The following is a 288,358-nucleotide window of genomic DNA, read 5'->3' as shown; positions in this document are numbered from 1 at the left end:
AATTTTGTTCCAAGTTTTCCTGTCGGGACGGTAGGTTACAATAATAACAAATCAAGGACCAGGGCATCTAATTTCACCTGGGCTTATGCTCCCACCTGATCTCAGTTGTTTTCTTTGCATCAGCAGGCAGAAAGGGAAGCTTGCTTCTGGGCCTCTAAGCTGTTCTTAATTAGTAAGTTATGAACTTATGCCTTTTAAAAGAGAAAAAAATGCAGGCTGGTCACTTCTCTAATGAACAAATTCCACTGAGCCTGAATATATATTATGTATGAGTATTTTAGAACCATTAGTGATGTATCCTACCTCTAATAATGATACAAACCAGCAAACTATGTTAACTTTAAATTATTAACACCTTTACTAATAACACAAAACTTTGTGGACTCTGGAAACAATCAGCAGGTAAATATATTTTAAATTCTGGAGACTTGCCTCAGACAGGTTAACAAAGGACAACTGCAAGGCAAAACGAAAAAGCTCCCCAAAACACCTGGGTACAGCTAGTTGTATTGACAGACTGAGTCTGCCCATTGCTTGCAGAGATCACTGAGAGATGTGTCAAAGTGTTTCTGGTTGAGTGTTTGGAGCAGGGGAAAAATGTGCTCTGGGTAATCTATCATTTTACCTATGGCTTGGCTCTTGCAGGTTCTGGGGAGCAATAAGCAGACAGGACAAGTTATGGGAGATATCTAGGCCAGTGAACTCCAAGGCCACATGCATCTGTGGTAGCACCTGTCCTTTCTAATGATGGCATTTCTTGTCTCTCAAGTGATCTCAAGAATCTTCAGATCCATTCACTACTCTTACTGACGCAACCAGGCTTTTATTTATGAGCGATCTCTTGATTTTTAAAATGCATCTTTCATTTCAGTGTCATTTTTATTTTTAATGAGAATTTTATCAGATCTATATAGTTGCCAGTGAAGAGTTCTTGCCAGCAGCTGAATGATGACACTCTGTGCTGTAATTCTGATGTGGATATAAATTGTTTGCACTTGCCTGCTTGTGAGTACAGTTTCTCTTTGAAAGACTCACTACAAAGAAAATTGAAAGATGAGCAAATTTTTAAGGAAAGGCCTGGAAATCTGTAGGGAAACGTAAAACAAAAAAGATGACTTTGTTTCTGTAAAATATTTCATGTGTTTAGAACCAAAGATAAGACGTTTTTGGCACCGCTAAGCTCCATCTTTGTAGTACGGCATCACACTGAAGTTCAGCTAATGCGTGGAAGCCACAAGTAAAACGCATCAGGAATCCTTTATTCTGTGCTGCCACCTTGTGGCTGTAAGTGGGACCTGCTGGTGCAAAACCAGAGCGTTTTAAATAGGACCTGGTGAGGGCGTTGCATTGAAACGCTTTCTGTTCTTACATAGCCAGTCCGTACGGAAAAAACAGGGAGCTCTGCATGCATCCTTCATTCTGCACCTTATAGATACCTTAGGAGTCCAGTCGCACTGAAAGCTGACATGCAAATTTCCCCTCTTAACACCTGCCCCTGGGGTTCCTTCCATCACTGGCTAAACAAGGCTGTGCTTTTGCTGAATGTGCTACAGCTTGGAAGAACTGGGAAGCTTCTCCCTCTGCTGTTTCCATAAGAGTTTCATCTTGCAGTGGAAAAGCTGGCCCGTGTCTAGCTTAGTGCAGCTGCTGGCTTTACAAAAATAAATAGAATCACATAGGGCTGCTTTTTGGCTGGGGGTCTTTATGACTAATTCAGTCACCAAAGAGGGCAACCTTCGGAGGTCCCTTCCAACCCCTAACATCCTGTGAAAAGAAAATGAGAACAAATAAAGTGTAATCTCTCTTCAGTAAAAAAAATAGTCTGTATTAAAGCTCACAAAGATATCTGTTAGCTTTCAGACACTATTTGCAGAAACAACATCTGCCTCTTATCCTCATTTTAATGAAAATTAAAAGCTGAAAAACAACTGTTCGTTTTGCCTCTCTCCTGCATCCTGCAATATTTTCACATCCTCAGTCAAATATGTAACTTAGTCCTCACTGCTGGATTTTCACAGTTGTGCTAATCCAGCATCCTCTGGGCTGCCTTTTGCTTTTTCCCCAAGATACATTACCTACTGCATATTATCCTCTCTTCCTTCCCATTGTATTTCTGGCACATTGAATACCCCATGTGCTGGATGAGAACATTATCTGATTCCATCGTTGTAAATAATTGTTAATAGATTAAGATTAATGCCAGATGTAGTATAATGCTACTTCTACAGCTATTTTTCAAGCATGCGAACACAGACTGGCCTCACCTGGACGGGTTTTGACTGCCACAGTGCTTTATCTTCTTCACTGTAAGCAGGATCCTTTGGCAAGCACCTGAAAACTTCAAAGACAGGAAAATATCATGAGTGAAGCAATAAAAAACAGTGAGCTTTGCTGTGAGTGCCCCTAGCTGCTCATTTGCATGCCCCCAGCTAGCCAGTAATGTCCTGCCGAATCAGACATTTTTACATGTTATCTCCAATTTGCATTAGATTAGACACCAGAGTTAGTACTCAACACCTTTACATGGTCCAATGTGTTTTGCTAGGTATATGCTCACTGGTTATTAGCTGGATGAAACCTGATATTAGCTTGACTTTGTTTAATTTCTGATGTTATTTACTCTGTGATAACTGACTAGCCACAGCTAACACTGAATTGCTTGCCCTGTAATGACCAGATATTCCATTACATTATGTAAATTATTTGCGTAGTGATTACAATTTAATGTTATTGGTAATTAGAATTATTTGCTTGCTGGTAATGCTGTATAAATGATCTGTCATTACTCACAGGGCACACCTTACCAAGAGCTCTAACGAAGAAAGCTGCAATTTAATACCACTAAACAATCAGTCTCCTCTGATCTGTAGTTTTACATCATGGGGAACTGTTTTCTGTAGTTATTGATCATTCATTGATCATTATTGTAAAGACCTGGGGCTCTCTAAGTGTCTTTATTCAGTGATGGATGATATCACCAGATTTTGTCACAGTAATTTAAATACATAGCTGCTGAAATTTGCTTATCAGATTTTCACACTTGCAGTTTTAAATCACATCAGAAGTTCCTCCTCTTGAAGAAGGAAGATCCATAGTCCACACCCTTCATAATCATACCCACAGAGCACAGGACGCATCCCTGCCAAAGGAAAATTAAAGAAGACAAAGGCCAGTGAGACCCCAGCCAGCAGAGTCTGTAGCCCCATGTCTGGGGCAAAACTCTAGCAGTTTCTCTGTCAGCCAGTGATCCCTCCCTAGAAGAGAAGGGGAAACCAGGAAAAGGAGAGAAGATCCGTATGTTGAGATGAAGATGGATTTAACGAAAAAGCCAAATTAATACCAATGTAACCACAAGAGATATAAAGTTATACTCAGCCCAGCAAAAGTGCAGCAGTCATGATATCCATGAAGGCAATCCTCAAGAGCCATGTCCACACTGCACACGTGTGCTGGCACTGTTTGTGTATGGAAAACAGGGCAGAACCAGTAACACCAGAACTTCCAAGGTAAGAATTAGAGCTTAAGGACCCCAAACACAATGCTAAGACCCAGAAAAGCAGGATTTAGACCACGCTGTAGAACCTTGCACCTCCATCCATCCCCACAGGCCATTAACAGGTATTTCAAGGGCATATGAGAAGTCTGAGGCAGATTTCCACCTACCCATAGTCAATGTGAAACCTGAACGTTTTGTTTCTCAGGCTCTGGAAGTGCCTTAAAGCCAGACCTGATTAACTAGTGTAGAGTGAGAGTGTTGTTCCCAAATAAGAGGTATTCTGAAATGAGACTCACACCTATTAAAGAGCCTTTTCTGTGCCTTACATGCAAGGCAGTTAGTGCAAATACTTGAGTGTCTGAAGGAACTAGAACTACACATAAAGAATGAAACACTTGTCACAACACTTTCTGTAATTTCTGTGGCATAAAGAACTGTTTACCTAAATAGTGATTCAGTCAAGTTGCAGTGCCTGTTTATCATGCCAAAAGATTTGAATAGTCTGAAAGAAATATTTGTGCTGAAAAGCTTTATTTAGAATAAAAAAAAAACCATCCAAGACCTACTGAACCAGAAAATGTATGCAAAGGAAGATCAATGTGAATAAAATATCTCATTTAATATTTTACTGGGGGAAAACCAGACTCGTTAATGTTGAGCCTCTGTAAGATTGTGGACTCTTTTGGCTTTGCCTTGGCAGGTTAAACAAAAATAGTTGTAAAAGGGAGAAACGGATAACAGAGGAACACGAAGAAGAATTTCATGCTTTAGAAAGTTTGACAATTGATCAGTGCAAATAAATACAGAATATGAATTACCTTGATGAGCTTCATGAAATCTAAACTATGAAAGTCCAATAAAAGATTTGGAAGACAAGTGTCTGTGCGTTCCTAATGAATAACAACTAAAAGAAAGGGTTACATAGATTTCAAAGTATTTGGTGGTATGCCCTTTGCACCACTCTGTATGCTTTCTGCAGTATCTACTGACAGAATTAAGCAGGCAAAGAGTGAGTTGTGCATACAGCGATATATTGGAAACATAATGGGTGTCTTTGGCTCTTCAAAATACAACACGAAGCCAAATCAAAGTGAACAGTCTGTCCATTAACATTATGCTTTTCTCAGACAAGAACATTATATTTATCTGAACCTTTCAATAAAAGTGGAACAATTGCCCTGTAACAGGAAAGTGAGGAAACGTGTTGTAAGAGTTCTGTGAATATTCGGCTAAACTAGCAGCAAATGACTTTTTCTATGGGTGTAGAGATGGGGTTTGTGCTTTGGCTCATTTCATTTCACTTATGTCTTTCTTTGAGGAATGTGAGAGGAGATAGCCTTATATTCTGGAGGGGACAGACAGCGTGGGACAGCCATGTGTGCCATACCTGCCATGTCCCAGACCCTTCTTGCTCCTCTTGGCAGTGGAGGAACTGGCTGCATGCTGGTGGGGGCACCTTGATTCTTACCGATGACTGTCTTTTGAATTACTTTTTTCTTGCTATCCCTGAAGAATGTGGGGAGTTTCTAGCAATTCATTTTTTCTCTAGGCTGAGCAGACGGGATGATTTGTAGATAATGGATTGATGCCACACTGCAGAGACTGAAAACCTGCCTCAGCAAAGAGAATTAGGTATACATATATGCTAAAATACTGCCCTGTTGTGCTTTAAGCTTTCCCAGAGTCCAAAAGCCCAAATGGAACAGATTTGGATTGCCTCCCCTCTCCCTTTTGTCCCGGTAAGGTAAAAGCAAATTAGGCAGGGGAAAAGGGAGGTAAAATCATGAAAGAAAGAGTCTTGAATCAATTTGGAAGTAAAAAGGTAAGTTTAGCACTTGAATAAAAGGAAGATTACGAAGGTATAAGGAAAGTAGGTAAATAAAAATATATACAAACCCAGTCACAACGGGCAAAGGATTCTCTTAATGCAACATGGGTTCTCTTTAGGTGCAGTCCTTACGACTTTGGATGGAGCAGGCCTCACCACGTGGTCACAGCAACAGCAGGGACCAGCCTCTTAGACAAGGGCAAGAGAGAGAGGAAATGGCTTCCCGTACATAGGCTTGGTAGGCAGGAAGGGGGAGTGGAATAGACTTTGACCCCAGGACCCCTCCCCCTGGGAGGGGGGGGCCCACCTGGGTCAGGTTTCTTTGTGCACCTGGGTGCTAGGTTCTTTTCAGCCCACTCCCTCCTGATCTGGGTGTAACCTGACACATGCCCATACAGAGACTTAGCACAAAACAGGGAAATAAGTGTGAGAAAAGACTGACCAAGTTACTGTAGAATTAAAAAGCCTCTTGCAAGGTCACAGGGGTGTGTGTGTGTTGTAAAACAAACTACTCTCTTAGCAGTCTAATTCTGAGCAATACTGACTAAACTGTGCTTGGCCTTCAGCTGAGCAGTAAAATAAGGTAGCATCTCAGAGTTACATATAATGTTACCTCAGTGCCTCCCTAATCCGCAGTGGAAGCATTAATCACTATGTCTTTGTCATGGCACCCAGGCAGCTTGCAGTCCTTCTGTGTACTTGATTTATGAACAGCTGATGGCAGAAATCCACCTAGCAGTACTTTGTAGTTCCTTCTGCTCTGAGTACAACTGTTACAGAACTTTATATTTTCCATCTAACATACACAAGCTTTATTTTGTAAGCTGTTTCGTTGTAGCCTGTCTTTGGCCTGATTTCATGTCTTGCTCCTTCCTCCTCTGTCACAAAATGCATTGCTGACTTCAGACCCCCCGAACTCAAGAGTAGGATCAGCACACTCCTATCTGCCAACATGAATGTTCCACGAATTTCATGTGAAATTTGGAATTTCTAGATTTGATAGAGATTCTTTTGGGCATAAATCACCATGACAGCCAAACTCTGCTTTACGAAGTTGCTTTTGAAGGCAAAGAAAGGCAACTAGATTTGCATTTTGTTCTTTGGCAGATGCCTAAGAGGTCGCATACTTAGCTTAAACGACCCCTGCAAACAAGGTGTGGATTTTGAGTCCCCGAGCATCAGACTCCAGTCTCGCCAGTGTGCGGAGGGAAGTGGTTCCCTGCTGGCACCTATCCACGGTGACACAGGGGCAATGGAAACGCTCATGCTCACTGTGTGGGGTTTGTGCTGTGCTCTGCTCTCCTCCCCAGGGGAATGCTGCCCAGTTCTGATGAAATATCTGTGTCCTCTGTTTCTTGATGTTGCCTCCTTCCTTAGACCCCCTCTGTGCTCCAGTCTGCAACTTTTAAAGGCATCCAGATTCCTATTGATCACAGGCCTGTACCAGTGCAGCAGACTGCTGCATTTGGTAGCCCTTAGGAGGGAACTGCTTTGTAAACTCGACCATTGCCTATCACAAAGCATTCTTTGTTGGTTAATGGTGGCTAGAAAATAATGGATAAATTTAAAGCATCTCAAATTCTGAAGAGTGCATTAAGAAAAAAAAAAAAGAAAAATCCAACTGCAAGAAAAGCTCGATTTTTTAGTGCTTTTTCTCACCTCTCTTGATAAGAGAATGAGTGATGTATTCACAAATATTTGAAGGGTGGCTTAAAGGTAGCACTGCTGTGCAGGAACTCCTGGCATCAAAGGGTGTATATTAAGGCATAATGGGATGAAATCAGGCATTAAACCAAACCAGATAAGTAGCCTTTCATCATGGAACTCTGTTTCAAATATTCATAAATGCAATAGCATTTGCAAACGTTTTTGGAGAAGTATTCCTACTAGCAAGGTCTGCCAGGTATGGTCAGGGAAGGAGGAAGGGGAGGCTGAACAGCAGCACCCTTGCCATGGCCACCACAGTGCTGGCTCCCATGCAGTCCTCTGCTACCCTGAATTGGGTTTGGCTCTGTGCCATGGTGGGGGCATCATTCCCCAAGAAATCTGCTGAAGCCCTGATCCATATAAAGTTGAACTGAACTGAAGAGCTATTATGAGGCTCCACTTCACATTGTGGAAAAACCTCCTATCGTAGAACCAGCAGCAGGGCTTGGCCCAGATGTCTCCGTGAAGCACTTGGCACAGAGCCCAGGTGGCTCTATGGGAGCCTGTCACTGCTTTCATGGGCACCATGCCAGTGGCAGGGAGGGCAGGGGAGGAGGAGAGGCACTGCACGCTGACCCTGGCAGGCAGGGTGGACAATGCTCAGCTCACAAGCAGGGACACAAAGCAGATTGTGGATGCCAGGGTACGTTAATTATGTACAGGCTATATCCACCCGGAGTGGTGAGAAAAAATTACTGGCCCATTTCTAACAAGAGAGTTGGGGAGAAAACATGGGATGAGGCAGAGAGCAGTCAGGTCGTGGGGCTGCAGAGGTGGGTGGTACTGGTTTGCTTTTCCTTTTCTGGTTTGCTGTTATTTGTTCATAAAGAGCTTGCGTTCTCATACTGGATTTTGGTTTTGTTTTGTTTTTAATAAGAGAAAATTTAAAGAGAAGAAAATATTGCAAGCAGAAAACAGCTCCAGAGGCACCGTCAGCCACACGATGGCGCTCTCAGCTCAGGAGCGATGAGGCTTTTCTTTGTGTTACTGAAAAATGAAACGTTTTTACTCTCACCCTTTTCTAATTTTTATCTTTTGCTAATGTAATGCAGATTGCTTTTATACATTATTTATGGAGCCCAGAACCGATATAGGGAATGCTGTCACTCATTTTTATGATTTAGATATGTTTTTTATTACTATTATACTGTATAGACTTTGGAAAACCTTCATTTGGATCCCATTTAGAATACAGGAAGTTGCCCAAAGCTTGGATGTGAACCTTAATTTACTGAAATCCTTGTAAGGCTGAGAATATTTACTGCTGGCATTTATTGCTCCTGTGAGAGTCAGAGCACTGGTGAGTGGGGGCGGGGGAGAAAGAGAGGGAAGGAAAGACAATCGTAGCTTCAGCCAAAAAAGCAGAGAACATATGTTGGAGTCGTGCTCGGCTGTGTGAGCGCAGCAGCAGGGTAAGCTGCCTCTGCACCACTCTGATGGGATGAGGAGGTGCCGTACTGCTGTGGAGATTCAGGACAAATCCAACAGGACTTGTCCTTTGGAGAGCTCAGTCTGCTTTTCTGAAGCCTCTCTTTATATAAATGGGTTTTCACGAGCAGTTAGGACACTTGGCTTGATGACATAGTTGTAGAATCGTCTTGGTGGGAACAGACCTTTTAGGTCATCAAATCTAGGAGTTAGCCCAGCACTGCCAATATACCACTAAACCACGTCCCTCAGCACTATATCTCTATATTCCCTCCAGGAATGGTGACTCCACCACTTCCCTGCGTAGCCTGTTCCAGTGGTTGACAACCCTTCTAGTGAAAAAATGTTTCCTAATATCCAATTTAAACCTCTCCTGGCACGACTTTGGGCTGTTTACTCTTGTCACTTGTTACTTAGGAGAACAGACTGACCCTCACCTCACTACAATCACTGTTCAGGTTGTTATAGAGAGTAATAAGGTCTCCCCTGATCCTCTTTTTCTCCAGACAAAACAACTCCAGTTCCCTCAGCTGCTGCAGTCCCTTTGGACTTCCCACTGTGCTCTGCAGGTGAAGACTCTGGATTTTAGCTGTGCAAAGTTGCAGCAGTTCCATGGCAGCCCAAGGGAAACCAAACTCAGAACACTCTGGCTGGAGCAAGGGGACTGCTGTGAACCCACCACTGTGCTGGAGCTGGAGAAGGTGACCCAGCAGCCAGCAGTAATGGAAGCAGGAAAAGATCTCTTTGTCTTCCTCCTTTCACACTTACTTTGTGCAATAGTAATCAGCCTCTACAGTCCTTGGTTGCTAACACTTCTAGAGAAAGATATTCCTAGGACAGAGGCAGCCTTTGCTCAGGCTATGAGTGGATTTCCTCAGTCTCCAACCTTTCAGAAAACCAGAGTTCTACACTTCAGGAAAAAGAACAAGTCTCCCAGTAATTCCCACAGTGGATTTTACTTTAAAGAAATGCAGAGCAAAATAATTAAAATAATTTCTTTAGGTATTTCTGTTTGTTGCTCTGTTCCTCCAGCCCTTTTCATTCAGCTGCTTTACCTACTTTTCAGCTAGCCTCTCTGCTGGCTTGTTTGTCCTGTACAGTGACAGTAGAAATAGCTATCCAGCAGCTGGCAGAATGAAGAGAGGGACCATGCTAGCCATTGCCCCTCCTGTAGGGGAAGAAACCCTAAAACACAAAAAACCCAACCAACCAACCAAAAAAACCACAACAGTGGTGAAACTTTGATATGTCTATGTTGAAATTTCCTCAGAAACCTCTGTATTATGTGCCTGAGACTTAAATGGAAGCACTGTTTAGTGAATCTCTAAAGCAATGTGATGCTTTCTGAGGGGCAATTTCATATAAGAGGTTGCCTATCCACATGAATATCCATGCCTTGCTACCATCATTACTGGAACAACTTTTGATGATGTCCTGTCATTATTTTGAATTTAGTGACGCTTTGTTAGTATTTTTATATTAGCAGCACTGTGAAAGGATCAGGGCATTGCTCAACAAGAGCACCAGTGTGGCAAGGAGACAGCTTTTCCCTAGGAGCTCACAGCCAGAGTGTGGCCGTACAGGAGAGCAGGATGGGCTGAACAACTGGGAGGTGGCAAAAACAGACAAAGTCAGTCTGGCAAAAGCTGTTCGTCTCCTACAGGCTCTACACTGCGTGCAACAGTGGAGTGAGTCCCAGATACAAAAGGTCACTGCTAAGCTCTCACATCTCAGCTATAGTTCAGCTAGAGAACATGACTGAAACAGCAAGTACCTTAAGTTGGAAGATCATGTCCATGATGCACGGTCCAGATGCTTAGAGTATAATCATAACCATAGCATCAGATTGTCTCCTGCATAAACACTTAACATCTCTCCACTAAAGACCTTCTGAGGTACTTGAAAGACGTGTGGACAGTTCAGATATAGATGTCTGCTGCTGGAATCAGGAAAGCTGAAATGGGGAAGAGGGGGTTGCAATTGCTTGCAGAGCTGGAAGGTTACTGATCTCTTTATCTTTCATTGTGTGAATGGGAGGGCACCCATCCTGAGCTAACTGCTAGACACAGTTGTTTCTTTGTACATTAAGATGTCATTTCACATTAATTTAAAGGACTCCACTGCAAAACACGGAAGCACAGTTTCATTCCTAATAATCCTGTACCAATTTCAATTTTGAGAAGGTATCTAAGCATTGGAGTAGATCAGGAGAACGTGGAAATTCAATCATTAGAGCTGTTTAGAATGAGTTGGACAAATATCTGTCAGGGATGCCATAGGTATAGTTGATTCTCCCTTGAGGCAGAAAAATAGATGATGTGACCTATTTACTCTGTTCTCTAGGACTTGTGTGAGACTAGCTGTAGATACTTCAACACAGAAAATATTCTGTGTCAAAAGAAAGAGAAAGACCAACTGTGTTGAAATGGAGTTCAACTTAACCTGAAGCTAAACAAGAAATCTGCACAAATCATGTAAAAATCAAAAATTATCCCCAAAATCAAACATAAATAATATCTACAATTCCAAAGGAAGGTGAAATTTTAAGAAAATACATAGACAATAGCATAAGAAAAGCTCAGAAATGGCATTCAAGGAATCTCAGCTCTGCAGTATGACCACATTACCAAATTACTCCTGTGAGGGACATTTTTATGTTTCTAGTTTCAGATTCAAATGTTTGCCTAAAAAATAGAAATTATCTTTTTTTTTCTTTTTGTGTCCTCATAGCATTCCCATTAAGAACATAGCCAGGAGCTCGTTTCCTTAAGAGAAGGCTGTGATCTCAGATGCAGGAAGAACAATGGATCCATGGTGTTGCTCTCAACATACGTCTGTGGATATGGGCTGCTTCTGCTCTGCTTTGTTATCAGAATCTGCACACCAGCACCACAAGCCTGAAAGCAGCCAGGGAAGAGCAGGATCAGACTGGATTTCTGGGTAGCTCCATCACTTGGTGCAAGCTGGGTGTGTGCTGATAGTGTTTGCAGGTTGGCTGCAGGAGGACCAGGCTGCTGTTCTCATTGCTTTTGCCATGCTGATGCCATGGTCTGACTGGCAACCTGCAGAACACATCATTCCTAGAAAGGTACCCATCCTACATCTCATACCACGTACTACCAAGGTAGCTGGAACTCATGGGCAGCCTGAGGTTTGCGTACTGTGGCCATCGGGACCTCAGCTGTAACCATCTGTCTCCATAAATATGCCTTCAGGGAGCCAGGTCAGGAGTACAGGGGGCTCTATCTTGCTCATATGACCACTTACTCAAGCAGATGCAGCATCGTACTGAGACTTCACTTCCACGTAGGAGAAAGCAATCATTCTGAAAGACAAGCTTCCTGCACTCTCCATGAGATGTTCTGCAGAACTTCTACAAATAACAATATTTAAGGAGAGAAACGGTCATTAACCCTAAAGCAGTGTCTTGAAGTGCAGAACACAGACCTCTGTAGCTTTAACTACTTGAAGAGCATACAGAATCAGCTATTTTACTAACAATAATATTCATAACAAAAGGAACAAAGTACTACTTTTATTCAGGACAACCTTTAAAATTAAATCCCAAACAGACTTGTGTGGTTTATTTATAACACCCTAAAAATGTATATGGCTATTTTGTACTTTCCCTCTTGACAAGGTGGTTATATTTGGCAAGGCAATCATTTGTCTGAGTTGATGAAGATATTGATTGTTTGATGGATATGCTGAAGAAGAACCAGGACCTTTGAGCTGACACTGTTTTGTTTCAGGATATCAAATGCTAGAAAGACATTGTCTTGTTGGCTCCATTTGATGAATTCTTGAAGGTGGGATTCAGTTGAATGTGTGACAAGCAATATCCAGTGACCTGATTATTTATCTTGTCAAATGGAGTCCCTGGACATAACTATCAAGCTGCCATTGGCAGTGGGCTATAAGCAGCACTGTATTAAACTGCCCAGCTGTGATGTGAGGACTGCAGCAGTTATTAACTTGGGAAGTATAACACGTAGTGCTGAGGATGTTTGAATGACATGAGTACCCTTATAGCAGGACCTGCTGCCTCAGTCACCTTCCTGAGGGTGTCCCATTCTCAGGTTTGTACAAGACTGCTCTAGAAGGTCATGTCTGGATCAGTTTGAGTGCAGGTTAATGGAATATGCCCACAACTGAGGGGGTTTCATTCTTAATATTTTCATCAACTACATCATTCAACATAGCAGGATATGATCTGCTAATGAAATTTCTAGATCTTGCCCATCAACAGCCTTCATTAGACAGCATTTTTGGTGCCACTAATACTGAAAGCACCTCCCTGATAGGGCTTTGCAATGTGCTGCTGAGCTGAGGCAGCAGTGGCAGGAGGAGACCATTCAGTCATCTATGCCAATTTCAGCCAGTGGTCCCTGTGTCCAAAATGTACTGTGGGCTCTTGTCATGCCCAGCCTACCTCCCACCACCGAACTGCTGTCATGTCCAGCAGGCTTGGCTGGTGAAGAGCAGCTGTAGAGGTGGATCTCTGATGTAGCACCACTGTAGAGTTAACTGAACTATTGACCCAACTCTCTTTGGATCCTGTAGGATTAAAATTAGATAAAACAATAATTATGAACTTAATTGCAGCCTATTTGTATGAAGTACAGCTTGTGCATCAGTTTTCAATTAATTTAACTATGTGCAGAGTTGAGAGACTGTTATTTTAAGATTGTTCAGGACAAAGAACAGATGCTGAATTTCTTTGAATGACCAGTTTAAATTTAGCACAAATTAACAGATTTGCTTTATTCATGCTCAGAACACTCCTCCTCTTTTCAAAGGATGAAAGTTGCAAGTGTGGGAAATTGAGCTCGCTTTTTTTTTGGTACATAATTAAAATGGTGAATCTCTGCTCTAAGATCCAGAGAGGTCTCCCTAAACTGTAGGGTTGTGACTGTGGCCTCTATACCAGAGTGGAGAAGCTGATAACTTTGTGGTGAGGTGGGGGAAGTAAGCCTTTTTCAAAGAGATTCTCAAAGGTGAGACTTTTAATGAAAAATTTGCTGTGAACTGACCTGATGTGGGGTGTTCCTGCAGCTGTGCCTTTCCTTTTTGCCATCCTGCTTCCTCAGACAGGCAGTCTCAATAGCAGGAGGAGCTGCACATCCTTCTAGTGCCACACTTAATCCCTGTGTTACCTCCACAGACTGTTTTTTTCTATCCTATAAGTACTCTGCTCGTCATAAACTTGTGTATGATCCCAAGCTATGGAATTATAGTACATTGTAGACACAAGACCCAGCTTTGAGATGTCCTCTATGTTTGCAGAAAATCTAAGCAGACACAAATGCTGCATATCAAGACCTATCAGAGTCCGTGATTCCTGGCATTCATGGGAATTAATTGGCTGTGTGAAATCTGAGAATTATACAGGTTCACTGCTAGAACTAAGTCACAATTAGTGCCAAGTGCTTTTACCACTAAAAAAGCCCCATGGATTAGGCCTTTCAGAATAAAGAAAACCTGCTTCTGAACTTTTTGCCACAGTTGGATACTCAGTCATAGAATAGTCTACATACTGCCAGTACATTTACAATGTAAATGCTTTCTTTTCAAGGTCAAGGTTTTAAAGCACTAGACTGCTATTGAAACTGCAGGGGCAGAGCCTGAACAATTCTACTGGTTTTCTAAAAATAAGGAGCTTTATAGCTAAACCGCAGGATATATTTTAAAAGAGAGAGTCTCAACATTTTTCTTTTTACTGCTAGTTGTATCCCATCTCTGCTGATTTTTACTGCTTTACACAAAGGCCCACCTGTGGCCAGACATGGCACAAAATCAACACTCCTCTCTTGTAGCAGTTAAGCACAGTCTTACAGTATTTGTGATGGGCTACAACATTAAAATGCATTAACATAAAACCTGACCCACCAAAGGGAATATAGCTTCACAAATGGCATGTCAGAAAGGGAGAGGGTCTGCTTGGCTAATTCAGACTCCTTAGCTACAACTGCTATGCTGATTTTTACATCTTTAAAATGTCATATTTTTCTTTGAAACCTTCATCCTCCAAACACCTCAGGAAATCCTGCAAGACTCTGAAGCATGAATGAAGCAATTGCTTCTTTCATTAGAAATGATTAATTCTAATCAATCAGGGCTTAGTATTCCCAAGCCTTTAGAGCTCTCTCAGTTAGCTTTTGCAATGCTTGAAAATGTTCATTGACCAAAGGGTGAAAATATTTTTTCTTGTTATAGGAAAAGATTTGCTGTTAACTGCAAGACCTTAAAATTCTGAGGACCAAATTCTGGTCAGTTTGTAGCATGGTATACTTACCTGGAGGCTGTGACAAGTGGTTGTGTGTTTTCAGGTTTAGAGGACAGCTCAGCCTGTATCTGGCTGTTGCTGCTTTGGATTTGAGGGGAAGCTGCTTTGGCTGCAGCCTGACTGTCTAGCCCAACCCAGCTGCTAAGCACCGTCCCAGTGTGAAGCCTCATGAGTGAATGTGAGTGCCATCATCTTGCTTTCCTTGCCCTCCCTGAGCACCAGGACTGAGGAGAAGAAGTTTATGGTGAAAACCCACCCACATGGATAACAGTGACTCATCTCTCATTTTCTTCTGCAAGATTTTCTCTTTAGCATTTAGGACCAGATTTAAAGGTGAAATGCTTAACCTCTCTTTAATACATGTCCAAAGATCTTGTCCTTCACTTCCAAGCCACTCTAATACTGATGGCCTGCAATGCGTCATTAGTCAGTGTCAGTAAAAGGACATTTTTTACTTAAAAACTCATTTTTTTTTTCCTAGTTTGTTCACTTACTTAATACTACAAGTGTGATGGTTTGAAACTGTCTTTTTAATTTTTCCTTGCAAAGTTCAGAACAGAGAAAGTGAAAGAATGTAAATAAGTCACTATTGGGTGTAAGAAAGCAAAATAACGATTGTTCTAAACACTTCCATTGGATAGATAGAAATGTTTAAGAACTATTACCCAAAACAAAGTAGGCATTCGGCACATTCTGCATTCGGCAGTGGGGGCAGTTGCTGGGCTGTCTGGCTGCTGTTTCTTCTTCTCTTCTGGCTGAAGATAACACACTGACCTTGGCAGCTAAGTTAACAACTTTCTGCTTAACTAACTCTGCTTCTCTGTCCAGGGGGGTCTGGGGGGGAAGCTCCTGGGAGAGGGAGGCCCCTTTGGGAGGGTCCCCTTGGGGGGAAGCAAAGGGAGATCGATTGTGCTTTTTCTGTATATTTGTAAATGTTGTGAATTTTGTATATTTGTACATATTCATTGCATTTCATTGTAGATTTTAGACTCTGCTTGTAAATACAGCTTTTCATTTGCTTCCAGACTGGGCTAGCCTGGTTATTGTTGGGGGGGGGGGAATTTCAGCTCACACCGACACACTTTTTATTTTTGGCGCTCCAACTCGGGGCTCGATTGCTTGTGATTTATTTGTTCTCAGATTAGGAAGCAAAATGAAGCTGTTTTGGATTCTGAGTCATTCTATTTCATCTATTATCGGTGCAATTGTCTACAGATGGGCCATTTCTTGCATGATAGACAAGATTGTGAGATATGTGGCATATAAGTCGTTTCTTTGGGTTAAGAACAAGTTACTGAATGTTGGTGAATTCTGTTGTGGTCTTATTGGGCTAAGAAGCTATGGTAACTCAACTATGGATCTGCTAGCAGACACATTTGAGTTTGTTACTCCTCTTACAACTACAGAGGGTCTTTGGAACCAGTGGTACCCTAGATATCTTGTGCTTGCCTTAATCTTCATTTTGTTGCTTCTTGGGATAATCATATGGCTACTGATAGCACTGTATCAAGAAAGACATAAGGCTACTTGCTCTTCCAACTCTGCTGTGAATGTGAAAACCAAGCCAGTAAATTTGGTTGCCACTATCACCAGAAAGCGCAAAGGAGCTGCAGGAGGAGATGCAGATGCTGCAGGAGATGGTGCAGATGGAGATGAGGGTCCTTCTACTCAGGGTCCCTCTGTTAAGAAAGATCCTTCTGATGAGGAAGAGAGGGTTAGCCTTAAAACTCTGGTAGACCTCTTGAGACCCCACATGGATGATGGAGATGTAGGTCAGGATGTAGACCCTGGTAGATTAGCAACTGCTGGTAGTGCCTCTGAACTCAAAGAAATTCAACGGAGGATTAAAATAGGATTATGGGGACAGCGACCTCAGGATGATGATGATGATGATGATGATGAGGATGACATACAGTCAGCTAATGCACCCAGACAGGAAATTAGACATGTGAGGAAGGATTACATCAGAGGAGATAATGAGCCAGTCCTGTCTTGGCTAGCCAGGTGTTTTGATATGGGAGCCCCAGCATTGGTGGTAGGTGACAAGTCGGCCTCTCAGTTGGGGATGCTCTCAAAGGATACAGGCATAGACAGGCATCTAGGCAAGTGCATTGGTAAAGCTTCTCTGTGGGCACGCCTCCTACTGGCAGTCTCGCTGAGGTACCCCAGCAGAGATGATTTACCATGGAACCCTAAGCCTTGGACCACAATAGCTGAGGGAATCAAGCGTCTGAGAGAATTTGCTGTGAGAGAAGTAATGTATGGAGATCATAAGACTCTGAATCCTGATGAAATTCCTGTTGGAACAGGCCTTGCCAAAAAGCTCATTAAGCTTGCTCCTCCTAATTATGCCACTATTCTGGCAAGCAGGATTGTGGCAAGAAATCATGGTGGAGCACCTCCTACTGTTGGCCATTTCACTGACCAAATGAGGCAGTTGGAGGATAGTCTTGCACGTACTTCTTCGGTTTCAGCCATTGAAACTCTGTCTGGAAAGATGGAGAATTGCATGAAAGAGCTGAAGGAGGAACTTAAAACCTCCATATCCAACTTGATGAAGGGGGATGATTCTGATTCCTCTTCCTCCAGATGGATACAAGTTTCAGCTGTTAGGAACAGACGTGCTCCAAGAAGGCCATTCCAGAATAGGTCAAACCAAAACAGACAGCAGAGGCAATCACATGGCAGTATCTGGATAACTCTGCGTGATGAGTTTGGTGAGAACATGAACAGATGGGATGGTCAACCAACTTCTGATCTTTTCAAGAGGTTACAGGAGCTGCAGAGGGGCAGATCCCGAGGTAGCAATACCAGGAGGGTAGCTGTCGCTTCCTCAGTTTCCCAGAACAACTCTGATAGCTCCAACAGTGATCCTAATTCTGGTGCTGGACATTGTGCCAGCTGTACATGTGGAGGTAATCCCCACCATTAGGGGTGCCCTGCCTTCCGCCAGGGGGAGGTAAGGGATAATGGAGATAACAGAATCTATTGGGATGTGTACATCCAGTGGCCTGGCACTTCAAAATTTCAGAAGTACAGGGCCTTGGTTGACACAGGAGCTCAGTGCACCATAATACCATCAAATTATCAAGGGGGAGAATCTATAACTATTCAGGGAGTCACTGGTGGATCTCAAGAGTTGTTTAAGATAGAGGTTGATATAAGTTTAACTGGGAAGCAGTGGAAGAAACATACTATTGTAACAGGTCCTAATGCACCTTGTATTTTGGGAATTGACTTTCTGAGAGAAGGGCGTTTTAAAGACCCTAAGGGTTACAAATGGGCTTTTGGAATAGCAACTGTAGAAATTGATGGAGGACAATTGAAGTTGTCCATTAGACCTGAGCTTTCAGATGAATCTGCAGTTGTGGGACAACATGAGATAGAGGATGTAAAGCTGCCGGTTGTTTCTCAAACTGTGCATCACAGACAATACAGAACCAACCGTGACTCTTTGGTGCCCATTCAAAACTTGATTCGTCAGTTGGAGAGTCAGAAGGTGATCAGCAAAACTCATTCACCTTTCAACAGTCCAATCTGGCCTGTGAGAAAGCAGAATGGAGAGTGGCGTCTGACAGTTGATTTCCGTGCCTTGAATGAAGTAACTCCACCCATGAGTGCAGCTGTACCAGACATGATGGAACTCCAATATGAGCTGGAATCCAAGCAGGCCAAATGGTATGCTACCATAGACATTGCTAATGCTTTCTTCTCTATTCCCATAGCAGAGGAATGCAGGCCTCAGTTTGCTTTCACCTGGAGAGGCATTCAGTACACATTCAATCGTTTGCCCCAGGGGTGGATTCACAGTTCAACCATCTGCCATGCAGTGATCCATGATGCTTTGGAGAAAGGTGGAGCTCCAGAACACATTCAGTTCATCGATGACATCATCGTCTGGGGTGAGACTGCTGAAGAAGTCTTCGAGAAAGGTAATAAAATCCTTGACATTCTCTTGCAAGCTGGTTTCGCTATCAAGCGAGACAAGGTGAAAGGACCTGCCAGAGAAATCCAGTTTCTGGGAGTGCGGTGGCAAGATGGTCGCCGTCACATCCCAATGGATGTGATAAACAGAGTCTCCACCATGGCAAATCCCACCAACAAGAAAGAAACTCTGCGTTTCTTAGGCATAGTGGGATTTTGGAGACTGCACATTCCTGGATACAGTCAGATTGTGAAACCTCTATATGATGTGACTCGAAAGAGAAACAGTTTCCAATGGGGTCCTGAGCAACAAGCAGCCTTTGACCAGATCAAGCGAGAGGTAGTCCAAGCGATGGGTCTGGGACCTGTCCGAACTGGTCCAGACATTAAGAACATTCTGTACACAGCCGCGAGTGACAATGGTCCAAGCTGGTGCTTATGGCAAAGAGCTCCAGGGGAGACACGAGGACGTCCTCTTGGTTTCTGGGGTCGTGGCTACAGAGGCTCAGAGGCAAACTACACTCCAACAGAGAAAGAGATTTTAGCTGCTTATGAAGGAGTGAAAGCTGCTTCTGGAGTGATTGGAACTGAGTCACAACTTCTTCTAGCTCCTAGATTGCCAGTTCTGAATTGGATGTTCAAAGGCAAAGGTTCTTCACCACATCATGCAACAGATGCTACCTGGTCTAAGTGGATGGCTCTAATAACACAGAGAGCTCGAATGGGAAATCTCGAAAGGCCTGGTTTGGTGGAGGTGATCACAAACTGGCCAGAAGGCACAAGCTGTGCAAAACCTCCAGAGGAGAGAGTAACTCGTGCAGAGGAAGCTCCTCCTTACAGTGATCTGTCTGATGATGAAAAGAGATATGCTTTGTTCACAGACGGTTCCTGTCGTCTTGTTGGGAACAAGCGGAGATGGAAATCTGCAGTGTGGAGCCCAACGCGCAGAGTTGCAGAAGCGAGAGATGGAGAAGGAGAATCCAGTCAATTTGCAGAGGTAAAAGCTGTCCAGCTAGCTCTTAACGTAGCTGAACGTGAGAGATGGCCAAAGCTTTATCTCTACACTGACTCGTGGATGGTAGCCAATGCCTTGTGGGGTTGGCTGAAAGACTGGAAGAAGAATGGCTGGCAGAGGAAAGGAAAGCCAATCTGGGCTGCAGATCTGTGGCAAGACATTGCTGCTCGCATTGAGAGAATCCCAGTGAAAGTGAGACACATCGATGCTCACATTCCTAAGAGCAAAGCTACTGAGGAACAACAACACAACCATCAGGCAGATCTAGCTGCAAGAGTTTCCCAGGTGGACACAAACTCTGATCCTGATCCTGATCTTGACTGGAAACACCAGGTGAGCTGTTCTTAGCCCGGTGGGCCCATGACTCGTCAGGACATCAAGGCAGAGATGCAACCTACCGATGGGCTCGTGACAGATCCATTGACATTTCCATGGATGCTATCACACAAGTCATCCATGACTGTGACATTTGTGCTGCTATTAAGCAGGCAAAGCGGATCAAGCCCTTGTGGTACGGTGACCGATGGTCCAAGTACAAGTATGGTGAAGCCTGGCAGATTGACTACATCACTCTACCTCGTTCTCGATCTGGTAAGCAGTATGTGCTGACTAAGGTAGAGGCAAGCACTGGATGGCTGGAAACTTATCCAGTTCCTCATGCAACTGCACGTAACACCATTCTTGGCCTGGAGAGACAAATCCTGTGGAGACACGGAACTCCAGAGAGGATTGAGTCGGACAACGGAACTCATTTCAAGAACAATCTTGTAAAAAACTGGGCCAAAGAGCACGGCATCGAGTGGATATTCCACATTCCCTACTATGCACCAGCTGCAGGGAAGATCGAACGCTACAACGGTTTGCTGAAAACCACTCTCAAAGCCATGGGGGGTGGATCTTTGAAAAACTGGGAGAAACATTTAGCACAAGCAACCTGGTTGGTGAATAGTAGAGGTTCAGTGAATCGAGCTGGACCTGCCCAATCAGATTTGTTGCGAAAGGAAGAAGGTGATAGAGTTCCTGTTATCAGAGAAAAGAATCTGTTAGGCAAAACTGTTTGGGTATTTTCTCCTTCAGGAGAGGCCAAACCTATCCGAGGGGTGGTTTCTGCTGAAGGTCCTGGTCACACCTATTGGGTGATGCAAGAAAATGGTGAAATTCAGTGTATTCCACAAAGAAATCTAACTTTGGCTGAGAGAGGTTAAATTCAGAGTGTTGCGCAGATACAGCATCGCACCCAAGAGGAGAGTCCATGAGATCTACGGTGCACAAACCCTGAGAGCCCTGAGTCACCTGAGAGTCCCTGTTCCTTTCTTTGCTCCATCTGCAAGGAAACAAGCTGTTTGCTGTTTTTCCTGTGATTTGACTCTTTTGAATCGTCTACATCCGAGATAGCCGGAATGGACTATGGTCTTTATTCACCTGTTGTTGTAGATATTATTTTAGATTAGATAAATGATAGTAGCAGCCAATGGAATTGTTTAGAAGGGGTGGACGGCGATGGTTTGAAACTGTCTTTTTAATTTTTCCTTGCAAAGTTCAGAACAGAGAAAGTGAAAGAATGTAAATAAGTCACTATTGGGTATAAGAAAGCAAAATAACGATTGTTCTAAACACTTCCATTGGATAGATAGAAATGTTTAAGAACTATTACCCAAAACAAAGTAGGCACTCTGCACATTCTGCGTTCGGCAGTGGGGGCAGTTGCTGGGCTGTCTGGCTGCTGTTTCTCTTCTCTTCTGACTGAAGATAACACACTGACCTTGGCAGCTAAGTTAACAACTTTCTGCTTAACTAACTCTGCTTCTCTGTCCAGGGGGGTCTGGGGGGGAAGCTCCTGGGAGAGGGAGGCCCCTTTGGGAGGGTCCCCTTGGGGGGAAGCAAAGGGAGATCGATTGTGCTTTTTCTGTTGATTGTATATATTTGTGAATGTTGTGAATTTTGTATATTTGTACATATTCATTGCATTTCATTGTAGATTTTAGACTCTGCTTGTAAATACAGCTTTTCATTTGCTTCCAGACTGGGCTAGCCTGGTTATTGTTGGTGGGGGGGGGGAATTTCAGCTCACACCGACACAACAAGGATGATACATGCATAGATACTGTATAGGAACAGTTGCTTTTACATGGTATCACACCTTTGATACAATAGCTGAGTAAGTTGAATTAGTATGAAAACCTAAATAAATGGAGCTGTTCTTTTGTTCCAAAATTTGTGTCATAAACATAAATCTTCCTTTTCCACTTATCCTGGCTTTTGCCCTGAAAAGCAACTTCTTCGAAGTCAGAAAAAGTGGCAATTTAATTGTCCTAGTCCAAGCTTGTCTTAGTTGAATGTAGGCACTGGACTGTAAAACTTCATTCTACTTTTCTAGACATTGTAATTTGTATCTACATCTTTCAACTCTTTATTTTTTGTTTGTTTGTTCATTTATTATTTCTATTAAAATTTGCAAAAAATGCTGAGTTAACTCTAGACATTCTTTTTGAAAAAACAAAATTGCATTTGATAAAATTGCTACATTTTTTCAGGGAAAACTTCACTGTTAGTAGTTTAAGGGTGCAAATGATATCATGGAGCTATATTCATTCTGATTTCACTCCTTCTTGAACCAGACACATTAAGAAGAAAGTGTTTGCATTCTTTAGCATATACTTACATATGGTTTGCTGGTGCTGCTGCCCAGAGCCAAAGCCAACATCCCAATCTGTGCAAAGAACAGGAGGGCAGTCAGTGGGTGGGCTTGAAGCATGAAACAGAAGGAGGGAGAGGAAGTGAGCAGGGGAGAGACTGTGTACGTATGTCCAGAGGAGTTAAGTAGTTAGAGCATCCGTTAGGGAGAGGAAGGATCAAGACTCATCTGCTTTCTTAAATTCAGCTCTACCAGATCCTCAGTGGTCAAGTTACTTGGTTACTCTGTCCTTTCCAAAAGTCTTTTCCTAGAGATGTTCTATTATGAATAAATAAAAGATATCTATCCCTTGGAGCAGGGCTATTCCATTCCTGTTAATTAACCAGCATTCTCTATGTTCTCCCTGGGTTTGTTTCTCTGGTAACTACATGAAGTGGGACTGCACCAGTGGGACAGGTGGGGATTTTAATACTAATTGACCAAAGGGATGGAGAATGTTAATTAACATTCTTGCTCTTAATAGGGGCAAAGCATGGCTACAGGATATGTCTTACCCCCAGGATCCTAGGAGAGCACACTTGATAAGAATTAGGTGCTCAAATCCAGGTGAGTCAGCCACTTTGGCTCCTGGAGCTTGTCCTCTCCTCTGAACCTCCATTTTAATTGGTAAAGCAGCTGTCTCTTGCTCCAGAAGTGCTGTCAGCTCCCACAGGCTCCTAAATCAGGAATGGAGATGGTATTAGATGGCAATCATCTATGAAGAAGATGTTTCAATGACTAAGTTACTTTAAGGATTTATTCATAGCCTTTACTGCAATCAGTGGGAAATGCACAGCTAGATTCCTCTGCAAGCCAGCCCTTAGCAGTTTCAATGGGAAAGGAATGTCTGGGCATCATCTGTGTTATTAAATTCTATTTTTGATGTATTCAGAGATTTTATAGTTTTGCAAAAACATGTGGCAAACATGGAATTTATTGCTCATAGTTCAGGAAATGTGTCATAGTACAGGATGGACTGAACATAAAAGATAGCTGTTTTGCTTTTGCTTTTCAAATGTTAACAACTATATGGCAACGGTCTGTAAAACCTAAATAGGTCAATAAATAATTCCAGTGATAGCATATTGAATTTCAATAGTCAGTGAAAAGCAGCACTTTGAAAATGCTGAATTCTGCTTTTCTAATGCCTAAGTCTGTGTTACTTTACCATAAACACTCAACTTTAGCAATTATCATCAAGCCTTTATTCATCAAGTTTCTAATTTTAACAAATTTAATTAACTGCAGTAGTGAATTGTTGATATGATACCTATTCTTTATTCCTTGAGTTATAGAAGTAAAAATTTCTGCAGAGAATGTTTTGGATAAACCTAAGGAATAGAAGTGGAAAAAAAACCCCAGTATTTGTTACACACTTGGCTCATAGAGCTGAAGGTCCTCTGATGTTTGAGTTATCTGACACCCAGAAAGATGGCATCATCCAGCTCGGCTCTCCCAGCTTGCCTGAGTGGTAGGGTTTGCTGTAGGACCTTAGCTGTGGTTAGTTGGTTACATGGTGAGCCCCTCGATGCTGTAGTGCTGAAGGTTGCAGCACCTACCCATGCCAGCCTGCCATCCATGACACCTGAGGTGCAAGATTCTGAGCTGTGAGAGTCAGACAGCAAACATATGTTCCCCGAAGGGACAGAAGGCTTCCAAACCTGAGGTGGGAATCACAGGCAGCTTGCCAGGATACAGTGCCTGAAAAAAATCCATCATTGCAAAGCACTGACTTTAGAAGTTGACCAAAAATATTAATGGCAGACTGCTGAAAATCAGTTTGTATGACAAAAATACTGAATAAAAGAGAAGCATAAGTTTACAAATGTAACAGAAAGAAGCCCAGCACCAAAATTCTTCTTAAAGGATGTAAAACTCATTAGTAGATGAATAGCCAATTGGTGTTAAATCTTCAAGCTTTTGCTGTTAAGGTGCGAGAAAGTGAGGACGCTTCTGCCCTGCAGGTAAGGACCTCAGCAATGACAGATGTTCAGCTGCAGAGGATTGCTGCTGCAGGGCATGTAGATCTTTGTTATCTACTCATTAATACTTTAATATCCAAACATTAATGCAGGCTGCATTGTTATAAACAAGGCAAGTGAATGTATTCCCAGGCAGTCTAGACCTAAGTGCATTAACGTATGTTGTAGCATTAGCTAAACCAGCCTGATGTTGTAGTGTGGTCAGTCCTGTCTGCATTGCTTCATTCCTTTTTTAATCTTGATGTTTTTTTCTTCTCTTCTGACCTAACTTTGTCAAACAGACTTACTTTCTAAAATGCCCTACAAATGTACAAACATCTATCAGCATCACTGTATCTCCTCAAACATGCTCCTCCTTTATTTCTGCCTTATTCATTACGTCAGGATCAATATATGGTTTTCACTTTTTTTTAACTGATGTTTGTACAACACCTAGTCTAGCAGGGGTTTGGTCTCTTAGGTGCAGTAACCCAGTAGGATATATGAAGTAGACAGGTGTAATTTAAGACCCTGGCCAATGAGAAATGAAAAGGGAAGCTGAGCAAAGATAGAAAAAACACTGCTACCATCTAAGGCCATCAGAATTAGATAGCAGACCAAGCACTGGGCCAGGTCAACAGAGGGTGTACCCACCAGTTCCAGTTGTGTTCATATTAAGCACGAAATATAGAGCTCTAGATGGTACCTGAAGAGGTACCAGATGAACCCGGTGGAGGGAAGTGTTTGCTGTGAGCCACAATGGGAACATGTTTCTAGAAACAGGTTTGTAGTGAAAACCCAGAACCCATTATCGTTTGTAATATGGGCATAATGCCCAGCAAGGCTCCTATGTCTCATGTGTCTGTTGGCAGGCTGGAAATCAAAGGGCAATAATTTCTACAGGTAAACAACCTGGTACATGTAATACTGAGCCTAAAATCTACAGTTTCCTATCAGGACTAAATTACCCAGTGACTTTATACAGCTTCCTTCCCGTTCACAAAGGCTTAAATTAATCTGCCATGCAATTGCTCCTCATATCATGTTCTTTCTCATTCCTGCATAGCATTGTCTGCTCTGTATAAATCACATGTACTAACTCTTCCTGGCTTGTGGAATTCAGTGCAATTTGTCTAGCTTGGTCTGGTTGTTCTCACTGTGGTTCATCCCATTCCCTGCCACCCTCCCTGCCCTCTCAGCCTGCCTGATTTTACAGTAACACTTTGATGGTTTTGTGACCTAAGCATGAACAGTGTGGAATGCGTCTGGGAGCTGTATTTCACTGCCTGTATTTTAATCCCAATGCAGTAATTTAATAAAAATATTGGGTTCAACTTCTAGGTATATAATAAATTTAAATATATTTTTATGTCATCAATACGCTACTAAAATCATTGTCATCCATTGGGAATTAATTATGGATGTGGAAAGTAGCAAATACAGAGGAACTATTTAGTGTTGCAAAAAAATATACCAGCCCAATGGCTTAATGCAGCAACTTTTGCAATATAACAACCATACATTTTCTGCATGCAGGAGGTATGCTGATAAAACAGAAAGCTTAGTAACTTCCACTGCTGGAAGCTGCAGGATCACACATTGTGATCCCTGTAACTGTACTAGACACTATATCCTCCTGACTGAACATGTCCAGCTGGAAAATTAGGATTTTTTTTTCCCCTTGCATGCTGTTTACACAAGAGTATTCACATTCTTGGCAGTAACTTTTGTCTGTGAAAGTGGGGTATATTATTTGCTGATTTTCAGCTAGATATTTACACATTATTGAAGCATTAATACCTAATTATATGTTTCAGCAAACAATTAAGTTTTTGTTTCACAGTGCAAATATTTATACCATTCCATTTATCTTTGTAGCTCTTCCTTACTTCTATCTATATATACATTCAGTTAGGTTGATGGCAAAATGTGAATTCAACCTGCACCTCACGTGCGTTGGAATTGCATGTCACCTCTGTCTCTATTTTACAAGCCTCCTTTGCTCCTTTGTTGGTTTTTTTGGTGGGTTTTGGTGGTGTGGGTTTTTTTTGTGTGTTTTTTTTTTGTTTGTTTGTATTAGCATGTAGTTAGGACTCAGGTAAGGAAAGGAACAAGTGCCTATTCCGATCCTGCCTGCTGCTTGGATATGCCTCTTGAAGTGACACTGCTTGTTCCCATAGGATGCCCCAGATAAGTCGGCAGTGCTCAGCAGTCAGTGGCACTAACAGCTCCCCCTCACTGATGCAGTAAGGGCTCTTGTTCTCCCTCACAAACAAAGCAGGCAGTGCCAAAGGCTCAGTTCCCCATTAGTAGGTTGCTATACCATGCCTGTGTTTCTGTGTTGATGCAGTTTGTAGGCCATTGCTCCTGCATTCAGACTTTCTTGCTTTGGGAACTTGAAGTAGCTTTGAGTTCTATCAGAACGGATCCCTTCTGCTCTGCCAAATCTCTACTGCACCAGTCTGGTCAAGCTGTTGGTTTTGTTTGCTCTCAGGCACATTTGCTCAGGTTGTTAACGCTTTGTAAAAAGCTCAAATATCAAATTTCACCATCTTCACATTTCACTTCCTACGAATAAAATTCATATTGTCCTTATAGTCCAAACTACCCAAGTGCATGGCCTCTGGATTTGCTGTTTATTTAGGATCTAGACTGGGGAATTTCAGACCATTTCAATTCCAGGTTTTGAAATATATTTTTGGTATAATTTTTGGATTATTCCTGTTTATCAAATCTTAACTCTGAATATCAGAATCCTTCTCCTGTGGATAAGGGTAGTTATTTCCAACCTAATTTCAAATGGACTTTAAAAATTCAACCTTTTTAGTTCTTTAGGTTTGATTGTGCGTGGCTTGAGGATTATCGCTTCTGAGTTTTAATGTCTATTTTTGAATGCTGGTTTGGGGTCAATGGTTAGAAACTCTCAGTATCATTTTTAGTGCTGAAATATCCTTTTGATTTACATGTCTGAAGCGACAAAACCTTTTATTGTTATCATTTTTGAAAAATTGCCGAGATACAGCCAAATCTTTCACTGCTTGCTGCACTGAGCTGGTTCTTGCCTTGGTGTCATGTACTGTAGAATTCATTATTGTAATGCCTTGTTTACTTACATTTCTTTCTGGTGATAATAGGCTTTTCAGCCCTCAGCATCCAAGGCCTTTGTCCACAGAGGAAAAGAAAAGAAAAATCAGGCAAAACATCAAGCTCTTTCATCAAGCTTTTCAAATCTGATTTCAAAAGTTTGCTGTTAACCATTTCAGTGTCACAACAGGGGAACAAAGAACTTCACAATAAAAGATCTGGAATCAGAGGTACTTCTACAGGGAAACAGCTTTTGTTCATAAAGCTGTTTAGATGGAAAGCATATTTTCCAAGGCGTATATTCCCCTTGCAGGAGTGAGGGCCGCCTAACTTCAAACACACCCTCCAGTGCCTTTCTTTCAGTAAGGCCATAAAGTAACACAGTAGCATCCTTGCTATTGGCATTCAGTGTACGGGCATTAAACCAGCAAAGGACCGGATTTACCTACAGATCTACACCTCTCTAAATGCATCAATTTCCTTGTGCACTTCCTTTAAGCATGGCAGCCAAGGCTAATGGGATTCAAGAAGCTGTTCAAAATTTCTCATCCTTTCTTTTTAAAACCAAAATATTGCCTGGCAAATAGCTGGCATTGTTAAACACATTCTGTTTTATGAAAAATGTTTTTCCACTTTATAAAATAGAGAGTGTTCGTAAAATGTTATTTTTTACCATACCATGTTTTTGTGTGACTATTAAAACAGCAAGTAAATTTTCTTTGCCACCAAAACCCCCCTGCAGGTCAGAAAGTACACGTGTGCTTCCTAGCAAGCTTCTGTTTTTCAGATTAATTTTTAAAGCTTTTAATTTTTTAATACTAACTTCACTGCTGCTATAGTTCCTCAGGCTTTCCTATTTTAATACCCGCTTCATGATGCCTTTAACTTTGCTATGCCTTCCCAGTTTGATATTTTCAATGCCTGGCTCAAGAAAATGCTTTAGAAATTTTTTCTGCCAGTCATTTGGTTATTCAAAGGGCATTCAAAGGACAAGGCAAGTAGAAAAGTTGTCTGTCCCACCTTGGACTCCCATTCATGTTTTCCCTGAGAAGATGTACTCATCACCTGAGCACTGCTCCTTTGGGCTCGTGATGCAGTGGTAGTTCAAAGGGAAGGAGCAAGAGACCACATACAGCAAATCAGAGTTCATCATCTAACCGCAAGTCCAGAGTTTTCTGACTGCTTGGTAAGTGGCTTTGTAACCATGAGCTCTTCAGGCCTGTATCCAATATCTTTAGTAACTGGTTCAACCACTCCTGTTATGAGACCTTATGACTTTGCCAAATACAGAGCAGTTAGGCTGAAATTTTCTATGTCTTGTTTCTGCCCTGGGGTAGTACTTTTTATAGAGCTTGGGAAGCAGTATTTCAGGTGGCTTTTCCAAAGGTAAGACAGATTTCTGACTGTTCCAGAGTTAAGACTCAGAAATAAATTATTTTTTCTAGAGTTAAAATTCTGCTTTTTAAAAGAGTCTCACACTGTAACAATCATGCTCATATTTATAGCAGAACTGAAAATCTGCCCAAGGATTTGGTGCCAGTGATGGTCCTCTTTTTTCTTTTCAAGCTCATGAAAAATCTTCTGTGTTTTCTTTTGTCCTAGTAAGACACATCAGTCTTGTGACTAATTGTCAGAAAATTTCATCTGAATTGAGCAGGCTCCATCTTCTTACAGCTCCTCTCTGCCCACTACAGCCTTCTGTACCTGAGCCATCCCTGAAATGTGTTAGAGATGGGCTGCTCAGTCTTGCCAGGTTCACTACAGCTCTATTGAAAGCATTTGCTGAGTGGAAAACAGCAGCACTTTTTGATACCGGCCAGTAAGGAGGAGAATCTGAGATAAAATGTGTTTAGAAATGTCTGCTTTAATGAGGGCATGCTGCAAGCACATCCATCTGTAAAGCTGAACTTTAGTATCCAGGTAATAATTGTGCTGTCAGTTTGGCATCTATCTTATGGTCAGCACTATGGCACTAAAATAATTAAGAAATATTAAAGTGTCTTAAGATCCTCCATTTGAAATGCTGCATTAGAAACAGAGTTCTCCTAAGTAATTTTTACTTACAACGTTGGCACATGAGGATAAGTTGCTTTTCCTTTAAAGCTCTTGGAGCCCAGTGAAGTCTCCACATTCTGTGCATTCCTGTGGGTTTTGAATTGCACTTACTGGGTGAACATATGAAGACATAAAAATGCTTTACCCCTTCCATAAATTATTCACACCAATAGGCCACTCCTGAGGCTCCTGCACAGGCTGGAGAGGGTGGGGAGCAACACATGGACAGACTGACATCCTTAAGTGCTTTAGCATGAATCATTTTCCGGAGGTGTTACGACAGCCACCGAGAAACCCTCAACTTAGTCTCCAACTAGAGTATGGTCAAAAAGATCCTTCTGAGCTGATGAAGTAGAAACAACACTTCAGCCTTCGTTAGCAGGCCTAAAGATGAGTGAGAGCATTAAAAGTTAGAACTGATCACACAAGTGAGAAATGTTAGAAATGATTCCGAGCCTGCAACAAGGAGCTTGCAGAAAGTATTACAGCAGGGTTGAGACTGTGGCTTACAAAACAACAAATTCATCTGACAAAGAGGAAGAGAGAGAGAGAAAGAGAGGGTGGGCACATGAAGGGAAGGCATGAAAGTTCTGTAGAGTGAGGATGCTGTGTCCCCATGCTTCAGATCAGCTCAAGCACGCAGCAGAGGCATGCAGGCTAGATGGGAGAGTATCAAGCAGAATGCAGGCAGCTGCTTTTCAGGTTACATAGGAAAGTCTTGACTATATTTTTTTTCCTCCCATGTTTAATTTTGTGATGACAGCAGCCCCCAATTCAAGAAAGTGCAACCTTTTATGGCTGTCAGTGGGATTTACACACATATGTAAGTGGTTTGTTGAATTAGGGCCAATGGCACTGATGATATCAGTATGTGAGAACCAGAGTGTAGGACTATGATAGAATCATGAACCCAAACCCACCTGCAAAAAGTAGTTGAAAGTTTCATCTTGGCACCCACAGGCAAGGCAAGGCTGATATATGAGATTTTAAGTGAAAACACTGAGGAGGTTTTTAATTGCTTTGATTAATTTTTTAAAAAAAACTTTATATTTTATGTCTTTTTTTTTTTTTACTCATGTATTTAAAACTAATAACAGTGTTATTTAAATCTTTTTTTCTTACCCCAGAAGCTGTACAACATAAAGCTAAAACAATTATTTTTCCCATTAGGAAATATTTTTTGGGGGGGATGAAAAAAAGCAGTGTGTTAAACTTAGAAGGAAAAAAGACACAGAACTTCAAATGTTCAGTCAGAATGAGAGGAAAAGCCCTCAGAAGTGAAGATCCATTACAGAGGCAGATCAATCTAAAGTAAAAGGTCAATGCACTTGTGTAGTATCTAAGGACTGCTGTGGGATCTGGATGTTTCCTTTTCATAGTTTCATGTTTGCTTGTCTTAAAATCAGACCAAAAATGGTTGAATTTTCTTACCTCTATGTACCAATATATCCTCATTAGAAATCAGTTAGCTCTGACAATTCCCATTGGTGCCATGGTTGATAAACTGAATGCCAATCAGTATCATAAAAACAGTGAAATATAATTTCTTGTTGTTCAAAGTGATGATCAACTAATCAGCAGTAAATTTAATCAGAACATATTAACATCAATCAAGCATATTAGTTCTTGTAAAATATAGTAACTGGTGCCATCTGGCAAGTCCTGGGTGCTGAAACAATTGCAGACCGTGTGCACATTTAAGTATATGGTTTACACATACATGTGCAAGCACTTAAACCTATAAAATGTAAGATTTCCATGAATAAAGGAGTTAGTAGTAAATGTCTGTTGCTTGACAGCCTATGATGTCTAATACCTACAGTGTGCTTTACTGTTAGTGGAGTCAAGAGACTCTTAAAATCAATGCCAGTTTTTCTGCATGTCCTATTCAGACAAAAAAAAAATCTCTTCTTCCGGCTGGCAATAAGTAAACATGGGAAAAAATGGACCTAACAGACACAGTCCCTGATTGCCTTTCATTACTTACTCAAAACTGTAAGGAGGAGGTAAAGTGGAGCCCCTCACCTGCTTTAGAGTCTGCCCAGCAGTGGGAAATCAACCAGGTATAGGATGTCCTTCTGGAGAAGAGCCTGGCAGCATGAGCCTGGCAGCATTTCAGAGCAGGGACCCTGGTTACAATGCAAATAGCTTCCAGGGCAGCTCTCAAGTTTGTGTTGGCCTGTTTTCATGCTAGCCATCAAAACTCCAGCTATGTGACGAAGAAATTCAGCTCAAGTGTACAGGATATGTTGGAATTGATTCATTCCTGTGGTAGAAATAGAGACTTCTTTATTCAGGTCCTGACCTTTAAGATGCATATATTGGCAATGTTTAATTCTGCACTGCACATGTTTGTGGTAATGATTGAAGATCTGAAGAAGGATTCTGAAGAGTATTTATTTGATATTAAGAGAAGCATTTTAATTGATCTTTAAACAGACCACAAGTGTACATCAGAGCAGTGTACATCTGTTCAGGGTTAGTTTCCACAGCTGAATGAGTATTTTATAGTAAATAACCTAGTTAATTGATTTAACCGTTCTCTGTTTGCATATATTCTGAAGATGCTTTATCATTTTCTTGGATTAGTTGAAATTACTCTTTCAATATGTTCTCTGAAGATCACCTGTAGATTGTTTACATTTGAAAGACTTTCTATTCAAAACTAGAAATGTAAGATCTTTCTGAGTATCAGTTGCCACATGTCATTATTTCTATTCACAAATTAGGAGAGATTTCTGATGAAACTGCTCTGAGCTGCAAGTTTAAATCCACTTTGTGAATAGTGTCATTATTCTTCAACACTCCTGCCCACAGACTCATCTGTGGGAATATTCAAAGAAAGTAAACAGAAAGAAGACAAACAGCCAAGACTCATGCACTGTTTTACTTGACTGAATATTCTTAGAAAATATTTAGAAGTATTGGCTCTGTTATTAGTTACATAAATATTCATACAAATCTGTCTATCAGATTGCCTCCCTGAAATTACTCAGGCTTTTTTAGGAACTTGGAGAGAAAAGTCTCTTAAAAATATATTTCTGCACATTTTCCAGAAGTATAATAGACTGGATATGGCCTTATAAATTACAGGCTTTCCCCTACTCATCTAGTCATAGGGCCAAATCTCAGTTAACTTTAATGGGATTTTGGCTAAGTGAGGTTGGAGGAAGGGCAGCAGAATTTAGCCTGTGATTTATTCTGCTTTCAGAAATTGCTCAGTGAAAAAAAAAAATACAGGAATGGTACTTATGTAGTACAGTTGCATGTAATTTATTTTCTGCATAACCCACATGAAATTTAATAAGATATATAAAAGTCACATTTTTGACTGAAGTTTTACAAATTCTAGCTCTAGTGAAAATAACTACTGGCTTCTCATATAAGTTGATCAAGCAAGGTAAAAAAGTGGAAAAGATCTACTCATTGCAGTGTGGTTTAGTTGATTATTTTTATTTTTTAAAGGGGGAATTGTGTTTTATAAAACATGCTAACATGTGATAGACATTGGGAAATGTGGTGTAGCTGTGTTCTCAGTGGGGATGAAAAATGAGAATGCTCTGGCAGGGAGATAGGGTTCAAACTCCAGGGCCAGGAGTTGCATTAGTCTCCAGGATAAAAAGACTGATTTTCATTAAAGACAGTGGTACTCATAGCCTTAAATTAAAAATAATAATAAAAAAAAAAGAAAAAAAAAAAGGTTTTGTAGATTTAGGAGCTTCCTTTTTTGAATATCATAAGTTGGAACAAGCTCCATAAAAATAAAGCTTTTGTAAGCTATCAGCTTTGGTAACTTTCCATAGAATTTTATACACACTTGAGTGTGTCTGGTGATCACATAACCATGATAAGGTAGCGGTGAAACCCTCATGTACTCAATTCAGACAGCTGTGTGGCAAAAAAATGGAATTCAGTGAACAACACTGTTTATGGAGTTACTGAGAGAAATCTTACGCAAAGCAGAACAAAACAAAAAAGCAAAACAGAGAGCCACTTACATCTGCTGGGGATTTCATTCAGCCTGCCAGTCACAGAGGCTTTCTGTGCACCTAAAGAGTTTGGCATCCTTTGCGAAAGAAATTGATTCAGAATTGCCAATTCTATCTATAACTTCAATTAGGTTCAGTAGTGATTCTTCTTATAGAATGTGTATTCTGGTTACAGACCCAGGGGTGATAAACCACCAAGCCAAATCCCCAAAATGCCCTAAATTGCTAGCAGTTCAGTAAAACCTGTCTGTATAGCCACAGGGCTCATATGTGCTCTAGCCCAGCAGCGAGAGACACTGGGTTTACATTTTGTGCAAGGAGGACTCACATTAGACAATAGGAATAGAGTGCCTGGGGCATTTTCAGTGCTGGAGGTCTGTAAGAAGGAACTAGATAAACATTTGTCAGAAATGCAATAGATACGGCTAATCCTACCTTGCTGCAGATGGTTGGACCCCCAACAGCTTTCCCAGCCTTATGATTTAAAAGGCAAAGCTGTGTATACAAAGGTGCAGCTTAAGTCAGAGGCATATGTTCATTAAACAATGATCCAAACCTCTGCACTGTTATAGTCTAGTTTAATTGTTCAGTTTTAAAATGTGACTTAAACCATATATTCCCCTATAAGTAAATGCAAAGATAATCATGGATCCTCTTTTTCTTTTTTTTTTTTTTGAACAGAGATGCCATTGCCTTATGCTCAGAGGTCTACACTAAACATTTAGAATTCCACTAAGGGTAAAATCTTTCCCTTGCATGCAGTGTTCTCAGAAATGAGGTCAGGCATTTCTCAATCCCTGGCAAGAAAACTTTCTGACTCATTACTCCACCACAAAGCATCCAGAATTTCCCCCTAGGTTCCAGTCAAATTGTTCAAATGCTTTGGAAAAATCTATCTTTGACATCCCAAGAAAGAGAATACAGGAATGAAAGGATTAGAGTCCTCTTAGATTTGAAGTGGAATGTCCTGCAGTTTCCATGTATTATTAGTTATTAATTCATGCAATGGATTTCAGAAGCACTGAAGCACTTGATAGAATTACAAATTCTACTGTAAAAATACAGATGTGGAAGTCCCATTGTTATAGGCACTGCTGACATGTGAACAGTTTCTATGGTGGACCCAGAAATCATCACAAATCATCACTGATTTGACGTGAGGATGACTGAGTTCTCCCTGCGTGATTGCTGGGCACTATTAAATCCCACAGTTTCTTGGCCCTGGGTTTAGGACATCAGGTGTTCACTTCAGGCACTTTGAAGGCCTCCTGCATTTTCATTTCATGAATGTTCCTATTTGCTTATGTCCTGAAACCAATGCAGCTCATCCATGCCTGCTGAGCAGTACCTGGTCTTCCAGGGTGCTTGGTGTCCTTTTATGAAGAATGAGAAGCATCTCTTTCACCTCTCTTGTGACGAGCCAAGATCTGAGCTGGGCCTGGCCAGTGCAAACCTGCTGATGCATTCTCACTCCATCCCTCCTGCCACACTCAGACGGACACTTTGGATGGGATCCCTGAAAGTCCTCTGGGCCAGACCCTGCTCAGAGTGGGTTCAGCCATAAGTCTCCTCTTGTGCTTTTCCCAGGAGTCTGGTTTAAATACTGGCCCTGTCCACTTTGTCTGCTTTCAATTTTTGGTTGCTAATGCACTGTTGATAAAAAGACTCCTTAAAGACTTCTGTGGCTGGGAGCGAAACAGAGTCTCCCCCAGTCACACCCAAGACAGCAGGTAACTAACGCTGCTGTCCATAAGTCTTTGGAGCACCTATGTGCTCCAAGAACAGCTCACAGGAGAGCATCAGAGAGGGTGGTGGGGAAGAAACATAAACGACAACACTGAATTCATATTCCTACATCATGTATCCTTCACAATCAAAGAGGGGGAAATGAGCTAAGCGAGGGCCACTCTCACTATGTTGGTAACGTACCCCTCAATAAAACAGCAACACTAGAGAAAAATAATAAGCATGTAACATTTTTGTTTGTGAGACAGCAGGCAAAATGTCCTGCCCTGTGAGATGCTACAAAACAGCTGCAAGGCAAGACAAGTGTCAAGGAGAAGCTTTTCCTGAGAAGGGAAGCTCTTGTCTTTGTACACAGCTGACCACCATCTCCCATCCTGTCTCCTCTGAATTGATCCTATAAACTCTAACACTGTCTTTGGTACTCGAAGGACAAAGATAAAATGTTTATAGGATCCCCAGATGGTTCTGGACACCACACAAGCATCTTCAGAAGTGTTAATACACCTAAAAACTGATATTTCTTTTTAACCTTTAAGTAAGGAAATAAATATACTAAATCCATTAGACCTAGATCCATTTGTGATCTTAAAAATGCTAAATTATGCTGACACAACTACCTGTTTCCAAGCTGTCTCTCAGAAGGCATGACTGAGAAGAAATGCAGCACCGCTCGATCTTCTTGCACAAACCTTGCCCTGGAATGGGGAGCCCGATGTCTGAAGGGCTTCAGGGTGGTTGAACACCATTTCATACATGCACCCTCCCACGCTGCAAAGCTCAAGCACTCCCTATCTACCCTTGTTAGTGCCACTTCCAACAACTACAGCATGCAGTCTTGTCAGGAAATTTCCTTCTCTTTGACAGAAAGAAAGCTTTTCTACCCCATTTATTCCATACTGGAAAGCAGTAACAGAAAATCATTTATTTAGTGCATGATTATACACTAAGGGTGAGTGGTAACTGGCTGCTTTAGTGAAGGCAAAGTGTCACCTTAATATATTATATTCTAATATTTGTAATTTGATTTAATATTTAATATTTTCCTCTTGTGCTTAGATAAGAATTCTGCAAGCCTTTTCAGTCATCTCCCACACTTCAGCTCCTTGACTACTGTGTGCCCTGTCCCTCATGGCACTTACTCAAACATTAGGAAAATATTGACATGGTGTCATTACCCTGTTTGTGCAAGGGTCTCATCTGCTGTTGACACATCTGCTCCTCTGATCAGCTGTAAGAGCACTGCTGTATCATACAATCAAGAACAGGCATTCACGAGCCTGACCTGGTAGCTTTCAAGTATGCACAGCTCCCATGGATTGAAGCGCAGAAGTTTTATATGTTTAAGGGCAGCAGGATCAGAACCGTTCAAGAAGATGAGCCCTGCCTGCATTCATGGAGGACAAAGTGAAAACTCTTGACCTTCAAATAGAGCTTCACTTACTGGTACTTCCTGCACCATGATTTCTCATCCCTTTTTGGCTTTATATACCCAGTGATTATCCCAATTAAGAAAGTGCTTGACTTTGTTTTCATTGTGGGTAGCAGAGACCCATTTTTTTTTCAGCACCCTACTCAGTGATTCCTGGGAACTCAATCCCTTCCAGGTTTCCAGGATCAGGCCCTAACTGATCTCATTTCAGGAAATCTTGAGACCAGAGAAACTGTCCTTCTGCCAGAAAATGAGGCCATAGATTTTATTGCTGAGACCAAAAAGATTAGACTCAGCCTGCAGAGCTCCCTGATCAGTTAAAGATGTGCCTCTTCGAGACACTGCTATCTTTAAGCAGCATTAATGTTTCCCTCCTTTTTTCTGCTCTTCAGGTATTACCAACCAAGCCTGGTATATATTTGCTTTCTCTTTCTGAAAGAGCTTTCTTCCTTATTTAAAATTGTTGACAAATCTGCCCATCATCCCTTACTAATACAGAGCTGCACTTACCTGAGCAATGGATTAAGGTAGAAACTTCGGGGGGGGGGTGTGGGGGTGTTGGGGTTCTTGGGTTTTTGAGAGGGCTAAATATGCTAATAGAAAAGTCTCTCTTCCCTAATGAAGAGAGCTTCACCTCTAACTTACTTCTGGTGAGAGACTGAATTCTTTCAGCTCTTCCCCCATATCGAGACTAGGTTCATAAGTTTTGCAATGTTGAGACACACTAAGGGAGGAAACGGGCCAATAAGGATGAAGGAGCATCTGACAACAGACTTGCATCTCCTGTACTGAGCAAGGCCTTTCTGGAGGCTGAATTTTATTCTGATAGGGTGTATGTGTAATTTAGACTGCTCAGCTCTTAGGACAAACAGGGAGCAACTTCCAGCACTTGGGCTCATCTCGCTGTCAGCACTGGTCAGGTACTTTGTTGCTGCGTTTTAAGAAGAAAAACTATCATAAGAATGATTTCAGGGCATGAAGGTTAGATTTGGACATGAAATTTTTCAAAGCTTTGGAGTATATGAAGTGAAAAATATGCTTCTGCCTCCTGTGGAGGTGAGGAAAGAGAGCAGTTCAAATGCAGACCTCAGTTTTCCTCATGTCCTGGCATGGTCAGGGATCTGAGTTTTCATTTAGCCCCACATATGTCTGTTCAGCTGCTCTTTCCTCTCCTGGGCAAGGGAGAAAGGGAATGTTTGAAGGGGAGAGGAATTTTTTTCATTAACAAATGTGGGGATTTGAATTTTTTTTTTTTTTAAGCACCCCAGACTTAGGAAATGAATGGAGGAAACAGTCATTATGACATCTTGTCATTTCTGCTCTGCCTTTCCTCCAGCTCTCCTAGGCTGTAGTGACATGCAGCTATCTGCAGATCTGTACGGTTTGAATCATCTCACACATTGCTGAGGTGAAACCTGGTAACTATTTAACAGCACCACTGCAACACTATGGAACATTTTAAGACAGGAAATTAAGAATACCTGAGCCAACTAAAGCCACAGGGGGAAGTTTAGATAGACAGAATTTAATTACCCATGTTGGAAGTTGGCCAGGACAGCAAAACTTACGCCCCAACCCTCCTGTAAAGTGCCATCAGACCTTTAGTACTAACAATTGGTAAAAACATCAGCTTTAGATCAGCTCCAAACAAGAACAGCATTAAGAGTCATCTAAGACCTGCTGGGGTGTTCATTTACTTGTGACTGACAGGGAAGGGTACAACAAACTGAATCACTCAAACCATCTGTGGCACAGCAAGAACAATGCCCTTCCTAACAGCACTGGAGGCTTTTCTTCTCTAGGGATAGTTTGATATTTTTAGGAGAATTCATTGTATTTTCAGAAATCATTGGTTGACTTGGTACAAAACCCAAAGATATTTCATGATCTCAGAAGTCAAAACAAATTTGCGCTCCCCTTGCAGAGCCCTAAGATGTACTTCAGTGCTCAGCCACTTGCTTATTACCATTTGCAGCATGGAAAAGTGTTACTCACTATAGTGAATAACAGTGTGTTGACTTTAAAGGGCAGATTAAAGCCTGTAAGTCTATACTGTTTCACTTCTCACATTATCTTTCTAAAGAAAGCTGTATACTATTTAACATTGATTTGTGGTGAAGATGAAAAACCTGTGGGCTATCTTTTCTAGAAGAGGAGGATTTCTACAAATCATGGTTCTCAAAATTCCTTAGGCTGAGGAACGATATCAGCCCTGAAAAGCAGGGGTTCATTATTCACGTTGTGTTACTCTGTTGACACAATTCCCTAACAGACTGGGACATGAAATGTCCCACTTTGATACTTCAACCTACAGTCACTGCTTTCACCTTCTCTAAACTGTAAACACTTCTGTGTCTGAGCTCCTGTTTTAAAACATCCTTTGAGCAGTATATTCATATAAAAAAAGAGAATCTGGGTTAGCTGTGGGCCACCAGCAATTTATCAAGCAGTATTAGTTATGTCTGTGGGATATTTTTCATTATCTGAGGATTATTAATAAAGACACTATATATGTAGTGATTATTCCTTGACTAATAATTGAGATAATATTGATATGAAGCCTAGTTTCATTAACACCTTAGTAAAGAAGCTATGATGTGAAGGGTATTTTTCCCTCCAATTTGTAATAAAAAAATGTTGAATAGTAAAATCAGACTCTATTTACAACGGAGGTTGTGGACTTCAGGAGTTGTCAGAGCCAGCTGCAGGGCTGCTGGGAGCCAGACTCTTTTTGATCTTCATATTGAATTGTTTCCTTTGATCACCTAGACAATAGATCATAAAAGAACAGAGCTTTTACTCATATCTCCCTAAATTTGCAGGTAAATAATGAGATGGTCTGAACTGAGGCTGGAATGTAAGATTTTTAACAAACAATTCTCCCCTTTGAAGTAGACTTAGTAAAATTAGCATATAAATAAGCAATGCTGCTACATAAGGACATGTGGCTGAAGAAGAAGGATAATTGGACTGAGTGGGTTGGTTTCTAAATGAGGTCATTTGCTAAATGACCAGCAGTTAGAATACAGGTGTGTTCTTTTGTCAGTCAGAGATGAGATTTGAACAATGTGGTAGCTCAAGATGGAGACCCCTGGCCAGTATGGGCAAGGACTGGAGCTTTGTAGCTGTCCTGGTGAGCCCAAAGTTGGCTGGGAGGCAGAGCAGACATAGACCATGCCTGTGTGGGAGAAGGTATCCTAAGTGATGCTGTAAGTCAGGCTGTTGTCCACTGCACCCATATCTGTCTCATCTTCAAATACGCAATGCTATTGAATACATTCATCCATTAATCTCTTCAGAGCTCTATTTGCCTGCCTGTGAAGAAGGATCATTATGCTGGAATACCTGCACCAGTGGCTGCTGTTAGGGGCTGCATAGGCTGAACTCACTTGAGCTTGAAAAGCCAGAACAAAGAGTTTGTATGGTGGTAGCTGGTTAACATTTGAGTCTTTTTGAGTTTCACGGTTTTTCATTTCACCAAAATCAGCAGAATTACCTACCTCATTACAGGGTACCTTGGACTTTCCTCTCTCTCCCTCTCTGGCTGGGACAGCCTCCCTGGCACCAAAATGACCTTGTCCTTCCATGGCAGAGACAGAAGGCTGGAACTCTCAGCAGTGGTGCTTCCTAATTTACTAAAAGAAAAAGAAATTAAGTAATAGGTTTTTGAGTCAGCTATCATCCAAAATTTCTTAGTGTGCTTGAAAGAATCATGCTCAGTTCCCTGGGACTTGTTTCTTTATTAACTCTAACAAAACCCAAACTTAGACTGACAGGAGACAGTAGTTGGAAGCAATCCCAGTGGCACCTGAATAGCCAGCAGCAGAGTTTTTTCTGTGTTTCCTGGTTTGGAGGATTGCAGAGAGCATCAGCATCCTGTGGATCCTCTGGACCAGGTACTACTTAGATCATTTTTGCCCTTCCACAGGAGATGAGGTCACCTTCCCTTCAGTATAACGCTCAGTATAACAAGGCAGGCTGAGCACTGAATCCAGCTCTTCTACCTCTTGAGTGAATGTTAAGGGTACCATGTATATAAATGACATTGCAGTCTCTTGTGAATGCAACCTGAAGAAAAGAAGTTCTGTACCTCAGATTTTCCACCATCATAATTCTCCTCTCCTGTCCTCGGAGACCTGTTGGGACCGGACTGTGTGGTATTGCTGAGTGCACCATCCCTGCTGCACTTTCTGCAAGACCTTTCACTCACTGCTGGACAGCAATCAGAGGCTTTTTCAGGAGGTGAAGATGGGCACAGTGGGCTGCATCAGTGAACAGGTAAGAGTCAAGTACCTGCTCTGATGTGCATGTCTGAAGCAAGAGTGGAATTTGAGGAGGTTTTTCAGAAGTGCTTGAATTTGGGGAGCCCTGGGTGGGTTTGGAGAAGAATTCGTCCAGAACAATCAAAAGAAGAATTAAACTTTACAAAGAGATGTGTGGAAGGGCAGAGGCTGAGAATTCTCCAGCTCTGATCATGTTCATGAGAAGAACTGAAGGATGTGAAAGATGATAATGGCTGGGTTTGGAAATATGAGCTTTGGCTCAGGAGAGAGGGAGAGCTGGGGCAAAGGCTCAGCAGAGAAGCTATGGACACCAAAGAAAATTGATTTCCTGAACACTTCTGACTTAGATGTTGAATCTGAGGCCAGAGAGTCTCCTGTCCCTTTTGCTCTTCCTTCCTTTTCTTCTTTTACTGCTGCAGCAGGAGTAGCCCAGCCCAACTAAACACAGCTGATTTGTTTCCAAAAAATGGCTATGAACTTTTCCTGCACTTGTGGTTTTTCTGTCCTCACTTCTTATATTTATTAGTTCAAAATGATTCACCAAAAGTTGACCTGAATTCTTAAACTAGTTTTCTCCTAGCAAATAAACTCTTCACTAAAAACACATGTGCCTGCCACTACAGTAAACATATGCAGTCTGTTTGCTTGCTGTTTGGCTGATTGCTGGCCCCTTCCCAGCAGTGCAGAAGAGATGGAAGGCATTAAGAAAAGCCTTGAATATTTCTGGCTGAATAGTCTGCAAAAGGATAGGATTGATAGGAATGAAATCCTAGCACTGTTAAGTGGCACTTGGAAGATTTTGCTACAAAGTTTATATTAAATAAAAAGTTTTTAAAATTCAGTTGGAAGCCACACAAATAAAAACCATGCACAGCACTCTGAAATCATAGTCTGCCTCCTTAAATGCATGGGATTTAAAAAAAAAAAAAAGAAGAAAAGGGATCATATAGGCAATGCACTTAAATGGTTCAGCTCAGTATGGAATAACCTCATGAATATACATTCCAGATCTGATCTCTCCATCACATGGAGGAAAGGGGCAGACAGAACTGTAGATACTAAGGCACAGCATCTGCTAAGACTTGGCCTCTGCTCTAGCAGAACCCACATCCCCACTGAGCTTGTGCAGGGTGGCATCCAAGCCAGCCTTGCATGCTGAGCTGTGAAGGGTGCGGGCAGAAGGGGCAGGCAACAGGATCACTTTTGTGAAAGCTGGAAGGTGGCAGAGAAGCTGAATGTGGACCTGCTGTTCACCAGCCTCCTCGGGGCTCTCGACTAGGCTGCTGGGTGTGTTCAAAGGGGTTCAATAGCAAACAGGGTAAGGAGGCAGAGAGCAGCCATGGCTTCCAAAAGGGCTGACCTGTGCTCTGCCAACAGCCTGGTTTGGAGTCACCAACGAGAAGAATTTTATCAGGTTCTGCCTGCCCCTAGGCTGATGCAGCAGCATTAGATAAAGGTGGTATTGTCTCTAACTTTTTGCCCAGCCCAAAGAGCAGGCTGGTGGCTCAGGCAGGTGTCAGGGCAGAAGTGGGAGGTTCCACGCAGTGGGGTTTAAATCAGGTGACACCAGCTCTTGGGGCTTCCCTAGAACTGAAAATAGATCTCAAAGGATGAGGAAGAGTGGAGTAGAAGAAGAGCTTTCTTTTTCTGTATGAAGGGACTTGTTTGGTGGTACAGGGAGGGAAATGTGTCACTAGGAAATAGGAATAATCATCAAGGAAAGATGGGAAACAGAAAAATCACAGGCTGAAAGGGGCTTAATAGGAAAACAACTGGGGATTTGAAAAATTACCAGAAAAGTGATATTCTCAAGAGTGCAAGCAATATAACAGGCTCCACTGAAAATGAGGTTAGTTTTGGAAATTAACATTACACCTGCCTACTTCCAACAATCCTTGTCCATTTTAAAATGGAGCTTGAGATACCTGCTATAAATAATCAAATACATTATAACCTGGACACATCCTCTACATCGAATAATCCTGCCATAAGAGCTGAGAATAAAGGAATTTTCTGGATGACTAGCACTTAGGAAATTGTTCCCTGGTGGGTTATTTGCAGCCTATTCTCTACTTCAGTAGGAGTTTATGTTGAATAACTCACAGCTGTGGAAATACCTGCACAATGGAATTTAATACCACTAATAAAGGGATCCAAATTGGCACAGCTCCACTCAAGACTCACTAATGTAAAGACATACCAGTGTCTTGGGTCATGTAAAAGGCTGAGTGGCTTCAGTGCAGAGCTGTAGATGCTCAGGCAGAGGAGTGGTATCTGCTGCTGAAGGATGGCATTTCATGAGACAGGCAGCCCTGTGCTGCCAGAGCAGTGTGCTCCATGCTCCTGCCCTACTTCCTGTCTGATTCCCATGAGGCACCATGGATGTGCTACAAAGCCAGCTAAGCTCTGAAGCTCGTTGTACAGAAAGTAGAGTCCTCAACATTGTCCTTTTCTGGGCATGTTAGGAAAGCAGGGTTTTAAGGGACAACAAAAAGGGTGAAGGACTCAGCCCTGCTTGCTGCACCATATAGACAGCACAAAAAAGCCACACAGGTACAGGCAGCCACACTGCAGTCAGGGCTGTTCACTTCTGGGCACATTTACAGCACCAGGTGTCTGAAGAGCACCCTGAGATCTGGAAAGCCAGAGTTAACTCTTTATGATGTTTTTGGGTGACTCTCCTGGATTAGTCTGTTTTCAAGTGCTGAAGTGAATTAGGGAAGGGAGGAGAGGAGAAAGATGGAATAACTGATGCTTTGGGTGATCTATATCATTCCTATGTCCTTCAGGCTGCCTCTCTGCAACATTTACAAGCATATTGCTGTAGAGAGTTGGGCAGGACATGAGCTGTGTAATTCATTCTGCAGCGTTATGGCTTTGTCAGGAGCCTTGAGAAGGGAACCTTGTCAACCCACCCCTGGCTAGAGCAGAGCTGCTTGTGTTTGATATTTGGCTTGTAGCTCCAGCATTATTTTATCAGCCTGTTAATCAGTTAAAGGAGACTGTTGCAGTTAAGAAACCAGAACAGTTTGGGTGCAGCCCTGCATTATCACAGATGACTACAAAATAAATAACAATACCATGAATAAAAAATTAAATCAAATAGATTTTCCATTTCTTTTTTGAGTTTTGACCTTGCAGCTCTGTGCCCACCCTGGTACCTAGCAGTACCTGCATGAGGCCCATCTCTGGAATGTTTCCTTCATTACTGATTGCAATTTTCTTCCCCAGTGTATGGACTTTTCTTGGAAACTGCCCTCTTGTAGATTGCTACTTTCTGGTGTCAGACTGTTTGAAGGCAATTGCTATACAAATCACTCCTTCCTTCCCCAACGGTTCCCCTCCCCACTTGAGAGCTGGCTCTGCTGCAGGTCTCACAATAAAATCATAGGACTTGACAATCCTGTTTCCATTTTAAAAGCCCACATCCCACTATTACATGGTCTTGAGCTTAAAAATGTGGCCTACCTATGGAGTGCCATTGTTCAATCACTCATTATAAACTGGCTATTAGTATTATTTTCTCCCCACCTCACAGGAATGCAGGTGGCACCTGCAGTAAAGCCAGAGCCTGTTGCATTCAATTTGTGAGTTAGACCCTTCTCAAGGGAAAACAAAAAAAGGAGAGATATTTAAAAATAATACATTTGCTGGGCTGATTTAGGTTGTATTTTTCTGAGCCTTTAGGCTGAAATAACAGCAAAACTTGGAAGTCTGCTAAACAAAGCCAGCTTGAACCCCTCTGTTGCTGCAACACAAGCAGAGGAGATAGCTACGATACACAAAAGTGAAACTGCATTGCTCCTACAGAGCTCAGGAGCCACAGTAAATGTTCTGGATCACTGTCTAGGGACACCTTAGCTATGAGCCCAGCTCCTATAAACTGAGCTTCTGTAGCAGTTCACACCTGATTCACATTGGAGGAGCTGGTGATTTAAGCACAGAGACAGTCATAGAGCTACTGAAAAACCTGTAAGAAAAGATAGCTGTTTCAGTTGCTCACCTTTTGTTATCACCCTTTGGAACATGAGTTTAGCCTGGAGGGCAGACTTCAAAGAAGACAGCTGAAAAGTCCCTTTCAAAATGGAGTTTGCAGTGAAAGACAGACACAAGCCCCAGTATCCATCACAGATCCTAAATCTCACACCTTCTGTCTGCTGAATTTGATCTCTCTTGGCAAGCCAGGAGCAACCCACCTTGGTTTTGATAGGTTTGTGTGGAGTACAAGCAAGTCCTGCATTTTGTTTTACACACAGCTGAGGAGAAGATGGAAAATTAAAAACTTTGGGCAAAAAGGCAAATAAATTTTCATAAGCCATCAAAGAGAGATGAAAAAAATGAAAATTGAATGGAAAAAACCCCATCAGCCCAGCATCTGAAGGCACCAAACAGTTCTTAAAAGCCTTTCCAGTACTCAGACCCCCAAGAGATCACTCAGGGAGGATGAAACTTTATGTGATGAAATGAGAGTTGCAGTCAAATGTGATAAGGAGTGTTAAATGCCTGCTTCATATCAAGCATTTGCTAAATGTCCTCTAATGCACTTACAGAGGAGACACCAGCCTTATACATTAGAGCTGCTCCTGCAAAATTGTACATGGCATCTCAGATGAATTCAGAGATGTTGCGACAGAGCTATTAATTAAACTGGGCCAATACACAACTTGAGGATCTCCAGAGATCAGACAGACTTCTTTTTAGCATAATATAAAATACAGCTCACACACACACAAACACACACAGACTGTTCTGCATGCCACCTTCCAACTGGTAAGCCCTTGGACACCTAATAAGTATTTATATCAGAGTACAAATTAAACAACAGGAAAAATTCCCACTCTCACAAAATCCCTACAGTCACATACAGAAAAAAAAACCAACCTGAAGAATTTAGGACTCTAGCTAAAGGATCCTAAATGTGGATCTCCTGCAGCCGTGGAGACACACTGGGTGGGCATTTATCTGGGTTCAGCTGAAGCACATTCCACTGCTAATGTGCAGTAATAGCATTCAGCACTGGAGTTATTGGGGGTGCTTTTAGTAATTCACCCAACCTGAAGCTTATCCCCCACATTCTGCTCCCTGTAAAGTCAATGGAAGCACAATCAGGAGTTTCCTGGGGAGCTGGAGTGCTTGTGTTCTGTTGTGGCTGGATGCTTGTATAACGTTTTGGCTTCTGTATGCACAAGTGTATTATTCTCTGATGTCATCTTTAGTCCATAATGGTGTATTGAAATGTGCTTATGGATTAAGACTGCCCATAGACCTGTTAAAATTATTTCTTGATGTTGGGGATGTAGTTCTTTTATTTCAGAAGTGACTCACAGGGTCACGGAAGAAATGCTTCTAAACGGAGATTGCTCCATCACTGTTCCTCCTAAAGCCTCTCCCTTTGAGAGGACTGGCACTAGTCACTGTCAAAATAATATGCTAAATTAGAACAGATTTTATTGCTGGAATGTTCAGCGAACATTTGTATTTTCTCATGAAACACAGCAACATGGTCCACAAATTTAGAGACTTCCATAAGTGACTCTTTATCTAAAGGTACCATCTGCCATTCTGCAATGCTGGGGTGCCACCAGACTTCCTACAAAAAGAGTAATGATATCCCAGTGTAACATCAGTTCTATGGGATGTTAAATATTCAGTAGCTCTTCTTACATAGTAGAAGATTCAGGCTTTAGCCTTGTATAAAAATATGCTGTCAAAAAACTAGCAAACCATACAAATCTTTCAGTCCTACACCATAAACCCAGCTGCTGGGGATACTTGTGCTCTGGGGCAGCTTTAATTTGGACATGCAATATATCACCCTAGGGCTGCTTGATCAGAGTTGCAGTCTCAGGAAATACTTTCAGGACTATTCAATTTCCATTAGCAGTTTCTCCAGGATGTATTAGGCACAGACTGGGTTTCCTTCAATATCAATCATACATGTTTTCTCTTTCATCCTGCCTTTGCTAAAATAGGATTTTTCATGGAGGCCATGAAATTGCAAAATTCACTCTGTTCTCATGGCTGTTCTATCATTTAGACTTCTTTCATGGTGTTTCATGGCAAAGGCTGGGCAAGAATCCTCCCTCCAGCATGATGTTAGACACCACAGCAATGCTCTGTATTTTGAGTTTCCACTCAGTAGCTTTCTTCCCCTTTACCCCCTTTACATTTCGAGACTAATTCTCCCTGGCAGCTCTCTGCATTTCTGCTCTGTTTGCCAAGGACAAAAGTTGCTTGCACTTACCAAATGTGTTGGAGTAGTACCTTCACCAGGTCAAAAAATAGTCACCTGCAACTTCTCATGGAGCTCTATGATGCTGCAAATATGCAGATGGTAGCTGTACCTCCTGAGGTCCCTTCCAAACTGAATTCCCCAACAATATTATTACCTACATACAGACCAATGTACAGATGATCAAACTTGAGAACACCTTTCTGAAAAGACTATAAAGTTGCTAAAACTGCTGATTTTTGCTTGTTGTGAAAAGGGAGAGAGAGGGAGCATTAAGAACAGAAATGTTCTCACGAGGGGCAGCTGGTGAGACCAGCTGGTGAAGGGTGTGAGTTGGAAGCTCCCTGAGATGTGGACTTTGCTGACCCAAGACTAAAAAGAATAACCAAATCTTACCAGTACCTATGATTCCTGCATATTCCAAGTCCTTGTAACAGCAATGAGCTTAGTTATTAGTGTTCTTGCTCAGTCACTTTACTAATTATACAATTCCGATTTCCTAACTAAACTCCTGGAATTTCCTCCCTCTGATTTGTGAGGGCACTTCTCAGGGCCACTGTTTCCCTCCATTTAGCTAAAACAAAACAGAGCTTTCTCTTTGAAAGTATTTCAGCATCATGAGATAAGTTTCCTTCCTCCTTTTAATAATTGCAGGGCTCCCCAGAGGAAAGTGTCAACAACACGATTTCCATCCAAGGTACAATGTCCCTGCTGCTGGTGGGATTAGATTGCAGTACAATTGTTGGTTTCAAGCTTTCATTCTTTGGGCACCAACCTCAGCCCTCACAGACCCGTTACTTCAACTCACCTGTGTTCTTAATTCACCTTTGCCACATCTCTGCATCAGATGGTCACAGAGCACACAAAAGCTGCAGTCTCATCTAACTGCAACCCCCCAACCAGTAAAATCCAGTTGTTGATGTCATTGCTGTACCTTAATTCTCCATCTGTAAGGGGTGTCCTTGAAGAGAGAGCACAAGCACATGGGAAGACATAGGATCACAGGCTTGGACTTGATGAGTTTACCATCTCACCTGAAACATGGCAAGGAAGGCTCATGCAGCAGCCCAGGGCATGGGGATGAAGGAAGCAGTAACGATGAGACTGTGGTCAGCTGCTCTGCATCTCACACCGCTTCCCTGAGCTGGCCCATTTGGACATTTTCTTTTTCTGAATAAATAAGTGAATAAATAAAATCAGCCAGCTCCATCAGTTAGTCACCCTAACCAGAACAGGGTGGAATGATAGCTTGTAGACAGGGTTTCTGAGGAGATATGGAGAAAGTGTCCTTTCAGATTAATTCAAGGACAGCACTCTAAGGAGCCTGTTACCCATTTTTCAAGTGTTCCTGTGTTTATTTACTGAAACAACAGGAGTAATACGACATCATAAATCTTTTAAAAATTGAAACACTAGTGGCAGTCTTGAAAGATTAATAATAAGGAACGCCTCTTAGAGCGTGCTCATGGAAATGTGGTATGATTAGTGTTTTTAAACATTAGAATTACAGTATATAATTGTAATGTTATAGCAGCAATATAGGAGCCAGTGATCCCTTAATGGAATACATTGTGAATTTAATTATTTACATGGGAAAATCAGGGCCGATATAGTCACTGAATGATAGACTTACCATTTCCTGCAAGTGTTACGAAGGAGCGGCGTTGCTGTCTATGCAGATACACTCAGTTCAGTTTCATTATTTTGTTGGTTTTAAATTCTACCCTACAGCTGATTTCCTTTGTGTCTTTTAGGCTGTTTTCTTGTGAGGCCTACCATAGGTGCCAAAATTCATCAAACAAGTATTTTGGTTGCAAGAGTATACTGCCCACAGCAGAGACTGAGGTTCATTCTTCAGTCAGGGAGAGAGCTGTCTCCCACTGAAGAACTCAGGGTGCTTTATCCTGTGTTTCCTCTGCAATGGTGATTTCAAAGCTGTTTGGCAGAATCACATCCAGCACAGGGCTGCTTAAAAAATAGGTATATACATTTGGGAGACACATTTCCCTAGAGTGGCTTCTGGGTACTCACAGGAAAAAACAGTTCTTCAGATGCCTTTATAATGTCAGCTAAAAGTACAGTTTCACTCAAGAGCAAAACATTACTCCCCTGCACAACAGGCAAGGTCATGTAGATTCAGTATTTCTATGTCTGTAATTTTCCTTGTAAGTATTTGCCACACACATGGGGCACTTGGCAGGGCTTCTCAGCTGCCTTGGGACACAGGTGTGTGCCCCTGTGCCTCCCAGCTCAGCCCAGGGGTCTTACACACCTGGCTGTACTCAGAGCAGCTGCCCCACTCCAGCCTTTCTGCTTGCTCCTGTAAGAAATTGATTTGATAGTGAAGAGAAGAAAGAAGGAGAATTTAAAAAATCCTCTCAGCCCTGGTTGAAGGACTAATTGTAAAACTATCAGACAGAATTCAGCAGAGTGGAAATTCCTGCTCTGATAAACCCCAGCCCTGGAAGGCAGAAGATGCAAAGTTCAGATGGAGGTGTGCTTGCTGGATGACCTGCACTCCCCAGTGCTTGGCTCTTGCTGACCTGTGGTGCACATCATTAATGTTATAAAAAGAGCATCTAACCAAATTGACCTGTAAGGATTCACACCTAAGCTACAGACTTCCCTTTTTTGCTGGTAAAGATTGTAATGCAGTGAAACACCAATTCCAGAAATTCCTGGTGCATGATCCTGCACACAGGCCTGGGCCTTTTTGCACACAAGGAGCTGTAGATGCACTGTGTAAGAGCACATTTGTTAACACAGTTTATTGGCACACTTATTGGCAAAGCATACATAAAATACAGTTGTATTATATAACACACTGACTCACTGTGTCTTTACATGATGAGCTTGAACATATTAAAATGTAAATGAAAAAATTAGTTTCTTTTATAAAGTTTCACATAAATACACCAGAATCCAAGAAAAGAAAAAAAGAAAAAAAAAACAACAAAAAATGTTTTGAGGGCTTTACAAAAATATTATACAAGAAATATACTATGAAAAGAAATAACAACAAAGCCAACTCAGATACAATAATAAAAACACAAAAGTTTTTAGATTTATTAAGCTGCCCACAAAGTTAATAGATTACATGGCTTTAAAATATCTGGATCGACAGCAATTTTACAAAGCATAAACTCTCATAGGACTGGGTGTCTTTTTCCACATAAAAATATTTCTCATGTCTTTGATGAAAAAAAGACATTTCTTGTTTCAGCATTTTTATTAAAGGATGGCAAGAGTATCTACTGGCATCAGCTAAACGTAAATTAAAAATGCTGGATCCTTTAAATGATTAATCGGTGAAAGGAAAGTCAAAGAAAGAACAAAACTTACTTTAAATTACTTTTTCTTAAAAGCTGATTTCCTCTGAAACAAGAAATTTCAGGTGCAAGTTGAAAAGCAGAAAATATGTTACAGTTGTAGAAAGTTCTACATAGTGATGTTAATGAGATCCTGAGCACTGATGACTTGCTAAAGTATGGCCATTGTTCGATGAGGATAAAAACAACCCCTTCCAATAAAATGCACTGTCAGGAATGTGCCATGAGATGCCCTTTAATTTGCAGTTATTTTAACTGAGGTCAGTGCCAGTATCACCTTGAATCTGAACGCTTCCAAGAAATGTATATGGAAGCTTATACAAGAGTTTTCCCTAATTAAAAAACACATGAGATACCTTTAGTTTAGAAACAGATATTGTATCCATTTAAAGGTGTGGAGGGTTAATTTTATTTTAAGAATGTGTGAAACAGTAATTAATAACCCACTACATACATTGCAGTGGCTACTGCTGCAGAATAACCTATTGGGAAGCTTGTGGTGTGGGGTTTTCAGATTTAGTCTCCTGGTTAGCAGGAGGTTTGCTGTTCCATGGGCTGTTATTTCCCAGTGCAGGTGAACTGTTGAAATCTTCATCATCATCCATGCCATTTGCTGCATCGTACTGTGTGTTCTCTAATCTAGTGATAAGCCTTTCGTCTTCATCCCCAAATTCGCCTCCCATCAGAGTTGGTTCTCCTACCACCATCACATCCTGTGAACAGCACCCAATATTTGTTATATGGAAACCTTGAGAGAGAAAAAATCAACTTAAAAAATTGTTAGAGAACTTACATCTCTTAACTTTTTGATATTTGAACAGCAGAGTTGAAAGTTCCTGCATAGTAGGAACCAGGAGACAGGCTTACACTTTATGTCTAATGCAAAGGAAAATCTGTAACACATCTCTCTAGCTGCATGCTCATGGCTCTGGATCTCAGAAACCCCAGAACTGAGAAGCAGGTAGACTGAAAAATGCCTACAACTGTAAGCAAATAAGCAGGCTATGAAACTGCCTTCAATCCTGCTCGAAGTACTCAGCCTTTATCCAGTAATTCTTTCCTGAGCCATTTTATTTGGAAAGGCATCAGGGTGCATCTCTGCTGGGCCTTGGCAACGGGTGTGTTTTAGAAGCAGTACAAAAGAAACCACATTTGTTATCCTCAGACTCCCCAAACGTGGAGCACAGCACTCTAATGAAGATGGTAACTCTCTTACCCATAGCCAGCCAAGCCCTTTTGCACATCCAATATACTTGACATTCTGCTACTTAATTATGGTAATTCATTTAGGTAAAGTTTTCGATAAAAACAATGTTCACACTGATTTGACAATTTGCATAGCTAATTAAGTCATTAGCAAAAACCTGCTGATTGCCAACAAGCCCTGAATTTACCATCTGTTATTTCATGGTGCCTGTCACCTAACTCCATGTAGGCAACCCTGCCACCAATCTGTGCAGTAAGAGGACCAATCTGTCCAGCTGGTACCGTAAAAGGAAAATGAAGAGTGCTAATTATAATTACACTGATGAAGCTAGTAGTCATCAAAAACTGAGGCATGCAAGAAAGCAAGTATTCATCTAGTCACTGCTTTAAGTACAAATTGTCCTTCCATGAAAACAAGTAAACCGCCTACTGTACTCCCGTGCATCACACGCTTGCTGCAGAAAACCTAACCAGCATGGGTTAGAAAGGTGCAAACTTGAGACTGGAAAGCAAAGGTGCAAAGCCAGAGAGCTCGCTTGTTCTCTCTGCTAGGCAGAGAATCAGGCTGCTGTGCTACCTGCTAAAGAAATGTGTGTGATGCATCTTTTCATGCAGCTCAGGTGGCAGGGCATCAGCTAGCATCTGGGTGAAGTGCAGTAATTCCAGATGTCTAGCTTTGTACCTGCTGATTTAACAAGCCCTTCCAAGAGTTCCAGCCAACAACAGATTCAATATTTAAAGGATCTGTTTCCCCTTATGAATGTAAAAGCATTTGTAAACAGCAAATGGAAGACAAATGTTTGCATTCGATAAGGTTTTGTTTTAATCAGATACGTACTTCCTTCACCACCAAACAATATGAATTATTGCCTGAAAGTATTTACACTGTTCCTTGATGTCCCTCAGCAGAGGCTGACATGCTACAGAGGAATGTTTAGATCACATTCTCAGCCTGTGCTATGTGAAAAATTTGTGAGTAGACGAAAATTGTTATGTGATTTCTCCTGTATGTTGTCTATGTTTTGTTACTCCATATAGCCATAAAATCTTTAGTTAAATAAAACTCACACACAGCTTTGTGATATCAAAGTCTAAAACACAGAGGTGTTTATGACCTAAAGAGTATCCTAGCTTATTTCATCCCTATAAACAACAGACAGTGTGTGGCGTGCACTGCTGAACCATACCTGACCCTACTGTACTGCAAGAGCATTAATGACAAGAGAGACCTGTCAGAGGACAGCAAGTTGGGTTTGAGCGTGCAGTGTGATATGGCAGGCAAAAAGGACCACAGGGGCTGAAATACAGAACCACAGACTGAGGTGGCCAATACTTCCTCTTACTTAAGACCCTTGAGGAGGGACCCCTAGTTCTCCCTGTTGCCATACCAGCAAGAGGTTGGCAACTTGGATGAGACTTAGAGAAGCACATCAAAAATAACTGTGGGGCTAGACTAGCTGGCTGGGGAGGCCATGTGGAAGAATTAAATGTGCATTGCATCCACCAAATGATTGGGAAGGGTAAATATGCTTATCAGCTGCAAGTGTTGAAGAGGATTGCTTCAGGCCAATCTGATGAGACATAAACTAGGGTACTAAGATGATATTAAGCAAACAAAAATATAACCCCCACTGCTAAGACAAATATTCCTGTTACTGAGAACCACAGACGGGATTAATGACCCCACTGGAACAGTGCTGGCTTTGCTGCTCAGGTCATCTAACACTGGGCTGGGAAATGCCTCAGCCTGTGATAGGAAACATTCGTGCATTAGTGGGGATACGCTCAATGACCTTGTAAGTATTTCCATCTCTAATTTCCCAGATTCTTTGCAAATATTATTCCTTTAATATAGTGACACCCACTGAGAGGACAGTTTGCACTTACATTTCTCTCCATGATATTGAGTTTCTATCACTCTGGGAATTAAACTACAATTAGATTGAGGTTAGTGGAGTTTTCCCTCATTCTATTTAAAAGATAAATATCACATCATTAGTTACAGGACATTTATAAATAAATAAATAAATAAATAAATAAATAAATAAATATTCTTGACAATCCTGCCGCTTATGTCACGCAAAAATAGTTTCTCAAGGAAGCACACATGCTGGCTCCTCCCCAGAGAGGATTCTGCCCTCAGACTGAAAGCTGAAGACCCCACCGAGTGCACCCCATTGAACCTCCACTCACTAGTTCCCGTGCAATGACCACCAACCTCTGAGGAGGACTGGAAGTGACTCCTTTTAGAGCCCCTCAATGCTTCTCCTTAAATTGGCCAGTGGGGGTCACTGCTGTTGAATGACACAAGGCTCCATCCCTCCCAGGGTTGAGGCTGCAGCTCTGGAGTGCTCCTAGCTCCTGCTCATGGAGTGAGAAGCAGAATCCAAGAATTAAACCCTAGTCTCTTGCACGGCAGCACACACTGCTATGGCCTAGTTATGGTAGCACATATTTGACTAGATTAGTTTAAAAAAGATTTAGACTGTAGTCACTCAATCTTACTAATTTACTCTGTGATTAGAAACAACATTTTTGGTCAAGGAATGTCTCATGATAGTAAAATATGGTTGCAGTGAAGCACTGTAAATAAAGCAGTGGATGTTTTACAATATGTGATATAAATGTATTACTCATATAACCACAAAAGCAGCTTTCATGTATATCATATCTTTCATCCTGCAATAGCCCTAATTGCCATCCAAACTTAAATTGATGCATATAAACTATACACAAAGTTCACTTCATACACAGCTCAAATGCAAGCACTTCTGTTTAACAGACCAGTTATTTCTCAGACTTTAGCTTCAAAGTTTAGCTCTGCTATGTCCAGTTACATAACTAAACTTTCAGCTTGGGATTTTAAAGAACAATGCTATGGCCAAACAATATCCTACTGAAGTCTGGAGGTAAAAATGTGTGGTGGGCCATGTAAAATTCCCCATCCCTCTGCCTGCCATCTTTGCTGCTGTTAGCATGTAGCCCTGCTCAGTGTATTACAGCGATTAGCTCTTAGCTTAGGTGTCACAGTTCCCAGAAGTAGACAAACAGTGCTTCACAAGCCTGAGGTCCTTAAAACCGCCTGGAACTATCAAGTATATTGTTCAAGCAAGCCTCATACTCCAAGGACTGAAAGTTGCACTAGTTTTAGCAGCCAGCACACCTCTGAGTGCTAAGTCAAAAGAAGAAGGGTTTCTCCTCCTGCCTGCCTTTGTTCTTAGTGACTTGTGTTAGCAGTGGTTATTTTAAGAATTGACTTCTCTTTTTGGCACAAATATTATTAATGACCAAGAGCCCCATTGCTGCCCACACCCATAACGGTCACTGCTTCCAAGACATAAACAGTAGAGTGACATTGGTGTTGAAATGATCTCTAGAGACAGAACTGACATTCACAGTAAACACTTTCTAGAGGAAAATGGTTATCTTTCATATCTCATCATAGTCCTCTCTGTTAACTTGAAATTCTGGTCTACCCTGGAATATTTTTCCTAAAGCACAACAACTGGAAACTGATTTGTTCACTCTCACCTCACTGCACCTCTGAGATTCTGAATTGCACAGCTTTGAGACATGGGATAATTTCTGACACTCATCTTCTGAACCTGGAGCTGTAACTCTGGTACTACAACATCCATTACAAACCACCTAAACTTAACCCCTGTTTCTGAAACACACAAAAGAGCGTGGGGCTCCCTCCACAGTAGCAGATTTATTTATGGATTTGGCTTTTGAGGAGCTTACAGAGAGTTACAAAGAGAAAGAGACATTACTGAGGTATGTAACTCACTTAAGAGTACAAAGAGGCTCTAATTAAGACTCTGGATGCAGCAAAGAACATTTGATTTACTTAGTGGCATGTCGTGATGCTTTATTCTTTCCATCACAAGTGATATTTCACTGGGTTCATGGTTACAATGTTACACTCAATGGGATCTTCATTAGTAAATGAAAGCAAAATCCACCTATTAATTTCTATGGTTATGACTGGGAGCAGTCTACAGCAAGGGTTCGTGGAGTTTGTGTGAGTTGTGCATTGTCAAACTTCCAAATTCAAATAGATGAAAATGGATCAAGGTACACTGCTTTTATTAAGCTTAACAGAAAGTGATATTTAAGTGATAATGGCTGTACAAGCCACTGTTCTAAGTAAGAGAGCCTGGGCTTGCAAGGAAGTTTCACTTGAAAGAAGAAGAATAAGGGAAATGCAAAGGAATACAATTTCAGCCAGTAGAGGACTGAAAACTGAGTGAAGACTTGGGAAAACACTGCACGTAGCTTCAGATATTAGAGGAAATCTGTCCTGTGCAAGTGATAAAGCAATGGCACACCCAAATTGGATAACTAATGTCTTTGAAATGATAGGAAGGCTATCATTAAAAAGGCAGTTTTCTATGAATCTTGTGGAAGGAGTCTTGCTCTTTGTTTGGAGCTAAAGGAAATTCATAATTCCAGTTCCTGCACCATGGGTTAAGGTTTATTCCAAAGAACAGATCTGACTGAGAGCAGGAACAAATCCAGGAACAGTTCAAATGCCTGGCATCTGCTGAGACCAAGGCAGTGAGGTGGACTACAGTTTCTGGGTCCCTGTTCCGTCAGCTTGTGGGCAGTGCTGAGTCTACACCAACGAGAGCCTGAGAGAAGAAAACTTCTGGTGAGAAAAATGGTTTTGTATTTGTGCTGCTGGAGTGACTTCAGTGGCACTTGGTTCTACTTTCGATCCACTACAGTGTGCTGCCTCAGCACCTAGAGCACTCAGGACAAAAGCATCACTGGGCAAGTATTAGGTATTCAACCTAGGTATGAGTTGTGCAGTGCAATCATGCAGCACAGAGGCCAACTGCGTTTGTTTTAAGAACATAAGACACACATGACAAATACAGAATATGTAGAAAAGGTGCTGAAGAGTCATATTTGCAAGGGCTGCTGAAGGTCTGCAATCAGCAGCATGAGAACTAACAGAATCACAGAAACCACTGTTCTCCCCACCATCAGAAGGGAAAATGAGTGCAGTAGAATGCAAACGACTGCCCAAAGGGCTAAATTCTGTATTTCATTTAGCAGGGTTGAGAAAGTTTATAAAAGTAGTTAGAAATACAAGGACAGACTTGAGACTGATACTTCTCAGATTATTGATGGGAGGGAAGATGCATAACACTCATGGGCAGAGACTTTTAAGAGGCTGTTGAAGACTGTGTTATCAGAGATGAATCAGCATGTGTTGGCACAGTCAAAGTGCTAACAAATTTAAGGCAACACAAAGGGCACAAATTGCACTGACTGATTAGGGTTCAGCAGCTGAACTTTGGGTGTAGTACCAAACTGATCCATGTATGGAAACATAACCACACATTTCAGTTTCTGGGCTTGACTCTCTATTGTCAGCACTGTCCCTGCTTGATCAGAAAATAATGCAGGTAGAGGAAATGGCACAACCTCCTATTGCTGAGCAATGTGTTTGTGACAAGTACTGTTCCACCTCATTGATCAAGGGTCGCTTACGCCATGTATTTGTCTGAAGACCTGGAAGGGGCTATGGGGAAAGTGACAAACCTCTCTGAAGTTTTAAGCTTTGGCATAGCTGACAGCACTCCAGCTACTTTCTGGTCACTGTCCTGAACATGGAACTTTTACCTCTCCAGATACGAAGTTAATAGTGCAAGTAAGAAATGTGGATGAGCTCTATGGTAAATTCACACATGTGCCAGAGTGCAGACAGCATTACTGTAGGAGCAGAACTGAATAGCTACTAATGGCCTAAACCAAGAAACCTTACACAGAATAGGCACTAAGGAAACATTCTCCAACTAGGATTAACTTACTATCAAAGAGAAAACAACACAGAGGTATAAATGTGACAGGAAATTAGATTAGATTCTATTAGTATGGTGGAGAGACTGTCTTTGCTAGCTGGGAAGAAATCACTAGAGCAAGCTGGAGTACATGACTTCATATGAACTCAGGTCTATTAAGGATATAAGCTCATTGTTTGGGTTCTCCTGTGAGGGGGAAAAGTGGAACTGAAACTACCTGTGGTTATGTGAGTTATCTAGACAGAATTCCAGCAGTGGTTTCATTCCTCTTCTCTAATAACAAGGAGGGAAATGCTTTTAACACTGAAAATTAATAATTTCAGTAATTTTATTCTGCTGAGCAGGAAAGTGCCATTTTCGGAAAGCTCTCTGGCCAAACCAAAACTTTTAGTTGAAAACTGTTAAATTGTGTTTGAGCATATCTTGTCTTCTATCATAAGTAATAATATCAATCAAAAATTAACTACTCAATAATACATTTTAGGGTAAAGTTAAGAGAAGGAACCAGAAAGCAAGTCACTGCTACCTGAAGCTAACTTCAGAAAGCAGTGGCATGCCTGGGTAAGGCCCACTTCAAAGAACGTATGATTTTGATGAAATGTGGCAACCTCTCTTTTTTTAACTGAAAAGTGTTGAGTGGCTTTATACCAAAATATCCTACTGCTAAAATTATTTGGAGCTCTGTCTACTCTGCAGAGTGGCCCAATCATCAATCCCAACTGCTTTGCTGTCTTTGCTGTGGGGAAGATGAGAAGAGCTGTTAGTATGATAAATCAAACAGCTACTTCCACTTTGCAGAGGGCAAGGAGAAGCATCCTAAAAATGGAACCTGATCCTCCACGAAAAGAGTTTAGACCATCTTGCTAATGTAGAAAGAAGGGAATATTGAAAAATATTGACTATGAGCATCCTTAAAGTCCAGGAAGATTAAAAAAATCCATCTCTCATACTATGATACACTTCACCAGTGTGTCTGAGATGCTTAACTATCATCTGTTTCAGAAAGAGCAGCCTTGACTTCTTCATGTGTTAGGAGTAGCCTTTCAGTACCTGAAGCCAGCGTGAATACCAGTGGGAGTGACAGGTAGCTATCAGAGGGCTCAATTACACTCAAACATACAAGTGCACATGGCTACCACTGAAGCCAACAAAAGTTGTCTCTTTAGGGACAAGCAAGCTGAAGAGAGGCAGAAGGTCAGATTCTGGTCCTGCTGAACTGAACTCAGGGCAGGGAGCAGCTGAGATAAAGTGATTTTACTGTCTGCTACACTTGGAGACAGCAGGCAAGTAGCTGGTTGCTCAGTTTTGCACCTAATTGCTGGTTTTTTTTCTTAAATATGATTGCATACTGATCCAAGGGGTTTGTGGACAGTCAGTGGGGCAGAGCGGTCCCTGGCACCAGGGGATCAGGTAGCTGGCCTTCCAACTGCTTTGTGCTGCCAGAAAAACCCAGAGATATCTATATTAGGGAAAGAATCTGACTCCAGGGATGCAAGCCACGTGAAAATTTTAATATGACAAAGAGAAAATATGAGTTTAATGTACCGAAGCCCAAAGTTTCTGCTAGCTAGTGGACTGCTGAGTAAGTTGCCAAACAAAAATCTTAATTTAATTTCACTGGTGTTAGTCTACTCCTCCTTTTTTGTCTGGGTATTCAAGCTTCCTAGGAAGTGCCTGCTTTGTGCTAACAAAAGGCCTGTATCCTTTGTCAAGCTTCAGAGGAGACCTAGCCCTTTCCTATGTGCTCATCAGAAATCCAGTAAAAACCTCTGCGTGTTATTCCCACTTTACAGTTCCTACAATCTCAGATTAATTTCCCTAGCTTTAAAATGCATAAGCTGTCCTCTTACTGACCGAGGCACACTTTGTCACAGTTTGCAGTCTGGTTGCCCCTGCATTGTGATGAAGGTAAGAAATGTGACAGTATTAAAGTACTGGTACAGTTCTGGAGACAGTTCTGGGGTGTTCCTATGTAGCTAGGATGCTAACAGTTACAGCTAGCAGGGTTGATAAACTGAGACCCATATGCTGGGGATCTACCCTCTTCAAGCCGAGTGGTGGGAAAAGGAGAACCTCTATAGGCAAACTAATTCACAACCTGTTCCACTAAAGCATCCGAACCTGGCATCCATCAGAGGTGAGGTGCTAACAGAGAGAGAGCAGTGCTCTGAGCAGTTACAGCTGTCCTGCTCCTCACTTAGCACCTGGCAGGTGGAAGTCAGCAAGACTGATGCTGTCTCTAAAACAATGAGTCCCAGTCTAAGTCCCACCTGCAGTGGAAGGACTCCCACTGACAAGAAGGGAACTGGCCCAGGCCTTCAAAAAATCACATCTAGTCCTCAGCACATCCCTAAGGGTCGTTGATTAAAGCTGGACTGCAGAATGGCTTCTTCACATCTCTCTCCTAATTCCTCAGCTTCCACAGCACACTGTGCAAGATTGCCTTTTGCTTGTGATAATTTAGGCTCAAGAATGCACCTTCTTTACAACATAAGGAGAGAATTAAAGCAACTCAGGCCTACAATGAAAGTGAGACTTACAGGTACCTGACTTGATAGACTCAGGTTTGCAGCAGCTGACTTTTTCTTGCTGTTGGTACTGTTTGCATTGTTCCCAGCACTGCTGTTGGAAGTGCTGCTGGTGGAGTTTTTCCTTTTTCTCCGCTTGGTTGTCGGCTGTCTTGTGGGTTCTGCTGCAATGAAATGGTAAGAAGGAAAGCAAATGGCAGATACTGGTAAGTGTGTACTAAAATGATTCACAAGCAGAGGTGCCGAAATAGTTTTTAATTGATTTTTATATTTCTATGCTTACTACTAGTAGTATTAGATTTAACACACAAACCAAAGAGTAATATTTGGGACCCAAACAATGAAATCTGCTTCCAATTTTGTACAAAGGACTAATGAAGCTTATTTTCACAGCATTACCTATAAATATATTTGAAGGCATTTTACTAATGGGAGTGTCAAGCTATGCAGGTATCACCTGATGCAAACAGAGGCAAGGGCTAAAGGTAGCTTTCTACCATACTGCTGCCATCGATGCAGCATACAAGCAACTCCCATTTGAGCTCCTTCTGCCTCTGATGTGGGCTTCACCTTTAACACTGCCGCTCCTCAGAGCACACATTAGAGCATGCTGAATGCCATTGCTCTGTGAGTCTTCCAAACTCAGACTGAATCAGGAAAATTACATAACTTCGCTTAAACTGGCAAAGAGCAGAGGGGCAATTGTACTTCTCAAGATCTGGCCTGGGTGCCCATGTGAATATATACATCTGATACATATATATACGCACACATGTGTATATATATATATATATATATACACACACACACACACACAATTCTGGTGTATCTCAGATATACAAATCTTTAATAATCTGAAAAAAGAGAGAATTATTATGTTAAGGTGTAAGAGGAAGGAGATTAGGTCCAGGCCTGTAAATAACATTATATTAGTCTCAAAGACAATTAATTATGAGTTGCAGCTGTAATTTCAGAGTCACAGCAGGAAGCTGAATTATACAAACGATGAATTCTAACAGAGCCAGTAGGCTTTTTGCATTCCATCTACATATATTTTTGCACTAACTTACATCCTAGTCATAGTGAAACCATCTGAATGTGCACGTCTATAAATCACTTGGGTCAGACTGAAATAATAAAGCACCAGAATAATTTTCAGGCTTACTTTTGGAACAGTGCTAATTCTTATTACTTTCCTTTGTAAGTAAATTTGCAGCAAATTTTCTCATTGTTCCTACATTAAGCTAGCTACCAAACAAGCAAAATATTGGAAATGAAACATACCTGGTGGGGCCACCATTCTCTGCCATTTTTGAAACAAGCAAGTCTTCAAGCAGTCTCGAGGACTTAGATTGTATGTTTTATGTCTTGACATCAGTTCCTGCATTGGCTCCAGTATTACACACAACTGAAAGAAAAAGAACAGAATAATTTCTCAAAGCAAAGACTCAGATCAGTATTTACATAGCTGGCAAGTATATCTTGACTTCCACCCCCCACCCCCCCGCCTTGTTATCAGAGTACGCCTTGTACAGCTCAGTAATCTGCACTGGGATTGCAGGATCAAAACTGAACTGAGAAAACCTTTGGTCATTGTGTCCAATATTAAGTATTTTTTTAAAAATCAGATAAACTTCAGCTCTGGTCTTCCAGACTACAGAGATTTCAGAAGAGCAGAAAATTTTCATGCTTGATTGCCAAAGCTGTAAGGCTGAATTAATAAATAATAAAATGCCCACAGCAGGTTATCATTCCCATACTCAAAATGTACACACAGTGATCTTCCTGACCTGCTGCAGTCCACAATGAAGACTTCTCGTAAATGAAGGTTTTAAACATTTTATCTTGTTGTTGCATGCGGAATAATTCAAACAATTTTGTTCTTCCTCGTTATGAGGACTGCGTTCTCTTCCCATCACATGAATGAGATGTTGAAGAAACAAGAGAAGCTTGAATGCTCTGCTATGCTGAAGCTTTTCTTCGAATAGGCTTATATAGTTTCTCTGTTCACTTAGTAATTAAAATCACTGCTCACTGCATTTTGCTCCTGTTAGCACAGCAGATATAGCACAAAGATCACAGTAAGATGGTTTTTCTTCCCTTCTGTTTGTCACCATGGAACCAGCATGTCAAGGGAGGTGATTCTCCCCCTCTACTCAGCTCTGGTGAGACCCCACCTGGAGTACTGTGTCCAGCTCTGGAGCCCCTATTACAAGAGGGATATGGACATGCTGGAACGTGTCCAGAGGAGGGCCACCAGGATGATCAGAGAGCTGGAGCACCTCTCCTATGAGGAGAGACTGAAAGAGTTGGGGCTGTTCAGTCTGGAGAAGAGAAGGCTCTGAGATGATCTTACTGTGGCCTACAAGAAAGCTGGGGAGGGACTTTTTAGGATATCAGGTAGTGATAGGACTAGGGGGAATGGAATAAAGCTGAAAGTGGGGACATTCAGACTGGACATGAGGAAGAAGTTCTTCACCATGAGAGTGATGAGAGCCTGGAATGGGTTGTCCAGGGAGGTGGTTGAGGTCCCATCCCTGGAGGTGTTTAAGGCCAGGCTGGATGAGGCTCTGGCAAGCCTGATCTAGTGTGAGGTGTCCCTGCCCATGGCAGGGGGGTTGGAACTAGATGATCCTTGTGGTCCTTTCCAACCCTGACTGATTCTATGATTCTACGATTCATTTCCAGTCAGTTAAACCTTATGCAAAGCCACAGAAGACTACAGAACTGCACACATGTAATGAGGGCTTAGTCTCATTTGCAGGATCCTTATTTTTTTGCCATCCTACATGAGAAAAAAATAAATAATTCCAGGTTGACCTTACATGGTAGGGCTGCCACATAGGAGGACAAGGTTCCTTACTTGCTACCTGGGCACATTTGATAAGGAAATAGCTCAAACAGAATAAACACGGAGCTACACGCTGCTTAAGTCACTGTTCAAAGAACTGCATTTAGAAGCAATTGAAGGTGGTTGGGTTTTTTTTTTTTTTTTTTACACCAAGAGATGTAAGGCAACAAGTTGGTCAAGTTATTGGAAGTTAGAACAGCAACGGCAGAAAGGCATAACCTCAGTCTTGATTTGAGTTACTTAAATTTAGCAAGTCTTGTTGAAGGGACATCTTGGATTTACTTCAGCAAGTTATATTTTCCTTCCATACTTTTATAAATATGTAAGAAATGAGACAAATTCCTCTTTCTGGGCTGCAGAGCTCCCATTCTCCCCATGTACACCCCACTCTCATTCCTATAAATGGACATGCAAAATATGCAGGGAAATAGCTGGAAGGTAGCTGTCATGAGGACTGAGAAATTAATTCAGCATTTAAATACTATCCTGTATTGGCACTACCATTGGTAAGCCTTTCATTAACAGCAGTTAAAACAGAGATAACATAAAGCAGCAGGGAGAATGAAGAGCTTCAGTATGAGGAATTATTTTTTTCCAACTACAGATATTGAGTCTGCAGTTGCCTCATTGACATTTTTCTTATATAGAATTTTCACATATATTTTTGTAGATAAATATCTGCAAGGCAATATAGAGAGAGCCGCTATAAGACTGTGTACTTTGGGCTCAGATATTCTTCTAGTTCAATATTCTACCAAAAACTAAGTGCATCAGGTTCTAACGTATGTGCAGGATCCAGTTTATGCTTTGGAAGAGGTGTTGTATTTTGAGATCTTATTCAATTTATTCTGAAACCTGCAGGCACTTGCTCAGGTTTGTGTGTGTGAGAGAAAGGGAGAGAGAGAGAGAGAGATTCATGATTATAACTGACACCATTGTTTTGGTTCTCAAAGGTCCAAGCTTCTGGCAGGACTGCCTAAATGTTCTCATTATGAGCAGAGAGCAACTGGTATGAAGAAGATAGCTGTGTTAATTTTCAACTAGTTGAGCACTACACTCACATAGCTCTGCTGCTGCTGGGACTAAAGGTATGTAAATATACATATAGGGTCTCCCAAGATTTCCTTAGGGACACTTTATTCATGACACATTTACTCCTCTGTATATATTTATTTCTTCTTTATCATCTGGGAAAGATGTTTCCTATTGTGCAGTAACCATAATGCATGCGGAGGGGAACTAAGCATTCCCTGATGCCTGTAGATATCTTGACTGCTAATCCTGACTATAATCTCCTTCACTTCACACAAATGAAAATGGAGTATGAACCCCAAATGCATCAATGCCTGACTAATTTCACCCACATGAACTCAAAATGACAAGTACTGAGGCCTTGACACTGGGACATGTGATGGTCTCACCTTCTGGATGTTTGGGAGCTGTACATACTCACCCAGATTCCTCTTCTAGCTTTGGAGAATTCACAACCACTTTATCCCTCTAAAATCTGCATATGGTAAGCTCAGCTTTGGAGGCCTGAGTAACAGGAGGGCATTACACTACACAATGACAAGTCCATTTAAAATGCATCTGGTATTTTCAGTGACCTTTGAGACCTGCTTGTAATCTAAAGCAATTCTAAACCGAAGACCTGAAAGAGGAAAAGATCAGGGTCCATTTTTCTTAAGTTTGAGGAATCTACCAGTGACAATCAGGAGCTTGGTACTGCAAAGAGCAATCTGAGGACAAGAGGCATCTCAGAGCTAGGTTGGCCAAAATCACCTGCTGACTGTAACTGCCAGTGAGCAGGGTAACTGGCAGGCTGGTTTAACTGCAGAATTTTGCAAAATGCCTTCTTAAAACAAAGCTAACCAAATGTTTTATATACTCCGACATCCACTGGCATACTGAAGAAGCCTGAGGCTTAGACTGCCTATTCCCCACAGATCACCTAATCTCATTCTATAAGACTCCTTTTCAGAACATCTATTTTTATGTTTTCTCAAGCCTTGGATAATATTAAAATGTATAAGACTACTGTAGTACTATAAGAATAATATTTGGAACACAAACAAAACTGATCTCTTCCACAATCATTTTCTGCACAGCTCAGAATCAGTTACCCAGGAAAACAGCCTAAAGACTGCAGTGCAGTGATGATTTGATCACAGAAAATCTCTACATTCCTAGGGACTCAGAAGCATTAAGGGCAATCCTTGACAAGACACAGTCAGACATCTCCGAGCTCCATGTTCAGGCAGCACAAAAGGTGGGACTCGTTTGCTCACACATGATGCCTAGTGCCAGCTGAAATGTCCTAGGTTATCCTGGGTCTGATTGCTCTTGCTGTCCCAGGACACAAGGCTCCACGCAGACATATCAGGCACTAGAAGGTGTCATTAGTGTGTAGGTTAACTGAATGAAACCCAACATTACAAGAAAAAAATTTTTCTTTAGTTTTTAAAAACATACTTGGAAGCACAAGTATCATACCAGCTATATACTTTCCCTCCACAGTACTAAAACATACTGAAAAAACCCCACATGGTGCTTACATGGCTCTTACCCAGTAACAATTAGTTTATTAGAATTAATTTCCAGTCATGCTTTCTTATTTGAATTCATCACAGTGATGTCTGACCGTTAGTGCAGAACCACTGCTGTTTCACAGTGGATAGCTGTGAGCTGGATCTAGTGCTAGAGATGAACACAGAGCTTTACAGCGAGAGAAGTCTTTGGCATGAGAAGTTTACATTTATGGGTGCCTGGTACACACTGGGACACATGCACACATTTTGGGACTGTATAGAGCATCACTGATTTTGCTAGAGTTCCATATGGATCCTATGCACAATTAATCAATTACAAGGCTTGGATCCAACCTGAGAAAATGGTAATGTTATACCCTTACGGCTCAGGAAGTGAAAGTAGGGAACATAGTAAAGCACATTTATTTTGTTAGTAAAACACATCTGGAAGGATTCGATTTATTTTTTAATGAGTTTTTTTTTTTAGAGGAGAAATCCAGTATTTATAGGTTTCAAAACCCAGCATGTTTTAAGAAGGGAGTTATATGAGGAGATACTGGAAGCACAGCAGACAGGAGTTAGAGGGTTTTCAGAATACAGATCTACACAGTAATTTCCTGCAATACTTCAGTTATCCGCAGAGCCAAAATCGGCCTCCCTAGGTAAGGGGTCAGGTTCCACCCTGAAATCACTCCAGTCACACCAAGCATGGTTTTAGCCCCGTGATTTTTTGTTTTAGCACTGGCCTTTCTGCTCTGAGAATAGCCCTGCCTTCTGATAGCAGTGAAGATGAACAGAGAGACAAATGGGAAAGCTCTCTTTTAGCTTAGTTGTGCATACCATAAGCTTACGTACGCTACTGCTGGTCGAATTAGCCACTGCCCTCTGCAGTGAAACCTCTCGGAATTTCTAACGCTTCCAGCAGTGGAGGTTTGTGGCGTGGTCGGTGCAGACGCCGCGGTCCTGCCGGCTCTGAGCTGCAGGTGGCAGAGCTGGCCCAGCTAACAGCCTTCCCCTGCTGACATCCTGGGAGCACAAAGAACTGCAGCCTTGCAGGCTCTCAATACCTTTTGCATTTTAAAGAGAATTCAGTGGGACTCAGTCTTGCAATACTTAATACTGACTTCCCCAGCCAGTTTCTTTAAAGCAGGAAACATATCTGGCCAGTAAAAGTCAACTAAAAGAAGCCAGTTTTGAGAACTGTATCTACCCATGGTTACCAGTTTGGTCTGTATAAGCGAAAGTTTCACTAACCAAATTTAAAAATTGGAATTATTTAAAATTTCCACGGAGACAATACTTCAAATGCTAGTGTATAATGTAAGTACCTCCATAGTGGGAGGTCTATGGCAGGAGGGTTGGAAGCAGACGTCTTTAAGGTCCTTTCCAATCCAAAGCACTCTATGATTCTATCATAACATCAATTTTTCTGAATGAAACCAGCAAGGAACCTGTCAGCAATGAGAGTGATCCCTGAAGTCTTACTGCAATTTAGTTTTAACTCTTTGATGCTTGAAATTTCTCTGGTTTCATGCGTGTGTTAATCACTTGAAAACTATAGGAACTGTGGCATAGCCTGAGCTCACGCTGATTTACAGCCCTTCCTAAGAGTGACAGAAAAACCCACCTGAATAGGAGAATTAGACACTGTCTAATGTTCAGGTAGGTTATTGACAGTGAAGGTATACCTGTAATGCACTGTGCAGCCTTGAAGGACTTCAGAGCTTTCTTTTAGACCTCATTTTTTATCCTCCACAAAGATTTTGGACTATAAACTAACAAACCCGACCAGAATGACATTTTATTTCTGTGCTGAAATGCAGTCTTTGCTCTGCATGCCATATATGTGCTCTAGAGAGAATGGCCCCAGTTGGTGCTGCCAGTGAAATTCTGTCTCAAACACATTTCCTTGTGAGAGGTCCCACTGGCTGCAGTGGGACAGCACTGCTGAAAAGAACTGAGATGTTTCTGCACACTCTTTTGTGGACATTCACAGATGTATCCTTCCAGAGGCCCAAGATACGCTACTGATACATCTGTGATGAGGAAGGAGACACATAGTGGATATTTTTTCATCTTCTGCTTTAAAACAGTTATACCTGAAAGTCAGGCTGCCAAGAGCAGTGTCAATGCCCTGTACAAGTGCCCTGCACTCCCAGCAGCATGGCACTGAAACAGTAATGTGGCACTGAAACAGTAATGCCTTGCTGCAGTCCTCAACACTGTTCATTCTTTGGTGTGAGAAGCAGGAAAGGCTTAGAGCTGAGTTTAAGTTTCACTGCTCATGCTTGTTTTCCAGAATTAATTTAAGTATCACTGCTCTGCAGAACAGAGGGAGGAATGAAAATTCCCTAGGAACATATTGTTGCTTCTTTCACTGGATGGCTTGCAACTGACTGCTGAAAATAGCCTGTGCTTTTTAAGACTCACATATGAATACAGAACATTTTCATCTTAAAAATTGCCTTTGTTTTCTGTTAAAAATATGGCAATATAAATAAGAAATGTTTGGGGTTTTTTAATGAACCAAAATAAATGAGGGATTTTTACATACTTTTCTGGAGGGGTTTGACTTTTGCTCTGTTTTAAGCTCTTGCTCAGTATGTCAAGTAAAACATGTCTCTTCCATCAATGTCTTTCGGTGGATCAGTTGTATCCATGCTCCTTGCTTGCATGATAAACTTTAAGCCAAAATAAGTGGGTTTGAGGTTCCTGCCATTCAGCATACTACTACTTGCTTTCACTTTTGAAGAATGATTAGACATTCCTGTTGAGATGTGGGGACCAATAAGAAATGCTCACTGTACATCCTATGTAAGCATAAAGATGGAATAAATAAACGGTCAGGTTTCAAATGTTGCAGAATTTAGTGTAGCAAGCAGCAAATTCAGCAATGATTTAAAGTTAAAAATGTAGTTGTTTTAATTTAACTATTCAAAACTTGGTCTGCACAGGCTTGTTTATTTTAGTGAAACCCTAGATTGTCTTGGGACAGGATGAAAAGGTAACTCCAATATCTCACGTAGTCCAATACCACAAATTAATCCCTGAGTTGCTGATGGTGTCTGCTGTTCTCTCGGTATTTCCAGTTCCTTCTGTGGCAAAGAGTTTTAAATTGGCAATGTATAAGCACACTTAAGTTCTCAGTTTTGCTACAGAGGTAGGGAATTATATGAGCTTTTGGTATGCAGGAGGAGGGAAACTGCTTGGAAATATGGTATCAGCACATTTACTGTATTTACTCCTAAGCTAAACACATTTGCTTTAAACAGCAAAGGTTTAAAAACTGTCACTGAGATTTCTTTCTTTAGGCTTTGACTTAAAATCTCATCCAGATGAATGGGATGGCATCTCTCAAAGGAATTGATTGAGATTAGGTCAGGGCTCAGCAAGATAGCCCTGCACCAGCTTGAACTTGGCTTGTATTTTAAGTATGTCTCCAAACCATATGGTGTGGATATTTTGTGTTGGCTTTCCAGAATGCAAAACCTTGTTCTGCAGCACAGTACCGTAACAGGAGCAGATTCTGGGACAAATTCCATAACCTGAGATTTTCTAGATCTGGCATATACTTAATAGCCATCACTCCACACTGGAGTAGATTCCACATTATGGGATTACTCACCATGCTGAGTCAAGAAATGTTTATACTTGCAATCACCTCAAGAAACCAGGAATTAGAATTACCAGCTCAACACTTGAACATTACTGATCATTAGCATCTACAGCTTATTATTTATACACTGCCAGAGAATATACATGGATATTTTACAAACTACTGAGCTCCTCATTCTGAAGAGATTCCTATCTCAATTAGGTAAGAGGGAAAATACTAAGCCAAGAGTAATTTGGCATCAGTAAGGTATGCACATAAACCAAACAATTTCATGTAGCTATCTACAAGTCCCTTGAGGACTACTGAAATATATTTACATGGTTTTCATGTGCTGTCACTTGAAAATATGGCTGGCTTGCTAAGCAGATTGCCTGCCACACATTAAGCAAAATGTCATTGATTTCATTGATGATTTGGTTATTTAGGAAACAACAGAAGATCAATTCTACCACAAGGCTCCTGGAATTTAGTTCTGTCTTTCCTGTGTGTAGCCAGCCCTGCAAGATGCAGGGGGATAACATGCAACTATTGAAGCTCCATGCTGGATTCACTCAGTACTCTGTAATGTTTATTCATCCTATGCTCTGCCCTGAATGCCAGTCTAGGACTCTCCAGTTTCTCACTAACACCCAGAGGTAGCAAATGATTTCTCAATAATGCAGTATTCAGCTGCTCAATTGCTCCCCAGCTACATAGCTCATCATGTTTTCACACTGCTCTGTATCTGCAGCCATTTCAATTCCCAGCAACAGAGGGAATGGAAAGCAGCAGCATTCATTTCAGGTAAGGCTAAGCCTAAAAAAAAAAAAAAAAAAAAAAAAAAAAAAAAAAAAAGGTATATTTTTCAGGTAAATACTATGAGTGGCTAGGAAAAAAGAACCAGCTCTTAGCACAGCTGTCAGCAGTGCTGCAGCTAATTCCCATTAGTGTCTTAGACTCCATTTTAATTTCTCTCTCTCTCTCCTTCCATCTTTTTTCTTTTTTTTTTTTAATTCTTAGAACATACCAGCTAGCTACCAGCTTCTACCAGTGCTCTCTCCTCCATGTATTCTAGAGCAATGCAGGTGATTATGGAAACTTTGCCAGCTCTCTTGGCCTGTGGCTGGTTCCTCAGGTTCCTCATTGCCTATGGTGTGCCCATAACTAGTAAAAGGGCTCCAAGTTCAATGCTTCTGCAACCTGAAAAGTATTCCTGTAAACATCCTTGTTCCTGCAGAACCGCTGCCAAAATGCTATGCAGTCAGCTGAGGACACTCTTCCCTGGAGAGAGCCTTGTTTCAGGGCCCCCTTAACATTGATATTGTACCAAACAAAGCACTTCTTATGCTGGACAAGAGCAGTTTTAGTGACATTTCCAGTTTATATGTAATAATTGTGTGAAGCACCTTCAAGATGCCATGTAATGAATCCTGAATGGGACAGATGTGCTCTCCTTTCCTTGTCTGAGGGGAAGCATCCATGCTGGAGCTGCATTTGTGGAGATGAGTTTGACATCTGCCTTATTTAGTTATCGCTTTGGCAGTACACTCATTACAGCATGTGCTGGAATGAATCCTGTTTCACAATACTCTTAAGCATTAAAAAAAAAATGGTTTAGGCCTCCCAGTGACTGTTTGTAACTATTTGATAACCCCCTCCCCTCAGACTTTTTGGAAAAGTAGCTTTTTACCTTCCCTGTGATTTTGTTTAATCTTTCTACTTAGATCTCCAGTTTATAGGTTTAGAAAGGAGCTCTACTGTTTGCATTGTTGCTTCTCTCTTTGAAGTTTTAATACTGTTGGGGTTTTTTGTTGTTTGGGGTTTGTTTGTTTGTTTGTTTTTAAATAGATTTGTATTTTTTGGACTCCTCGCAAGAACTTTGCAACTTTAAACGGTTTTTATTATCCAGCCATTAAAAGAATGTCCTTTCAATAAATTATTTTTCTCCTATTCACCCTCTGTATGATGGGGAGATGTGATGAAAAACCCTTCCTTCAACAGCATCACACAAGTCATATGAGATTTAATATTGTTTCCATCAGCTGGGCTCATGCCCTTCTCTACCTCCCACACCAAAGTGAACAGTGGAGTTTGTCTCTCATCTTCCTCCTGATGGGCTTAGTTCTGAAGGCCATGAAAACCCAGAACCTGAATAATTCACCATCTAAACCTTCCTTATGGAGCTCCTGGTGCAATCTGGCATCACCCACAGTATATAGATAGTTTGGTGTTTCTGCAGTGAGTGAGCTGCTAGAGCCTTCTCCTTGAGCAGAGATCCTAACTGCAGAACTGGATCAATATATCAAATCACAAGCCTGTATCATAACAACAGTCTCACCCAACCCATCAAATGGTGTGACTCTCACAGCCATCTGTATATTCAATGATCACAGGGTCACAGGATGTCAGGTGTTGGAAGGGACCCAATGAGATCATCAAGTCCAACCCCCCCTGTCAGAGCAGGACCATGATCAATAGGCAAGAATTCTGCCTTACACTTCTCAGATGAGAATTAAGCTCTTAAATGATTTTAAGAGAGATCATAAAAATCTTTGTAATTTAATTTCACTTTAGTGTTAAATTATACTGCAAAGTGCATCATGTTGACTGCATGATATGATCCTTTATACAGTATTTGCTGTTGCACTGAGTATCAATTTCAGACAGCTTGTCAGGACAAAATTAAATTCTAATGTAAATGGGAATAGGTTCGTTGATTTCAGCCTCTGATGGATTTGGATGGAGCTCCACCATTACATGGGAGTTAGGGCTGGTCTGTAGTAATTAGGAGGAGGAACTAAGCCCTTTGCACCAAATAATTTTTGTGTGTGTTGTCCTGTGTCCTTTTTTTCATCCAATTATAGGTTCTAAATGGGTTTATCTCACTGTTTTGGTGGCCTGGTGCAAAGCGCATGACATTTGAAAATGTTCTTAATTTTATTTTCTCTAAGTAGTTAAAAAATTGATACAGCTTGCAATTCATGCTTATTTCATTATTATTGCCTCTGCTCCAAACACAATCACCCTTTTGATTTCCTTACACAGTTCTGAGTTAAGAACAAAACAAGTGTGGCTTCGGAGACTGTTGTGCACTTCAAAAGAGGTTTGTTTCTCTCTTATTCAGTGAAAAGTGCAGATATTTAAGAATCAGAATCCCTTACTGATCCAGCACCACAGCCAGCCCAAACAGTATCTTTCGGAAACAGCATCAGTAAGGTCTGTTTCCCTGTTTGCCATCTCCAAGCACTATCACGTGTGATGTTGCTGCATGACATTTCCTTCCTCCCTCCTTCTCCAAAGGCAAACAACCTACTGTTCAGCAGTTCTGAGTCAAATCCTAACACCTGATATTTCTGATATGCAAACTGTTAGCTTTTTCTATTTGTGCAACAATGAGACCTTATCAGTGTGGCTGTTTTCATTTTGACTATGAAATGCATCCACTATCACTCTTCACCTGTGTCCCTGGCAACCCCCTTAGGTTCAGCTGGAATCGGTATGTTGTTTGTCTTGTTCAAACTGCTGCTGACCCAAAACAAATCACAGCATTATAAAAAAGATTGAGAGTGTAAGGACAGCATTTGAATGCTGATAATTTTTAGTGTGCAGCTGTATTACAACTTGGAAATAAGTTTAGGAATGTTTTCATGGTGAAATGGTCTGCCTCAAAGACACTGAGAGTGGAACAATAGGAGAGGCTGTGCCTGGCCAAAATACAAGTCTAAACATTTAGTGGTGGGTTGAAGTCTTAGTTCAGCGCGTAATTTTTGAAGACATTTCAAACTCTGTGCCACAAATGAGGACACTCTTTACACTGAAAAACAAACCATCAATGTCACCAATTTACCTCTGCACCTTGCACTGTTTTCAGGTTTCCTGGTACATGAAATCAGCTCTCCTTCAAACAACAGATACTCAGGAAGATCCATCCATACAGAGGCAATACTACAACTAAGATTCATCCATCAGCCTAACATGTACCTAGCAGCTCTAATCTTATTTAGAACCATGCAAAAAGAAAGCTTTTCCAGAGTATAAGCAGCTAGCTCTTCTGTGTCATGAATCTCTTCCCCCATGATGTAAAATCCTCTTGTTTCTCTACTGCAGCTCAAGCACAAATGCAGTGTTTTTCACATAACCAGTTCTATTTTTAGCCTGAATTGTAGGAAGTCTGCAGCATTAATAAATGGAGGAGAAGTACAGAACTACACCGCATGGTAATGTGCCAGTGCAAGAGCTAGCTTGGCCTTTAGCCAGGGAGCTGTGGTTGGATGTTAGAGCAATGAAAGTAAAAACACCACTTCTAATGGAATGATTAATAAGCTGACAAACTTCTATGAATTTATTTCATACTTTTTTGAATGCTGTCCTTATTAATATCAACATATTTTCTATTTTATTGGTGATCTCTCTTAGCCTGAAGCACAGATGTATGTGTATTTCTATATGTGCAGTTAAGGTTCTCTTAATTCTGTGTTCGACTAGAAAGGAACAATAGAAGAAGCAGATGCAGAGTTTGACAAAGAAATAAAGGAACACGAAAGGTGCTTTTCTTTATAAATTAATAAAACAATTCCACTAGACATTAGACTTATTTTTCACTATTTTCTTCTCTAGTGACTCTGCAATTCCCTTGTTTGGTATCAAAATTATGAAAGCAAAAATCCTCCAGAGCAGTTACACAGAGGACAGAAGTTCACAGTTCTTACAGGGACACAGAGTCTTCTGTAATCTCTGCACTTCTCGCCCAATCCACAAAACTTGTCCCAGCACTGTTACACTGTGGACAGATGGATGTTTATATAAAAGACCTTGTGCCTCAATAAAATTCCATTTCAGGGTTATATAAAACCAGCAATTACTGAAAAAGGAACTTTTTAATTAAGCGTATTTGAAGAAAGTAGGAATTAATGACTGTAAAGTGGAGAGTATTTAATGCTTGCAGCCATAGATCATCCACCAGTGAAGCTGAATCATCAGCATCAGGCAACCATGCTTTTAAGTATTGATAGTATGTGTGTTAACAATGCTTAAACTTTTTTCATAATAATATAGTCAGTAACACAATGGCCTGGTTTCAGCTGGGATAGAGTTAATTTTCTTCCCAGCAGCTGACACAGGGCTATGTTCAGAGTAATGTTGATAACATACTGATGGGTTAGTTGCTGCTAAGTAGTGCTTGCCCTAAGTTAAGGGTTTGTCAGCTTCCAGTGCTCAGCCAGCCAGCAGGTGCTCAAGAAGCTGGGAGGAAGCAGAATCAGGACAGCTGACCTGAACTAGCCAAAGGGGTATTCCACCCCATAGCACATCATGCTCAGTATAGAAACTGGCGGGGGGCTGGGGGCAGAGAGGGGGCGGGGAGGCCATGTTGGCCAGAAGGGGCCCATTGCTGCTCAGGGACCAGCTGGGCATCTGTCAGTGCATGGTGACCAATTGCATTGTACATCACTTGGGGTTTTGGGGTTTATTTATCTTTTTTCATCTTCCTTTTAATTAATATTTTTATTTTATTAATTTAATTTCATTTAATTGTCAAACTGTTCTTCCTATGAGTTTTGCTCTCTTTTTTTTTTTCTGATGCTCCTCTCCATCCCACCAGGAGGAGTGAGCAAGTGGCTGCATGGTGCTTAGTAGCCAGCTGGGGTTAAGCCGTGGCACACAACTAATGTGTAATATACCCATTATTAAAATCACAGTTTAATAAAATTAAATCACAGCAACATCCTCAAAATAACTAAGGATACACTTCAGATCAGGCCTGTTGTCCCTTGGCCCAGTGACTTCCAAATATGGTACATTTTTAATCTTTTTGGTGATGATGATGTAGGGTACAGTTCCTGACAACTGCCTCAGATAAATGCAGCACCTGCCCTTCTGATTCTCTGAGTTGTAGGTAGAAAGGAAGTCAGTACTTTTCACTTCAATTAAATACAGGCAACAAGACCTGGATGAAATTATTTACTAGCTTAAAATTGTGCCTGCACAGATCAGAGTCTGGGTTGTGCTCGCTCTTAAAAAATGAAACTTTGACTCTGTACTTCACATGGATCAAATACTGTATGGTGAGTACAGAAACCCACAGACAAAAGTCAAGAGAGAAACCCCCCAAACACCAACATTAGGTTTGTTTTTCTGTTAAGGATTCTATTCAGGTACAGCAAAATCAATACTCAGACTGTACACAGTGTACACAGTGTACTCAAGCTGTTCTGTCAGGATCTATACAAAAAAGAGAGACAGGATTTAAGGTGGGTGGATCTGACAGTTAGGTAGAGGTGAAACACACAGGCATGCATAGCCCCCACTTCCCATAACCACTGCACCTCCCAGAGCAGAGCTAGGGGACATGGAGCACGGCAGCGGCAGTGCCTGGCAGTGCCTGCTCACACAAGGGCTCAGCCCGTCAGTGCTGCAGAGGTAGCCCCTGGGGAGACACATCTCACCGCCCCTCCAAGAGGGAAAAATGCCATGACAGGTTTGCTGTGGCCAGGTGGGGACAGTCCAGCCTCTGCCCATCCACCCTGCACTACAGCATAGCAGAGAAAGGTGGAGAAGTATCAACCAAAGTGACAGTCACTGTGCACTTAGGGCAATCAGATTGCCCAATCTGCCTGGAATCTTCATAAATTAGATACTGGATCATTCAGCTACCTTGTAACACACCATGCTGTAGCTCAACTTGACCTCCCTTGATCTAATCTTCTGTGACATGGAATGACTAGGATCTGTGCTCTTTCCCTAGGTATGTAAAGAACCGAGCTAAAAAGCAAATAGTGAAAAAAAAATCTTCTTAACCCTTTCCCTGCTCCTGTTTTCTCCTCCCCAGTCTTTCAGAAGCCTGTCCTGCAGTAGTTCCTGAGATGCACCACACTGTGGCTGCTGTTAGGTCTCAGTGTGTGTCTTGATATGGCTGTGCTGAATTTCTAGTTAGTTGTACAGGTGAAATGGAGAAAAGGAAAGAGCAGTAACACACAATTGTTTCACAAAAAGAAACCTTTCAACAACTGACAAATTACTTAATCCACAGACTACTTAGACGACTAACTGAGCTGCCAACTGAAAAGGAAATGTATTTTCTGGGAAGTCTTTCAAATGCATCTATTCATTTGAAGTTTTCAATAATGGCGATATTGAAAAAGGTCTCCTCTGCGTGTGTCACTGCTACCAACTGCACTGCAGTGCTGCTCTCACAGCCCTTAACTGTGTGAGCAAGGCTGTGTTTCAGCATCACAGCAGTGCTGGTGTTAAAGCCCCTGGCTACCAATGATGCAGAGAACTCTGCTAGCAGAATTCCATTTGACCAGTTCAAATTGTTTCAAAAGCATTTGACAGGTAACTTTTGTCTCAGCATGCTTCATGCCACACGAGGAATCATCTGAAGCTGCATTCCAGCATCAGATCAGGTAACGTCCAGCACAAAGAACAGTCTAACTTCCACAAGGGGTGCTCTGTGAATATAATGGTAAATGTAATTTTACTCCTGTCTAAGCCAGATTAAGTTTACCTATCTTGGTGATCTGGAGCACAAGACTCCATTACTAATGGAGATGGGGACATTCATGTTCCTTAAAGAAATGGTGAGGTCCATTCTTCAGGGCATGTGATAACGCTTGTGCACACAGCTGAACTCTGCCTGCTGCCTGTGGACAGTGGCCCCAACCACTTTTCTTACTGGAAACCACCATACCTTGCACAGGATGCTCTGAGAAGAGTACTGCAATGCAGTCTGGAAGAGAGTGAGGTGGCATGGGATAAATTGTCTGAGAAAGCGTGCCAGCAGCTGACCTGGGTGGATATTCACATGCCAGCTTTCAACTCAGTACCATAGCTCTGTTTGGTTTGCTAATGAAAATGCAGCCAGAGACACCTATGTCAAGAACATCATCATGGCCACAATATCCCTGGAAGCTCACAAGACATGGTGTCTGTCTCTGAGAATTGTGACCACAACAACAATTAGGATTTGTCTTTTTGCACCTTATTTGTAAAAGAATAATAATAATTTACATCTTACGTGATGAAGGCAGTGCGCATTTTACTTCTGGCATGAGGTTTGGGTAATTTTCCTACGCTAACACATCAGTTTTCTTCAGGCAGCTCAGTGCTTTTAGAGAGCACCCTCTATCTTCAAAACGGCTTTTTAATGTCTTCCAGTCAGGACTGAAAATATCACACAAGTCACAGAACAATCATCAAATTCTCGTTAGCACCACAAGTGGCAGGAGAAGCTGGTTTTATGAGGAAGCAGTTACTGAGACCTTAGGATTCCTGTGGTGGTAGGTTGTTTTTTTTTGCCTGAGAAAATAGCCTCCTAGTAAGGCCACGCAGCATCCAGAAAGACCTCCCAGTGGTTCCATGAACTACTCTATGTCCCATCTATATAATAAGGGAACTAATAATTCCATAATTTGGAATGGCCACTGTGAGGATACTTTCTGCTCTTGCCAAACACCAGTTATTTCTCAGTGAAATGGAAGCCACTGAGCTCAGTTTGGCAGTAATTCATAGAATCAGTTAGGGACCACAAGGATCATCTAGTTCCAACCCCCCTGCCATGGGCAGGGACACCTCACACTAGATCAGGCTTGCCAGAGCCTCATCCAGCCTGGCCTTAAACACCTCCAGGGATGGGATCTCAACCACCTCCCTGGACAACCCATTCCAGGCTCTCACCACTCTCATGGTGAAGAACTTCTTCCTCATGTCCAGCCTGAATCTCCCCACTTCCAGCTTTATTCCATTCCCCCTAGTCCTATCACTACCTGATAGCCTAAAAAGTCCCTCCCCAGCTTTCTTGTAGGCCCCCTTCAGATATTGAAAGGCCACAATAAGGTCACCTCGGAGCCTTCTCTTCTCCAGACTGAACAGCCCCAACTCTTCAGTCTCTCCTCATAGGAGAGGTGCTCCAGCCCTCTGATCATCCTGGTGGCCCTCCTCTGGACACGTTCCAGCATGTCCATATACCTCTTGTAATAGGGGCTCCAGAATTGGATGCAGTACTCCAGGTGGGGTCTCACCAGAGCTGAGTAGAGGGGGACAATCACCTCCCTTGACCTGCTGGCCACACTTCTCTTGATGCAGCCCAGGATCTGGTTGGCTTTCTGGGCTGCAAGTGCACACTGACAGCTCATGTTGAGCTTCTCATCCACCAGCAACCCCAAGTCCCTCTCCTCAGGGCTGCTTTCTAGCCAGTCACTGCCCAGCCTGTATTTGTGCTTGGGATTGCCTTGACCCAGATGCAGGACCCTGCACTTGGTCTTGTTGAACCTCATGAGGATGGCTTGTGCTCAGCTCTGCAGCCTGTCCAGGTCCCTCTGGATGGATCCCTTCCCTCCAGCCTGTCTGCTGCACCACACAGCTTGGTGTCATCAGCGAACTTGCTGAGGGTGCACTCAATGCCTCTGTCCATGTCACCGACAAAGACGTTGAACAAGCCTGGTCCCAAGACTGAGCGCTGAGGGATTCTGCTTGTCACTGGCCTCCACTGGGACATGGAACCATTGACAGCCACTCTTTGGGTGCAGCCATCAAGCCAGTTCTTTATCCATCTCGTGGTCCAATTCAGTACAATATAATGGCCTATGTTATACGCAAAGGTTGGCTGGAGTCTCTGCTGATGTCCTATGTTGTTTAACACCATCTATCTACAGATCAACAATGCCCTTTTTTTTTTGTTTGTTTTTTTGAGCAATTTTGAGGTGTTCTGAAACTGTCAGAGCTGAAAATTAAAATCAAACTATCTAAACAATTACTAGTTTTTACTGCATTAAGAAAACTTCCTAATTTTTACATGACCTTCCAGAATATTGTCCCATGCAACACAGAAAGCAAGGACAAAGAAAACTTTTTTTAAAAGATTTTTTAGCTAAATCAGAATTGTTTAAGTCTCTAAAGATGGGACAGTATTTGCAGTTCTTATGTGTACCTTCACACAGAAAGCCATTTTTCACCCAGTTAAACTTCTCTGCAAATACTTTTTAACTTCCACAGCCATTGTCTTTTGCAGCACAGATTAAGTGCAATTATTGTCAATGATGTAAGTAATAATTCAATTGCATTTTTTATACCAATTTATATAGCAAGAGAAAAACCGTAACTCCTAATATTTAAGCAGTCTTGGTGAAGAGACATAAACAGATATTTTTGGTGGTTGAAATGGGTTGGTGTATGCTAATATGCCATATGATATTGCAGAGAGATGCACCATCACTTCCCAGACTACTGGAATCTTTTTTCCCTATATTACTGTCCCTATGTTTGGCAATGCACAAATACAATCTCATTTTTTGACTAATACACATTTCACAACAGTATCTGAACAACCAAGTTTCTCTGCTTTTGATCATATTTTACTGGAAAGCATCCTCAGTAACATTATTGATCCATAGATCAGCTGCAAGGATCCAAATACCAATTGCCTGCTCTGATCAGCACAACCTTTCTCAGTAAACAGCTGCACTGTCTAAACCTGGCTGTACCCTGGTGACTGTGTCCAAGCCCAAACTTTGAATGTACCTTCAGAGAATCCAAGCATCTTTGAAAAATCTGTGCTTCTTATTCCCTGCATAATAATTTCCACACTTGTGTTTCCTATAGTTAAACAGCAATGCTTATCTGAGTCCCAACTAGACTCCAGAGCAGATAACATCAAGCTCCATGAACTTCCCCACTCCTAAAAATAGAAAATGAACAACAACAACAAAAATCAAATCTCTGAGGTTATGAAATGACATCATTCTTCCTTCCCTCTCCTGGCTGTAGATTTGTAAGCACCCATGTTTTTGTTTTCATAGCTTTCTGAAACAATTTTCTTTCTCCAAATGTATTTCAACACACAGTCCCATGTGTCTACTATCCCTTCCCCTTCTGATACTTGGTTCAGCAGATGGTGCAAATGAACTGTCATATACTGTATTTGCTTAATCCTGTGCTCCTTTGAATTGCTGTTTTGAGACTAATGCAGCTACTTCATTATTGAGAATTGTCTGCATTATGTCCTTGCCTATGTTGCTTGATTTATCTTCTTCTTCCCGAGTGGGTTCATTCTGGAAACTGATGATGAAGAATCATACAGCTTAGTTAGCTTCACTGAAAGGAGGCAACCCTTGCTAAGACATTTACCTGAAGTCTATGAGATGAAACAAGGCATAAAGCACAGAGCTAGAGATTTCAAATCATTAAAAATATTATGTGATTGAATGGGAAAAGTATGAGATCATTATGGCACGAGCCAACTGATGAATACAGGAGGATAAATTAGTCTGCAGACATCATTGACCAGCAAGCTTTAGCAGGAACATGCTCTTCCAGGCTCCTGGCTTTTAAGCTTCTAACTAGAATCATAGAATCACAGCTTCTAACTAGTTCTTAGACTGCAGAAGAACCCTAGTCTTAGTGTTCTAGGAAGCAATACAGCATGTGCACCATGAGCTGAACATTCAGAATGTGGAGAACATGAAAAACGATAACAATATTTTTATATTCACTCGATATGCCCCAGTTTCTCCAATCCTTCAGCAACCTGTGGCTAACTGGAGAAATGAGTTAAACTCTTCTCTTGTGGAGAAACAAGACAACTGCAAGTATTTGTACCCAACCTGCGACTGAATGACCTATCAGATGCTGAATAAGCTGCTGCTTGGGAAAAAATCTTGTTTCAGAGACATTAATATTAGTTGATTGCCTTCTCTCCCTACCCTCTCCCCCTCCCCCAGAAAGCAAGGCCAGAAGAAGTCACATGGCAGCTTTAGGAAAAGACATGATCTAAAGGACACTACAGTAAGGCTGCTGTTTCTTGGGTGGCAATGCCAGCTTAAGCAGTGCCATGGTGTCCCCACTGCTGTGCAAACACAGCCATTTGTGATTGTACAGCAAAGCAGATGGGGGAACAGATCTGTCCAAAAAATAACCTAGGGAATAGGCAGCATGTGGGCAGAAATGTGTGGCTGGAACTGGCGATGTGGGACAAATGCTGCTTAAGGAACTAGCTCAGCCAGCCAATCTATGTGTGGGTTTCTAAAAGCAACTGAAGAAGATTTTCTGCTTGGTGATAGACAAAGGCATTTTTAGGACTCTTTTCTGAGCCAGCTCCTTGCTGGCTTGTTTATCGAGACCTATGTTACTTTAGCTCTAATTGCTGCTGATCATGTCAGCTTCACAGAAAGGGTCACTCTGGAGCACATACTGATGGTGCTGTGGAGGCTTGTGACTCTCAGGTCCAGATTCAGAAGAGCTCTTGGGAATCATGCTTACTCCTCTATGGCTGGGCTGCAAAGTAAGATGACATAACAGCTGGGGACCAAATCTCTTTGGCCAGAAGCCAGGATAGATGACAACAGAAAAAAGTGCATTTAGTTCTATATTGCGTTTAGATGCCTTTCTAGCTGCATACGACTCTCCTAGTTTTCCCAGCAGCAAAGTATGATGAAAAGGAGAAAGTGGTTTTAGAATAATCATTTTCCTGATGGAATTCCAAAGAAGTCATTGATCTGTCAGGCTATGCTAAAGCAGTTTTTTGATTCTTATTGTGACAGAAGCTGCCCCTTGATCCCGGCAGAGCAGTGGCATTGGGAATTCTCCTTCATCCTGGGTTTGGCATTACAGTACCATGTAAAGTGTTAGGGACATGTAAACAGACCATGGCTGTTCGGCCATCTAAGATTCAAGAGACCATGTCAAAGTATTCCCTGAGTCTTGATACTCCACCGCTTCATATTCTATCTGGTCCAGAGTTTAGCACACCTCTGGGTTCACACCAGGAGGAAGAGATGCTGCACCTGGGCACAGAGAAAGTTAAATCTTTACTTTTCATGATGATTGTTTGCAAGCCTCAGGCCTCACCTATACTTATTTGGTTCATGCCAAGACAGAGTGGTCATGGGAAGAACAAGGGCACAGCTGAGGGTGCACAAGCTTCTATCCTATTCACTGCATCCGCACTGAGGAGGATCAAACCCCTACACCAACACCTTCCAGGCCTGACCATGTCAAAAGATCATTTGGAGGGAGATTCCTGGAACCTTTTCTCCTGAAGAAAGGTCATCTAGTGTCTGGCTGCCAAGGTAGGCAGCACTCAGTGAGCTCTCAGCTCTCTTGAGTAATGGGGCAGCAGACAGGACCAAAGCATGCTGCTTCACTGTGTCAGCACAGCAGAGCTCTTAGCCAGGAAGGCTACTGTGTGTTTGTTATGAGATGTGTAAGAGGGCTAAATCAAACATTCAGGAAAGAATTTCATCACATATGCTCCCTACAATTTTATGTGGGGAGATCAAACAATGCTCTCTGTAGCTTACAGAAATAATAAAAAAAAAACCCAAAAACAGAGAGAGACTGTCCCAGTCTCTAGATAAACTTTGAACCAGCTAACAGTGTAGCAGTAAATAGAAGGGTTTTTTTTTTTGTTTTGTTTTGTTTTGTTTTTCCTTTTTTATTGACTATAAAATAGCCTAGGGTCACCAATAAGCAAAATACAGGCTCAAAAGACCAACTCCTTGTGCAGGCTTGAAACAAAAGTTAAAATTATATCAAATCAACAATAACTCATTCCCATGGTGTTCCACCTGCCCTCATTAGGTTATACAGAACAAATGTCAGAGATAACATTCAGGAAAAAGGTGTTCTTCTGATAAGGAACATAGCTTTGTAGCAGTTCCTCTGGGGGGAAATAAATAGTCTTCCTTCCCTCCTTTTAAAACCACACCAGCTGATCTATTGCTAGATTTGTGCAAAGTTTCACACAACAAGGTCCTTAAACTACTGTTACACTTCATTTTTGTCTTGGTAAAATCACGTCATAGGGTCCCAAGATGACTTTCTCACAGTGATTTCCAGATAAGAATTGCAGTTACATGCACAAATATATTTTTTTTCCTAATTGCTAGGACTCCAAACTCTTGCTTGGAGTTTGGAAGTCAAGCTGTGTTCCTTGGGTCTGATGTATCAGCCCAATAAAGCCCTGCACACAGCACTTAACAACTCTGATGTAAAGTGCAACTCAGAAAGGAGGAACCCCTCTGATCTTTGCAAAATGCACGACTTTGCAGCACTGACAAAAGAAATCAAAGAGCAAATTCTTTACTCAGACAGGCACACAATATCCAGAGATGTTCAGGAAGGAGTTGGCTTTTTTTTTTATTATTATTTTTATTTTAGCCCCATTTTGTGCATCCAGATGCACACTTTTTGTGGAATTCAGGAGCTGTCCTCACATCCTGGAGCATGTTTTGTTATGCACCAGTTGGACACTTTGATGTTTGGCTGTTACATGCCTGCCTTCAGCCTAGGCAGCTGGCCTCTTCCAGAAGCAAGTGAAGGTACTTCTGTCACTATGGGAGAGGAGTAAAAAGGGACTGCCACCTGTCCTTCTAGCTAACAGAGCAAGCTGTAATTACAAACTGCGATCCCAGTATGCAGGAGAACAGTAGTGTCATTTTCCTGTGACAGAAAAGAGTACACACCACCGTGAGTTTCTGTTAATGCAGAATAAAATGAAGGAACTCATAGCAATGTTTTCAGGCAAAAAACTAAGAGAACTGCTCTTCCAGCTCGAGTTGATCTGTGACCATGGTTGTATCACTAAATACACCATCAGGAAAAAAAAGATCCAAAGTCACCTGCATTTAGCATTCATTTCCAAGAGTATGAGCCATAAAAGCCCTGCTGAGGCACCTCTGTTTGCACTGACCTTGGCTGAGGTGAGCCTAGCCCAAACTAAAATACTGACCTATATGTAAAGATTTCTAGGCAGCAGTTGTGGAATACCAGAAAAACATACTTTAGCAAATATACTAAAATGAACTTCCCCCTCCCCTTCATAATTATTTCTATTTTCTAATAGCTGCAAGAGCCAGCAGGCAATGCATTTTCTTGCACTTTTTGGATGGCCGAAGTCATCTAGTTTGCCTGATGCTACACAACCTATTCAAGGTGTTCAATAGTGATAACCAGACACAGATGTGCTCCCTGGACTTTCCCACTGCCTCAGCAACATGCTGCCTAAAATGGCCAACTAACATAGGGCGTTCCTTCCAACTAAAACTGAGGCTAACAGAGGACTTTATATCTATATTAAAATACCTAGACGATAAGGAAAGCCCAAAAAGTCAGGCTGGGGTCAGAGTGGCTGGAGAGCAGCCAGGCAGAAAGGGACCTGGTGGTACTGGTTGACAGCCGCCTGAACATGAGCCAGCAGTGTGCCCAGGTGGCCAAGAGAGCCAATGGCATCCTGGCCTGCATCAGGCATAGTGTGGCCAGCAGGAGCAGGGAGGTCATTGTACCCCTGTACACAGCACTGGTTAGGCCACACCTTGAGTACTGTGTCCAGTTCTGGGCCCCTCAGTTTAGGAAAGATGTTGAATTGCTGGAGCATGTGCAGAGAAGGGCAACGAGGCTGGGGAGAGGCCTTGAGCACAAGCCCTATGAGGAGAGGCTGAGGGAGCTGGGACTGTTTAGCCTGAAGAAGAGGAGGCTCAGGGGTGACCTCATTGCTGCCTACAACTACCTGAAGGGAGGTTGTAGCCAGGAGGGGGTTGGTCTCTTTTCCCAAGCAACCAGCACCAGAACAAGAGGACACAGTCTCAAGATGCGCCAGGGGAGGTTTAGGCTGGAGGTGAGGAGAAAGTTCTTCACAGAGAGAGTGGTTGGCCATTGGAATGGGCTGCCCAGGGAGGTGGTGGAGTCACCATCCCTGGAGGTGTTCAAGAGGGGATTGGACGTGGCACTTGGTGCCATGGTTTAGATAGTCATGAGGTTTAGGGTGACAGGTTGGACTCAATGATCTTTGAGGTCTCTTCCAGCCTTCTTGATTCTATGATTCTATGAAATGAATCCTTTCCGGATTTCATTCAATTTTTTTTTGAGTTCTCTCAAGCAGGAGGTTGAACTGTTCACCACCAAAGATGTCTTCTACACATTCACAGTTTCTGTGGTATTCTATAGATTCGTACAGCCTTATTTATTAAAACTAAGAGCTGAGTGCTATTAAATGCATGTTTCTGACAGCCTCTGCAGGGATGAATAAAGTAGCTAATGGGAAGAAAAACTGCTCATGTTGCCTTATTCCCAAGGCACAGATCATCTTTAAGATAGATTGTGATGACAAATGGTTGTTTTCACCTTTATATACATTACCTTCCATCATTACATGGACAGATAAATAGCTTTTTGGACTGTATCCATAACTAGCCTCAGACACTGTGTTCAAGAACTTCATTCCAGCCTTACCAGTGGGAGGCTGAGCAATTGTAAACTGTGTATGTTGAGAAAACATTCATTTATGCACCTAAAAGAGATGAGTGCAAACGAAATTTAAGCAGTTCATTTATGCACCTAAAAGAGATGAGTGCAAACGAAATTTAAGCAGCTCACCTTTTAAAATCCTTATCAAAGCAATATTGAAGAATATCAAATGCATCTGCTATTCATCTAAGGTTTTTCCCTCTGTTTTGACCTGATTTTTTTTTATTACTCAGTAAAATTCCACTGAAACTAACAACCCTCTTACAGTTGATATCCTCTGAAGTTCTTTCTAATCTAATTTTTGTCCAGAAAGAAAATACAAAAGAACAAAATTTTGAGCAATGAAATCAAACACTAGAAGTTAAAAATGTAAGCTCCCTTTAGGTTTGTGTGAGAACATAAACTAGAGGCAAAAGCTGCCATGATACATCCATCTCAAGAAGTATTAAGCAGCCACAACTTCCATTTGAAAAAAGAAGTTGTAAAGGACCAATAACCTTCATAACAGGTACCAAAAAAGGCTGCTTTCTCCTTTAATTTCATTGAAAGGAAAGAGAGAGGGAAAAGCCTAAGATATCACTCCAAACAATCAGCATTTACAAAGTATTTTGTGTTATATTCTGACCCTTCCTATGATTTCTCTGGTTTTCAGTCCCCCTCAAGGAAATGTTCTTTAGCAGAATTTGGTGCAAGAAATGTGGGAACAAAGCGTAAGCAGAGAATTGAGAGTATCTTCACAGGCAGCATCCTTCTTGAGTCCCCTGGGGGGCTACACTGCTTTGGCTTATGTGGGTAGATTTTGTTTCTGCTGCTTTTTCTCTTGCCTTTTTTACTCCTAGTCCCTGCTGCAGTAGTCAGTGGAAAAGGAAAAAGAAGCTTTTGTGGTCTTTTTTTTTTTTCTTTTTCACTCTAGAAGGGAGGCAGCCCTTTCCCTCTAAGATGGGCTTGCAGTCAGAAGAGTCTTGAGCAGCGCAAGGCTGATCCTTTTGGTCTGAGCAGATCAGGGCTGATTGGCGGAGGCCCAGGAGCAACCCTTGGAGGTCAGAATATGGCACTGTACACATGTCCTCTGCTGCTGTGAAGTTCACTGATCAATCTGATAGTGTTCATACCTCATGTTTCTAAAGGTAATGGCAAATAAAACTACCAGAGGAGAAGCTTTGCACTCCCTTACATCACCCTGGAGGGAGGCCACTGCTTTCTGAGGTGTGATTGCAGTTTGCATACTTGTGTAATAGAAAGCAGAACTTTTTCTTACCATTTATTATAGCAACAGGAAGCTTACTTCAGGTAGCAAAATGGCCTGCAGTGGAAATCAAAATATGAAAATAAGACTATAAGAACCAATCTATTCCTACAATAAACTAGAAAGAATTTGAAGAAGCTGAGAATTAAAGAGACCAGATGGTCTTCAAGATACAATTAGCCACCAAGAACGTGCACAAAAGAAAGAAAAATTGTTGTGAATACGATTTTGGTGATAACATCGAAAGACTCCAAGAATATGCATTTTGTTCTGAAGCATTTTCCTTACTGCATGCTCTCTTCCTTACTGCATTTATTTTCATGAAATTAATTATTTTTTTAAAATTACATTGATCAGGGGCACTTGGCATTAGAATATATGACATTGTCTCCTTTGTATGAGTGAATATCTCATCTCACACACCGGGAAAGGAAATCAGTAAGGCATCCGAAGATACACTGCAATGCCACCATGATGTCTGGGGAGTTCTAAAAGAGACACTTGCTATTAACAACTATAATACTTCAAATGACACCATAGCTGTCATACATCTTGTCAAAAGCTAATCAGTGGAGAGGTCCAGCATAGTATTTAGAAGACTGAAACTTTTTTTCCTTCCTTTGCATATCACTATCAGATTATTCCATTTTATACTTCATTGCTTTGGCTGGAAAGTCTCGAGAAAGAAACCTCTGGGATGTGCATTACACTGTGGTGTACAGAGTGGTAATCTTGATGAAGCTGGTGCAACAAAGCCCCAGATTGAGACAAGGTCTGCTCTGGAAGAACACTATGATCTCTGCCTCACCAACACCATTTTGCTTAGACAGTACCTGTGTTTTCCTAGGAGGTTTTGATCCAGCATGGCTGGCTCCAATCCTACTTTATAAATGTGATGCTCTGAAATCTGGGCTAGGGAATGCAGTTGTGGGCTTTTTTTCCCCCATGTGCCTCATACTTTCTTTATGTAAAATCATCTTATCTTGGGTAGAAATGGTGCACAGTTCTTTAATTAAATCAGCTCTAAGTTTTGCCTGAATGATTAATAAAATGAGAAAATTGCCTCTCACTATGATAGCACTCTTCTTTTGTACTCCTTCATTCTTTTCTATTCCTAAACCCTTTCTTCAAATCAGATCCCTGAGTCAATATTTGTTCCTTTGGGCTCACCTAGGAACTATAATCTGTGGCTAAATCAAGTTAATTTTCTTTTGTCACAAAACTCCAAAACAAAACAACATTAAAAAATGCAATAAAAAGAACCATTTGTTGTTGTTGCTCATGAAGCATGGCATTTTCATGGCTAAAATTGCCCAAGGGAATGGAGAAATTAATTTCAATAAATTGGATTCTATGGATATAAAAGACTCGAAGAAATGAAAAACTATGAGATGACATTTGGATCAAAGGACATATACCCATGGATGTTGAACTGGATCTTTGATTAACAAACTGCCTTATCATGAAGTAAGAGTGAGGCAGCAACACCAACTAGAAAAGGTAACAAAGAAGTGATTTGGGTAAGGAGGAAGGTTCAGTTTTCTAGCTGTGCAGAATACAGTACCAGAAATTACATAATCCAGATGGCAACTTGTGCTATTATTTTGATAATAAGTCTTCTGCTCTACTCGGCTTATCAACCTCATCAGCAACTCTATTCATAGACATTCTCCACATGACATCCTGTGGGACAACCCAAGACAAGGTGAACATAAAATCATGGGCTTCTGTTTGGCATCCTCCAGACAGACAAGGAGAAAGACAAGAACTTTTCTGGGACATTCTAGAAACAAGATCAAATTCAAGAGCTCAAATCAAACCTCCAACATACATAGACAGGGAAAAGCCAAATTTGATCTTGAGGAGCATCAAAGAAGAGATCCCTCCAGGAGAGATGGGCAAGCTGCAATGCCACTTTACCTAACACAAGAGTGGCAAACAAAGGGGAAGGCACAAGCAGGGTAACCAGCAAGGTTAGCTGCATGTAGATAATGACACAAAAGGTTGTATGGCCTGGTTGCTTGTGATATCACAACGAGCAGATTCATGAAATAGGCTTTGTGACGATTAAAAACATGAGGTAAGGGGGCTAGAGGATTCACTTTCCAAATACAGAGCAGACCACAGAGCTTCCATAAGCTTTCCATAACAAATACTTCAAGTTCTATAATAACTGCTTCCAAGACAAAGATCTGAACCACCAGCTTTGCATTGAAGCCTATTTCTTGGCCTTTTCCAAGCACCCACCCCTCCCTGCGTAACAATTTGCACCAAACACCCATGGATATTCAATATTAAATGACTAATTAAAATTTTTGCTGTTTTCATTGCTTTGAACAAAAAGCTGGTTTTGGTGTTTTCAGGTCTTCATACAAATTGTACCTCTGCAGCTCTCATTCCTAAACTTAATTAATAGCTATTATTATTTATGACTGCACTGCATATTAGTCCAAGCTTTAATTTGGCCTTCTAAAAAGACAGCCTGTGGCTGTGTTCTTGGATTTTTTCTTAACCTTTTTTCTTTTCTGAAACAACATTATGAGTTCAAATCTTGCGGCATATTTTTATGTGGCCAGTGCTTTGTCTTTGCCTCTCTTCCTTCTCCCTTTTACCCTTGTGACTTCTTTATTTTTAAACTGCTCTAACTTAACTTCATTCTGATTCCTTACTCATGGATGCTTCAAGGACTCACATCACTGATTATCATCCTTCCATTCTCATTAGTCCAGACCTTAATTTTATTTCAAAGGTCATATGGTCTGTATGTGCAGTAGGCCTGGTAGCTGGCCTGTGTGCATGCTCAGTGTATCTTTCTCCTTAACTGATACTCAGATCCTCGTAGTGCCTCTGAAATTACTATCTCCAGAAATCAAAGTTGCCATTTCTGCTAAAATCCTAGTATGTTCCCTAACCACTTGCACTCTGTTCTCCCATCTTTCTCTGACTTCTGAAATTCCTGCTATCCACAGACACTAAAATCTGTTTCTGAGCCATGAGAATCAGAAATGGTCACTGCTCACTGCACTTTTTTAAAGTCTGATTTAAAATTCCCATCTGATTTTTTTTAAATGCTTTTGGGTTTGCTCCATATTTTACTCTTCATGTGCCACAATTTTTCTACCTATAAAACACTTCATTTGTTTTAATAAAATGCTTGGAGATCAATGGGCAAAGGGCACACTGCTATTATTAACAATGTGGATGCTATCTTTCCAACCCATGTCTGATCCAGAGATTGCTTCAGATTCCATCTTCTCTTCAGAAGATTTCTATGCTGGTGCTTCATTTTCTACCTGTCCTGTCTTCTGCAAATCTCCCATCCCTATTCCTTTGTCCCACTCAATTTATCCTGACTGCTTCTTTTAAAAATATTCCTGTGTTGTTTTCTCTAATCTTTCCTGCGTATGATGGAAGAATAACTTTTGATACAACTATTCTGTGGTGGTGTGTCTTTAGCTAAAAAGCTAAAAGCTAACATCTGACTGTATGAGATGTTGCAAAGAATAAATTTCTTCATTTATTATTCTGAAAGTAACATATAACACTGTCTATAAAGGATTAGATGCAGAAAAAAAGAGGAACAGAAACCACTGTGATCATTACTAAAATAAATGCTAAGAAATTACATTACCAGAAAACCTTGGCAGAACCAGCTAATTAGAGTTGGCACAGATAGATTGCAGATAGTCAGCTATAGCCATGAATCCTTCTGTAAGAAACCTCTGATTTTGACTGCATTTTCTTGGGAAGAGCTGCTCCAAGCCAAATTGGTTTAGGTTGAAAAAATCCATTTTTTATAGGAATGAAGTCTAAAAAGTGTTGTGTCTGCTTTCAGCACCTCCAGCTTGAGGAGCTTTAAAATTTTGTCAGCTTTCATCAAAATCCTCCAGATTGATTAAATGATCCAAACCCCTTCCTCTGAGTACTTGTGAAGCCTTACTAGAACTTCTTTTTCATATCCATTAGGATACAGCATCTCACTATATGATCACATACTCTGGTTCCCTAGCACACCCATTCAGTTCACAGCACAAAGTAAGTGAGGTTGCTGTGTGTAGGACTTCATTTGTATCTCCTGAAAACATGGAAACATGGCAGAAGAATGAAGCAGGGAGCTGCGGAACAAGAAAGGGAGAGCATAGAGTACCCCAATGCTGCTATAATAAACTACCCCTGCCCTCATGCTCTACTGTGGTGCTAAGTCATGGAAAAAGCTTTTTCACAAGTGTGTTCCCAGAAATACCATCTGCTCCTTTCCCAACTCGAGAGCTAGCCTGAGACAGACTGTATGCAAGAGCAATGGTTTTGTAATTGGTACCAAGGCATGAGATGAAATTCCAAGTGCTCTGTAAAACCAGAATGGCCACCACTCAGCACACCCTGGTGCTCATCTGTGTGCCTCCATGCCACATATGAGGACTGGGAATAACAGTGCTGGAATGCAACCATCAATGTGCAGTGAGATACTAGAATGATGCTGCAGAAAAGCCTGCAAGAAACTGAGTAGCAGCAAAGTGCTTTCTGCTGAGTGTGGGCTAATCATCCGGTGCACTGCCTGCACTGGGGAGTCTGTGGGAAACACACTGCATGGTGAGGCAGTTAGAATGTACACAAGCAAACTCACAAAGGGAAATGGATTCATGTTGTATGAGCGACTATAATTATGGCATTTCTCTTCCCTGAGAGCATGGTCTTGCACCCTTGCAGCACTTGCACATAATCTTTCTTCTTCTTTAATGATGATACCCAAACAGCTGTAAAATATGGTCCAGATATCTGCCACAGACTCCTGCATATTAGGAGCAAAATAGCTCCCAAGTGATTTGAGTTCATATCCCTTGCATCCCTGCACATCAAAGGAAGCTGTTGCATGCCTGTTTGGCATGTGCAAAAGAATATTTTGCATACACTATGAGTATACATCAAAATGACTTTTGAATACAACGTAAGCACTGCATTTAGAAAACTGTCCCATTAAATAATGCATGTTATCCTCCTAGCAGAAGGAAGCCAAAAATATCTAGTGAGGAACTAAATAAGTGAATGTGGGGATTCAGAAAATATTGTTCTCTGTGCTGCAATAGGGACACTTCATTATTGTTTTACAGGGAAAACAGGCAAACAGGATAATTTGCAGCTGAGATATGCCTCGGTTAAAACAGCCACACAGGATGTAATGGGAAACAGGAGTGTGCAGTCCCTTGCCTAGATTCCTCTCCTGACAGAGCAAGAGGGATCTGCCATGTTAACTCTCCCTTTGCAAAGAGCAGATGCAAGTTCAGCTCCATTAACACCAACAAACTGGCACCAGAGCAGATCACAGTGTGGGAGGATGCAATAGCTACACCTGGAGAAGAGCTCACTCCCAACTTGCAACTCAGCCAGTGCAAGAGGGCAGAGACATTCTGCAAAGCAGCTGGGCAGGAAACAGCTCTATTTCAGGCCAGGCAGTCCTGCCTAACAGGGGCTGGCTTTTTCCTAATGCCAGAGACTTTGAGAGGAGAAATAATTTTATAGAAGACAGCAAGAAACATTTGAGCTCCAAATGGTGCTGTCAGTATAAAGCTACTGGTTTTAGAGTGCATTCAAATCTGTTACACATTGAAGAGCTAAACAAAATAGCTGAGCAACTGTAAAATTACATAGAAAAAAAAAGGTAATGTGTGGGAACTAAATTATTGCAGCATGGTGGAAACTGTTCTCTTGAGTGTTACCTCCATCTTCAAATTCTGCACAGGATTCCTGTTCATTCCTGGGTCATACTGACTGAGACTAAGATATAGGTCTTGGCCCTATTATCTGATAGTTCATAATATCTACTACTTGATGACTTGACAAGAAATTACATTTCCAAATGCTTGATATTAATTTAAAGCCTACAAGGTTTTGCTCATTACTTTTGAGACAGCTTATTCAACTCCTAGTCAGCAGCTACAGCAAAGTATGCTGACCCCATTGATGAGGTAATCAATTATGCTGGAACACAACAAACTGGTAACTAGAAAGAAAGGAAGCCTATGGTTTTATACAGAGCCAGAGAAAACAGAGAGAAAGCACTTGGCAAATGACTCAGGACAAAACATTTCATTTCCAGGTTCCAAGAGGATGCATTTTAAATTTGTATTAAATATGATTTACAAAATCAATGTTGTTCTGTGCTGGACAGCTTTGCTGGGAGTGAATGAAGACAAACCAGGGCATGCATCCAAAGCTGTGGCTCTCCAAGCATGTGGCTCTCCGGAATGGAGGCTTGCGTGCCAGCAACTACAATTATCTCAACTAGCAATGATTTAGCATTCTGCTGTGTCTAGAGTGTGAAAAACACAGGCTACACCTTAGATCACAACCATTTGAAATCCAGGTTTAAATCCAGTCTTTAAGGGGGCTGCAGCACAGCTTGGTACTGTGTGCACGTTGAAGAATAAAAATTATTAATTTTGCCCATCAGTGAAGTTTTAACTTACGACTGTCACAAGCCTTTGCTGTGTGCAGCAGAGGAAAAAAAAATATTTTAAAAAATTATGATTAGTTTCAAATCCTTACTCAAAATCATGGCACAGTGTAATTACTAAACACTGAGATGACTAAAAAATCTTCAGAAAATGCTGACTTAAAAAAAACAACCACAAAATAAACCACCTTAAACCAAAGTGCATCTGCCTTTTTTTTTTTTTACTGCATGATTTTACAATCCTGAGTTCAGAAAAGATTTTCATGTTGAAATTAACAGAAGAAAGTCATTGGGACAGAAGTGAATTAAAATGAAATACGTTCTGTAATATGAGCTCCTGTGATGAGCGGAATATCAGAAAAAAAAAAAAAGCAGAATGATCAATTCCTTGTGATGAGAGAGGCAAAGACTGGCTTGGGGGAAAAAAAAAATATTTCCTTTTGGAATCACCACAGCGGGAACTAGAGGAAGCCTTGCACCCAGAGACCCACTGTTGCCTGTTAAGCTAACAAAACTAGTCTGGAAGAAGGAAAAAAAGCAAGACTTCATCTTATTATCCCCTTCCACTTAACTTCTCATGTCCCTAGTGCTTACCTTGATCTCAGTTTTCTTTTTCTAAGGAATTTTTTCTCCCTCCCCCTACCTTTTCTTGCCCTTTCTTTTTTTTTTTTTTCTGCTGATGGAGGGAGCAGTATGGGTTCCTGATTGCAGCTGTGTCCTGACAGAGACCCTGCCTTTCTCATTCGCAGTGTCACATTCAGCAGCTACAGAATACACCACAAACAACCCAGAAGCGGCTGGAGGCAGAGACAGTGCTGCAAATGCAGCATAGTCCTGCTAGCCTTGTGGAGGTTGGGTAATGAGTACTGTGGCTGGTGTAGGCCAGCCCAAGGGCTTCCCAGTGTGTCTGATCATGCCGAGGGTACCAAAGACCTCCAAAGCAGGGCAATGCCTTGTGCCACAGATAATTTGGAAAGAAAACACGGAAACATCTTACCAAAGCTAGGTGCTTGCTGCTTGATTTGCCACAAGGATGTAATGCAAAACTTGGTGTGACTGAGGAAGAATGGCCAGTGGGCATGTCTGCAGAACCTACTCTAGGATGCTTCACCCCAAGACAATGACAGTGTGGCTCTAGGGATGTTGCCAAAGCACAACAATCACTCTCTGTACCAAACTACAGATTAAACTAGCCACGAGAATACAACACACACAACACAGACATATTATTCTGGAATGTATACATGGGGAAATTCTAACACAACGTTTCACACCTCTGAGGTTTTACACCACATCCTTCTTCTCCAACAAACCTGCCCTGCACAGCTCAGGCTATAATTTGAACAGTAATTTCTATGCCAACACCACACAAGCACCAAACAGGAATGGCCATTGTACTGGCAGAGTAAGTACAACTACAGGCTGTCCATAAGCTGTGGGGAGACAGTGAGAGAGAGCTCATCACACATCTCAGTCCTGCACACTGTCCTCCCTGCAGTTCAAAACACTCTGTGGGTAGGACTCCATGCATAAGGAACATATGACAAGGGTCACAGACCCGAATGAAGTGCAGTTAAACTACAGACTGTTGGGGACAACTCTGCATCAGGCTGAAAATAACTGCATTTCCTACTGCTATTGTTATCTTTAAAAAGCATCTTCAATAACTACTCACACAATTAAAAGGAATGAAATCAAATGTGCTTGGCCAAGTTCGCTTGGTGTATCATTGAGCATTTTTGCATCACTTACTAATGGCATGGTGAAAAATTAAAAAATACCTGAATTTGAACTCCACAAACCCATATCTCATTGTATGCAGTATAAGCCCACACTGGGGAATACTTTCAAAAATAAAAATAAACTTCCAAATTTTGAATGTACTTTAAGGGTCAAAAAGCAATGGGAACAAATGCATTATTTAATCATAAAAAACACACTCTATTCAGAGCAGGGCTGAGGGGGAAGCTCAGGCTCCCAGAGGCAAGTGAAGTGAGGACTGCTTTGAGGGACTGCTGTAAACAGGGCTGGAGCTGAGATTTCACTCAGCCCTGGCTCTGCCTGGGAGAGGTGGGGAGGTCAAAGAACTGGAGAAGACAGGCAGTTTTTAATAAGAATGAGAATGAGCTGCCACGTTCCCAGGAACAGTGAAGCAGAGAGAAGAAACAGTGGGGAAATTCTTGCTTACAAAAAATGAAACCATTATTCAAAACTGAGAAGAAAGACTACTAAAAACAGGGGCTACTCACATATTGCTTCAGCTCCATGATTAAATTCTTACGCTTATTAATGGCACATTGTTACCAGCCATGTTTTTATTACAGTCTCTGTGTTTCTCCTTCACCCTCACTCAGGGTTAGGTCCATTTCTTACCTGACCAACAGAGGCTCTGCTCTCATTACCTTGACACAAAGCTAACAGCAACTTTAAAAAAATGCTCACAATAATCACTAGCTATAGTATGCTTACCCTGAGGTAGTTGAGGGTGAAGTTTGTCAGACCCATTCGAGTGATGTTTTTGGACAGCTGCTCCAGCACCTGAGGGTCTTGTGCCTAAACAAGAGTGGAAAAAAGAATTTCACTTTTCCTTTTTTGTCTATTTGTTTTTCTCTACATGCTTGGTCGAGTGCAGGAAGGTTCTCTGCAAAGAGGTGCCACTCCTGTGGTTGAATTATACATTGAGGCTAAATTTATGTAATAAGCTACAGAGTTCTGCTTGCCTAGGAAAATGTAAAACATTATGAAACTGGGGCAGAATAAAGACTGTTTTCCAGTGTCTTTCTTCTGTCCCTGCCCATTCACCTAGAAGTCCAGTCATCCACAGGAGTACAAGTGAGCAGGACCTCACCATAGAGGTCCCTGAAGAATCTCAGTTCACTTTGAGCCTTCCATTTGTTAGCTGGAAGTTCCAAGCATCTAAACAGATAAGGGTAGCAATAAAGAAGGCATTGCTTTCTCTTTAGGGATAAGATACTAAATAACAGAGAACTCATCAAGGCACCTTCAGAAGAGCTGAGCACATAAGCAGCATTAAGGACAGGCTGGAGAACCCTTCTGGTCTAAGTTCTTTTCCCAGAATTAAACAGGAAACACACAAGTACAGTCCTTCTCTGATCCCAGCCAGGAGCTGTGCCTGTCAGACCAGCCTCCTTTTTAAACTGAGATCAAGCTCATTACCACAATTAATACCTGCTGGTTGCTGGCTAACCTGCTTCCACTCTCTCTGAATTGCAGCAGTCCCCTACATAAATAATGTTGCTCATGGCCATCCTCATTGTCCCTTAATGGGATTCTGTGATCAATTCAGAAGATCAGCCCTCTGTAATAAAAGATAGCCCTGTGACAGAAATGGTGGGGAAGGTTTTCTAGATTATTTTCTTCAGGCTTGTAACAGCCTTTTCAGAAAAGTCTAGGGTTCCTCAGTTGTTTGAAATTCCTCATTAAGAAGATATCTAAGCAACTCAATACAGACACATATTTGGGGCTGAAACCACAGTCCTGCAGTTAATTTTGTATATGAAGCTCTACTCTTTGGAATGTTTCTACAGAGCAAGACCAAAAGCAGCCACAAGAATATGTCCTTTGTTTCTTTGCAGCGCTTTACCTTACAATGTTTTGACTTCAACTTGTAGAATATTTAATATTGTCATGTTCTGATGTGTGTGTTTTCATTCAATTACAAAAGAAGAGCCTTGACATGTGAAAAAAAGATGACAATCTGGATTAAAATGCTAAAGGCTTCTAAGTAAATACATGGTAATTACTTATTTTCTGGCTCACACAAGGGTTGCATTAGTTTGCTTCACCTCAAGACTAAATACAATTCATACCTACAATGATGAAAATTCACTGACTTCGGTGTAGTTCGTATTAATAAGAACAGATTTTGGGCCCAAATCATGCAGATGGGATTAAAGGGAAAACTATGTGCTAAAACAAAATGAAAACATAGCAACAGTGGCAATAATAGAGCACTGAGAAACAAGGGAGTGAGGAAAGAACTTGTAAATAGATGTAGTTGCAGGCAAAACAAAATATTTATAGTTAATTGCCTTGGGTGTGAAATTTGCTGGAGTTCTTCACAAATCTAATCTCATTTCTTTGCATTAGGTCAAGTGAAAAAAGGATTACTTACATGCATGGCTAGAATGCTGCGTGGGACTAATTCTCTGTACTGTCTAATAGTAAAGTGCCATGTTTTTATTCTCATGAGATCATCAAAAGTAAACTCCAAGATAAGACGTCCTTCTGTGCACACCTGGAACACACAAAATGCATGGAATAAATTCCCAGGGATTTTGTTTTCAGTGCTATTGTCTCCTTGATTAAACAATACTCAGAAATACAGAGAGGTATTCTATTCCTCACCTCTGCCAGATTAATTCTGTTTTGTTCCCTCGGGGAAGAAAAAGGGAATGTGGGAAAATGACTTCACAGGCCTAACCATGAGGACAGTAACTTATAACGTTATAGATTTTAGAGCGTTTTGCAAACATAGAAATCTTATTTATTGCATCAATTCTCTTTCCCCCCACTGCTAATTAATGACTGAGCCTCACATTGGTGGTGAGTGTGGTACAGCTTGACATCAAGTTTCTGAACTGGTCATTCCCAGCCTGGTTTACATTACACCTTCCTTACACCAGCTGGGCATGTAAACCTTCCCTTCATGTCCTGTTGGAGTATGCAGTGCCCTGAATGCCTGTGGCCAAATTTGATTTTTTTTCCTTTTTTTTTAAATTTCCCAAGCTTTCTTGATTTTTTTTGAGGCACTTTATCCCAAATTTTATCTTTCTTCTTATATACTTCTATTAATCTTCCCCCTTACAAGGAAAGACAGACCATCAGGCTGTATGAACTGTATTGCCATAGGAGGTTTGAGAGCCAGGGCAGCAGAGGAAAGGTTATGGGCATGGACAACAGAGCTGCTTCCACAGGAAATGTCTCACACAGCTGTGTCTTGTCTAAGAAGAGAGAGAAAATATGGAAGGAATAAATGCAGTAAGTGGGTACTAGCTGGAAATGAAATAGAAAATAAATTATGGAGGACTTTTAAACTGTTCACAACTTTTATGTAGGAAAACTGCTGTGGCTGTGATCTTCCTTGAGCTGCAAAATACACACCCAGAATGGTACCTTGACTAGGGGTGCCGTGCAGTACTGCAAAGGATCCTGATCTGAAAATTAACTACTTCTGTTGTTGATTTATTTTTTTTTCCACATCAGATGATTAGACTTACAACTCCTCTTCGAAGTACACTTGCAAGTGCAGAGCACACAGATATCATGGAAAGAGGGTATAACAGCTTGCAAAGCAAAGCTTTACCAGAACTAACACCTGATGGAACAGCCCCAGCTCAGCCCTCGCTGGCTCCCACTCAGGCAACATCTGGCTTTTCTGGTTCACAGTTCCCTTAACGTCATCAGAGGTTTTCCTCCTGCTTTCCTCTGCAGGTAATTTGAACAGGCATACTATACAACAAATTACTGTAAACCCACGAAGGAGAGAACCTTGCAACAGGTTCTCTTCTGCCCTTTTCAACACACCTTAGTAATGCCTTCAAATTTTTAATGTGACTTGTTTTGTCATTTGACCCTGATTTTTATTTTCCCATCCTATTTTCAGTAGGATGAGAATTACAGAGGGGTGCACATGCATACACATAAGGATTCATATGAGAAGAAAAACATTTTTATATTAATATTACTGTGCTGAGGCCAAAGATCCTGATTACTGACCAGTTACATGAAAATATTGCAGGTTTAAAATATTTTTTTGTACTAATACCTGTGGCTTCTCAAATGTTTCTCCTTTTAAGCTCAAACCTCCACAGCTCTTAAGAGTTTTATTACATGCACTGGTATTAACAAATTTTAGTAGAAAAACTGAAACATTTCTCATATTACAGTGATCAAAAATGTATACATCTTATAATGGAATTTAATTTCCTTATGTAGAGCAGAATTTTATGCAGTGCTTTTAATCAATAAAATTGGCACACTTCTTATTTTAAATGGGCCTCTTATTTTTTTTATTTTTTTAAGCTGTTACATAGAACCCAAAAAATCAAAAGGGTCTCCAATTAAGAAAACATTTTCTGTTGTGCTGAATTCATGTTACCGTACTGTGAGCTCTGACATTTTGTTTCTGTGGTAACCAAAATCAGCTGATTAGTTGGCATGGCAACAGAAAAGATGTAATCCCAGCAGACACACTCTAATCAATGCCCCCAGCACAGATGGTCTCCGGAGGATCAACAAGAAAGAGGCTGGCAGGCATTCAGTGCATCACGTGATAGCTCTAGACTAGGCCAGGAAAAAACCTAAAAAAGAACATTTCTCAAACTAACCAATAGCTTTTTAACCCCTTCACTGCACTTATTAATTGCAGGAATTTCAACTGCTCACATCTATGAAAACTGACTTTGGTTCTGTGCCTTCTTGTACAGAGTCTCAGCCTCCTAACAGAGGGCATCTTTTAGAAGCCTTCCCCCTGTATCAAATACCATTTCTCAAATCTTAGCTGTTGCTTGAAAAGAAACTGAGAGCCTATACAAATACGGGGAATGCCTGAGGTTGTTAGTAAGGATTAAAATCACTGAGTTTCAAGGATTTCACCTATAAAACCCAACTGACGGCCCCAATGTTCAGTGCAGGAAGAGAACAGTTCAGACACGGGGTGCTCACTGCTCCAGGCAATGCTCTGCCAAACTATTGGGAAATACAGGAAAACAGTTTGCCTGCACATGAAGTGTCGGTACACATGGTGAAAGTAGAGATCTGTCAGGACTCCTAAAGCTCTCCTTTACTTGGAGAAAAAATTGAAGCATTTGCCAGGCAAACACATGGTAGTCAGGGCTTCAGCCTCTTCTTTTACCATTGGATTATATGATACTCTCTACAGCATCTATTCATACCCTAAAACCAATTTTTAAGTGTGTGACACTTTACAAGTACCTCTTGCCCTCTAAAGCCAAGCTGGATTAGTCATATTTTTACTGTTAGGCAGGTTCTAGCAATATTTGGTCCAAAATACTGGAAATGTCATTTTATATATTCATCCAGTCCTGCAGTATGCAGGGAGTTGCTCTAACTAGGAAAATGTTGAAATAAATAAAATGCAGCTGTGGTTACTGATTCAATACATGATGAGAACTGTTTCAGCCATTATATTACAGTTAGTACATTTGCAGCTTAGAAGCTGTTTGTGTAACTGAAAGAGCTACTAACAAACACAGTTTGCATTTTTGCATTGAAAAACCCCTTGGGTCAAATTCAGACATAATCTAAGGAGCTACACAGTCCATTGGAGTGCTGCTTATTATGGGATGTCTGCTTTGTTCCACCACTGAGATGTGGTGCGAGTAAGAGTTCATCTTTGGGTATAAGATACAGCTGTGCCCTCAGTATCTATGTTAGAAGTTACACACAGCTGAGACCTTTGGCTCTAGCTTATTTCTGGGCGAGTGCTATGCTCTTTTCTTCCTTATTCCACCACTATTTTATTTCAAATTTGCTCTCACTAACACAGTCATATTTTAAACAATCAACCACTAATCCCCCACACTGCTTCCCTCTAGAATCCAAATCATCCCCACCTGCACTCTTGTACCAGGATACGAGATACAGGTTTCAACAGCAATGTCAGGGCTGAAGCACTGCACTGCCAGGATTGCAGCAGGTGGAGAAGCTCTTTCCACACCACAGGATGGTGCCACAGGAGGTGACTGCAGCCCCATCACATGAGGTGTGCACCCAGCCTCGTGCCTCTGCTAGTCTGCCTTTGACTGGCTGGACACTAGTCCATTAGTAGCAACACTGTCATGTGCTGCCATGATAAGTTAAATAACTATTTGAATTGAGAAAAGCATCTCCCATTTGCTCATTCAAAACCAACCCCTTTTGTTTGTTCCTAATGCAAAGGGAAATAACACAGACATCATTTTAGGGAGCTCTGTGGAGCAGCAGCTACCATACACCCTCATCGTGTCCTCTGGACACAGCCAGCACACACAACTCCTTGTGGGCAGGGAGGTGGCAAAGAGGTGTTGCCTAGGAATATCTGCTCACTTGCCTCTCTCTGTTCTTGTCTATGTAGGTCACCGGGGCTGGACTGGGAGAGTTGGAACAATGACACCGTTACATACACACCTCCCTGGTCATCAGTGCACAGCACACCAGTGGCTACCTCTCCCTCTTCTTAGAGCACCCCTCCAAGAGCTGTGAAGGTGGCAGGGAAGACATTACAAAAGGATGGGACTCGTTCATGCTAAACAGTGTAAGCCATGTGAGCCCTGGTCGTGGAGGTGTCAATAGTTGGTGCCTTTTTGGACACTAGAGCCTCCACAGTCCCGCAGGCCAAGGGCAGCATGGATGGGTTACCTTCTCCTGCTGCCCCTTCTCCTTTTATGCTTTTATCCAAGCAAAGGTTAAAATTCATTCAAATTAACAGGTACAAGATGGAAAGATCATAATTTCCCTTCCTTCATGAAAGGGGACATTTGCATTTTGTGAAACAGTTTACTAGTTTTCGTAATACATTAAAAATATTTGAATATGTATTTTCTACCTTTTTGGTGCCCTTTTTTTTAATAAATATATGACAGTTTAATTACAGGACTAGAAGTGGCCAATGAATGAATTCACAATCATTTACAAATATTGAATATTCACTGACTGCCTGATCCAGAGCATGTTTAAATCAATTGACTCATTCCATCAACTTCACAGCCCTTTGGACCAGTATCCAACTGTACTAAATCACTATTTTCCTTGAGATTTATAGTCCTTGGACTGGATAGGTATCAAATATAACTCATACCATCCCAAATGGTAGGTGCCAGCAATGTGAAATCTCATTGTTGCTTTAAAATCAAGCCCAGAGAAAAGGAGACAGGCAACTTGAATTTATGTACAGCTGATGGTTCTAGAAATCTCTTGCAATATTTCTGGGAAAATTGCAGAGGATGCCCACAGAATTTTCCAGTTGTGTAATGAATATAGAAAATAGTAACTAAATGGCTCCAAGCATTTTCAGTATTAGAAATAATCCCAGTTCCACCAGAAAAAGGCAACAGTCAATATGTTTCACCCTTACAGACACCAAAAAAGAGAAAGAAAAAACAGCAACATGCTTTATTGAGTATTCCCTGTTACCTTGGTAAACATGGGCTTTCCATGCTGAGTGACCATGGTGCATTGATCACAGTCCACTGTGATAGATGAGTTGTGGTATGACTCTTTTGAGTGCTTGAGAATGTAATACAGGTCTGTTACACCTCCTTCAAAGACAGTGCTAAAATAACGAGGAATGAGGGTCCTTCCAATCGCTGTGAGGAAAATACAAAGCAGAATTCAGCAAATGCTCTAGGTTATAAAATCTCAAACCATCTGCTAACAGGACATGAACAATTTTTAAGCACAAGGAAATCAAACTTTCATTTAATGAACACAATACATGTTCTCTATGCTGTAGAAACACGAACGCTCTGCTCCCACAGAAATCCATGAAAATGGCTTATTCCATTCAGAGGGACTTGAATGGAATTGAATCTTTTTACACTGATGGTGAGTTAGAGTCACACTTGAAACCATCTGCAAGTTTTTTTGTCCCAAAGAAATTATTATACAGAAAGCCACATGCTGTCAGTTATGGCTGAGAGTTGGATATTACTCATAAATGTGTAAATACAAGTGGTGAGTGTTTACAGAATATAGTCATACGACCCAAAAGGCAAAGCTCAATTAGATAGGGTGGTTGTGCACATGTATATCTTTGCCTGTATGTGGCACATGTGTGTTCTATATACCCACACACATACACACACACTCCTTATTGAACAGGAGGGCTACTGCTGAGAAATCAGTCCTGGTGATTGAAGAAGGACCTGAGAAAGGAATACAATGTATTACACAACAAGTGACTACCCGCAGGTCTGTCTGAGATTCTAATTAGACCACAAATGTTATAGGTTAGAGCAGACACCTCAACTATCTTGCAGGCATCATTTAAATCCCAAACTAGGGGCATAAGGCACCCAATTCTGCAATACTTCCTCGGGCAAAACTGTCACTGAAGTCACATCTCTCACTTCAATAGCAGTTTCAGCAAGTACTACAAGGTCTAATTCCAAACATGTAATAGTAATAGTGAGCTTCTGAGAGTACTTCAGATGCACAAGCTAGCAGAAACGCTGACATCAAAGGTAATTATCTTGTATGCAACTGAGGTTTTTCATCTCCTTTCTTACAGATAAATTTGGATGCAACCACAAGCCCTGTATGGCAGAGCACTCCAGTTTATAATAGACCGATACTTCCATACTCAATGACTCATTGCTTTGCATGCACTAATCAATCCACAGCAATTCTCAGTGGTGGACACAGAAAAATTGCCTCCATTTTACAGAGGGAAAAACCAAGTAATCTAAACTGCGTTTTTGGAAGGATGAGATAGAAAAGTCACCATCAACAGGCAAGATTATAGAGTTTATTAGTTTCTAATTCCTGTTTGACTGTTACAACTATGTGGTGACTCATGTCTCACTCATTTGCTGTATACTTTTGAGAGTAATTTCTAAAAATTATATTTTTATAGGAATTTTCCCAGCATATGAACAAAGGCTCCTGACCCTAAAAGTGTATTTGCAAGTGAGTGTTGCAAATGAAAAAGTATAGTGTTCTCCTAGTCGTTCTGTGGGAACTGTTTCTGCTCTGTGCATTGCAGTGTGCAATATTGCATGTGCAGGTATAATGCACATCATATAATGAAAATACACAAATAAAGGGAATTAGAACTTTTAAAAGGTTTTGCTCTAATAATATAGCAAATTAGAACTTATGTTTTTGCTGTAATATTAGATACTAATGCAATTTAATGTAGAAAAATCCAGCACATTCTCTGGAAGGGGCTGACAATTCAGTGAATGCATTGAACAGCTATTCCCTGCCTCCTAAAAGTCCCCACCCACTCACCATGCATATATTAATTTTCCACAGTCTTCTAATTTAATTTAGAAAAACTGAAGTCCAGTGTATAAGCACAGGACTCAGCTCAGGCTTTAATTCAAATTTCTCCATGATGGTACAGAATACAGTAAAATGTGAAATTTACTCATCAAGTTAATTTCTTGCTCCCCTAAGGCTAATTCGTGCAAATTAAGTTTCCTGCTAATCACCCTAAGCAGTGAATGTGTGATATGAAAATCCAGCATTCCTACTGATTGTGATAAACCTCTCTTCATGTGATTTATGCACTGCACAAGTATCTTGTCCCTCTTTTAACTGCAGTTTATAGACCCTTCCCAAAGTAGCATGGCCATGTGGTGTTGCAATTTGCCTTCTCTTCACAGCTACATTAAAAAAGTCCAGAAATACATCAAACACCCCATTCTTATTACTTGTGCTAGTAACTATTCTCTCTTTTTGGCACAGGGATATGAGTAGAGGTGCACACAAGGATATGCCACATGCAAGCTGATTTTCAGCAACAGATGCAGACGCAGACCCTACCTGCCTCTAAAACTCAGATGTCCAGTATAAGCCATTACATCCAATACTCAGCTCTAGAAGAGACACCAGTGGAAACCTGCATTAATAAGCAGACCTGTCCTGGGCTCACCATGTTGCCTTGACACAAAAGACTGAAGCACGCTCAAGGTTTTATTTCTCTTTCTGAAGCATTGCATAGCTTAAAACGATCGTTTCATTTCTAGGATAAACATGAAGCTATCCATAGTGGTAATAAAGCTTGTTTCTGCAGGAAAACTGGCTGTGGAAAAGGTCTCACAAAGTCTAGAGATTGTGGCAAACTGTGTGCATTCCAAGTGTAGCACACTTCTCCTTGTCTGTGAGTACTGAGGCACATATGTGTGCACACCCCCAGCTCTGCTGCCCACACAGACACGATCCTTTTCCCAGGCACAGCAATGCAGAAGTGGCAAAAGTGATTTCCTTCCTTTCTTGCAAGAATACATTGGAATAGCCATGACTGCAGTTGCTGAGGCTCTGAGCCCAATACTTGGGCTTAGGAAAGCAGAGGAGGGTTCATGCCTGCATCTGTACAAATACTAACAGGCTCTTACAGTCTAATAGCCCAGACAAGACCTTTACATAGTGCAAAATGTGGCACCTGGCACTGTAACATCTTAGGTATAGTAGAAGGAAAATTTATCTGCCTCTCAGCATTCAGGCATTAACTCCAGAACACTGGAATGCTGCTTTAAATGATCATTTTGGCTTGGGCAGCAGCCTCTGTCCCTAGCTGACTACTGAGGATGTATTTCCCATGAGAAGCAGGCACTGCCCCTTAAATTTTGCTCCATTTGTGCTAGCAAATCCCCAGGTAGCAAAGCAAACTGACAAAGATCAGCTGGATTTAGCAAAGGGTAATAGCTATTTATATGAGAATGTCTCTAAGACATACATCTCTGAAACAACTATTTTGCACAAATATAATGCTGTCACCCACTGGAATGACATAGCTTTAGCCTCTTCAGTGGTGTAACATCCTGGCTGATTTGCTGTACCTTTCTGGTGGATCAGAGACATAAATACAACTTTAAATGGAATGAATACAGGTAGATTTGTGACACTCTCCAGATATGAGCAGTTCAGAAATAAATTAATTCAATCTATGAACACAGACAAGAAGTTTTATAGGTCAGTAACAGTTGTGGTACATATAATTTCTCAAGCATCATTTCTGGGGAATTCTGAAGAAAGAGAATTAAACCATCTGACATATGAAACGGCCCAAGGGCTGCCTCGCAGGGAGGGATGCACTTAGGTCACACTTCTGCTTTTTGGCCTGGGCATGCTACAAAAATAGTTGGGGTGCCCCTCCGTCAGCCTGACCCTATGTGATGGTTTGAAACTGTCTTTTTAATTTTTCCTTGCAAAGTTCAAAACAGAGAAAGTGAAAGAATGTAACTAAGTCACTATTGGGTGTAAGAAAGCAAAATAACGATTGTTCTAAACACTTCCATTGGATAGATAGAAATGTTTAAGAACTATTACCCAAAACAAAGTAGGCATTCGGCACATTCTGCGTTCGGCAGTGGGGGCAGTTGCTGGGCTGTCTGGCTGCTGTTTTCTTCTTCTCTTCTGGCTGAAGATAACACACTGACCTTGGCAGCTAAGTTAACAACTTTCTGCTTAACTAACTGTGCTTCTCTGTCCAGGGGGGTCTGGGGGGGAAGCTCCTGGGAGAGGGAGGCCCCTTTGGGAGGGTCCCCTTGGGGGGAAGCAAAGGGAGATCGATTGTGCTTTTTCTGTTGATTGTATATATTTGTGAATGTTGTGAATTTTGTATATTTGTACATATTCATTGCATTTCATTGTAGATTTTAGACTCTGCTTGTAAATACAGCTTTTCATTTGCTTCCAGACTGGGCTAGCCTGGTTATTGTTGGTGGGGGGGGAATTTCAGCTCACACCGACACACTTTATATTTTTGGCGCTCCAACGTGGGGCTCGATTGCTTGTTTGATTTATTTCTGCTCAGATTAGGAAGCAAAATGAAGCTGTTTTGGATTTTGAGTAATTTTATTTCCTCTGTTATCAGTGTGATTGTTTACAGATGGGCTGTTTCCTGCATGATAGACAAGATTGTGAGATATGTGGCATATAAGTCATTTCTTTGGGTTAAGAACAAGTTACTGAATGTTGGTGAATTCTGTTATGGTCTTATTGGGCTAAGAAGCTATGGTAACTCAACTATGGATCTGCTAGCAGACACATATGAGTTTGTTACTCCTCTTACAACTACAGAGGGTCTTTGTAACCAGTGGTACCCTAGATATCTTGTACTAGCCTTAATCTTAATTTTGTTGCTTCTTGGAATAATCATATGGCTACTGATAGCACTGTGTCAAGAAAGACATAAGGCTACTTGCTCTTCCAACTCTGCTGTGAATGTGAAAACCAAGCCAGTAAATTTGGTTGCCACTATCACCAGAAAGCGCAAAGGAGCTGCAGGAGGAGATGCAGATGCTGCAGGAGATGGTGCAGATGGAGATGAGGGTCCTTCTACTCAGGGTCCCTCTGTTAAGAAAGATCCTTCTGATGAGGAAGAGAGGGTTAGCCTTAAAACTCTGGTAGACCTCTTGAGACCCCACATGGATGATGGAGATGTAGGTCAGGATGTAGACCCTAGTAGATTAGCAACTGCTGGTAGTGCCTCTGAACTCAAAGAAATTCAACGGAGGATTAATATAGGATTATGGGGACAGCGACCTCAGGATGATGATGAGGAGGATGAGGAGGATGACATACAGTCAGCTAATGCACCCAGACAGGAAATTAGACATGTGAGGAAGGATTACATCAGAGGAGATAATGAGCCAGTCCTGTCTTGGCTAGCCAGGTGTTTTGATATGGGAGCCCCAGCATTGGTGGTAGGTGACAAGTCGGCCTCTCAGTTGGGGATGCTCTCAAAGGATACAGGCATAGACAGGCATCTAGGCAAGTGCATTGGTAAAGTTTCTCTGTGGGCACGCCTCCTACTGGCAGTCTCGCTGAGGTACCCCAGCAGAGATGATTTACCATGGAACCCTAAGCCTTGGACCACAATAGCTGAGGGAATCAAGCGTCTGAGAGAGTTTGCTGTGAGAGAAGTAATGTATGGAGATCATAAGACTCTGAATCCTGATGAAATTCCTGTTGGAACAGGCCTTGCCAAAAAGCTCATTAAGCTTGCTCCTCCTAATTATGCTACTATTCTGGCAAGCAGGATTGTGGCAAGAAATTATGGTGGAGTCACCTCCTACTGTTGGCCATTTCACTGACCAAATGAGGCAATTGGAGGATAGTCTTGCACGTACTTCTTTGGTTTCAGCCATTGAAACTTTGTCTGGAAAGATGGAGAATTGCATGAAAGAGCTGAAGGAGGAACTTAAAACCTCCATATCCAACTTGATGAAGGGGGATGATTCTAATTCCTCTTCCTCCAGATGGATACAAGTTTCAGCTGTTAGAAACAGACGTGCTCCAAGGAGGCCATTCCAGAATAGGTCAAACCAAAACAGACAGCAGAGGCAATCACGTGGCAGTATCTGGATAACTCTGCGTGATCAGTTTGGTGAGAACATGAACAGATGGGATGGTCAACCAACTTCTGATCTTTTCAAGAGGTTACGGGAGCTGCAGAGGGGCAGATCCCGAGGTAGCAATACCAGGAGGGTAGCTGTCGCTTCCTCAGTTTCCCAGAACAACTCTGATAGCTCCAACAGTGATCCTAATTCTGGTGCTGGACGTTGTGCCAGCTGTACATGTGGATGTAATCCCCACCATTAGGGGTGCCCTGCCTTCCGCCAGGGGGAGGTAAGGGATAATGGAGATAACAGAATCTATTGGGATGTGTACATCCAGTGGCCTGGCACTTCAAAATTTCAGAAGTACAGGGCCTTGGTTGACACAGGAGCTCAGTGCACCATCATACCATCAAATTATCAAGGGGGAGAATCTATAACTATTCAGGGAGTCACTGGTGGATCTCAAGAGTTGTTTAAGATAGAGGTTGATATAAGTTTAACTGGGAAGCAGTGGAAGAAACATACTATTGTAACAGGTCCTAATGCACCTTGTATTTTGGGAATTGACTTTCTGAGAGAAGGGCGTTTTAAAGACCCTAAGGGTTACAAATGGGCTTTTGGAATAGCAACTGTAGAAATTGATGGAGGAAAATTGAAGTTGTCCATTAGACCTGAGCTTTCAGATGAATCTGCAGTTGTGGGACAACATGAGATAGAGGATGTAAAGCTGCCGGTTGCTTCTCAAACTGTGCATCACAGACAATACAGAACCAACCGTGACTCTTTGGTGCCCATTCAAAACTTGATTCGTCAGCTGGAGAGTCAGAAGGTCATCAGCAAAACTCATTCACCTTTCAACAGTCCAATCTGGCCTGTGAGAAAGCAGAATGGAGAGTGGCGTCTGACAGTTGATTTCCGTGCCTTGAATGAAGTAACTCCACCCATGAGTGCAGCTGTACCAGACATGATGGAACTCCAATATGAGCTGGAATCCAAGCAGGCCAAATGGTATGCTACCATAGACATTGCTAATGCTTTCTTCTCTATTCCCATAGCAGAGGAATGCAGGCCTCAGTTTGCTTTCACCTGGAGAGGCATTCAGTACACATTCAATCGTTTGCCCCAGGGGTGGATTCACAGTTCAACCATCTGCCATGCAGTGATCCATGATGCTTTGGAGAAAGGTGGAGCTCCAGAACACATTCAGTTCATCGATGACATCATCGTCTGGGGTGAGACTGCTGAAGAAGTCTTCGAGAAAGGTAACAAAATCCTTGACATTCTCTTGCAAGCTGGTTTCGCTATCAAGCGAGACAAGGTGAAAGGACCTGCCAGAGAAATCCAGTTTCTGGGAGTGCGGTGGCAAGATGGTCGCCGTCACATCCCAATGGATGTGATAAACAGAGTCTCCACCATGGCAAATCCCATCAACAAGAAAGAAACTCTGCGTTTCTTAGGCATAGTGGGATTTTGGAGACTGCACATTCCTGGATACAGTCAGATTGTGAAACCTCTCTATGATGTGACTCGAAAGAGAAACAGTTTCCAATGGGGTCCTGAGCAACAAGCAGCCTTTGACCAGATCAAGCGAGAGGTAGTCCAAGCGATGGGTCTGGGACCTGTCCGAACTGGTCCAGACATTAAGAACATTCTGTACACGGCCGCGAGTGACAATGGTCCAACCTGGTGCTTATGGCAAAGAGCTCCAGGGGAGACACGAGGACGTCCTCTTGGTTTCTGGGGTCGTGGCTACAGAGGCTCAGAGGCAAACTACACTCCAACAGAGAAAGAGATTTTAGCTGCTTATGAAGGAGTGAAAGCTGCTTCTGAAGTGATTGGAACTGAGTCACAACTTCTTCTAGCTCCTAGATTGCCAGTTCTGAATTGGATGTTCAAAGGCAAAGGTTCTTCACCACATCATGCAACAGATGCTACCTGGTCTAAGTGGATGGCTCTGATAACACAGCGAGCTCGAATGGGAAATCTCGAAAGGCCTGGTTTGGTGGAGGTGATCACAAACTGGCCAGAAGGCACAAGCTGTGCAAAACCTCCAGAGGAGAGAGTAACTCGTGCTGAGGAAGCTCCTCCTTACAGTGATCTGTCTGATGATGAAAAGAGATATGCTTTGTTCACAGACGGTTCCTGTCGTCTTGTTGGGAACAAGCGGAGATGGAAATCTGCAGTGTGGAGCCCAATGCGCAGAGTTGCAGAAGCGAGAGATGGAGAAGGAGAATCCAGTCAATTCGCAGAGGTAAAAGCTGTCCAACTAGCTCTTAACATAGCTGAACGTGAGAGATGGCCAAAGCTTTATCTCTACACCGACTCGTGGATGGTAGCCAATGCCTTGTGGGGTTGGCTGAAAGACTGGAAGAAGAATGGCTGGCAGAGGAAAGGAAAGCCTATCTGGGCTGCAGATCTGTGGCAAGACATTGCTGCTCGCATTGAGAGAATCCCAGTGAAAGTGAGACACATCGATGCTCACATTCCTAAGAGCAAAGCTACTGAGGAACAACAACACAACCATCAGGCAGATCTAGCTGCAAGAGTTTCCCAGGTGGACACAAACTCTGATCCTGATCCTGATCTTGACTGGAAACACCGAGGTGAGCTGTTCTTAGCTCGGTGGGCCCATGACTCGTCAGGACATCAAGGCAGAGATGCAACCTACCGATGGGCTCGTGACAGATCCATTGACATTTCCATGGATGCTATCACACAAGTCATCCATGACTGTGACATTTGTGCTGCTATTAAGCAGGCAAAGCGGATCAAGCCCTTGTGGTACGGTGACCGATGGTCCAAGTACAAGTATGGTGAAGCCTGGCAGATTGACTACATCACTCTACCTCGTTCTCCATCTGGTAAGCAGTATGTGCTGACTATGGTAGAGGCGAGCACTGGATGGCTGGAAACTTATCCAGTTCCTCATGCAACTGCACGTAACACCATTCTTGGCCTGGAGAGACAAATCCTGTGGAGACATGGAACTCCAGAGAGGATTGAGTCAGACAATGGAACTCACTTCAAGAACAATCTTGTAAAAAACTGGGCCAAAGAGCACGGCATTGAGTGGATATTCCACATTCCCTACTATGCACCAGCTGCAGGGAAGATCGAACGCTACAACGGTTTGCTGAAAACCACTCTCAAAGCCATGGGGGGTGGATCTTTGAAAAACTGGGAGAAACATTTAGCACAAGCAACCTGGTTGGTGAATAGTAGAGGTTCAGTGAATCGAGCTGGACCTGCCCAATCAGATTTGTTGCGAAAGGAAGAAGGTGATAGAGTTCCTGTTATCAGAGAAAAGAATCTGTTAGGCAAAACGGTTTGGGTATTTTCTCCTTCAGGAGAGGCCAAACCTGTCCGAGGGGTGGTTTCTGCTGAAGGTCCTGGTCACACCTACTGGGTGATGCAAGAAAATGGTGAAATTCAGTGTATTCCACAAAGAAATCTAACTTTGGCTGAGAGAGGTTAAATTCAGAGTGTTGCGCAGACACAGCATCGCACCCAAGAGGAGACTTCATGAGATCTACGGTGCATGAACCCTGAGAGCCCTGAGTCACCTGAGAGTCCCTGTTCCTTCCTTCGCTCCATCTGCGAGGAAACAAGCTGTTTGCTGTTTTTTCCTGTGATTTGACTCTTTTGAATCATCTACATCTGAGATAGCCGCAATGGACTATGGTCTTTATTCACCTATTGTTGTAGATATTATTATAGATTAGATAAATGATAGTAGCAGCCAATGGAATTGTTTAGAAGGGGTGGACTGTGATGGTTTGAAACTGTCTTTTTAATTTTTCCTTGCAAAGTTCAAAACAGAGAAAGTGAAAGAATGTAAATAAGTCACTATTGGGTGTAAGAAAGCAAAATAACGATTGTTCTAAACACTTCCATTGGATAGATAGAAATGTTTAAGAACTATTACCCAAAACAAAGTAGGCATTCGGCACATTCTGCGTTCGGCAGTGGGGGCAGTTGCTGGGCTGTCTGGCTGCTGTTTCTTCTTCTCTTCTGGCTGAAGATAACACACTGACCTTGGCAGCTAAGTTAACAACTCTCTGCTTAACTAACTGTGCTTCTCTGTCCAGGGGGGTCTGGGGGGGAAGCTCCTGGGAGAGGGAGGCCCCTTTGGGAGGGTCCCCTTGGGGGGAAGCAAAGGGAGATCGATTGTGCTTTTTCTGTTGATTGTATATATTTGTGAATGTTGTGAATTTTGTATATTTGTACATATTCATTGCATTTCACTGTAGATTTTAGACTCTGCTTGTAAATACAGCTTTTCATTTGCTTCCAGACTGGGCTAGCCTGGTTATTGTTGGTGGTGGGGGAATTTCAGCTCACACCGACACACCCTAGCAGTCATTATTTTCATGCTGTCTTTTCATTTATTTCCCCTTTTAAATACATTTCCCTGAGTGTAAAATACTTTATTCTCTCAGGAACATGCTTAAGTCTAAAATTATTTTTCCATCCCCAATTGAGCCATAGAGTCCAATGATCTGTAGGTGAGAAGGGCCACTAGCTTGTGAAGTGCCAGACTTTTGCAAGCCTCAAACAAGCTGTTGGGTAGAAAGCCACTTTTACAAAAGGCTGCAATACAATGGCAGTACCACCACACACCTTGTGGTGGGGATGGTACTGTTGGCTTGGATTTTTTTTCTCAAGGAAGATTTGAATCAAATACAAAGCAAACATGTTTTGCTAGTTCACAGGAAACTGGTATTATTTGTGGGCTAGGAATAGAACACTTCCTCCCTTTGTGTCCCACAGATAGGTTGTCAAAATCTCAATGCCCTCTCTACAGAATGAAAGTTCACAGGCTCTTTGCAGAAGCAGGGGTTGATAGCAAACCCCTCCTTGCTCACTGAACTACCCATACGTTGCCTTTGAAGTAGAAGCTCTCAGGGACAGAGATTTGAATTTAACATATACACCACGTGAGATAACTGTCAAGTTGGTACAGAAGTGAAACAATGGAAGTGTTAATCAGTGAAATAAAAATATTGGTTTTATTGCTTCCAGGCTGGTTTTTGCAGCTCTGAATCCTGTCAAGTCCTATGTCTTCAATTAGAACTAGAATATAAAATAAGAAATAAACCAGACACAAATAAAAACATAAAATGCCTTTAAAAGCTCCACAGAATCAGCAACAGAATGAAAAACCATCCTATGCCTCTAGCTTAAAGCAGCTGAGTCTGGAAGCTCTGCTGCAGCCTGCAGCTGATTATCTCATCAACATGCCATAGATGGAACTCCACCGGTTGGAGCAGGGGGTTTTCGGTCTCCTGTCACAAAATGTTGAGCTGTCCTGTAAAGCTCTAGGCAGACCATGAAAATCTCTTGCTTGAGAGATTATCACAGTTAGATCTCATTAACTAAATAGAGATGTAATGACTAACTCTCCCTCAGCCAGATGTAAGGGCTAAGGAAGCCAGAAGACAACTTTCCATTGATTGCAAATGAACTTTCCTGAGCACTGCAGAAGAAAATCTGAGCTTTCTGTTAATTGCTAATTGACATTGCTGGGCATGGCTAATTGACACTTGTGTGGGCTAGTTTGGCATGTTCATTTATTTATGTTTTTGGTAACACAAAGCAAACCCCCATGGAGTTACATGGTGATGCCATTGCTGCTATTCTGCCTATATTTCTGTTTGTCCAACTTTCTCCTAATGTAGTAATACATCAGGTGTGTTCCCTCCCAGTCCCTCTGGCTGGCATGTGGAGGGAGAGTTCCCTCAACAAAACTCTGGTTTTCAGTCCTGCCACCTGGTCTCTGGACAAGCTGCAAGGCACCCTGTTCATGGCACCATCCCTCACATTTAGTAGCACTTATCTGGTGAGTGGAGTCAAACACCCTAAATCTGTCAATTGCCAGAAAAAGGTGGGGATTTGATAGCAGGGCATGAAAGGCAGTGAAAAGACAGTCTAATATGTCTAAATTCTGTCTTGTAGATGTGTGGGCCATGTTGATTAAACCACCCACATGTATCCAAGGCAGAATCTGGCACACAAAGACCTATCCTATTTTTCTCCCTGTCTAGTGGGTAAGATCCTACCATTTAGACTACTTAGCAAATAAAAATTGTAATGCATGATTAATTGCCACTTATAGAATATTTCTAGTTATTTGTACAAATTAAATATTAAGGTAAATGATTAAAGATCTATTACAAGAATAGCAATAATAATAATATATTAGAAAATACTTGTGTACTATTAATAGCAGGGCACTAGTAATATACTACATTCTATTTAATCATCCTGAAAAAAATCTGTAGAATCTATAGACATTATAAATTTCAAACTATAAAGTTCAGAATGTGGCATCCCTCCCAAGGGAGACAGTCACAGTCTCACAGTACATCAGAGGTTGGAAGGGACCTCAAGAGATCATCAGGTCCAACCCCCCTGCCAGAACAGCATCACTTAGGGTAGTCCGCACAGGAACGCGTCCAGGTGGGTTTTGAAAGTCTCCAGGGAAGGAGATTCCACAACCCCCCTGGGCAGCTGTGATGGTTTGAAACTGTCTTTTTAACTTTTCCTTGCAAAGTTCAGAACAGAGAAAGTGAAAGAATGTAAATAAGTCACTATTGGGTGTAAGAAAGCAAAATAACGATTGTTCTAAACACTTCCATTGGATAGATAGAAATGTTTAAGAACTATTACCCAAAACAAAGTAGGCACTCTGCACATTCTGCGTTCGGCAGTGGGGGCAGTTGCTGGGCTGTCTGGCTGCTGTTTTCTTCTTCTCTTCTGGCTGAAGATAACACGTACTGACCTTGGCAGCTAAGTTAACAACTTTCTGCTTAACTAACTCTGCTTCTCTGTCCAGGGGGGTCTGGGGGGGAAGCTCCTGGGAGAGAGAGGCCCCTTTGGGAGGGTCCCCTTGGGGGGAAGCAAAGGGAGATCGGTTGTGCTTTTTCTGTTGATTGTATATATTTGTGAATGTTGTGAATTTTGTATATTTGTACATATTCATTGCATTTCATTGTAGATTTTAGACTCTGCTTGTAAATACAGCTTTTCATTTGCTTCCAGACTGAGCTAGCCTGGTTATTGTTGGTGGGGGGGGGAATTTCAGCTCACACCGACACACTTTTTATTTTTGGCGCCCAACGTGGGGCTCGATTGCTTGTTTGATTTATTTCTGCTCAGATTATGAAGCAAAATGAAGCTGTTTTGGATTCTGAGTCATTCTATTTCATCTATTATCGGTGCAATTGTCTACAGATGGGCCATTTCTTGCATGATAGACAAGATTGTGAGATATGTGGCATATAAGTCATTTCTTTGGGTTAAGAACAAGTTACTGAATGTTGGTGAATTCTGTTGTGGTCTTATTGGGCTAAGAAGATATGGTAACTCAACTATGGATCTGCTAGCAGACACATTTGAGTTTGTTACTCCTCTTATAACTACAGAGGGTCTTTGGAACCAGTGGTACCCTAGATATCTTGTGCTAGCCTTAATCTTAATTTTGTTGCTTCTTGGAATAATCATATGGCTACTGATAGCACTGTGTCAAGAAAGACATAAGGCTACTTGCTCTTCCAACTCTGCTGTGAATGTGAAAACCAAGCCAGTAAATTTGGTGGCCACTGTAACCAGAAAGCGTAAAGGAGATGCAGATGCTGCAGGAGATGGTGCAGATGGAGATGAGGGTCCTTCTACTCAGGGTCCCTCTGTTAAGAAAGATCCTTCTGATGAGGAAGAGAGGGTTAGCCTTAAAACTCTGGTAGACCTCTTGAGACCCCACATGGATGATGGAGATGTAGGTCAGGATGTAGACCCTGGTAGATTAGCAACTTCTGGCAGAGCCTCTGAACTCAAGGAAATTCAACGGAGGATTACAAGAGGATTATGGGGACAGCAACCTCAGGATGATGATGATGATGATGATGAGGATGACATACAGTCAGCTAATGCACCCAGACAGGAAATTAGACATGTGAGGAAGGATTACATCAGAGGAGATAATGAGCCAGTCCTGTCTTGGCTAGCCAGGTGTTTTGATATGGGAGCCCCAGCATTGGTGGTAGGTGACAAGTCGGCCTCTCAGTTGGGGATGCTCTCAAAGGATACAGGCATAGACAGGCACCTAGGCAAGTGCATTGGTAAAGTTTCTCTGTGGGCACGCCTCCTACTGGCAGTCTCGCTGAGGTACCCCAGCAGAGGTGATTTACCATGGAACCCTAAGCCTTGGACCACAATAGCTGAGGGAATCAAGCGTCTGAGAGAGTTTGCTGTGAGAGAAGTAATGTATGGAGATCATAAGACTCTGAATCCTGATGAAATTCCTGTTGGAACAGGCCTTGCCAAAAAGCTCATTAAGCTTGCTCCTCCTAATTATGCTACTATTCTGGCAAGCAGGATTGTGGCAAGAAATTATGGTGGAGTGCCTCCCACTGTTGGCCATTTCACTGACCAAATGAGGCAGTTGGAGGATAGTCTTGCACGTACTTCTTTGGTTTCAGCCATTGAAACTCTGTCTGGAAAGATGGAGAATTGCATGAAAGAGCTGAAGGAGGAACTTAAAACCTCCATATCCAACTTGATGAAGGGGGATGATTCTGATTCCTCTTCCTCCAGATGGATACAAGTTTCAGCTGTTAGGAACAGACGTGCTCCAAGAAGGCCATTCCAGAATAGGTCAAACCAAAACAGACAGCAGAGGCAATCACGTGGCAGTATCTGGATAACTCTGCGTGATCAGTTTGGTGAGAACATGAACAGATGGGATGGTCAACCAACTTCTGATCTTTTCAAGAGGTTACGGGAGCTGCAGAGGGGCAGATCCCGAGGTAGCAATACCAGGAGGGTAGCTGTCGCTTCCTCAGTTTCCCAGAACAACTCTGATAGCTCCAACAGTGATCCTAATTCTGATGCTGGACGTTGTGCCAGCTGTACATGTGGATGTAATCCCCACCATTAGGGATGCCCTGCCTTCCGCCAGGGGGAGGTAAGGGATAATGGAGATAACAGAATCTATTGGGATGTGTACATCCAGTGGCCTGGCACTTCAAAATTTCAGAAGTACAGGGCCTTGGTTGACACAGGAGCTCAGTGCACCATCATACCATCAAATTATCAAGGGGAAGAATCTATAACTATTCAGGGAGTCACTGGTGGATCTCAAGAGTTGTTTAAGATAGAGGTTGATATAAGTTTAACTGGGAAGCAGTGGAAGAAACATACTATTGTAACAGGTCCTAATGCACCTTGTATTTTGGGAATTGACTTTCTGAGAGAAGGGCGTTTTAAAGACCCTAAGGGTTACAAATGGGCTTTTGGAATAGCAACTGTAGAAATTGATGGAGGAAAATTGAAGTTGTCCATTAGACCTGAGCTTTCAGATGAATCTGCAGTTGTGAGACAACATGAGATAGAGGATGTAAAGCTGCCGGTTGCTTCTCAAACTGTGCATCACAGACAATACAGAACCAACCGTGACTCTTTGGTGCCCATTCAAAACTTGATTCGTCAGTTGGAGAGTCTGAAGGTCATCAGCAAAACTCATTCACCTTTCAACAGTCCAATCTGGCCTGTGAGAAAGCAGAATGGAGAGTGGCGTCTGACAGTTGATTTCCGTGCCTTGAATGAAGTAACTCCACCCATGAGTGCAGCAGTACCAGACATGATGGAACTCCAATATGAGCTGGAATCCAAGCAGGCCACCAAATGGTATGCTACCATAGACATTGCTAATGCTTTCTTCTCTATTCCCATAGCAGAGGAATGCAGGCCTCAGTTTGCTTTAACCTGGAGAGGCATTCAGTACACATTCAATCGTTTGCCCCAGGGGTGGATTCACAGTTCAACCATCTGCCATGCAGTGATCCATGATGCTTTGGAGAAAGGTGGAGCTCCAGAACACATTCAGTTCATCGATGACATCATCGTCTGGGGTGAGACTGCTGAAGAAGTCTTCGAGAAAGGTAACAAAATCCTTGACATTCTCTTGCAAGCTGGTTTCGCTATCAAGCGAGACAAGGTGAAAGGACCTGCCAGAGAAATCCAGTTTCTGGGAGTGCGGTGGCAAGATGGTCGCCGTCACATCCCAATGGATGTGATAAACAGAGTCTCCACCATGGCAAATCCCATCAACAAGAAAGAAACTCTGCGTTTCTTAGGCATAGTGGGATTTTGGAGACTGCACATTCCTGGATACAGTCAGATTGTGAAACCTCTCTATGATGTGACTCGAAAGAGAAACAGTTTCCAATGGGGTCCTGAGCAACAAGCAGCCTTTGACCAGATCAAGCGAGAGGTAGTCCAAACGATGGGTCTGGGACCTGTCCGAACTGGTCCAGACATTAAGAACATTCTGTACACGGCCGCGAGTGACAATGGTCCAACCTGGTGCTTATGGCAAAGAGCTCCAGGGGAGACACGAGGACGTCCTCTTGGTTTCTGGGGTCGTGGCTACAGAGGCTCAGAGGCAAACTACACTCCAACAGAGAAAGAGATTTTAGCTGCTTATGAAGGAGTGAAAGCTGCTTCTGAAGTGATTGGAACTGAGTCACAACTTCTTCTAGCTCCTAGATTGCCAGTTCTGAATTGGATGTTCAAAGGCAAAGGTTCTTCACCACATCATGCAACAGATGCTACCTGGTCTAAGTGGATGGCTCTGATAACACAGAGAGCTCGAATGGGAAATCTCGAAAGGCCTGGTTTGGTGGAGGTGATCACAAACTGGCCAGAAGGCACAAGCTGTGCTAAACCTCCAGAGGAGAGAGTAGCTCGTGCTGAGGAAGCTCCTCCTTACAGTGATCTGTCTGATGATGAAAAGAGATATGCTTTGTTCACAGACGGTTCCTGTCGTCTTGGGAACAAGCGGAGATGGAAATCTGCAGTGTGGAGTCCAACGCGCAGAGTTGCAGAAGCGAGAGATGGAGAAGGAGAATCCAGTCAATTTGCAGAGGTAAAAGCTGTCCAGCTAGCTCTTAACATAGCTGAACGTGAGAGATGGCCAAAGCTTTATCTCTACACTGACTCGTGGATGGTAGCCAATGCCTTGTGGGGTTGGCTGAAAGACTGGAAGAAGAATGGCTGGCAGAGAAAAGGAAAGCCTATCTGGGCTGCAGATCTGTGGCAAGACATTGCTGCTCGCATTGAGAGAATCCCAGTGAAAGTGAGACACATCGATGCTCACATTCCTAAGAGCAAAGCTACTGAGGAACAACAACATCAGGCAGATCTAGCTGCAAGAGTTTCCCAGGTGGACACAAACTCTGATCCTGATCCTGATCTTGACTGGAAACACCGAGGTGAGCTGTTCTTAGCTCGGTGGGCCCATGACTCGTCAGGACATCAAGGCAGAGATGCAACCTACCGATGGGCTCGTGACAAATCCATTGACATTTCCATGGATGCTATCACACAAGTCATCCATGACTGTGACATTTGTGCTGCTATTAAGCAGGCAAAGCGGATCAAGCCCTTGTGGTATGGTGACCGATGGTCCAAGTACAAGTATGGTGAAGCCTGGCAGATTGACTACATCACTCTACCTCGTTCTCCATCTGGTAAGCAGTATGTGCTGACTATGGTAGAGGCGAGCACTGGATGGCTGGAAACTTATCCAGTTCCTCATGCAGCTGCACGTAACACCATTCTTGGCCTGGAGAGACAAATCCTGTGGAGACACGGAACTCCAGAGAGGATTGAGTCAGACAACGGAACTCATTTCAAGAACAATCTTGTAAAAAACTGGGCCAAAGAGCACGGCATCGAGTGGATATTCCACATTCCCTACTATGCACCAGCTGCAGGGAAGATCGAATGCTACAACGGTTTGCTGAAAACCACTCTCAAAGCCATGGGGGGTGGATCTTTGAAAAACTGGGAGAAACATTTAGCACAAGCAACCTGGTTGGTGAATAGTAGAGGTTCAGTGAATCGAGCTGGACCTGCCCAATCAGATTTGTTGCGAAAGGAAGAAGGTGATAGAGTTCCTGTTATCAGAGAAAAGAATCTGTTAGGCAAAACGGTTTGGGTATTTTCTCCTTCAGGAGAGGCCAAACCTATCCGAGGGGTGGTTTCTGCTGAAGGTCCTGGTCACACCTATTGGGTGATGCAAGAAAATGGTGAAATTCAGTGTATTCCACAAAGAAATCTAACTTTGGCTGAGAGAGGTTAAATTCAGAGTGTTGCACAGATACAGCATTGCGCCCAAGAGGAGAGTTCATGAGATCTACGGTGCACGAACCCTGAGAGCCCTGAGTCACCTGAGAGTCCCTGTTCCTTCCTTCGCTCCATCTGCGAGGAAACAAGCTGTTTGCTGTTTTTCCTGTGATTTGACTCTTTTGAATCATCTACATCCGAGATAGCCGGAATGGACTATGGTCTTTATTCACCTATTGTTGTAGATATTATTTTAGATTAGATAAATGATAGTAGCAGCCAATGGAATTGTTTAGAAGGGGTGGACTGTGATGGTTTGAAACTGTCTTTTTAACTTTTCCTTGCAAAGTTCAGAACAGAGAAAGTGAAAGAATGTAAATAAGTCACTATTGGGTGTAAGAAAGCAAAATAACGATTGTTCTAAACACTTCCATTGGATAGATAGAAATGTTTAAGAACTATTACCCAAAACAAAGTAGGCATTCGGCACATTCTGCGTTCGGCAGTGGGGGCAGTTGCTGGGCTGTCTGGCTGCTGTTTCTTCTTCTCTTCTGGCTGAAGATAACACTACTGACCTTGGCAGCTAAGTTAACAACTTTCTGCTTAACTAACTCTGCTTCTCTGTCCAGGGGGATCTGGGGGGGAAGCTCCTGGGAGAGAGAGGCCCCTTTGGGAGGGTCCCCTTGGGGGGAAGCAAAGGGAGATCAGTTGTGCTTTTTCTGTTGATTGTATATATTTGTGAATGTTGTGAATTTTGTATATTTGTACATATTCATTGCATTTCGTTGTAGATTTTAGACTCTGCTTGTAAATACAGCTTTTCATTTGCTTCCAGACTGAGCTAGCCTGGTTATTGTTGGTGGGGAGGGAATTTCAGCTCACACCGACACAGCAGCCTGTTCCAGTGCTCTGTCACCCTCACTGTAAAGAAATTTCTCCTCATGTTGAGGTGAAATCTTCTATGTTCTAGTTCAAACCCACTGTTCTTGTCTTATCACTGTGAACCACATGTCCTCCATGAACTGCAACCAGCCTGGGTCCCTTCCACAGGCTATAAACCTCCCAGTGATGCACTGCTCCAGCATAGGCTTCCCTCACAGTCATGGCCATCTTGAGGATCTGTCCCCTCCTCCACTGCAGGGTCCTCCATAGGCTGCAGGCAGGATTCTGCTCCACCACTCATCTCTAAGGGGTGCAAGGCCTCAGTGTGTCACCTCACCATGGATGAAGGGGAATGGCTGCTCCATCATACTCACCACCTTCCTCACTGACCTTGACATCCACATGGTTGTCTCTAATCTTGTTCCTCTACAATAAAAAAGTACTCCCAAACCAAAAGAACTCACCCAGTAGGCTTTTCCCCTTTTAAATATGTTATTGCAGAGACGCTGATTTGCTTGGCCATGCCTAGAGGTGGGACCAACTTGGAGCCGGTGGAGCCTCTCTAAGTTTCCTGCAAAAGTAACGCCAATACTTCCTGTCCTCCACTAACACTGCCTACAATCCAAAGCTATAACCCCAAATACTAACACTCATAAAATGATAAACACCGACGTTTCCACCTCTAGTTCCTTCTATCCTGTGGAAGTCAATCACTGTGTCAGGTCTGACTCTGCCTTTTCTCCAATAAGTATTTCCTAACACTATTTTACCTCCGTCAGGATTTGCCTGTATAATTCTGGTTTTGTTGCCACTGTGTTTCCTTTTCTCAAAAGTCTGTAACTACCACTTCAATCCTCTAAAACACACTTAAGAGTAAGTAATAGAAACTTCATGACAATTAGACCTCAGCTTAACTCCCTGAACCTTATGACTCTTATTCTCATAGATGCATAATCTGCAACTGAGTCATAAATCCATCATCTCTCTGAAGAGAGACAACATTTTACTGTAACTCATTTTGGTAAAAACGGTCAGAAAACAACCACAGAAAGCTCTGTATGTCTCAGAAGAAAGCTAGATTGCATCAGCATAGTTTTTCGTTCAGGCTCAGCCAGCCTACCTATTATAGTAAAAATTCCTTCTAATACTTTCCTTATTATACAGGCAGCACACTACCAGTCTTGAAAGAATTGCTTGCTGCAAAATTCAGCCTCAGGTCAGATAGTGTCAACCAGGAGATGTGGAAAGCAAGCAAGTTCAAGATCCTTTTCACAGGATGGTAGCTGAGCTTGGAGAGCACTTCTGGGGATCATCTGGTCCAACCCTCCACTCAGAGCAGGGTTGTCCAGGACTGTATCCAGTTTTGAGTATCTCCAGGTATGGAGTCTTCATGACCTCTCTGGGTAACCTGTGCCGGTGTTTGACCATCCTTTGAGGGAAATGCTTTTTCTTATGTTGAAATGGAACTTTCTGTGTTTCACTTTGTGCCCAGTGACTCTTCCATTTCACTGGGCAAGACTTGAGGAAAGTCTGGCTCTATCTTCTTTAGCCTGTCCTACCCACATTGCTAAGATGCCCCTTCCCCAGGCTGCACAGTCTCAGTTCTTTCAGCCTCTCCTCATATTGCAGATCCTCCAAGCCCTTGATCATATTCATGGTTCTTCTCTGGACTTGCTTCAGCACACCCACGTTTTTTTTCTAAATGGTGAGTTCAAACTGAATATCCTACTCCAGATGTGTCTTACCAGCACAAGGGGAAAGATTACCTCCCTCAAGATCTCCCTGGTGCAGCCCAGAAGCCTCTTTGCTGCAATGCCACATTGTTGGCTCACAGTTGATCTCCCATCTCTTTCCTGCAGGTCTCATAACCAGCACCTCAAACTGAAGCACAACTAGCAGAGTACCAACCCTGCACAGTCCTGTACCAGTTTCAAGCTTTAAGCTTTCACTCTGTAATCAGTGACAACCCTCTATGAACTCAGACAGTCTGCTCACCAATCATAAAATGAAAACTCAGAGCCCATACAATTTGTTGTTTAAACAACTGAGTTAAAGTTCCAGTAGCACAGAGCAGGCCAGACCTTTACCCATGTTGAGAAATGCAGAATTTCTCACGGCAGGCACAGTTCTGAGGCTGCCTATGGTATAAGCTGAGTGTTCAGGCTGGTGGGGATAAGTGTTCCCCATGTTCCTTTTCCATAAACAAAAGACATACCTTAGATAGGTAAGCTCCAGTTTTAATTGTAAAACTCCCACATCTTATAACCCTAGCTCTCCCCAGCAAAGATCTATTATAAATTAATATTTTAGCAAAGAGACTATTTATATTTGCATTTAAAACCTGCCTTCTGAATGTGAACAAAGCCAGCACAAATGGTTTGCCTGCTTGGAGCACACAGCCACTCACGCTGCTGTCTGTGCTAATCATTCTCTTTGAAGAAAGAGAATTTCACTTAACTTTGTTCAACAACAGCAAAGAAAAAAGTTTCAAAGGCAAGCCAAAGAGGTTATTCACAGCTGTATGACAAACCACTGTCAAAACATAACACACCACAACCAAACTCAAGCAGAAAATGACAAAATGTAAGAGCGTAAAAATGATGGAAATTGTGCAGGACAGGCTTTTTAGACGAACAAATGCAATCTGTACCAGCATAAAGGACCAACACAGCACAGAGAATGATAACCAGAAAAATCGTCTCAAGGAATAAAGGCAAAAATATAAAATTCAAATGACAGGACACAAAAAGGAACAGACAAAACCCAGGCAAACCATCCAGTTGTATTAAATCAAGCACACCCTTGACCCCTGACTTCATCTGACCCAGAAGAATACTAAACATGGCATGAAACAAAAAATCATGTGAAAGCACAAGCAAAATGACATTAAGATAAAGTGATTATTTGCCATATGCTCAAATACTGCCACAATTCTTTTTTGCAGGTACTGAAGCTGATCTGGAGAAGGACAACCCAGCCAGAGAGCTCAAACCCAAAGCTCAGATGCTATGGAAAATGGGTGTCTGCCTGTCTGCCATGTGTCCGTGCCGGTGGTGGGCTAACTGGCAACCCACACATTTCACAGCAACCAACTAGGCTAATCTCATGTTGATCTGAAGTCCAACAGTTCCATGAAAATTAAACTAGCCACTGGAACCACACCAATTACCATTTGCAAAGAATTTGGCCATTATGCTGGCAATCCATCCCCCATCCCAGATTGTATAAATATTCAAGTATTGCTACAGAAGTGTGGAGGAAGATCTGTTGCGTTATGTTTGCTGGTCTAAAGTTGTTCAAATGTTTACAAATGTGTTTCTACTACTTTCTGATCTCCACTCTCTCTTCTGAACCATGTTGAGATGGGAAGCTGAGACTTGAAAAAGAAAACAACAAAAAAACACCAACCAAAAAAACTCCTGTGTATTCTAGAAATACTATTAAACATTTACAGCCTATATGAGAGAAGAATAAACAACTGAGAAAGTACTGATTTGAATAATGCATAAGTCCCTTCCTTTACCCTTAGAAACATTGAAAGAGACACTTTGAGTGACTGAGACAAAGCACCATGTGTACTGGATAGCTTTGCCACTTCCAAAGCTCCTAATTCACATCCAGGCAAAACCAGCAGCAACGTTAGCTGCAGCTCTGATAGACCCTGGGTTTGGTTTTAGTCCATTCTGTACCTGCCAGAGTAACACCTCACACTGCCACCACCCTGCCTGATGATTGTACCTGCCAGAGTAAACCTCACACTGCCACCACCCTGCCTGATGATTGTACCTGCCAGAGTAACACCTCACACTACCACCACCCTGCCTGATGAGAAGCCTGAAGACCAGAATGGGCTGCCAGGATCTCACAGGGCTCAGCACAGGCAGAATTCACCTTTCCTCTTGAATGCTTTCAGCAGCTCTCCACGATCTCCCTTCTACTGAAAGTAACAGTACTTATGGCAGGTAGTTTAAGATGGTTAAAGCTGCTCCTTAGTTGTGGTTAGTAGAGTGCCAGCACAGCCACAAATGTGTTTATAAAACACACTGAAGGCAGACGTCAGCCTGCTCTGCTAACACTGCACCTAACCCATCACGTCTGAGCAAGAAAGCCCTGTGAAGAGCAGGATTCATTTGTGTGGGCTCTGAGCCAGATGAAAACAGCCACACAGCATCTGGTCAGCTTGGCATGTGGGTAGAAAGGGCTCGCAGAGACATTAGCCATATAGGCATAGCTGACTGCACAGCACTGGAATACTTCTCATGGCAAGACAGGTAGGTGATGTGAAGGAGAAAGATAGTCCCTTGCATGAGCACAGGACCTCACGCTCAAGCACTGTCTGTCAAGCATCACAGCATGGTCCACATTCAGGTGAACAATACCAGAGGTGAAATGTGTTAATCTGTGTATCAAAGGGGACATAACGTAGCAGGGAGTGTGTCTGGAGAACTGGTGGGATGTGAGGGGTTACAGTGATATGACAAAGGATCCAGATGCCACTCTCCAAATCCTCCAGCTGCACTGAGCACAAGTGGATGGATAGCCAGCATGCTCTTTCTGGTAATTTTATGCTGTGGCTGTCTGAACAATATCTCACCAGTGGATAATATCAGTTGTTGGTTATATACATGTTTGATAACAACCAGAACACTCTTTCAAAAAGCCAGTGGTGGTTGGCTTTGATTGCCTTTTTCTTTTTTTCTGCAGCGAAGCTTGCTTTCCCAGTCTTTCTCTTTCAAGCTCAGGGAAGCTAACTGCAGAGAAAGTAAAAAGGTATTCAACACACTAGACAAAATAATTAGGGAAATATTCTACCATTTAAAAATGTTTTGCTGGGTTTAAAAGAGCAGCTTGTTTATTACCCTTAAAATGAAGGCATATGCCCTATGCTCAGCTATACAAATCAGATGTCTGACAAAATAACATCAAATAATAAAGAACTGCTTTCAGAAAAGGGCAAGCAATGTAACAGATTTATAAGCTCCAGTTAGAACACACGTTAGACATAGTTTTTAATCAAATTTTATGCAGCAAGTAATGCAGAATGCTCTTAACTTGAAAAAGGCAACATCAGTAATAAGTGCTATAACAAATCTGTGCTGAAGCTGGAAGAGCCTCTTCCTATGTTTTCTGTCTGTTTGGCTGTATGATATAATTTCCCCACATTTCACAGAGAGTCATTATATCATCTTCTTGATATGTTTTTGCTACAACTCACTATGATTTCTGGAAGTACTACAGGTGAGATGAAGTTGTTGTGACAATGCTGAACTGCCACTTTTGGGGGAGCTTCATGGACCCCCTGAACAGAAAACATAGTGACCATCAGGTAGAATCAGCCCAGGTACCCACCCAGACCCACCTGTGCCTGGCAACAGCCAAAATAAAAACCTAAGGGAAAAAATAAATATAACAGCATAAAAAAGGAACAAGCAAGACATGATCTTTGCTCTGGTCCATTGTACCCACTGCCAAGACCAAACAGGCAGACAGCTACAGAGGTGGGGCTTGCATTTAATTACACTTTACTTAATGGCTATTAGCATCCAAGTGCCACGAGATCACCAGGAACCCCGTGCTCCAAATACCAACTCAGCAACTCCTAATTCAATCACAGGAAAATATGTACACACTTTATCATCCCACACTGGAAGCATATTTAAAAAAAATCTCTAGGAACATATTTTCCGAGAGAAATGAAGAAATTCAGGGTGGGAAGTTCTTCTCTAAAGGTTTAGCAATAGCATTTATCTTTTCATCAGTGTTGATAGGGTTACAATGCAATACTGCCAACAAGCATCCCTGTTGACATCCAGACTGATAACTGTGTTTTGATATCTTATCAAGCATGTGACTGATTCAAAATACCTTGATAAATTAATTATTTTCAAATTCTAACAACTTTGAAAAACATACAGAAATCACCAGATGTGGGAAAACCAATTCAATTTGGTATCTTCTATATTTGTTATGGCGAAATAGGATTCTGCATTAAAAAAAAAATTAAAAATTAGATACTTCCACTTGCAATGTGAACATACAAATATGGCACTGCATGAACACTTGAAATATCCCTCTGACTTTCAAATAATTTGTATCTATTTGTATATAATCTGTATGTGTTCCACAACTAAGAATATTTGTCTTTGAGAGCAGGATTCCAAACACAACTCAAGATCCAGGAACAAATGTGTGTGAATAGTTAGTTGACTTATCTGTTTCTAAAACCAAACACCTTGGTTTGGAGCTAAAAGTGAGCTTAGTAGGAAACAATTCATATCTTTGTTATAAGACAAAGTAAGAAAAGGAAGGACAGGTAGCTGCACTGTTTCGCCTCCCTGTGTGTCTGGATCATGTCAATAAAGCACACTGCCAGCAGCTTCAGAAAACATGGGCTTTGCTCTGCAACTGCTTGCTACTACAATCTGAATTCTCCATCACTTGTTTGGTTTTCTTTCAGCAAAATTGCGGATTAATTCAAAACTAAAAAAAAAGAAGGGGGAAAAAAAGGGGGTGGGGGGATGGGGGAAGGAAAAGTCTCCCATAGAGAGAGATAAACCAATTTAAACAAGTAAGAGCTGTTCCCAGACCTCTGAACAAACCTTGGACTAAACATGATGTTTAAAATTTTTTTGGATCAGCACTCTTGTATTTTACACAGTACTTTACCCATACACCCCCTTATCCTCCTGTTCCTAGCATCAACACAGCTAGAAATATACATTAAAAGGTTTTTCTTGCATACCTCAGATCTGGTTAGACTTAGGAAGTGCTAAAAATCATATGAGGAAATTTATTCTTACAGGCTTTTGACCTTGCAAGTCTTGGTGCTTCCTGCCTTTGCAAGAGCCTCACAAGCAAGTCATTCCTAAAGGGGGATATTTGCCATTGGGAAGGAGTAAAACTATTTTGATGGCCTAAGCTATGGCCTGGAGCTTATAAATAACTCATTAAATACATTTGAATGTATGCAAGTTAACATAGGAAAAAATTCACAGCAACCAAGCTGATACTAAAGACTCCTCTGTCCTGGATTTCATAGCCAGCAGGTGCCCACACTGACTGCACAATGAGACACAAGGTATGTCACAAAACTGCACTAAAGACTCATGGGGTGGTTTGGTTTTGCCATGCCAGAGTCTCACCTGTTACTACAGAAATTCCTGTTGGTTTGTAGGGACCTATACTTTGAAAGAAGGTCTCTTACAGTATGTGCTTTGTGCCTACATAACATGCTCCCTCCAGCAGCAATAAACATTTGGCAAAGTGATTCTGAATTTCCTCAGACTAACCCTCTGTGCCTATGCACTCATGCAATATCCTGCCAGGGTGAAAGAGGAGCTCCTAACCATACGCACAGCGTGCTGGCAAAGCAGCAGGCGCTTGGTTTCCCAGAGCTCTTCCCATGAGGTGGTGTGCAATGCTATCACAAGCAGTGGCTCCACCTTTAATTTCTCCTAAAACTCCACCACTTCCGAGGCAGATGGCAGGCTGCACCCTGAGAGAGGCAACTTCACAGGAAGTCTTTGCTCTGTGTGGGGATGCTGCAGAGTGGAGCTGAACTTTTGCTCTTCCTCTGTTATATCCACCTGCTTTTTCCCTCTGAGTTTCATCACTTGTATGTCATCCCATTCACATTTTACTCTGCCATGTCATAAGCCATCTGCTCCACTCAGTGTCCTTCAAAGGGGTGCTCACATGGAAGCCACTCACAAGAAGGTCACCCACAACCTTTTCTTTGAAGAATTTGTTTGCCACTTGCTTGTTATCAGTGCTCTGTATGCTCTGAGTAGAGAGAAAGATACCCAAGCTGCAGAATCTCCAGAAAGGTGACAAGAGTGGTTGAATTTCAGAACACAAGTTTTCATACAACTGTGAGAAGATTTAGGAGCAAATGGCAGCACTAATGAAACAACATTTTTGTTTACTGCATCAGAGCTACAAGTTACACTTGAGGAATGACATTCTCAACAGTGTCAAGAAAAAGTGGTGTTTACTTTACAAGGAGTAAATTTTAACCCAAAGGCAGTCAGAAATCAGGAGAAAGTCTGACTTTTTCTTCAGTGAAACTCCTATGTTCACACTCCAGTGTGTGGGTATCTTTTTTGTCTCCTTGCTGATTCCAGAAATTCAGAATAGTTTGATATATTTCTACAGTGACTTATTTGATAGTTATTCTATAACTAGCTGACTGATGTGGAATAATCAGCTCCTTCCCATACACCCTGCTTACCACACTCAGCATGGTATATTGGGTTAACATATCTTAGGCAAATACAGCAGTGCTCCCTGCCAAGTTTGCAGAGTAGTCCCAAGAAGGTGCCTGCCAACGAATGCTTCTTAGTGGGCACAGTGAGTTGACAATTATGGGGATTCTTCCAAATACATATCCTGCTATGAATTATTGTCCTGGATTTATCATGAATTACTACACTGTCTTCATTAAATGTGACAGTAAGCAGGAGACTTGCTGAAATACTGAATAAAAACTGATGAGGGAGTCATCAGCCACTTGCACACCTGCTAACCACAGGAATACAGCACTGCAAGAGAGATGATCCATATTATTGATACCACATTGGAGTCTTTGTAATGGGAAATGACACAAGTTTTCTTTCAGTCTTTTTCACTATTTTTCCCCAATGCATTGATGACAGTGATAATACGAAACTGCTCTTGTTCAAAACACAGTGGCCTAGAAAATGCATAAACTGATGCCAATGTGCCTGCTACAGAGCAGGAAGATCCCAGTGGGCTCCCCTTAGGTGATTATTCCAGTATGGGTCAACTGTTGCAATATTCAACAACCTGAACGTCATTCAAGTAGTTATTCCCTACTGTGTCCTTTACTCTCAAAAACTTGGATATTTCCTACAGCACCCATTTTGGAGTATCCACACTTGCTTGTTCTTGGGAAACACCCTAGCAATCTGCAGAGATGAATCTTGTGCAGCATTGCTGTTTTGTATGACATGGATGGTCCACACTACAAAGTGGTGTGTTCAGCTGGTTTGCTCTACACCACAGCTCTGCTTTCACACTTCTCTGCATGGTTACAAGAGACATTTACTACACAAAGATTTTGCTGGTAAAGTTAAGAACCTCATTACCCAAGAAAGCTTCTGAAATGTAGGCAAATGTAACAAAACTCTGTAAGCCTGGCAGAAAGTTGCTGTTGTGAAAGACTCTGACAGTAAGGGATGATTCCCTTTCAGAGTTGCAGGCTGTTTTGAAAATACGAAATACACCACTGTGTTTATTTACTTATGCTTTTAAAGTGTCTCCTCAGCACCACTGTCCAGAGCCAACAGCAGCTCAGTCTTTGCTGAGATACAGCAGGGACAAACTTTCCTGCAACTCTCCATGATTTAGGCTGACTCTGTGCAATACCATTTGTTGCTGTGATGTACTGCCAATTAGCATATGCAAAATGCAAATTAAAATATGTATTCCACACACAAATCACCTTTATTTTTAAAAGGCTTGCCTAAAGAGGGGGTGGAGCTGTCACTTTTAACAATAGCAAACACCTAATAGCAAACACTCACATGTAAAACTACTGAAAAGACCTGGTAGGGGTGCAGTGCTGGAGCACATCTGAACCCACACCTTCTTTCAAGACACAAAATAAAATTCTTTGAGTTTTTTTTGTTTGTTTGGGGTTTTATTTGGGGGGAGGCATTTATTCATGGTGTATTGCATACATATGCCTGCTACCAAATGCTTCAAAACAGCATAGCTGGAAATATTGCAACAGAAAAGCTTGCAGAGAAGAACCTTTCCCCCTGAATGTGTAAGTGAGCAGGTAACGCTCTGTGAGAGATGGTAAGTACCCAAAACACTTGAATAAAAAGGAAAGACTTGGCCTGTGTTATTATTATTTTCTGTGAAAAGATGACCCCTAAAACGGAATTTTAAAAATTGACGAGCCCCAAATCCTTCCTTATTTTATCATTATTTGCCCTTGAAAATCTTGAGACCAAATTTCAAAGCCTCTCTGCCATATCTCCTGTAGCATCCTATGGCACACAGAAACTCAGGGCAACTATTTCATCAAGAAACAATTATTTTCACTCATGTCATAAAGATGGGTACTGATCATCTGGGAAACTGAAAGAGAAAGCTGAAAATATTGCTGTTACAGCCTAGTTGCTAACTGACACACGGTTATATGGAATTATTTTAGGACAGTAAACACTATTGAATAGTTAAAACAGCAGTATTCCAAGAGAGGCCACAGTAGCAGTGGCTAAAAGTGTATTATTCAGGTGAGGCTTATCCCTCTTTGCATACAGGCATGCTGGATGCCATGTAAGCATATCCTCATGGAAGAGGTTAAAGACAACTTCTTCCCATGAGCATAAGCTCATGCTCGCAGCAAGTATATCTGGTAAGCAGGGCAGAAGCAACACAAGGTGTGCCCAGCCTTAGCTGCTTGCTCTCATGATGCTGGGAGTTACAAGCCCATGGGAAGACACCAGGATGGCCCTCAGTATGGGTCCTACTCTGAACAAGGGCTTGGTGGTGGCTGAAGCTGACCTGGCAAGGCAGGATGTGTCAAAAGCTGCCCTCTGAGGTCAGTCACCTCCAGAGGAAGAGCAGTAGCAAACAGCAGGGATGGTCACTTCTGAGATAACTACAAATATTTCCACACGTGACTGTGCTCTAAGGGTAGCTTGCAACCATTATTTAATTGCAATTTCAGCTTCACCATTTTGCAGTAATTGACGGCTGAGTAAGAAATCCAACAACTGCCTATATGGCTGAACAAATTATAATCTGCTTATAATACTTTCCTTACTCAGCCACCCACTATAGTTGAAATATTTGATTGCTAAATTGATTTTTCATTAATTTAATCTTCAAGGATTATTCTGAAGCTGGACCACACACAATAAAAATAGGGATTTTATTAGTCATATAGTCACAGGGCACACAGAAAAAAGCATGTGCCCTGGCTGATGAATCCTGGCTGCTGTATAATTTGTTGTTCCAATGCCAACTTGCAGAATACCATTACTTCATCACAGTTGTTCTGATAGAAGTGAAAAGAAATTTGGGTCCCATTAGTCCTTTTAGAAAATCTTGACCTTGAAAATATGAAACCACTTGGAAGACACTATTAAATAGCTGCAATAATAAAAAATTATCCCAATACTGAAATTATAAATTAAGAAAAGCCCTTTCTCATTGCAGGAGATATTTGTTATCAGGAAGACAGTGTTTCCTGAAAGTGCTCTGCAATAGTTTCACAGCAAACAAATGCTTTTAAAACCATGCAATGTGATTACCACAAAATACCTCCTTGCAGAAACTATAATCAATTAGCAAAAGGTCGTTAATACAAGACACTTTACAAACACTTGTCACTGAAACTACTCTCACAAACAAATGTTTGGTGGAGAGCAAGAAGGAGACCTAAACTTTTTTTTTTTCAGGGAAAGCTTGCTAGGAAGCAGCTACATCTCCTGCAGGGAATGAGATGTAGTCAGCAACATAAATTCGTGGTCAGTGCAAGCCAGCTTAAAATTCTCGCTTGGTAATGTTCGAAAATTACCTCTTTTTTTCCTGCAGGTCTTAACTCCCCCAGCCTAAGCAAAGCAACAGAATACTGCTGACGTCCTCATGGTCTAGAAAGGACAGTTTTATTTCTAAGGTCAATATTCTCCCTTTTGGCAAGATTTTCCATTCATTTCAGAGACTAACCCAGGCCCAGAAGATTTCAATGTGGTGCCCATTGACTAAGGAACTAATCAGCTACACCAAAAATGCCTAAAGCCCTGGACTGACCTGAAGGCTAATCATGTCTCAAGCAGTTTACACCCACAAGGGACTCTCTTTAACACCAGAGCTTTAAAAGAGGAACTAGAGAATAAATGAAGGAAACACTAGCTTCTGTGCAATCTTTCCATATTACGGGTAAGATTCATGCCAGCTTGTGTGATGAAGGTGTAAGGAAAGAATGTGTACAAAAGGCATAGATGGTTCCTGACAGATGTCCTTTGAGCTGCTCAGCAACATGTCAGTGAACTACATTCTCTTTTTTGTTTCAACTTCCTGTAAAAAGGATGTTCACATGGGTAGATCTGGGGTTTAGCATAACCCTGTGCACAACCTTCTGCAATGTCCATAATGGTGAAGCAGAGGATACTTTGTGCTGAGGAGAGTCCAGAGGGGGCTGAAATTTTAGTAATAAAATAGTTTTGAAACCAGACAAATATTTGCATCAACCCTGCAAACCCAAGATTCTCTCCCCTAAGAAATTTCTTCTACTTTCCTTTAGTAACAACTCTAGTCACTTAAAGTGTTCTATGAACACACACAACTTCCCAACTCCCCTCAACCCATTACTGTAGGGAAGCAGTGTGAAGAACCACTTCACAATCGAAATTAGACAACCTGGACTTGACTTTTTTTTTTTTTTTTTTTTTTTGCCAGAGCCTCTTTATTTTCTTGCACGTATTTTTAAACTATTTTGATTTCCTAAGGACAGAAAACAGTTCAGCCCATTATAAATATTTTAATAGGAAACTTTTACTGCATAGTTAATTTTTACTGATAGGCATCTACAGAGTAACATTTTTAGGTTCCTAGAACCTTCAAATTATTGTCCTGCTGGAAATGATATGCATTTGAATTTCTGCTGGTGGTTTTCACATCACAGAGATCATAACCTCCAAAGAAGTTCCTTCTATACTTTGAGTCAAATTCAATCTCTTATTTCAGTAAAACTTCCTACCACACTGCTCCAGTGAATTAGTTGTGGAAGGGAACACACAATGAATGGAACAGACACTACGTTTTTCATATGTTTTAAGGTTTGCACTCATGTCACCAAATTAGGCCTGATTTTTATTGGTATTAAAGGTGGCTCACGTCCTCTTAGCAGCTCAGAAGTTGTTTTATTTACACCCGTTTTGTGCTCTCTTTGTCAAAATTCTGCAATGTATCCTTAACATAAATGAGAATAATTCCTTTTAAAAATTTTTTTTAGAATAAAATCCAGCTTTTGTATAGTCCGAAGCACCTCTTATAATAAACACACAAATCTTTGGAGTCTGAGTATTTTTGAGCAATGTTTCAGGTCTGAATGAAAACAAAAAGTTGCATCTTGCTGTTCAGTATCAATCTGAAGGTAAGTAAGTTAGCATGGTCTAGACAAGCTGTGCCACATATGATGCATACACAGGTGACTAACAGCAACAAAGACCTCATAAATCTGCAGATTTAGTCCCCTGATGACTCATCAAATCACATCACATTCTGTGAGCTGACTGAGCTCTGTCTTAAAACCAATCAATTTCTTCCTCCACTGCAACTACTGATTCACATCTCACAGATCTGACAACTAGAAATGTTCTTCTAATGTCCAGCCTATATTTACTCAGCTCCAAGTTCCCCTTTTCTCCCATGCTGATGTTTCCCCCCTGAAAAGAATGTGGAGAGCAATCTCCTTTCAACCTCATGTTACTGAACTAAACCAGCCAGGTTTTGACTTTGTTTGCACAACGTGAGCTTCAGTATCATTTTAGTCATCACTGTAACCCTTCCTAATGATTATTCCACTCAGATTTCTCTCTGTTGTGTTTTTTTTTTTTTTTAAATCCCAGGTGTCCAGTTTTTCTAGAGTAAGCTCTGCAATGCAGCTACTACATTAGCAATTCCCTGTCTCTGCAGGAAATATCTCACTTGATACTTTCTTGGATCACAAGACTTTCCTCACCACTGGATCACATCAGTGCCTCATAGTTACTCTGTGACTGACACACAGGTCTTTTGCCTCCTCTGTCGTTTCCAACTGGTAAATCTCTAGCAGAAATTCTTTTTAGCAGCCATTAAGTGTGATCCATACTCTTCAATTTCATCTCATTTCTATTACTTGAGTCCTCAAGGTCAGAACACTTTTCCTGTGTAATATTATGACCATCCTTTACACTAATGATGAGTCACAATGTTTTGCTACCACCAAATTCCATTTGTCTACTTCTACGTTTCATGCCAACACCATTAATTAAAATGTTAAATAAGAGAAGTTCTATAGATTGATCCTTGAAAAATCCTGCTGATATCTTCTTTCCAGCGTGACAGTTCTCCATTTAATGTATTTTATTCAGCTCCATTCCATTCTGCAGTACTACTACTTACATCCACTGGACTAATGATTTCCCACGTGTAATCCTGTATCCAACACTTAAGTCCAAACAGTACCAGATCTAACACATTGCTTGTATCTAGGTATCAGTGTATCTTGACAGAATGACTTCCACAAATCTGTGCTGCATTTGTTTGAATGTTCTAATATCGTGGTTGCTTAAAACTAATTTAAGGGTCAGGTAAAATGAGATGGTAGTAAATTACCTCTTAAGAAAATTGTCATTAAAGAAATTTTATTTCAGAGTAACCCATGAAACAGAGAAAATTTGTATGCAAGAAATTGACTAAAGCACTAAAAAAATCAGCTATTAAGCAGCAGTGATCTAAAATGGTTGTAAGAAAAAGGGCAACTAATGATGTAGATTTGATACAGAGCCTTAGAACACAATGTGTTCCAAAAAATAACCTTCATTCTATGAACTTGTGTTTTAAATGTGACTATCTTCCTGTATCTACCAACAAACTAAGCATTCATGCACCTTCACGACACAGAAGTGGAAAAGCGCAGATCCATGAAAATACAGGAGAGTTTCTCTTAGAAGATGGAGCATAGAAAGAAAAAGCTATTATAAGTGCTAATGAAAAATGATAAATAGATGAATTTCTGCTCTTCAAACAAGTAATGTATTTCCCAGGCTGGTTAGAGATGTGATTACAATTTGATTAGCATTGTGCTCTAGCAGAATTATTGAGCTTGCCTTTGCTAGAAAGTTAGCCAACATCGTTGAGAGATCTGCAGCTCTTTGCCTAGATTCAGCTGTGGAAAGACTTTTGGAAGATGATCTGCACCACTGGACCCACTTTTTCCTGGAGCTTTTTAGATCTTTACTGGAGAATGCATTCACCCAGGAGGCAAGCACTATGAACTGCTAACAAGGATGTTTCTGAGAGCATGTAACCAAATTAGCAGCCTATCTGCAGCTGAAAGAAATGCCTGACCAGAGTGGAGCACTGCAGCTTGCTTGGACTTCAAACACCACATTGAAAAATAAACCACAAGTAGCAAACCCAGAAGTATGCTGTCTAGTTTGAAGGGATGCTCTGAACAAAAGATGGTCTAGCCCAGAGGCCAGCTGTGTCTCCTGGGATTGCCTCCTGCTCCCTGGAGCTCTAAGGCCACCCACCCATCATATGCTAGGAGTGCTCATGCCCTTTATGACATGATGGAGGCTGCTTCCGTGTCTCATCATGGCTCAGGAGGTGGATACAGCAAGCGTGTGGCTGATGTCTGGTTGATTGTCACTTTACCTGGATCATGCAACAACCACATCTGTAGTGAGACAACATAACAGGGGCCACCAAACGCTTCCCAAAGGGCCTCCATAGGCTACTCCAGCCAAAAAGGCTGGAAATACTGCCAAGAATACATCAAATCTATCAGTACTAGTTATGCCGGTTCCCTCTAGAATATTACATTAAGGTCAGTTCTGTAGCCTTAGCTTCAGGTCACTTCAGGATCTGGGTGTAGGATGTTTAAATGACTGTTTAAAGCTCAAGAGTGATGACCCTATTCTTCTGGTGCAATGTCAATCTCAGCCACATGAATAAAGTAATTTTCTGCAGCAGTTCCATCTGCAGCAGTTCCATCTCTCCTCAGGTGAGACTGAGACAAATGCTTCTGCTTGAAGAGCAGCTTCTGAATTTATTCCCTTCAGCCTGGTCTTTGTTAACACAAACCTTTAATATAAAATGTTTCTACAATTTAAATATGATCTATTCATGATAGTGATCGGGTTCCTATGTAATCATTGCACTAAAGTTCTCAGAACCACTACAGAATACCAGGAAATGCTGCTGCCACCTGATAGATTATTTAGTTACTGAAATGACTCAAGATCTTCTGGCATACACTGTAACATGCACGAAGGCAAAGTTAGAGCTAAAAGGAGGAATGGTGGGAAAAATAACACCCAACCATATATCTTTTTCAAGAAAAACACAACAAAACAAAACATAAACACAAACCAAGGAATTGATTACAGTTAGTCCTTTAAACCATAATTAGATGAAAAGTGGTTTTTTTCGGAACAAATTGGGTTCTTTTAATACAGCGATGCTCTCTGAATTAAACTTGAAACGGAACAGTAAGTTGTATGCTGATCTGCTGCACCAAATCTTGTTTTCCAAAGCCAAAAACAGGTAACAAATTGCATTACTCCATTGTATTCTACAGCCTTACACTCTTAATTTTATCATTCCAATAGAGAATTTGACTGAAGCTGAATATTGTCCTAAGTATCCAGTGTCCCTACTGACCACTTGCTTCACAGCTGACCAAAATTCTTCCAAGGAAACCCAAACCTTTCCAGTTTTAATTAACAGATTGTAACATATTTCCTCACTGAGGATGTAAATCAGACAGAAACATGGAAATACTAACACTATTTCCTCTCTTCAAACACCACTGCTGCCAGCAAAACTGTCTTTCATGTGGAGAAGAGCTAGAGAACTACCTGCCCTCCTGTTGCAGCACAAGGAAAACAGACTACTAATTCTCAGTGCTCTTCTGCATTCCTAAGATATCCAAAGACATTAAAAATGGGCAGCCACTACACTGATCTGCCTCCTCCTGCAGAGACCGAGGGCTTTATTTCCCCTCTTCTGTCACACCCAATCTCATGAAGGCTGCTATTGGACACACATTAGTCCTGTGGCAATTTTCCTGAAAATACACATTGGAGAGGCTCCTTCAGCCTGGAGATAGATTTACAATTAACTGAGATTTCTTTTTAAAATCCCATGTTGGGGTGCCTGGATGTTGACAGAAAACAGATTTGTACCGAATGCAGCAGAGGACATATTTAAATATTTTAACTGTAGTCAGACTTGGCTTTTCACCTGCAAACCATTCAGGAATCTAGATTTGCTTTATGAGATCATGGAATATTCACTGGCATATCAGCTGCAAATACAGAGGTCAAATTGTTGGGTGATGTCTTTTGTCTTACTTGTCAGGGACAGCTCTCACTTCTCAGTGACGGTTCTTACTACTCAGTGGGTTTTGCACATCTACCTGTATCTGGGATGCTTTTTGGGTACACTGCTCCATTAAACTGTGTGCAAATACATCATCTTCCCTCTTCTTTCATTCCATAGAGAAGAGACATGGGGATATCATGTATTTACAGATGTTCTTGCAGCTGAAGTTGTTTGGAGGAAAATATTCAGCTTTTCAAGCAAGTTTTCTTACAAGTGCATGTTACCTGTTATTAAGAACAAACCCCAATATCAGCATGCAGTTCTTTTTCAACTGTGTGAAGTATCACTTGCCGTTCAGTGGACAAGACCCAACATCCAACATGACAAGTCAAATGCGTTAGGATGTTCTAGTGAAAAGCTGCTCTATCGGTTTGATTTAACCTCTGGGATGATGAAGGTATTTTCAAAGGCTTTTGTTCAGGGAAAAAGGAGTGAGTTAGTAAATGAGGGCAAGAAACTCTTCTTCAAACACCAAGGCATGGTGTTAGGTACTAAGGATGCTGACTAATACATACCATATTCCTGCCGTCTTTATAGTAAGATCATATAACTTCTTCAGTGTTTTGTGACTACTTTACCTTTCATGAGACTTTAAAATTAAATGTAGTTTCAGAAAATTAAACACTCCATCGAGGGTTTACATTTTGTATACATCCAAGCCAGCAGTCCTATGCATTCCCTCATTAAGTGCATAGGGAATGCCAATATTAAATTCAAACCAGACACATGTTCTGTTTCTCTTTCAGCAGCATGGAGTTCAAAAGAATAAACATTCCCTATTGTTAATTAAACAATATATAAACTCACGTTGTTAAAATCCATTTTGCAAACACATGGGCTGAGTGCTGAACTGCAGAGCTGAGTCACACACCAAGGCACAAGTCAGTAAAAATTACAGCTGCCCACTGCAGCTGTGCTATCCATTATGCTGGGACTTAACCACAGACAACAATAGAAATCTCATTGCAGGCCAGAAAGCCAGGGAGAAGAATGGACCATAAATCAAGCTGTGGCACTTTTAAATGACATCTCTCCATTAGAGAGGTCCATGCAATGAATAGGCAAATTGTGACGATATTATAGCAAAATTCTTTAAAAGGATCACTGAATGTCTTTGCATTTGTTAGGAATACAGCTAACATACGAGCTTCACATCCATGTGACTTTTTGAATGAGTTTGATTTAATGTAGGGATGCTGGGGTGGTTTTTCATTCTGGCAAGGTTATATACCTGGGACGCCTCATCTCTGAGAATCATAATGCCAATAGGTATGGCACCATTTCTCCTAACACCAGCTGGACGTGTGCCTTGTCACAGGAAACCTGAGAGGCTTCTGTCCTGCCTGTCACACATCAGGCAGAGAAGGGAAGAAGAAGAAGGTGTCCTCTATGGATATAGGAAGACATGGTTTTCTAGCTGTATGAAGGGACATCCATAGTCCCAAGGATATAAACTACAAAGAAAGAAATCCCTAAAAGAAAAGTGAATCAGATGAAAAAGCTACCTGCCTGCAGTTTGACTTTATCTTACTTGGTTCTTTTTCTGAATGAGTGGATGCAGCTGGAGCTTCTACCCCACCCTGGTCAGTAGAGGATTCTTGTACACAGCTGTGGAAATACACCCTAAACAGCAAAATGTAAACGTTCTCTTTGTGTCTTCCCTTCCTTTTCCAGGAGAAAAAAACCAAACCAAACCAAACCAAACACAAACAAACCAACCAACCAAACCCAACTATATACCACAAGAACTTCTTTTCCCCCCCACTATAACACAACTGTTTTACACAAAGCAAGCATGAAAATATAGAATGCTTGGGTTTGTAATTTAATTGCTGGAATGTGTACTGCCTTATTTTAAAATAGTCTGGAATTTCAGGCAGGTAAATTCATAATGTGACTACTGCATTAATATTGTAGAATCTGATCCTGCAAAAGAGTTATGCATGTATTACACTTTACAGATACAATGAGCCCCATTGAATTCAGGAGCTGGCTTGAAAGAGTGCTGCAAATGATACAGTTCCAAAAATAATGAACTGTATTATTCATTACATATATAAGAAAATAGCACAGTATATACATATGTATGCCTGCCTACATTTTTATTATGGACAAGAGCTCCAGTTAAGTTTGCTTAAAATTGTTTAATATAATACATTTGGTTTAGTTGCCTATATCTTTGCCAAGCTATAATTATTTAGCTGAAATTTTCTAGGCTAGATGTTTGCCTCAGATGAAATTTTGTTTTTTAATTTTCACCAAAAGAAAAACAGATTAAAAAAATATTAGGGAACCATGTTATTTGCCTGTGTCAAAATGAAATAATTTTAAAAATAAAACCCCCTTTTTCCTTACTGTATTTTTCAGACAATAAAATATATGGAGGATGTTCGATCAGTCACCAAATGTTTTGTCTGTATGGACCATGCTCTGCCCTTGGGATTTGGCTCCTAAAGCACAACTCTTAGAGACAGAGTCTTCTGAAGCCACCAACTGCACAGCTCAAGAACTGGGGACACTCTGTGCAGCAGAAGATTCCAACAAGACTCAAGGCAGTGGGTTTTTTTCAGTTTAATTTGTAGAAAATAGGATTTTAGTGTTTATTTTTTGAAATTCACTATTATTTGTATAATACCAAGGTTGCTGACTCAGGAATCTCATGGTAGGACATGAAATTCTCCATCTAAAAGTGTCTGTCATGCAGGGCTTGATTGAAGCAGCCAGTGTTAAGTGTCTGGTGCTATCTGAGGCGCTGCACGTCTCCGAGACATCTCCATGGGGCTGGCACAAATGCCACAGACACAGGCAAGCAAGGGCACTTTGAATGGCTCTGGCCATCCAAGCTCTATAATTGAAAGCAACTCAGTGTCACAGCTCCTCACACTATATGAACTAGAAAGATGAAGAGAAGGGTTCAGAGCTCATTTCATGAGAAGAGATTAAATCAGAGCTAATGTTTTCAGTACAGAGAAGTGAAGCTGGAAGGTGGTGTACCATGGCAGCTTAAACTGATGTAATTCACAGCTACCATATGCCTGTACTCTTTTCTATATATCTTTATTTCTCAATATATCTTTTTATTCCAGTCACATGGTCCCTCCCTCTTCTCTACACCACTAGCACATGTGCTGTCAGGTGGTGACTTCAGGGAGCTGCTGTGGCAGGAAAACAACCCAGCAGTAAAGTAGTTGAGCTTCCACAGCCCTGTACTTTGAGAGATGTGGTACGAATGAAACTGGGGAAAAACATGACAGAGGTAAAAGGACTAGTTAATCTGAAGGAGAATGTTGGTGTGACAACAAAATAGCTCTAAGCAATCGTGGAGAAATGTAATCTAGAAATTACAAAAGAGTTTCTAGCTTTAACATCTTGTGTTCTAAAATCAGTTCCAGCAGCAGTAATGAGAAAACAATCCTAAATAATGGAGCTCGACCAATTTGATAAAGGGATTGTATGACACAGGCCCAGCCTTGCTGCATTTCCCTCTAACACCCCTTTAATACTGCCATTCAAAGCCAACTCCCTGCCCACACCAGCAGCACGGAACGCTGGGCACCAGTGTGATCTGTCAGTGCCCTCTGGAGCATGTGAGAACTCCTACCTCTTTCTGCCACCAGGTGTGGTTGGAGTAGTTGTCTGTAGAGAGCAGATAACCCCAGTATGAGGCTTTTGTGTGCTGAGAAAATCACAGGTTACGGAGCCTGTCATATTTATAACCTCCTGGCACCACTCAGGCACTGTGCATTGGCACAGATGGAAGAGGACACATTCAGCACCTCACCAGAAACTCAAGAAACAAGTGTGTTACTGGTGTTGCTTCTTCAGCCCTAACTTGAGGTCTCCTCTGTGTGCAACTCTTAATTCCATTAACTCCATTTAATTTATCCACAGGCTTGTAAAAGGCTGCCTTAGAGTAGTACATGCTGGTAATACACTGCATGTGCCCTGACTTACTCGGGAGGTGAAAGCAGTTCCTACCTGTGCCCTCCTCAGGCCCACAGGAAGGTAGCTCTCTGCTCCAGTTGCTCATTTCACTGCATGCTATGGTTCATGCATTCCCTTAAGACACCATTTTTAGTTTTAGAGAAGCCTCTGTTTGCTACTGTTGTGAAAGGAACACTCAGGAGATGCGATTAGCAGTCACTTGTTTCAGTAAACACTGAATGTAACATATGCCTCTCAAGTAATGTGTATCCAAACATACAATTTACAAATAATTAACATCATGTTAATTAGTCACATTAATTTATGCCACTTTGTGGAATTATTTCCTCAGAGTCTTTAGGAATGCTGCCAGCAGTTTGAGCCAAAGAGTGTGAAAATTTGCTTGAAGTAACTGTTGTGACTGGCGGTGACACACAGCTTGAACAACAAGCAACTAGGGGCCACAAAGACTGATTGAAGATCGGGAAGCTGCCGAGGTGGTTGCTGCTGACACTGCAGGGCACGGGCGGCAGCCAGGGAGCACTCCCTGGGCAGGGCTCACACACATGAGCTGCTTCCTGGCCTCCTGCCCCATGCCTCACTCAGAGAAACACCTGCAGGGGGGGGATCAGCAGCATCCTGACAAAATCTTGTAGCTACTGCAGGTTATTTCTCATGATGAATCTTACAAAAAACAAAAAAAAAAGCTGTTGAAACCAAACATAACTTCAGAACCGATAAATGCCAAAATTAAGCCTTAACTCCTCAAAAACAAAAGAGAAGCCATTAGGAATATTGGCACAATCTCAGAAAAATCACGGTTATCCTTAAATGTGTGAGGATGGAGCCACTAAACACAGCTGTACATTTCAGTAATACAATATGAAATGTGCCTTGGAGAGGAGAAAAAGAGCCGCTGTCTAAGAACTGAGATGGTGAGGCCAAACAGAAACAAAAGAAGCTACCTGCAGTCATTTATGCTTTGCAATCAATAGTTCTGCTTTCATAAGCAATGATATATTGAAACTAGAATATTTGTATTGGGATTGCAACTGCTCAGTTTTTAGCAAGAAGAAAGTGAACCAGAGAAGTAGCTGTGGCAGGTGGCACAGCTGACTGGGCAAGGAATAGCATCACCAGTTTCTCTTCATGCACCTGAATGCTGAATTATATGGATACTAGAGACACCTCTGTCTGCACTGTATGTTCATTAGATTGCTACAGAGAACAAACAAACAAAAAAAGTAAGGCAGACTGAAAAAGCATCTCAAATGCTAAATACACAGAGCATTCTAGGGAGGCCACACTACCACTGATAAGTAGACACCCAGAAAGACAGGCAGGTATTCAGATGATAATGTAAAAACCAGCAGGCCCTGAGAAGTGTAGTAAGAATCTGTTTTTAAAATTATTTTTAATCCTCTTCCTGTGCCAAGCACCATGAGCCATGATGTTAATGCAAACTGACCAATGCAGCCTCTGAAAAAAGTGCATTGTTGGCCCAGACTTGGGGTTTTGGTGAAGGGAAAATCCCCATTGGTGTCTCTCTTCCCTTACTGCACCACGAAGATATTTGCTGTTCCTCAAGGACAGTATTTCAGTGAATTACTTTAACTAGTTGTTGAGAAATACATCCTTAATTCTGCTGCTGTTTGTAAAAGTCTTCAGGAGTGACTGCCTGGACTTTAAACAGGAATGTTGGTGAATGGCATGGGCCTAATCACTGGGCGAATGTCACTTTTCAAATGATCCATCTCTCAGTTTGCACTTCTGCATAGCACTTGTATAGGTAAACATATTGGTAAACTGCTGTCTCTGCTTCTTAACAAGCTCAAGGAAGAGCTACAGGTAAGGTTAGCATATACAGTGCATGTTAAATGCCATCTGAGGTAAAGATGATACACAAAGGTTTGAAGCCCTTTATCACCTTTTGTACGCATCCCACACACAGCTAGAGACAAAGGTATCAACGTGTATACCACTGCATATAGTCTAAGATTATCTTCCCCTGTCCACCAAAAATGTTTTCCCCCAAAATCTGGAATCACTGCAGGTTACCTAGCCAAGGCAGTTGAGCTACAGAAATAAACAAGTAAACAAATTCTATCTAATACAGATTATATATAGTTTTATACATATATATGCATAAGGAACCCACCATATTCCAAGTATTACGAGCTGGGGGATGCTGACTGGGCTAGTTTCATCTTTTCTTGTCTTTATCCCTTAAAAATAACTAACCAGACTCCTGCACAACAGTGTCGGAAAACATGAAAAGCGCTCAGTAAAGCATAGGATGCCACTGAGAATTTGAGAGCAGAGCTTGCACAGGGTTTAGATACACTCTGCCTTTCCAAGTGATTGGGAAGGAAGCGATACGACTCTTTTCAATCTAAAAGCTGTCTTTGTACAAGCAACCATTTCCACTGCATGTTCTAAACTCATTTTAAATGGCAGGAGAGGTGCCCCATCTTTTCCTGGAGCTGATTATAAAACATCCATTACTGCTGAGATGTTTTTGGCAGTATCTGTTACAGAGTAGAAGGATGTATTTCCAGGTAGGGTTCCCAAGGAGTAACTTCAATGACTCAGTTCAGCTTCTCTAAGGATGGCAGCATCCTCACATTCAACATCCTCTCTGCGTGTGCTCTCTGTACTTGCAGGGCTGTGGTACCTTTCTCTGTTGAGACTGATCCTTTGACAATTAAATACATAAATCTCCTTGTAATTTTTAATGTTACTTCTGAGCCTTTTGCTAGAGCAGCCAGTCTCACTGAAAAGCCCCCACAAGTACCTTCAGGCATGTCTGGACAGATGGCATCCTTATCATACTCGCTAGGAACACTTCAGTTCTACCTGGTTTTGTATCATCCCTCAGCCCCCTTCAGTGCAGCTGCTGTGCCCACCTGATGTCTCTCATGCCATCTTTTGAGTGGAAGTTCTTTTACAGTCACCTTTTGCATAAATTCATTACATGTCCATATACAGCAGCAACACAAAGGAATGTGAGTACTAACTGTCCACAAAACAGACCACACTAGAAACATGTGCCATTACTTAATAAAAATCAATGGCAGTTATGGTGGAGACATGGTAAGAGGGAAGAGTCTAATGCAGGAGACAGTAAATTAGTTTCTAGTTTGGGTTGAAGCACCGTTTTCTAAATTAGTTTGAGTTAAATTTATAATTTATGCTCTCTGTGGCCAAAAGGGACTGCTCTGACCATGTAATCTGACCACTTCAATACACAGGACAGAATTTTCCTGAGATGCAACTCTTTTAAGAGTTACCTTATTTCATTTTAGTCTCCAGATGATGAGTCTGCTACTTTCCCTAGTGAGCTGTTCCCATGCTAACTTACCTTAAATCAAGGAAAATCTGTGTCCTTCAAGGCTGAATTTGTCCAAGTTCAACTTTCACCCACCAGACCCTTGTGTACTTTTATTTGTGGCATCTAAGCTTTCACGAAGACTGTCTTCCATGGATAATTATCCATGTCCAGTCCTAAAGTTATGTCTCAATCACCAAGTGATTCAGCTCCTTCTGCTCCTTGGATAATTCCTTTATGACTCAATTGTATGTTCTCTGGGCCTTTTGTTTCTAGTTATGATTACAGCAGACACTGTTTCACATTCTCTTCCACTGCAGATGGCAAACTTCTCATTTCATCCACCACATCATCTCCTACTTCTCTTCAAATATTGAACAGAATTATTAATTAAACATTTCTAACTTTTCTGTATTATTTGATTTTACATCTTGCATACTGCAATGGACCTAGTCTTGGATTAAGTTGATTTTTATTACTAATATCCTTTAAAATCTTTCTTACTACTTTAATTCTATTTCTACTTACATCATTGATTTCTTTAGCTTCTCCTTTCCACTGCATGCATTTTTAACCTGCAATTTAAATTTACTGCTTCTGCTTTCACATTTTCCCATTATTTCTATATTTACTTGCATTTACTTTTTAAATATAATTCTACAGGTTGTCTATCAAGGACTCTTCAGAACTTCTTTCATGTTTTCACAGTCACAGGTTTTGGATCAATAAGTACAATCTCCTCCAGCAATATCAAGGATTTACAATTCCAATTTTAAATATGTTATTGCCATCATTTACGCCAGATGAGGTTTCAGCTTTGGCAAAAAAAAAGTGGAGATTTTTTAAAGTATAAGATGTAGACCTGGTTCTCTTCACAGACAGAACAAGTTCATGATCACTAGCTGCATATGCAACAAATGCTTCTTAGAAAATCAGTTAATTCCTGGTCCATCAGAATCCCCTGTACTGAGCAGTATTTTCTGCTTTAATAAACCAGCATGTTTGCTTTGGGAACTCAAAGGTAACTTTGATTCTAGTTATGTCCATCACACAGCAACTGGGGAATCTTTATGGTCACCAGGATTTATGTGCCTAATGAGGAAAGCCTTAAGAGCATATCAGGTTTAACAGTGAGTGCCTTAGCTGGAGAGAGAGAAAGAAAGAAAGAATATGGGATTTCATTTCTGTCACCTACACACACTGAAAAAATGATGAGCCATGTCCCTCTTCGGAGAGTTGAAGAGCTTTTGGCTCATACTGAGATGAAACAGTGAGATAAGAACAAATGTATTACTCGGGCATTTCCTGAAACCATGTCAAATCAGTCCCTGAGGTATGCCTCTGTGACCTTCCCCAATCCCTTATTTACTTATTTTTCAATCCAACACAACTTTTTTCGTTAACCATTTCTCAGTGGAAAACAATGTAGGGCCCATGTGACATTCTCCAATAACATTTGGTCTAAACATCTTTTTCAGTGTTGGGTACAGTTCACACCCAGATCATGCTCGTCATTTCTCTCACTTTCAAAGAACTGAACTTGCCCTTTCAAAGAATTTTTGGTTGGTCCATCCCCACTCAACTACAAATTTCTCACAAAGCCTCCCAGAAGCTTTGTTAGGGATTCTTTTACAGTTCTGTTGCGGCAAAGAGTTGTGGTAATGAATTTTGGGGCAAAGACACAATGTCTCCAATACTTTGATGATGTAACATCTAAGGATCTCAACATATAAACATAGAAGATATGATCATGATATGGGAGAGAATGGCATGCCTCTTGCTGGTGCTCACACAGCTAAAGGTGTTTGTCAATGCTTATATATGGAAGCAGAAGAGAGGATAGCTTTGAAATTCTCATGTAAGGAAAGGGATACATAAAGTGAGACATGTACAAAATATTTGTAGAAGAAAGGACCCAAAACTCTGGCCATAGATAGCTGAATAAACTTGAATTCTCTCCTGGGTGAGGGTCTTCATTGGTGATGTGATAAGATCTCCATTTATCACTGGAACAGGCAGATTCATGCAAAAGCACACACCGTGTGCCTGTGTGGTCAATGTCCATCTATAGTTTGAAAAAGCCTAAACTCAATTTAGTTCTTAGGCTGTCAAACTATCTTTGTAGAAGCTTAAAGGCAAGTATAACTTGCAGAAAATCATTTACAATAAAATCACAGGTAGTAACCTCTAGCATAACCAAGTGGGCAAGGGGAATCAGCAGTGACCAAAGCAAGCAGCAACATATGGCCACATTCTGCCACACTGACATAGGACTACACAACCTGGAATCTAAGGTTGTATTTTAATAAATGTCAATTACAAATTGAAAAAATACTTTAAAAGGGATTTATGCTGTGTGTTTGTGTCTTCATATTGTCTTATCTCAGTATGAAAAATACAGACTGAAGACAACAAGGGTTTAAAGAAAACTGGGGGGGGGGGGGGGTGTTAGCTTTTTATTCTGCTTTGAAAGCCTCCTTAGACATGGTTTTGCTTAGAACAAACAGAGGTGAATAAATCAGTTGATCAGCATTCCCCTAGAGCTGACTGTATTAACTTTCTTGGCATGATCTCATCACTTAAGTCAATAGTTTCTCTCACAGTTTATTCACCTCTAATTCTACACTGTTCCTGAATCTAAACATCAGTCTACTGAGCAGAAACTGGAAAGTTTGTTGGGATGGAGAGCAGAGAGATTTACTGTCATAAGAAGCAGAAGCTCCACTTGCAGATCTGAATGAGCGAGCTGCTTTTCTGCAGATATGATACATTCTCCATATGGTCAGCTTCATGTTTAGGAGTAAATCAGAAGTATTCCAGAAGGAAAGTAATCATTGTATCTATACCACAGTCCTTCCTATTACTAAATCCAATGCATTTCTCTCTCTTCTCTCCAGACTGTGGTACATCTTGCTTGGCTGCAAAAGCCAGACAGTCCATTTGAGCAAGTGTATTGTGGGGTATGCCACGTGGATGTATTTGGAGACGCTGGCTCTTTTCCTTACCACTTGTGAGCGCATTCAGAGAACAAGTAGATGCAAATCACCAATTTGCTCACTCAGATGTTTACTTACCGGCTTATTTTCCTAAGTGACTCTATGCTTACAGCCAATAATGAGGCCTCCGTTTGCACCTGACAAAGGCGCGTTTAGAAAGGAGCAGATGCAGGATGCAATTTGGCAGCCGGCGCCTGTCCCCGGTAGCAGGCTGTACAACCAGGCAGAGAGAAAGGAAGAAGGAACAGGCTCCTACTCTCATCTCGGCTGTGTCTAACTGAGGGGGCGGGGGACACTCACAGCAGTGAGTTGGCTGATGCGGAGCCGCTGGGGCGAGGTGTGGCTGGGAAGCAGCAGGGTCGTGCGGCGCAGCACTGCCAGGGGTGGCTGTTGCAGCAGGTGCTTGGTGCCAGCAGTGTCACCAGCCAGGGAGGTGCTGAGCTCCAGCAAAGCCACACGGAGGGAGGCTGTGTCCCCCTTAGGCATGCTGTGTCAGGAGCTGCAGACAAGCAATACAGACCCACACAGCAGCCTCCCCAGCGGTGCCTGAACTACCGCAGAAGAGCCTGGAGTCAGTTTGAGAAACAAGGCTGAATGAGGCAACGGAGGTCTTTGCGCAAGAAAAGACTTTCTGCCTCAGTGAACAGATTCTTCCCCCCCAGAACCACTCCTGGCAAAGGCTGTTTGCTCCCAGTCTGCCTCAGTCTGCTGCTAACCAAGCAGGAGCAGTCTCCAAGGAGCCTGCCCCTCTCACAAAAACTGGCCATCAGCGAAACAGACATCGACACAGGTGGTTTTGCTCTAAATCAGCACTCTACTGAGACACCTGCTGCAAAGGAATGTTTGCACTGAAGTACTGCAGCGGTGGGAGCTCACGAGGACCCCTCAGCCACAGCAGCATAGGGTCCTTCATGGGACCATCCACTCCAGGAGACCCAGCAAGCCCGGCCCTGAGGGATGGCATATACACAGCTGAACAGGACCAGAAACCCTAATAAAGCACACATCTTAGGAGTCATTCCAAGAAGCCAACTGCTCAATTCCCTCCCTTTGATCAGCACGAAATTTTCCTAAAACAGCAGAACGTTTATCAGATCTACACACAGAAACGGATTTAGTTTTCTCAGCACACTCCTTTTTTCTCTCCTCATATAGTAATTTGCGAAGGATTACATATAGTTGATTTTTTTTTTTTTGTGCCTGAGCAAATTTTCCATTTCTCAAAAACAACAACCAAAAAAACCCAACCCAAACAGATAAAACCAAACCAACTAAACAACAACAAACTCCCCCAAAACTCCCACAACAATCCCACCATCAGTGGCTCTTTACTCCAGTTTTAACAGACCCAAAATATCAATTCAGGACAATGCCTTTTTTAATGATAACTCTACTTAGCTACAAATACAGAACTTTTTGATAAAGGACCGTTACAAGTTGCTCTATGGTGCATTTTTTTTTTGGGGGGGGGGGAGCAGCTGCACTTTGGAAGAGGCTTTCATGAACTACTTGCCCTAATTAGGCTTTAATCTACAAATCCCATTATGTAGAGCAGTTTATATTACTGCAGTTGCATTTAGAATTACATTGTGCTGGAATAAGCACAGGATAGACACAAATAATTTCAAATTTAAGTTTTAAGGCTCACACTTTCCACAGTAAATTGCACAGAAGACATATAGCTGCAAAACCAGGCAGAAATTTGACAACACTGTTTAGCATCAAGTTGAAATCACAACTTTCAGATGAAATTTTTTACCTTTTTTTTAATACCTACTTCATTAGTACTCCATGTAGTCAGCAAGTCACATTTCTTCTAAGTACTTAGAACACGTTACACGTTTGGAAATACTGGGGTTTTAGGTCAATATAAACTGAATGGAATAGATGGGTCTGCAATGAAACAGGGTAACAAGAAAACAAAAATAAAGATGGATACAGCCCCTCAAAAAAAACCCCAAACCCCACAGAGCTCCTCTGCCCATCTCTTCAGCATTTCCAATACTTCACACTAACATTTGACAGGAGGTATTTTATACACTTCATACAGACTGTGATGCGCAAATCTTGTTGAAAGCACTGAGGAAATCCAGCTCCATTTAATACTGAGGGGTGATAATTGGGCAGGAATGCGGTTTGCATGAGGTAGCAGTACCACCTCCTCATGATTAGTATGGAATTAATAGTCAAGGATTAATAGTCATTTGAACCCCTACATTTCACCTACATTGCCTTCAGTCTGTACCAAATGAAGATGTTTGTTTTTCAGCTTTACCCACGACACAGACTTCAGAGAAACGTTAGAGTGTTTCAGCTCAGGTTATAGGCAGATGAGTCACTGCATGCATTCCTGCTGGAGAGAGTTGTGCTGTAAGCTCACCTGCAACAGGCAGTAACGGGCACTTGGGAGAACACATCGTGGGAGACAGATGAAAGTGCTGCACTTTGTACTGCAGTTGCTACCTGCCTTCTTCTAGCTGGGACACTACTTCTGCAATCACTGTCTGAGGAGTGACGGGTGACAAAAAAGGTGACAACTCCTATGAGTGTCAGATCCACCTACATGAACTTTTCATATATATATATATTTTAAACACCACAGCCAGCACCAGCATCTGGGCTGAAAACCTGTGAGGGAACCTAAAGGCAATAAAGGTGAGACAGCTCCTGCCCAGGAGCCTGGGCTGCAGGCCTGTTTTCCCCCCTGCTTTGGGCCATCAAGCTTATTGAAGGGTCTATGACACTCCACAGAGATCAGGAGCCCTTATACACAATTTTTTCAATGGGATGGTGAATGCTACTGCTTCCACTGAACCATTCCCAAAGTTTCTGTGTCAAGAGGAACCTTCTTTCTCCAGATGTGCTGGTTTCTGTGTTGTGCTGCTTTTCTGGACACATTTAAACAGCTCTCAGCTCACTCATGAGCTGGTCACTGTGATCCAGTTTTTATTCTAGAAAAATAAACCAATCCTACCTATTCTCCAATGATGGACCAAATCATTTCACTAGCACTAATGCAATCTGTAGTGGTTCAGACCATTACTCTGAAAACAGCAATTGTGTTCTGTTTTATAAGTGTCATCTATATAACAGTTTAGGTTTGTAAATCACCTCTGGATCCTTTGTGATGAAAGGTGCTACATAAACTCAAGCTGTTATCATTTCTACATTTCACTGCTCCGTAAATGAGAGAGATACACTCCAGCAATATGCTTGCAATTGCATAGCCACTCCCTCCCCAGTATTTCATTTATACTGGAAATAAGTGATTAACATGAACATCACACCTTTTCCTATATCCCACCCCTCTGTGGGGTTTGGATTTTATGCCTGGCAGCATCGCACTGCCTTTCTGCAAGTCGTTTCATTGCAATCAGAGAAGTGCAATTAAATTGGCTATTAGGATGCAAAGTGTGCAGGTCAGTGCAGCCTCTGCCAGACAAATGTGCCTTAAAAACACAGCCCTGAGAGTTCCACCCATTTCTGATGGATTCAGGAGACTCTGGGAAAGCCTTTCATGCAGAAGCTGCAGCAAAGAGGTCCCTTACAAACAGCAGGATTATTTCTGTAATAATTGCTTTACATGGGTGAAGTTAGGGAAAACAATTGCTGATTTCTACAGAGGGTTTTAAATAGGAGGTATTTGGTGTCCTGGTCTTCATTCTTCCCTGCTTCCCCCATAACTTTTCTCTTTTGCTTCAGCAGGTTTTCTCTCACCAGGGCCCCACTGAGCAGATCCCATCTGGACAGTTTTCTATTTCCCCTCCTCCTTTTCAATGTGCTGCAGCAATCTGAGGGAGTCAATAGTTAAACCAGATAATGAGCTATGACAAATAATGCAAGAAAAAATGGCCAGATAAAAAGTAACTTGACAGCATCCAGTCAGTTTTTCTCAGTAGTGAGGGGCAGTGAGGGGCAATGAGGTGCACCAGGCACACTGCTGAAATTTCTGTCACCAATGTAAAATAAGCAACATGGCAAAAGCAGTCAGAGGGTTAAAAGAATCTTGTCTTTGCCCTTATTTGCTTCATTTCTTGACTCTCTTTTAAACTGCACCACTGGGATGAACCACAAGACTTCCCTTCTCCTTATTAAAAAAGCAAAAACTGCTTATGCAGCAACTGCAGCCAGGCTCTGTTGTTAGCAGATAGTAAGGATGTATGGAGATGAGCTACAAACGGTATCCATATCAGCGAAGGCACTTATGGGGAAAAAATTGTTCTGTGAACATTACAAATTCTGGCTCTAATTAAACATTCATCTCTCACTCTTCTGGGGGTGCAGAAGAAAATCATTGTCCTTTTATACTGCAGTTAAAAGTGAAAAACGTTGCATCCAGAAATACAAAGAAGAAATATTTTTCTATTCTGTGACAGCAATGAACGCTGAGGGTTGTGCTGACTGAAGGTAATTACTACAGCTCTTTGCCTATCCTTAAAAAAAAAAACAAAAAAAGACTGTGCATGCCTCAAAATACTGCCTTTTAGAAAATACCTGTACATCAGTCTGTGCTCTCATTCCTGTAAGCCATGGGTACAAGTGCAAACACAATTCTCTCCTTGTTGCTCTTTGTGGCCTTAAAAACATGCTTGAAGATACCTAGACGTGAAGTTGAACAGAGACACAGAGAGAGATGTTCCCAGCTGAGATTGGGTTCATTGAAGGGATGAAATACTGCTCCCTCCAAGGTCTCTGGTGAGAGGCATCGCCAAGCTGAAGTGTGGGAAGAGGCAGATGAGTATTCCAAACATCAGGGAATGCCCAAAGCACCACAAAGGACCAGTCTCACCAGTCTGTTGCTCTCTCTCACAAAAAAACGTGGATGAAAAGTGCCAAATCCTAAAGCTAAGCTGCTTTATGAGAACAACTTTTGGAGCGTCTCCAGTTTTTTAACTCTCCCTTATTTGAGTTCCTTTTCTGTTACCTGCGCTTTCTTCCTTTTTCAGATGGTGAATCCTCTAGGGGTTCAGTGAAGTTTGTTCCTGCAGAGGGGAATGTGTGTGTGTGTGTAGTGATGGTGGTCTATCTATCAATAGCAGTAAAACATTCCACCTGATTTACAGAAATGTTTTTGACTTTTTGCATGAGTTTGGGTAAGGCCTCAGCTGCCGAAATCCATATACTACTTCCATTCACCTTCAATATTCAGGGAAGGGGATGACTCCAGTGTTTTTGAAGAGCTGATGGCCATGAACTGGAGCTCAGTTCTGCAGAAATATGTAGCATCATCAGAGGCAGAAGGGGAAGAGGCAGTCAGTGTGCAGGTAACCCAGCTGGTCTCCAGGGCCCAAAGGCTCTGAGACCTGTAATTTGTATGTGCTTAGGTCACCACCATGGACGCTCTCTGTCCCCTTTGCCTTTTTTTTTTTTTTGATTGCACTGCAAAAGTTAACCAATGAAACCACGCAAAGTGACCACTGAGACCAAAACATATGAGCAACTGCTGTGGGTGAGAGCTCATTGATAGTGCCCTGAAGAATGCAGTCTACCATAAATTATTAGCTGATAATTTTACTGAAAGTCTAATGATAGCTCCCAGAATAAGAATCAGCCTTATGTGATAAAAGGAAAATCCTTCATAGACTTAAGGATTGCAGAAGAAAAGCAAAACTGAACCAGCACACACCCAAAACATTCAAAATCAAGTAAAAAAAATTCCAAATATTCCCTTATTTAATGTTTACGCTGTTTTGGAGAGTGATCTATCACTAACAAGCAGTTAGTTTTGGCCATGTTAGTTAAATATTTGTGAATGAACCTGTTTTTTGGAAAACTATGTTCATTAAACAATTCCTTACCTTTTTGGAGCTCACAAAACCAATGTCTTGCATTCTCTAGACACTGGCCAAAATCCTCACTATTTGTCTAGCTCTCAAACATAATCCCAGTCTGTCAGACTGCCTCACTCACGAAACAATGAAGCTTGTAACATCCATATTTACTTCCCAACAATAATGCCCAGATTCTTAAATCTTGGAGATTTGTGTCTAGTAAGTTTTTTGTTGTGGCTGTTTTACGGGTTTGGTTAGTCTGCTTTAATCTTTCATTGGCAATCTACAAGTTTTGCATCAATAGCCTCCAGAATCTCATTAAATTTCTCTTGTTTCAGCTCACAGAAATGTCCGTTAGACACCAAGCATACTGTTGCCATGCTGCTGCCTTCTGTGTAGACTGAGAGAGGTAAAAAATACGACATTGCTATCTGCAGGCTATAGAAATGCCTCTAAGGCAACAATGCGCCACATACCAGGGTGCCCTGCTCTTTCCGCAAGGCATTACAGCAGAGAAGCTCAGCACTTACTAACAGTGTAGCTGTGCCTAAGACCTGTCTATCATCTGCTTGAGCTAAATCAGAAACTGATGGATGCAAGAACTAAAACGTCTACTTCTTCAGCTAAAGGACAAACACAGAAAAAACAGAAGAGTTCTAATCAAGCTGTTTGTCTAGCTACCAAAACACGGCACATAATCATACAGGTACATGCCAAAATAATCAGTGGAAAGTGGTATTTAGATCTGTTCCAGAAGAAACCTGGATTCTAACACCTACTCTTTCCGAGCTGACTTTGCAATAGTCTCACTGACTTCAAGCTAAGAGCACTGCATGTACACTGATAAGGTTCACCATGGTCTGTACTCCAAGCAGCAGCCCAGAGACCTGAAAATCAAGTTGAAGTTTGGTTAAACAACTCAACCCTGCTTTCTGTCCCAAATTTATCACATAGGTGGAATTATACTAATCACACCTGGCACTATATTAAATGTGTGTACAATTAATTTCTCCCAACCCCTTTCTCTAGTCATTTAGTCACTTGGAGTCCTTTGTGACACAAACATCTTTGTTATTATTATGTATAGTGTTATTGCTATATTGACATACTTGTATTGCTATATTATTGTTATATTGACAAAAGGATGGGCAAACAACATTACAGCAATGTTTATTGCTTAGCATTCTAACCGTTTCTTTCTCCTGACATCCGCAGGAAAAGTAATGGCAGAGAAGCCACACTGAGGCCTCAAATCCCTTTCAGGCCATCAGCATTTTTAGCAGAGGACTGAAAATAAGATTATTATCATGGGTATATTTAGCACATGTGAATTTCTCATCAGATAGTGGTCAGAGGCAAAAATAGCTTTGAAGCAAGTGAATGCTTTAAAGAGACAGGCATGTTGGGAATGCTTAAGATCTGTCACATAAATTTATACAAAATTTAACATCTTTTCAAATTGTTGCTCTTGCCTGTGATGCAATTAGTAAAACTATCTATGTTTATCCAGAATGATATCTTCTTTCAAAGACCACCCATTCCTTCTGCAGTAGAGTAGTAAATTTAAGAGTTGGTATTCATTTTCCCAAAACCACTCTTATAATGCCATATCCAGAGAAGATATGCTCCCGAAGCACTAATGCAGAGAACAATAATTACATTAGGCCTATCTTGTCTACATTAATACCTGACAATCTACTTAATGTGTTTATTTATTTAAATAGGGTAGCATTCACCTAAATTATGATAACATCAACCAGCCCAAAGACAGCTAAAGATTAGGAAGAAAAAGAAAGGACATTGTCATTACTGGCTTGCAATGAAGACTGGGGGTAGACAAAGAGATGCTGTGGGGTGTGGTTGAGGTATTATGATGCAAAGGAAGAGCAAAGTTTCACCAGAATCCATGAAGAAGCAGAAATGACGGAGCTTTAAAACTTATTGATAGTATCACATGAACAAATATGACAAACTGAGCAGTGTTCTTTCAGATTTTGGCTTGGAAATTCTTAAGCATTGTAATCTGTACAGAGAGATTTTATGTAGAAAGATACCGTGAATACATCAAATGAAGACACAGAAGGTTTCTACTGCTTACACAAGGCCCAGCAGAAAGTTCCACATGAACTTTAACCATGTAGGAAGTGTATCCTGGGGCATCTCACCCCCTGGAAGAGCAGTGCTCAGCTAAAGTTGATGACAAAATGAATGTTAGGCAACATTAGCTGCCTGAGCATGAGCACACTGCAAGGTGCAGGTTTCTTGTTGAGATCAGTACAACAGCTTGCTTTCCTGCATGCTCCATTCCTGCTAGGATGCCTCAGCCAAGGAATCTGGCAGATTACCTTTCTTCTGCCTTACATTACTCCTCCAAAGGACCAGACAGAAGTTCTTCTGAACCATGTCAATGAAACGCAACAGCATATTTGTGTAAGCCTTTGAGAAACTCTGTGTAAGCTCACCAACTCCTGAACCCTGAATCCTTCTGCTGCTGAATACATACCTATTTAATGTGTAACCAATGTCTACACTGACTGATCTCTAATATGCAGTAAAACTGAAGGAATGATGAAGCATCACAGAATCATGACTGCATTTCTCACTTCATGTCAGGCAAAGTTGCCCAAGTCATCATTGCTTTCAATGTTCTACAGCCTGCTCCCTCAGAACATACACGCACACAAATGTAGATACAAATACCACAAATTATTTTTCTAATGGGTGCACCTTTAAGGTAGGATATGTTCTCTTTAATAGACAGTGTGAGATTAGACTAAGTGTGAACATTATCCTTTCCTCCCAACACCCTGTATCTATAAAAGGGTTAATTCAGAAACACCCTCAGAAACCAGAGAACTACAGGTACTCTTGATACCCTGAACATGTAATATTTATAACAGTCATACAACTTTAATTTTACTTCTTTGCCTTAGAAAAAAAGAAAAGTGCAATTTTTCTAAGCACAGCACTGCAGAAGAGAAAAAAAAAAAAAACCGAAACGCTCGTTAGTTTGGAATTTTCCATTCCTTTTTGCTTCTGCCTGAAAGGCAGAGGACTGTGGGGGTTTGGTAGCAGAAAGAATTTAGGCCTGTCTCCCTTTGACTTGCAAATTTTAGAAACAGTGAGCTATCCATCTAACTAGCTGGCAAGGATTTAAGGTTGATTTAATATCCCTTAAGCCACTCATGAAGCATTGTACAGCCTTGTCTCCTCTTCCTCCTCCCTCCCTCCCTCACCCTTCAACTCATGCACAAAAGCTCAGCGCATGTAGATTTTACACCGGCGACAGTGGTGGCCACGAATGTCACTGTAGAGAGTCACAGTAACAAAAGTTAGAGGTTTGGCAGTGACATCACCATAAGCTCTCTACATCCTTGCACAAAATGATGCCTCACCTGTTAAACTCGTGTTGGTTCAAAACGTGGCTGCCTATACACCAAATACCACAAATCAAAAAAATTGTATTTTCACAAATAGCCTGGAAAGTCCTAAGAATCTTTGAGCACTGTATCGGTGTGAATTTGTATGTCCTCTTTTCATATTTTAGTTCTTTTTCCCCTTTTCCCTGTCCCCATCCTGTCCCATCCCTGTCCCCCCCACCCCCAGATCTCTAGAGTAGGTAGTAGAATAAGAGACCTAAAACACTAAATATAAATTATGGGCAAAAATATATCATCGTTGAATTCACTTAAGAAGCTCTTCAGAAAAAAAAAAAATTCCTAAAGCACTTCCATCTGTTGTCTTCAAACCATATAGGAGTTCTACTGTGCTCATCACAGTGACTAGATATATAAAGACACTTATCCGGTCTGTGCTTCCAGGGCTTGGTTCTCCTTTAGCCTGACTTCTACTTTGAGAAGCTGACTTTTTGAGGAAAGGATCTAATTAAAGAGACAATCATATCTAAGTTAAAGTTGTGTGCATATTTCAGATGGCTTGAATAATTGTAGGAACAGCTAAGACTGAACAGAAACCTGCATATTTATTGTGTCACAGCCCCTTCTCGGGGGCAAAAGGTAATTTGTACCTAAAATCCCATTTGTACATGTTGCTCTCTCAACTGGACATGACCTTTGAATGTAAAAAGGCAGGTTGGTGCAGACATTATCTCCCACAGGGGGAAATGGCAGGCTACTTATCATCCCATCAACCTCAAAACCTAAGTCACATTTGACAATCAAAATAATGTCGTTGAGATGAATGACATTCACCTATTAGATGGCACTCAGAACTAGATAAGCTGGGAAACAAATGTAGTAAGATGGGGCCATGGAGGAAATATTTGCATTCTGTTTCATGGCTACTGTGCTCACTTCAGTCGATGTAACAAATGCAGAATATTACTAATACTGCAGAATTCTTGTATGATTTCATCAGTATCCCTATAAAGACAATAAGAAGTAGTCAAAGGCATAGTCAGTAGCCCAGCATTTCATTACCTCTGCTTAAACACTAATAGACTTTTGTATGGACCTAATTGTTCCAAAATAAATCAAGATTTTTAGCACACCTCATGATTAAAAATGCTCTGCCTGTTTTGTGCAAAAACGCACTGTGTTTTCATATCAGGTTTGTGGACGTTCTATTCCACAAACTTTCAGATACTCACTCTACTCTCAATTTTCTCAGAGGATGAAATAAAAGTCCTGCAGCAGAATCACCCTGAGCTCCCAGTCCCATTTTGCAGTCATGCTAATGGACCAGGTATAGCAAATCACCCCAGACGGCTCAGCAGAACAACCTTATCAGTGAACCACTGCTACACTAAATAGTTGCCTTTCAAGATGCTGTCTGCAGTACTCGAAGAGTTATATTGATTTTGTATCTGCCCCTGAACTTGTCTGTGTTCAAATTTAAGGTCTGCAAATAACAGTTAGCTTTTAATAAAGTACCATTTATACAATCATACTGCAAACAAGGCTGAATTTCACACATGCAGAAGCCATAACCTGCCTTCCCCTCTTCCAAAGCAAGGAGAGGACTGACAGCTAGGAAAGGAAATGTCTTTTTTTTTGGTTGTTTTTCCATTTTGATGGTATTGTCTGTGTCTTTATTACCTGCTATGGATCAAAGAAGAAACCCCTAGTGGCTTTGCTTTTTCTCTCCTATGCTCTATTAGCAGAAAAGAGTAATCTTTGCATAACCAATTATTTATTTACTGACATTTTCAAGCTCTGGGGCTAAAATGATTTAGGCAATTTAATTCAGCGTTTTCCCTTGCAGCACACTGCTGGAGATGTTTCACCTTTGGAAATTTTTCTAGCTTGCTTTTTTTTCATGCTCAGGGTGGCATCTTGTCCTTTTGCTAAAATCGTATTCCAGGCCCAGGATCCAGCTGTTGCAGCTCACCATTTTAACTGCCACCCCCTGATTGCCATCTTCTGTATACCAAGTAGCTAGGAGAATGGTAAAACCATACCAGTTAAGCAGGAAAAAGTGCAGGAGTACCAAAATAATTTTAAAATCAGTGGTGGAGCAGGACAGGCCAGCAGGCAGGCCTGTGAATGATGTGTCTGTGGGGCAGCTTTCTGTGATAAAGTTTACAAGAGGCACATGGAAATCATTATACCCTTCTATAATAGGGAGATCCATGATGGATCTGCCCGTGGTCTGGCACTCTGATCATTTGGTGAGGGTTTGGTGAAGAAGCTTTGGTTAAAGGTCCTGCAGCTGCCAGAGTTCAGGGAAGCTGCTGTCTGCCCAGGCCACAGAAGCTGCTCTGAAAGAAACATGACCCAGACCTCTTCTTCTGTCCTGTGCTGCCAAATCCAGAGGAGCAACATGACTGTGTGTGCGTAGGAGATCTCTAGGAGCTGAGGAGAGGAGGAAGTCTTTGCTTAGGCCCTATAAATTGTAAGCTCTTTTATCATATTCCCTCATCCCTTATAAGGAAGGTGCCAGCCTCAGGTGCCTCCAGCCATTTTCAGAAGCTTATAGCACTATACTCTGCACTTCCACTAATTAACCACATGCACAGAGCCTTTCCTCTGCTGCATACCCTGTATGCTCAGAGAGTATTTTTTCCCCACTTGCTCAAAGCTTACAGCTCAGTATCAAAAGCAATTCGCTCCAGGAAAAAAAAAAACAGAACTTTTGGTTCATGAAAGCTATTTCCATGCCAAATCAAGTTTCTACCTGAGCTGAACAAGCTGTCAGAGTCCACAAATATTCTCTGAAAAAGTGGAAAAGTGTGTTTTGTCTCAGTCCACATCAGAGAATGTCTCAAGCTGTGTTTGAAGCAGCAAGTGGGACTTCCAGGTAGGTATGCAGCAGGAGCATTTGTAAGCACCAAGTGGACACTCTAGCAACTTATAACTGACTGTAAACAAGAAGTTCAAGCGAAAACTATTATGTAAGTTCCACATACAGTGCAATCTGTAGGAGATTGCAGCTGTGCCTGAAAATTTGCTAGTGACCCTTGCTTCAAATAATAATGGCAAACAAGAGGTGTTTGAGAAAATGAGCTGTGCTTTCATCTCTGTTCTGAGTACATGGCAGAAGCTGCTCATCATCAGTTTTACTCTTCCTGGTGCAGGGGCACCTACTTGCTCAGCTCGGGCCATTTGTTCAGACACTGCAGGCAGTAACCAGGAGAGAACTGTTTTAAGGGTCAGGATAATATGATTTAGAGCCACAAAGAGCAGCAGCAAAACAAATGGATGGATTCTAAAAATGTCAGGCACCCTGCAGTCCTCACGGCCCTTGGATTGCTGTAGCTTGCTCTGGCATACTGAAAACCTGGCCACCTGCTTATGTCCTAATAAAATTAAAATCTAATTGAGGCATCTTTGCTGGAAACTCTTTGCCATCACCTTTAAGTCTGTGGTTCTACTCCTTAAACACCAAATCAAAACAACAAAAATCTTAATTCCAACCTAGCAAACAGTAAAAATATCTTCCCTTTTAAAAGACTGCTTGCACTTAAATCCCATCTGATGTTTATGCAATGTAGTCTACGGTGAAGAAGGGAACATTTACTTTTTTACCTCAAATTCTGTTTCCACTGAGTGCTATACAAATTTCTAAGTCAGAAACCAAAGGAGTTAATTTACATCTAAAAGCAAGTGAGCACATACAGGAGCTAGAGCACATTAGAAGCCCTGAAAAAGTTGTTTATGATAATAATTTGATTTATTATGTGGGCTATATGCTTCTTCTGGTAGCCAGAGCCAAAGCCCAATTGTAACAGATTCAACTTGGTACAGTCCATCTATCCTTCTTTGATGAAACAGAAGTAAGAATGAGTAGTACAGCCCTCTCTGCTTGGTTATTTTTACTGCTTCTGATGTTGCTGAAAGCCTAAACTAATATTAAATTCTGTATTGTGTACAGTTATTCCTAAAATGGTATATTATATAACTTGAAAGTAAGAACAATTACAAGCCAGAAATAATTAAAAGCCTATAAAAAATGTCATGAATTCAACCACAGATTATGTTACATTATCCTATTTTTAACTATTTCAGCTTCTACTTTCTAATAGGAATATATATACAGATCTCTAAGAAAATACATGTGTACGTGTGTGTGTGTACATATAAATATGTAAAATGTAAAAAATGAAATTCGCATAACCCCAAAATGAATAAATCAATCTTATTTCTGGTAGTTAACAGAATTTACTGGACTAGTTTTTTTCAATGGGAAAGCAGAACCCACTTTCAGAGTAATAATTTCTAGGGTTAATTGTCATAGCTTCCTTGACACAATCTTCTCCACCAGCTTTATTTTATCTACCAGAGCACCAATATGCCATGATTAGCATAAATTAAACTAAATAAATTCAGTGGGTTACTATATTATTTTATGCTAATCCGTTTACTTATTTTTTTTAAACATTTCAAGGTTAGGGATGGGTGAGCAGCTGTTCAAACTTGGCTCAAGAGTGCTAAGAACTTGGAGATATGTTTCAGAAATGTCATCAGGTACAAACTGCTATATCATTACACACTGACCTTTAGAGGTGTACCCATGGCATGCTCCTGTGAGGTAAGAACCTCAATCCATGCAACTCAATAACGCAGAGCAGGAGAACAAGAAGCACCAAGCAAATATGCTTGCACAACTCAAATGAGAGGCTTTACTAGTGTTAAAAACACACATTCTGAGCCCTTACTGCTCCCAGTAATTAGTTTTCACAGAGGTAGAAAGAAGTTTGCTGATCTTGAAAAACAGGTTCATGCCAGCTGCCCATGCTGGCACTCACAAAGGACTTCCTCATGAGCCAGCTGACTACAAATAAATCACAGGCACCCAGAAGATGGGACAGCACTGCACATGAAGAACACAGAGCCAGACCCATGGCAGTGACCATCCAGCTAAGCTGGAGCCTCTCTCATATCATTCTGCTCTGCATGGGAATTTTCTCAAAAGAGACATGAGGAATACTCGTAGTTTGCTTATCACTGACTGAACTGCTCTCTTCAGGAGAAGGTCTAGCTCAAAACTGGAGCAAACTAATACTTGGTAAGACTACAACATTCTCCATCCTATCTGTCAGCACAGCTTGTGCAAATACACTGCACCACACCAGGTGGAAGTGAAACCAGCAGTAAGATCACAAAGTGCTCCAATTTGCTTCTTGCACATGACAGCACAGGGAAGCTGTGGGCTGTCCTGGCAGCCCTTGAAGAGGTGACAGTACAGAAGCAGACCTTAAAGGAAACAACAGAATGCCAGAATGAGAGTTTTGATAGAGTAGGAGGGTAGGTAGAGTAGCTGAAGTAGAGAAAAGACTTTGTTCCAAAGCAGATGAAGAAGGAGCATGACATTACAGATACAGAAGAAGAGAAACAGTCCTTGTGCAGGCAGGGACAGAATGAAACACAAAGGTTCAACAACTAGAAGAAAAACTAAAGGCCAAATCCAGAACACAAAACTAAGGTGAGAAAACACTAAATTTAATTGCCTAGGCTTGAGCAAGGACAAACTGATCACCCCAAGTAGGCCTGTATGGTCTCTGCCAAATTAACCAATAGCCAAAGGCATTTTGAAGGTCTCTCTTTAAATTACCAAAATGACAGATAATCTGTGTGTTCTACACGTTCCACAGGAGCAGAAAACAGACGAAGAAAACATCCAGCAATAACAATGTCCCACTAATAACTACTCTTTCAACATCTGAGGTTGCCAGCTAACTAGTCCTGCCATCTTACTGTATGGTTCCTTTCTGTATGTCACCAGAGCTACTGTTCACATGACAGAGCATACACCAGCAAGAATTGGAGCTGAAGGCCTCTGGTTTGGAAGTCAGAATGGACAGCAAGGAGGGATTAAAGCTTCTATGCAAACCTTCTTCATTTTCAGGGCTCATAGGCAGCTGATGCGAAGTCTTGACAGGTCTATTTTGTTACCCACTAGGCTGCTCCTTCCCCACATCCAGCAGCCTGATGTGAGCCCTCCTGCCAGCACTGCACTACATCAGTAGGAAGGAGAGATGGTGCTCAGGTTAGGGCTGAGGTAACCCTTGTGAGATCAGCACCAGAGAAGTCAGCACCTTGTAGGACTGCCCTTGGTGATTTACATGAAACTGTTGTCAGTAGTGACTGTTGACTATGGAAACCAATTAACAAATATGTATGAGTTTAAAGCACTTGAAAAAAGGGCAGTTAAAAACCCCCAGAGAACACCAGACATGAAAGCAGATACCAGATGTGTTGTATCACACACATTATAGCAGTGTTCTTTCACAATGATTTTCAAGATGATACCTTAAGGGAGCAAAACCTAGAAGCAGTAAGAAGGGTGTTAGATGCTGAAAGCCATCAGAATCCCGTGTTCTATCACCCTGAATACATTATTGCATTTTACTTTCTAATGTTGAAAATGGATAGATTTTTCAGATAAAAATTAGGAGAGCTTGAATTACTCTCCCTCTCTGTCTTCTTGTGATGTATGCATTTTCATAATGTTTTGTGTAAAGAAAAACCAAAACCCCTCATGTATTTATGGTCAAATTACTGGCAGCTTAGTTTCACAAATGCTGTAATTTAACTGTTTAACAGTAAATTAAATTTACAGTCTGTAATGTAAATAAATTGTTCTTTTTAATTCAAATAATAGTAAATAATGTATGTGTAATAGAAATTCTGTTTAACAGTGACAGACTATTTTCACAAAGATAAAATACACTTCTTTCAGCTTGTATTTATTGCTAAGCAATTTCATAATAACAAAGATTGTTTCCAACTCTAAATGCCTGCTAAAACATTTAGCTTTAATAACAGAATCTTGTCAAATTGATGTACAGTAATAGAAAGTCATAAAATCTTATTCCAAATTATAAACTAAAGCATTAAAAATTAACTTTATAGACAGAACAACAGGTTGAAATTACTGCTCTACGGTCAGAAAGTTAATTTAAATCACAGTTTAAATATTTGATTCTTCTTAATACATGTAAAACAGAAAAACCCCAACATTATTGGACATTTCTAAAAGACTCAGGATTTGGGCTTCGATTCTGCCAGATTCAGGATGATGTCTGCTAACAAATGTTGCTCCCCTATCAAGCTGCGCTGACTTTAGCCCTTAGGGTGTGCAGGGACAGACAAGTTTGCAAGATGAGGGCCCTCATGTTAAAAATTCATGGGAAAGGTCACAGTTCCTACCATTCCTGAAGTGCTGAGCAGATCAATGAATGCACAAAACAAGACAGTAAGACACAGAAATTATTTCCTGCTGACTGGCACTCTTGGAAGCAGCACCTGGGAAATGCAGAGGACAGGATAGCCACCGCTACCCAACTTTGGAGCTTCAGGAGTGCAACAAAAGCAGGGTCTGGGAGACGGAGGCTGCCTGCTCCACTGGCAGGAGCAAGCACACAGGGTACCTTCAGAGGCCACTAGTGAAGTCAGCATGCTGAGCTAAGGCAAGATAACCCACTTCTTTAAAATTGGGACACAGCTGCATAGGAACCTTCTGGCTAGCAGTGAGGCTAAAGCTCTGGTAATTAATTCCTCCTGGTGCTGACCTAAGGACTTTGTGTCATGGGGAGATGTCCTTGCCTGGAGCGGGCCATTTCTCACTCACGTGGAGGGGGCCATTTAAAGCCCACACTGGCCAACATTCATCACAAACAGGAAAAGAAACACTGAGCTGTGCAACTCATCTCTGTTTCTATGGTATGAATGTGGCCATACCAACCCCTGTCTAGGCTGGGGCTGCAGCCTGTTCTGATGGAACTTTTCCCTTTGGGTCCAGTCCATTAAATATGCCTTTATGTATCCAGCACAACCTGACCCTGGATTTCAATGGCCAGCTGTATAAAAGGCAGAGCAGCACAGGGCTTGTTTCACACAATCAGAATTATCCTTTTGATACTAATTCTTTCATTTATATTGGAAACTCTTAGCTTGCTTTCTATTTAATCTGCTTCCCAGAGACCAAATTTACCTCCCTTAGCAATGTTTTGCCCCATAACCAAACACTTCATGACAGTTGCACTACTGTTACCTTAAACATGACATTTCCTGGAGAGCTAAAAAGAGCTAAAAGAGACTTTGTGACTTTGCCCTACTGAAGCTGATGGCCAGATGTAATTGAGGCTAGCAGTTGGCTCGCAGTCCCTCAATTGCAGCCCCAGTACTTCAGTCCTTTCAAAATGAGCAAATTACAAAGAATACAAAAACATTGTGAAATGTGTTTAGTGGCCAGACACTTGCCAGAGAACTGAACATGATCTAAACTCACACCTTGGTGCAATTCAAAAGCACACCACAAAATACAAAACGCTTACTGATGGTTTGGAAGTGAAGGTCTTAACAGTTGTTTTTCTGAAAGCTCTGAATATTATTTTCTGAGATTTCTCTCTCTGTGTATAGACAATAGTTTTATGAAAGGTATATTTTTAATCATATCTTTTACATGCTTATGTGTATTCTTTTGGGGATTATGTCAGCTACCTTGACTTACCACACATCCCCACTGAAGCTGATACAGGATTCGGTGCTAGCATCAGAGCCTCACCCTTAGTACTGGAAAACTCTGACAGCATCTTAACCTCACTAAGAGCCCAAAGTGCTTTACAGACTGAACATGCAGTAATTGATCACTCAGCTTGAGCTGTCCTCAGAAATCTCTCATCAGGGTATCAGCTGTATATGAGATATGATAAAAGACTACTGCAAAGGTGACAAATCTGCAAACATAATCTGAAAATATCTCGCAGTCTTCTAAAATGAGGGACAGTCTATCTACAAAGAGCAAAATCATCTCCCATCCTTAGCTGCTCGAAGTCACTGACAGCTGGCTCCATCTTCCTACAAGTAGCTCTAGTTTGAGAATGTTTTGTTTTGCCTGTACCATCTCTTTCAATTTGCTATTTCCTGCTTAAAGGGGCAAAAAAGAAAAAGCAGACAAAAAGGATAGAACATTGAAAATGTAAAGTATACAAATCAGGTATCAGAAAAATTAAAACACATAAGACAAAAGCATTGCTTTACTTGTATTACACATTACAAGGGTCGAAACCCATGTCTCCTAATGCTCCACCCAGAGCTGTGCCAGAGCTCTGCCCACTGTATCACACTGCCTGCAAGAACACTGCTGAGTTACTCCTTGCATCTCTCTGCAATGGAAATATTCCCTGCAGAGTCAGCTTTGTTTAGCCAGTTTTTAGTCAACCAAATTCCCAGGTGATCATGTACCTGGTGTATGAAATAGTAGTTGATTTCCAAGTGCTGCAGGGAAACATGATTTTATCCCTGTATTTGTTTCCTTTGGAATTTAAAAAGAAATGTGACCAGTGTCACTATCTCAGGTTCTGAAAGAAGCTAAATTCTAGACCAAGCCAAAAATGAATTCTAAAAACGAATTCTAAAAACATTGGACAAAAAGAAACTTCATCAGGATAAGAAAACAAGCAGTACTGCTGAAATGATCTGCTGCCTTGCTGCTCTGCCATGCACTTGCCTATATTTCTGCTATACATTTAAAAACATCACAGACACTTGCACACAGCATCTTTGCAATTCCAGCTAATGTCCAATACAGCAGGTCTCAGATCTGTTGTGAAGGTATCTTGTTCAGCTTCTGAAGAAAGGAAGTGTGAACTGCAGAGTGTGTGCAGGAGTGGCAGTGCTGGGGCTCAACAGCAGGTCTCACTTGGTTGTCAGCATCCAGAAGTCACTTTGCATTCAAGTGAGCCTAACTTCAGAATGAAGTATATACTGCTCACAAGGAATTAAATAAAAACAGGGAGGATACTACTTCTGCCTGCACTGAGCAATCTGTTGGCAGGGCTGTACATTGCACTCCTGTACAGGAGACAAGGCAGTATAGTTTTCATCAAGTTTTCTGTGTCACAGAAAAACTAAAGCCTTGCACCAACTTGTTTTCACCCTCCAGTGAAGACAACAGCTTATCCCACCTCTTCTTTGGCCTCAAGGATTTTACCTAGAACAGTGGCATGTTAGCCACTGAGAACTGTGCCTGCCAGCAGCGTGGTGGTTTGAGTTCGAACCCTGTTTTGTCACCAATGCACAGTGCCTAAACACAGCACATTCTTGAATACAAAGAATCAGCCACAGTTAAGGGGTAGCATTTGATGAATTTCTGCCACGAATTCTGTTTCCAAAAGTCTCTGTTTTCATTTGGAGTGGACACATGAAAATCAGGTGGGGTTGTGGGGGGCTGGGGAAAATTAACAAATCTTGGGGGAAAAAAACCCAAACCAAACTAAAACAAACCCAGAAAACCAAAGCTGCATAATCTGCTGTATTTCAGTTGGTCTTTATCCACAAAATCCCAGATCTTTGTTTAAGCTACAAACAGACTATAAAAATCAGCTTGCTGGCCTCTCTCCTTATTATCCACAGCCCTGCACAAATCAAATGAAGCTTTTGCTGTAAAGCTGATAAAAAACACCACACACATGAGCAAGCTGATGTATTTTAAAAGTGGTTATCATTTCTAATCCTTTCCTCTCTCTCCAGGGAATATCATCTTTCCAAGGAACACACAAAACTCCACCACTGAGCACACATCAGCACTTACACTTGTTTTGATTAGGGATTTTCTACAATAACAACGAACGAAGTCATCTGCCATTACCATTGATTTTTAGCGCCTAGGGAAGCAGTATGACACTCATCCAATTGTTTAAAATCAGTGAATAGCCAAGACCAGTTCTGACAAATATTTGCACTCACATAATCTATTTCAGAGACTTCACAAAGTGAACTACAGTACCTGTTTTGATAGCATGTGGATGCTTTTTGCCATTTCTCTACAGATAACCCAGAACCCCACGTGCAACCCGGACCAAGGGAAGTGGTCACAGACACTGCAGGCACAGGGACTCTGTGGGATTCAGGATATTGACTGAGATGTTCTCAAGTTCAGTTTCTTGACAGTTGAGCCAGAAAAACAAAGCAATTTTTGTTATCTAATTTAGACACATCCAAATTATATGTCTAAATCCACTCTATATAATCAGGCTTGGATTCAGTCATGAAAGGACTAATACTCATTTCACACAGGTGTAAATCTAGTCTTACAACTAGCCCCAAGCCAGAGAGTGACAGCACTGGGAAATCAACGTGATCAGGTTCAGGTCCCACCTCCTAGAATTCAGTCTTTTAAATAAGAGTATTTCCCTACAGGATTAAATCCCTCTCAAAAGATTAAATTACGAACCATTAGATTCCCTGATTTCAACCGGAATTGCTACAGACAGACTTAAGCCAAAGAGCAGAAAGTTTGACTTAAAACTTAAGCAGTGTTGCCCCTCTTTGCACTGTGCCCATTAAAACTTTGTCCATTCAAACCCTGCAGACACGAATGATGATTTTAGACTCTTGAAATTCTACGCATTACACACAAACACATATGCACAGACATGCAAAGAGTAAGGAAAAGAAATGCAGCACTTAATTTAATACACAGATTTCTGACTGCTATAGAATGATAAAAAGGAACTTCAATGTGAGCTTGAGCACAGTGAATCTTGGATTCATAGCTGTGGCTCCTGTACCAAACACCATATGCATTCTATGTGCATTTCACATGGTGTGTGGTTTTTAACCTGTGCAGCACACCACATGCATTATGCTGCTCAGTTTCTATTGGTTTAACCATGTAGTACATGAAGGCAGCAGGCAGTTCACGTAGCAGGGAGCAGGGTGAGATAACAGCACTCTCTGCCTGGTGGTGGCTGATCTTGAAAACAGCAAAGGACAAGGTAACCGAGATGAATCGACTAATGCAAAAAAAGTCTTTGCTCTTCGTAAATTTTTTAGTACTGGTAAACAATAGGAACAGTACTTTAGAAGTAGCCACTGGTAGAACTTTATCCTCTAGATAAAGTCCTCTTTCAGTTATCTCTGATCCTTTTTGTCTTTTGTTAGTCGTTAGAATATGTAAAGCAAAGACTCAAGCCTGGCTTCCTTTGGAAGCAGCACAGACAACTAGCTGTTTGAGAAAACTAAACTTAATTGAACACGGATATGGCTTTTAAAGGAACGGAAAAAAAACTGATCTTAAGGAAGGAGGAAACGCTGCATTCCAGAGAATTCTCCTCTCTTTAGCTAAAAGAAGCTGTCAGCGTTTTTCTTTGGCAATTTCTGTTAAATGAATAATCAGATAAAACAAATAAAACCAGAAGTAACACTTGCTTCGCCTGACATGAGCACAGAGGTGAATGGGATTCAGCCTTTCAGAGCCTCCCTTGGGTGCCTGAGGAATCACAGCAAGGTAATTCACACACTGTTAGGCCAAGTTTCAATGGACTTCTGACAGCTGAGCAGTTGATAAAGGCCGTCTGGACGATCAAATACTGCATAGTGCAAGATACAGAGAGTGCTGAATGTATGTGAGCCCAATCAGTCTGAATGACAGATCTGCCTCTTCACTGCCTAGGTTTTTGTTACTGTTTTTGACAGCTATATATATTCCATTTTCAGCAGAGTTCAGAAGTCTAGGCCCTACCTATATGGGATTTTTAATTCACATCTACACAAATGTCATGGTATTTCTCTAGGGGGAAAAGAAAGTGTGGAAGTTGATTTTTGTGTCAGCTAATAAAATTATTGTGTAATTCCTTCAATTACATTTTCTTAGCCATGTAACTATATGGATACCTAACAACTACAAGACAAATGATAGACATAGACAAGAGGATGCAGCCTACACAGACCATCACTACTACCCAAAAAGATATGACTGAAGAAGTGGTATGGAAGAGGCTTAGTCTTTCACAATGACACAGGTTACCTCTCTTATCCCAAAAGAGACAGCTGTGAATCACTAACAGTTTAGCCTCACAAATCCAATGCACAACTGCCGTGCGACTGAACAAGCACTGCCTTTTTCTGTCAAATATTTAGTAATAGAGAAAGAGACCAGCATTTATCTTCTGCCTCTAAGAGGCTTTCTCACCTATAAGAAACTTACAAATACACACCAAAGGCATCCTTGATGTTAAAAACTTAACGGATGCAAATGCTGGCTATTTGCATCACTAACATTTCCCACGGCACAGGTTTGCTCTTAAAATGCGCCTTGATACTCAGGTCTGCGTTTCCTACTGCACTATCAGCCACCTAACCACACCAGCCTGTTGCATGCATATGGTGTTTATCTCCTCCATGTGCACAAGACAATTCTCCTCTCAACCACACAAATAACTTCCAGGGACTCTGGAAAATTTGGTGGTTTGGAATTTTGAGAATGAAGGAGATTTTTTTCAGGCCTTAGATACATGTTCCAGAACATATTCTAAGACTCTATTGCTGAAATCTTTCGATCATCCTCAGAATGTAACACTGCCTCAGTAATATGGAATGCAGATAGCAGAACCAAAAGTCACCTAAGTAGGACAAGTGTTGCAAGATCATAGAATCATAGAATCATAGAATCAAGAAGGCTGGAAGAGACCTCAAAGATCATCGAGTCCAACCTGTCACCCTAAACCTCATGACTATCTAAACCATGGCACCAAGTGCCACGTCCAATCCCCTCTTGAACACCTCCAGGGATGGGGACTCCACCACCTCCCTGGGCAGCACATTCCAATGGACAACCACTCTCTCTGTGAAGAACTTTCTCCTCACCTCCAGCCTAAACCTCCCCTGGCGCAGCTTGAGACTGTGTCCTCTTGTTCTGGTGCTGGTTGCTTGGGAGAAGAGACCAAACCCCTCCTGGCTACAGCCTCCCTTCAGGTAGTTGCAGACAGCAATGAGGTCACCCCTGAGCCTCCTCTTCTCCAGGCTAAACAGTCCCAGCTCCCTCAGCCTCTCCTCATAGGGCTTGTGCTCAAGGCCTCTCCCCAGCCTCGTTGCCCTTCTCTGCACATGCTCCAGCAATTCAACATCTTTCCTAAACTGAGGGGCCCAAAACTGGACACAGTACTCAAGGTGTGGCCTAACCAGTGCTGTGTACAGGGGTACAATGACCTCCCTGCTCCTGCTGGCCACACTATGCCTGATGCAGGCCAGGATGCCATTGGCTCTCTTGGCCACCTGGGCACACTGCTGGCTCATGTTCAGACGGCTGTCGACCAGTACCCCCAGGTCCCTTTCCACCTGGCTGCTCTCCAGCCACTCTGTCCCCAGCCTGTAGCTCTGCATGGGGTTGTTGTGGCCAAAGTGGAGCACCCAGCACTTGGATTTGTTGAATGCCATCATGTTGGACTCTGCCCATCTGTCTAGATGGTCAAGGTCCCTCTGCAGAGCCCTTCTACCTTCTAACAGATCAACTCCTGCTCCCAGCTTGGTGTCATCTGCAAATTTACTGATGATGGACTCAATCCCCTCATCCAGATCATCAATAAAGATATTGAACAGGATGGGGCCCAGCACTGATCCCTGGGGGACACCACTAGTGACAGGCTGCCAGCTGGATGTGGCACCATTCACCACCACTCTCTGGGCTCGGCCCTCCAGCCAGTTCCTAACCCAGTGCAGAGTGCTGCTGTCCAAGCCACAGGCTGACAGCTTGGCCAGGAGTTTGCTGTGGGGGACGGTGTCAAAGGCCTTGCTGAAGTCCAGGTAGACTACATCCACAGCCTTTCCTACGTCCACCAGGCTGGTTACCTGATCATAGAAGGAGATCAGGTTGGTGAGGCAGGACCTGCCCTTCCTAAATCCATGTTGGCTGGGCCTGATTCCTTGGCCATCCTTCAGGTGCACAGTGATTGCCCCCAAGACAATCTGCTCCATGATTTTCCCTGGCACTGAGGTCAGGCTGACAGGCCTGGAGTTCCCAGGTTCTTCTGTCCGTCCCTTCTTGTGGATGGGAGTCACATTGGCCAGTTTCCAGTCTTCTGGGACCTCTCCAGTGAGCCAGGACTGGTGGAAAATGATGGAGAGAGGCTTGGCCAGCTCATCTGCCAGCTCTTTCAGCACCCTAGGATGAATCCCATCAGGTCCCATGGACTTGTGAATATCCAAGTGACTCAACAAGTCTCGAACTAATTCCACATGGATTTCAGGAGTACAACACTGCTCCTTGACCCCATCAACCAGCTCAGGAGGCCAGTTATCCTGAAGTCCTCCTGCCTTACTGTTGAAAATGGAGGCAAAGAAGGTATTTAGAATCTCAGCCTTCTCCTCATCCTTAGTTACAATGTTACCCTCCACGTCCAATAAAGAGTGGAGGCTCCTCTTGCCCCTCTTTTTAGCATTAATATATTTATAAAAATGCTTTTTGTTGTCCTTCACGGAAGCGGCCAGTTTAATTTCTAACTGTGCTTTTGCCTCTCTAATTTTTCTTCTACATGATCTAGCAACATCCTTAAACATATCACTAGTTGCCTCCCCCCCTTTCCAAAGGCGATAAACCCTCTTTTTTTCCCCTTAAATCCTTCAGGAGCTGCTTGCTCATCCAGGCCGGTCGTCTTCCCCGACGGCTCGTCTTATGGCATGTGGGAACTGCCAGTTCCTGTGCCTTTAGGACCTCCTGTTTGAAGTAGGTCCAACCATCCTGGACCCCTTTCCTCTTAAGGGCTGTTACCCAGGGAACTTTCCGAATAAGTTGCCTGAACAACCTGAAGTTTGCCCTCCGAAAGTCCAAAGTGAGGGTTCTGTTACTGCTCCTCCCTCTTTCCCTGCATATTGAAAACTCCACTATCTCATGGTCGCTGCACCCTAGACAGCCTCCAACCATCACATCTCCCACCAGCCCTTCTCTATTTGAGAACAGCAGATCAAGCAGAGCCTTACCCCTGGTAGGTTCAGCTAAGAGCTGCATCAGGAAGTTGTCATCCATGCACTCTAGGAACTTTCTGGACTGTCTCCTCTCTGCTGAATTAAGTTCCCAGCAGATGTCTGGTAGGTTAAAGTCCCCAAAAGGACAAGGTCTGATGATCTTGAGACAGCTTCCAGCTGCTTATAGAATATCTCATTGGCCTCCTCGTCCTGGTTGGGTGGTCTATAACAGACTCCAACCAGGACGTCAGTTTTGTGTGGCCTCCCTCTGATTTTAACCCACAAACATTCAACCCTTTCATCTGCAACCTCAAGTTCTGAGGCATCAAAGGATTCCCTAATATACAGGGCCACCCCTCCTCCTCTTATTGTAAGCATGACCAGAATTCATGCCAACTGACTCCATCTAAGACATGGATGGACTTCCATTTGCTCTAGGGTCAACTACAAAGTCTTTGCAGTTGATTTGCACAGAAGCCAACTGTCTGATGAGCCTGGAAGCTCCCAGTATCTGTGCAAGTGGAAAGGCAATTTGAGCTGTCAGATATCCATCTTCTGTGTGTGGCAGTGTTTAGGATAGGCAATCAAAGAAGGCTTCTGAACTTGTCCAACAGAACAAATCTTAGCTGATTTAACTGTCACAAGCTGAGTAGACAGGATTTTGATCCTTTGCTAGCTGCATCCCTTAGACCTTCTCCACCTGTTGAGGTGTAACTCCAGTCGCAAGTCACAGCAGAAGGCAGCAGCCTTATTTAGCACATATAATACATTGTTTGCCCAGTATTATCTACAGGAACTTTTGCTTAGGAATTAAAGGAGAAAAATATCACTAAAAAATGTATGTTAATGCACAAATTCTCAGAACAGCTACTGAACAGGAATCACTAGGTACAGGATTTTTCACTTTAGGAATGATAAAAGTGGTGGAGACAAAATAAATGACAGCATGGTAATTTTCCTCATAAACCCAAGAAGTTATATGATAAAAAACTGAAAAAATGATATGTGCTGAAATGGAAATTGATAATGTTATGCAGTCAGAGACACCATGGAAGTAACCTGCAAGTTTTTATTGCTTTTGATTTTTAGCTCTGTGCTACATAAAATTAATTCATATTCTGCCGTAGAAAACATAGGATTAATGACGCCAATGTGGAAGGGAGATTTTTTTTTTTTTTGCCTGTGCAGGGTCTGTGAATTCTTCTCAGATCTTGAGCAACACTTATAGCAAAAGAAAAATACCTGCTTTGTGTTTTATGGTTATATACAACTCCCAAGATGACCAGTTTATATGGAGGTCCGGTTTACATCATGTGGGATTTCAAACTCTTGGCTACATAGATAGACCTCATTGACTCTGATCCTGAAATCAGACTGGATTTCTCATAATAAGTAACTTAGCATGGCATTTTGCAGTGTTTCAGATCCAAAGAAAACAGCAGCTACCATTACCATTTTGGTGCCTTCTCTCCAAAACGAGGCAAAAGGTGGCAATAGCAGAAAAGTAAGTAGAATAAGTAAAGCTTTGGGCAAGATGCTTCCCAGTTAGGAAATCATTTCTTTAGTCAACTTCTTTCACAATTACTTCCACTGAGAAGCAGGGAGCTGTCGCCACAGCCATTTCAGCTTCCATCCACATGGGAATTAGTCACCCCCGAGGCTACAGAGAGGCTCTTCTGGATGTCGTGTAGCACTATACTATGTACTGACAGCTTTGGAGCTGGTAAGGGTAATGAGTCCTTCACAGGGGGGAACCAACAGGCCAGAGCCACTTCCTGCCCTCTTCCACTTTCATGTTCTGAGATTATGCACAATGTCAGGATGTGAAAGAGTATGAGGGGACCTGGCACTCGACTGCCATACAAAGTGAAAAAAGAACCCACTACTTAAGATGTCATGTTAAGCAAAAGCAAGGAAGACTTTGAAACACCACTACCCATCCCTGCATGCCTTTTTTTTTTTTTTCTTTAAGTAGAAAATTGGACTTTCCTACCACACAGCATCCCTAGAGCACTGGTTGGAGGACTCTGATGAGATACACCTTCAACAAAGCATCTTACGACCCTTCAGCCATCCTGGACTAATTTTCATTGCAGTTTTGGCAATGGATAAAATTGGGTTGATTTCTAATAAAAGGATGCTTTCATGTGGTCCGTGGGAAAACAAGAGCTTGAGTCACTCCCGACAAGTCTTGAGGAATTCAAGGCATCAGATTTAATAGTATATATTACATGTATTATCCCTGAAATAACTTCTGGCAATTCTGAAGCACCTGAGAAAATACTGTGGATTGGAAACTTGAGGAAGATCATCTTGAGTGCCACTGCACTTGTAAATAGTAATGATGGCAGACAGATGAAAGCTTCTGTGCTATTTTGAAAGAGAAATACATTACAGAAATCATAAAAGCAGCTTCAGTGACAGCAGAGGAATCTATACAAAAGCTCTGTAAGAATAAACAGGATATTAGCTGAGATTCATTATTACTGTCTTTGCAGACATCTATATTTAAGCTACTTCAGCCGCAGGATAAACCTGCTTGTTGCTATTCTCAGTGATCATGAGGCAGCTAAGATGTGAAACAGGAAGTCAGATTTCTTCTAGAGGAAGAAAAAAGAAAACGTAAGTTTCAAGACAGGTTTCCACTTCTCTGTCAACAGCTCTCAGCAACCCCAGCAAGCAAATTATGTGATGAGTTTAAAAGGTGGCGTATAATGTTTGGTTTGGTTTCATGTGGTTGGTTTTTAGTTTTAACAAACTGAATTAGAGGGGAAATGGAGAGGTTAAAACCCCCCAAGAATCACACACACTGGTTTGGACTGGAACAGGGAGTTCTTGACATTTATGTAGCGCTAGGCAGACCTCATACAGACATAGGCAACTAAGTTTGGGGTAACTTGAAATATAATAGTAGGGATAAGAAATAGAAAAAGAGAGTGGCAAATGATCCAGAGGGAATCTGAGAAAGAGCTGCTTACTTCAATCCAGAAAATCTAAAACAGTTAAATTTCCAGACCAATATTTTGATGAAGAGTGCTGGAGTTCTGCCATGAATTAATGAGAAGATTATTTTTCTTTAAAAGATACAGAGCTAGCTGGACAGTAGCTTAACAAGGTAATTATCAAATGAAAGAGAATTGCTGTACTGCTGTGAACCTGCATAAAGCCTCTCATTATTACTGATGTTTTGGGCTGTCTTTGTGGTGGAAGAACCTTGCCTTTGAATATTTTTGCATTAAATACATTCAGCTACCTAGGTTTACTCATATGTAATCAATCAGATATGATCTCACCTAGGCTGCTTTTCAAACAAGAAGGTTATATGTGCATGACAGTTTACCAAGCCGGTGGTGCCAGAAACCTGGGAACACTAGTAATTGTTTTATGAAAATGCAAAAGACTAAGTTTCATGAATAAGTCCCAAACGTGATGGTGAGACTTTAAATGAACAACACAATGTTTTTAATAGCAATTTTTCTTCTTCTTCTTCTTCTTTTTTTTTTTTTAAGTTTATGTGGACGCTTATTAAAACACATCTGAAGTTTGGTCTTTGCCCCTTTGCCTCATCAGGTAAGGCATATGAGTAAAACCAAAAGCACTGTGTTACCCAAGCACTGCTGACTTGAACATAATGAGTATGTTAGGATGCTGTTTGCTCATTGCTTCCTTCTTTAATAACTGAACTAGCTAGACATGTCAAATGGCATTTTTCATAAAGTAACAAAACCCAGAGTATAACTATGATTGTAAACAGAAAGAAAAAGAAAAGCTTGAAAAGCTTGCAAAAGAAAAAAAAAAAAAGAAATTAAACACAACCATCAATCAGAAAAAGAGGAGTGACAAAGGAAAAGAAATCTATAATGTTCTTCAGTGAGAATCAGAAACACATGTGTACATGAAAAGCTGTATGTGCTATCATAACACAGCTGTCTGATCCAGGCTCCCAGCTCTTTCTCTCTAATATTAGAAGTGTTTCCAGATTTCATGGTAAAGGACTCATGGTTGCCCCTTTCAATCCTCCTGACTTCTGCTTGCAAATTCAAAGCACAGAGCAGAAGCAGAGTTTAGGTCCTATCAGCATATCTAGAGTAATGAGCCACGGTCTGCTGTGTAGATGTATCAGTTTCATAAGGACAAATTATAAATACTGTGCAATTGCAACAACCCTTACTTTAAAAAAAGAAGGGACAGAAGTGGAATACTCAATTAGAAAGATGTGCAAGCCAGAAAATTCTCACTTGCCAATTATCTTATTAAAGCCTTTCCTAGAAATGGCTTTACCATTTTTATTCTGTTTTATTCTTACCATATTATTCTGTAAATAATATTTGTTTGGTTATTGTCTCTGCATATTAACTAGCACATTAAGCAGGCACAAAAATGTCTTTAAGCAGTCATTCAACTTAAACAGAATTGAATGACTGCAACATGATACATTGTACCAGCAACAAAAAAGCAAATACTGCCATTTTCTTCCTTTCTAGAAGGAGGTCTAAATGCTGGGTCTGTCCTCTTCCTCTAGAAGTGCCATTTCTGCAATGATGAAGGCAAGGAGAGAGCTGGTCCTTGCTAAGTGTCTCAGAGGACCTTTCATTTTTCCTTGTACCTAGATGCATCAGTGCTGCCAGGTCCAGAGCACACTCTGTTCTGCACACTTGTGCTGCTGCTCTTGCCGATCTCTTCTGAGAAGCTACACTCCTGTTTTCTGTACTAACTAATGTTCCCCACAGACATTACCTCCATTCCTAAGACTTTTTTGTGTGTGTGCTGTGGGTACCCAATGCACTTATCACAATGACCAGGTCTGCATACCTGGGTTTAGGATAGCATTGACTTGCCATTGACTTGGACATTGATCCTAACTCTCACAGCTTCAGGAAAAAGCTACCAGAGCATTGCAGTGTGCTAAGATGCTGGAGGATGCTCAAATTGAAGCTGACAGCACAATCTTCATCCTGCTTCCCTCCACATCCCTATTGCAGTAATGCAAGCTGTAATGACACCATCACATATATTTGCACAAATGAATTTGATAGTATACAAATTACTACAATCTAGTTATATGTGTGCATCTTCCTACAATCAACAGACATATCAAGGTGTATTAATACTAATTTGAAATCATGGCAGTCCACAATATTTGTACTGACATATCAGCTACATTCTTTCAAAGAAGTTATTCCTAGGAGCAGCTAAAGTTGCATGTATTACATGTGAGCTCTACATTGTAGAATTACACCATTGGATTCTAAATAGGTCTTTTGTCTTTGTTATTATTAAGGAGAATTGATGGGGAAAAGAAGCTTCAGAAGAAGACATTTTGGCACGTGTGGCCAGCTTTTGAAGTACGGCAAGAACACACACGACTCCATTCCCCCAGTGATGGGGTTTCCATCCAGCACTTAAGGACTGTCATTGGGGAAAAATTGCTTGACCCAACATGGGAGAAGTTGGTCCAGAGAAGCAAAAAAAAAGCTGTTGCTGAGCCTGGCTACTGGCTTACCTCGAGGGAAGGCAGCAGCACTGGATGGGCAAGGCTGCAGATCTCACAAAGACTAAAAGAAGTGAAAGGAGTGGGAGGTAGCAGGCTGGATATTCTACCTCCTTCACCTCACTAGAAGAAAAACAGCAAGCAAATGCTTAGGGAAGTGGAATTGCTATCAGACCAGAGTAGAGCATTATCTCAGGAACATGATCAGTGCTGGGATTATAGAACAAACTCCTCCAGGACTAATATGGTTTTATTGGAAGCAAGGGAGAATAGCAGAGGGTGATTCCTTCTATGCTATGAATGACATCAGAAGTAAAATTAAACCCAATTTTTTATCCAGGATGCCAGACATGGCACATTGCAGGATGGCTAATGAAGGCATTATCACAAAGAGGTTCCTTCTCCAGAGCTAAATTCACATTCACTATTTTGCTCAGCTAAGGACTGCTTTTCTGAAGTCAGAGGCTAAATCACCCCAGTCTGGTCTACACTGTGGTGAGGTCTCCACAAACTGGATTCTTTTCATGAGATAGGAATGAGATGGACTCCAGGAACGCACCTAACGCATGCCAGCCATTAACAGGCATTTAGTTCACTAGACTGGACTGGACTTAGTTCTGTTTGGACATCATGTCCTCAACACCAGCTGGTTTGCTCTTCAGATCCTCTCCTACGGCACTGCACTACTTCTAACATCAATGTAGCCTCCAGCCACTGTCACAGCAGATTATAACCTTAAATCAACAGGCTTGGAGTGTGAACAGGATAAACGCTACCTCTTGGAAGGTGTTTGGAGATGCTGGATCACCAAGGTGGAATGTATTGTCCAGCCTTTTCCTTTCTAATTACTGGAGCACCTTCTCCCTACCATAATACAGTTCTCAAGTTGTAGACAAATCCATGTTACAGACTGTTGACATTTTACTAAGCTAAGTTAAGCCCTTCCCTCAGTATTAGACAACCTTTATTTCCTTTTCATTTTAACACTACTAACCATTTCAATCAGTTTAGTTGTGCATGCATCATTAAGAAAATCAGAATACTTCATAGAAACAATCTAGGAAGGGTAAATACTCCTTTTGTTTTCAACTTGATAGACATTTTCTTGGTACAAGGCTATGTTATGGTTCAGTATCTCTTCGCCTGGACTTTTCTCTTTTCTTTTTTTAAATAACCATGACCTGGAGCATCCCTTTGGATCACAGAATTTGATGCACAGCCAGCCATGCATGTGCAACTGTCCCCAAGAGCCAAGCCTCAGCAGAAAAGCTGGTGTGCATACAATCTTGAAATGAAGATAGCTGTCAAATCAAAGCTCATTTGCCACAAAAAGATAGTGCTGATCTTCAGTTAGGGAATACCAAGCTAGTCAGAGTTCAGCGTTACTTAGAAAAACAAATCATAAGGATTTTATAAAAGAAAAGTGTCTTTTTAATCTCACTAATATAATTTCATAGTGGATGAACTGGTTTTCCTTAAGGCTGAAAGATGTGGGGGGCAACAAATACAGACAATATCAATTTTTGAGAGTGAAAGAAGTTTAAAGGCTTTGAGCAACTAAAAGAGGGGAGGGAAACAAACAGTAATGCAGCAGCCTGCATCACGTGTCGCCAAAAATATGTTAGCTTAATGCTCCCTACAGCAGGGTTTCATTGTACCTCATTTTAGTGAATTAAATCATGTGCTACAAAGGAATTTGGATCTGAATGAAAGGAACCAGATTGATATCAGGATGAAAAGTAATGTCCCTATTAATTCAAGTCCAGACATTAAAGACAAAACTAAAATTGAATTACACAGTATTCTAATATCTCTGGACTAGACACAATTGTATATAAAAGCCTTTTTTTCATAGCCAAACAGAGATAGAAGCAGTAATGGATTGTTAAAAGAAACAACAAAATGGTCAACATCTACTTTCAGGCACCCAGCAACCTGCACAGATTATGTTGACTCAAAAGCTGCTGCTGAACAGGTAACTGTCCACCAGTGCTTCTCAGCACACATTCCTTCACTGTATCCCAAATGGCAAACTTCTAGGATTAGCCTGGGTCATACAGATGAGAAGCAGCTGTTTCAACCTGAATGGTATGAAAAAGACAACTCAGATAATGAAAGAACAGCACTTTCAAGACAGTGCAATCAAGGCACAAGCCCCTTTGGCTGAAGGAGGCACCTAGCCATGCAAGGGACATCACCTAGACTCTCGTCCAGCGCCAAGCTGCATGTGATAGCGCCCTTGAGCAATAAACTTTTCTCAACCAGTGAATGATGATCCAAATGTCTAGGCTGGGTGACAGCTATGACACAAACATACACATTGATCCACAAGGTTGCAGGTAACTGCATGTGCTGCAGTGCAGGCCCTCTCTAGTGCGTCAGACCTACACTGTTCTTTTGGCTTTCCCATACAACATACAATCAAGGTACCAACACTTACTTTCAGTGACTTGGAGCCAAGATCCTCCAAGAAAGAGTAGCTCTGGAATACTGGACCTGGATTAGCACTTCTTCCTGTGCAGGCAGAGCTGGGCACCAAACAATGTCCTTCACGAGACAGGACATTCCCAGTAGTTCACAAGAAGGTTAGTTTGAAGCTCATCAAACAAAAGGAGTACCACAGATCTCAATCATTCTGTTCCAAATCCAATACATGTCCCTATAAACTGTCCTCTCTGATGTAAACCTTTAATAGTATCTATATATTGGCTGCATTTGTCTTGAAAAATTCTAAACAAAATACTCCACAGAACCCTCTTCTCTGAAAAAATAAGGAGAGAAGGAAAAAGGAATGCAAGGTACTGCTTACACTGCTACACACAGCAGAATGAACTTAAAATACTGTGGTATAAAACCTGTGTGGATCAGAACAGTGGAAAAGCAGAATGTCAGCAACATTTTAAAGGTAATGTAATTTGGAGTGCAGAATTCAATATGATAAAGAACGATAGCTACTGTGTAATATCTCAGCCTTCTCATACACAGCAGACCAAAAAGAATTCATGACTACATTAATTCAAGGAAATTTCCAATATGGAATTGGAAACAGCATCTCACTGCCCAGAGTCAGCTTTTGCCTCTGTATCTACTAATCATGGTGCTGCAGCTGACCCAGTTTAAATGTATTCCTATAAAGATTCCATAATTTTTTGGTGATGTTGCATATTATATTCTCCTAAGCCATTTAAAAATATTGCACTCTAGTAAACATCTATGCTTGAAAATAAGGTGCAGCATGTGGAACAGCACTACTGCATGATTAAAATACAAGGCAGAAGTTTTAGTAAAGCTTTATTTGTACAGTACCCACAAATGTGCACAGCTGTGTAACAAACCCAGCACAATATCAGGATGCACCTTTGCATATTTGACTATGTTCTCAGAGTTTCTTCTGCACGTTTCTACGTGATGCTGTAAAATAACAATTAAAAATAACCCCAACCTACTGAGGGCATTTAAAAAAACCCTGTAGTGCTGTGCTAATATTTAAGAAGGGACACTACACAGTCAGGCAACTGTACAACGTCATACACTTGCTTGGTATCAATCCAGACAAAATAGTGACAAAAATTCTACAGTCTTTAACTGACAAAGACTGAAATGAAAGGTATGTCATTAATGCCAGTCAGCATGGGTTTGTGTGAAATAGGGTTTGTCAAACAAATCTCTTGTTTCTCTTTGGTGAGCTTACACGAGGGTGGGTGATAAAGAGAAGCACATAGGAGTAATACACTTAGACACCTGTAATGCATTTGAGTTACTAGTTCATTGCTTATATTCATATACAGTTTTAATGGAGCATATGTAAAATGGATTGAGAGCCCCTTAAAACATCAGTTTTAAGAAGTAATTATCAATTAGAAATCATGACCTGGGGGGAGGGGGAGAGGGGGGGGGAGGTGCTAGTGGTGATCCACAAGCACTTGCGGGCATGTTAAACCTGATTTTAATGAAATTCTCATTGATGTTCTGAAAAAAAAAGTCTAACATGCTGCTAAGAAACTTTGAACAAAAAAGTAAAACTAGAAGAGTGGCCTATAAAGATGAAGACCAGGCAATCCCACAGAATAACCTGTCTCACTTACTAAGCTAGGACAATTTACTGTGTTGTAACTGAATGATCAAATCATGTTTAATGACTGGGATTTCTCTGGGGCAAAACAAGGAAAAAAAAAAAGGAAAAAATAATATAAAGAGTGAGCATGTTCCTGGAAATACTACAACCTGTTTCTCTTGGAAAATCTGATATTCTCTGTAAGAGTTATGTGAGAGAAGCCAAACAAGAGTTGTACAGAAACCATGGGTGATGATGAGGCATGCTAGCCTCTCAAACCCATCTTTGTGACAATAGGTAAGCAAGTGGGGAATAGGTGCTGAACTTGCCCTGTTTATTCTCAACCTGTTCCCTGCCCTCTGGACATGGCTTTCCACCATTAACTCCAACAAAGGGCTGCAAAGTCACCCATATCACACAGGTTACAAACAGGGACGAGGGTAGAATCAGTTTGTGGCACCTCACTCGCTGTATATTTGCTAAATAATTTGTAGGCAGGTCCAAGTTACACCAATGAAATACATGCTACAGGCAACTGAGAAACTTAGTACGCACTTTGAAGCTGATGTTTTGGCCCAAAGTTCACTGCACTCTGAAACTATTGCCCAGAAAGACTCTTCCTCTAACTTTCCAGTTATCAAAACATCAAGCAACGAAGAAATGAAGAAAAATCAAGCACGCTTCATGCAGCAAACAGAGAAAATGAACACGAAGTGCATAAAATGCAGAGCATGGTATAGTTATATTGTACATTCCAAACACAAACAGCAGCAGCAATTATAACACTAAATGCATATTCAATTATCACCCACAGATTCAGAGCAACAATAACAGTGAAATCACTGTGTTTGTCTAGGGATACACAGAGCACAAGAGCCCAACTGGTTCCTTCTGAAATCTCTGCCATGTAACGTTACTCAATGCCATATAAAACTGGGTGATGGAAACCCATAAAAAGTGCCTGAAATTCTCAGTACATTCTACATCTATAGGCTTAAATAAATCCACTTTGAGGACCCCATCATCCAAATCCACTGTGAGAACTAGCACACATGACATTTTTTTACAGCTATAAATGTGCTAGCTTGTGCTTTTGCTTCCTCACAGTACAGAGTTCCTCCACAAAGAGAAAGCATTCAGAGAACAGAAATGTAGGCAAGCTCTAATTTTCTGTACAGTGGCAACTGCATCCATTATGCATCACACTGTCACTTTGCTCACAAAGAGTTAACTTTCTAGCTTCTATTCTCTGCAGTGCTGCATAAACACTGCACATTATTCTTACTGAGCATGCTTCATCTTTCCTGTCTCCACAGTCTTGGGCTGTCAATCACCTGTCAGTCCCTACCACATCAGCACAGTGTGCATCATCAGGCTGTCAGCACAGCAGCTGATGAGACTCTGCTAAGAACTGTCAATCAAACTTGTTTCTCTTATCTGCTCAGGAAATATTTTGTCTCTAAGAAACAAAGAACCTGGGCAACAATGGATCAGAGTCTAGTATTTACTCTTTTACAGGGAAAGAATGCTCTTAACAGGAAACAACTATGTTTTACCCACAACAAGGAAGAAAAAAAAGAATCTACTCCATTAGGCGTATTTTCCTGTTTGGTTTTGTTTAAATCCTATTTACTTCTTGACCCAATAAATCAGAGCATAAAAAATTAAAGCAAATTTCTTTTTGCTTTCACTGTAAAATGAATTTCATGGGTTTACTTCTTAGTTTATGTTTAATGTAATTCAATGATGTTTAAAACAGGTAGCATCTCTTTGGTTTCGGGAATCCTCCCCTGTCTTTAGGCATTAGAATGTGTGAGCTTTCTCTCCATCTCACTGAAGCCAAAAAGCCAGACTACAGGGAACACACAATCATTTACACCTTTGTTACATTAAGAGTTATCTTTATGCTTTGTAGTGTTCCTCATTAGAACTCAATTTCAACACAGAATTTAATCACATGAGTAGGGGTCATAGAAAATAGACCAAAAGAACAGCTGAGGGGTCTAAGAAAGCAAGAGCAAAACATACGTTTTCAATGGATGTTGAAAGAAGACAGTATCTGCTTTCTGGAATGCTGTACCAGGGAGGAAGAACTGCAGAAGGTAAAGTTTTCACATCTACAGAAATAAAATACTGAAGAAAGACAAAGAAACCTGCAAAGATGGGCACAGCTGTGATTTCAGCTCTGACACAGAATCTCACAATGAAAAGTTGAGCTGGGCTTTCAAGTGCACATCTATCCCAGGCAGAATAATGTTCTGCAAAGATAACTGGTCTAAGTCTAACAAACCTGGCAATCAAATTAATTAGCACTGGTGGATCGCTGAACTAACAGCCCTCTCCTCTTCTCAGGGCGTAAGTAAGAGTCTTTACATGCTGTGCCATACACAGACATGCAGGCACATTTAGAGATAGCTGGAGTAAAACTTGCAGAACCAAGACTGAGAGTAGCAAAGGGAAGAATGTTGCTTTTCTCAGTATAGAGAGGGGTGCTGTAAAACACAGCAATGTGAGAGCCAAGCCTAAAGTTATTTGGAGGTTTTCGCAAAGCTTCACTTTGGGGCCATGAAATTAAATAAGCAGCTTCGTTTTCTGAGACAAAAAAAAAAAAAAGTTTACAACCCTTACAGGTTCCTGGACAGAATTTTACATTAAAAGGTAAAAAAAAATGGGAGACAAGTAAAACCAGCATGTTTTTTTAAAACCTTGTAACACACAAGCAATGATTTACAGGCCTGATTCTTGTGCTCTGAACAGTGGCATTGGGATTGGACTGTCCAGGGAAAAGCAGAGGGCGGAGAGATCCAGCTGGGAAAAATCTCCAGTAGGAAACCCATCTAAAGGAAAGTTTAAAGCAAGCATAGAAAAAAAGGCCCAGAGGGGTTCAGGGACTAGAATCAAGGAGAAGAAGCAAATATGCCTCCCACAATGCTTTTAGAGGCTTTGAAGGAGGAACCTGGGCAAACCACCACACTCCTCATCTCCAGCAGCTTAAGGCAAGATCTTGTTTGCTCCTGAGAATAAGGACAAAAAATGACTGGGAACTGTCATACCCCAGAGGAAAACTGTGGCCATGGACAATGAGAAACTATTTGCCCTTTCCCCTGCACACACAGAAATTCTTTTTCTGGAATGTGTTTGCTCGAGAAGAGAATGTTTTAGTTGCCAGAAGAGGGAAATCATTGCCCAAAGAAAAGAAAATGAGGTGGCAGCCATGACTGATGGCAGACATATAAGCAAATCTCTCAGAGGCTGAAGCAAGACAAAGGTAGGCAATTTTCAGCTGAATCCTGGAGCAAAGGCAAGAGGTTAGCATCTTTCATCACTTTCAGCTCTAAAGAAAACTCAAACAATGCTTGCTTTTATTCTTTACTGGGGTCTAATTGTAGTTCCCTCCATTACTGCTTGTGCCTGCAAGAATAAGAACAAACAATTTGTCCTTGCTTTTCCCCTTCAGCCAGCTCCAATGTTCTTAATGTCCACTCCATACTAAAGAGCATGCAGCAGGGCAAGGAGGCAGGCATCTTGCTGGGGACAGCACTGATGAAGTCCAGGCTTTTGTTTCAGCCATTCCAAAGCTCCACACTTGCTGCTACCACCACTCAGCATGCCCTGGCTCACCTAAGAGGAGCCCCAGCACACCAGCCAGCAGTTTCACCTGTTAGTTGAAATAAAGGTACTGGGTGCCAAGACTCTCCACAGCTGTAGCAGAGCACACATGCAGCTCGGGCAGGCAAAACATAGACCTCAGTCAAGCCTCTGAGCTCAGTGAGGAGCTGGTGGAGCTATTTTCTACAAATATTTGCTCCCAAAGGAGAGCAGACTGCTCTGTTCTCAATTCCTGGACATATTTTCAGAGATAAACACACAACCTCCACTACTCTTAACACACAACCTCCACTCTCCACCCTCCCCAAGCAACACTGGAGGTTGTCCCCAGACAGAGACATGGACATCCTGACACCCCCATCTCCAAGGCTGTTCTCAAAGCCAGCTCAGATGTCAGTGGAAGTCCTGGACTGGAACAGCTCAGGGTCTTCAGAGTATCACTGAACAGGAATACTGCTTGTGTCAGAAAGAATCACTAATACAGTAGTTCAGAATTACATAATCATTCACTGATGAAGGCAAGCAAATGTGAATGAAAGAGCCCTAAATGCTGAGCTTTAATTCCAGATGCTGAGAATACCACTACCAAAAGTAACAACAGTTTGTGATGAAGTCAGAAATCAAAACCAGATGAAAACTCCTCTGTACTGGCCGCGTTCAGAGACATGCCTACAGTAAGGTGATCTTTCAATCGTGCTCATCAGCAACAAGTCTAAGAGTCACTGTACTGCCCCACACCAAACGGTCCCTGTCCCAGACAGCACAGCCATTATCAAGCATTTGTGACAACAGGAATATTTTACTCTTTGACAAATTCTTTCATATGCAGCAGTGTTTTCCAGAAACACAATTCCCTCTGATCCAACTGGACATTAATTGCTTTTAGCTGATGTATCTGTGCCTTCTAGACTGGTAACAGCACTGGCAAATCTGATACCTGACAAGCTGACTCAACCTAATCAGGACAGATCAGCTGTTACCAGTGTTGCTATAGGCTGTAATTTGAGGACCTTTACAGAGTTATCACTTGCTTTGAAAGGCAAGAAACTGTAATTCTGTCAACACTAATCCCAGAACATGCATTCAAAGTGACTTATTTTTTCTCCAGGATAAGGTAACACTTGTCAAATAAATACCTGAGATAATTGATAAAAGGAATTAGAAGTATGTGAGCGAAACACTGACCGTCAGTCCCTCAGGAGAACGTCACAAGCATCAGCACACTAAACAGGGAGCACAGGCTGTCACCGTGAAGCAGGGCTCACTCTCAATGAGGTGAAACAATTGGCAATGCAGTTTGTCAGTGTTTACTCCTCTCTCTGTTGCTTAAGTGCTAAAGCTGAGTGAAACACTTCAAGCAATTTCTTCAATGAATTTTACCCATTTTTCCTGCCAGGTGTATATGGCGTATGGATACTAATGCCATCAGATCATCCACTCCTTCATGTTCGTTCAAGCTTTCATTTAGTGCTTGACTGAGAGCATTCTACACCTCCACTGCTGTTCAGGCAATATCTGTGGCAGGTCCTTAATGTGCGGAAACAGCACACAGCTGATGGAATAATGATTATCTACATTAGTGAGGCTAGAGCTTTCAGCATTTATTTGTTCTTCTGATCCCTGTTTAAATCTGGAAGCCCTTCCAGCAGGAAAAAGTTCCCTTTCTGTGAACAGTTTTGCCCACAAGACTCAATTTTTTGTGGAAACCAAGCTAACAAGAAGTGCAAGCACAGCCAAAGCAAATGAATTTTTAAAATCCAAATATCAGTATTATTTGTCCTACTCTACTAGGAAATAATTTATTTTCACATAATAAACTTCAGAGGAACTCCACCAAAACATGGATTCTCAACCCATGCAATTCCTTATTGGAACTTGATGGTCACTGAAGGCAAACAAGTGACTTTGTCATTGCCAGGGTTGCATCTGTCTCTTATACATAAACTATGTTTAGGAATTCAGGCTAGAAATTAGAACAAAAAAAATATCTCTTACTGTATCGCTTTGGTCCATCTTCCAAACAAAATGAAAGGGTTAAGGTTGCATCATCTTCAAAAAATTCAGTTGCAAAGGCATCCCACCAGAGGTTGTCACTATCCTAGGAAGCAACAGATCATTCACTTAACAGGAGGCAAAATGAAAATATGTTCATTGTTTTGTGAAAGAAATTCGACAGCACCACACACAGTCTGTGCTTCCCCCCTGTGGCTTTGGGGTGAGGATATATATATAATATTTTAAACTAATTTTCCTAGATGAAGTTCTAGTTCTAAGATATGAAAAACCTAAAATGTTTAGTTTATCATACAACAAGCTGTCTTCCATTTTATCAAGCACACCAAACATGTTGAAACTTCTGTTCTCATAAATAGATGGTTTTCTTCAAATGTTAAAAATGAGTTTAGAAATCAGTTGCAAATAAAGTCGTTATGACTTTCCCCCCTTTTTTTTCTGGGCTGCATATCTCAGATGCCTGGTCCTAATGATGAAAAAAAGCTCAGCACTTAATTCTGTAATGCTACATAACCCAATTATCAGAATGAGCTGACAAGAAAGTTATTTAGAAACTAAACATAATAGCCATTCCACTCCAATGCACTTCATATAAATACAATGCAGGTTAATTAAATACCAGCTAGTTACTGAAATGCAATTGTTGCAAGGAATCTTTACTTTTCAGTGTGATACATGAAGTGAAAACAGTATTTTAAGATGACCTGTGTATACTTACTCTTTCAGTAATTATTAATGTAATGTAGAGTGTAAAGCATATACCAACAGACCACTAGAGGTGCTGTGTCAGCACTGACAATTAAACCAGGTGTCTTCAGACCTGGGTGACCAACAGCAAGCACCCAAACCTTGGTGTTTAGCAGCTGTGCAAGTGGTCCAGCTTGCACGGGTTTTTACAGAAGTCAGGCAACAACAGTTTCCACCGTTTTTTTAATTCAAAAGCTATGGTTATGTTTAAAATACTGGAATCAAAACATTTGGTGTGGTCTCTTCTGCTCCTCTGAGGTCCTGAGATTTAAATCACTTGCAGCACAAAGCTGAAGCACTTCTGAAGATACCCCAGTCACACTCCTCAGAACCATTCCATCCTACTCACAGCAGCTGCCTTCCCAGTGTGCAAGGCCAGGTTCATTCAGTGCAGTGAGCACTGAGTACCTCTTAATGGCTGAGCAATGTATAACTATGCCAGAAAACATTTGTTACCTTCACAGCAAAAAACCTCTCTGAGATAAATTGCTGATTTAAGACAAAGCCTGCATCTATCCTATTCGTCATATGTGCACATGCAGAGAAAGATCTATCTGGAGCTTTCAGTTCTGCTCCTGAAAACATTACTACCGCAATGTAGTAATGTTGTAGAAATGGATTTCACTCCAAACTGCTGAGCAGGGTCTCTATCCTGCCTCACAACTTTACTTTGATTTTTGCAGGCATCCAATGAAGAAATGGTATGGATAAGTTCCAGCTCCTGCCAGGGACCCAGGGGAGATTTCTCAGCTGTGTCACAGCCTGTGATTCACCTTCCTTGCCAAGGCTCACCTCACCCAGCAGCAGCAGCAAGGCAATGAGCAGCATGGCCCTGTGGTACTTGCTCAAAATTCAGTCTACAAAGAGGTATCAAAAGTGTTCTCACATCTTAGAAATATGTTGCCACAGAGAGCTCAACTGCTCTTTCCTCTTTGCCAGTAGAAGCCTGAGGAGCGTTTCCACGTACACACATGCATGAACATGCTGTGGCCAAGTAGCCACAGCAGCAAGTACAGAATGAAAAAAAAATATATATATGTGTGTGTGTGTGTGTGTGTGTGTTCAACAGAAACCCAGCAAGCAGTTTGTAGCCACACACCTCTGTGTACTGACCCTTCACTCAGGACAGCCTGCTGGGTGATATTTTAAGTCCACAGAAGAGCACATTGTCCAACAAGGAATCATGGACTGCCATCTGCCAAGGAAGAGGCTGCAGTGAAGCTTAGCTGGGATCTTTCAGACATATTTGTCAAAGAGAAGGAAGAGGGGAGGGAAAGTATGAAGCAAGGTCACATACTGCCTTGGCAGCTCCTCTTACTCAGGAGTTGTGTATCACTGGAGCTACTTGTGCAGCATGCAATGATATGGGAGGCAAGAGGGGAACATCACAGTCAGGATGCAAATGCACAGGGGAAAGAGAACAGGGAAGTGCAGGGCCTCCCCTCAAACCACACATATTTGCACTCACTCTTGCTTCCAAGAAGTCTGAAGGCAAGGAAAATGTGGAAACAGAATTACTGTGGATTCCCTTCCTGGATAGATGAAACACCCAGCCTCTGTCACAGTTTGACTACTGTCCAAGGTCTTTATCTCACCTCTTTGCATATTTTATGTCAGGAAGAAGGAAAACTAGAACATGTAACACCCCATCCCCCACATAAAATAAAAAAACCAAACCCAACCCAAACTAAAACAAAAAAAACCCAAAACCATCCAAAACCCAGCCCAAACCTTATAGAATATATAAATCCTCTGTCAAGCTTGGATAGGCTCTGCTGATTAATTACCTGCTCCACCCTTGTCACAGGTGGCTCCCACCACTCTCACAGCCAAATGGTGAACAAAACCAAATGAGGTCTCCACTAGCCAAGCTGCAAAAGGATCCAGTTATTACAAAGAAAAAGAAAGAAGGCTAATAAAATCACCCCCTTTTTCTGGCAAAAAAAGGATGGTGAATGCAAGGCTGCCCCCAGGCATCTTTAACTTCTGCTCTGACAGGTTACGGGGGATTTTGCCAGAGTAATTATTTTTCTATTCAACAATAATGAGAAATTACCATGGCAACCTCCCTTTCATGTAGTGCACTCACATGCTCAAACACTGAAATAATGACCTAAACGTAACATAAAATACAGATTAATACTTTAAGAATATTTTAAAATAAATTTAAGGAATGGGTCAAAGTAGAGGAGAGGGCAGAGACAGCCAGCAAGTTGGGCCAGAAGTGAAGATGCCATGCTGCTGTAGCCAGCTACTGAAGCAGCAAAATGTCTTCTGCCACAACTATTATTGTTCCCTCTGATCCCCTCCACCCCTGGTATTAGTTGTAATTTGAAGCATGGCTCAGCTCTGAATAGGGCCTCCATGTAAATGGAATCCTACGGTTTCAATATTTTTTCCTGACTCTGATTTCTTTGGCAAATGTAATCAGATTTTAAGTACAATGATGTTCTTTTTCCCCCTCCATCTACTAGTCCCACATGTTCACTGTGGGATCTTAGAGTCAAGCTGGGCTCTTCTTTACACCTTACACACTTAAGTGATTAAGATTCTGCAGACCAAATGAGGCTTTTCTACTTGCCTGTGATGGTGATTGCTGAACCAAAATAGATTTTGTAACTAGAATATGAGGCCAACTGAGCCTATGGCTCTTTCTCCAAATTCCTTTATTTTTGTTTAATGACTTGGAAGGCAGAACAGAGTTCATGTAAAAAGTCAGTACATGAGAGAGGATGTAGATACCTTGCAGGCCTGAATTGGAATTCAAAATTATTTTGATAGATTGCACAAATTATCTGAAATGAAGATGAAATTCAATAAAGTGAAATGACAAAAGCACAAATACAAAATGAGGAATAACTGGATAAGCAGTACTATAGAAAATTATCCAGAGCATAATGCAAACATGTCAGCAATATGCTGCTCTTGAAAATAAGGGAAATGGCTTAGATATAACTCCCTTCATTCCAGCAAACACATCTCTGGAAAGACTTCCAATTGGAATAGCTCATTCACTTCTGGAGTACTCTGGCCAGGTCTGGACCACTCACTCTAAAGAATTTAGCTGAGAACAACAGGAATCATTGAGTTTAAAACACAAGCACACAAACGAATCAACCCCAAAAGACTCATAGGCAGAAGGACCTAGTTGTGTTTAATGTAAGACAGAAGAAGCTCACAGGGAACATGTCAAGAGTCTTCAACATGAAAAGTTTGCTATAGAGAAGATCAATCTCATCCTTGGTGGCTAGCAGGGACAGAGGAGGCAATAACTAGCTCAGTTTGCTGCCATTGGGGGTTAAGTGCTTTAAGACCCTCTTACAGATTTCTGGGCAGGCGTTTTGCAGAGCAGAAGGAACGACGAAGCATGGCTACTGTGTTCCCAAGTGGAGATGCAGAGGTGCTACTGTGGGTGAGTCTTGGCCACAGCTGCCCCATCACAGCAGCTCCATGGCTTGCACCTTGAAAGAAGAGGATTTTTGTTTTCTCCCTCATATTGCTTTTGGCTGCACACGTGTAACAGGTGTAAACAGTATATTAAAAAGAAAGTCACAGAAACAAACGTGATTGTGAATACACACAGAAAACACATCTTGCTCTGAAATGGGAACTTGTTTGTTTTATATATATATACATAAATAACTTTTCAGGGAAGAACTGAATTTTAAATATCAACCTATGGAGCTTGGCACTGGACAAGGCAAAAATAAGAGATAGTGCCCTTGGGACCTTACATTTTTCTTCTGGCACCTGCAGCCCTTCCCTGCTGACACTTCCTATTTTCAGAACTCTGTATGTCCACAATCCTGATGGCAGCAGATGCAGTTCTCATATTCTTTCAAGTTAATGCTGCGTGAGGAAACGGCTCTCTCCCCAAGGAGAGAATGGTATTCCCCTCCTCCTCCTGCTCCCAGTAAATCAAACTACGCTTAAGCTTTTAAACTGAAGTTCAAGATAAGATTTTGCCATTAAATACACCTGTAAAAACTGCACAGCCATTAGAAATCATGAAACTCACAAGTACCATAAAAACATTCCGACACTGATGTTTATGCTCAGAGCACACTGACACACCATTAAAAGTAAAATGCCTGCAAACAAGAAACCACTAACTTTCCCTATTACTTTCAAATTAGACCCATCTTGAGTCTACTCAACATATTTAAGGTTCTGATACGAATTTCACAGGAGTAACAATAGGGATCCATATATCTTAATTTTATATTTGGGCATTTGAGTACTCATGTGTAGGTCTGGCCATGCAATGCCCAACGATTTTATAATCTGGCATAGGGGAGTTTTGCTGTTTATAGAAATTCTATAGGTGATACCAATATTCTGAATCTTGAACTGATTTTCTTGGAATCCAGTGTGAAGAGAGTGAAAAAGTGGAGTACTCATACCCAGTACGTAGGTAAGAACCCCATATGGTCAAATGGCTGCCTGTTGCCATGCAGGTACAAGAAGATGCACACCCATCTTCTGCTCAGAGCATCTTTGCTAGCACTATGTAGTACCTTGTGTGGTTATTAAAAGCACCTGAAAAAGAGAACCAATCTGGTTGCCCAAGGCTGGTTTTTAAGGACCAGTCGCATTGCTTTTATGTTTGTTATTCTACCTCATTTATTTTATCTTTAGCATAAAGTATGTTTTTTACATAGCATTAAACATACCTTGTGGCTAGTAGCATCTCAGAGAACCTCCAGCCCTCCTCCCCCTGCCGGGAATGCCCAGATCTATTCCTTCCATTTGTTATTTCACACATATTCACAGTTTTAATGGTGTTGCTTGCTCTTACTTCACTTACTAGTGTGGCTGGATGCCATCTCTCATACAATGTGTAGTAAAACTGGCAGAAAGATTTTAAGACTTGGCTTTGGTCAGAAGAAGTTTTCTGTTCCATTATATACTTGCAACTCCTTGCCAAAACCCTGCTCAGTGCCCAAAACATATCAGTTTCTTCAGCTTACTTAATAATTAATTAAATTATTGTTTACATTCCACTTTGGAACTTATCTTTGTTTGTATAGTAAACAAAACCTACCAAGTTTCTGGTTTATTGCAAAGGCAGAATATAGCCATGCAACAAACCCCCAGAGCCTCAGACAGACTCAAGTGGAAATGGGGGCAATGTCTCTGCCTCTCACATATATCTGGAGTACCTTTAAGAATCCAATGGAATTCCAGGAAAAAGCTCGTAATAGAATCTACTCTTACAGATGCACTGGCAACTCCTTATATTTCAAGGATCCTCCTTTGATTGCATATAAACCACTACAACTAAACACGGCAGGGGGGAAGCAGTGTAACAGCTCCTTTCCTTTTCTGAATGGACAACTGTAAAGCTCAAACAGTTGTTTTGTATCAGATATAAATGGAAGAAGCAAACAGCACACAAAAAACCAGAAAGGGTTTGCAAAATACGCAAATTGATTCATACCATTTTCTTGACATACTCTGAAGCCAGGGATGTGGGAATCAGCATCACTACAGCAAAACAATGATGCTGCAGGGATCCTGGCCACACACCTCAGCTCTGCAGCGTCACTGCTTTGAGACAGCACCACTTAAATTCTCAAACAGCACATCCACACTGGGCACCTGTACCAGAGGTTCAGATTAACTGAAACACACTGACACTGATATGAAGAAGACAAATATTTTTCTTGTATTTAGAATGATGTTTGACCTCTTCCTTGTTACTTGGCCACTAACATATGCCTGAACTAGTGACTTGCTATTAGGGTTGTGGCAACTGCTTGTAAGGTTGGCAAATAGCAAGATCAGTCTATACACACTTATTAAAAACTGGAGTCCTCAGCACAAGAGGGACTAGAGGAGAGCCACAAAAATGATCAGAGGGCTGGGACACCTCTTCTACAAAGAAAGGCTGAGAGAGATGGAGATTTTCTAAGTTGTCAATAAAGGAGAAGACAGACCTGTGTGGTTTAGTCTAATGACATAATCAAAGAAGAATGCCTGGTTGCAAACCTATTATTTGCCATTGTGTAAATTTTACTGCAGCTTTTGGACAAAACAGAAATTAATCCTGAAAGATTCACTCTGTTTCACTACTCATCTGCAGCAAACAGACACAGATTCCAGTGTTCAATACTGCACTGTAAACAGCATAGAGCAGAAAGGGTTAATTCACAAAACATGTCATTTCACCTACTTCTTTAATTTGAATTCATTATTTCCACTCCTGGAACTTGTGCACAAGAATTGCTAGAAGAAAGAAAGCGGGGGGGGGAAGAGCAACAAAGCTGAGCCCAAGATATATTCCACTGCCAATTCCTCATAGTCAGGGTGGCATCATCCTTGATATTTCACAGCAATATCATCAATAACTAGCAGGAGGTGCTTTTTTGTCCTTTTTAAGTATATGGGATAAGATTGCACATGGTCTCTATGGATAAGACCTATATTTTGGCTGTGTTAACAAGAAACCTGGGCATTAACAACTAAATCATGTGCAGTTGTTAACAGAAATAGACACTTCCACCCCTAACACAGTATCTGTTTGGACTTGGTGTGTATGGTGCATGCTAAATGCATGCTCTAAGTTTTAACTTTGAGCCCTATTGAAAAATAGGTATAAGGATGTCTCTAGCTGGCTGGGAACAGTAATGGATTTTCTTAGTAGTATTCTCCATCCATGATCACTGCAGACAAATCACAGACTTGAGTTTTGTGTTTATCAAAAACGAACCACAGTTACGCTTCTCTATTCTGTCACAGAATACCCCACAGCACCAGCCTTTGAGAGTGGTTTACAGAGATGGAATATTAAGTGTGCCTATTATCTATTGTACTACCCTCAGTCACATGAACGTTCTTATTTTATTCTAACATTTTGACCTGGTTTCTTTTTTACTTTGTTTGCTTCCACCTATATGAGTAAATGGAAGGTACTTGCTATCCATCTCAATGAAAAGGCAATAACTAGTACTGCCATCAGTGAATGCAGAGCATCAAACATCCTATCTCGAGAAGAAGGAGAGATTCTCGAGGAGAAGAAAACTCCTATTCCCAGCCACATTAGTAAAAGAGTCTCTGTGGGTCTATCTGCTCAACTGCACCAACTCTCAAGACTCTAAAATGTTGTTAACACAAATGCCTTTATCAGGGAAAGTAAAAATAGTACTGCTAACATTTAAATACTACAGTGGGAACACAAAGAAGAGAGTCCCTGATGCCTCTATTTCACACGGGACTCTCCGTACCTCGTTTCTCACTCCAGTCTAAGGAGAGCACCCCGTATATTAAAGACAAGCACAAAGCTGCGACCTTCAGAGGTCCCTGCTACTGAACAACTACAAGTTAAACTATGACCTAAGAACTGTACTTTGAGAAGAAAGAAAGGGCTTTACAGCTTAGTTAAGAAAACATACTGCTTTTATCTCCTGTTCCTTATTCTTGTCCAAGTGGAATGGCCCACATAGAGAAGGGAAACTCAGAGAAAACAAAACACTCTTCTGCCTATGTTCCAGCTTCCTGGAGAGGTATCAAACAGTGAGAAGGCTAAGTGATGCAGCAGTGAAGGGTTGATTTCATTACAAACACAGAGTGTATGAGTTGAAAAGATACAGAGGTGAGGAGATACATCTCTGTGTGACACTTGCATATCCTCTACCTCACAGAACTCTGAGAAAACTCTTACTAAGACTTAGCAGAAGACTCTTAAAATTAAGGTTATTCTTAAATCCTTTGCTGAACTGGGATCCAACTTTGCATTTATTAGCCTGCAAGTCAAATTAATTAATGATTATGACTTGTTAAGGTTTGCAGCTAAGAGCTGAGCACAATGTTGGACAGCTCTTTCTAACCAAAGAGCTGTTATTTCTTGGTAAGGTACATGAAGTGAAAAAGATCCAGTGTATCCTATGTCCCATCTCCTTTAGAGAACATTGCTTAATTTAGCAGTAACTAGTCAGGAAAAAAAAAAAAGAGAGAGGGAAGACATTTAAAAGGGAAGTATTTAAGAAACCACTCCCATTTGTTACTACTTACAAGCGTATCTACACCTGCACATTATGTCCCTTAGAAGTTCATTCATGGGTTTTATTCAGCTCATCTCAGAAGCCTTGTGCTTTTGCAACATTTTTAAAAGATTACTTCTTTAAAATAGCAAAAGTAGCTTTCAAGTTAATTCCTGTATACGTTCTGTACTCGGGGATTAGTAATCACAGCCATTTTGTCAACTGGCAATGATACTCTATCCACAAATATTATCTGTGCTAAATGTGTGCTTTAGAATCTCAACTCATGAGATAGACAAGAAAAAAAGGTAGCACTGAGGTATTATTAAGTTTGTATTTCAGACTCTCCTTATTTGGTCCATTTTTCACCACCACAACATAATTGGTATCATCCCTATCAGGCATTTGGGGCACTAATCAGCTGTAGCTGTCAGACGCTCAGGTTTTTGAAAATAATACAGCTACATTTATTGCTTGTAATATTTGATACACAAACACGTGCATTCAGAATTAATCAAACATTAAGGCTGAGATTTTCACAGCTAATTAAAAGGCTTATGCATTAATTTTCCATTAAATTCTATGGCAACCAGATGTTGGAATATTCTGTGCAAGGCTCCAAATCCCAGCATGGAAATGGAACTTGTTACATTTGCTGAATCAAAGCTGGAGGGTGACAACAGGGCTGGGATTCATTTCACTCCAAGACAGTTGTCTAAATTCATATGAGATAAAAAGCCTCCTGGAAATATCTGTTTCCTCACTGACTGTAGAGGGAGCCTAGAGAATAGTTCAGTCTAGTAACGTAACTTTTACAGGGATAAAGGTAGGTAAGATAAATCCTATTCTAGGAACCTACCAAGAATTTAAAACTCAGGAAGAAAAGTGGTTGAGGTTTAAGAGCTTAGAGAGTGAAGGACAAACATAAGTGAGAAGCTGGGTGAAACAACCATATCCACTTTGTCTAGATTTTTACAATCTTGGCAGGAAAACCTATAAATTATGTTCAAGTTTTTTCTTACAATGCTCAGAGATCTCCAGGCTGCCAGGTTCCTGCTGTTTCATATAAAAAGCTCCGAGTGGCAGACATAAGTTGGAGCATTGGTTAAAGATTTCTGCCAGTATGAAATTCTTTAAATGAAAAAGGTGTGATTATTTGCCTGGCTTCCTAACTTCATTCCCTGGCTAGCCATAGTTGCCAATAAAGGACCTCAGATCCTGTGTTTTATCTCACCCTGTATTTGGATACAAAATTCCTGTACAGATACAATTAAACTAGAGGCAGAGCTGTTCATATGGATCTTCCTACACTCTCAGAAATCTGAACTATAGGGAAATCCTAAATCTAGACCGTGTATACCAAATATTGACATTTCTCATGCATTATTCTGCTACCATCAGGTCACTCCCTGTTTCCATCATGTGGCACTATCTTTCCCAAGAATCTAACACTCACTAACGAGCAAGTGACAGCAGGTGATTAATGAAATAACAGTAAGGAGGAATTCAGGTTGCTCCATGCTCCAAGAAAGAGAGGATGCGAATCTCACAGATTGTCAGTGTACATGGCTTACAAGTTTTGATGGGGAGAAGTGCAAGGTAGTGAACCTTTTGAACTGGCATTTGCATTTACAAATTAAAACTCTGATTCAAATGGAGACATCTTTATCACTTGCTTACAATGACAAAAACTACTTAGAACCAAAACTTTTGCTGGCACTGCTGCTACAACAGTGTATAACAAGGTATAACCATAACAGATCACTGACAGGGGTGCTGAGATTGCTAAATCAAAGGATATTTAGTTTCTGTCCTGAAAGGCAACAAAAGAAATAAAGTGAGAATAAAGCACACCTTGGGAAACTCAGAGGTTGTGACAACAGAGTGTGTTTGTGTGTTTGTTTTAATTATTAACTTTAGATTTTCACTTCAAATGAAATGGGAGAACTTACGCATGCCAAGGAGTGCTCACTTTCAAAACTCAGTCTGCACTGAGCAAAGTAAGTACAGCATTCTTCTAAATGGCATATCTTATCTTGTCAACCTCGTTTAAAGTAAAAAGGCATCAGCAGCAATAATGAGACTGCATTTTGAACAATTTCCTCACAGCTATTACATACTGCAACAAATTAAAAACTCCAAAAGTCTATGCAGGTCCCCAGAGAAATGCTATTTAATAAAGCAAACACTGATATTGAATGTGACAGAATTCCATTTGCTACAGATTCCCATCCAACTGAGTTTGGCTGAGGCTGAAGCAATTAGAGAAAGCTGTGATTTAATGATTATGCTAAAACCCTAGACAAACAAAGCTCTCACCTACCAAGTGGCCATTTAGCTGTATCGCTACCACCACAACGTATAAAAATCCTTGTAGGATTTAATTTGCTGTCAGTCAACTAGTAGCAACATGAGCAACTATTTACTAAAAGTGTCTACTTACTAGCTACTGCTTAAACATGAAGAATGTATAAATCTAAATTTAAACAAAGTAAGCAAGGCCAAGTGTGAACTACATGTGTCAGGAAAATCATGCACTAAGGTCATCCTTGCAGCTGAGACCTGTTACAATCGAGCTGGAAGATCACAACAGGTCAGTGCTTAGCCCTTTTTCTTTAAGATAATATCTGTGTGTTGTATATGATAATCCACTGGGCCCTCACCTTTGGGCCCATACACATCTAATGAAATTTTAAACATCTTTTCATCACAGCAGTAGCCTCCTATGAACTACGAGCATCACTTCAGATGCTATGGACCTGTTATATCAGCAGTAAAACTGATTCACTTGAGATTTCTCACCTTTCAAGCGATGCTGTTTGGCCTTCCCTGTTTTCTAATGCTGTCAAAGTATCTTTGTATAAGTTGTATGACATAAAGCAGTATAAAAAAATAAAGGATTGCATGCATGTGAAAATTTGGAAAACTTGCTTATGGAAAGTGTGCAAATTTGCTTGGAAACTGTGGGCTTTCTCAGTGTGTTGATGCCAGTCCACAAGCTCCATCATGGAAACTGGTGGTCTTTCTGATTTTCATTTTCACACTAGCCTGTGAGCTGAGCAAGCAACACCTGTGACTGCTGATGTAAACTTTTGCCCACACTGCCTTCCAGGTGAAAGCATCCTCTGACAAAGAGCAAGCAAAGCCTTGCAAAAAGAAGTTCCCTGCCTTCCAATCTTCTTTCAGGATCTAGAGACATGATGCACATCTGCAGCCTAAACAAAAATACCAGTGTTGAGACAGCCATTAAGGAAATGAAGTCTGGGAGAAAGCTCAAACGCACAGAAAACTATTTTAAGAAAGAAACCATTTTTTCGTAAGATAGTGAATCATGCAGAGAATCGCTGCAGAGCAGAGGGAAACAACTTAGAGCAGCTATGCATAGGAATGCACTGGCAAGGCAGCTCAGACCTACTTTCAAAGATGTACATTCTCATATCTTAACTAAAGCATATAGCAGGGGCTTAGGGTTTGATTGTTTATTTTGCTACAGCTGTGTATTTCTAACTAAAATAAGCAATACTTCTGTTCAGAATTCTTTTGTTTTACCTTTCCCCCCCCATGCTCCTCAAGAGTGCTGTAAACCCAGAGCATCTACAGTTTCAGAGCTTTTCTTGAAGATTTTTTCAGACTACTAAAAAGCCTGAGAAGGCAGCAGTAGTCTTGACAAAGCCAAGAAGCTACATGGTCCCATTTCTGGGAATGTGTAAGTGCCAGAGGAGCTGTCATCTGAGAGTGAGACAGAATCAGAAAAGATTCAGTGCTAATGTCTTCTTAGACTGGGGGAAGCTTGTGTCAATATAGGGAGAATATATGGATCCACACCAAGCAGCTTGGTTTCTACAAGGCAGTGGCAATCACTGTGAGATGTTACCATATTTCTGTGCACTATGTTTAATCATAGCCTACAAAATTGATCATAGCTGAGTCTCTCTCTAGATCCTCAAACAAAGACTGTAGCAAAAGATCACAGATTCTCGTCTGAGGGTGCAGGGTTCAGGTGCTGACTACTTAAACATCTTAAGATTCACCTTCTCCACAATCAGCATCACTTTCACACCTGATTTCTGCATGCCACACTGAAGGATCACCTCTCTGTTCTGAAACAAATTATTTCTCCTCTTTTATTATTATTTCTCCCTCTTGCTTTCTTAGTTTTACTTCATTTCTGGAAGGTTTTCCCACAAGGAGAGGCACTGATACAGGCATGAGTGTCCTCACTTTTTGTTGCTATTCTCTGCTTCTGCAGTTGTGTCACCTAGATCAGGTCATCTGCCTTGCAATATATTACACTATCCCTGGGCTGAGGCACTCTAGAATGAATATGAACTTTTTATAACCTCTACAACATGTGAGGTCTGAAAGCTGCAAGGGGCCCCTCAGAAACTGCCAGGTCAGCACAGAGCCCACCATGTATCTTGTGGCGTATCAGCAAGGACACAGCAGCGTATTGAAAATCAAATATGCTTTGCATTAAGCAAGCAGCTACTTGTTCAGACTCCTGTGAGTGTTCTAGTTCAGTAAGGCTCAACATCTGGTAGGGGTCAGATCTGGGCTGACTTCCTTCTGACTTGATTCAGTGCTATTCAGTATAGCTGACAATTGCAAGCCCTCATGCCCTAAAGCCTCGATGGACTTGAAGTGCCGAATCAAAGCAGCTTCCTCCTCTCCCCCTGAATGCACTGAATATACCCATGCACCTTGAGCTGAAGGGACCCCGAGCAGGATTACCCTGTCAGGATTCTCTTGTGCCAAGCACTCATTAGTAGCAGCCAAGGACGTGATACCAAACTACCCAGGGGAAACAGTCTAGAAACTGCAGAGCTACCGGATGTTCCCAACTCTACCATGCAGCGTGCTGCAGACACATGATTCTATGGGTTGCCAGTTGATATATGCCAACTGAACCCAGTGGTCAGGATGGGATGTGAAAACACAAGTGCCCTCAAGAGCCTGCAGGATGAGTCTCACAGTAATGAAGGTGAAAATATCAAACCTATCAAAACATCAGCAGTGCCTTGCAAACATAAAAGGAGATGTGATGTCCCACAGTGTCCCTACGATAATAAGCTCAGCAGTCAGGAATAATAAATGTCTCCTAAGAAACGTAGGGTGAAAAGGTGATATTGTAGGAAGCAACCATAGGTCTAAGAATTGATATTGCCTACTTGAAAGACTACAGTCCTGCTTCATTCCTAGAAAATGTCCACTTGACAGGTGTACTTCTTAGATTGAATCAATACTTCTTTACTTCCAAGGTGGCCACCTGTTGGATTTTGAGAGAGAAAACCCCAAAAGTAATTTTCCCCATGGTGAAATAAAACAAAGCAGGTGTACGGTTTAATCACTCTGACTACTGCTACTATAAACACCTCCAAGGAAGTTATACATTCTGTGTCAGTGTAAAAAAAGATATTATTTCCCACTCAGATAATGATTGAAATAATTCTGGATATCTTCCCCATCTACAGGGTGAGATGTAGGAATGTCTGCTCTGCATGGTGCAGTGCTGGGAGCAAGCAGATAGACTTTGTAGCTTAGTATTTGAAATTGTCAGTCTTTAGAACCTATTTCCTTGCTACATGCTTACAACAACTAGGTCCTCTATTCTTCTGCTATAGGCTGTGCACTCTGTAGTTTGTCCTGTCAAAAAATTATCTTGACATCAAAGCTCTCAGGTGCTCCAGACAGGTATTAACCTGTGTTCTTTATTTTTTTTTAAGAGCAGGAGCCTAGCCTGATGGTAACCATGGTTGCAGAGAGAAGCTTGAGCGTGACAAAATGCATTTAAACATGAACAAGGGAATAAAGGGAATTCCAAACTCTTTTTCTTCTTCAATATTTAAGCCAATTGCAAGATCATTCAGAGCTCGGTTCTGCTTTGGGCAGGATCACTGAGCGGCTTGCCTGTTTGAATTGCGTATGTTCATTCTCATGGCCATCAATAGCAGATAACTGGAAGCTCACTTCAAGGCAGGGCGTTAAGCAGAGTGCAAATTTCTCATTTGGAGCAGAAGAAACTGTGATCATCTTTGATATGATCTTTTCTCTTTCAGCTTCTTTGATTTGAGTGTTAAGTATCAAGAGAAAGTGACCTGAACACATTAAAGATGGTGCAAGTTTCAGTATTCCCTGTTGCACATGACTTAAAAATTAACAGTTCATTAATATCCAAACAGACCTGCTTTGGGGAGAGCTGATCAGAATTCAAGTGCCTGAGAGAACTGCCAATGAGTTTTTAAAAAGGCCCAGAAGAAGCATGTCCTGTCCATTATTTCCACATCCTTCACTTGCAGAAAGCAGTGTTTCTGCTGCAGTGAATCAATACAAGGAAATGTAATCTTTTTCTCCAGTTCTCAAGGGGACAGCATTTTGCACCAATATAAAAAAAACCCATGCTTACTTTTATCTAATTCATGACTTACTATCAACTGATATGAAGAGAAAGATGGTAACTCCTCTTCCTTCATGCTTTGATAGAAAATCAGCAGAGAGGTAATACAAACTGACAGGTTTTTATGACTGACCTCCTGATACCTACCAGTGCATAAACATGCAGTTGTTAAAACTTATCACTAGGGCTGGGGTTATCCCCTCCTGACTAGGAGCCTGCCGAGTCTTAAATAAATAAGCCAGAAATAGAGTCCCAAAATAATGTGTTCTGTTTAGTAGATCCTACCACTAAAACCGTGGTATTTCCCATGAAATCTCCAAACAGGAGAGCTGAGATGTCATTTTCAAGTCTTTACTTGCTAGATGTTGCACAACACTGGAGAGGTAGGAAGGGCCATCTCTATGCCTCTTCAGTAATAAGTGGTGTCCCTCAGAGGTCCACCCTCAGCAAGCTGGCAGATGACACCAAGCTAAGTGGTACATTTCAGGCCTGAGGGACAAGGCACCATTCAAAGGAACCTGAACAAGCTCAAGAAGCTTGTGAAGTGAACAACCTGAGGTTCCACAACACCAAGTGCAAGGTCCTGCACTTGGATCAGGGCAATCTCCACTATGAATATAGGCTGGGGCATGATGACCTTGAGAGCAGCCCTGCAGAGAAGGACTTGGGCGTACTGCTGTATGAAAAGCTGGACAGGAGCCAGCAATGTGTGCTCATAGCCCAGAAAGTCAACAGTACCCTGAGCTGCATCAAAAGAAGTGTGGCCAGCAGCTTGAGGGAGAGGATACTGCTGCTCAGTCTACTCCAATGAGATCTCACCTGTCGGAGTCCTCCTGACAGGGACCAGCTGCAGCCATTCTAGGGGAGGGACTCGAAAATGGTCAGAGGGATGGAACACCACTTTTATGAAGAAAGGCTGAAAGTAGCTGTTCAGCCTGGAGAAAAGAAGGCTCTGCGGAGACCTTATTGCAGCCTTTCAGTATTTTAAAGCCTGTAAGAAAGATTTTAGCAGGGCCTGACACAACAGGACAAGAAGTGATGGTTTTAAATTTACAATAGATAAAAGGAAGATTTTTTTCACAATGAGAGTAATGAAACACTGTCACAGGCTGCCCAAAGTACTGGCAGATGCCCCATCCCTAGAAACTTTCATAGTCAAATTGGACAGGGCTCTGAGCAACCTGATGTAGTTGAAGCTGTCCCTGCCCATTGCAGGGAGGCTGGTCTAGATGACCTTTAAAGGTCTCTTTCAGCCCAAACCATTCTATGATAGACACTCTGAAAGCAGTGGGCTTGTGACAAGCACTGCTCACAGTATTTGGATGCAGAGCAAGATGTAACAACTCCCTTCCCAGGGGAGTATTTTCTGCTCTACTCTGGGGCCAAGCTTTTGTTGACAGGACAACATTTTTCACTTCATCCAGCCCTTTTGATTAGCTTTAAGTCACTGTGACAAACATCATCTCAACTCCGCCTTAAAATATTATGGTGCTTTTTTTTTTGTATACAGTTATTCCTATATGCTATTGAGAAAGAAAATGCCTAAAGTGCCTTTTGAACAGTAAATATTCTGAGAACAGTTCTATGAAGGCAAGGCCCATAAAGTCCAGCCACAGAAAGCACATCCCACTTCTCAAGCATGCAGCTTGATGCCTTGTACTACTCCTGCACTGCTGAACAATCTGCATGCAGCTGTGTGTAGTGAACAGTCACTAGAAGAAGTTGCTGAATAATGTAAAAAACTTTTTGTAGGCAATTTTTCAAATTACAAATCTGATCTCAATTTGATTTGTTTATGCAGATTTCTGCAACCAGTTTAGTTCATACAAGAGTTTATGAACAATGAATTTAGGGACAGGTTGCCAAGATGAATGCAATCATCAAAAGAAAAATCATTTTGTGATTAAATTAAACTCATCTCCAGCAGAGACAGAGGTAGCTTGTAAAAAATGAGTTGCAGAATTGCAAAATAGAAAGCCCAGCATGTCAACCTGCTATTGCTACTAGTTAGTCTGCCACATGATGGGATTTCTGTTTGCTTAAAAAAAAAACAACTATGAAATGATGACTAACGGTGACCAACTATAAAGCAAGAGTAGGAAATCTGAACAGAGATAGGAAATTTGTTCCAAGCAGTTCACAAACAATAATCAGTGAGATATAAAACTTGTCTGAAGGATTTCCAAAAGCAGTCAAAATATTTATGATCTACTTTTGCACAGTCCATGAATGTGGTATGCCATCTAGAAAGAATAGGAAGCCAGAGCCAAAGAATGCCTTTGTCACCTAAAACAAATGAGCCCCTGAAGGGATGGGCCAGCATGGGTAAAAAGGAGGCAGTTAGTACCGTTACCAAGTTCAATTCTTTCTACAGCTTGCAGAGATTCAAAACTGCCTCTCTAGCACCCAGTCAGTGCTCTGATTTCCAGGAGTTGAAGAGAGACACCATTTATTTCCTTTTAGCCACTCTCTAGAGGCTCTGTCACTGTTTTTAAAGGCAAACATGAACTTTCAGGGCTAAGAAGGGACTAAGCAAGAAGGAACTCTAGAGCTGTGGAAGCTGAGCACCTCTGGGAGGTACTTCTGAAGACTAATCAATAGCTTTTCATATAAAAGGTCTCTAGTCACATTTGCATTAGCAAGCTGCAATAAGAGCAGAACAGCTGCTGCTGATGATCCAGTGCCCACAATATATGGATTTTGAGGAGTGAGGGAGGAGGAAAGAAGAGTTTAATTTCAATGAGCCTGAGACTAATCTCAGGGCCAAATGCCGAGGAGAGACCTTAAGGTCCAATTCACACATGCCAAGACTGCTTTGCAACGTGACCCAACACACAGTGAGTGGAAATGTTCAGATACTTTGCCTCAAAACGTGGCAATTCGCGTACAAACAAAAACATCAGCAGAAGTGAAAACACAGCCCCAATTACATTCTTCAGACACAATTAAGAGGAAAAACAGCACTCAGTTGTCCATCTCTTTTTGAGAAGGATCCTCTGGGATTTGGGTGGGCAGCTGTACCTGGATGAATCCCATCTCTTGAGAGGTGCTGAGTTTTCATAGCAAAACAAAAACTAATTCCCCCTTCTACAGATCAACCCATCACGAGATTTATGTTGATCTTACCAAATGCTTGTCCAAAAATGCTTTGTGGTTCCTGGCCTTTACCCTGTGCTTTACATGGAATCACCCTTGATTTCATTCCAAAGGCCAGACACCGAGCTGTGAAGTGACTCTTACCTTTCTCCCACTTTATTAGTTTTCGGTATCTGTGTCAGCCAGGCCACTCTGCACATGTCAAACACTGACCAAAGTAAGCAACCCAAGAGCTTTTAATTATGCCAGGAGTAACACTGCAGCAGTACTTCACACCCAGCTCATAAGAGAGATCTGGGGCTATGCTCTGAGGACAATTACACTAAAGCAACCCCACTTACTTCAGAGAATCCTTTCACCTTCTGAGACAGAATCTGTGTGACAGAAATCAGAATTTGGCACTTAGGGCACACTTTAGGCTGACATGGCTCAGAAATGCTTGACAGGTGCTGCCTATGAGAGGGTCTTCCCCTTCATTTCTTCCAGGGAGAGAGCAAGAAAACCTCTCTGATGGCTTAGCTTTAGGAGTCTCCTTGCTGAGTACCTGCCATACGCCTGAAGGCACTGGAAAAAGATGGTTACATTTATTGTCATGAGACCAGTTGGCTCTGTTCAAGTACCTGAAAGAAACCTCACATTTTTTAATGGCCTGGTTTGTTTCTGCAGAAAGCAAATCTCGATCTATAAGCTGTTGTATCAGTTTGTATTTTATTATTTTATTTTAACAAAGTATTGCATAAACAGGAACAGCTGGTGTTGATTTATGAACACCAGAGCTGTCCTGAGAGTTTAGACGTTGTTTTGCCAACATTTAAGCCTAAGCACTTGCAAGCAACTGCTGGATACCATAGTGGACAGTGGTTCTTCTGCTGCTTGGAGACAAAGGTATTTTCTAATAATGATACTAATAATGTAATTCTGAATTACACCTAGAAGAAGGATCTTAAGTGCACACATCTATCTGCCCATATATCTGGTTGTGACTTCTTTCATCCAGAATTTCTTCTTACAGAATGCTACAACATTCATTGCTCCAACCTCTTGTAAAATTCTTGCAGCCTGTTGTAAGAGAACCTTTGTGCTATTTGCATGTGTGAGTACCTTGAAGTAAGATGTGAAAAGGCAATCAGTTGTTCAGCCTAACATTTAACTACCTTAAACGGGGGGCATTTTTCCCCATTTTATTCACAGTACAGTTGCTAAGTTCTAGAGCAAATATCCTCTTCCCTTGCGTTGTCCTGATTAGTTCCTATTACAGGGTCAGGCTGCCTACTAAAGAAAGCAGAACCTGCACTATCAGATATAGTGCAATCAGTTAATTAGACAATTTATTATAAGCTGAATGATGCCCATTAAAGTTACACAGGCAAACTGAATTCCTGCATCTTCGAGTGGTGGCATTGAAGTGTTTTACAGAAGTCAGACAGTTTTTAACTTATTTTAAGCTTTAATAAAGAAAAATCAAAGAATTGGCTACTAAATCATGAAACGATAGCAAAGGGCAGAAATAACTGGTGAGCTTTCACAAACCAACCAGCCCAACTCCCGAGGACCTGAGATGTTAGGTATAGTCTTGAAATATGATGGCTAACAACACAAAAAAAATTAGCAGGCATGGAGAGTCACTCTGGCTAGCTGATCTGAATGCTGGGGGAGGCTTAAAATACTAAACAACAATAAAGCAGCAGAGGGTATTGATGAATGCAAAATAATGCATATGAGGGAAAGCAGTCCTAATTAGATCTAAACCACAACGGACAGTAGCTATTATCACTCAGCACAAAAATCTCGGAACCATTATGGATAGCTCTGTGGAAATGTTGCTTTAATGATATGTAGTGATAGAAAAGGCCAACCGCAGGCTTTCTGCTTGGAAAAGAGGTAACTGGGGATGGGTACAACAGCGGTTTGCAAGACATAAAAGTTCTGGACTCTGTCTGTGATTAGGAAAGGATTATTTAGTCTAATAACTATCATTGTACTAAATAAATTAAAATAAAAAAAAAAATCTGGTGACATCTAACCAAATTAGCTCACGATTTTTAACCCAGTAAGAGGAAGCAATTTTTCATACAGTGCAAAAGCTACAGAAGTCACTGCTGCCAGGCTTCATCTAAGTGACAAGCATAAAGAAATTTTGAAACATACTAGGTGTCTTAGCAGAGGCAGAATGCTTTGGTAATTGCCAAGCACAGTGCTCCAGGCACAGCATCCCATTCAGGCTGAGCTGATGTATCAGCGCAGTGTTTGGTCCTTTCCCAGTTTTGCTTGCTTACACTTCCCAAACCGTCTGCTGCTAGTGGCAGTACAGTGGACATTTAGCTTCTCTTCCCCACAAATATTTTATTCTCAAAGGCTGATTCCAAGGCCTGATTTTCTGTGTAAGAAATACCAAGTGCAGTAACTCCCTTTGGTTTCCAGTTTCATATCAGTATCTCATCCCTAGTTAACTGTTTCTTTGTTCATATTCCTTTCCCCCATTACTTCCTAACGGCACTAACCAGAGAGCACTATTTCTTTTCTCTGCTAATTCTACTCTCCCATCTGCCTTAAAATTTCTCAAAGATTTATAACTTCACCCAATGTGATGCCTTTCATTAATTTCTTATAAGATAAAGATCACCCTTCTGCCAAATTCCAGATCCTTCTTCCAAAACAATAGGATGGGGGACAGTGGGAGGGAGGGGATGCTACAGCTATTCAGAGTGAGGTTTGCCAGCACTTTTCAGTGTGGTCAAAACAAATATATTTTCCCCTTGCCTAAGGCCTGGAAATATTTTAATCATTTTTTTGCTGATTTTTTTTCCAAAACAGACTCAACTATGAAGAAAAGCAGCATGGAATGCTTTGCCCCACAGAGGTGCCAAAAGGTTAAACTTTGGCAAAGTTATTAGCAACTGCAAACAGGGAGTTACCATGGATAGCATCAGACAGTCCTAGCAAAACCTCATCTATCACACCACCAAAGAGCACAAAACATAGTATAAACCATGTGATTAGATGCTTCTGGTATAATGAAAGCACAGCCTTCTGTGATAGATTTTGACAATCGTTTCACTGCACATTATTTTAAGAGTGCATTATTTTATTTTGCAAGATGCCCTAAGACTGAAAAAATCCTTTCTGTCATGGGCCAAAAGGACTTTTAAAACTTGAAGTAATGAGAACATCAGCCCTGGCAATGACTGCAACAAATAATGCCCTGCAATTCTCTTTGTTTGCAAGTATTCACTTTTTTTTTTTTTTTAATGGTTATAACATGATTGATTTCCAGATATGGGCAAACAGCCATGTAAGAAACAATTTTAAATGCATACAAGTGAAGGGATCCACAGCTAAGACTGAGGCTTGAGGCAGTAATTTACCTCACTGAGAGCAGCAGAGCCCAGCTTCACCTTCCTGGCAAGGAGCACCAAGCACCTGCTTTCAGCTGCCCGCATCGCTCAGCGCGGGCACCAAAGAGGTGAAGCCAGACACATGCTACTAGGACTCAGCAGCTCCCCTAAGGCCAGGCTGTAAGGCCAGGTCCAAGATAAAGAAAGGCATACAAGGCAGATTTACATATGTGACTTCTGAGTTTCCTGGCTTTTCTATGCTTAAGTAAGTAGTGGTCCATTAAGCTTGATCTTCTTTATTAATTCTATTTAAGGACATAAGTACACTCCCAAACTAACTAATAATGGCCAAACTCTTAGACCCCTGGTGGTTCAAGTGCCTTCTTTATGGATCTGTAGGCCAGCAGAGCTTTGTTTTTCACAGTCACAAAACATGATTAAACTGTTTGCTTTGTGCAAACAGAAAGTGTTTCCAGAGATGACAAAGACTGTAAGATCTGACCATTAAGGAGTCTGCTGTTTCTTGTTCAAATCTTGCAGATCTTCACATCAGGAACAGTGATGTACTTAGCTGGATATATAGCACAGGGACCCTGTCACTAGAGCACAGCTCCTGTGGCTACTAGCCTAAAGGTAAAGCCAAGCTATGTGCCATGAGCTTTTCCTTCTAATAAAAGCTTCTAAAGGAGAGTCTGCAACAAACTTCACTGAATTTTATAGAGATAATGCATTCAAATCTCCAGGGACTCAGTCCAACTGAACTAAAACAGGGGTGAATCAGGCTGTTGCAAGGGGGTTTCATGGAGAACTAGTCTGTGATTTGCATTTGAAACACATGAAGCTATTCTGCAGACTGAGTAAATGATGCTGGAATACAGGTGACAAAAATACTGCTTAGAGGAAACCTCGTGGTTTACAGTCCTCGGATTTCCCTATGCATCAGTCAATATACTAACCTTTAAAAACATCTTTGCACTTCGAATTCGAGTCCTTTCACCAGCAGTGCACACCACCAGCACCAAATCTAATTTGAAAAATCTTTTTTTTTTTCCCCCTCAAATTGAGGAGAGAGCATTCAGGATGTCTGCTCACAGAAGGAATCTGCTAGGCAGGTAACTAGGATTTTTAATTTTTAAAAAAAATATTTATTTTTTGGTCTTCTTTTTTAAACTGATCAAATTTCATACAGAGAAACATGGAGAAACAATAAACATGGGTGCCTAGAATAGCATTTTTGCAGAGACAAGTTTCAGGCTAGAGTAACACTTTAATATTTTCCAGGCTTCCCACAGCACTGCTGGCAAGCACTGAAAGCTGCAGAAGAGCAAGCAAATGGATTCCGAATCTCTACCATGGGCCAGATTGTATTTAGCCCTGCATGGGACTGCAAGGAGCGAGTGTGAGGGGAGAGAAAACAAAGAACCTCCTCCTGTGCAGAGACATAAACCAGTAGGGAAACATGAGCACTGCCTCATGTGAAGATGAATCACGACATCAGTTTCTCCCAGAAAAGGTTGAGAAGAGTTTAGCAGTGATTAGCAGTTGTCCCACCTCAGCACTGGTCCTAAGAGCATCTTTGCAAGTGACCACTGCATTTCACCTGCCAAATTTCTCTCTCACCCTGGAGAGGACTTCAGCCAAAATGCATGCTGTGCCATCTTTAGAACCAAGCCTTTCCGCTTCCAACCTGTCTCCAGCACAGCTCCCAGTCTTAGTCAGAGTATGGAAGGGATGCTTAAATCTCAGGAATACAGAAATTCCTGGGAACAAACACATATAATAGGTGGACTAGCTACACAGCCTAGGCTTCCATAAGATGTTTGGTGTCGGTTCTTTTTTGTTTAGAGTTTGTTCTCTTTATGATGCTAGAAGCTGAGGAAATATTATTTCTTGAAGGAAAAAGCTTTGAGTATTTTAGCACACTATCACCCCATACTTGGGAAGAAGCACAATATTCCATAATCTCCACTGCAGAAGGCACAAATTGAAAAATGGGTGGTTTGGATTTGTCACACAGCTGAAGGGGATACCAAAATATGCTGTTTGTTTCCCCATATAACAGGCTCTGGTATGCTTTCATACCTTACCATTAATTCCGCTCAATATGTAGCACCGTCAGAATTCATGCCTCTCTCTCTTGCTCCTTACTATTTGTTTCTTTGCTCAAACTTTGCTCCTAACTCAAATTGTCAACTCTAAGGACATTAATTTTCTGAAGAGATCTCATGGTCATGCAGCATATTTCCTACAGGGCCTTTCTGCACACATTTCATCCACCGTACCTTCTCTGCAGCAAAATCTGATCAAGATGGGTGCAATCAGCAGAAGCCTGACAACATTTCTCTGCCTTTGAAAACAGCAAACACCACTCAATGTACTAATTTACCAGTCTAGCCATATGACAACAGCCTCCTTTTCAACTATGTGAACAGAGGATCCCTTTATTTTCAGCAGCATTACAAATTAGCAGTATTTTTGCCTACTGTGCTCTACATTGTTTTGAAAAATAAGCACATTGGAAATTACTTGAGCAGCCTTAAATGAAGAGATACACAAAGCGCTTCAGACAGCATAAACGGTCCTTATCCAATGATTAATTAAAACCTCCAAATCACTCTCACAAGTGATATTAACATTTAAAACTGCTCAAACATCAAACCATCATGATAACGTTTTTATCCTGTACAGCTGAGTTCACAAGCGTTTTGACTCTTGATATATTGTCCCTCATGCAGCAAGTTCTGCTCGTGCAACAACACAGAATTATAGGGTACCTGATAGTCTGCCACAAGAACATCACCAAACAACCTTCCTCTCTCAGCCTGCCAGAGTTTCAGCTGTATATGCCAGCTGTGGTTATAGCAGCTCGATCATTTGTTGTAGCCAGAGAAATGGCAAAATTATTATATGAAAAAAATCATGCAGATTTAACAATTTCAAAATACAATGCAATTAAACACCATTTGCAAACCAACAGTCAAACAAGCAGACAGAACTGTTGACAGTTTTGAACTTGGGTCTCTAAATGAATACTTTCTTTCCCTTATCCTGGCCCCTGGCATGTTTTACGTGAGGATATTTAATAGACCCCATCAGCTCACAGTACACAAGGCTCAGAGTTGGTTGCCTTTACTGAATAGGCTGGGAAAGCTGCCTCAACAAATCTGTTCATGCTTAAGGTCTTGTGGCTGCCAACTGACGTGCTCGAAACGGCTGCCTTTCCATCCTCTCTGTTAGTTTAACTGCACGTTCACAGCAGAAAGGGCAAAAGATATACTCTATAGCTATGCCAAAATGAAAAGTAAGACCGCCCTTACGCCCAAAATCCAACCCTGCTGGTGCAGAACTAGTATCTAATTTTCCCTGGCTCAAGAGTTTTGAAACAAATGAAAAAAACCCAACAGTCCTGAGTATCAGCAGTCCTCTGGAGTCTGAGACACTTGTGAGAGCCTAAGTGTACTTAATTTCCTTCTTTTAGCCATAATAAATACATCTGAGCAGATTAAAATACCCCCACCCCCCAAAAAAAGGAAAGAAAAATAAAGAAAATAAAATGCAAAATAACAATAGATGCAAGGTTGACACTGGGGCAAAATTGATGAAATTGCTGGAGGATTCTGTCCTTACATAAAGACCTTGTCATGCTGCCAAGGTCAGCTACAGCTTGGGTTATCTGTTGCCCGAGGCTACTCTGCCTTGTTTTTCATTCAGGGATCATTGTTCTTTGGTTGTTTATGTGGATTTTATTCCACCCTTTTCTTCATGCTTTGCTGCCTTTTCAGCTTGCAGTCCCTACAGCACATACCAGAAGCCCATCCTGACTGTGCACTGGGAAATCCAGACTCTTCTAATGGGAAAAAGCAGCTCTGAGTGAAAACGGTTTTCCTCTTTAAAGGAGACACAAAGAACTTATTTAACAAAATATTTGTGAAACTCCAAAAATTCACAATTAGTTTTAAGGATACTTCATGTATCATGCCATCTAAATATCGTTGTCACCATAAACAAGGTAGTTAACAACACAGTTTTCCCTGTATTTTCCTGCATTTTTCAGTACTTCAGAGATTCATCAGTGAGAACAATATAAAGGAGAAATGATGGAGAAATGAGGAAGATAAAGAGGAGAAAGTCAGGCAGATAACACAGTGTATATTAGATCATAAGCACAGCAGAATTATTGAGATTCCAGAGTGGAGGGTTTAGGTAAATTTTTTACAGTCAAACATTGTATAGCATGGGGCAGAGGGAGACTGAGAGACTAGAATGTCCCATCATGAGCATTCCAGCTATCTTTTGTATCAATCGGTTCTTTTAAAACCATTGCAAGGCATGCCAAAGCTGTCTTATTTCTTTCTTTAGGGCCAGCACCTGTAGAAAACTTTACAGAAGACATTTGCACTGAGTTGTAACATGCCACACATTCAGCTTTCGAAAGAAAAATTACATGAAAGGGGCAGAATCAAACTCTACCATTAGCAACACCAGCTCCCATTGACTAAAGTGGGAGTTGGATTTGCTTCTATCAAAGCTGCCTTTGGTAGAGGTACTCCCAAAGAGCCATGTAACAGGCTTTCTTATCCTGTCCTCTCTGTGGGCCTTGAGATGGCTCTTAAGCTGCTGTGTGACTTACATATCCCTGAATACGATACAGAACTACTTTGCTTACCATGGAATGAGAACTGTTAACTTGTTGTGCAAGAAAGGAGGGACAAGAGCTTCATCTAAAAAGAATGGCAATTAATGTTATTAATATAGCTATTATTGTCTGCCTGAGTTTTGTCTCAGATATGTTTCTGGATTTTAGGGAGATTTCATTTTTTCCAGTGGTTCTCAAGGTTATTACATCCTCCCAAGACATCTAGAACTTGCTGATAAAATAAGTCATGTATACAACTCCAGGATAAAACTACAGTACACGTTTGGAGGGAAGTGCGTCTAGAAGGAATCACTCTACAAATCTAAATTATCTGTTACTTAGACATTAAAGTTAACCAAGCACTGGAAGCCCAAAAAGCCTGGATTTTTAAAAGATTGCTTGACACTTAAAATCAGATGGGAACAGCTCAAAGTTCTTTCAGCACTAAATAAGAACCAGCTTTACAAAAAAATCGTCTACTTTGTCTAGGTTTTATACTTTCGCATTATGCCTATATACATTTAAAATCCATTTTTATAATGTAATAAAGTCTGTATAGCAGAGTAAGTACATATCATAGCCTTTGGTGATGGCCTTTACATTGTAGAAAATAGCTTAGTGAAAAGAAACACCTGGCAATTTTTTATCAGCAGAAGAAACTTCTTCTCTGAGGACAAAAAAGCCTAACTCATTCTGTGTACATACAGAAAGTTCATTCACTTTGATGGAAAAAGAAAAGCAAAACGAAAAACCAAAAAAAAAACCCACACAGTTTCAGTAAAACTTTGAAAAGCACTTTCCAAAAGGTGAACCTCATCAGAAATGGTTTTATGTCCCTTGTATGGGATTTACAAAATTCTGAGTGAACAGCGTTAATCAAGGTCACCGTATGAGAGAAGATCTGTCCCTACACCATGTCAGTTATCCAGCTTTGGGAAAAGATCTTTAAAGCTCTGCAGAAAAGACTACATGGAAATAGCTGATAAACTGCTATTGATTTTCACATATCGCCCTTGTCAAAAGGATTTATTGATGTGTCAATGCATGTTGTGGCAAGGATCATAGCAGGGTAGCTTTAAAGGATTTATGGTGAATCTATAGGCTTTAATACACTCTGTGGTAAATAACTAACAAGTGCCATGTATATTGATTCTTGTCATGTGGTCAATGGAATCTTTAGCCCACTAATTGTTAGTATTGACAAACAGTTCATGATCTAAATGAGCAGCAGGACACCTTTCCTAAGCAGCATTGCTCCAAACAAGCTCTCCTTCACTGTTCCTCACAAGAACAATGCCTACTCAGAGAAGCCAGGACTCCAACTTACTGAGTTTAAGTAGAGCCTGTGTAGGCTCTTAGTGTTCAGATCCCCATCCTCTACCCTGCAGTGGTTCCATGCACCTTTAAGCTTCTTTAACTCAATTTAAAATAGTTGCAGGACAATTAATGGTGGCTGCAACCTTCCCCAGGATTACTTCTCTTTAGGACCTCTCAGTGAGTATTTTACTCCAAATACAGACACCTGCCTGCACTATTAGAGGTTTATTATTTTCAGCTTTTAAAGGATTCAGCTTTTAGATACATGTGGGTATGCAGATCAGAATCTGATTTGATGTCTGCAAAGAATTTTTGGAGAAAAGTATAATTATTGGGTTTGTACAGGTATGTGCTCATTCCTGGCAGCTGAATATCTCAGCCATGACTTTCAATTTCATTATATACAAACAAAGAAACAAACAATTAAATGGTTATAAAAAGATTTATCAAATTTACTGCTAGTCTAAAACCAATACACAGAACTTATATAGTTGGTTAATTAATTATTAGTTAAACAAGTGAAATTTTCATTCATGCTTATGCAGAAGTAGGTAAACACAGTGTGTGTATACAGAGCATTATTGATTCATTCCATTAGCCTTGCATCTTACACAGAGTAATAAATACAGTTTGCATTGCTTTTCAGTGTCTGGCAGGGACCTCAGAGACCCACTGGCCTGGCTCTCAGCATCTTAGACATGTGGGGAAAAAAAAAGCAATCTCAGAAGAAAAAGGAACTCCCCAAACAAAGTAAACAAAAATGAAAGTAAGCCCTGGAGCTTAAAAACTGCTCTTCAGTACACCTCTTTCCCCTCAAAAGTTTGAGAGTAACATTAACCTTATGAGTAGACTGAGCTAAAGACAAAAGAATAAATTGGAACCTGAAGATCCCTAAGAGTAAAACCGGGGATTTCTCTTTTACTTAATTCTAGAGATGGGATTTTGTCCTTAAATTGAAATCCTGGCAGGTCATACTGGACACTGAACATCAACTTCTTTGGGTTCTGCTTTGGGGTTTATCATTATCATTATTATTACCACCATTATTATTATACTTTAAAAAGCACTTTTGCCAAAGCACAGCTGATGACTGCTGCCTTCAGTTTGCTCTGCTTTCCTGAAAGGACAATTTGTGGCTTGTGGTGAGCATTTGAGGGGACAGTCGTAAAACAGACAGCCTCGGCATCTAGCCTGCTTTAAGCAGGATTGGTTTGAGCTAGCACTGCTCTTGACACCAGACCTATACTGACCAGTCCTCAGCTTAATAACTAGAGAAAAGCCCAACAACTTTCTAAGTAAGTATTTACCCGTTCAAAGCATGGATCCAACCTGGCACTCACACATCCATGGAACGCATGGTCAGAGAAACCACTTCTAGCACAGACAACAAATGTTAAATTCAGCATTTTTTTAACAAAATTCTTTCAAGTTAAGTCTATCAATGTATTTAGTGTTTGCGCTCTCTTGAGAACTTGAGCAAGACTGTGTTACTCAACTCCCTGGGATGTTTTATTCCCAGTAACTTTTGGGTAAACCCAGCTGATTACAGCACACGGTTTACTGAAGCCATAACAAGTCAAGGGGAACATACTCAAATATTTTCTCTAGACTCAATTATCAACTTCAACAAACGTTCTGATATTGATTAATAATAACACTGAGCTATGTGTTCAACTTTATGTATATGCCTAAAACCAATTTACTTTAGCATATCTCTCCAGTCCAGAGATCCCTTCCTCAAAAAGAACCTTCATTATAGGCTAGCTACTGGCCTCATTTCTTATCCTTATAAATCCTTACCATTGTATTATAAAATTATCATTTTGCTCCAATCAGGTCATCTGTCTTAGAAGCAGTGGTTATGAATATAACATACAACCTGACTATGTTATATCTAGGGCAACAACATAACTAGAAAGGCAGAAAAGTAAGCTCTTAAATTTTTCCAGCATTCATTAATCCAAGGCTTCATTTCAGAAAAACAACACAAAAAGTTGTTCAAGGTCTGATTTCAGAAACAAACTTGCACACTAACATTGAGCACTGTTTTAAATCCAAAAAAATAACATTTTAACTTGGTCAGTCAAATTGTATTACTTAATTCATATAATACCTTCACTAAGATCCACCAGTCCTTCACACATCATAATATACAATGAGGGAAACAGGAAGTTATTAATGAAAAATATTACAAATGGTAATGTAACTAATAGGTTCTGCTTTCTGGTGCTAGAAGGCTAATTATTGGTATTGTTCTTTACAACCTCCTGATTAGATTAATAATAAAATACTACAAGAGACTTCATCACCTCTCAATTCAATATTCAGCTGGCAATTTAGCTTCATATGAATATCATTTTCAGCAGGTCCTTTGACAGCATTAGACATGACCTAGACCCCCATTGCATGTGTTGTGTGTCCTGTGTGAGAAGCACACAAAGGACTAGTTAAAATGCAGAAAAGAGAGCACAGAGCAAGGAGATAAGTATCATGCATCTAAGGTGTGGCACCCAAGCATGTGAAAAACAGTAAAAAACCCTCAGTTCTTTTAAGCTACTTGACAGGCAGAATTGTAGTCAGAATGATACATGACCTTTTCCTCACATTTCTACTCTTTTGTCTAGTTGTGTACAGTGACCTAGCGAAGAATAACACATTTTTAAATAGTACACAGTTAATAAAACAGAAGTTGCAGTAAGTGATAGTTAAAAGCAATGCAAAAGAAAATGTTTTAATTAAGAAAGATTGGGAGGATCTTTGATATCCAAATTCTGTGTTGATTGTGATTTTTTCACTCTGAAGAAATTATTTTCTTCTTCATCCTGTTCCATTCTACCACAGTGAACTTCAGCCCCATGGCAGAAAATACCAAGGGTGAAGATCAGTGGGATAATGCTGATTGATCAAGGGTACCAACAGTTGGAAAACAGCTTTAAACCTGGCAGGTAATTATATGCCTGTGGCACTCCAGGCCAGAGCCATCAGAGCCAAAAGCAGCCTCAGAAGGATGGGTTTATCCATCCCTATCTTACACTTCTCCAATTTCATTAATATTCCATAGATTTTAATATGCACAATTGTACAGTATTGTAAAGAATCAGAAATGGATCAAACTGATAAAATCCTGATTTAAAAATCAGTGGCAATGGTGCATATGGTGTTTGCTGGGGACATCGTCAAGGCTGAACAAAGACATGAAAGCTCCACCATGAGGTATTTTCTGTTTTCAGTAACTGTCAGCACTGTCACCAAGGGCTGATCTGCAACCATCTCCTGTGTCCAATTATCACTACCCATGTTGGTAAATGACAAGCTATCAGGACGAATCTGTCTTCCAGACTCCTTGTGGGTATTTAAACACAGCACATTTCCCGGTTACAACCTAAATCTGTGGGCACAAGCACTACAAATGCAGTTTACCAGAGTTCCAGCAAGACTGCCTTTCTTCTTTTGAAGAAACCAAAAGGTTTTTTATGGATTGAGTTCAGTTTCTCTCTCTCTTTTTTCTTTCTTTCTTTCTTTTTTTTTTTTTTAATACTGAAATTGTTTGATCCTTTCTATACCACTTCAGGTCACAGAATGAAAGCAGGACTTCAGAGGAACCAGGTGAATCCAATGACTTCAAAGTGATTGTCATTTGCAGCAATAAATGGCATTCTACCTAAATATGAGTCATTTCCGCTGCAAACTGGCCCGTTGTTGCAAGCAGGTCTCTTCAAACTACTCTGTGTGACCAACCGCAGCTGCTCTTCACTGGCACATCTTGGGCTCATCTTCACACTAGTTTCTTCAGGCATGTCTGTGAAAGATTTCTTACATCTCATAGAGGAGAAACAGCAGGTTTCCCAAAGAATCCCCAAACCTGGATGCTTTCCCCTGGGAATGCCATCTCTACAGAACAGAGAGTCTTTTCCTCTACAGAACCAGACACCCCCCCTCTTCGTTCACTTCTGTTCTTACCCAGGAGATGAGGGAAACAGTAACATTAGGTTTACCTCCCTAAATACTTCCTTGATAACAAAGGTCTGTTTTTTAAAAACATCCCAATGTTACAATTTCAAGTCTTTTTTTTTCCCCTTGTTTTTTAGCAAGTTTTAACTGTAACTTGTAATGCATTGATAATTCAGAGGTACCTTAAAGATGCGTGCAAAATTCAAGTGTGCAATTAATCTCCAGCCACTGGAATACACTGCCCTGCGGTGTCTGGCAAAAGCTGGTGCCAGAAGCACTCTCACTGCTGCTTTCTGCAGCTGGGGGAAAGGGGGAAAGGCTACATAAGCCTGACTGTTCTCGATGTCTTGGTTACACTCTCCTATGTCATCTTCCCACATTCCAAATAACAGTTTCCAAGACAAACGGCATCTTAGAGAGTTCCCATTTGTTCCTCAGCCAGGCAAGAGAGAAGCTCTTTGAGCAAGCCTTCTTTGCAAACACTGAGACAGATACCTCAGCTGTCTTCTCAAGATCCTCAAAACTACTAAGAAAGCGATCATGTCACAGTCAGTTTGGTCACATCAAGGGTTTTGCTGTGTAAGTGCAGTAAAGAGGCTCCAGTCAAAAGCAGAGCTCTAAACAGCCCTACGACATGGAAGAGATGCAAATTAAGGTACCAAATTTACTCAGGAGACCACAGAATATCCCCAAAAGGGTCATAAAAGCAGCTGAAAGCCACCCAATCCCCACAACCCCTAGGATGCCAAGTTCTGTGCCATTCCTCCTTAGATATCCAAGCAGATTGCAATGTTTGTTTTTCTTGAAGTACGTTTTCAACTTGAAAATATTTTCCCAAAACCTCTGCCCTTGCCAGGAGCAAGCATCTCAGTGTCTGTCAGGATTGGGGCTCAGTGCTCAGCTCCTCTCACTTTCTGGTGCTTCTTCCATGAAATGGAGAGTTACTGCTTCTTCCCAGCCCTGTTAACCTTGTTTATTTAGATAGCAAACTTGTTGGGAGAGGAACTGTCTCTCACCATATGTATGTTGAGTACTTTGAACAATCAGGCCTTTGCCTCTCCAGGCACTATCAACGTTTAAGTAAGAAAGCCAAGTGATGATATTCTTAGAGAAAAATGCAGGAAAAAGAACCTAAAAATCACCAGAATTGACATAAAACTCTCCAGCAGATGGGGGCCTAGCACTCCCTGAGGGCCCTGCTTATGTGAAGACCAGTTACTTGTAAACATTTATAAATTCTGGCAAATATGTACAGACTTTTTGCAGGAGTAATTGCATTCCCCTCCTCTTGCATCAGAGGCAGCTGGTGCCATCTGAAACATAACCAACCCTATCCTTATGCCGTATCTACACATGGGTATACATCTGTAAAATGAGTTATCTGCTGATGTGTTGAGGGTAAGGGAAAAAAACATGTAAAGATGGTTCTAAACATCACTATTTTGATGGAAGTATCGCCGTCTAAGACTCAGATTACTTCCGATCTCCCAGACAAGTTAAGTTATGTTGCTCGTTCAGGTAGGGGCATTTTAGCTTGAGGTTTACCTGACAAAAATAATGAAAACCTGTTTTCCAAAATACAAAATGACAAGTTACAGTGTCTCTTTCAAGGGTTTCAAGTCATAAGCCGTTTATATTTGTAAAATACAGTGGCTGCTGAACATTGCAAAAAAGTAACAAAAATCAAATCCCAACCACCAGAGACTGCAATAAAAACAAAGAGCAAATGTAAGCCTGTCACACTGAATAACTGAAATATTACAGAAAGAGAATGGTTAAAATTATTTTTGTTGGTAACGACACTTGCTAAATAAAATCAGTCCTTTAAACCCTGTATGGCAACCCCACAGGACAAAGAACACCCAACAGAATCACAGTCGCACTGCAGGGAAGGCAAAGGAAACCGGCTGGAATGAGATACTCAGGTCCCATTTCCTGCCCTGACCAAAATTTGTGGCAAGGAAGTTTTCATCAGGGAACAGGCACTGGAAATGTGTAATGGCAGGCTGTGACCAGAGCGTGCTGACAGAGTATTTCTAGAGAATACAGATGGTGCACAAAAGTCAGTATAGAATCTGACAAGAAAACTTCTGCCTCCGTGTATTTAGGAATATTGATCTATAACAACAAGGATAGTGGATAAAAGCAGCCAAGGAGTTTCCTTACACTACCTAGTGGGGGCTGTTTGCAGGCTTTGAATGCCTGTCCCGAGGTGCCCAGAGAAGCCCTTAACAGTTTGCAAGACTTCACCATGAAACTGCATCGAGCACCTCCTCATTGAGCACACCAAAGGCTCAGCCCTTTCCAGCACTGTTACAAACAAACTTTCCAGCACCCGTCTTTTGATTTTGTTCACTTGCCAGCTCCACATCTGCAGGTAAACTGCCAGCACAGCACGCAACAATCCCTCAGAACAACAGGTTGTTATTTCCCTGTTTGCATTCCTCGTCCTTGTGGTGCACTGGAGGCTGATGAGGGTTTACCAAAGCATTTACTGTGATCTGGAAAGCGCTACCTTGATTAGAGAGGCACTGAAGAGCAGTGATAGGCATCCTAGGACTCTGGAGTGCTGAAGTGTGAGGCATGATGGCTGTTTCCTCTTTTCCCACCATGATGAAGAGGAAGCTCACTTGGTGCTTCTAAAGAACAGTTTTGCCTAATTACGCTGCCTGATGACTTTAAAGCACTATTTGCACACAAACAGTGCAGAATCAAACAAGAACAAGCTAGCTGATAAAGGCAGCTATACATCTGGGTTTGAATCCCCTTCAAGACAGACGCTACCTACCACTGTTTTTAAAATGTGACACCGAGGCTGTGCTGTATACTTGCCCCACATCTGGGTTTAACCTGGACTGCAGGCTTTGCATGAAACTCGGATGAATCTGGGGCTATTCAGAGAGCAGCTCTTCCATCCCACAGAGAGAAGATCCCCCACAAAGCCAGGGAGAGCAGCTAGTGTTGACCTGCTTTGGGTCCAGAATGCTCTGTTGAGACTACCTTAGTGAAACACAGCCATGGTGGCTCTAAATTGTGCCAAAATCTGCGTGCTCGTCCTGGCTGATACTTAACCTGCCTAGATAAGGAGCTGCTAGAGTGAGAAGGCAGTAGAGGGGAGGGAGGAAAGGGATGCACATAACCAGTATCTCTTGGTGAAAGGGGGGTGTTGGAGCAGGGACTGAGGGCTGTTTTCCTGGAAAAGATGCATTTGCCAGAATGGATGGTTTGAGCAGCTCCAGTGCTGACTGCAGCACGTGAAAAGGGCAGTAAGAGTGAGCTCAAGAGGCCTGAGGGGGAGCACAGCTAGGAAGGATCGTATAAGGAGCAAGGGAAGGGCAAGGAAGGAAAAGTAGCCAGAGCAGGGAAGACTGCCAGGAATCATGCTGATTACTTATTTATTTTATAAGCAGACTATAGTTCATAGTTACAGGCTGTGCTTCTATACGCAGGTAGTGATGGTGACTGGAAATTTTGTACTCCAGCTATACAGTAAACAAGACCCTTGAATGGAATCACCTGTAACTTACATAATTCATTGTGGCAGTTTAGGCTGGGTGCCTCCTGCCACTGCTACATGAGATACACCTCCAGTGTCCCAGGTGCCCATCCAATAGGGGTGGACACAGGAAACGGCATATTTCTACCCATAAATCCTGCACCCTATAAATCCATCTGCAGAGTCATTTTCTTTCTCTTTCTTCCCTCTCTGCCCCTGTGGGAGATGCTCTCTCTTATCGGGTAACGGTGGGGGAGTATCTCTCTAGGCCACTTAGGCCTGTCTAGGCCTAATGCCAGGAGGAGAATGGGGGGGGGGGCAGTCTCAGACCTGGCCAGCCTGAGACTTGCCTAGCAGTGGGAGGGGGAAGAAAGAGCCCTGGGGGTTTTGGGTAGACCCTCAGGTGGGAGGAGGGAAGGATTGGAAGCCTCTGGGAATTGTGTAAGGGACTCTGTATGCTTTAGGATGTTCTTTGCCACTATGCTTTTTAGTGTTTTTGTAGCTTCACCAATCGCTTTTCCATTTAAACTTTCCATCACTCTCCAATCCGTTTGTGTGCGTCATTCTTTTGTCCCTTTCAGGGCAAGAGACATTCTGTCTGGCCTCAAACCAGTACATTCATTCTCTGTGTAATAATCCTCTCCTGCAAGCTATTATACTACAAACTACTTTTTCTATTGCAGGTGATTCTTGGAGCTTGCTTTCTGGACTACAAATACATTTCATTTGGGTCCAGAGAAGCGTTCTCTCACCCTTACCCCACACCTTCGCTTCTTAGTCCCAGTCAAGCCAGAATTAAGTGATTTTACAAAATGAGGAAATTCTATAGGAGCCAGTATCACCTTACATTTAAATTGTAAGGGTCTTTAGGAGAGATCTAGGAGAGCGTTGTTCATCTCAGCTTGTTCTGTTTAGGAAGGTTTAGAATCACATTGCAGATGTCTACTCCGACAGAACGCTAGAGGGCTGGGATGCCATCGGGACTTCAGCAGAACAGTAAATACAAAGAGCCCTACGGTGGGAATATGAATATTCACTAGCAACAGAGGGAGGTGAATTGTTATGCAAGTGGCAATATCCACTGCATACACTAAGATTCCTCTTGTTTCACTTTAATGCACAACGTTTCTGCGCTTTCAGATGGATCTCTCTGAATACACTTTGCGTCTTTAGCATTTTTATAAAGTCTGACACGAACTGATTTAGCTTTAAAAAAACCTCTGAATACCACACTATTTGTCATGTATTACATTAATCAGCTTGTTATAAACAGCTAAGAGAAGATACAGTTTTCTACAAGCTTAAATACTTTTCTCTGCAGAAAGTAATAGATGAGTTAAATACAAAGACGAAAACTTAGCATGGTAAAAGTCTTCTGTTTGAACTATAAAACTGATGTAATTTTAAACTGACTTAATATTATCCAAAGTCTCAATCGTAACATTTGTCAAGGTATCTTATATCATTAAAGGTCAGAAAATGGGGTTAGAAATTCTCTGAAAAACGTGTTAAGGAGATCCATATCCATATTCGGCTTTGATACTCATCACAGCTACTACCTCCAGGAAGAATTTAAATATAATAGAAACAAAACCCTCAACTAGTAGATCTGATGGGAAAATGTCCAGAAAAAGACATTATTTCATCACTTGGATATAGTAGGAAAGCCAAGTTTGAGTTCAGCTCATGATCACTGGATGCACCTCACACAAATAAACCAGCAAGAAAGGGCTAATGGAAAGGAATAATCTGGCCACAGGAAGTAATACAGAAAAAACCCCAAACTAAGCCATTACTAAAATGCATTATATTATTAACTGTTACCACACAGTGTGACAAGGCAAATAAGGAATAATTTAACTGAAGCATTTAGCTATTTCTCCTGCTTGCAACTGTCTGCAAATAGGCTCCTATTATTATTATTACTATTACTCGTCAGAGTTGCTCAATGAATGGTGTATGGAACACATCTCAGCATATAACGTTTGCAGCTGCTCACAGAGCACATTCCTTAGCTAATTCATTAGCTGGAGTTCGACATTTGCACTGCAGGACTGGCTGGCAGAAGCACAGGATGAAGTTTATGTTCCCTGACTGGCTAATACAAGCTTATAAACAATTTCCATCTACAACAACTTGCAAAAATAATTTTGTTTAATTTAATCTTGCCTCTTATATTCAAAAATAGATTTTTACAAACCTTCACTTCAACAATCCCTCAGCAACAGATTTTTTTCATTGAAAATCACAGCATCCATATTGATAAAAACGACACCCTACAAGCACATCGTGGTGGACTTTAGTCTCTCTACATTTAAGTTAGCAATAACAATAAGCCCCAAGAAGAGGCTTCAAGTGTCTTTTTGTTGTATTAGGAGACAGCAAGGAAAAGCACTAAATGCACTAAGCCCCAAAAGCCACTTATGTTCCATGCTCTGCACACAGTAGCAAAGCATTCAGAAGTGAGGCAGATAATATTCTACAGAGATGCATTAGAATACTTCTCAATTTAAATTCCTCAAGACCTCCATTACAGCAATAAAGCTCACCCCAGTAATATTACCTTTCTGAATAGGCTGAACATTAACTTAATCAGAATCAAACCACTGTGTGAAGCTTAGAAAATAAAATTAAAAGAAAAAAAAAAAAAAACAGAAAAAATAAAGCTGCTGTGCAGAACCAACATCCAATAGCAAACAAATTTTCTGCCATCTTTCCCAAAACTATGACTCAGATATAGGGGAAATTAATGCTTGGGGTTTAATTAATTAAATTACTGTGATATTCACCTGTACTGTAGTCACTGTAAAGCAACTGTCATTGGATTGAAGGGGACTGCAGTCTGTGACACTGTGACACATAAATACAGAATACTGATGTTTGATTACTTGTTCCTGAATTAATTTTATTCAGACACTTCTAATAATGGGTACCTGCTCTTAAAAATCCCAGCCCATTTTTACTGAGATATTACTCTTCAAATGAAAAACAGAAATGTTGGTTTGAGACATAAATTCACAATTTGAGAATGCCATTGGTGGGAAAATATCACAGCAGTGCCACTGCCTATGGATGCTCTGTGGAGGAGAGAGGGGACTTCACTTGTTAGTCCTGTTAGAACATGTGTAGGACTTATTGATATGCCACAATCCCTGACACCAACCCTTTTAGACCATGACCACATCTGTTATATGGACACGGCTACGTTTTTAACTGAATGAAATGTGTATTTCTTTCTGCAGACAAATTAACGTCTATTAGATCTGTTCCAGTGAAGCAAAACCATCACAGACTTTCAAGAGTCACATCACTTCACACATTTTGGAAACACAGGTATCCCAGCACTAATTTTACTGTTTGAAATTTGGTGGCTTCTATACAAAAAGGGCACAGCAGTAGAGCCAGTAAGAGGAACAGAGCTATGCTGCAATCAGCAATGCTACTTTTTTTTTTTTTTTTCCCTCCCAAGCTCAGTTTTTCAATACCAGCAGAGGAGGTCACTTTCCTTAGGAAAGATGTGGAGGTAGGGAGGAAGAACACCATCCCCAGGTCAAGTAAAACAACCTGCTGAAAGGAGCTCCTTGCTAGAAATACAAGGTAGTGAGCTCAAACACTCACAGCCATGGAAAGAAACTGGAGAATGTAATCCAGGACACAACTATCACAAAAGCACAAGCTATTTTTGTGTAGCCTTACCTACAGCTTTAAAAAAGCTTTCCACATAGTCAAAAGAGATCACAGCCTTGCTTTGCAGGATAAAGTTTACCAGTGTACATTTACATTCTTTAGCCTCTTCCTAAATGAGCCTTGCTTCTATCTAAAATTTAAGTTACTGATGACTCCTTTTCACTTTCTGAAGCAATTCTAGACTAAGCATTTTGCACACCTGTAAATATACATATCCACCAAGCAATAGTAGAGACAATGGAGCTAAAGTGATCTTTCAGCCTCTGGATAAAAGCAGACTCCAGCTGCCCTTCAGTTCACACTAAGTTGAAGTTTGTGTTCCTGGGACACCATCTGAGGCTGACCCCAAAACATGGAAGGATACTCAAAGAGCTATCTAAGAAAAACAGATTTTGAAAGGTAGAAATAGCTACCTTCTAACTCACTTAGCTCAACATTCAGGCTGTGCCCTATGGTAGCTGTGTCCCAGCAGGCTGCTACCTGTGATTCCCTGAACAGCTATCCCTAAACAAGGGAACTGTATCACAAGCAAATGCCTTGACATGGTGTAGTGTTTCAGAAGTGAAACGAATCCTTGTTTAGCCATCCTGAGAGTAAATAATGAAATATATCAATAAAGCTTGACAAACTATAGCAAAAAAAAAAAAAAAAAAAAAAAAAAAAAAAAAAAGAAAATTGGGTATTTCCTTAGCAGGACTGCTTTATAATGCAAATGAATTGCTATTTGTTAGACAGAAATAGCCTGTGTGTGAGACAGAAAGAGCAAGAGAGCAACTGACTTCCCCCCCGCCCCTTGTTATCCATTTCTAGATCTACAGCCACAGCAAGCACAGCATCTCCTGTCCCCTCCTATACCTTCCTGACTCCATACAGGATATCCACCCCAAGGCAGCCTGCTTTCCTAAAACAAACTGTTTCAAGAGTCTTGGATTTCTCTTCTCTGCCTATAAGACAATATACTCTCCCAAGGCAGGGACACTGAGATACAACGTGACAGAAAAAGACATCTGCAGCAACCTACATTTAAGCAAATACCAGACTATGCAAGCAAGGCTGAAAACAAGAGACTAGATATATATATATAAGCCTACAGTTTAGTTTGTCGCTTACTCTGATTCACCTGCATGAGAAGCTTCCGTTTCTTGGCAAAAGAGGAAACAACACTCCTAAATTTGGGGCTTAAAATCAAGCAGTGTGAGCATCCTTGCAGCCATCAAGCCACTACAACGTTCTTGCTCCACTCAGTTTAAACTCATCTCTTGCAGAGTTTTCTGTTTACCCAGGACCACCTTGCCAACTCTCTTCTTATTCTAGACAAGTTTTGCCAGCCACACCAGCCATGGACACTGCTGTCTGCTGCAGGACCTCACAGGGCAGGCTTATGCAAGTATTGAGACCAGATTCCATGGTGGGATCAACTGCAGCTAATCACTTAGTGCTCACAGATGGATTACAAGAATTAAGAAGTTAAGGCTTTCATAGCATTTTCAACATATCTATAGCAGTACAGCACTGCACAGAGTATCATAGAAATGCCTTCTCCAATAAAAAGCAATCATGCTGCGTGTTTACAAGAATTCCCCACAAGGCATTCCTCTCATCTTCCTATTTTAATGTATTCAGTAACACTGCATGGCAACACCTCCTTTCTGGATTAAAAAAAAAAAAAAAAGCCAACAGGGAAAAAAACCCACAATGATTTTGGGCATCTGCAGCCATACTCACAGCCTCAAACAGTTCAGTGACTAATTATCTTCTTTATATCTAGGGTGAGATGTGCTGGATACGGCTGATGAAAATCCATTTGTAGAAAGGCTAAAATATGTAACAGAATCAACTGTATTCTGCCCTGTTCCTATGTATCTCAGCAGCATAAATGCAAGGAAACAATATAATTCAAAGCACATGATTAGTGTGTTCTCTTCATCTGCTTGAAAAGGGGTTTTAATAGATAGGATCTGTGACTCTATCAAAAATGCAAAGTCTCAAAAGTTGCTATCCATTAACCCTAGGGGCAGAACAATTAAGAGTGCTGGAAGGAGTAAGAACACGGAATCTGCTTTTCTAGTTTGCTTAACTTCTGAAAATATCTTCTTAATGTCACATCATTTTGCACAAGTAGATACAAAAACATTTGTAAAAATAATCCTTTGTATTAAAATACTAAAAACATATCAATCAGACAATACAAATCATGGCTAGGAAACAAGGTTCTGTCATTAAAAAAAAAAAGAAAAAATATTTATTCTGACAGTTTCTGAGGATCTTTGATATCAAAGTCTCTTTATAAGGCACTGACAGTCATCAAGTGGATGTTTGTCAAAGTACATTTTCCAGATGTCTAAATAAAACTGGTTTACTTTGATGAGTTTTATACTGATAGCTGAAGATAGACTACAGGCGTTGCTTCTATTTGCAACTCTTTACTTCAATGCCTTGCAAATTTGCTTTAATGCTCCATCTATTTTTGTTGTATTTTTTGACAATTAATTATTAAAAACATCATAAAATGCTGGACTCCCTCACTGTATTTTTTAGGGAAGAAAATTATACAAACTCCTGTGGCTTGTGCACTTATTACAGCAGGTGTAGTCATGGTGAGGTTGGGATGGTACAAGGTGGTCACACCAGAGGACAACCTTCAAGGCCTGTTACAGAGCTTTAACACCACTCCTTTGAAAAACAAGGAAGCCCTGGCACTGACTTCAATTGGAGGAGCAGCTGATCAGCTGCCTCATTCCCCACAGCCACATGTGCAAGGAGGGATGAGACCAGCATACCTGCGCTGACACCTGCTCGACCCTGCACATGCTGTGGATGAACAGAGCAACTCTACAATATCCATGGAAGTCTCTCCTGTCTGTCCGCCTTAATCCATTTGGTCTGAGACCACATTTTGGCCTATGAGTAAAGCTTTTTTTTCTCTTTTTTTTTTCTTCACAATACATGCTATGAAAATTAATCTCTTTTTTTTCTTTTTTTTTTTTTTTTGGTGGTTCACAAGCTCCATTCTGACATAGCTCAAACAAAACACTTTTGTTTTAAAACCTAGTGGAAGACACAGCTGTAGAGCGTAAATCTATTCTCAAAGGTACCAAACTGTGTTATCAATAGTTACATCTCACAAGCTAATCCAAACAGTTTTTAAAAGAGGCTTACTGTGCCCAGCATTTTCAATAAATATTTATCTTAGTTTACATAAACCAGGATTTAGGGAATGGAAAAAAGCAAAGCCATCTCTGTGTGGTGACATTTTTACTCAATTTTCTCTGTATTTATAATTTAACTGATGAGGATGAATTGACTTATTTTTCATTGGTAGCAAGTCAGAAAAAAATAACTTGGCTGCACTCCCTGAAGACTGCAGAGCCCTGCACTGATGGGGGATTTTACCTTAACATGATTCCTTAGCAGAGAAAACAGCAGCTCTATTCCAGGTGAGACATCGGGGCCTCCAAGGCTAACACCCATGTGCTGCTGCAGCCTTGGCTGGAGGGTTGCCCTAGTCCCACCGTGCCCAGAGCTCAGAGGGAGGCAGAAGGACACACATCAGTGGATGAGTGGAGAAGAGGAGTGTGCACACAACACACAAACAAACCCACACAGTCTCATGAAGAAGACTACATCTGCATGTCAAACGCTGTGGGATGAGATGATTTCCCTATGTCACACGCACTTTGAAAGCCACTATTGGTATACTCAGCTGGTTTGCAAAGACTTAAGTCCCAGAGAATCATAAAATCATATCCAAAGATTATTTTTTTTCTTAGCAGAAACAGAGATGAACAATTCAAACACAGTCAGCTTATGAGATATGAATTTACAAATTAAATTTGAGCTCATCCTGCTGAAGTAACACTTGCACTAGGAAATGATGCAGTGTTTAAAATTACAAAGAATAACTTTAGTGGAAAGAGTATTGCTAAGATCAATTTTTTATCAGCTATAAATTTAATTCAAAAAAAATTATTCTATTTTGATTTGGCACAGGACCCAGCCCGTGGCATTATCAGCTATCTGTGTCGCCTGGAAGGAACTCTGGGTAAGTCACAGGAAAAAGGTGGGAGCATTGTCGTGGTTTCCTGATGGTCAGAACACTGCAGCATTGTTTGGCTTTGCTTTTTTTCCTTTCTTTTAATTTTTTTATTTTTTTTTTAAGAAGAGGTTATCACATTGTGTCATAATTATTTCTGCAACATCCTTTTTCCATATAGGAGCTGGTGCACTATTTATTGACTTGGGAAACTGCATCAATAGACAACGTGCAGATCAGTTAACTCTAAAAAACAAAGTCCAACCACACAGTATTGTTGCATTCTAAACATATTTCTGGCATGGCATTACCTACTATTCCACTAGAAATTTTAGTTTATATAGTTCTTTTTTTTCTAAATAGCATTTTTAAGTACCAACTATTCCACATTTTTGTCAAGATGTATGCTACTCCCTCAGTTTTACTGAAACAAAGAATTCTGTCACTTAACTAAAAAAGAGCTGAGGTATTTATCAGTAAATGCCTCTTGCAGAGGTCCAGGAGACTATAAACAGAGCTTACAGAAACCTGATAGGCATATTGGTTTTAAACAAGCTCTGAGCAGACATAGATGGTGCTGTAAACTAAACCTGCAAAGATACAGAGAAGGAATAGGCAGTGCATGTTACACACATTTGTTCTGGGTGTCCCCTCAATTATTTTTAGAGGACATATAAAGCTAAAAAATTATGTTTGTGCTTTAAGACACATTCTCTTTTAACAGCATTGATGAATTATTGTCCCAGGCTCAAGGGGCAAATTGAGCTTTGTTTCTTGTTTTATAGGACTGAAGCATGGGCAGAATCGACGTGATTCAATAATGCTTCAATATTTTACTGTTGAATTGCAATATATGACAAGGACTGCTGCTCTGAGTAGGGGAGAGATCTAACACTTCAAAAATATAACAGATCCAACATTCGACATATTCCTTTAATGTGTGAAAAATTGCCTTGTTAGTGAGAACAGATTCAATATTTCAGTGCCGTATGAACATTATGGCCAAGATATTTAAATCTGACTGCTGATACATTTCTAAATCTGAATTAGACACTTTAAATGAAAGTAGACAGATTATAGACCCTAAAACCCACAACAGAATACTAACAAAACCAATTAACACGATCCAGAGGTGGCCTAGAGGAGGAGGTTTTGTGAAAGCCAAGATGCATGCAGAGCAGCAGTTCTCCAACCCTCATCAACAGGCCAAAGGCTTCAGCAGGCACACCTGAGAGTGACCACTGGGATAAAATTTCTACAAAACAGTTTCCTCCTGTCTTTTCATCAGCATTCTGGATTGCTTCATGAAAGGTCATGGCAGGTTTACATGGGTGATGCTATGTCATCTCTTTCACATTCTCTCATGTGAAGGGAATGTAACAACAAAATCAGAGAAAGTTGAAAAAAAATATGGCTTTACTACCTGTATTTATATAGAGTATACGTACTATGTATTCGGGGAAATATTAGACTTGGAAAAAATCCGTTATAGCCTGGAAATCTCAGACTGACTATTAAGAGTGAAAACCAGGGCCATGAGAGCCACAAGAGTTATCAGGTATATTTATTCTTTCTCCAGGCTCAAAAGCAGTGCTTTTTATCTAATGGATTGTTACCTCCTGTAAAGATGTTTTCTTATTTTTTGTCAACTAACCTCTGTTCATCACAGTGCTAGAGAACCTTGGTCTGAGAGAGCACTTACAGCAGAAGTGCCTGTAAGAAATGCTTGTAAGGGACACTGTTTTCATTCCCAGTCTAGTTCTAAACATAGGCCATTCCTGCTACGTTACCTGGGGCTTAGAGCCAGACGACGACTTACCAGCACCTAGCATGTCTGTGCATCAGCCAGGCAGTACCTGCAGGCATGCTGTTAGCCTACCACAAACTCAAGGTAAGGCAAATTATGGAAACTGCTAACACAATGCAAGTAAGTTGATGCATTCTATTGCATGTTATGCAGGTTAGGAGCACGCAGGGTCAGTTGTCAGCTTGTCTGAGTTCTGTCTGCTAAAACTGCCATTTGGTCCTACAGGAGGAGGCTGAATTTGCAAAGCTCCTGTGTGGCAGGGTCTGTTCTTGTTTCAGTCAGTCAGCTCTGCATCCCTATTTAATCACACAAGCCTAGTATCAGCATTTATCAGCTCTGCTGATGCACACTAGGACAAGTGTGTTTAATAGCCACACACACAGAGTTTTCCTCAGTTCTTTGTATGTTTTAGGAGACTAATTTTAAAATTAACAAAACATTTTTTATTGTCGCAGGCCAGCAGGAATGGTTCTGCAGCATATTCCCCACGTCCGAAGGAGCAGGTGTTGTTCCACCTGGAAAATGCTGAGTGATAATTAGTGATCAGGTTGATTTACTCTAATATTTACAGTGACTACAACAACCCTCGAGAGAGGAAAGTCCTGTGGGAATGGAGCGTAGGAACAGCCCACCACGAAGAGAAGGCTTAACCTGCATCATGCCAAAGAACAACAGCTTGGACCAAAATTTCTGTGTAATGTTACTTTAAAAACATGTGCTAATAAATACAATAGACTGCAGAAAATGTGTGTGTGTGTGTGTGAGGGAATTATATTTATTATTTGTGTGAGCTTTGGTCTGCACTTCATTCTTTGGACATAAATAACCATTTGCTGAAATTGCTAAAGCATGAGAGCTATTTTCTGGATCACCCTTCTCAACTATTAAGTGAAAGCTAAAATGTAAAATGTAGATAGGAAGAAAAATCTGTATAGATTGTGTTATTCAGTGTAGCAAGTAACTGGCTGTCACTGAGTCACATTAAGTTCTTGGTGCTTCTATTCTTGGTCTCCAAGGCCAACAGCATCAAAGCCACAACTTCACTCAACATGCAATGGCCACCATTGTTTTCCATCACATGAAAACAGTGGTCAGAAGACACTTCTGTTGTCTGCCATCAGTAGTTTTGCCCCAGACACTGCAGAGGTTAATTCACACTCTGGTAAGAATTTGTTGCTATCACAGCCACACACAGATTTCTGTGCACAGATATATCATTCCCAAGCAGCATAAATCAGCTTTCCATTTCTTTCAGGCTATCACTTAGAGTTATGAAGGTGGAGAAGGGCTGCCTTAAAACTCTCCATCCTCAGGAGCGTCTCATCAGTACCAGGGAGTTTCAAGTTTGAACAGCACAACATTCAACAGAAAATGTAGAAAACACAAGCACAGTTTGGGAATGTGGAAACTGTTTGGAGAGTTGAAATAACGTAAATGAAACGATTACAAACGATTGTCCAATGAGGGGTTTCACCAGCTAGCCAGGCTGCTACAAGCACTGAGGGGAGACTGTCACAGGCAGTGATGGGGAAAGAACTGCCTCTGATTCTGGCTACACCTCATGAAAGAACAAATATATGAACCAAATCCAAAGGCAAAAGGAAAATAGGAGAATAGAGCTGTGTCTATCTATCAAAACTGAGACAGAAGACACCTACATGAAAATATTTTGAACCTATGTCAGGTAGAGCTCTCCAGAATAGTGCAAATTTCAGCAAAGGTGAGAGATGACACCAAGCATGGGCAGCTGCAAGAAGGAAAGCTTTGCATTCACTGGCAGCTTCAGAGGACCACTAAGAAGTGGATACCTATATATTGTCAAGCCTTTTGATACTGAACTACACAGTGCAGTCTGAATTGCAAGACAAAGGAGATTGTAGAAGACATTCTGACTGCTGTGTTCTTAGTACAGGTGACTAGATGCACAAGTTCCCAGGATCTAACTCTTGCCCAGTCTGGCAAAGGTGTTGCTTTTGAAAGTTACTCTCTTTCCCATGGGAATTAAAGAAAATTCAAACTCCAGCAGAAAATAAGACGACAAAGCCCTCAGCCATCCTCTTTTCCTTCCCAGAACTTCCAAAATGTAAATTTGAAGTATTTTTAAAGGCAAAGCAGTCCCAAGGATATCCAGTTTGGAAACCACTGTGTAGTCAAGGGGAAAAGGAAATGAAATGTGGAAAGGGAAGGGGATGTAGACAGACAACATGGGTTCAGTAAAGGACCTATCAATCATAAGCCAACACTGTGGCATCCTGTGTATTGACAGCTACTAACATCAGCTTTTGTGAACCAAAGGTAGAGAAACTAAGGAAGGATTGGAAAACAAATGGAGAAGAGGGAAAGAAAGATTTCTCAAAGGCTAGGAACTCTCCTTCCAAAAAGAAATAAGGTAGAGCTGGTGGAATCCTTTACTACAGAAAGTGAGGAAGCAAAGGGCTTGTCTGGCCAGACATCAAGCAGCATATGCTAAGAAGCTGACTATGCATGAGGAAGTCCCTCAGAAACTAACACTGTTCTCAGATTTAACCCAACAGTAAATCTGGGTATTTTTAACTCCTTGCTGTTTGTGGTTCTAGCAACAATGCTCCTGCAGTTCTGGTAGCAATTAGTACTGTAAATACTTCACTGCATTAAAATCCCTGCAGGACTACTGACCATAGTGGAAACCTCCTGCCCAATGCTGTGTTGGTATGCTTAGCTGTGGCAGTTTTGCTGTTTGTATGAAGAGTTGGGATGGACACATAGTATGTGGCAATATCATCTCCTCAAAGAAGAGATACAAACCTCCTGCATTTCACACTCTCTGAAAAGCCTAACAAAGCGTCATGCTTGAGGATGTGGCATGCAGAGGATGCCACTCCTCTGACGTGACCATGAGATCAGCACATCCCACATGTTTCAGATGATGCTGTATCCTGCCTCAATGAGGCAAATCCATGCTGTGCCCCACAGTCCTCCTCTCAGCACCACCCTGCCTTTCTTTCACTACTTCCCCTGGCCATCAAGCCCATCTCAGGGGAGTAAGGATGAAATCTCTCAGAGCTCTCATGCCAAAGGTATGTGGGCATTACTAAAATATTTGAGATAAATAAATAAATAAAGCGTTTAGCCAGGGGCATTGGCTCAGCAGTGGATTTTTTATTTGTCCACATGCCCCCCGCTCCCCCAAAAGAAAAAAAAAAAAGAATTCAGTCTGTTTCTGGCAGCATGACCTGCCTAGTAGAAGGACCTTGCTTAAGTCACTGCCTTTGGGAAAAGAAGTTACTAGACAGCACCCAGCTAGAGCAAGCTGGGGCCTGCCCACACACATTTGCCCACACAGTTCAGTGTACCTTTCTCTCCACTGTGTGAGAGAACCAAATCATCTTCCTTGCTATTAGGCTTTTCACAGAGTTCTCCATGCTACAGCCCATTGCTATGGGCCTTCATAAGAGAAAAATAAATGACCTCTTGGTACTGCAATAAATCCTTCCCAGCAGATCTGACTTCAGCTTTTTAAAGCTCCTCTATCTGATCACGTCATCGAGCCTCTTCCTTATCAGTCTGCTTCACGCAATATCTCACCTCTTCCCAGGCTCACTTTTGCAACCAGCCACTTAGAGCCTTCCTTTCCTCTTCTGAGCTGTGCCAATAACCAGGAAGGAAAGCTGGCAAGTAAGCATGCAACCACCACAAAGCAGGAAGAAAGCAACAATGGGTATAAAATCCACCCATCCAGCTAAGTTACAAAACCATATTGTTAACCATCCTGGCTCCCTGACCCCTTACAAAGACAGAACAAACTAACTGTTTCCATCCCTGGCAGGGAAAGAAGAGAGATATCATTGTTGCTCTGACACTTGGGAAGTGCTCAGATACAATGGCAGTGAGTGTCAATGCAAGATCCAAGACAGGCAGATTAGGACATTCTCCAAAGATTCTTCCAGTGTAAGAGAGCGCTATGCCAGCCCATGGACAAGCTCTTGCAGGGGCACCAAGACAGTTAGATAGGCGGAAGGAAGAAGCATGTAATTCATATGTTAAAGATGAACTGCTAGCCTTGAGACTCCTTCCATTTATCCAGTCACCCAACTTCATGCTTATTTTTGCTGATCCCAGCTGAAACCATGAATTGTTGTGTGAATGCAGACATACAGAAAGGAGAAAGTCTTCTAAAAGCTCAAGCACAATAAAACTAGAATAAAAGTTAACTTCACTGCAACAATCTGTGCTAAAAAAACCCAAACATTTAGGCCTCAGATTTACAACTAAATCAGGCACCAACCATAAGAGACTCGTACGTGAGCGCAGAGCTGCTTTCTCAGTGGTGAAGGTCTATCAGAACACAGCATGCAACCCCATCCCAAACTGACCTTCCCAAAAATTTTACAAAGGAGAGAATGTTTGAGGTCTAAATTTTCTACCTAAATGTAACCTTCTGAATGGGAGCAGGATGGAGGATGGATGGAAGGAAAACAACAGAATTTACCTACTTCCTTCATACTCTTATCTGTACAGATCAGTTTTTCTTAAAATTTGATGCCATGTAGAAGGCTTGCATGCTTCTGCTAGCTTGTGACACCCTAAAAAAACAAAACTGCAAAGCCTCTTCTGACATGCCAACCCGTGAGAGCACTGACATATGAGAAAGTGTTCAGTCTGTAAATGCTCTTTCTGATTTTCTATGCAGATTTCACTCACTACCTCTCAGCATTTAAACAGGTAATGTCTGGCAGCTAAATTCAGATATCCAGGTCTTTTTTGTCTTTCTTTGTCTTTGTGGTAAGAGTGATGATGATCTTTTTAAGGCTCTGTTTCACATTTTTATCAATTAGCAAACAAACTTGGAAGCTACAGTCAGAGCTAATGAACTTCAATAGATCCCTGTTGAGGTCTCTAAGCCTGCATACTAGGACACAAGTAGAAGACAATGAATCTCTTCATTTGTAATCCAGACAGTGCACAATGGAGTTAGTGTTTAAAATGTGACAATGAACCCAAACAATCTGGAATTTTCCCTTTTTTTTTATTTTTTATTACAGACACCTGCAAATTTTAAACAGAAGATATGCCAGTCCCTGGAAGACAAATGAAAGACTTCAATCAGGGAGTTAGCTCTTCCTAGTTGCCTTTGATGAAGCCCTTATAAATATTCCTGCAGGTCATCCAGTCCCAGAAAATGCCTCCATAAATCCACCACAAATTGACTTTTTTTTTTTTCCCCCTTAAAGGATGAATATATTTTCACTACCAGGTAGAAAACACAATGCAGCTTTGACCACTACATAATAAACAGTGTTAAGTGTATCAGACCTGCTTTGAAAAAAAAAAAATCTTCTATTTATAGAACTCCTGGCAAAGAATTCTGGCAAAGAATTCTGTTTTCTTGCCCTTCTACATATGTGTGTGTGTGTATGTATATACATATACATACACATATATATATATATATATACACACACATATATGACTATTATTTTTAGCTAAAATTTCAAATATGAATCTTAGAAAAAAATCTGCTGGGGACTGTGGATGGAAAAGTGACAAGAGAACTTTCTAGGGGTTTGGTTTTGTGCATTTTCAAGCGCTCTGCATTCTCCTAAGTGATACTGGATTCAACTACAAGAAAATCGCAGGACTTAACCCATACTTTTTATAGAATATGTATTCAGTTGCTCCTTTTGGCAATATTCTCCTGTTGAGAACACACTGCCTATTCTATTTCAGTAAGCTGAATTGCCACTTTTTGGCTGCAGACCATCTCAGTTTATAATGTTTGGCCTTCTTTTATATATACATAATTTTTCTTACATACTGGAGGGGGCAGAGGAGGATCCTGCAATAACTTCTCCTTTTACAACCTTATACAGCTATCAGATGTCAGATATATCTGCAGAGTCTGCCCTTCACCTTCTCTAAGTTTTAGAGTTCATGGAAAACAGTCAAGTAACACATTTCAAACCATCTATCAGTTCTGGCTATAAACACGATGGTCACACAGACCAATGTACACCCTCATCACTAAATTACATTCCTGAAAAAGCAAGAGTTACTCTCATGATCATCACCAGATGACCCTTCTTAACCCATCTGTTAAGCCTGGAGGAAGGTTCTTCTATGAAGAAAATGATATTTACTTAAAGGTTCCTTAGCATTAGAAAGAGAGCATCGAAGCCAACCAATCTAAACAGCATCTATCAACTATCTTTATTCTCATTGCCTTACAAAAATAAGAGCCTTCAGTCTGTTCTAAAACCAAATCTGTTCTTTGCCAATATTTTCCTTACTCTTCTAGGTGGCCCGCAGTATTTTTGAGTTTCAATGTGTACTTTCATGGTGTTCCCAGGAACTGAGCATGAGGGCTTGTGCCAGTCTGCCCTTCTCTGATTTCTCTTTCAGGCAAGCTGGCCAAGCACTGCAGAAGAGATGGAACCGTATCTCCATGTTGGTGCCCACATGGCCAGGACAATTAAAGCTAGCTTTAGGGTCTGCTTTAGCTCTCGGAGCTTTCTTGGCATTCCTGTAAGGGAAAACACTCTGGCTAGTTTACACAGCTATCATGTATGATGCCTCAAGTTTAAAAATGTGGTCGTTTACTGAACCAACAGTTGTGGAAAGGATTTACAAAACCAAAAAGAAAAGAAAGGAAGAAAAAAAAAAAAGAAGAGACTTCACAGCTATTTTAGCACTTCCTCTTTGTTCACAGTTGGCAAATAAAAGTCTAGATTGGTTGCTACTACAAAAGCAAACAGACGGTTGAATAAATATTTTTGGTCTTCCATGCTGGAATACATAACATCCTTTTTACCAATGCATAATATTGATTAAAAAGTAGCCCACACAGTTGTGTGGGCACAGATCTTACCTATTGCTGAAGCATTTCATCTTGATGACATTATCTTTTTTTCCTTCCCCCCCTCCCCTTGTTTCATCTTTTTATTTTCTCTCTAGTTAAGCAGCTTTTCTCCTCTGAAGATCACTAGATCACCAGACAGCACAGCCAAAAGATGCCCTAGATAAAAGATTTGGGTTATGATTCATACAATGTGTGGATGTACTATTCAGGACGTTCTTGACTGATACCACTGTACTGGATGTTAATTTGCAACATTTTGCAAGCAAATCATAATAACCTAAACAATATTTGATGAAGATGTACCTAATGTTTCTTCAGCATTTAATTGTTGATGCTTCATTAAAAATTGCCAGCAGTCCAAAGAGAGGTTAGTTAATGCCACATATTGATGGGTGCAAGTGCAACCTCAAAACCTAGAATTTTTATATTGGACTAATCACAGAAGTCAATGAGTTCCCAGAATTTTCCTTGAATCACATCTCAGGAATGCACAGCTCATTGGCTCTCTCCCTTTTACAGTACAGTTTCACAGTATGGTTAGCAATGGCTCCAAAATGTGTAAGAAGGAAAAAAGACTTGGAGTATGGTTTAAACAGTAAAAGTCTGATGAAAACAGAAAGCATTCAGTTTGTCTTAATGAAAGCTATGCTTTGTCACACAGCATACAGTAGACTAGGAATAGCACAATAAAAACTAAACTATTACTGGAGATACGAAGATATTCTTTTTTTAATGGTTTTGGTAGGAATCAGTAGGCCATAACTAAAAACCCATTATAAATATGACATTTAAAGGGATCAAGTTATGGGAATTGTATTTGAGAGAGACGTAATGCCAAAAAAAAACCTAAGTACTAAAAATGTATGTATGCTTAATTAAATACTACCAATCATTACACACAAGACTATGTATAGTGAAGATGGTGATAGAAATACCTAGGGACAGTGATTCTAAAATGTGAATTTACAAAGGGAATATTACAGGCAAAAAAATTTACATGAAGCTTTGGTAGCTGATTTCAGAAAAAAGCCCACCCAAACACAGATGAGCCAAGGCCAGCTAAGGAAAAGTGAAAATATCCAGCTCTGAACATACATGACTGTTCAAATCTTCAAGCAGTATTATTTCATGCTTTCATATTGTCTCTGTTGTGTTAGCTCTATTCTGGTCATTTTTTTCTTTTCAAAAGGTTTGCAGAGTTTTTTGATTTTGTGAGGTTTTCAGACTCCCCGCTGAAGTGTCAAAATTTAACCACTTCTTGTTCCTAATCTAAATTGATGAGTAACTATAGATTAGTAGTAACAGATTAGTAACAACCAGTTGTCTTAATTAATATTGGGAATTGATTATAATTGATGAATCAGTTAACATGACATTGGTGCTGGCTGCTGGCTCCATGGTTTTACTCAAAAACTGAACACAAAGTGTGAATGATAGATAAGCTTTTCTAAGACACTTGTTCTGTTTTATCGTTTTCCTGTTGTGAAGCACTGCACTTAAAATATGCAAGATGCCTAATGGAAGAACAACATTAGAGGCAAAGATATGACAGGATTGGAGAGCAAGTTGAGACGTACTCTGTAAGGGTTTGGTTCACGTTCCCGGCATGAGAAACAACTTGGGAACACAACATGATGGAGGAGAGAAGAGGGCACCAAAGGAAAGATGAAGCAAGAGGAAAAACTCAGACACTAACTGAAGGCATCATTTGGAGGAACTTCAAAGCAATCTATGTGACTCTGCAGACATCGCCATCTGCCACATACTTCTGAAGATTTGAGCTCTCGAGGGGCTACTTCCCGCAAGATATGAACATCTTCACAGAAGAGATTAGAGAGACATCATGAACTATCTCATCCTGACCATTTATCATGATAAACCTGTCAAGGGCATTAAATTTGCATAAAAGGATGTGGTCGCCTTTAATAAGATCCTTATTTCTCGATTTCTCAGTGACAAAAAAATTAATTGAAACACATTTAGCAAGAGTGTTGCAACTAATCGTGAATGGCCTTTCACAGAACTGCCATCCTACCATCTAGCTCGGAGACGTTGGAAACGTGCTTGCTCGTTCATAGCATAAGCGGAGGCTGTCAGCTATTACGACTTCATGCATCTCTCCAAATGAAGGAGAAATGCCAGTCTGAACTTGTGAAAAATAAAATAAAATAAAATGTCTCTTACAATGTCACTTAAAATGAAAACCCCACAGCACTGGTATTTTGAATCATAATTAGCGGTGGAATCATCTGTATTCATTGTAGTTCCCCCTATCAGCAGTGAAGGTCCTGAGTGAAACTTCAACTAATTCAAGTTTCTGTGCAGGCATGTTTTCATGTGTACATTGTGACAACACAGAAAGGGAAATTCTGAAGGATATTCAAATCTTTGTAATCTAGAGAACATTTGTTGATAAATAATACATTAGCATTTCACTGAGTTATTACTTCAGTATAGTTTTTGGACATATCCTAGGCATGTTTTAAATGTAGCTCATGATAGAATCAAGGTAATAGAAGTTACCAAGTCAATGGTCTTCATTTCAGGTTGCTATCCAATGTTGAACTTTCATGTCAGGTCACAACAAATTTCAAAACGTCCTTTTAAAGGCACTGCACGCTACATCCCCAAACCCCTCTGCTTTTACTGTTCCCTTTGGGTTAGTACTGTCTATAAAAATGGTATTTAAGCATTCATTCCGTCCGTGGTCAGACTGGTGTATTTGCTGGCACGTCACTTTTGAAAACCTTTCCCTTCCTAAAGCTAACTTTCATTTATTTTAAAGCATTTACTTTATTACTCTTCTACTTCCCTGAATCCGAAAGTAAAGAATGGAAATTTCTGGTAAAGCTCGCTATGGGAAGCATACTTTGAACGCATCAATTATCTGCATGCGTGCATCCTTTTTTCCTCCTCTTGCCTGAAAGTGTCATGGTTTTCAGTTAATTCTTTCCAGATACTGCATTCTGAGTCTCCAGTAAATTCAGCAGGTCATAGACTAAATTCAAAATATATTTTACAAGAGGGTTTCTATGGAATGGAAGGGACTCAGCCTCAGCTGAAGGACTGCTACCTGGTAACGAGCTCCTCTTTCCACCAGCCACTCTAAGCAGGATTTGCAATCTTCCTCCAAAATGCCTGTAATGTTCTAGGTTAATACATGAGATCTCACCCCCTCTAGTGACTGGTCCCAGTGAGAATAGGACACAGTTATTTACTGATTGTTAACTCAAACCATTCCATCAGCTTTTGCTTTTGATGCTGAGAATCCCAGGTGCTGGCACACTGCTGACTCAGGTGCCTGCACACAGGCAGCGCTGCCGTACTGCCTGTGCTCTGCAGCTGGGACCCCTCCAGGGGCTTCTCCTTCCCTAAGGGCCGTCTGCAAGTACTTGATTAACGAGACTAGCATACAGGACTCTTTAGTGCACAAATTAAATGCAGCAGTTGAAAGAGGAGCAAGGCAGAGAACGTGCATTTACAAAGTGACAAAAGCAGCCTGGAACACTGAGGCCCAACACAAAGTTGCCTCACTCAGACATGGCCATTCCCTTCCAGCTGCAGGGCTGCCTTGTGGAAAACCTGACAGCACTCAGCTCAGACTTTTCTTTAACCCACATCCGATAAAGCTCAGTAGCACTGCCTGTTGCCCAAACGTCTTGTCTGTCTTTAAGAATAAATTTAGTCTGCCTGGTACTGTGGTTACGGAGCACCTCCGAGGCTTTCATCCCCCCCGTCCTGTGCCCCGCTCTCTCCACAGGCTCCGGAGCAGCACAAGGGGAGCTGAAGACAATTAGCAGAGTTTGTGTAAACTCAGCCAAGTTCTGATCAGACCTGGGCTACTGGCCTAACAGCCTTCTTCCCTCTCCAAAAATATGACATGATTACAAAAGCAAGTTAATAATACAAAACAATGAGGGTGCAAGTAGGGGATTAGTTGAAGTGCTGTAGTGAGAAATTCAGGCCATCACTTCCACTGAAGACTCCAACAAGGTTGCACCTCAAAGGCACAGTGTATAGAAAGCAGATAAATGCATTGGGAAGCATTTTCTGTGAGAAGCCACAAGAGAATTGAGGAGTCTGTTATCTTTGAGAAGAACCTGGTAAAGCCTTTCTCTCACTGCAATAAACTGACATTCACCACAGTCACTGTCCTCCTTGTGACTCTCTACAATTGCATGGTAGGGTCCCAGCTTTCTACTCACTTTACAGTGCAACTGTTTGTATTGTGAGAGCTTTCTGTAATGGATTCATGCTCAAAGCATAAAAGGCGAGCAGCAATATACATTTCAATATTTAAAAGCATAAATAAAAATCTTAATAGATCCCAGATGTTTCATTTCCTCCAGCCCTTGTCAATGATTGAGTTGCTGATGTAGATGATTTTTTAAGATCAGTGGTCAGTTTGATGCTGAAAAAGGTTTAGATGTCTGGGAATTTCAAATGCAATTCCTAGAAATAAATAAATCATTAAGTAGATGCAAGAGAGACCACTGCAAACGCAAGTGGCTATATTTTGCAACATTATTTTATGGCCTGAAATACACCGACAGGTTTTAAATGCAACTGAGTGCAAAGCAGACAGCAACATTTTGTCAACATATATAAACCTTGTTGAGATAATTATTTCAATATAATTTTCTTAGCAAAAGAACTCCAAATAATAAATAACAAACTGAGGGAATGCATACTTTAAGGCAGATACAGAGTGCTGGGCTACTGAAGAACTTGCTATTTATTTCAGCAAAACTCAGACTTGTTAGGCGCATCCATTTTTCACTTATTAAATCAGAACATTAGTGTTTGCTATGCCAAAAACCAAAGCACTATATGAAAGTGTACCTACAAAAACACCTGCTGGACCCAGTAACTCAGGCCATGCTGCCAAGCACATTACGTTCACAACTGTCATGGGTAGCTTGATGCTTTCACTCTGATTTTTACTGGGAGAAGACTTCAGCATACTAAATGAAAGCTGCCGGGGGGGAAGTGGAGGGGCAGGGTGCTAAAGCCCATATTTAGCTTGCATAGGCCCATGAGTGTGCACTTCACGTCATAAAAGTCTGTAAGTCTGCAAGGCCAGCAGCCACAAACCCCACACGCTGCCAGCCACAGGCTGAGCAGGCAGTAAAAGGCTATGAATTTCATTTAATCGTCTCCTTTCCTCTTCCCAGTAAAGCAGCAGAAGATAACAGCTGCTGGAGAAAAATGGTTGAAAGTATTAACTACGAATATCCAGGATTTGGGTTTGATTGGTACTAAACCCAAACAAATGAAGGAAAAAAATTAATTACATATCTTACAAAATTTGTTATTTATTGATACAGCTAACAATGTACACTTGAGAATCCACTTTCAAGGAGTGTGTGGATAAGATCAGCTAAATGATGTACATCATACAGCCTGCCAGATCTACCCACTATTCTGCTAATTTATGAGCCCTACATTTCTCTCTAGCTAAATTTCCAACTGAGAAAAAGTTTACCTCCTTTCTGTTATTTGTTTTGCTACACAATATTCTTTATTAGCCAGTGCTGCTTGTTCTTAACCACGGTCTCTATTATACCTTTGGCATTTGTGAAACAATAAGTGCAAACATAATCTAAGCCCCTGAACATGTGGTTTTATCACACAGCCAACAATGGAAAATACTTACAAGCTAAATATGCCCTTCTAGCTCCTTTTAATGTGCCTCAAATTCATCTCTAGGAATTAAGTCACCTAAATGTGCTAAACCTGTTAGAACAGGTAGGGTCCATAAAACAAATGCTGCCATACCAGCTCCTGCACTTTCTTCTACCACTTTCAAATACAGGGGCAAATGCTCACTTCATTGATGTGAACAATGGAAAAAGCTTTGCAAGGGATGAGGAGCTTGTTACAAGATCAGACTGACTGAAACAAAGATACTAAGCTTGTGATAGGAAAAAAAATATGCTTTAATTTTTTTTCTTTTTGAAATCACAACAGCACCAATGGCCCTCCAACTATTTTATCTGCAATTGTGCATCTGTGTGCCATCAATCTCTAAAGAAGGGAAAGACTGCTGGGCTGAGCTTTCAATTTATATTTCTCAGTTGACTCTTATAATCACACTTGGTGTTCTCAAGCTTAGTGCAGCTATTCTGGTAAGAAAATTTGCACATCAGGTGGGCTTATCCAAGTTCCCATGGTCCTAATAGTTTCATATACTTCCTAATAATCTTTAAAATTATATAGGTAATTGTGTTTCTAAAAAGCCACCACCTTCAGCAGCTTTGGGAGAGTTCTTCCCCCTCAACAGGAAAAACATTGTAACAAGTAGCTAGTAAACATCTATGAAAATGGTAAGAAAAAGCATTTAAAAATCTACCCCTTTTTAAATGTTATGTTTAGATGTGGCATTAATCAAAGATAAGGGAATTCTGGGGTCCACAGATGATGAAAGGTCCCAAAATAGGATGGGCACCGAGTGAGACACAGCTATCCTGCAGTACCACAATCTGGCTGAACCATTAATATCCATATTGTAGACTGCTCCATAGCTCCTGCACAGAGGTGTGCCCAGCCCAGCAGAGGGGCAGCGAATTGCTTCACTTCCTTATTAAAATTCAGTCCATTTGATTGATACTGCAGAAAGCAGTGGCACAATGACATGGAGCAGAGATGATTTCAGCAGTTTTAGCAAACTATGCTCTCCTGCTTCTGCCCTGCTCAGGAGTTCAGTCTTTCAGACTTCAAGCAGTCTCAAGAACAATTTCTATTTCTATAACATGGTAATCATTAAGATACTGCTATTAGATCACTATTCAGAAGTATATCAAAACTGCGACTACCTTCATTTGTGTAACATCAAAAATGTTTAAGTGGTGCTTAAGGTGACCCCATTTCTTTCAAAGCAATAATTTAAACACAGCCTTTTCCTCAGAACCAGAATGAAATATTTTTAACTACCTCATCTCTTCACAAGCAAACACAGGTAATGTCAGGTAAAAGCAAAATCCATTAGACTTTGGATGGTTTTGATACTGTAAATAGTCTCCAAAAGGCAACAGATGTGGGGATGGGGGAGGGGGGAGTTGATTTTGTCTTTTTAATATTCAAAGTGGGTCTGTTCTCACTGGCCAATTAAATCAGTAGAGTGCAAACAATAAAAGAAAAAAAAATGTGTGGCCTTTCTTCCCTAGAACAACCTCTGGTTCATCTCCACTTATTTATTAAAAGTCTTCACAATATTCTCTCCCCAAATCCTCATGAAATAAGGTACATACTCCATAGCACCAGTTCCCATTGAGAAGAATATGCTTGCCCTGTGGGATTTAGGGTAAAAGAGTCTGTCCACTGTTAAAAGAAAACAGACTTCGAATCAGCTTCCTTGATTGACATGAAACTACTGAAGAATCACACTAAAAAAGTAATAGATTTAATAACAATATCAGATATACAAATCAGCTGGTAGAATGCTGCCTTAAAATATATTTGTTCTTGCTTGGCAAAGCCAGTAGGCTTACATGGGTGTGCTGAATGATTTGAGAAGTAATGAAACACTAAACAGTCATCTTCCAAGACCCTAGACTATTATGGTACTTTCTAGTCAGATAATTATTTGTAGTGCATAAATACATGCAATATAAATTAAAACATTTTGAGTCGTGATATCAAAATGAATGTGGTATATTTAGATTTGGGTTAGAAGGTATTTTAAGTACTACTATCCAGATTTAGCATTCAGTTAGTTACAATACAGAGCACAATATTAAAAATGGGCTATAAGTACAGACCACAACTCCATGATGCTAGCACTGCACAAGAACAGAGAAGGTGGCCCCAGCCCCAAGAATCTTGTCAGGGTCCACATCATCAAGACAGGGTTGTGCATGAGCAACAGTAGCCACCTAAGATCATAAAGTTTAGCAAAGGAACAAAATACTTATACAGGAAATAAGGTAGGTTGCATGGCCTGATCCCTGTGCTGCAATAGCTTCCCACACTGGCATGTTAAATGCAAGTTTGAACATGCATGTCTACATCTAATGTCTATGTGACAGCACTCTGGAAATACCTGAATATAAGGGACAACAAAAAATGCAGACTCCATGCATTGCAAGGGAGTGTATTCTGCAATAAGTCAGCATTTGGCAACAGAAGACAACTATGTCAGCCCAGTTGTTGCAAGTTTTTGACAGCATCAGAGCCAAGGAGAGTGTTACAGGACATAACGCAGGAGTTTACAGGAAACTCCTCTCATGCTCACGATCATCATGGCAAGAAACATCAACATGCTTGTTTGAAGGAGTAACAAGTGACAAGCAAGAGACTGTGAAGTCCTGAGCCTTTACAGATGCAGAGTTCCTTCTCAGCTCCATGCATTATTGGCCCAGTTGAAAGTTTATAGAGGATTTCTCAGCTAAGCACAGCTTCATTGTAGTTAATGAGCTACCCACAGCTGAAACACAGATCTATTTAACCCCAATTTCAGGAGTTTACAGACTCCCATGCCCATTGCCAAATGCTTACTATATCTCAGTTCCTTTTAATTCTGCTACTGTTTGAACATACTCAGCACCAAAAAACAAATAAAATATTTACCCTGTACTACAGCCTAAATAGTGTTTCTTTATGTAATCTGAATATCAAGCAAACACTAAAGCACCAGGGAGAACAGCAGCAGGTCAGACTTAGCCAAATGACACCCCATCTCATGACACTTCATAGTAAAATACATGATACAGGAACGCCTAAAAGAAATGAGCCCATGACTGCTAAATGTAACCAGATCTGGAAAACATGGTACAGTAACCCAGCAAGAAGATCTCCCTTGATAGTTGTCTAAGAGGGCATTTATCAACACCTCTGGCTTTTACCTGCTCGTCTTCTAGGATGTTTGTGTTGCTTCCTAAGCCACAAGGTGTCACAGTGGCTCAACTGGTAGGATTCTTGTCAGTCAAGACACGCAGGTTGTGGCTTCAGGTTACATACCAGCTCTAACACCGCTTTGTACCGGGAAGCCTGAGCTGTGCTGCACATTTAGAAGTGCAGCCCTTTGGATGAAACAATCAGTCAAGGTGCAACTCAGTTGCTTTAGGATGCTTTTGAGGTGGGTGTTAAATAATCTTACAACACCATCAAGGAAGAGATGGACTTGGTGCACTGGCATCTTGATCGATCTTTTTACTTTGCATTACTAACCCTGAAAAGAGTGTTACGAGGCATTGAAAAGAGCTGAGCTAATCATTCACAGCAAATAATAAATTTTATGAATCCCACTTCATTCTAGATGGAATTGCTAGGAATTAATAGCAATTTATTTGACTGCATTAATTGTACAAATTTAAGACACATTTTTGCTCTTTTTTCTTAACAAGCAGTGCACTGTGAGCATGTCATATTCTGCTAATACTGTGTGCTGATTGGTCACATATTGTGTGACTGGATAAGCACAGATGCGGCTAGAGCTTAAAAGGCCAGAAGGCTTGGAAATTTTTTCACCAATTCTTTCTTATTACATTTTTCTAAAGTAAGCAGCATCCTGTCCCTCAAAAAAAGAGCCCCCCCCCCCAAAAAAAAAATTGCATGTACATCACATTTACTGACCTGCAGTTTTCCCATTGCCACCCAGACGTTGTCATTAATTTGCTGGTCAGTCCTTAGTGCAAAGCAGTCAAAGATTCCTCTCTGGAGTATTTAATTTTTAAGTATCACAGCTCTATCTGGGAGGTTTTGAAGAGTCAAAACAGGAGACAATGCCTCTCAGCTTAGCCCATATAAAATAAGCAACTTCCTTCCAAAAGGCTTAACAAATTGAAATTTGCATTCTCCAATTATCTGTAAGAATAAAACTCCATTGATCAAACATTCACAGAAAGGCATAAAGAGCACAAGCACAGCCAAAGCAAATTCACTGTTAAACTCAAGTGAATAGTCATGGAAATTTTGCATGTAGTATTTGTTGCACTCAGGTAATGAACCTTTACCCAGCGTGTTGGCTTTTCATGGCCCATTATTCACGCCAACACGTTCATTAAAATGGGCTCATGCTTTTTAACATAACCAGCAATGTGCATAGGTGTGGCCTTCAAAGAGTTATTACCATAGTTTACAGGCATGCTGTTCAGAACTATGAGCAGAACTCCAGTCAGTGCAAAATGCCAAGCTTCCCACAAAACATATGGTAATTTTTGCTCTGTAAAATGGATAGATGTGCTATATAATGCATAATTGCATCACATTATATCTGAACTTCTAATTGCTTAAAACGATGCTTCAAATCACATCAACAACATTATTACCTAATTACCCTAAGGGTTAACTGATACTCCACTGATTAAGTCTAGGTAGAAGCAATAGAGATACTGTACTGCCTTCATCCACTACAGCAAATAGTATGGTGGCAAATGCACATATACAGTCTGTATCCTGTCAATGTTTTCTGCATCTTGGTATGGTGAAGAAGAAATGTAGAAAAATGCTGGCCAAGGCCCAAAAGGAGTAGGGATCCCTCCTACAAGATGCTGAACAACAAGAAAAATTTTTGCTTGCTCTAAAGGAACTGTTTTACAGAAGTTCTATTCCTTTCTAATCACATTATTGTGATGCGAAATGGGAGTAACATGGAAGCATTTTTGGTAATTAAAGAACTATGGAAGATGGTGACACTGATCTGAAAAGGCAAGTTACTAACAGGTCATGGGGGACAGAGTAAAACAGTTGCAGGCATTCCTCCACAGCCACATAACCCACCCATGAGACTCCCATGAACTGCATGAAGAAAACACAGCATTCTAGGTGCAAGGCATTTCATATTCCCTTTTTCCATGTCTAAAATACTACTCTGCTTGCAAACCTAGAGGCAAAGCAGGTTTCAGGCCTGCCTTGCCAATTGCACCCTGAAGGATCTCTAGGCTGTAGAAGAGGAGATGGTTAGGAATGTTGCTGCTGACTGCCTTCCTGAGGGATGAAGTATGTTGATGGTGCTTCAGCTTAAACAATAATAGAATTAAAAAAAATCACCTTATTTGCTTTCTTGTTTTCTGAGCATTCTCCTCTCTCCATATCACTACTGTATTTAAAGATTTAGAATATTTCTTTTTGTATAATGTGGTCATTAATATTTCAGAAATCTCTCTGTGACCTGCTCTAGGACAGACGGCAGCTCTGTCTCTGACACAATCCTCTGCTAATGGCCAAGGCCAAACTGCACAACTGGAACACGAATCACAACAGAGCACATGAAATACTTTAAATACGCAAGGTACTGGAACTCCTAATTTTCTCAATTTACTACTTTAGAAAATAACCTAATAAAAGTGGAGCTAGAAAAAAATCAGACGTTTTAAAGCCCAAAAGAAAAATCTGCTGCACAGGTGATGCAAGACTGCAAATAATAACACTCAAACTGGAACAGTTGGTTTTCCCATGGGTTTTGGCTTTGTTTTGTTTTGGTTTGAAGAATGAGCATATTAGATCTACAATTAGTTCTATTCTTGGGTCTACCTGAATCAGAAGTTTCCAAACATGACCAATTTTAGCACATACAATGTTTCATTTGCCATCTGAATGCAACAGGTAAGGTCATCTAACTAGCCTGTGCAGTTCTTCCTGGATCATGAAGGATGCTTTAGCCTGCAGCTAGCAGCTGTGTAAGACAAAAGGGATATGGACAGATACTGAATCTGCTGCACATTAGTAATATGAAGGCAAAACTATACCCAGAGACTAGATTTCCCCTTTCCCTTTTTAAACACACACGCACACACACACAGTATGGCCAGATTTGGATGTTTCTGTTCAGCTTACTAGGCTTGGCAAGCTGACTCTGTAGCTTAAAACTGGGAAAGATGAATATCAGCAGGTACTGCAGATCATTGTGATAGGTATTACAGCAATCTTCTAATTTATTAGTTGCTTGGAAAGATGCAAAGACCTAACTATGTGGTATGCAGTAACCATGCAGTAGATTTTAAGTACACTTAGAAGCCTACATAAAATTGTATTTTTACTGTGTTAGTTGTGAGACTGTGACTCTACCCTGGCCAAGTACCTGGATGTGAATATTGACATGAGAAAGACCTTAGAGGGAAGTTCTACTTTGATACTTCCATTTTGGCTGTAGTTATCAGAGTTATTCATAAAGAGAACTGCTATGTTCAAATCACATTCTCCAAGCCTGTAGAATGCAAATGGGAACACTATTCCAGCCAGCAGCTTCACCATGAATATGTTTTTCTGACAATGGTGTAACCATAAGTTGGTGCCAAGGCAGCCTAAGTCTCACAGAGAAGACAGCCTGAGTCCCACGAAGAAGACAGCCTTCTCCTGTGAAATGGATGGCCTTTGCAAAGCCTCTACCAACACCTGAACTCTGAAGTGATAGGCTTAGAAAACCACCAACTCCTAACTCATTTAGTTTTGCAAAAGTATCATTTTCCCAGGGCTGTGACTTTTCAGTTTCCCCGTAAGACACAGAAGTCCCAGAGTTATATCCAAAAGCATCAATGGTTCCTATACTGAGGTTTATGGTCTGCGAGTGGTTCTAGGTGATCCCCAGTTACCTCAGACTACCAAGTGTAGTATTCAGCTTGGATCAGTAACTTACAGGCTTTAGTTCAGAAGGCACGACTGTCTACCACAAGGTAATAGAAATGGAAACAGTATTCTGACCATAAAGTGTTTTCTGGAATTCTAACAGTAACCAAGCACAGAAAGAATGCACTGAGGAAAAGTAAGCCACAAGCCTAGGGAGAAGATTTCAGCCAGCAGTGCAGGCAGATTTCTTTTGCTACTATTTTTTTCCTAATAAATAACACCATTGGAACCAGCCACTTTGGGACAACTTTGTCCCTGCAAGGAACACCCCTCTGAAGCTTCAAATAGCACAGGACCAACTCCTAGAAAAGAAGAGCCAGCAGAACTGAGGCTATACACTCCTGGTCTGTTTACACAGTACAGTGCAGGAAAGAAAGCTCTTCTTGGGGAGGAAACCACGCAGCAAAGTACCAGCATGGCTGGAATGCCTGTTTGCAGCAGATATGCAACTTTGGGCAAAAAAAAAAGATACCAAAAACCCCAAAGCATAACAAAAAAAAAAAAACACCTGAAATGAGGAGCCCAGCTAAAAATATTGCAGTTTAGCAATCTACACATACACTGTTTCTGTAAACAAAGAAAGTGTATACACCACAAACAAATGTTGGTTGGTTGTTGTTCTTATCTGATCTTGTAATCCTACTGCAGGCTAAACTCCAGCTTAAATAAGAGCACAGGACTGGGCCCTTGCTATGGTCTCTGTTTTGTTCCTTCTCACCATCCAGAGGCTTCTATTTTTGAGACTGGATCTGCATAGTAAATCTTGTTTACATCAAGGAAAGACTGAGTTTGCTTTTTTTTTTAAAGTGGATTTATGGTTTAAAGAGTAAAGAATGAAAAAGTGAAAACGAATAGTTGAAAAGGTTTCTTTGCAGAAAATTATCTAGTATGTATCAGAGTCATTTGCAGACAGGATCCATTTTTACACTTTTCCACTGATTCTCCCTCTCGCTCACCAGTCCCTGCCCCCAAAAGCTCCCTGTTCCTTACGGCTGCAGTTTACATTCTATATTATAACTCTAGGCGGGCGGGGGGGGGGAAACCGAGCAAGACATTCCCCTGATTGTAAACTAAGGATCAGCAAGGAAAGGAAGTGAGTCTTTTTTTTCCTCCCCCAGCCTCCTAAGAATTGTTAGTTTGTAACAATTTTAATTGAAAACAGCTGCAGCTGATTTTTTTTTTTTTAGGGATGAAAAAACTATATGAAATAAAAGACAATCAGTAAAAAGCTTTGAATCCATTCTGAAGTCAGTGTCTGCCTAAAGGAATTCAAGGCTCCTCTTTTAAAATTGACCTTTTCATTTCAGCAAAGCATGGTTTTGAAGTGCTCTTTTAAAATACTTTGCTCGTGTCCTAGAATTGGTAAGCATTAGTATATTTGTGGGTGAAAGAATATTTCCCCCAATGAGACAGAAATGTATGCGCTTGCCCCTCAACAAAACAAACTCACTGAACAAACTCAGCCTTACGTACACAACACAAAAGATCTGTTTGTGATACTAAGTTGCTGTGTGAACAAATGTGATGTCACAACATAGACTTTTATGACCAATCTATGAAAAATGCATCAGGAAGGAGAAAAGATTATTTCATCAGACAGCAATGTGAGGAAATAAAGTAAGCAACTTCCATCAAACTGCAGAAATTTTGTTTTGCTTTGATTTGCTTCAAATATTTGGTGGAATATAATGTCTGTGTAAGCTTCCAGTTCATTTACTAGCTTTTAAATAATAACAACATGCTCCTTTATTTTCCTTTTAATTTTCTTTACACTTTCTTCCATCATGAAACCTCTGCTTTTGCTAAATTCACTATATAGTCTGACATGGTTTGGTATCATTTGATTTAGCTGACGGTCTTTACAACAAATATGCTACTATTCAAGTTTTCCAGTCACCCTAATAGCACTGCTCTCTTAGCCAGAAGGAAAGCTGTGTTTTGCATATGATGGTGATGTAAAACATAATCTCTTGGAGTGACAGAGAGAGATACAGGGGAATTTAATATACTGTGATACACAAAAGTCCTAACAATACAGGGGAATAAATAAACAAGTGAAAGGCTTGATAACTTTCTGTGATTATTGAGAAAAAAGCAACACCTCAAACTTTAAACTACCAGCAACTTTAAGTGATGCAGCCATAACACACCATAATGTTACTGAAAAACAATTGCATATAAGATGTAATCACCCTTTGTTTTAAGTGTGAGCAATTTCAGATGATTAAAAATCAGACAAACAGAAAATATTTAAACTAATTCACCCGGGTTGTGTATTGCTACCTAGAACTTTAGAAACTGATGACGATGCCCCAACAGCACTGCTTTATTGTAATGTTAAACTAACACATACACAAAAATATTAAGATAAACTGAGTTTGAGTGAATGGTAATGAGATCCTTAAAGCCACACATGGAGCAGGGAAACAGCTGCATTTTAGTTAACCAGAAAGTTAATCAACTATGATAGAAGTAAATAAGATTTATCTTTATATCTGCCAGAGATTATTAAACATTCAAATATTCATTTTCCTTCTTTAAATCAAGATTGTTGATGCATTACAAAATGGCATTAGATGGTCCCAAAGCAAGGATTAATTCCTCTCTTGAAAAAAAGCATGACCAGATTAGGTTTCTCTGAACAACTTTCAAGAAAGGTAAGGTGCTCCTGTACACCAGTTAGTGACTTAGACTCCCTAATTTACTTTAGATCACATAAGAATTAGCTAGGTGGTGGACTTCTGCCAGAACTTACATCATAAAACCACCCCCTGCCTGGGTGTGATTGGAATTCTTCACCTAAGACTGACCCTGAATTTAAAAAGGCCGTTGGAGGTTCTGCCTGAGGAGCCCATAAAGTTGTAAGAAGTTTGCAGACCACAAGTTAGCGCACCCAGCACAGGCTAGAGTTGCTAATTCTTTACTTTCATGACCAGCACTTCTCCCTAAAGAAAGTAAGAGCAACACAGATAGCTACACTGCATCTAAATGACCTTTCTTTATCACTCTGTATTTTGTCTGCTTAATACACTAGGCACATCCTTCACACTGACTATTATTCCCTTCCACCCAAAGCTGACACAAACAGGACTGGATGCAGCAGATTTCTCAGGGAGGGTCCCCAAGTGCAGAGACACTTTGAGGACACTTCTACCTCCCCCAACATACCATAGACCCTGCTGCTGGGAGAGTAGGAGTAGAAATGACATTTACCAGTGGATTGCCTAACGGTGAGCTCTCTCCTCTTTTTTTTTTTTTTTGGGGGGGAGGGGGGGGGTGGTGTAATAATTTCTCACCTACCTGCAAGCTCTGGAAAGCAGCTGCAGAAACTCACTACTAAGGTGGACTTTACAGATGGAATGAAGAAAACAGACATGACAGACAGATATTCCTGTCATTGGCTCTCCATCCATCCTCTGTAGAACTTTATTAAATTATGTGCATTTTGCTCTGCCTTCTTACTTCCACCACTGCAAGGGAGAGCAGAGAATATGACTATAAAGAATTACTAAGAACTTTTTAATTTTGTAGGAAAACAGGAACATCCCAAAATGCTTTCCAAGGTTATATTCGGGATAAGGAGTTGTAGGTTCCCATGTTTTAACCTATCCTCACTTGCCACTGGCTTTCTCCACAAGCTGGGTCCAAGTGGAATCTGCCACTGCTCACAGTCTTTTGGAGAGTTTCTTTGTAATTCCTTTTCCCTTAAGCTGCTTTGCTTGTGCTCACCTACCCCCTGGGGCTCACAGAGTACAAGCAGCCTCCTTCAGAGACCAGTGCCTACATTATTCCAAAGCCTGCCAGAAGAAAAACGTTCATGCAGTAAGCCTCTATCACCCACAGCACAGGCACATTCCTTCCATTTCATACAAGGCTCCATCGGTCTGGACTCAAAAAATTCAGAGCTAGTTATGCACGTTCCAGAAGCCTTCAGATACCAATCCCAAATATGCTTAGAAGTGCATAAAATTGATGTGAAACTTCCACTCCCAACCTGCCCCAGAAGCCAGCATGATTCTTTGCAGGTTATCTACACCTAGTCACTGTAAGTGTCCCAGGCAACTAATTTAATTTTTTTTTATTAAGCAAGGTGTTTCAGTTGGAAGATGAATGAGATGAGATGAGGACAGCTAGAAAACACACTTCAGCAAACAACAATGCTTTCAGCACAGAGCTCAGACATTATAAAACACAGAACCAGAATGTAAACACTGAACAATCACAAGGCAGGAGTATTTCTACTCTGGCATAAGGCCTTCATTAACTGAACACTGCCTGTCAAAGTAAAATGCTGCTGAAACCTATGACAGCACTAGCAAGGAAGAGTGGGTTATTGCTCTTTGCCCATCACAATCCATGTGAACGTGCACAACAGAAACTGCAATTAAATGCTCTGAAGTCTAACTCAACACACCTCAGCAACACGGGAGGGGGGAGTTGTTTCACAAGTCACTCCAAAACTTTTCCAGTGTAACATCTGTAAAGGAGCTATAATCAGAAAATGGACAATTATCAGAACTACCACTAAAGTAATATGTTAAAAGGCTAAATTAGTACTAACAGCTTTTCGGAATAGCTTGTACATAAAACCCTGAAGGAATCACTTAATAATACATATTGTTTAGATTTTTTTCACTTGAAAAAGGCTAGACATTAGTACATCAATATGTACAGGAATGTCAGGAGCAGAGTTGTAAGACACTGACAAATCAACAGCAGCAAATGAGCCTCCCACAGCCCCTCACTGTATCTCAACGGCAGTGACCCTCTGCCATCAACAACCTGGAGCAAAACTGACAAACAGTTGCCATGATTTGGGAGCAACCAGCTCCTTGCAGCTTTTAACCAGCACCACAAAGTGCATTTACCAGCTACTTCAGAGCAGTGTTTTAAAGAAGAGCAGTGGTAAGGGTGTTGGGAAACAGTTACCCCGCAGCGCTGCCCAATCAGAAAGCAGGTCACAGCTCGTTAGCTGTATCATATACGTTAAACGTCACAGACTCGCCATGGCTTAGCTGACAATTCAACCTGTGTTTTATTTATGATAACCTCATGTTCCCTTAAAGAATTACAACACAACAAACGGATCAACCCGAGATCCTTCACCATGCTTTATGGCACGACTCTGGCAGATATTTGCCTAGATAAAGCTGTTCACTGTAAAAGATTAATACTTTTTGAAAGTGTTTTCAGAGCACCACTAGTAAACTACTATGAAAAATTGCAGCACCGAGAATGTTTGCTGCACAAACACAGACACCTGGCCAGAAATGCAGACTGATTCAGTCCATACACTTTTCAGCAGACTAAAAAGTGTGCTTTATTTAACCACATAAATAACAAGATGCAGGCTCCACTATGTTTGGGGTTTTTTTTCTTTTCTTTTCTTTTCTTTTCTTGTCTTTTTTCTTTTCTTTCCCTTCAAGTGACAAAAGTATTTCCCCTTCTCATTCAGCATATTCTTTGTGGTGGCTGATCTAGATTTAGAAGCCACTAACAAACTATACAAAGCATAACCAGCAGTAAATGTAGTTTACATTATTGGGTACTTTTGACAGCTATACGATAAAGTCATGAACCGATCACCTCTCCCGCTAAAAGCAACTGCATTCTAAATGTAAACATGAATTTCTCTTGTTGTGCTGAGCATGTGTTCTTCAAGTGCAGCCCAGGAATAAGTTTTCAAAACTCTGCCCCTGTTTTCTGTTATCGTTCATTTATAATTTCAACGAGTTCACAAAACAAAACCAGAGAAAGGCTCCTTTCTCCCCCTAAACCTGCAACATTTCTGAATTAGTTTTGTGCAAAAGCTCAGGCAATACCTTGCAGTGTTATAGCTGTAAATGGCAGTAGGACAAATCCTGAGCAAACAACACACTGAAGCAGAGAAATTTCCTGAGACCAGTATTGTAATCAATCCTGAAGTGCTGTACTGTAATTTCAAGATTTCAGCCTAAGCTGCTATCTCCTCAAAGAGTTGCTCTGCGTGGAAACATAATGAGGGATTACCCAACTAAACTACTAAATTAATTAGGGTCCATGCCTGTATATGCTGCACTGTCTAGTGGGACACTTCAGCTGGAATTCGGGATGAAACCTAACAAGGTCCATGCACAGTAAAAGAAGGCTGAGGGACTTACCTCCGTCCGCGACTGGAGCCTCTTGTTCATTTCATATATTCGGTACTCTGGTTGCACCATGTATGGTGTGTGTCTCCTATAAAATGGGCCAAAAGGAGAAGAATAGAAAGGGTCATGTGGTGTGCTGGACATCTTGCCTGCTTGCAGAGATTCAAGCTACACAGAGTATCATCAACATCCATACAGAGCACATGGGCTGTGTGTTCTTCACAGTACAAAGTAGCAGCGCGCACACGCACACACATCCAGGCTGCACGCACTGGCTGGGAACTGCTGTGGGAGCCTCTATAGCGGGAGACGGGGGGGCGGGGGAGCGGGAGCGGGAGCGCTCAGGCTCCGGAGAGAGGGAGAGACTGGAGAGCTTCAGGCACCACCGCTCCTTTTTAAAGCAGCAGTTTCTCGAGGGGTCATTTCCTGTCCACGCTGCCGACTAGTTCCAAAATATCAGGTCCCTCCCCGCTTGACAGGGGTCTAAGGTTGAGGTTTGATTTTTCCCAGGCAGGACCCCTCAAGGAAGCTGGCAGCAGCGCTGGTTAGCATATAGGTGGTTTAAAAGCTGCCTGAGCCAATCCCCCTCTGCTAGGAGCACGCTCGGGTAATGTCAGCAATGTGATTACTACAAAATACATAAACACAGGCCACGGCGAGCCCCGCCGCTCGCAGCTGCCGATTCAGTCGCTCCCCGGCGGCCCCGCCAGCGAGTGCTGCCCGCTGGTACTGCCCGTGCGGGGCTCGCCCGGCTTCGGATGCCCGAACCCCGCGGCCGTCCCGGGGGGTTTCCCCTCACATAGGCAGTCTTGGGGCACGGAGGGAGGGCGGCCTGGCTGCTGCCCCAGGGGCGGGATAGCCGGGCCAGGGCAGCCTGCACAAAGAAATTACCTCCGTGCTCCTCACTCGCACAATGGAGAGCAGTTAAGCACAGAAACCGCAAAAATGTCAAAGCACAAAGAGCAGGGCCGGGGAGGACCGGAGCCCCGAAGAGCTGCCGGCAACCTCGCTCCGCAAGAGGTTAAGCAATACGCATGGATTGGTTTAGCAGCAGCTATCCAGTAAGAGGTGGCGGCAGATAGGTAGGGACTGGTCGCTCTTTTCAGGCTCATTGCCGGGTATAAACTCGGGAGCAGACAGAGCACGTTGCAAATGAAAGAGATCTAAAACTGGAGGGGAAGCCAGGGGAGAAGGGAAAAAGGTGAGGGCATTTCCCTTTGGAGGTGAAGGACGAACTTTATTTGTTGAACCGTACTTGCAGGAAAGTGCTGGGAGCGGACACCACGTGAACGAAAAGTCCTCAAAATACAGAGGAAATAGACTGGGCTGATCCGCTACCTGGGGCAGTGCCAGGGTGACAAGGGGTGCCTTCGGATTTACCTGCACCAAAAAGCCCTTGGTGCACAGACCCTCTGTATACGCAGCTGTAAAGTATCAGACATTATTTACAATACTAAATAAATGTAAAAATAGCAATAAACAGTGCTGAACTAATCTCCGATGGGAATTAATTCAAGCAAATGGAACCACTCTAGGAGCAGATTTAGTTAACTAATATGATTAAGAGAGTAACCCCCAGCTGCGGTGCTTGGCAGGAGCGCTGTGGGGTCACCCATTCTGCAGATGGGGAAATCAAGGCACACGCCGATACGTTTCCTAAATTTATGTAATAATCCCAGGAAATATTTGAGCGTGCTATGGCTTCAGTCACTGCCAAAAAATTAATTAGAATCTGACTGGATGTAGGAACATTTTAAAAGACAGATTTGAAAAATTCCTGTTGTGCTTGGCTAAATCTTGAAAACCTTGAGTTCCCTTTTCGGGATAAAGTACAAGAGTTCATAATTTTATTCTAGTGACCACTGATTGGGAGCAGGATTTGTCTTTGACATGCCAGTCACTGTTTAGCAAAACTATTTCTGTGTGCTCTTGTGAAATAACAGTTTCCATAAGAAGTGACGTATTGAGCTGTTTTATAGACTTCCCACAGCTTCTGTCACTAAAGACAGAGCAAACAGATAATAGATAGGGTATTTTGCCTCCCTCTTCAAATGCTCCCCAGTTATGTAGCAACACTATGCTCTCGCACCAGTCCCGTCACAGGAGGTGCTGAGTTAAATAAATAGCATGTACAATGTTTGGCTCAATAGTGCTGTGGCGACAGTGGCAGTGCTCTGCCAGAGTTCATTGGCCTTTGCATACCTGGGAGTAAAGGTTGGACCAGGTGATCCTTGAGGTCCCTTCCAACCTGCCATTCTATGATTCTGGGATTCCCTGCATCTACCTTATACTCTTAATAGATCCTACCAAGGTTACCATAAAGCCTAAAACCATAGTGATCAGGAAAAAATGAGTTAAAGCATTTTGTGGCTCAAGCACCATATACTTCAATTTTAAAAATAAAAACCTACCCACCAAACCAAATCTTATTTTGTTTACAAACCAAATCCAAAGTAAAACATATCTGCCTAAGAAGAGGCACACTGCCTTTTGTAGTTCGAATGGTGGAATATTACACTGCTTGAAAACTCTGTCATAAGGACTTTTTGACTAGGCTAAAATTCACTGTTTCAAGATGTTAAACATGGCAATAATATTAGTATTTTTTTACTTTGGCAGAGGTGAGGGGAAAGTAAGAGGTTAATTCAAAATAAAATAAGAAATTGACAAACTCAAGAATACTGCAAGTGAATGAGCAGTAGGATTTGCTTTCATGACTGGGAACCCCAGATACTCCCCCAACGTCCTAAATAACAGCTTCTATCTGTGGTTCCAGTGCAAAGCAAAAATGTGCAGTCATATTTTAATAATTCCAATTGATTAACAGGGAAATTATCACACACCTACATCCCACCAGCAAGAGCCAAGTCCCAGGGTAGGAACCTGATAATTACAGGCTCCTGCAGCACTTCCAGTTGCCTGTTATCTTCTAGACCAGTGTGATGCACAGAACAGTGAAACAGAATCAAAGGAAAATGAGGTTACAGGGATCCTGACAATGTTGACTTGATTTCCACTTGGATCTGCCACCCTTAAAGTTTCACATCCTCTCCAGGAGTGCTGGTTTGGGGCATTAGCATTAGCCCACTGGAGCCCAAAAATGAGGGACTGTGACACCACCTTGGTTACTCAGTCCTCAAACCTCTGCCTGCAAGGGCTCAGCCAGCCCCACATGAGTGCTGCACCCTGGCATGAAACAAGACAGCACACCAGCTTAGAGAAGCACTGGGGACTCAGACCCACTGTACCCAGATGAGGGAGTGGAGCTGGGTAGAGGTGTACCTCAGACCCCACCAGCAGACACAGAGCAATGCTTTATGTCCCTCTGGCCAGGCACTAACCATGCAGGACATGACACTCCAAAGCGATCTCAAGACATGTTGTGCTGACCTGGCTGATGTCTGGATGCCAGGTTGCCCCCTCCTGGGCAGAAACAGAAAGACCCATGTAAATCAGGGACTGATAGCTCTGGAGAACAATTTCCCTTAATTTCAGGGGAAAATGTGGATTTGGTGAAGCAGAAGGATGGAGGTCCTCTTCCTCTGCACCCACCAGTGTGAAACTCTCACTGCCTACAAGCAGCCAGGATACTCTACAATAGACAGACTGAAAACCAGCAACAAAAACTTCCTGCAGGACATAAGGAGGAGACAGAACTGGATGAACAAGAAGGGTTTGTTCATCCATCTCTGCTGTTTATGCTGTCACACATGGTCAAGTGCTGCCTTCCCATTGTGGCACAGGGGGTGCACGTGCCTGGTGCCATGTGCCACGCAATGCTGCATCATGCCGTGCCAGCCCATGCCACGCCATGATGCATGGGAGCATTGACAGCCCTGTAAAGCAGTCTGCTGAAAGCACCACACACAAGTGAGGCGCAGTCCTTGCTTGGCCAGGCTAACAACTGAAGCAGCTTTGACGTCTGCACTATTTTTAATAACCACTTAGTAATAATAATAATGCAGGAAAGAGATCCAGCTGTAAATAGGTGTAATTGCTGCATTTATCCCTGGTATGCGTTGACTGCTCAGTCTCTGTCAGTAATCAGGTTTACAAGGATACATTTAAGGTGGTTTGTAGCTGCTGAAAAGACAGGAAAGGAGAGACTGATTTTAACTAAAGATACATAGCAATTGTATGGCTAAAAACTAGAGGTACTTGAAATGAGATTTCTTCGGAATAGTCAAATAAATGTCTTGAAAAAAATATCAAAACTACCTTTTCAAAATGTTCTTTGTTTATACAAGAGCCAGGCAGCATTGAAGACTTTTGATGGAGTGGCCTTAGGTAACAGAACAAAACTGTTTTCCTGTGGATGATCAGAAGTGACTAAATGAAATTTACTTAGCAAAAGTTAGGATGCGTAATGAGGAACCACCAGCAGTACTCCATCACCTGTAACAAACGCTCAGTTGCTGAGGTCAAACACAAGATTTCAACAGGTTTCAGAACTGAATACTGCCATTAATTTCCACAGCTACAGAACACTGTGCCAGATGCTTGCAGTTTATAAGAAATCTAGTAGCTGTAATTTGTTTGCATTAAATATTAATATATTGAAATACAAAACATATTCTGGAAAACACTGTCCTCTCACTAACAATTTGTGGACAGAAAACTAAATAAATCTTGTTCCTAACATCCGATCTAAATCTACTCTTCTCTAGTTTGAAGCCACTGCCCCATGTCCTATCACAGTCTCTCTCCATCCTTCCTGTAGGCTCCCTTCAGGTGCTGGAAAGCTGCTATTAGGTCTCCCCAGAGCCTTCTCTTATATAGCAGAATGTCATAGAATCATAGAATCAACCAGGTTGGAAGAGACCTCCAAGATCATCCAGTCCAACCTATCACCCAGCAATCAACTAGATCATGGCACTAAGTGCCTCATCCAGCCTCCTCTTGAACGTCTCCAGCAATGGCAACTCCACCACCTCCCTGGGCAGCCCATTCCAATGGGCAATCTCCCTCTCTGTGAAGTACTTCCTCCTAACATCCAGCCTATACCTCCCCTGGCACAACTTGAGACTGTATCCTCTTGTTCTGCTGCTGGTTGCCTGGGAGAAGAGACCAACCCCCTCCTGGCTACAGCCTCCCCTCAGGTAGTTGTAGACAGCAATGAGGTCACCCCTGAGCCTCCTCTTCTCCAGGCTAAACACCCCCAGCTCCCTCAGCCTCTCCTCATAGGGTTTGTGTTCCAGACCCGTCCCCAGCTTCGTTGCCCTTCTCTGGACACGTTCTAGTACCTCAACATCTCTCTTGAATTGAGGAGCCCAGAACTGGACACAGTACTCAAGGTGTGGCCTGACCAGGGCTGAGTACAGGGCAAGAATAACCTCCCTTGTCCTGCTGGCTACACTATTCCTGATGCAGGCCAGGATGCCATTGGCCTTCCTGGCCACCTGGGCACACTGCTGGCTCATGTTCAGCCTACTATCAACCACCACCCCCAGGTCCCTTTCTGCCTGGCTGCTCTCCAGCCGCTCTGTCCCCAGCCTGTAATGCTGCTTGGGGTTGTGGCCAAAGTGTAGAACCCTGCACTTAGTCTTGTTAAATCTCATCCCATTGGCCTCTGCCTACCCATTGAGCCTGTCCAGGTCCCTCTGCAGGGCCGTTCTACCCTCCAACAGATCAACACCTGCTCCTAACTTGGTGTCATCTTGGTGTCTGACTTACCAGCTCCCTGGTTAAGCTATGGTAAGCCAGAATTCATTGTGATTCAAGCGTCCTCCCTTTGTGCCTAATGCAGAGGGGACGCTGCACTGTAGGAGCTCTCAGCTGCAAAGCCTGGCTCTTCAGCTCGCAAGAGATGTGGTCTTTAGGCTCTACAGGCTTCCTTTTGTGCCTCGGTGCACTGCTGGTGTGGCACCCTGAGGGGACAGTATATTTGGAAGGCCTCCACCTACGCTCTGTCACACCTGGGCACTGTAACTACGAAGTACTTTGTGACCATGCCAGATGGTTAAGGAGACAGCTCCATAAAGTGGCAGGAGGAGAGAATGAGGTGTGGGGGATGCCATGAAGGCTGCGTTCCAGAATCCAACGACTTGTCTAGTTATGTTACATCTCCCTCTTGTTTTCATGTTTGCTCCATTTCTTCCATTTTCCTCATGCCATTCATACCCTCTGTATGCATGTACAGAGTTCCTTTTTTATGAATAATTTCTAAATATCTGCCTTGGTAGTTTTTCAACCTACATGCTCCTTTTTTTCTTTTTCCCCCATAACCTCCCTATATGCTGCTGAAGTTTGGGGTGGATTGTCACTGAAGGCTGATGCTGGTAAGTGCTATTTGAGGCAACTGAGATTCTGCACCCATAGCCCTCAACAAGTTTATCTGACTCTGTGTTCCCTAAAGAAAGCCTGAAGCTGATGGTGAGGATGTCAAGCAAGGAAAAAAAAAGGATGGAATTCCTGTCCCTTGCTTCTTGCAGCCATTCCCCACCAGGTGAGGAAAAAAAAGTAGCCTTCAGCATCAGAGAAGACAGTACTGCATTTTATAGCATTGGCTGACAGCCAAAAAAAAAAAAAAAATCCAAAGGAGTAGTGGGGGAGGCTACAGGAGCAGACTTAAGGTCTGGTAGACTGACCCTCCAGTGAAAAATCAGACAAGCCAGCAGAGAAATAAGAACCTGAAGAGTCCAAGTCTCTTTTCTGATATATTAGTTTCCCTTATAGACAAGCTAAATACGAATTAAATGCAGGTGGCATAGGAACTCAGCTCTAATGTATTAGCCAATGTGTTATTAAAAATTTCTTACGTCGCTTTTAGTCCAAAACAAGAATCATTGTAACCACCCATCAACACAGTAAGAAATAAGCAGCACCAGACTTCAATACAATCTTTAAGCAACCTTTTCTCCCTAACTTGCCCTCATAAATATATGGCAGCAGAGCCTGCCTGTGACAGATTACAAACCTGGCCTCAGAAAAGGAACAGATGTGTAAATATGAAAAAGAGATGTTCATTTTGGCTAGCATTTCCCTCCAAAGTCCTAGTCCTTACCTGGAAAAGCTTAATGTTCCTTCTACATGCCCAGCCCCACCATACTGATTTACCTGTTACACACCTCACTCACTGCTCAACTTTCAGCATGTTTCAATTAGTTGAAAGCATACTTTTTAAAGGACTCAACTGGGAGCACTCAGCTTTGGAGGCATTTCAGTTGAGTGCTAATTAGCAACTACCTGACTGTCAACTTTTCTTCTTCGAAGAGGGGGAAGGGTTGGTGATTCCCTTCTGAATTACCTGGCAATCAAATACATGTTGAAATTTATTCATTAACTTATAATAATCATCCCTAGCACCTCAATGGCAATTTTCATCTTCAAAGCGCTTTATAAACATTCATAGAAACACTGTGGTGATTAGCACTGCGACAAACCCCTGCAACTTCATGCACGTGAGTCTCTCTCCCCATTTTGCAGGTGAGGAGGGTAAGGAGAGAGGAAGTCAGTGGCAGAAACGTAGTTCTACCTCAGCAAACGGTAGCTTACGGATTTGTATTTGGGTCTTGCACAGCACAGGCATTCATATGCACAGAACAATGGATGGACAGACAGAAGTGGTGTGCAAGGGGAAATTCCATGCCTTGGTACCAAGGTGGGATTCATCTGACAGCAGCTTGGATCTTGTAATTAGGCCTTTATCATACAACAGCCAAGCTCCTACCAAAGCCTGTATTGCATTCACCTTGTTGCTTTGAACCAGCAGTTATCCATTAGTACTAAACATGCAGCATCACTCTATTTATTCCATTCTTTTAAAATCAAGTCCCAACCGAAAGTGGAAAGAAATCTATTCTGGAAAACATTATTTCCTACACAGATTTTTCTAGAGTCTTTTATTGCATGTTTCCATTTCATTTTCCATTCCTTATAGAGATTTATCTTAAGCTTAAATCTTTGCAATTGCAAAACACAAGCCAAAAGTTGCCAGGAAATGAAAGCATGCTAAATATGATCCATTAGGATTTTGGGTATCACTCTTGCAGGTACTCTCTACACTGTTGTAGACTCTACATTCAATACATGAAAAATGCGATCACTCACCTGTATGCCTATTTGGTAGACACTATATATATACATATAAATTTTTTTTTAATTTGGCCTTTTAAATTGAAGTATATGCTATTGATTTAAATTTTATACTGTGAAACGTTATCATGCTCTGCAGTGCTTGAATTTTGCCAAGGCCTTGTACGGCTGCATAAATGTGACTGAAATAACCAGGAGTTTTGCTTGGAAAATCTGATTATGCTGCAGGAGCAAAATGTTCCAGCTCATGAGGGTGAAAGACTGGCTGTGCCTCTCCTTTTAGTGAATAATGATTTTGCACAGAAAAATAGAGCCTAAGCAAAATATAGATGAAATTTTCATCTCTTCTATGTCATAGGTTCTGTTTCTTCTACATCTCACACACCCCAGGCATGATACTCTGTGACCTATATCCAGTGACCAAAAAAGTGACCACATATCTAATTCAGTATTTGAAACACACCAGGCACATCTTAAACGTGTCCAACATGCACGTATTGCAGAGAGCAGGGAAAAATTCTGACATCCCAGGAGTAGCAGCAGATCTGAGCTCTCCTGACTTGTAACTCAGCCCACATCAGGTGCTGCTGCCTCTCACAAAGATAGGACACCACCAGCCAGCTGTTCAATGGCAGCCACTGCACCCCCCAGCTTCCACTCTCACTGCTAGCTTTGATTTCTGAGTCTAAGAGTGCATTCTGCTCGCTTCTGTCTGTTGTCTTCACAGCATCATCCCATCACGCAGTTCTGCAGCCATGCATGCCCGTTTACACTGGTGCATTAACAACCTGCAGCTTTGACAGCAGCACAGTGGCTTGTGCATGGAGCCCAACAGTTTGTGGAATATTTGCCCATACCTTTTTGCTTGTGAAGTTTGATGTTTGAAGGTTTTTGGTTAGCAAACTTTGTTTCTAATTAGAGAAACAGGGAAAACCTCCAGTATACTTTATTTCTGCCTGACACCATACCCAGGAAATTGGCACAACATATTGTCTGTAGCAAGCCTTCTTCAGTGCAAGCATCCTAATAAATATTGCCTTGATTCTAACATCTGGTTCATATTAAATAAAACTACAGATGTGAATCCAATAGACATTTTGGAGGGAATGTAAGAGGCTTTAAATTAACAAGCACGATGTTTGTGTTGATCTGAAAAAGATAAAAAGCAATTAAAATTACCACAGGACCTGCAGTCAAACTTTCCTGTTTCTCAGCTAGAAAGGGTAGAGCAATAATGCCAATTATTTTAAAACCACCTCATCCTTTATGTGATATGAAATTTTGGATGGAGTTCAGGTATTGCAGTCGTATAACTCAACAACATCCTAGGTTTTTACACTTTTAAACTTAACATCTTGAGATTCAGGAGAAGGATAAAAGAAAGTGTGAGATCAGTGACATTTAGTCAGCTAAAGAATTATGAACATAATAAGGACAATTACAGGGCTGTTTTACATTAACAGGATGAGTGCTGAAAATTTTCTTGTCTTCATACAACCTTTGTATTTCATGCATATACATACATTATAACCTCAGCCTAGTTAGTAATCTGTGTTATGTAGAGATCAAAACAAAGGATATGTGCACATGCCCCCAGTTAAGCTTGTACTGAAATCTGCCATTTAAAAAGACCATTTAAGTCCAATCATTTCACATTTTGATGAACTGAGCTCAGATTTTCAGAGAGGAGTACACAATCAGCACAGAGTGTGTGTAGTCAGGTTTCTGGAGGGACATGCGCACAGGTTGTCTCCTTGCTGCTATTGTTCCCTTTGCAAAGTAGGTGGCAGGTACTTTGCACATGGTCTGCAATCACACCCCCATTTTGCAGCTCAGGCTCCTCTAAGGAATTTCAGGAAGCACATATGATTGCAAATAAGTTATAGGCAATAACTGTTTAAGTATTCCTTACTCTTAAACTTCATTTTTCTTATACAGTACAGAGAAAACATTTTAAAAAAAAAGTTCCCTTGCTGTGAACTTGTCCAGACCAATTTCTGTATGTTTGCTGCTGTTACCTCTTTCACACTTCCCAGAGGGTTGTATGTAAATATATTCAATTAGGCAAAATGTTAAGCCTTTGCCACTTTGGAAACTCTAAATTCCAAATTCACATTCATTTCCTTGATTCATAACAACAAAATTCATAGACTCATAGAATAACAGGTTGGAAGGGACCTCAAAGATCATAGAATCCAGCCTTTCAGGGTAAGAGTCACAAACTGAGTCACAACAGGAAAAGCTTCCAATGTTTCTTGCCTAGACCAAAAGCAGGCTGCTGCCACTCTAGGGAAAGCACAAGCTTTCATGAAGACATAGATCACACTTGTCATTACAGGCTCAGAGCATGGCAGTGAGGCCAGAATATGAAAAGGAGAGACCCCTCTGCCTCCTCTTCCTTAATGTTTATTTGCATGTATTTGGCTCCTTCATGCACCTCCCGCAGTGAGTCTCCAAAGAGATTGCTCATTGAGATGAAGAGACAAGAGGTTAGACTGAGATGGGAGAGTGGGACAGTCAGCTGAGTGACTGTACTAGCTATTTCTTCAACTATTACGGTAGAGGGTGGTGCTAAATGAAGTTTAACAACCTAAAATTTAAGTTAATGACGTTTTCTGTAAGAAACCAGGAGCATATATCTTGCATACAGCTTGACATCGTTTATTGCTAATTTCAGAATGGCATTTCCATAGGCATATTATGCTCAGATCACATTCTGCCATTCCTACACGTGTCATTAGAGCATCAGAGCAGTGGAATCTGGTGGTGCATATCAACGCAGATATGCTCACCAGTGTGTCATGGCTCTCATTGCCTAGCTGTGCAAATGTACGTCTCTAAAGTTCCTGCAGCCAGGTCTTCTGCTGGCAGGGAAGTAAAGGGGCAAATAGCTCACCCTATTGTCTTTCCAACACAGGATTAGGACATTACTGCAAGCTCCCCATGGAATCCTGGAATGCACCTGTCCTGCAGTGTAGACATAAATCTCATCTTAGATTGGTTAACACTACAAGCTTTGTAGAGTGACAGAGTGCAGGCAAGGAGAGGCTGTTTCACAAAGGCTGGAAAGCATAGTTCACTTCAGCCTAAAGCAGAGATACAAAAACTCTAATTTTAGCGAATACTGATGAAGCTTCATCTTCATCATCATCCTGCTCTGCAGTCATAATTCTCCCAATCCAAACTTCTCCTTCCATCCTATTTAATTCCCAATTTTCCTTTCTCCCAATAGCCTGTTCCTCACATCTTATCCTGAACCAGCACATTTCTATCTTCCCTTCAGTTTCAGACATTTCTGAAACACCTACTAACTCATCCCCTGCCACTGTTTTTAGACCTTTCCTCCTACCCAACATCTACTCTGTTTCAACACTGTTCCTTCATCCCTCACCAGCATTTACTCATCTTTCTTCAGCCCCTTGCTAGGTCTCAGCACTTCTGGCAAAATGCTGGGAGAAGCTGGAAGCACACAAACCTTGTTTGGTCACAGCAGTCCAATGCTGTATTGTGCATCATCAGTCCCACAGAAACCCTGAAGTACATAAAATATGGTAATGGCAGCCAGCCCTGAAGAAACCATCAAATCTGCTGATACCCTGCCAGGGTTTTGTGGGAGATCAGGAGAGGTAAAAGAGAGAATGCATGGGAGATCAGAGAGATAAGAAATTTGGAATTGTAAGGAGATCAATGCAGCTGGGTGTAGAGTTTGTTCTCTATTTTGTTTGTGTTTTTGAAAAGGCAGTGATTTAGGAGAGAATATTTTTATTTTATAGGAAAGCAAAGTGCTGCAGGTTAAGCTTGATATCAGGTTCACTGTCAATGTGAAGATATACTTAAAGTTTACTCTACTGCTACTGTGATCAATCATCCAAATTCATGTCACAGTTCTTTGAAATATGTTTTCAAAAGCTAGATGTAGTCCGAGGGAAGAAAGGATGCAATGGTGTTCACAGCATGATCTGTGTGGCATGAGTCATTCCTGTTCAACCCAGAGTTATGTCCATTTGGGTGCTCAACCAACTCCTGTTCTACTGTTAAGTCAAGCAGGTTACAGACTTCTGTTTCTCATGAATAGAAAAGCTTAGTGATTTTTTTTCAGGATATAAAAGACTATTGGGCCCTGTTTTGTTCTTTTTTCCTACTTGAGAACTGACCTTACTTCTTTTAAATAAATAATGTCCTGGATTTTTCTTTTGTTTTTACTTTTACCGTAACTCCATCTCATATCAAGAATTGAAGATCTTAAGTACAAAGAAGCATTGCCAGAATTAACCTGCAGATACATCTGCAGAAAGCTTAGATGAGTTTTAGACAAACATCTGAAGTTTTGGGTAACGATTAGAGTGTAAAATCATGCCTTTACATATTTCCTATTCTCGGTGAAAGCTGGACCAAGAAAACCAAAATAAAATGGGAACGCTCACATCAGGTAATTAAAACCATGTGAGAATACAGAGTTTAAGGAAAAATCTATCACATAAGAAAGTTTGCTGTTGACTGCCATAAGGCATTGCTTACTTCCGGTTCCAGGTACATATCTCAGCTGTCCTGAGCCCACTTTAAGGCACAGATTTCTAAAGGATGTTCTTTATAGCTGGCTACAAGGTGCTGCTTCAGGTACAGAGGATCAAATGCTGTGTAATTGCAAAGCAGGAGAATTCAGGCTGCAATGCACCTTTTGTTGACTCTGATCCTCACTAGCTCCTCTATGGGACAGGCTGCGTTCTGCTGGTCAGCTTAGATACACTGTTTTACACAGATAACCACTCATTTTGCACCCGCAATTACTTATGTTCACAATACTGGGTCTAAGGACCCGGTCTTCTGTTTTCCTATCTTCTGCAGCAAATGATGTGTGTCTTACAGACAGGGTCTGCATTTTAACTACTCATAATTCTGTTCTGAGAATTATCAACCTTGAATAAAGCACATCTTCTGGAGCAATGTCCAAATGCAGGCATTTAAACACATGTTAGTGAAAGTTAGTCTCCTTTACAGTGAGCAATATATTCCAGACAAATGCATTCTGTATTCTCTGACTGATTTTAGCAGAAGATTTTTATAAGAGAACTCTTAAAAATCAGGTCCGCAATGTCTTAGCCTGTATCTGTTTTTCTATACTCCATATGTTTTAGGGGTTTTTAATCTGATGGTGGCCCAACATAAAAAAGAGTCAAACCAGCAGAACCTCGGTGTCCTCCTCTCAGCCAGCTCTCCTTAGCACTTGGACATGGAATCGTGCTCCTATGAGCTATGTATGGCTTTGGGACTTTCCCTGAAGGAAGGGCAGAGGGGTGCCCTCCTAAATACTAAGATATAGCCTAGTGCTTAGGGCGTACTCCTAGGAACCAGTGTATGGGAATGTGGACCTCTTAAGCAGAAGAGGGCACTGAAGTTAGCTTTTCCACTTTGTAACCACAACAACGGGTGGAGGTGGCACTGCTCCTTGTTTGTATGGAGACAGTGGGACAGTGAAACACATGCCAAGAGGGTGTTGAACCTAGTAATCAAAATCAACAGTGGCATACAATAGACCACCCAAAACACAGCTGTAAGAGTTTTTCAGCTCTGCCATGGAAACAATGACTAGAAACAACAAGCAGAACAGATCTGAATATAGCATTTCTACTTTTCAAAGTACAATTTTAAACTTTGACCAAAACAGGATAGTATTTTAAACTTTTTTGCGGATATAATTTTTGCTGCATAGGTCAACTGTGCTAACAGTGCTGGAGGGGCATAAACCCTAACAAAGTGATAGGTTAGTGAACTGTGTAGGAGTTAGGTATGTTACAAAAGCTGCTTTAACTGGATATTTCCTGTTATTTAAAGAATTGCATTCAGTGGCAATAGCTGTCAATATGTAATCAGAATAACCACAATTTCATTACATGCAGAGATCATTACATAGAAAAACTACATTAAAATAGTTCTGAAGTCTTTCCATTTTCATTTTGCTCAAAAAATAATGAGCTTCCTGGTAGCAAAATCACTTTGTTCCAAACTTTCCCAGCAGGCCTTGAAAGGTGTGGCAGATGTGTGCTAAGAAAGGTGCAGCTGATCTGCATCCTGAGAGGAACATGAGGGGACCATAGTTTAGATTTCCAAGGCACCTCTGCACCCATGGGGTGGTGTGTGGGGCCACCCCCTCTCTGCTGTTGCTGAATAGCTGTACTCAAGTGTTTCTTCTCGTAGGGGAAAGTTCTCAAGACAGGATATTCATTACTGGGTATCTCTCAGCCCACATGTGAACCTTTTGTATGGGCTCTGAAACATAGCAAGATTAAGACTGAAATGTGTGAATTCCTCAAGTTTGGGGTGCCTCAGCGATTAGATGTCCAACTTAAAATACCTAGGGTTTGATTTCTGTGACATATTGATCATCTACCACTCCTTCAGATTTCATCTACAGTGAGAATTATTAGTGTGTCAAACATCTATTCCCTTGATTTTCAGAAGTCAAGACAGGGAAGAAATTACTTTCTTAACCTATTAAAGCTTCACAAAAATAATGGTTTTCTCTAGTCCAGGTTGGAGGAAACATTTGGAAGCATTAGGTAGAAAGACTATCACCACGGGAGATGATTGGGTAGACAAATCCTTTGCCTGAGTGAAGAAGCCTGAGGTACCGGTTTCTGCTGTGAACATGATGTTTCAAACCCAGACCTTCTCTTCCCTTCACCACAGTATTGATTGCATAGGATGGTAGTATCTCTCTCTTACTTAAAAAAAGAAATTCTCTATTGACTGAGACTTTCCATCAAAAGCAAGGGTGAATCTAATCCTATTAAGAAAAGTTTTGATAAGAAAGCACTGTCCTGTGAGCCCTCTCTCTCTTCCTACTCTCAGCAAAGTGCTTGACAAAAAGAATGTAAATCTAAACTAGCTCTTATCTTAAGCCTTGCAGATGAAAAAGCAGTTCCAGAAGGTAGTTATCATACAGGAATAGAAACCAGTCCACTTAAGTTTTGGTGAGCCATATAACCACAAAAGACCATCTGCCATCTTCCTGCTGTCTGTTCTGCTCTGCAGAGGCAGGGCAATATGTACCTACTAACTCTGGCAAGTCATAATGCTGGGGGGATGGTTCCCAGCGCCAGCTTCATTCATTAAAAGTCCACATTCATTCCTTGAAAACCTTCCAGCTTAAGCCCCACATGAGGCAGAGACTCAAGGAAAACTCAGGCTGGAGAGAAGGGTCCTGAATCCCATCCTTAGAGGAGCTGCAGTGAAGATTTGCAGAGCTGAACTCCTCAAGGGTGTTCAAACTCTTTTCAGAATCTGAAGACATTTAATGGTGCTCTAGGGGTGGGGGGGAAGTAAAATACTAGTATGTGGTATGATTCATATGGCCCATGTATGGTACTGTGACATTTAGGGACTACAGAGCTGAAGAAAGGAAGAATTATATGATAAACTATCCACATTTCTGTAGTATTAGAAATCTATAATTACATAGATGCAAAGAGGCACAACACTTATAAACAAATTCAAGCCTTAATAAAAATGTAAGCACATTTTTTTCCACTTGAACTAGGGGAAAGTAAATAAATAAGTACATACTAGCTCTCTCTTAAACGCCTGTGCCCTCTCACCCTCAGCCTCTCAATCTCCACTGAGCACACACAGATCATGTCTACCTCAGAACGTAAGTACACAGCAGTGCAACTGAAGAATTAAAATTAACTGTTGAGTCCAAGGAACAAAACCAGCTAACAAATGTATCTTGTTAGACTGCTGTCAGAAAACAAGATTCTTATCAGAAATGTTTGTGGTGGTGTTTTTTTTTTTCCAGAAGACATCAGGATAATTTCCTCCTAACAAATTTCCATCTTATTGAGAGTAACTAACATTCTGCCAGTCAGAGGGAATCTCCCAAGGGTCTGCCTTACGCAGCTCTCCTACCATTGGATTAGATATATGCACACGTTTGAAAATACAGGAGGTACAGAGTACCTCTAAGAGCATGTGTCTGAGTATTTTTAAACACATTTAAGAGTGGTAGAAGTTTTCCTCTTAAAAAAAAAAAAAAAGATTCACTACTTTGTTTATTTCAGTCTTTTCCTCTGGATTCAGAGGAAATGAGTATGCATAATATCCACATTCCCTGGAAGGCAAAAGGAGAGCATCAGTCTAAACAGTTTGTGCTATTGTTTTGTAATTTCCATGAATCAAAGCACATTTTTTTTTTTACTGCATCACCTGTAATTTTTTATGAATCTCTCTCTTTTCTCTTTAAAAATATTTAGAGGCAAAAAAAAACTGTGTGTCATAGGCTATTAGCTGATTAGTTCATTCAAACAGTGCTAATTACAGGTTTAATTGCTTAAATGTGAAAGTCATTTATTTAAATTAGCTGCATCAAACATACAGTGTGCTCAAACCCTGAAACATTTTTGGTTCTGGGAACCAGGGTTATTGTCTGTAAACAGAACATGTGAAATATAAGACAAGAAACAATGTGCCTCTATGTACTGATCGGCAAAGTCATTTAAACCCCAAACTCCCTCCTCCCCTGCCTCTGGGGTCGGAGAACAGCCTCATTTGAACAATGACTAATGGAATGCACTGAAATGTGCAGAGGGTTGAAAGGAGAAATACTATTCAAGCCAACAAACTCATTTCATGTGTGATTTAGAGGGGCGCTGCACCTTTCCCCTGAACTCCTCCTGAGAAAGAATGAATAGGCAGCTCGAGGTTATGTAAAAACGGCTATTTCTGGTGCAAAACTATGTGGCTTTTTAAAATAAAAAACGAGGAAATAAATAAAGGTTTGTTGTGTCACAAAAATACTGTGGAGAGATGTTTGAAACATCACAAAAAGGTAGCCAGAGCTACAGCGAGTGTAGCAATGACACAAAGAGCATGCCTGTGAATTTAAAAAAAATATGCTGTGTTAAATACACAATGTGAGAACTATGGTCAGAGAGCAAGAGATGGGCTCAGCAAAAAGAGACAGGAAAAAGAAAAAATTAAAAGAAGATAATTTTAAAGACCAGAAAACATCAGGTAATTGACATACTGAAGAATGCCTGGATGCCAATCCCTCCATCTTCCTGTATTGACAAAGGAATGCATACATACATATAGATAGACATTTATTTTTCAAGAAAGAAATTTTGTAAGGAACAAAGAGACTCAGAAGAGCTAGATTTCCCCAGACATATCAGTTTTCATGTTCTGTATCTCTGTTCTGTCAGTAATCAAGTTGTATTTGAATGCTACTGCATTTTTCTAAGCCTTCAAGTTGCTATTAAGCTCCAGCATTCTCAACAACATTATGGAAGTACACACAGCAGCACGGCAAGGGCTGGTGGATGCAGAGAGCTCCTCTTAATTTAATAAGGGTTTTTAAACCCAACGCTATGCGCCATTGACTATGCAGGCAAGCTATTTTTTGCTGCAAAAGTTCCCAGCTCATGAATATCCTTGTACGCTGCTCTGTGGACAGCCTCTCTCCGTGCCCCCCTTTCCTGCTGAGAGGGTCATATGGCCACAGGAGAGCATGACCCCCTGTTTACATTTCACTGTGCAGACTACACAGTGAAGAATAATACTACAGCTGGTTACTGCTTACAATTATTTGAAAATAAAAATCAGCACTTTAAAAGATGAATTTATATAAATCCATCTGTCTCTGTGTCTCATTTTCCCCCCCCCACAACTTGCCATTTACTTTTTCACTTGTAAAATTGCTATATTCATTCATTAGAAGCTTGGAATTTCCTTTTAAGATGGGGAGGATGGTTGTACTTTTGCTCCATGTAATGCAGAGCCATAGCTTGGAAAAATTAGAAAGGGAAAAAAAAGTGTTTGGCAAACATTATGGTCATATTTTAGATAAGCAAAGTAAGGCAGGGAGAATGCACAATCCTAACATGGATTGCAGCAGTGACAGAGGAAGCAATATGCTCCCATACTGGAGGCTGAGCCAACAGTTTCATCTCACATTTTTAGAGTCCCCTTCCCTTCTGACACACAGTGGTGCCCTCACAGAGAAGCAAGTTTGAGGATGTCTAACCAAATACGCAGTTAAACATAACAGCCCAAGAAAAAAAAAAAAAAGAAAAAAGTGCCAAAAAATAGTACTGCAAATTTAGAAATTAAGTCCTGGGTAGATTTTGCTAAGATTAAATCTAAATTGAGTGGATTTCCAATGTGGTCAGGGAACAGCATGTTAAGGGAGAGAGTTGGAGACATATCCTCAGGGGATTTAGTGGTTATACCTCCAGATGATCCCAGGCAGTTGGAAAATTAGATACAGAGGGCTCTATTCTGCCCTCATTTACACAGCACTTAACTCTGATTTTCATGCCATTTAAACAAGAATGTCATGTAAAGTATCTTGATCACTGAAAATGCTGCCAAATCCATATTCTCCTCTCCAGATTACTGCATGCAATTCAGATCCTGGGACATTTGCATGAGTGGAGCTGGCCTTTACAAAAGAGGTACAGACATTAAAGTACAGGTTGCAAGGAAACTAATCTGAATTGGCCTATTCCTCATATACTCAGCCAAAGCAACCATGTAAAACACAATTTCTTTAGCAGTTTTACACTGGCATTTATCAGAGCAAAATGGTGTTTATATACAAGACAAACTTCATATAAATGTCCAGCATGCAAATACAACATTCAGAATGCCCTCCTTTATCATCTTATTGCTAATCTGTGTAATGCTATAACATTGCCAGTAAGATGCAGTAAAAGGGATGCATCACCTCCTCCATTCATCATATGATATCATGGTCATCTGTCTCCTCCTTCTTAGGTGTGCTAAAAGCTTAGTACTTCCCAGTGACAGAGCTATGTTGCCCTCTGGATAAAAGATGGAGAAATACATGACAATGCTGACTTTTGAATCACAACTATTACACAGCAAAATAAATACATGGTATGTTAGTCCCCACTTAGCTGTGCCAGAACATGTCTTGAGCAAGACTGTTTTGCCTTATTCCCAACATTTTAATCCTCAGCCACTGAAGAGAACACAAGGGAGTCAGCTGAAAGGCATGAGGATATGTTATTATACTCATGGCTGCATTTCAGTCATTGGATTTATTATTTCTTTGTTAAACTCCATACTTGAAAATAAGGCATGATACCAGCAGGTACAGTCCTGTTCTGCTGTTCAAAAAAAAAAAAAACAAAAAAACCCAAACCTTCAGCAGATACTGTGAAGGCACATGCTACAGGTATCCTTGAAAATCAGAAGTTACTAAAAAGCAAGATGACATTACAAGTCTCTTCTTAACCTTTTTTTGACAGTTCCTCAGGCTAGGTCTGTACTGAATTTACAGTGCCAGGCAGAAAAGCCCAGAAAAAGAAAGCAGAAAGTTCCCTTGTCCAGTTGCTGTCTTTGGGTACTGTAGACTGACCTAAGGGATGGCCATTAAAGTTGGTCAAACTCAGAACTTAAACTAAGCAAAAGTCCTCATTTACAATGTACATGTAAGAAACAAACTGGGTCTCCAGGCTCATGCTCAGAACAAAATGAAGTGCCTCGAATTAATCAAGAACTTCTTCAACACACATTTGACAAATGGCAGTTTATGACTAGGGTTTTTGAATGACAGTTTGTTGCATATTTGGCCACTTTAGAATCATATTCTGTTGGGAAACAGACAAATATAACAGGAATATACCCTACCCAGGACTGTGTGTTACAGCAGCAGGGAAGCATTTTTGTGCCTCTCTGTTTTCAATCTCTGCAAGTAACACAGCAAATAGATTGTATGGTGCATTATAAATTACATGATACATAAAAGCAGTCATCATCACTACCCAGAATGAGACAGAGCATAACAAGAAAGTACTAGCAAAGACTCAATGAAAGCCAACTTTGAAATTTTGTGACAGTTTATTCTAGGAGCTACTCCTAAAATAAAAGAACAGGAAAAAAAAACAGCATGCAGACTACCCATAACCAAACCAAAGCATAACATTTATGTTATGTAACAGCTAAAACCAAACAGCCAAAGATCAGCTTTGTCACCAGATTTTGAGCAGTGTGTATGCTTAGGAAACTGAAAGCATGTTTGAAAAATACTCATGGATAGGTATAAAAAAGGTGAAATGACCATGCTGTTACTGCTCCTGTAACCTACAGGCTGAACTTGGTGGCAAAGTTCTGTGAGCACACTTTTCCCCCAAGGATTCTGCTTGTGCTCTTCAGACTTACAAAATGCAGATACACATCAAAGCAAAGACAGAGAAGGTGTTAGCTTTTCTTTCCCAATCTCGTTTAATTTTCAGATTTACTGTGAGTTGTGTGGAAGAGATTAGAAAGATGGCAGCTGTGGTGATTTTCCCTGTGAGACACCTTTTTGTTGCTATAAAATGACCAGAAGCTGGTGTAGGCTTGGAGTGAACATATGGTCTGGTTTGCCACATATTGTCTAAGAGTTTGTACAAACAAGGGACGTATGTCTCCATTTCTAAAAGCTGCTTCTTTCATAGCAATAGAAATGTTGGTAAAAAACCAAAGCTTGCTAGCAAGGGAGTCTAGTGCTACTTTCTTAGTGAGTACTGACTTGATTTTTATATTTCTAAACGTTATTAACTTACTGACATCAAAGAAGGCTCAGACCCTTAACACAATATGAAGAAAAAAAAAGGTATCTGGCTGCAATGGCCTCATGCTTCATTGTACTATCACATCAGAAGCTGCTGCACTGATAGAAGAAGTCATATCTCCTACACACACACACACACACACACACAAAAAGAGAAGAGATATGTATTTGTAATAGTCTTTGAAAGTTCTGTAAATGCACTGCAGGCACTGACTGCATTTCATTGGCACAATGCACACCACTCTGATGGCAAAGACACAAAGTCATGTGTCTCTAGCAGAAACAATAGAGGAGTCAGAATTTAAAGTTGCCATTAGGGAGCACAAGTGAATAAGGAGTACTGTTTCTGATGAGATCTCCCTTTGAATTGTTAAAGCATGATAATGCAGCCAGAGCACCAGCTATGCTCTACAGTCATACTGAGCACAGGCGGAGCGGTCATTCCGAAAAATCCACTCACTGAATCATCAATAGTTTAATTAACTCAGTTTTTATATCAAATACTTGCAAAAGGAAAAAATAAAATCCAGTATCAAAATCAACTATTGTCACTTAAAAGAGTTGCACTGTGATAACAATGGCACAAGAAAAACAGTTTTGTGGTTCTGCAGTAGGTTTGCAGAAGTGTACTTCTGCACCCCACAGAGTCCTTTGGGGTAAGCACCTCCTTGTGCTCTCTGCCAGGCAGCCAGGGGTGCTGGGGCTGAGGGGTGGGTTCAAACAGCCAGCTTCACACAGGCAAAGGCTTCTACATCTAACTTTTCATCAGACTGCCTAGGACCTAGACAGATAAATTTTCTCAAGTAGGAACATAAATCATAGATAGGAGAGGATAATTATTTGTCACCAAAACCTGCCTGTAATGATAAGAAGTGGAAAACAGAAAAGATAGGACAAGTTGAGGTTCTGTTGTTTTGCCTTTTCCCCAAAGTATCTATCAGAAATGTGGGACACAAGCCACGTATGAATTACAGAAACTCTTAGGCATTATGATTGACTTTCTTATATGTTTATACAGTTCATAGAACTGGGGAAGCCATGGGGAGGCATATCACCATGGAAGGCCTTTGTTGCTGTGCATACAACTAGAAGCATGATCACAGGCTTGCAGCATATCTCTCAAGTATTGCTTGTACATATGTGCTGTATCAAAAATACCATGGGCTTTAGTGCCAGATATAACCTTTCACAAACACTGCACAAAAGTGTGTATGTAGGGGGTAGCAGTTCAGTGGAATTGGCAGATTGCAGCTGATCTAATGGTGTAACATGATGTGGGGCTTTCCATTTAATGTGTTGTGAGAAATCTAAACACAGTTCAACATTTTATTACTTTTGTTTTCATTTTTGACCCCATGTTCTTTCAGTAGCACAAGCAGTGAAAGCAGAACAAGCCCCATAATGTGATGGTTAAAGTAGTTACTGTTTTTCAGGAACATTTTTTAGGAGGTGGTAGAGATTGAGAACTGAGATTTATGGGCAATTTGAGTGGTACCTGGAAAATCGAAGGAGGGGGAAGGAAAGAAAGAAGTAATAGTGCTGTATTCCAACGCAGAAATAAAAAGCTTTTGTTGTCAAATTCTCATTAGCAAGATTTAATACTTTTGCTTATTTGAGTAAATACTTAAATTTGTTCATCTCAGTCTTGAAATACAGCTTGAGACACCCTGGGGTCAGGCTATCAACTTGACCATTAGCCTCTGATGAGGTCCCAACAAAAACAAACCTGAAATTCTGCCACTAGCGTGGAGCGCATGGCACACTAGCTGAAACACAAGTCCTAAAGCCTGAAGCGTAAAGGTGAGGTAAATACGTGACATCCACATGGTTAGACAGCTATGAGATCCAAGGTAATATGGACACAAGGCTCAGGCTGCCTGTAACTCAGATCTCCCTGTGGCATCTCAACTGGTAATTCAGATGTGCAAAGAAGGGTGGGCTGGCAGCTGGCTTCAGGGCTAAACCTTCTCCCAAAGGCAACCCAAAACTGCTGTGTTATTCTACAGAGGTTCCTATGGCACACTCAGGACCATCTTGCTATATATGGGGAAAGACCTACAGTTGTACAGGAAGCAGCATCACTAATACTGTGCTCCCCATGTGGAAAGCTTGTGCTTTGCTTGGTAGAGTTTCAGAACTGTGGTCACTGTTGCTTTTGACATATGTATTTTGGTAAATATTTACATTAGAGAGGATGGGGTCAAAGAACACTGCCTTGCAACTGGAGCGGAAGGTCTGTGGAGATTTATGAAATTTCTAGAGTTCATTCCAGTGTGAGACCAACCCTGAAGAAAGTTATGCTTTCCACAGGGATGAAAAAAAAATCCTAGTTCTTTACTATGAGGGTGGTGGAACTCTGGAACAGGTTGCCCAGTGAGGTGGTGACAAGCAAGGTCAGGCTTGATGGGGCTCTGAGCAACCAGATGGAGTTGGGGATGTCCATGCTTACTACAGGGGCTGAACTAGATGGCCTTCAAAGGTCCCTTCCAACCCAATGCATTCTATGATTTTCCCTTAACACAGAGTGCTCCATTTTCCAGAGCAGGGTAGTGAACATCAAATCCCTTCCACAGTGCTACAGAACAGTCACATGTCACTTTTTCATGACTTAGCCCTTCGTTTGGGTGTGTAAGCTCAGTCTTATCTCACTCAGGGAGTAGCATAATTTGTATGAAACAGTTTCATGTCTACTTGGTGTACAGCAAATTGACAACAGTACAGCATGAGCAGGCACAAACAACCCGGACAAACAAGCTCCTAGCAGTTGTCCTCTTTTTCTGTGAGTTTTAGACATGCATTTTATGGCAGAAGTGATGACTGCCTATTTATTTTAGCTGATCCAAATAATGTATTGCTGGTTAATTAGGGAATATATGTTTACTTACCATCTTGCAGATCTAGTTTACTAAATAGTTCCATTTGCCATTCAGTATAACTAAAATGTTAGTACTCCTGATATGATACCAAATAGGCTTAAACAACTGTGACAGCTGGAAAGAGGCAGGCTTGGTTTTTTTGACTACTTTGTAAGCTTCAATTAAAAACTCGTAGTTGAGGCACTCTCATAAAAAAAAAAATCATAAAATTCTTCTACAGTAGAAAATAGAGCCAAAATAATGTTATTTTTAAAGGAGGAGTTGTAGGAAAGTTTAGACTAGTTTAAAAAAATCCCAAACATCCACTTTTTAATAGGTACAGGGACTATGGGAGATGGAAGAGAGATTGGAAGACAGGAACTAGCCCCTTGTGTGCATGCAAACACAAACCACAAGCATGCAAGTACAAATTCGAGCTGCTGATCAATGTATGTATTACCAATAGCAACACAAGGATACCTCAAAGCCCTTACTGAATGCCACACTGTGCTGGAACAAACAAGAAAACAAACTGGGTACTAGTTCATGTGGCGAAGTCCATGAAACTGGCATGGTTATAGGAATTCTTGCTCTATACCCTGTGTCCCACCTTTTTCAGGTGTCAGTGTCCCCAGAACCAAGACACACACAAGCTCTGCAGCCAACATTTTAATCTTAACCATAATTGGAGAGTTTTAAAAGCAAGACCTCACTCCGCAGCTGCATAAAAACATCCAATGTGAGGGTTGATATCTGAGTTAGAATAGTTTGAAACCTCTGAAATGTAGTAATTTTTGCTCATCCCAAAACCTTTTGCCATTCTTGTCCTGTGGCCTAGAAAGAAAAGTAAAACCCAAAGCCTGCTCTATGCATACGTAGACTGTGAAAATATTTTTGGAAAGCCAAAGTAAGAAGACTGGATATCAGAAGAAATTGATCCTTGAGACAAAGAGACATCCTTGGGCCCAAGAGCAAAGCTTTTGGTCCTGGTTTGCATTTGACAGGCCCAGAGAGCAGGAACTATTACAAGACACAAACTGATTGCTTTTCTTCCTGTGCTTAAACTGGAGAAATTTAACCTGTGAAAAATTTAATTGCAGAGCAAACTTTTTTTTTTTTCATTCTAGCTCCATGTCTTTGCTAGACCTTGCTTTTACTAATATTATTGTTGGCTGGGGAAAATGGTGGAAAAAGTCATTCTTTACTAGAAAACTTGCTGCAAAATGTACTTCAGTAGGGAAACAAATAGGTTTGCTCACAAAGATCAGAAGGAAGTTTCTGTGTCTAAACCTGCTGATTATTCATTTTCAAAATAGCCTTTTTTTTTTTAACTTTAACGTGTGTATTTTAAAAGGAATTAAACAACAGCAACAACAACAAAAAAGCGTTTTATCACATGTTCATCTAGCAGTTTTAATTATTTGCTTCCCCCAGAGCAGAAAAAACTTGTCAATTTCATAACAGATCTCAAAAATCAGCTCTTTGCCTAGTCCAGTTAAAACCTCACAGTCATTTCCAGCGAGAAGTCCAGCAACCAGACTAAGAGTGCGGGGAAAGATCTATTATTAGTCTCTGAAAGGGGATGTGGACAAATAAAACTATGCTCTCCTAAAGCTCTATGTTGCCACTAGAGGTATCAAATACAACACAAGAAATCCAAGAGCAGAAAGAGGCAGGAGCATGGATCACAGCAGCTTGCTAAGGAAAGATGCCCTCCATTTATCTCTGGCATACAAGACCAGCCAAAACTGAACAGTCAAAGATAGGAATGGGGACATGTGGAACAAGGCAGCAAAATGCAAAATATATTGTGTTGCTAAACAAGTGACACTCATCCACCAGCAAATTGCCAACATGTCATTCCTAATTTGCTATCTAGTTTTGTAATGCATGTGCAGAGAGACCAGACCTCTTGCATTGAAATGTGTAGAACTTTGGACAAAAATAATATTAAATGCAAAAGAAGTGTGGACTTTTGTTTTTATTGCTCTAGTTCACCTGCCCAGTTGTGTTTGCAGAACTTTTTAATGACATTATCATCCTCAAGCCATAACAGCTCAGGACTGCTGTAAGATTTCCAGAATCTTAGTATTTATCAAAAGCTTTGCTGGGCACCTTTTGAGGATTCTCTTTGGCAAGCATCAACACAAAGTTAAATTAAGTTAAGATTTGTATACACACTCACGCATCTTCTGTAGGACAAAATCAAACCTGAAAAGTAACCAGGCCTGTAACATGAGTCAGCTCTAAAGTATGTGAAGGAAATGAAAAAGAAAGTAGTAAAGCTATGTAATGAGAGGATGTTATTAAACATCCATTAGATTTAGGAGTGTTTATTTTCATTATGTCTCTGATGCTGGTTTAAAATGGGCCAAATCCAAACATGGAGGCATATGCCTTCAAGAGAATCCTGTCTTCAGGGAATTCACTAATGGTAAAGCTTTAAGAGACATTGAATTAGTCCTAGGATTTGGAATTGATGCATCTGCCCTTTGCATCTTTAAGATGTTGCACAAACTACCTTAATTACTAAATAAAACAGTTCAGATCTCAGAGTGTATTTGGCTTCAGGAGAGAGAATCTCATGAAGCAATCTAAATGCCTTCAGGTAATGCAAGTACAATTGCCAGTGAGTTCCATGAATGCAATTCAGAGCAAGTGTTGGGCCCCTTTGATGCAATTAAGTATTAATTATTTCATTTTCCCCCCTAATAGACCATTAAAGAAAAAAAAAAAAACAAAAGGTGCACAGTGATGCAGAACCTGCCCTTCTGCCACAAAATGAATGAGATTGTAGTTAGTCAAACATAGTCTGTTCTGCTTTCCCTGAATACTATGATATTTGAACACTACAAAACACAGTGGTATGAACCTGAACACTTCACAGAATCCAGTAGTTAAAACTGTCAGTGAGGTAGGGAGCCCACAGCTACCTCATGCAAGAGTCCTGTAGGAAGAAGGTTGTAATAGGTGGTGGCTTCTCTGTTAGCAGGTGGCTTCAAGATTCCCTTGTGAAGACTGATGCCTGAAAAGAAGCTGAGTGCAGTGCTCCTGCCTCTCAGGAGCTCTGTAGATGAGCAGACAAGGTAGCAGAAGCGCTGAAACATCAGCAGTGTCAAAAGCAAATGTACCAAACAACAAAAGACTCCACTTTCAGGCAAGCAGCTATACTGTTCTGTGTTTGTGGGGAAAGAGTCTGAAATTCAAGCTGCGTGAGGCTCACCTCAGAGACATGTGAGGTTCCTCACCTCTTACCAGGGATTATTTACCCCAGTGTGAAGAATGTAACAAGGCACGAAGGCCCCTCTTGAACAGGTTGAACAGCCACCAGGCTTCCCTTCTGTCTGCCTTCTCCACAGGAAGAGAATGGAATATAAGAGCCTATTTAATCACAAAATCAGCTTCAGTAAATCAAATGAATTTATTATAACATTTGAAAAACAAAGAGAAGTTTAAATTCTCTCCTAAATGCCTTATATTCAAGATTGCTTCCATCCAGGACAGCTGCATGTATTTTTTTTTTCCAGCAGAGACATTTTAATTCTTTAGTGCTGTCAGTTTCTTTTATTTAAGAAGTGAAGCTGTGACAGGGAGTGGGTGTGGGAGCCATGTGACAGGAGGTTGTGCGGGCAAAGAGATTGCTACAGACATGCTGAGCTCCCTGCTGCCGATTCCAGAGCCGCCTGTCAGCCCTGTGGTCACCCGGGCACGGCGGGCAGCGAGGCACCCACACACCTCCCCTCTGGGAGCTGGGCAGCACGCAGGCTACGGCACCACCTCTCACTTCCCCCTCCCCCAGTACGGGAGAGGAATGTGCAGTAGTTGTTTAAAAGATGCAATTTTACCTGATGTTTTTTAACCACTGGTGTTCAATAAACATTTTTTTAAAATATAATAAATTACCTCAGAGACAGTCTAATATGTAAAGGAAAACTCTCCTCTGTTCTCATTTTGCTAGTTAGTTTGTTGGCCTGAAAAGCCATAAAAGCACTCATGTGACAAAGGAAGGTGTCCCACAGTCTGCAGGGACAGGCAGAACATGGCAGCACGATGCTGGCCAGGAGAGGAAGTGTGCAAGGGCAGCACTGGCTTTTTTTAGGCTAATATCTGGAACCTCATTCATCCCAAGGTTGGTTGGTTGGCTGGCTGGCTTGTTTATTTATTGAATGTATCTTAGCCTAGTAAAAAAACAGAGGGATATTCCTAAAGCTGGCCCTCTGGGTTCTGCAGGAATCCATCCTGGCAGGCCAATCTGCAGGCTTGGAGGAAGTTCAAGTGTTTTCCAGTAAATCAACAAACAGGACAAGAAATCCCACTACATTCTGAGTGATGCCATAATCATAAGTGAGGAAGTAGTAACATTGGAGAGTCCCCACAGAAGACTAACTCTTTGATCTGCAGCGTCTACATGCACGCCTTTACACTTTGTACATTGTAAGCATATGATTTCTTACCAACAAAATACAGCTACCACCTCCACTTGAACGTTCCAGAAATAACATTCTCCTTGATCCAGTTATGTGCCTTCTAAGCACAGAGGGAGAAAACTGAGGCCTCAGATGACCACAAGGAGTAAATGAGCAAGTTATCAGACATATGACAAGAGCTCATCATGTCTATTTAGCTGCTTCTAAATATGAAGTCAATTACAGTTCTGCTTTCTCTGCAAGAGTCAGAGCATTGTCAGGGTTTTAATATTTTATCTCCAAACATGTAGGCAAGCCTGCCACCAGGCCTTGTGTGGATAGGGAGTGGCAGTGAGAACACTTCCATCGCCCCATTTCTGTCTGCAGTGGGAACTAAGCCTACTTTTACAAGCCAATTTTGCATCAATTCATGTGAATAAAATTCATTCTCCTTTGTGTCCTTGACACAACCCCCTGCTCCCCCTTAGGCCTAGGTTTCTTTTGATTTGATTCTGTCCAGAAAACATTCAAATACTTGAGCCAATGGGAAATAATGAGCTATGACCTCTCGCGATACTGCTTGTCTGGTTCCATCAGTGAATTTTCAGCAAGGGAGTCGTTTCAAGGGGTGTCAGTGTAAAGGAAATGACTCACTAGGCTGGCTTGGAGCTGCTCCTAACTACAGAGACTGCTAGCTAAATCCTAAATAAATAGCAATAAATAGTAGAAAATAAATTACGTTTCACTACTAGCACTAAATCCAGTACATACATTACTAAAATTAAATGGATGTAAATTTTCAAAAGACTCTCAGCAACATTTTTCTTTAAATGAAAGAAAATAGATTTTTTTATAATCATCAAGAAGAGAGAAGGAGAAAACAAAGAGAGAGAAAAAGCCAAAAGGATGACATTTTCCAGGCTGTAGTGCCAGAGTCATTCTTTCACAGGCTTTACATCACAGAGAGCTCAGATTCAGATGTTGAAAACGTATGTCTCCAGAATACACCCATCACATTTCAAGGTTTCAAGCAAGGTTCCTTCATGGTTGGGAGAAGCAGTGGTAAAAGGAAGCAGTTAGAACCAGGACACATTCCTGGGACGTTATAATGCATATTACACATTGTCTCAGCTTGACTGCGAACAACACACTTGAAAATGAACATCAGCTAATTAGTTGCATACCATAGAGGATGCTTGAGCCTATTTAATTTACTGCACAAATGATTTCAGACTTTTTTCTTCAACTCAGAAGAGGCATAGTCCTCCACCCCTTTCTTGGATGTAGAATTTTATATGTGACATGGTGATGCAAGCTGGAACAAAACAGAAACCCTGAAAAGCCACAGATGTAAAGATGCAAGAAGAGAATTTTAGCTTCCTTTCTGCTGAACCAAGTGTCTGAGAATCTGAAATATGGTTCCTGCTGAAGAAGTTTGCATCTACACTACAAATGGCACTGCAATGTAGACATATCCTAGACAGCTGTAGAAAAAATGAAAGCTCACTCTCCTACCATACACTATTCAATTCTTACAGCAGGCAGTTTAGCTTCTCATCCATATGGATGCCCAACACAGAATTCTGTGCTTCTGTAGGTCCTCAAGCTCATGTCTGAGCAAGCTCACTGAAAACTCATTTAGTATTTCTCCTCTACAGTCAAGTGCCATAGATGTACCCTAAGCTTATGCCTTTGTAGGGTAAACTCCTGTCAACCTCATTCAAGTAAGGCTACCACTAAGGTACAGTCTGACTTGTTTTTAAGAATGACAGCAGATTGCAGATATCAGTTTGGATTTTTTTGGTAATTCTCTCTAAAATAAAATCATTCAAACCCAGGAAATCAGATTTCATTTTCATGTCCTTTGATTTCTCTCCCTTTGCTAATTCTCTCAGTTTTGTTGTCATGAGAACATACAAACTAAATCCCCTGGAATGAACCTTCACAGCCCTTTTTTTGATACGGTAGATTGAACTTTTCTTACTCTATCTCCGAAACAGTTTGTTAACTTCTCCTCCAAAGACATGTTTTCATGGATTGTTTCTATGACTGTGAAA

At 41.2% G+C, this 288,358-nt stretch overlaps 1 protein-coding gene across 8 annotated transcripts; it reads right to left on the bottom strand.

The window, feature by feature from the left end:
• Nucleotides 1-50,210: 50,210 nt before the first annotated feature.
• Nucleotides 50,211-258,684, bottom strand: LDB2 (LIM domain binding 2). 8 transcript variants are annotated; one of them, XM_054391714.1, is made up of 9 exons: nt 258,626-258,684; nt 258,442-258,517; nt 188,404-188,506; nt 102,077-102,249; nt 97,056-97,178; nt 95,390-95,473; nt 61,298-61,421; nt 60,026-60,177; nt 50,211-51,179 (listed from the first exon to the last, which is right to left on the bottom strand). In XM_054391714.1, exons 2-9 carry the CDS (start codon nt 258,499-258,501, stop codon nt 50,949-50,951), a joined length of 1,050 nt encoding a protein of 349 aa, XP_054247689.1. In that variant the 5' UTR covers nt 258,502-258,517; nt 258,626-258,684; the 3' UTR covers nt 50,211-50,948. The 8 variants fall into 8 exon arrangements, with proteins under 8 accessions (XP_054247689.1, XP_054247685.1, XP_054247687.1 ...); XM_054391715.1 differs by adding an exon at nt 53,891-54,033 and having other exon boundaries at nt 51,149-51,179; nt 258,442-258,684; XM_054391717.1 differs by adding an exon at nt 53,891-54,033 and having other exon boundaries at nt 51,149-51,179; nt 60,032-60,177; nt 258,442-258,684.
• Nucleotides 258,685-288,358: the final 29,674 nt, after the last annotated feature.

The sequence above is a fragment of the Indicator indicator genome, chromosome 23 (assembly GCF_027791375.1).
Source record: "Indicator indicator isolate 239-I01 chromosome 23, UM_Iind_1.1, whole genome shotgun sequence".
NCBI lineage: Eukaryota > Metazoa > Chordata > Aves > Piciformes > Indicatoridae > Indicator > Indicator indicator.
The sequence above is the reverse complement of the archived record's forward strand: the minus strand, read 5'-3'. Positions and strand labels throughout refer to the sequence as shown.

What these genes read in the sequence shown, in the direction of transcription:
- LDB2 (XM_054391710.1), bottom strand. Translation starts at nt 258,573, where the DNA reads ATGTCCAGCACACCACATGACCCTTTCTATTCTTCTCCTTTTGGCCCA. An exon ending in GAAAGCCCATGTTTACCAAG is followed by an intron (nt 97,179 to 102,076) that starts GTAACAGGGAAT and finishes TGTGTGTTCCAG; the next exon opens with GTGTGCACAGAAGGACGTCT. An exon ending in GAGAATGGTGGCCCCACCAG is followed by an intron (nt 60,178 to 61,297) that starts GTATGTTTCATT and finishes ATTTCATTGCAG; the next exon opens with CAGAACCCACAAGACAGCCG.